Consider the following 229676-nt stretch of genomic DNA (forward strand, 5'->3'; position numbering starts at 1 on the left):
GATATCGGGCTAACTCGGCTGTTTGGCCCTGGGGCCAAACAATCAAATTAGAATGGCAGGTATAGGCACCTGTTGGTTTGGGGACTGCATCAACGAGCCAATGCGGCCCCTGATCCAATGTAGAATCAATGTAGCAACAAAAGCACTGGCACTCAGAGCTGCAAACAGGATTAGCCCTTTACAAAATCTTTATAGCGGAAGTGCCTAAAAAGCTCTGAGGGCCAGTGCTTTTGTTGCTCCAAGGAGTTTGGAGAGGGTGCCGATCCATCTAGCAGTGTGCACCGAGCGCTAAATTGTTCTGGAGAGCCAAGGGTGTGCGAGGAAGGTCTTCTGTTCGTTTACCAATGTAAAATCAAACCTGTCCGATTGAGATCTGGAGTATTTCAGGCCCATACACAGAGAGATAAGCTGCCGAATCAGTCTAAAGGACCGATATCGGCAGCTAGAATGGCCCCATGTATGGCCACCTTTAGTCCCCTTCCAAAAGCTTTCCTACCAGTGATTTTAGCAGGCCTATAGTTTTAGACTGAGAATGGGATCGTTTGTCAAAATATAGTTGTTATGGATGCACCGAATCCCAGATTCAGTTCGAGATTCGGCCGAGTCGCCGATATGTTAATTAGAATCCGGAAAGGGATAAATGGGCAGTGAAAAAAAAATTTCGCCGCACGCGCGGCTAATTAGGATTTGGGTTCAGGATTCGGCCAAATCCTTCTGGGTGGGTTTGGGTGTTCGGCCGAACCCAAAAAAGTGGGTTCGGTGCATCCCTAGTAGTTGTAAAGCAAAGCTGCTGAAGATGATTAGCCAGACCACGTCCTGTTAACCAGACCCCTGCTCTCAACTTGCCAATCCACCTCCTTGCGTGCCAACCCGCTCCATATACATGTTGCATACCAGGCAGTTAGAGAAGGCAGCAGAGTTTCATGCAGTGTTATCCAATTCCAAGAATAGGACAGTATTATCCTTACTGGCCATCAAGCTGGGAGAGAGAATACATTTAGGAGAGCTAATAAACATTTACAAAAAAGAAAAACAATCATGGTTGGCACAAGTAGTTTCCGACCACTTACAGATCAGGTGTTCATTGGAAAAAAGTTGTTCCAAAAAATCCATAGTCATTTTGTGCTTGGAGATGGTGGTTTTTCTAATTGCACCCACCAAGATTGGGTTCTTACAGAGATCTTCACTTTGCCATTCTCAAAAGCTCACTTGGGTCTGGCACATACTTTGGTGAGTTTACTATAATATCACTGGAACTCTTTGTCTGCAAATAAGCTTTCAACCCAAATCTCCCCTCGACTGACCTCGTGATTGTGACTCCTATCTACAGCTTTGTTCCCCGCGCCAGGGGGGTAGCCCCGTGGTTCTTTGATGCAAAATGTGACTTTCTACCATTTAAGTAGAATATTTCGCCGGTGAAAAGAAAGAGAGGGTGGGAGAAAATTTCAAAAGCATAGAAATGGGGACAAAGGAGAAACACATAAAGGAATAACAGTAGGGGGGCATGGAGAAAGGGAAAGAAAGATGATTTAAAAAGGATTCCATTTCTTTTGTTCGTTATCCAGATAAGTATCTTTTTTTTTTTGCACTGGAAACGCCATGTTCCCTTGCAATACATAAATGCCATAAATCAAAGATTTACTGTGGAGTTTGGCTAATTCTTACCACTTTTGCAGCCAACCCCTATCATTGACTATGAGCTATGGACAACTGAACGTAATGATTTTGAGAAATTTATTTATGCAAATCCTATTACAGGTATGGGATCCCTTATCCGGAAACCCATTATCCAGAAAGCTCCGAATTACGGAAAGCCTGTCTTCCATAGACTCCATATTAATCAAATATTTCAGAATTTTAAAACTGATTTCCTTTTTCTCTGTAATAATAAAACAGAACCTTGTAATTGATCCCAACTAAGATATAATTACCCCTTATTGGGGCAGAACAGCCCTATTGGGTTTATTTCATGGTTAAATGATTCCCTTTTCTCTGTAATAATAAAACAGTACCTGTACTTGATCCCAACTAAGATATAATTACCCCTTATTGGGGGCAGAACAGCCCTATTGGGTTTATTTCATGGTTAAATGATTCCCTTTTCTCTGTAATAATAAAACAGTACCTGTACTTGATCCCAACTAAGATATAATTACCCCTTATTGGGGGCAGAACAGCCCTATTGGGTTTATTTCATGGTTAAATGATTCCCTTTTCTCTGTAATAATAAAACAGTACCTGTACTTGATCCCAACTAAGATATAAATAATCCTTATTGGATGCAAAACAATCCTTTTGGGTTTAATTAACGTTTTATTAATTTTTTAGCAGACTTAAGTTATGGAGATCCAAATTACGGAAAGACCCCTTATCCGGAATACCCTTGGTCCCGAGCATTCTGGATAATGGGTCCTATACCTGTATTCAGAATGCTCGGGACCTAGGGCAGGGTCAGACTGGGGTGTGCGAAGCCCACTGGGGCTGCCACTCCAGGGGCCCCCCACAACCCTCAGGGGCCAACCTCCCCCCCCCCAGGTATGCATACTTACCTAGGTCAGTGGGGGAGCACCATTATGTCCTGGTGGGGGGTCTGGGTCAGTGGGGCCTACTGAGTTTTTTTCCCGGTGTCCTGCCGGCCCAATCTAACCCTGACCTAGAGTTCAGGATAAGGGGTCTTTCTAAACTTTGGATTTCCATACCTTAAGGGGCCCAATGTGCGATTGGTTATGATTACAAAAAAATAATATTTTTTCTAACTTTTAGAACTGTGCATATTTTCTGCAATATTTTTTGTTAATTTCCACCACTTTTTCGTGCTTTGCGACAATTTGTGCGACAAAATCATATTTTTCGTGGTTTGCGACAATTCGTGCAACAAAATCATACGGCTATGAAAGTTCCAAAATTTTCATATTGAAATGAAAAGAATCATAATTTCGTGATTCGGATTCATAGTTTAATGAATGGGCCCCTAAAGGTCCCCATACACATTAAGATTTGCTAGCTTGGCGAGATCGCCAAGCGAGCGGATCTTCACCCGATATCCCCACCTACAGGTGGGTGATATTGGGGAGCGTGTAGGCTAATTCGAACGTTTGGCCCTGGGGCCAAACGATCGAATTATATTGGTGGCAATGGGGCAGTGGGGTCCCCGATCCGACTGAATTTTCTAACCTGGCTAATCGATATCTGGCCAATTACAGGCCAGATATCGGTCGGGCAGGCCCCTCATTTCTGCCCCTACACGGGCCAATAAGCTGCCGAATCTGTCCAAGGGACCGATATCGGCAGCTACAATTGGCCCGTGGATGGGGACCACGGGGTCTGCTAAAAATTAAACTTTAAGTTAACCCAGTAGGATTGTTTGAAAAAGATAGATTCCGGCATAGATTCCGGCAGAATCTCGAACCCAATCCTGGATTTGGTGCATCCCCTAATTATAATCCGGTGGCATCAATGTGCATTTGCCAAACAATGTTAATAAATTAAAGCAGATTCCACACTTATCACAAAGTGTCTATTTAATGTAACTTTATTTGTGCCACGCAAATAGAGATATTGACCACTTAGCGATATTCCTCTGCCTTTCAGGGCTCAAGCCGACCCTAGAGCCAACATCAGCTGGGACCTCATTGTGGAACATCAGTCGTTATTTCCAACACATTATCCCGCGCTCAGATCTATAAACGCACCATTTTGCACAAGGGTATAAAGATAGACAGACGCTAATCTGAGGCCAGAATAGCAATGGTAATATGAAGCTCGAAGCTCCTACAACAAACAGATCCAAAGACTTAGGGACTTAATAATAAATAAAAAGAAGAATTGAGCTGAAGGATGACAAGCTGAGAGAGAAAAAAAAAAAAGAGAGACCATTAAGAAGACACAGATAATCGATACCAACAGCAGAGAGAATCCAGATTGTGAGTGAAGTCGGTTACAAAACCAAGGACTTTATCCTTCTGCCTCTGATGTCTTGTTTGGTGCATTTAAAAGCATGTTCTGGGCGATGGAGTGGAATCATCCATTGGATCTACAGAGAGATTGTAATAGTGGCAGACCAGTGCAGGGCTACAGCCCCAGAGGTATTAATAGGCTTAAGATCAATTTGTAGTTTTGCCATTTACAATGATTTAACCTTCAGGCAACCTTCTGGACTTGTACAACTTCTTATTGTGCCAAGACACGTGAGCAGGGCAGGGAGTTATTAGGTTTGAGCATGCGAAGGGGAAAAAACGACATTGTAATGCTCAAGTTTTGTGCCCACAAGCTGTGCCAAGGGTAAGCAATCCTTACAATGTCAATTATATCTACCATCTTAGCACTTTTTAGGTGTACTCTAGAGTTAAAAGGCATATACAGTGTTAAAGCAACAGTCTATCCCCTCGTTCAACGTGAGTGTAATGAAGAGGGGGCTTGTGCTGAAAATTCTTTTTGCTTATTGATTTCCAAAAAAATCTCTGTGGTTTACTATTTCTTGAGATAAATAGTGCAGATTGGAAGTTCAAGCTATTCTGTATTGGGCCAAAAGGTAAAAGTACCAAAGGCAAGCTCCATGCCATTATCTACAACAGTGATCCCCAACCAGTGGTTCATAAGCAACATGTTGCTCCCCAACCCCTTGGATGTTGCTCCCACTGGCCTCAAAGTAGGTGCTCAGTTTTGAATTTTTGGCTTCATAAAACCCAGTGTAAAGCCAAACTGAACCTTCTATAGGCTGCCAATCCCCATAGGGGCTACCAAATAGCCAATTATAGCTCTTATTTGCACCCCCAGGAACTTTTTCCATGCTTGTGTTGCTCCCCAAAACTTTTTCCATTTAATGTGGCTCATGGGTAAAAAAGGTTGGAGATCATAGCTCATCTCCTAACCACAACCTCAGTATCCCCCACCCCGCTTGGCAACTCTCACTCACTCATAAGGCAGAAAAGGTGTGTGCCTATAGGTGGCCATACACGGCCCGATTGTAGCTGCCGATATCGCTCCCTTGGACTGATTCGGGAGCTTATCTGCCCGTGTATGGGCAGCAACGACTGGCCTACCTGACCAATATCTGGCCTGAAATCGAGCAGATATCGATCGGGCAGGTTAAAAAATTCGGATCGAGGACCGCATCAGCTCGTTGATGCGGTCCCAGAAGCAACTGCACCCTTAACAGTCATTATAATTCCGAATGACAAAACCGAATTAGCTTAAATTCCCCCGATATCGTCCACCCGTAGGTGGGGATCTAGGGAGAAGATCTGCTCACTTGGCGACCTCGCCAGATGAGCGGATCATTATGTGTATGGCCACCTTAAGGTCCTAGGGCACCCACCATGGATGCATCTTAGATTACTACGGCACAGATAACCCCCTGCATAATGGAACAGTCCCAACAGAGGGTGAAGGGGGGAGGTTGTACAGTATACTGGTATACAATTTAATTATCTACCTTGTAAGGACCAAGAATGGAATAGCTTCAGTTTCCCTGTTTAGGTCAAAAATAACAAAAAAACATAGATTTTCTTTGCAATTAAAACAATTGCAAGGGGGTATACTGCACCTTTAAGATCCTACAAAATCTTCATAGATTTTAATGTAATGTTGGCTCAGATAAAGTCAGATGTTTTCTTTTGTTTATACGTCTGCATCCGACAGTCAAGGTATTTCAATGAGGAAAAAAAAGGTCTTTCCGACACCATCAGTTTTTATCTTGTCGGAGGAAGACACAGCAGAGTTCACATCCAACAGGCGTGTAGTGTCGGATGGAAAAAATTACATGTAGTTTACACATCAGATTGTATCAGTACCATTTATATTGACCTGGCCGACTGCATCCGACTTATTGGATCCGTTGTTGATCTGACAAACGCTCATGGAGTTTAGGCCTTAGGGCTGTGACAGACGCAGTGTCAAAATCGCCGACGTTTCCTCTCAAGGCAACTTCGGCGGCAAATTGCTGTGCCACGTATGCCATCCCATCAGCAATTTACATTCTAGCTGGTGGGATCAGCGCCGGATTTCAAATTCTGCCGCCCCTAGGGCGCCCCCCCATTCGTGCCCCCTGCGCATGCGCAGCCAAACCCCACCCCCCGTGACGCGCCGTGTCGACGCAAGAGCGCATGCGCAGGCATTTAATTCCCATACGGAGCAGTGGGGAGAAATCCCCATTGCTCCGTATGGGAGCAAAATGTCAAAGTTTCGTTGTGGTGGGGCGGCACACCACCCCTAAATTTATGCCGCCCTAGTCCCGGGCCTTTGTGGCCTAGCCACAAATCCGGGCCTGGGTGGGATGGCATTTCGGGGAGATTAGTCACCCGCAAGATGGGAGATTTGTTGCACAGTGACTAATCTCCCCATCTGTCACAGCCCTTAATCTTTGGGTAAGGGCACAAAAAAGGGGTGCCCCTGTTGTTTAGAGCGAGTTTCAAAGAGCCCCCTAATTATGTATAATATCTTTCTTCTAGGGATGCACCAAATCCTGGATTCAGTTCGGTATTCGGCCAAATCCCTTACGATGGATTTGGGGGTTTGGCCGAACCCAAAAAACTGGGTTTGGTGCTTCCCTACTTTCTACAGTAGAAAATAGTAACTATAAAAGGGTGCTTGACCTGCTTTAACCCAATTTTCGGGTTGCGATGCTGATTTAATTTAGGTTCTCTAAGAAAACAGTCAGGAAATGCTGCTCTAGGGTCAAATTAACAACTCTGTGAAGATGAACTACTGGCCTCAATCATCTAAACAGTAATGCTTCCTCGGTAATAGGAAATAAAATATATGAAGCCAATTAAAAGTCCTAAACTGCAGTTCTGTAGTAGATAGAGGACTATAATTTTGACATGCTCGGAATGAGCAACTCTTTAATCGTGGCTCTTATATATGCTAGGCAGCTCTGTCTATTTAGTATGGGTGAAAATAACACACACAGAAGTCTTGTATGTTATCCATCGCTCAGGTACAGTATATTCCGGCACAAGCTGTTTATTATCTAACGCTCATTTAAGTGCTTACATCAACTAAAAGGATTTCAGGAGGTGCCACAGTGGATCACAGAGAGCATTAGTTAAAAAGAATGTACATTGTTAGCTGTCCTGCAACAAGAGACCTATTTACCAGGGGTCACTTATTTTATTGACAGCCTATTCCCAAAAGTGTTCCCTCTGCAGCCTTTGGGAGCTTTCCGAGCCCACTTCTAAGGATTTTCTTGATCAATATTCAGCCCACTCTTGAGCTCTGTGTTAGTGGTGCATTTATCTTGCAGGTTGGTTAGGTGAGAATGCTCTAATGTACTTTACCTTTTCACTGCCAGTGGGATAAGCAACAGCCAATGGGCAGTCATTTCTGTGAACATTATGTCAGGCCAATCATATTTATATTATTGTGTCTGGCCTATTGGTGTCCTAAATGGGAAAATAATCCCTAAATCAGGTTTATCTCCCAATTATACTCTTATTATATATAGCTTGAAGTGCTTGACCCATAGCTGCAATTCTGGGAGGCAGCTAAGGTATTCCTTGTCTTGGTTGGGAATTAGCCTCAAATAACAAATAGGACACCATCTAAAGTTGCTGTTGGTATTGAAGCTTATAATGACTGCTTCTGCCCAAAGGAAATATGGCCGTTCCTTCTCATATGATTAACAGCAAAGGTACAAGAAATGCTGTAATGCAGGGATGCCCAAAATGTAGATTCTAATCTACCAGTAGCTCTTCTAGGATCAGTATAACCTACCAACCTAAATATAATCCAATTAAACCACAAATCTAGAGCAATAAATTCATTAAGGGGTGCTGTTCATGTAAATTAGAAACTGTTTATTTTTTCTCAGTGTATTACAATTCAGTTGCAATACATTTCTATAGCAGTTGGTGAACCCTTAATGCTATAACATGACTAAATGTAGACCCTGAGTCAAATGGATACACAGTCAGAGTATACTGTGGTGCATGATCATAGCTAAATGGCTGAGCCCCCCAAATCGGTGCCAAGTCATGCCTTGGGAGATAGGGGTTGGAAAAGTTAAGTACAATCAGACTGAAAGAAAATTTAAGTGATATGCCTATAGAAAGGACTATAGAAAGATTAATGTTGTTATACCCACGGGAAATAACCACAAGAGACAAACATTCATATCTGTAACCACTAGAATTAGGCCAGTTAGTGTAGAACTGCTCATTTTATACCCTGGGTACCCCTGGAATTGAACTATAGCAGGGTGACTGTTACCCCAGTGTGTCTATATATCTGTAACCTTGTTATGGGCTAAGGGGGCCCAGCCTGAAGGCCAGTTAGGGGGGGATTTGGGGTGAGTGCTTATTTGTGCCCTGGGTACCCCTGGAACTATAGCAGGGTGACTGTTACCCCAATGTTTCTATATATCTGTAACCTTGTTATGGGCTAAGGGGGCCCAGCCTGAAGGCCAGTTAGGGGGGGATTTGGGGTGAGTGCTTATTTGTGCCCTGGGTACCCCTGGAACTATAGCAGGGTGACTGTTACCCTAATGTTCCTATATATCTGTAACCTTGTTATGGGCTAAGGGGGCCCAGCCTGAAGGCCAGTTAGGGGGGGATTTGGGGTGAGTGCTTATTTGTGCCCTGGGTACCCCTGGAACTATAGCAGGGTGACTGTTACCCCAATGTTTCTATATATCTGTAACCTTGTTATGGGCTAAGGGGTCCCAGCCTGAAGGCCAGTTAGGGGGGGGATTTGGGGTGAGTGCTTATTTGTGCCCTGGGTACCCCTGGAACTATAGCGGGGTGACTGTTACCCCAATGTTTCTATATATCTGTAACCTTGTTATGGGCTAAGGGGGCCCAGCCTGAAGGCCAGTTAGGGGGGGGATTTGGGATGAGTGCTTATTTGTGCCCTGGGTACCCCTGGAACTATAGCAGGGTGACTGTTACCCCAATGTTTCTATATATCTGTAACCTTGTTATGGGCTAAGGGGGCCCAGCCTGAAGGCCAGTTAGGGGGGGATTTGGGGTGAGTGCTTATTTGTGCCCTGGGTACCCCTGGAACTATAGCAGGGTGACTGTTACCCCAATGTTTCTATATATCTGTAACCTTGTTATGGGCTAAGGGGGCCCAGCCTGAAGGCCAGTTAGGGGGGGATTTGGGGTGAGTGCTTATTTGTGCCCTGGGTACCCCTGGAACTATAGCAGGGTGAATGTTACACTAGTGTTTCTATATATCTGTAACCTGATCATTACTATTTACTCTCACATTAATGTCCTCAATGTCCTTCACCATTTCAGCGCTGTCCAGGCTTAAACAGAAGCAAAGACCTGATCAGGAAAAGATTGCCCCCCCCCCACCCCCTCCATTTCGCACCTCTGCAGATGCTTAACCTTTCCGGCATGCCAGCTCAGGGAGGTGTTTTGCAGCTCTGTGCACTTAGCACTGCTCTCTGGAAGCTCTACTTTTGTGCTTGGGTCGGTGTAATGCGACCCTGCAAGGTCACAAGAGGCAGGAGATGAAGGAGCGGAGCATTTATACAAGTCCTACCTCTGGAACCCAATACTGTACAGTATAATAACTATTTTTATAACAATGACTTTGTTCTGAGAACTGATGCTACTGAGAAATTGAGTGGGGGATAAAAGGTTGGCCACCCTGCAAAGAAGGGAAAAAAAAATCTATATAGTGATGCATCAATCACTGCAGTCACTTCTAGAGTGGGACAATAGAGTAAACAGCTGGTTATATACAGTGCTGCTTACAGACAATAACGCTGCTTTTATATAACTGAACAGCCTCATGAACTCCGGGCCACCCCTGGTGTAAAGAGCTTTCTCATCTGTGCCATTTAGCCTTATATTTAATGGCACCGGAGAAAGGCCAACGGTTAATGCAAAGTTTTCTACTCTCAAGGGACCAAAATTATGGCACAGAATCAGTTTTGTGACCTAAAATCTGGTTTAAAAATCTTGTTTTAAATAGTGTTTCCTGGTGTATTAATAGTTATGATTGGTGCGCTAATCTAAACAGCAGGAAGACGTGGTAAGTGGCTGCATTGAAATTGGATATAAAGCTTTTTAGGCTAGCCTTTTAAGATATTAAAGGTGGCCATACATGGGCCGATTGTAGCTGACGATATTGGTCCCAATTCGGCAACTTATTGGACCGTGTAGGGGTAGGAACGAGGGGCATGCCCGACTGATATCTGCCCTGAAATTGGCCATATATCGATCGGGCAGGTTAAAAAACTTAGTTGGATTGGGGACCGCAACGGCTCGCTAATGCGGTCCCCGAACCGACTGCCCACTTTGCTCCTGTTATAATTTGATCTTTGGCCCCAGGGTCAAACAATCGAATTAGCCTACATTTTTCCAATATCGCCCACCTGTAGGTGGGGATATCGGGAAAAGATCCGCTTGCTTGGCGACCTCACCAAGTGAGCAGGTCTTCACGTGTATGGCCACTTTAAGACCTCAAAGCAATTACCATTCAAGTAAATGCAACAGGGCTTCCAGATGATACTATGTTTTTGAATCAATTTTAAAAGACAGCTATATCCGGTAAGAGAAGCTGCCCATACACCTGAAGACCCACTTATTTGTCAAGGTCATTAAACAAGCAGATCTTTTTCCAATCTGCCCACTTATGTGCTGGGCCATATTGGGCTGATCCAATCATTTGCCTCAGCCAACAACTGGATCATAACACTGGCCAAAGCAGGCTGTCAGGAGAGGACTGAACCAATAAGCTGATACAGTCCTCACTAGAGATCTGCAGGGGGTCGGGTCTGCAGGTACCTTGCCTGGGTATAGGGGTAAAGTTTGGTTCTTAGCCCTCCCGCCCAGCCCCAATGCTCAAGCAATTTTTTCTCTATACCTGGTGAAACCATTCTCGGTTCCCGGGTTGGGTGGTAAATAAATGCACTGTGAGTGGTTTTGAGTAGGGGGCCAGAGTAAAGGATGGGGGGTTGCGCTGCAGAGCAATGTTGGTTTGGCCCAATTGGACCCATACAGGACTCTAGTTAAAAAAAAAACTTGATTTTCACCCATATCTGACAAGGAAAAAAGTCTGGAAGGGACCCACATATGGTCTGGTAAGCTCCTGACACTGTCTGAAGGGGTCAAATCAACAGCTTAAATGTGCCTGTGTATGCCCAGCTTAAGGGTACACTTAATAATACCTAGCACTCTGCAGGGTGGGCATCTATGGTTTCACTCAAGGCTGGGCTACCTGTGATGGAGACACATGGGACACTAGCCCTCAGCACATCTATACATGCAGTTCCCTGGCTTCAGCACTAAAGGGGTTAAGGTGACTGCTGTTTGTCGGAAAGGATCTCAATATTGTATTTCTAATGGATGAGAAAAGGGTTTGGATGATGCATTTGGAGGGTGAGAAAGCCTGGTTATTGCTGCATTTCCTGGGGAGGAGGAGGAATAAAACAAGCGAGCAGAAGGCTACTCACTCACGAATTATAAGGGATAATGTACCCCCTACTGTAAATGATAAGGATATTAGCAGTCACTGAGGGGTTCTGTGCCCATATAAAGGCACAAGGCTGCAGGCTGAGTTATACAGGGAACTCTGAGTATCACTCATGTATTATAAGGGATAATGTACCCCCTACTGTAAATGATAAGGATATTAGCAGTCACTGAGGGGTTCTGTGCCCATATAAAGGCACAAGGCTGCAGGCTGAGTTATACAGGGAACTCTGAGTATCACTCATGTATTATAAGGGGTAATGTACCCCCTACTGTAAATGATAAGGATATTAGCAGTCACTGAGGGGTTCTGTGCCCATATAAAGGCACAAGGTTGCAGGCTGAGTTATACAGGGAACTCTGAGTATCACTCATGTATTATAAGGGGTAATGTACCCCCTACTGTAAATGATAAGGATATTAGCAGTCACTGAGGGGTTCTGTGCCCATATAAAGGCACAAGGCTGCAGGCTGAGTTATACAGGGAACTCTAAGTATCACTCATGTATTATAAGGGATAATGTACCCCCTACTGTAAATGATAAGGATATTAGCAGTCACTGAGGGGTTCTGTGCCCATATAAAGGCACAAGGCTGCAGGCTGAGTTATACAGGGAACTCTGAGTATCACTCATGTATTATAAGGGATAATGTACCCCCTACTGTAAATGATAAGGATATTAGCAGTCACTGAGGGGTTCTGTGCCCATATAAAGGCACAAGGCTGCAGGCTGAGTTATACAGGGAACTCTAAATATCACTCATGTATTATAAGGGATAATGTACCCCCTACTGTAAATGATAAGGATATTAGCAGTCACTGAGGGGTTCTGTGCCCATATAAAGGCACAAGGCTGCAGGCTGAGTTATACAGGGAACTCTGAGTATCACTCATGTATTATAAGGGATAATGTACCCCCTACTGTAAATGATAAGGATATTAGCAGTCACTGAGGGGTTCTGTGCCCATATAAAGGCACAAGGCTGCAGGGAACTATTATTATCATGTTTTTTCCTACCTACAACTGTTGCTCCGCAGTGTGTGCTGTGAGAGATTTCTTTTGTCAACAGTTACATAGAGAAATTATTTGGTTTAATGGTTTTCTTAAAGGACACCTAACTAACCACACTATATGATAGTAATTTTAATTCCCTGTGTGGCATAGGGCTGCTGTAGTACTCCCCCAGTAACCCTTTGTCGTGCAAAATAAACCCCTTAATCAAATCTGGGTTGTACTCTTTTATGTCTGTATTTCTAGGGTGCATTATATTTCAAAAGTTCAGATATATGGATGAAATACAGGTATAGGACCCCTTATCCAGAATGCTTGGTACCAAGGGTATTCCGGATAATGGGTCTATCAGTAATTTGGATCTCCATACCTTAAGTCTACTAAAAAATCAATAAACCATAAATCAAACCCAATAGGATTGTTTTGCCTCCAATAAGGGGTAATTATATCTTAGTTGGGATCAAGTACAGGTACTGTTTTATTATTACAGAGAAAAGGGAATCATTTAACCATTAAATAAACCCAATAGGGCTGTTCTGCCCCAATAAGGGGTAATTATATCTTAGTTGGGATCAAGTACAGGTACTGTTTTATTATTACAGAGAAAAGGGAATCATTTAACCATTAAATAAACCCAATAGGATTGTTCTGCCCCCAATAAGGGGTAATTATATCTTAGTTGGGATCAAGTACAGGTACTGTTTTATTATTACAGAGAAAAGGGAATCATTTAACCATTAAATAAACCCAATAGGGCTGTTCTGCCCCAATAAGGGGTAATTATATCTTAGTTGGGATCAAGTACAGGTACTGTTTTATTATTACAGAGAAAAGGGAATCATTTAACCATTAAATAAACCCAATAGGGCTGTTCTGCCCCAATAAGGGGTAATTATATCTTAGTTGGGATCAAGTACAGGTACTGTTTTATTATTACAGAGAAAAGGGAATCATTTAACCATGAAATAAACCCAATAGGGCTGTTCTGCCCCAATAAGGGGTAATTATATCTTAGTTGGGATCAAGTACAGGTACTGTTTTATTATTACAGAGAAAAGGGAATCATTTAACCATTAAATAAACCCAATAGGGCTGTTCTGCCCCAATAAGGGGTAATTATATCTTAGTTGGGATCAAGTACAGGTACTGTTTTATTATTACAGAGAAAAGGGAATCATTTAACCATTAAATAAACCCAATAGGGCTGTTCTGCCCCAATAAGGGGTAATTATATCTTAGTTGGGATCAAGTACAGGTACTGTTTTATTATTACAGAGAAAAGGGAATCATTTAACCATGAAATAAACCCAATAGGGCTGTTCTGCCCCAATAAGGGGTAATTATATCTTAGTTGGGATCAAGTACAGGTACTGTTTTATTATTACAGAGAAAAGGGAATCATTTAACCATTAAATAAACCCAATAGGGCTGTTCTGCCCCAATAAGGGGTAATTATATCTTAGTTGGGATCAAGTACAGGTACTGTTTTATTATTACAGAGAAAAGGGAATCATTTAACCATTAAATAAACCCAATAGGGCTGTTCTGCCCCCAATAAGGGGTAATTATATCTTAGTTGGGATCAAGTACAGGTACTGTTTTATTATTACAGAGAAAAGGGAATCATTTAACCATTAAATAAACCCAATAGGGCTGTTCTGCCCCAATAAGGGGTAATTATATCTTAGTTGGGATCAATTACATGGTGCTGTTTTATTATTACAGAGAAAAAGGAAATCTAAATTATTTGATTAAAATGGAGTCTATGGGAGATAGGCTTTCGGTAATTCAGAGCTTTCTGGATAATGGGTTATGGATAAGGGATCCCATACCTGTACTCCTTTAGCTTGCTGATCTCTAGGATAGTGGCACAGTGCATCAGTGGAGTTACAGATGCTGATTGGTGACTATTAGTGACTAAAATGGTGGCATTTAGCACCTTTGCTAATAAAGTAGCACGTCTGTGTCTTATAATTGATCTCCTTTTTGTTTCCTGCAGCTCTTTCATGTTGTTAGTCCCAGACTAATAGTAGCAGAGACTGGATTTTCACAGCTATAACAGTTCCCCTTTTAAAAGTCTGTGTTATTTATGTACGGCTATGATGTATAAACCATAGAAAAAGGGGACATTATTTCACATAGAAGCACTGTACTATTTTTCATGCTGCATTGCCTTGATAAATGATCTCCAGTCTGTCTGTGTGGCACAGGAGCCTACAGGCTCTGGGGATCCATGGAGATGGATGGATCTTTGAAGTGAGAGAATTTATCCTACAGCCTTTATGGCTGTAGAACACAGGACATATTTAAGTGGAGGTCTCCTGTCACCACATGCTTTGGAATAAGAAGCCCGGCTATATTCTTAAACACACAGTGTTAGATCACCCCATGTTCCACAAGACTTACAAGCGAGGGTCACCTGTGTGTGTGGCTTACTCCATAGGAAGCAATTAATCACATTCTAAGTGACTTCCCTATGCGCATTTGCAGTGAAGAGATGACAATATGAGCCTTAAAGTGGAAATGTAATTAATTTTAACATAATGTAGACCTTGGTATTCTCAGACAATGTGCAATTGTTTTTTTTTTTCCTAATTTTGTTCAAGGTTAGTGATGCTTGGCAACCAGAGAGCAGATTTATTCTGAAACTAGATTTGTAGTGTCATTTTAATACTACAGGTATGGGATCCGTTATCTGGAAACCCATTATCCAGAAACATCTCCCATAGACTCCATTATAAGCAAATAATTCAAATTTTTTAAAATGATTCCCTTTTCTCTGTAATAATAAAACAGTACCTGTACTTGATCCCAACTAAGATATAATTACCCCTTATTGGGGCAGAACAGCCCTATTGGGTTTATTTCATGGTTAAATGATTCCCTTTTCTCTGTAATAATAAAACAGTACCTGTACTTGATCCCAACTAAGATATAATTACCCCTTATTGGGGCAGAACAGCCCTATTTGGTTTATTTAATGGTTAAATGATTCCCTTTTCTCTGTAATAATAAAACAGTACCTGTACTTGATCCCAACTAAGATATAATTACCCCTTATTGGGGGCAGAACAGACCTATTGGGTTTATTTAATGGTTAAATGATTCCCTTTTCTCTGTAATAATAAAACAGTACCTGTACTTGATCCCAACTAAGATATAATTACCCCTTATTGGGGGCAAAACAATCCTATTGGGTTTATTTAATGGTTAAATGATTCCCTTTTCTCTGTAATAATAAAACAGTACCTGTACTTGATCCCAACTAAGTTATAATTACCCCTTATTGGGGGCAGAACAGCCCTATTGGGTTGATTTAATGGTTAAATGATTCCTTTTTCTCTATAATAATAAAACAGTACCTGTACTTGATCCCAACTAAGATATAATTACCCCTTATTGGGGGCAGAACAGCCCTATTGGGTTTATTTAATGGTTAAATGATTCCCTTTTCTCTGTAATAATAAAACAGTACCTGTACTTGATCCCAACTAAGATATAATTACCCCTTATTGGGGCAGAACAGCCCTATTGGGTTTATTTAATGGTTAAATGATTCCCTTTTCTCTGTAATAATAAAACAGTACCTGTACTTGATCCCAACTAAGATATAATTACCCCTTATTGGGGCAGAACAGCCCTATTGGGTTTATTTAATGGTTAAATGATTCCCTTTTCTCCTTATTGGAGGTCCCGAGCATTCTGGATAACAGGTCCAATACCTGTACTTAGATTCTATTAAGGTGGTTAGCATTGCTGGAGTCAATTCAAAGAAGCATAATATCTGCAAAGTGTCTGTATGGATTCCTCCAGGTGCTTGAGTTTCCTCCAGAAACAGATAAACCACCCTGTATCTAGAATGGACCTTATAATGGAACTCCACTGGGGCAGGCACCGATACAACTGATGAACAATGTCTCTTATTTACCAGTCTGTCATTACACTGCTGCCTGGTAGCTAGGAGAAATTGGACCCTAGCAAAACATTTCATCCAAAAACCACAAAGAAAAAAAACAAAGATGGATTTCACATCACCTTAGAAAAATAAAAAAAAGCTAAACATACCCTATTATTGATTAGGAAAACTGATTACATACGTTTTCATGCATATATAGGTCATAACACTGGGGGTACTGTGTGGCTTCCATAGAAATATCACTGGTGGCCTCACTCCCTGTAAAAGCACAGCATCTCCTTATTAGCTTCAATTAACCAAATATCCCAAATATTTTTATGGAAGACATCTACCAGCAAGGGTCCCAATGTGATTCACGGGGGTGTCAATTATATTGGCTTATATTTCTCCTTTAAACATCACTCCAATTTTACCATTTAGCAAACATGAGTGCACAGGAGTAAATGAAGAGGGGTGTTTTGTATAAGATTATACAGCTGTTAGGATGACCATACACAGGCCGATAAAAGCTGAAGTCTGAATGAGCAGTGTATGGGGCCCTCATATGGGACTACCAGACGAAAATCATTCAGCTGTCGATTCACCAGGTTTTATAAATCCCGTCCGGATGAGGAAAGCATCCTGTTAATGTGATCCGATCTTTTGACCCAAAGGCCAAACGATCACATCAACCCAATATCGTCCACCTAAAGGTGGGCATATGGGGAAAAGATCAGCTTGTTTGGCAACCTCTCCAAACAAGCCCGTATCCATGCTAGTGGGACAGCTATGCATTGTACCATCCATTTAAAGAACAGATTATAAAAAAGTGACTCTAAAGGTGGCCATATGCGTAACGATCCATAACGTAACGACCTACGGGTGGGCGATATGGGGGAATCTAGGCTCATTCAAATTGTAACTACTATTAAGGGCGCAGTCAGTTCAAGGACCTTTTAACCTGCCCGATCGATATTTGGCCAATTTTAGGCCAAATATCAGTCGGGCAGGCCATTTGTTGCTGCCCCTACACGGGCCAATAAGCTGCCAAATCGATCCAAGGGACCGATATCGGCAGCCCGTGTATGGCCACCTTTACATACAATACTAATGGAGACAGACTGGGTCCAGTCCATATATAAATATAGCTATATATATAGTGTCAGACTGGCCCACCAGTATACCAGGACAACTCCCGGTGGGCCCTCTTGCTCACCCAACCATCTGCTTTGTATGCCTATACCATGGACATTACTCAATTCTGTATGAGAAGAAACAGAAGAAATGGAGGAAAGGTAATAGGTAATACAGGTATGGGACCCGTTATCCAGAATGCTCGGGACCTGGGGTTTTCCGGATAAGGGGTATTTCTGTAATTCGGATCTCCTCCCTTAAGTCTGCTGATAACATATTTAAACAGTAATTAAACCCAATAGGATTATTTTGGCTCCAGTAAGGATTAATTATATATTAGTCAGGATCAAGAACAAGCTACTGTTTTATTATTTAGAAATGTGAATTATTTGCTTAAAATGGAGTCTATGGGAGATGGCCTTTCCATAATTTGGAACTTTCTGGATAATGGGTTTCCAGGTAAGGGGTCCGATACCTGTACTATGTAAAAAGAAGTAATTAAGAGATTAAAGAAAGTGAGTAAACAGAGAAGGGGAGAGTGGGCCAAAGGTTTAAGGTTTTCTGGTGGGCCCTTAGTATATATATATATATATATATATATATATATATATATATATATATATATATATATAAACTTTTATTTATATAAGCGTTTTTAACATTTTTAATATTGATCACTAAGTCCTGTCTTTTGCCAAACCTTTTTGGATTACCTAGGAGGGCCATATCTGACCAGCAGGCCTCCGGTTAAACAGCCTTATATGTCCACGGCCTGTGATATGCTGAATACAGTAATAATTTAAGATACAATGACATTCACCCCTTGCAGTGTGGTGCAAGGCTAAAACATCTGCTAGCCAACAGGGTGAACAAGATCGATAGCAGAAAAGATAAATATGCTGAAATTGACTACAGGCCGCGCTGTCACTATATGACGATGAAAAATGATGCTGGCTTGAATGGACTGCATTTTTATCTTAAAATCTTTTAACAGAAGCCTTGTCAGAGCACTAAACAATCTTTCTGAGGGAGGGAGTGAGGAGGACACAGGAAGATAAATGGGGTATTTTTCAAAGACCTTAAAAAGCCAAATGCAGAATCAGAACTGTACAAATGTTAAATATATAATCTAAACCAGTAACCTGACACATTGCTGGCCGGGAGCAGGAGGCTGGATCAATCCAGAGTAGGTCCCCGTGGCAGTGAAAGAGTTATGGGGAAGAATTTAATTCCCCTTTTGGAGAGTTGATACTAATGAGTTCTATAAATATAATAAACCTCTCTGAAAAATTACATTTTCTGTTCGGGCATCTCTGCTAGACTGCGCTTCGGCAACTGAGGTTAAAGAAAATGTATCGCTTGCTAAAAATATTGGGCTGTTGGGAATTTCCGTCTTGATCTGGCAAAAGAGAGGACTGTGGTGGCTTCCACTTATAGACACAACTGTATTTCTACTGAAATGTTATTTTGTGCAGACAAGGTTGCAACAGAAAGTATTACAGCCAATGGGGAAAGCTAGAAAAACTACTGAATAATCCAATAACTGATTAAATAATGTTGCAGCTTCTCCTAAACCAGGGGTGGGCAAACTTTTAGGCTCAGGGGCCACATTGACTTTTAAAATTTGACAGACGTGCCGGGCCAGCTTACATGCAGTCGCTGCGCTTACATGCAGTCTTGACGTCTCACGTGATGAGACCTGCGGAGTCTGGATTTTCTGAAAGACAGAAGATTGTGGACTGCGGTCTCTGTTAGGAAAAGCGAGACACACCAATCCTCGGCAGGCCGGATTAAAAAGACCAATGGGCTGGACGTGGCCCGCAGGCCGTAGTTTGCCCACCCCTGTCCTAAACTCTGGATGATAGATGGATGATAGATCATACATACTGGGGCTCATTTACCAAGGGCGGGGGTGAAACTGCATGCCATAAAGCCCATACAAAATGCACTTGCTCATATGACCAATAGAAAGTGGCAAAGTGCCAAGTGCTTACTGACCAGGTCCAAACTGGATTCTGGAAAATGGCTGCTGTAAGATGCCATAGACAGTCACTATTTATTGGGCTAGTGGGGGGATGTCTGGGCTTCTGTGTACTTGAAATGCCAGGGACTATTTTGACTCCTAGTCCAGGCCTGTTACTGACACAAGGGGGTCAGTACTTATCCACTGCCCCAAGCGGGCATGAAGTACAGGGCTCCCTTATGCCTTGCATAGTGTGCCAGGGGAAGGCCCATATTCTGACCACGTGCCACCACTTTAGTATGCAGAGATGGAAGGAACTGCCAGCAATATACATAAGACAGGAACAATTGTTGATGCTTCATTCTTCAAGTGCAAGAGGAAGGGGCAGTGCAAAAAACATTACAAAATGAAGTCACTTTGCACCTTGTCCCCCATAGTAAAATCAGCTGCGTTTGCCTTTTTGCTATGAAAGCCAAGATCTGATAGAAAGACAAATGATGTAGTCAGACGTGAAGTTTATTAAAGCAGCCAATCAATATGTGGGGTCCTTGGAATGTCATATAAACCCCGCCCTCATCTGGTATGACTGTATCTTTACACTAATAAGCCATGTCAGCTGTCTATTAAAAAGAAAATGAATGATATATGAATAAAAATCATTATAAGGGTGTGCGTGACCTTTAGGTTCACTTGTTACAGTACATTTCTACTTATTTTTTTTTTGTAACTCATTGAGTGCTTTATACCAGAGCAGTTTGACTTCAGGGTCTTGTTTAACTACAGTTATTAACATCTCCCAATATTCTTTTCTATTGCACTATTCTAGAATTAGTAAATAAAAAAGATTGAATTATTTATTGGAAGTAACATATAAGATATTTATATCCTGTACATGTATTCATTTCGAAGCAGAACTCCTGGTTTTCATTACTTTGCGTTTACTATCAGCTCTGCTGTGTTCACTCAGTTTTTATATGTCGACTAAGTTCCAACTGATCTGTAGGGAACTTTAGATAATAGAAAACCTCAGATTGGTGTAACAAATCTATCATTTTTGAATGTGAACAAATCCTGAATCATGTACAAAAGATTTGTCTATGAAATAAAATCCTAATTGTTACTTGCCTGTTAAATGGCGAGCCCCTGTCTGTTCACCAAAAACATGTGCTGTTCAGAGCCTTAAAGTCACATGATTCTGTTTGGCAGAACATTAAGGGTTAAGTCAAATTCCACAAAAAGTAGCGGGGCTTGAGTGTTATACCAAATCCTGGATACTTCCCAACAAAAAAGGTTTTTTTATTCTCTGGCTAAATAAACATTGTTTATAAAGTATTAGAAATGCTAATAGAGTATGTGTATATGCCCTATAAGAATTTATACTGTATGTTTACCTTGCTGTCAGATGTTAGTCTAGAACAGCTCGAGCATCATGACAAAAAAGTCACCCTAAGACCCAAATGCGCTACTCATGCTAATTTTGTTGGATTTTAAAATAGAATGGTTTCTGATAGGTAGAATAGGTATTAGGTTTGTTATTGGTTTTTACCTCTACTAGACATATACACAGCGAACATTGGGAATAATAGATCTGTAAGGGTGAAGACACGCTGGGCTACTAGTAGCAGCTACTTTTTCAAGGCTACTAAACTCCAGAAAATCCCCTGCCATAGACAATACTGAGAATTGCTTCTGCTAAAACAACTGGTCCGATCGGCGAGTCGGCCGATATCAGCAGCTTCCTGCGATATCGGTCGACTAGCCGACACACCATACACGCACCGAATATCGTACGAAACGAGGTTTCGTACGATATTATCGGTGCGTGTATGGCCACCTTAAGAGATACAAGTAGATGTGGTGATCCTACATAGTACCCCAGGCCAGGGCAATATTCAGCAAACAGGAGCATCAGCCCAGTGTCTCAGGTGATAATCATGGGAAAATGTTGGCACCCCTCCGCCAGTCATTATGCTTTTCCTTCTCCTTTATAATGGGATTATGTAGAGGTGCAGTAACTTATAGCAACCAATCAGCAGGCAGCATTTACTGGTCACCTGTCTTAAAGCAAACTTATCATTGGTTGCTATAGGTCACTGCGCCTGGGCAAACCTAGTGCCATTTATTATATATGGGGATAAGTCTACTAAATGCGTGTTAAGTTAACCCGACTCACATCAACATGTGTAAGGGTATTGCACACATGGAGGTGTAGGCCCAGTAAGCAACTTCTCAACTGGTCATACTTTGTATTTTTTACCCTTTTCTTCTGCCTGTTCTAGCTTGCAGACCCCAACAGCCATAAAACTATTGCTCTGTATGGCTAAATTTTATTGTTATTGTAACATTCCACTTGGGCCCTCTCCTACTCATCTTCCAATCTGTCATTAAAACTAGGGGAAATAGGACCCTAGTAACCAGATAGCTGCTAAAATTCTGAACTGGAGAGCTGTTGAACAAAAAGCTATATAATTAAAGGGGAACTCCAGCTTCTGAACCAAAATTTGAACCCCACAATACACAGAAACCCCTAATATCCCTATCACTTTAATCTGTTCCTTCAAAAAGAAGGAATAAATACCATTTCTATATGCAGAAATCCAGCTGTAAAACAGTTCTTCTCTTTCTGCATCATTTGAAATCCTGGCAGGAGAGGAGGGACTAAAACATTGATATTACAAATTGTAACAACGTCTCCACAATTGCTTGAAATTATGTTTACTTTTCAAAGTCTGGGTAGAATTCCTCTTTAAAAAAACCCCAAAAATCTGTTGATTTAAAGGTGAATTACCCCGTTTACATACCAGTGCTTGTTTCCATTTCATTATGTTTTCTCCTCTCCTCTGATATCCAGAGACATATGTCATGTGTCAAACAAACAGTCACCAATTCTGTTCAAGGTGCAGTTTTCAAAGGAACTTCAGATAATTCACATTCTTGATTGGGTCCCTAGAATCCTATGAAATGGAAGTAAAGGCATTAAAGGAGAACAAAAGCCTACTGAAATCCCCCTGATTCAAGCTGTACTACTGCAACTATCTCTGTAATGGCTAAAAAACCCAGAATGAAGCAGCTGGGATTGCAGGCACCATCTTGGGCCCTTTTCCCTGTGAGCTCAACACAAGAATTTGCACACTTGAAGCTGATCCGCACATTCTCTGTTGCAATGAAGTTCAATTCGGGATTCTGCCAAGATTCAGCCTATCTCAACAGGATTTGGATTCGGCTGAATCCAAATGCCTAGCCAAACCGAATCTGAATCCTTAAAATCACATGACTTTTGGTCATACAAATACAGATGTAAAATAATTTTTAAGCTTCTATTTATATTTGCTTCTATTTACGGAGAATTTGGGGTTTGGCCGAACCCAAAAATAGTGGATTTGGTGCATTCCTACAAAGAAGAGGACCCAATGTGGAGCAAGATGGCAACCAACAACCCTGCTGTGCATTTTCCAGCCAGGTACAGAGAAAAGTGCACTTGTGAGACTCCCTTGCGATGTGGGGAAGATGATGGAGACACAACGCTGGAATAACCATGCCCTATTTATAACCTGCTATCACTTTAGGATGCCTAACAAATTGGAAACAACACTCCCAGTCAGGCCTGGCTTGGCAATCTGTGGGTTCTGGCAACTACCAGAGGTGGGGGCATATTTATATTAAGGCACCTGAGGGCGGCCACACAAAATCTGCCGCCCTAAGCACTGGCCCTCAGGTGCCTTAATGCCCCCAACCACCACTTAAGAGGGGTGAGGGGGGGTTGTGGGCTTTGGGGGAAGTAATGTCACGTGCACGACGTAGGGGCGTAAATACGCCCCTGCCTAGAGGGGCTGCTGTAAGATGCCATAGACCAGGGGTCCTCAAACTTTTCAAGCAAGGGGCCAGTTCATAGTCCCTCAGACTGTTGGGGGCCGGACTATAGTTCCCCCCCCCATGGCCCACTCCTGTATCCTCTCTCTTCCAGATCCCCCCTACCGCTCCCTGCTGCATCCTCTCTTTTCCAGCTCCCCCCACATTGTCCATCCTTCCTCTCCCAGCTCCCCTCTCCCGCTCCCTTCCAGCTCCCACCCCGCTCCGTCCATCCTCCCTCTCCCAGCTCCCCACTGTCCGCTGAGTCTGCTATCTTCCAGCACCCCCTTCCGCTCCATCCGTCCTCCCTCTCCCAGCTCCCCACTGTCCGCTGAGTCTGCTTTCTTCCAGCACCCCCTTCCGCTCCATCAGTCCTCCCTCTCCCAGCTCCCCACTGTCCGCTGAGTCTGCTATCTTCCAGCACCCCCTTCCGCTCCATCCGTCCTCCCTCTTCCAGCTCCCCACTCTCCGCTGAGTCTGCTATCTTCCAGCACCCCCTTCCGCTCCAACCGTCCTCCCTCTTCCAGCTCCCCACTCTCCGCTGAGTCTGCTATCTTCCAGCACCCCCTTCCGCTCCATCCGTCCTCCCTCTTCCAGCTCCCCTCTCCGGCTCCCTTCCAGCACCCACCTGCTCCGTCCATCCTCCCTCTCCCAGCTCCCCACTCTCCGCTGAGTTTGCTATCTTCCAGCACCCCCTTCCGCTCCATCCGTCCTCCCTCTCCCAGCTCCCCACTCTATGTTGTCTGCTATCTTCCAGCACCCCCTTCCGCTCCATCCGTCCTCCCTCTTCCAGCTCCCCACTCTCCGCTGAGTCTGCTATCTTCCAGCACCCCCTTCCGCTCCAACCGTCCTCCCTCTTCCAGCTCCCCTCTCCGGCTCCCTTCCAGCACCCACCTGCTCCGTCCATCCTCCCTCTCCCAGCTCCCCACTCTCCGCTGAGTTTGCTATCTTCCAGCACCCCCTTCCGCTCCATCCGTCCTCCCTCTCCCAGCTCCCCACTCTATGTTGTCTGCTATCTTCCAGCACCCCCTTCCGCTCCAACCGTCCTCCCTCTTCCAGCTCCCCTCTCCGGCTCCCTTACAGCACCCACCTGCTCCGTCCGTCCTCCCTCTCCCAGCTCCCCACTCTCCGCTGAGTTTGCTATCTTCCAGCACCCCCTTCCGCTCCATCCGTCCTCCCTCTTCCAGCTCCCCACTCTCCGCTGAGTCTGCTATCTTCCAGCACCCCCTTCCGCTCCAACCGTCCTCCCTCTTCCAGCTCCCCTCTCCGGCTCCCTTCCAGCACCCACCTGCTCCGTCCATCCTCCCTCTCCCAGCTCCCCACTCTCCGCTGAGTTTGCTATCTTCCAGCACCCCCTTCCGCTCCATCCGTCCTCCCTCTCCCAGCTCCCCACTCTATGTTGTCTGCTATCTTCCAGCACCCCCTTCCGCTCCAACCGTCCTCCCTCTTCCAGCTCCCCTCTCCCGCTCCGTTCCAGCACCCACCTGCTCTGTCCGTCCTCCCTCTCCCAGCTCCCCACTCTCCGCTGAGTTTGCTATCTTCCAGCACCCCCTTCCGCTCCATCCGTCCTCCCTCCCGCTACTATTTATTGGGCTGGTGGGGGGCTGTATGGGCCTCTGTGTACTTTAATGTCAGGGTCTTGCTTGTCTTCTGTGTGAAACAGAAAAATGTAGAAAATTGTGAGATATTCTTTACCCATACGTGAGTTTTTCGTTTAATGAATCCACTCAGTTTAGGATTCATTGAGGAATTTGGGCAAAACCTAAAACTTTTTGCAGGATCTAGACTTGGAAAAAGTCAGCAGTAAGTGTTCAGCTCATCCGAATCCAAACCCTCATGGGAAAGATTTAAACCGAATGTGATCATTTTTTTGTTCCAAATGTTACGCAAGTTTTTTTTTTTTTATTCCTCTCAAATGTGAATATCCAAATAAGGTATTCAGAGGAATCTTTGGTTGAAAATGTGCTACAAAAAAAATGAGTATAAAACTCAAAACAGAGGTAGACATACCTCCCAACTGTCCTGATTTTCGCGGGACAGTCCCTCTTTTGACAGCTCAACATCGCAGTTCTGGATTCTTACTGAAAAGTAGCCTCATTTCCCTTTGATCTCCTGCACTGAAGTTAAAAAAGATACAAATGCACTTAGATACATTGTTTCTCACATTTAATTAAATAAGTGGGCTTTTGGCAGAGAGCCCAGAAAGGTAAAAAGCCCCCACTGCACTGAGATACAAGTGTAACTAATAAACTAAACAGGTCTCTTGGGGGAACTGAGACTTGCAGCTTAAGGGCTCTGGCACACGAGAGAGATTAGTCGCCCGTGACAAATCTCCCATGTTGTGGGTGACTAATATCCCCGATATGACATCCCACCGGCGGTGGGATGGCATACGCGGTGGCTTATTTTTTTTGGAAATTGCCTAAAAAAGTATGTAAGTTCTGGGAGTGGAAAGATTTTGAAAATGTTTATTCTACCATAGAGGGACAAAGGTAGAGATGCCCATGCCCTGATCTGCTGCGGGAGTCGCTGCGGAGGATCTGGACGCCTGTCTGTTCTCGAGGCAACTTTGGCGATTTCCGCAAATCGCGCCGCCGCGTATGCCATCCCACCGGCGATTTACATCAATGTAAATCAATGTACAACAATGTAAATCGCCAGTGGGATGGCATTTCTGGGAGATTAGTCGCCCGCAACAAGGAAGATTTGTCGCAGGCGACTAATCTCCCTCGTGCGCCAGAGCCCTAAAGGGTAACTTCACCTTTTTCAGCAAAACTGTAATAACACATAAAACAGGACCCCAAAACCCCCCAGAAATGTGTTCAAACTTTAAATGATCTGGCAAATTTTGTAAAATAGGAGTGGTATTTAGGGGGTGTGGTAGCAAAAATGGGCGTGGTTAAAAAATTCACCGTGCTCCGAGCAGCATTTGTTTTTGTCCCCCTTTCCGTTTTCAAAATGTTGAGAGGTATGCTCATGGGAGAGGTTTGAACTGAATGTGATAATTTTTCCAGTTGTTGTTCCAAATCTGTTATGCAATTTCTTTTTAAATTCCTCTCAAATGTGAATTTGCAAATAACGAACTCGGAGGAATCTTTGGTTGAAAATATGCTACAAAAAATGATTATAGAACTCAAAACAGATGCTGAATTTCAATTTAAATGCTGGTCAGTAGGTACAAATAATGTAACTTTTGCCCAAAAGAGACTTAAATAGGAGTGGGACACACTTTCTGTTGCAAGAAAATGATGTGGTTACGACTATAAAGATATGAGACAAATACATTGAGGGTAAATGTTGCTCTTAGTTGAGCTGACAAATTATCTGCTGGTACCGCGGAGACAAACATTTCATAAAAGTTGTTCCCTCCCCAGGGTTGCCAGATTTATTTTTCCAAACCAAGTCAGTTCTAAAACCAGCCCAAAACTAGCCAAAAGCCACATTGAAAGTAGCCCAAAAATTGCCTAATATGCTCAATGAAAAAAAAATTATAAAAAAAACCTGCCTTTTTAAAGTTTATAATCACTACCCATGCCCAGGCCCGGATTTGTGGCGAGGCCACAAAGGCCCGGGCCTAGGGCGGCACAATCATAGGGGCGGCATGCCGCCCCGCCGCAGGCAAAATTGAACATTGTGCTCCCATACGGAGCAATGGGGAACTCTCCCCACTGCTCCGTATGGGAGCCTCAACTTTGGCGCTTGCGCATGCGCGCCCACTAGGTGGGCGGGGGGTGGGTTTCGCGCATGTTTGTTGACGCGGCGGGGGGGATAGGGGGGGCGCCGAGTGGGGGCGGCCTAGGGGCGTCCCCAGTTGAAATCCGGCGCTACCCATGCCCTGCTCCCCTCTTTAGGGCTCTGGCACACAGGGAGATTAGTCGCCCGTGACAAATCTCACTGTTCGCGGGCGACTAATCTCCCCGAGTTGGCTTTTTCGGCGATTTGCCGAAATCGCGCTGGCGTGTGTGCCATCCCACCGGCGACTTACATTTTCGCCGGTGGGATGGCAGGTGATGGCAACTCGGGGAGATTAGTCGCCCGCGAACAGGGAGATTTGACGCGGGCGACTAATTTCCCCGTGTGCCAGAGCCCTTAGTGACTGATAATTCCCTGCCCTCTGTGCCCAGTCCATGCAGGTTATACAGGTATCGGACCCCTTATCCGGAAACCCGTTATCCAGAAAGCTCCGAATTACGGAAAGCCCGTCTCCCATAGACTCCATTATAAGCAAATAATTCAGAATTTTAAAACTGATTTCCTTTTTTTTATGTAGAAATAAAACAGAACCTTGTAATTGATCCTAACTAAGATATAATTACCCCTTATTGGGGGCAGAACAGCCCTATTGGGTTTATTTAATGGTTAAATGATTCCCTTTTCTCTGTAATAATAAAACAGTACCTGTACTTGATCCCAACTAAGATATAATTACCCCTTATTGGGGGCAGAACAGCCCTATTGGGTTTATTTAATGGTTAAATGATTCCCTTTTCTCTGTAATAATAAAACAGTACCTGTACTTGATCCCAACTAAGATATAATTACCCCTTATTGGGGGCAGAACAGCCCTATTGGGTTTATTTAATGGTTAAATGATTCCCTTTTCTCTGTAATAATAAAACAGTACCTGTACTTGATCCCAACTAAGATATAATTACCCCTTATTGGGGGCAGAACAGTCCTATTGGGTTTATTTAATGGTTAAATGATTCCCTTTTCTCTGTAATAATAAAACAGTACCTGTACTTGATCCCAACTAAGATATAATTACCCCTTATTGGGGCAGAACAGCCCTATTGGGTTTATTTCATGGTTAAATGATTCCCTTTTCTCTGTAATAATAAAACAGTACCTGTACTTGATCCCAACTAAGATATAATTACCCCTTATTGGGGGCAGAACAGCCCTATTGGGTTTATTTAATGGTTAAATGATTCCCTTTTCTCTGTAATAATAAAACAGTACCTGTAATTGATCCCAACTAAGATATAAATAATCCTTATTGGATGCAAAACAATCCTATTGGGTTTAATTAATGTTTTATTAATGTTTTAGTAGACTTAAGGTATGGAGATCCAAATTATGGAAAGACCCCTTATCCGGAATACTCTTGGTCCCGAGCATTCTGGATAATGGGTCCTATACCTGTAGTAGTTTTGCCTCTTCAGGTTCAGTACAGATGAATAGAAAAGGGAGCTTATAGTCTATACCAAATGCATGCTGGGTATTGTAGTTTTATATTACGCTTAGCTGTAGGCTAATTGTAAGATGCAAACTACACTACCCAGCATGCACTGGGATAGGCATGTCAGATGGAAAAAACTTTGGTTAGTTTCCAAATTAAGCCCAAATTTGTACCTTGGCTGGTGTGTACTTTGGAAACCCGCCTGAGCTTTAAATTAGTAATTTAAACCCGCCAACCCTGTCCCTCCCTCACATTCGAGCTCCTCAGATAAAACGTTCAGTCAGAAACTTACAGAAGGCGCTTTGACTACATTTCCCGGCGTCCCCCGGTGCTGCGTGACGTCATTGCCAAGCGACCGCGTTCCCTCACAGCGGCTAATTGTACAGGATGGCGGACGCTCTGAATGTTGGGGTGAACCTGGAGGCCTTCTCCCAGGCCATTCATTGTATCCAGGCGTTGCGTTCCAGCGTTACCCGCGTATTCGACTGCCTGAAGGATGGCATGAAGAACAAGGAGAGCCAGGAAGCCCGGGAGAGGGCGTTTGTCTCTGAGTTCCAAGACAACCTGCACTGCGTCAACAGGGACCTCAAGTAATGTTTTGTGTGAGGGGTCTGAGTTGGGGGGTAGGGGTGGCAATCATTGGAACAAGGGGGGGCCATGACAAACCTGTTGAACTACAACCCCCAGGATTATGGAGGCAGCTGTCTATGTTATAAATGGCATTGGCTAAATAATGAATGGGCAGCATGGGTTCTCTTCCAACTAGTTCCCTACAACTTCCAGCAACATTAGCTGGGTGTGAAATGAATGTCAGTGACTGCAGACTGGGGCTGCACTACTTCACCTGTATCTTCAACTGCATCTTATACAAACTAACTCTTCCCCATGTGTTTATACTTATGGGTAAAAGCTGCCATAGTGTTTCCCTTAGACAGTACAGTATGGGGGTACAGCTTATTGTGTGCCCAGAACATTCCTTCTCTGTATATTTGTATTTATACATATGGGAGGGAGGTGCCATAGTGTTTCCCTTAGACAGTACAGTATGGGGGTACAGCTTATTGTGTGCCCAGAACATTCCTTCTCTGTATATTTGTATTTATACATATGGGAGGGAGGTGCCATAGTGTTTCCCTTAGACAGTACAGTATGGGGGTACAGCTTATTGTGTGCCCAGAACATTCCTTCTCTGTATATTTGTATTTATACATATGGGAGGGAGGTGCCATAGTGTTTCCCTTAGACAGTACAGTATGGGGGTACAGCTTATTGTGTGCCCAGAACATTCCTTCTCTGTATATTTGTATTTATACATATGGGAGGGAGGTGCCATAGTGTTTCCCTTAGACAGTACAGTATGGGGGTACAGCTTATTGTGTGCCCAGAACATTCCTTCTCTGTATATTTGTATTTATACATATGGGTAGGAGGTGCCATAGTGTTTCCCTTAGACAGTACAGTATGAGGGTACAGCTTATTGTGTGCCCAGAACATTCCTTCTCTGTATATTTGTATTTATACATATGGGAGGGAGGTGCCATAGTGTTTCCCTTAGACAGTACAGTATGGGGGTACAGCTTATTGTGTGCCCAGAACATTCCTTCTCTGTATATTTGTATTTATACATATGGGAGGGAGGTGCCATATCTGTTTTATTTTTGTATTTATACACGAGTAGGAGAACGTTTCAGATATTTTGAATGTTTACTTCCCAGATGTACGTTGTGAATTTTATTATTGTAAATGCCAGAATGTTAGATTTGCACAATAATACATTCCTGGTTAATGCAGTGCAGGCTGCTGGGTTCCTTATCATATTTTTTTTTGCTCTTTTCAGTGAGCTGGAACGTCTAAGCAACTTAGTTGGAAAACCTTCAGAGAACCACCCCCTTCATAACAGCGGCTTGCTGAGCCTGGATCCTGTTCACGACAAGACCCCCCTGTACAGCCAGCTCCTTCAGGCCTACAAGTGGTCAAACAAGGTAAGGTTGGAACCGAAATTCCAAATTATTTATCAATAAAAGTCAGTCTATGCTCTTTCACTGAGCACAGTCTGCATAAAGGTAAGGGATCTGTTATCTGGAATGCTTGGGGGCTTCTAGAAAAGGGGGCCTTTTGGATCACCATTCCTTCATGCTGCTATAACAGCATGTAAATATTACATTAGCCCAGGAGGACTGTTTTGTTCCACCAATATGGAATTTGCTTTGTATCGGCATTGCTACTGCCTGGTTTCCACAATAGTTTTTGATTCAAAGGGCAACTAAAACCTGACACACAAAAGTTTATATGAAGTCATTGTATGATACAGGGCTTTTGTGCCGCCTCCTCTTGCAGCCATATGCCCAATAGGACACAGGTTTATGATCCTTCGACCTTTTCATCTAGTCCAGGATTAATTAGTCGAGATCCTCTCCATGGAAAGCATGGTAGGAAAGTAAGGTAAAGATTAAGAAGGAAGGGGGGGTATTTGGCATAGAGCTGCTATACAATTTTATTACCATCACTTTTAGTCTCCGATATTATTTCTGTCCTTGGGCTGAAGGCGCAAAGGGTGTTTTTGCCTCCAGAGTATATCAGCCAGCAGACATGCTGTTGTCTCCCAATGACCATAATGCAAACTGCTTGCAGTTTATAGTACTGGCATCTCTTGGCTTGATTTCCATATGGGACCTGCCAGTACAGTTGTTGCCATGCACTAATGGAGGTGACAGGGGTGGTTTCAGGAACTTTTCCATGGGTGGTTGTGTGTGCTTTCAGCCTTAGCCTTGTGTTACAATCAGTAGTTATATAAGTGTAAGTATCCAAGCAGCCTTGCTGCTCCTGTATTTGTGCTTTTGCCAATGGGTAGCTGTTGGGGGTCAAATAGCAACCTTTTCCTACTATATATATATATAGCTGGAACTTAAATTTTCTCTTTTTTTACCTTTATCAGAAAGGTCAATGTAAATACAGCCATAAGCACTCACAGAAAAGCTGCACTGTGTCCTCTATCAAAAGAAACACAGGGTTTCTTGTCTTCTTTTATGCACACATGTTCTGAGACTTCATCTCTCAGAAAAATCTTTCATTACAGGGGCCGAGTCTGCACAGCTCTCTCTTCTCTTCCTTCCCCTGCTCCCCCCTTCCCATTAGAATTTACAAGAATTTGCTCCCCACTCCCATCAGAATGAGTGATCTGAGCTACAGTGAGCTACTGAGACCAAACTAAAATGGCAGCTGCTGTCTTAAACAAACAGAGGGAGCTTCTAGGGCTGTTTACTCAGGTATGGTAAAGGTTTCTACAGAATAAATATCGCGTTCTAGCTTGCACTGTTGTGGCGACTCTTTTGGACGTAAAAAAAAGTTTTTCACGTACTACTTTGCAATAAAGGCTGGAAGTCAGTGGCCTCTTTTTGCTGCGTTAGCTGTAGAGAAAGTATTGTCCCACTGACGTGAATATAAGAAGAACTTGCACATATAGTATTTCTTTTTGTTGTCTGCAGTGTAGATCCTATACTATTGAATGGGGCAGTATCGGCAAAATATCACGTTTTCTATCCCATGTATGCAGTGCCAGCAGGCCTAAGGGTGTTGTAAGGCTGAACTATAAGTTTCAGTTTTGCCTAAACTTCTGTTATTCTTGGGCTGGGTGATGGTGTAGTGTTATAATCTCTGTTCGGGAAATCGGCTTGTAGATTGACCTAGGGACATCACATGCCATTATTATTGTTAAAGTATTGGTAATGTAATACTTCCGACGGTATCAACCCCCTAAAATTATATGTAGCCTGTTCAGGGAGTTGCTATAAATCTATTTCAGCTAGGTATTCCCCTGTACTAAGCACAATTCAGCAGGAACAGCCCCCTAAGTTTGCTCATAGCCTGTACAGAGAGATACCATAGAACTATGGCAGCATAGGGATTCCCCTGTACTAAGTACAATTCAGCAGGAACAGCCCCCTAAGTTTGCTCATAGCCTGTACAGAGAGATACCATAAAACTATGGTAGCATAGGGATTCCCCTGTACTAAGCACAATTCAGCAGGAACAGCCCCCTAAGTTTGCTCATAGCCTGTACAGAGAGATACCATAAAACTATGGCAGCATAGGGATTCCCCTGTACTAAGCACAATTCAGCAGGAACAGCCCCCTAAGTTTGCTCATAGCCTTTACAGAGAGATACCATAAAACTATGGCACATAGGGATTCCCCTGTACTCAGCACAGTTCAGCAGGAACAGCCCCCTAAGTTTGCTCATAGCCTGTACAGAGAGATACCATAAAACTATGGCACATAGGGATTCCCCTGTACTCAGCACAGTTCAGCAGGAACAGCCCCCTAAGTTTGCTCATAGCCTTTACAGAGAGATACCATAAAACTATGGCACATAGGGATTCCCCTGTACTAAGCACAATTCAGCAGGAACAGCCCCCTAAGTTTGCTCATAGCCTGTACAGAGAGATACCATAAAACTATGGCACATAGGGATTCCCCTGTACTAAGCACAATTCATCAGGAACAGCCCCCTCAATTTGCTCATAGCTTTTATCCATAGCTTGAGATGCCATAACACTAAGCTAGCATATGTATTTTTTGCACAGCACTGTGTATATTTCTTGCATTGCAGAAAAGCAAACAAATGTGCCTGTATTAATATTCACCTTCATTTCTATAAAATGTATTCCAGTGTTCTCTCCCAGGAATCTTCAGCCCCGTGGCTTCCCAGCTGTTGATGAGTTGTAGTTCAGCACCGCCAGCATTCACTGACAGCCTCAGCTCTTTCCTTTCTTTATATATTTATTTTGCTTACTGCAGTAATCTGCTAAAAAGAGACTTCCTGATTGATTTATTGGCCTGCCTGTGTTGCCGCAAAAACAGGTTTCATCTTTATAAATTTTCTTATCATTTTCCAGTCTTTCAAATTTTTAAATTGAAAGTAAGTTTTTTTTTTTCCCTCTCTGCTGGTTTGTGTGCAGAAAGTCACTTGGACTGTCTAGACGCTTCATGTTTTATCCAGGATATATCAAGCGGGGATTAAATCTTAACAGCGTTTTTCTAAATTGTACATTATTCAGAAAATAAATAACTGCAACCTGTTTCCCGAAATGCAGATGCAGTTATATAGATATGTTAGTGAGGAAGTGTTAACCTATCCTTAGCCTATGTTAGGTTACACCGATCTTCCAGGGCTGCATTGCCTCTGTTAGCTGAATTGTGGGTAAAATTGCTCCTAAGCTGTCAGTTCCAGAAACATTGGGGTAACAGGCACACTAATATAGTTTCAGGGGTACCCAGGGCACAAATAAGCACTCACCCCAAATCCCCCCCTAACTGGCCTTCAGGCTGGGCCCCCTTAGCCCATAACAAGGTTACAGATATATAGAAACATTGGGGTAACAGTCACCCTGCTATAGTTCCAGGGGTACCCAGGGCACAAATAAGCACTCACCCCAAATCCCCCCCTAACTGGCCTTCAGGCTGGGCCCCCTTAGCCCATAACAAGGTTACAGATATATAGAAATATTGGGGTAACAGTCACCCTGCTATAGTTTCAGTGGTACCCAGGGCACAAATAAGCACTCACCCCAAATCCCCCCCCTAACTGGCCTTCAGGCTGGGCCCCCTTAGCTCATAACAAGGTTACAGATATATAGAAATATTGGGGTAACAGTCACCCTGCTATAGTTCCAGGGGTATCCAGGGCACAAATAAGCACTCACCCCAAATCTCCCCCTAACTGGCCTTCAGGCTGGGCCCCCTTAGCCCATAACAAGGTTACAGATATATAGAAACATTGGGGTAACAGTCACCCTGCTATAGTTCCAGGGGTATCCAGGGCACAAATAAGCGCTCACCCCAAATCCCCCCCTAACTGGCCTCTCTCTCACTGTGCTGCGGGAGGATCTAGCCCCACAGTGTGGGAGCCTGTGGGGGAGCTGTATCATTATGTACATGACAGCTGGATCTTCTTGGCACTTTATATCAGGCAGTTAAGGTCCAGCTAGCTAAATGTGCCCACATCCTGTTGGATTGTAGCCGCAATGACAAATCAGTTCTACAGCAGCCAGTTAGAATGAGCAGGCTGTGATTTCAGTGGTTAATTCCCAAAGGTTTGTGTTATATACCATTACATTCAGTTATTTATGTACTCCTGTGCTCCAGACCAGAAGGGAACGCAGATCCTACAGTTGTAGGGTGGGCACAAATATGGAGGACCCGGTGAGGCCCTGAATATGACAGGAGGAATCTACATTAGTGTGGGGGGTGGACTCAGCAGGGCCCTATAACTTCTACATACACTATTATGGCCACCTGGAGAACCCACCTTTCTTTTATGGGTGCTACACTGAATAATGCTAAATATTGGTTTTTATGGTCACTGCAATGACTGGACCCCTTAGGGTGAAGACAAACAGAGCTGCTAGTAGCAGCTACTTTTTCAAGGCTACTAAACTCCAGAAAATACCCTGCCATAGACAATACTGAGAATTGCTTCTGCTAAAGCACACGTAGAGACAGTTATCAGTAAATGATCAGCATTGTCTGTTTTAGTAGCCATGACAAGTAGCTGCTACTCGTAGCTCTGTGTGTCTTCATCCTTAAGGTCCCCATACACGGGCTGATTCTAGCTGAATATATTGGTCCCTTAGACCGAATTGTCAGCTAATTGGCCTGTGTATGGGGACTACCGACGGGCCTGCCCGACCAATATCTGGCCTGAAATCGGGCAGGTTAGAAAGTCTAGTCGGATCGGGGACCACATTGTTCGTTGATGTGGTCCCCAGACCGACTTTGCCTATGCCCGTTTTAATAATTTGATTATTTTGCCCCAGGGCTAAAAGATTGAATTACCCTGGATTCTCCCGATATCGCCCACCCGTAGGTGATCTGCCCGTGTATGAGGACCTTTAGCTGTCAGTATGAGTTGCACGTATGCTTTGCAATGGAATTGCATCTTTAAAATGCACTTTATTTTTAAAAAAAATCTTTTCACTTTTAGCTAATGATTAATTACAACTCCCAGCAATTATCTGCAAGCTAACCCTGTGATGGGATACTGGGCATTGTAACCCTAGGACAGTTGGTTTGTATAAGAATCTCATTTCTCTTTAAATTGCTATTAAAAGCAGTATTTTTACCTTTATGTCCCCTGCAGTGACGGTTCATCGGCTATTAAAACAATATAGCAGAAGCTAGTGATTAAAAGACCTATGAAGAAGTATGTAAGGCAATGTGGGAAACATGTTAACTCTCCTTTTGCTGGATTCATTCAACAACAGCACCAGCAGTGCAGAGCAGGCAAATACTAATAATGAATGTATATTGAATAACATCTTCTTCCATTAGGCAACATTTTGGGTTTACTTTCCCTTTAAGTAGCATGCCTGCAGCTGAAGTTTGGGACACAGTAACGCTGAATAAGCGTTTACGCTGACTTCCTCGCTTGTTTCTGTGCCGTCTGTTCTCTGTGTAGCTGCAGAAGTAAGTGGCAGCTGTTTTTTGTTGTTTCTACTTTTTTATTTCTTAATTATTAATGTGTCCCCCCCCACACATGTTGTATATTTGATGAGCCGAGATAAGGGCATTTTCCCCCTCTTTTTCCTGCTCTGCCGATTTTGACATTACTGCTCGCTTGAGTAACCAAGTGCGAGTGGCTTTGCTTAGGGAAGAATAAACAGGTCAAAGAGCCACAAGGGCACATTCTGAAGGGCAAGTAAATCTCTAGCAATGTAACCTTCCCGGGAACATCACTGCAAGGAGAATTAGCAAATCTGGGCCGCAGAGGTGTTTGCTAATGATGCCACTGGGGAATTTACAGTAATCCAGTGTTTGGAATCAAGAGCTGATATGTAGATTAAAGGGCTGCTGTACTCTACATGTTTTCTGCAGATTGGTGCTAAGTACATGGGAATCCCTATATTGGCCTGTACAGGCTGTGTACAAGCTAATAATGGGGCTGTCCTGAAGAAAAATGCTATGTACAGGTGAATATTGGCATATTATTAAGGTATCTCTCTGTACAGGCTATGAGCAAACTTAGGGGGCTGTTCCTGCTGAATTGTGCTTAGTACAGGGGAATCCCTATGTGCCATAGTTTTATGGTATCTCTCTATATAACCACACACCTCAGTTCCTGGGATTTCCCTGATATGCCTTGGCTAAATGATTCCCTTTTCTCTGTAATAATAAAACAGTACCTGTACTTGATCCCAACTAAGATATAATGACCCCTTATTGGGGGCAGAACAGCCCTATTGGGTTTATTTAATGGTTAAATGATTCCCTTTTCTCTATAATAATAAAACAGTACCTGTACTTGATCCCAACTAAGATATAATTACCCCTTATTGGGGCAGAACAGCCCTATTGGGTTTATTTAATGGTTAAATGATTCCCTTTTCTCTGTAATAATAAAACAGTACCTGTACTTGATCCCAACTAAGATATAATTTCCCCTTGGGGGCAGAACAATTCTATTTTTATTCTTTTTTTGCAGTCAAAGGAAAGGGCCTTCCCCAAATATTTATTTAAATAATTTTTTTAGTGGATTTAAGTCACGGAGATCCAAATTAGAGCGAGAACCCTTATCCAGAAACCCCCAGGTCCCAAGCATTCTGGATACCGGGTCCCATACCTATACAACCAACAGGTAATCCATTGGATTAAGATTTAGGTCGTCAATTTCACCCCATGTCAGCAAACGCATTTTTTTCCAGGCCTGTTTATTTGCTGTCAAAGGAAGGGGCCATCCCCCAAATATTTGTCACAAAGTAGGAAGGTTGGGTTGTGCTGGCTTCCGCCAAGCCTAGGTTGGCTCATCTCTTCAGAGAATAGGTTTTCCATTACACTAGAGTCCAGTAGTGATGACCTCTAGACCACTCTAGACCACTCTAGACCACTCCGGCCAACGCTTGCCATTGGAGCAATGCTAGCCTTGGAGGCAGTGGGCCACGCATTAGAAAAGCCCATGTTCTTGTTCTGACTTTGCCCCCAGAGATGGTTTGATCTCCAAAGTGAATATTCCAGACGAGGGGAAGAGCCCCTACAAGACAAGCCCGGATACTTTCCAATTCTTTCCGTGTTTTATCCTTCGCTGCGCACAGAAAAGAGATTCCTCCTTCCCTGTGCTTGGTGCGCCCTTGAAGTGTCATTTTCAAGTTTGGCGAAGTCTGTTTCCCGCGCCTTTGAAGAGACCTTGGAATCGTTCAAGAGGACGACTACAACAAGCCGCACTACACCATTTAGTTATGGTTTATCTAGCCGTGCTAAGTTGGCCCCAGGAAAAATCATTTGCATGAAGTCTCAGGTGTCTGTGAGCGCTTGATGCCGTATAGAGGCGCTCGTGTAGATGCAGCGCCTTGTTTATTAAAAAAGAAAAATAAAAGAATTTTTTTTTTTTTTCCTGCTGGCGTTCACACCAGTTAACGGAGGAGAGATTTATTTTCTTTATAAACGACATGTTCATTCAACATAAAATAAAATAATAGATTTCCTTTATGTAACATTCGACTATATTTCATTTTTTTGTTCTAATAAGGTACAGGTACGGAACTTGTTATCCAGAATGCTTGGGACCTAGGGTTTTCCAGATACGAGGTCTTTCCATAATTGTGATTCCTATAAACCCCAGGAACTAAGCAGAAATGTAACCCTTTGTGTGTCGGACAGCTATGGAACATAGAATTTGCTACATTTCATGTCAGCACTATAAATTCTCTGTTGCTTGGCATTTAGCAGGCATTTGGTTCAGGATCTGGCAGAATCTGTCAGATCGAGTTCGGGGGTTCAGCCAAAAAAGTGGGTTCGGTGCATCCCTAATTTATATATAGGAACTCAAGGGCCAAAGCCTACGGTCAGAGTTTTAGGGGGGAGTGCCTATATATAAAAAAGATAAATTGCTACCCCCCCCCCACATCTGCCTCTGAGATAGCAGTCAAAACTGGCAGTGGAAGTGGTGGGTTGGGGTGGAACCTATTGTCCATCATGGTTTTTAACCCTACTGTCCATAGACTGAAGCAGGGTTATATGGAGCAAAAGACCCTTTGATGCTGGGGTGCCCATGAAAATATAGGGATCCCTGAGATGCAGGAAGCCCAGTGGGACATTGGTAGCCACTAGCCAGTGTCAATAATATGTCAACGTGCCACCATTCCTCCTCCAGCAGGCCATGCTGGGTATGTAAGCTCACAGCCAACGCTTACCTATTTGCTGACGCCTTGTACCACTGCTCACTCTGGCCCCCAGTATCAAGCCAGCAGTAACAGAGAGCAATAGTTTTCTTCAATGAGGTCTAGCCCCCCCTCCCCCTTATTTTTGTTTTAAGTGATAATAACCCAAATGCTGTCCTTGAAAGGAATGTGTCCATATCATAGCAAGAACTAGGGGTAGGCAAGGGAAACTTGTGTCTCTGGTGCAAGTGTGTTGGGTGCTATTGGCGTGGGGGGGGGGCAAATCGGTAAAGAGTGATTGGTTGCAGGCATGTGGGCAGCGTCAGAGGGGAGAAGAGGGGGTGGCAGGCGTCCTTAGCTTGGGGTGGGGGAGCCGATGCAGCTGCTCTTTGGAGCGAGTGGTGAAGGGAGCAACAGTGGGCACCTTGGGCACCAATCCTTCTTGCCCCGGCTCTTCTCCCTATCTGCTGAAATGAATGGAAGCTGAACAGGAAAACAGCTCATTCAAATAATCAAATTATATAAATCTCAACTGCCACCAGATCTCATTTTAATTACCAGATTGGAGAAAAGCAGAAAGGTTGACAATTAAAAAAAAATAATCTATAAATAAAAATCAAAAGATGACCAACTGCAAAGTGTCTAAGAACATCACTTCAAGGTGGTCTGCCCTTTAAATCTCCGTAACATGAAAGGAAGGGGGGGGGGGGTAAAAACCTTATTCTAAATGAATTGCTAAGCAATATGCTATAAATTCTAATTATAATAAATGATTATTTCTGCTACTAAATCATTGATTTATTATTTATGAACAAATAAGGCTGCTTTCCAGATCTGACAAGCACTCCCCTATGTAATCTGGAAATATCTGCTCTCTGACAGTGTGTTGTGTTACCTCTCTGCTTTAAATCCATGCAGTCTTAGCATTTTTATTTCTAATAAATATATATATATATATTAGTCTTTTTATTCTCACCTCATTTTGCAGAGGGCTCTGATGTTCTCTTTCTCTCCAAGTGCAATCAATTGAGTTGGAGAAGGGCTAAAGGACCTCAATAGCCATTTATTGATTAGCTACACACACTGGCTTTTAAGGGCAATAAACCTTCAGATGTTTAACTTAATATTATTTTACCTCTCCCACCTTAAATGGAGAGAGCACTGTTTAGTGATGGAGCTGCTTTATTGTTTTCCTTAAGGGACTCTCATTACTTTTATGGTGCACTTTTTATTTCTAATTTACTACAGCAGGGTGACTGTTACCCCATTGTTTCTATATATCTGTAACCTTGTTATGGGCTAAGGGGGCCCAGCCTGAAGGCCAGTTAGGGGGGGATTTGGGGTGAGTGCTTATTTGTGCCCTGGGTACCCCTGGAACTATAGCGGGGTGACTGTTACCCCAATGTTTCTATATATCTGTAACCTTGTTATTGGCTAAGGGGGCCCAGCCTGAAGGCCAGTTAGGGGGGATTTGGGGTGAGTGCTTATTTGTACCCTGGAACTATAGCAGGGTGACTGTGAATGTTTATTAGGAAGTGGCCTAGACTTCTATTTTATTTCAGTAAGCAAGTTTTTATTTTTTGGATTACTTCCCCTTTACTCTTTCTTGCACAAACCCATGCTGAAAACATTTTTGCTCTCCATACTTTGGAAATGATTATATGAGATATTTATTATTATGAAATGATTTTCGCTGTTCTTTCCCTGCTCGCTGGGCCGCATTTCATTTCATCTGCCGAAACCGCATATGAAATATTCATTCCAGGATTATATTAATTTTTCAGCCAGTGTTGATAATCAGCCGTTTAACAAATAAAAAAAAAAAAAAAAAGAAAAGCGCCGTTGTCCAAGCGCAGTGATGAAAAGGATGCTAATTGCCGGCTGTGTCCCCCTAGTGTAAAGCCTTTCTGCTTTATACCTGCAAACATTTCATCTCCCAGATCTGGTAAGGGGGAAAAGGGAGATAAAAATATTGAAATAAAGACGACAGTGTAATTCTTCCCTCCCCCACGCCACCCTCCCACTGTAAAAAAAAAAATATATAAGTTTTATTTCAAGCTAGAATCTTCTCACAACCCGGTGCCATCTGTTCAGGATTCTTACATAAGTTCTCTTATAGGCTCAGGCAATGCCAGATTTTTGCATCATAGGCGTTCGGCAGGCCCAAGGCTTTTAAACTTTATATACAGAGAGTACGGCCGGGAAGAAAGGTCATTTTTACCTTGGGTATTGCCCTGTAACAGGGTCGTAGACTCTAAAGGGAAAACAAACCCAAAAATAACATTTGTACTAAGGAACGAAATTGTTATTCTAAACTGATTTGCAATATACATGTATTACTGCTTGTAAACTTGGGATCTATTATCCGTAAACTCGTTATCCAGAAAGTTATCCGAATTACTGAAAGGCCATCTCCCATAGACTCCATTATAAGCAAATAAATCAAATTAAAAATGGTTTTCTTTCTTTTCTCTGTATCTGTACTTGATCCCAACTAAGATATAATTACCCCTTATTGGGGGCAGAACAGCCCTATTGGGTTTATTTAATGGTTAAATGATTCCCTTTTCTCTGTAATAATAAAACAGTACCTGTACTTGATCCCAACTAAGATATAATTACCCCTTATTGGGGGCAGAACAGCCCTATTGGGTTTATTTAATGGTTAAACGATTCCCTTTTCTCTGTAATAATAAAACAGTACCTGTACTTGATCCCAACTAAGATATAATTACCCCTTATTGGGGGCAGAACAGCCCTATTGGGTTTATTTAATGGTTAAATGATTTCCTTTTCTCTGTAATAATAAAACAGTACCTGTACTTGATCCCAACTAAGATATAATTACCCTAAAAGTTGCTTAGAATTACAATTTTATTGTAATAATTTTTTTTATTAGGTAACATTTTTATTTTTGAGTTAATATCACCTTTAATGTAACTGCAAGCCGATCAGCAAGCTTTGTCGATAGCAGGGAAGTTGCTGTTTATTCCCAACCCTATTCCTCTCTGCATAACCCATTCTAGCCGCCTCCTATATTGCATCTTAAGTTTGCATGAAAAGGGAATTGGTTCAGGAATGCTGTATTTTGCATACAAAGTCTACATCAAATCTCAAGGGCCTTTAATGAAGATTGTCCTCCATTTTTGATCATACATAACCTGCATTTGTTTCTCAGGAAGACTAGCAATAAGCTTGGCACCTATCACAGCCATGTGTTATATTCAAGGGGTAAGAGGTACCTAGGGAACAAATACACATTCTTCCCAAATCCCCCCCTAACTGGCCTTCAGGCTTGGCCCCCTTAGCCCATAACAAGGTTACAGATATATAGAAACATTGGGGTAACAGTCACCCTGCTATAGTTCCAGGGGTACCCAGGGCACAAATAAGCACTCACCCCAAATCCCCCCCTAACTGGCCTTCAGGCTGGGCCCCCTTAGCCCATAACAAGGTTACAGATATATAGAAACATTGGGGTAACAGTCACCCTGCTATAGTTCCAGGGGTACCCAGGGCACAAATAAGCACTCACCCCAAATCCCCCCCTAACTGGCCTTCAGGCTGGGCCCCCTTAGCCCATAACAAGGTTACAGATGTATAGAAACATTGGGGTAACAGTCACCCTGCTATAGTTCCAGGGGTACCCAGGGCACAAATAAGCACTCACCCCAAATCCCCCCCTAACTGGCCTTCAGGCTGGGCCCCCTTAGCCCATAACAAGGTTACAGATGTATAGAAACATTGGGGTAACAGTCACCCTGCTATAGTTCCAGGGGTACCCAGGGCACAAATAAGCACGCACCCCAAATCCCCCCCTAACTGGCCTTCAGGCTGGGCCCCCTTAGCCCATAACAAGGTTACAGATATATAGAAACATTGGGGTAACAGTCACCCTGCTATAGTTCCAGGGGTACCCAGGGCACAAATAAGCTCTCACCCCAAATCCCCCCCTAACTGGCCTTCAGGCTGGGCCCCCTTAGCCCATAACAAGGTTACAGATATATAGAAACATTGGGGTAACAGTCACCCTGCTATAGTTCCAGGGGTTCCCAGGGCACAAATAAGCACTCACCCCAAATCCCCCCCTAACTGGCCTTCAGGCTGGGCCCCCTTAGCCCATAACAAGGTTACAGATATATAGAAACATTGGGGTAACAGTCTCCCTGCTATAGTTTCAGGGGTACCCAGGGCACAAATAAGCACTCACCCCAAATCCCCCCCTAACTGGCCTTTACTGTTACTGTTCCTTTAAGACAGCAGTGCAGCACAGCTCTAATTTATGGGTAGAAATAATGTTCACTAATAAACATTTCCATCAAGACAACTGTGCTTTTTAAAATGAAATATTTCTTCCGGTACTTATTACCCTTGATCCCTCTGAGCAGTGTAATATTCCCGATATTATAATATGTTTGCCCTCCTAGCCCAGGTTGCCGAGGCCAATAATCAGAGGGGGGCCACAGAATTCATTTAAAACAAAGAGCAAGGGCCGCTTCATGCTCTCCAAACCACGAAATAGTTTATGAAAAATTAAACAACGTGACTGCCTCGGAGGCTCTTTAATTAATCGGACCCTTGTATTTAAGGAAACCACGTTCCAGTTAATACATAGCTATTAATCACTGACATGTAATCTACTGGCGCTGCTCCATTCCGGCCCTGGGAATTCCCGGGAGTGAGGTCGGCAGACCCAACAATTATGTTTTGTTCAAGCAAATAAGCCTCATGTGAACGATGATTTCCGCAGCCTTGTATCCGCGTTGGGATGAGGTATGTATTGTTGACAGGACGTCTCCATTAGTCGGCTGGATCCATTGCAGCACAAGTGGTTTCTAGTTAACAAAGAGATATGGCCCTATAAATCTACATGGTCAATTGAGCGCGGACAGTCCCCTCCGTCGTCATTTTACTGATTCATAATGGCTCCGGTCATATTTACAAGGCACGGCCGTGAATCATTGCCCTGACAGGCACATAAACCTTCCCTGCCCATGGCAAGCCACCCAGGCCGCTCCTCGCACAGGACAGAATTACTGCTCTGGAAATGAAACGGATGGAAAATCCGATGGAATGGTAAAGTCGGTGGGATAGGATTGTTTAGCGATATTTGTTTGTTCAATCAGATGTGGTTTTATAAGGGTGGCAATTAGCGGAGACTTTAGAGTAGGAATGTAGTCTTGTTATAACGGTATACAGGTATGGGATCTGTTATCCGGAAACCTGTTATCCAGAATTACTGGAAGCCCGTTTCCCATAGACTCAATTTTAATCAAGTGGTTGCGAATTTTTAAACTGACTTGCTTTTTCTCTGTAATAATAAAACAGTACCTGTACTTGATCCCAACTAAGATATAATTACCCCTTATTGGGGCCAGAACAGCCCTATTGGGTTTATTTCATGGTTAAATGATTCCCTTTTCTCTGTAATAATAAAACAGTACCTGTACTTGATCCCAACTAAGATATAATTACCCCTTATTGGGGGCAGAACAGCCCTATTGGGTTTATTTAATGGTTAAATGATTCCCTTTTCTCTGTAATAATAAAACAGTACCTGTACTTGATCCCAACTAAGATATAATTACCCCTTATTGGGGGCAGAACAGCCCTATTGGGTTTATTTAATGGTTAAATGATTCCCTTTTCTCTGTAATAATAAAACAGTACCTGTACTTGATCCAAACTAAGATATAATTACCCCTTATTGGGGGCAGAACAGCCCTATTGGGTTTATTTAATGGTTAAATGATTCCCTTTTCTCTGTAATAATAAAACAGTACCTGTACTTGATCCCAACTAAGATATAATTACCCCTTATTGGGGGCAGAACAATCCTATTGGGTTTAATTAATGTTTTGTTGATTTTTTATTAGACTTAAGGTATTGAGATCCAAATTACAGAAAGACCCCTTATCCGGAATACCCTTGGTCCCAAGCATTCGTGATAACATATCCCATACGTGTATGTGCCTATAGTACAGCACAAGGCTTATAAGATTATAGTTTATGATGTGTCTCAGGCCCTATTTCTCCTTATATGAAACTGTACGGAGGCTTACGCCGGTATAACCGTAGCCTTCTCCTGGTTGGACACAATCTCCTGCCGGTTGTTGCTGGACAGCCCTTAACCAAGATGAATTAGATTTCATTCCTCTTCCCCATCACTCCAGAATGCATCTCCTTCCCATTATTATCATGACGAGGCTCCAGATTTAGTGGCTGAGTTTACCTATTATCTCTGCCGCGCAGTCAAGCCAATTCTTGTTTTTTTTAGACATGAGAATGTTCCTGCCAGAACTGACTTTTTTTTTTTTTTTTTTAACAAGAAATTAATATTAGCCGCATGTGCCAACATGTTCTCGTAAACATATTTAGCTGCTCTAATCTGATTGCAATATTTGAGAATACAAGTCTATGCTTTGGAGCGTAAGATGCATCATTTTATGTGCATGTATAGGTAATATGGTTGCATGAATCCCTGCTGTTATATTGGTTTGTTCCAGTGCCTAAAATGGACTGCAACCCAACCATAGGTTTCCAACGAAGCATTCTTGATGCAGTAACACACCCGGAGAATTATTAAGCGCTCCTGGCAGAAATGCAGGGATTAGTGATGTGCAGGTTGGCCCAAAACTCTACGAGTCACGGGCTTGGGCAGAGATCTTCCTTCCGCCCTCCCCAACCGTAATCTTACTATGCACTGCTTCTTCCTCTGGCAGCCTCTGTTTATAGATGCAGGCCTGCTCTGCCATGCCTATTTCATGATATCGGACAGTGATCCCCAACCAGTGGCTTGGGAGCAACATGCAGCTCCCCAACCGCTTAGATCAGTGATCCCCAGCCAGTGGCTTGGGAGCAACATGTGGCTCCCAAACCCCTTAGATCAGAGATCCCCAACCAGTGGCTTGGGAGCAACATGTGGCTCCCCAACCCCTTAGATCAGTGATCCCCAACCAGTCTTGCTCCCCAACCCCTTAGATCAATGATCCCCAACCAGTGGCTTGGGAGCAACATGATGCTCACCAACCGCTTAGATCAGTGATCCCCAGCCAGTGGCTTGGGAGCAACATGTGGCTCCCCAACCCCTTAGATCAGTGATCCCCAACCAGTGGCTTGGGAGCAACATATGGCTCCCCAACCCCTTAGATCAGTGATCCCCAACCAGTGGCTTGGGGGCAACATGTTGCTCCCCAACCCCTTAGATCAGTGATCCCCAACCAGTGGCTTGGGAGCAACATGTTGCTCCCCAACCCCTTAGATAAGTGATCCCCAACCAGTGGCTTGGGAGCAACATGTTGCTCCCCAACCCCTTAGATAAGTGATCCCCAACCAGTGGTTCAGGGGCAACATGTTGCTCCCCAACCCCTTGGATGTTGCTCTTAGTGGCCTCAAAGCAGGGGCTTGTTTTTTAATTCTTGGCTTGGAGGCAAGTTTTGGTTGCATGAAAACCAGATGTACTGCCAAACAGAGCCTTCTGTAGGCTTCCAGTACTCATAGGGGCTACCAAATAGCCAATAACAGTCCTTATTTGGCACCCCAGGAACATGTTTCATGCTGGTGTTGCTCCCCAAGTCTTCTTGCATATGATTGTGGCTGAGGGGCAAAGAAGGTTGGGGATCCCTGCCTTAGATGTTGCTCCCAGTGGTCTGACAGTTGCTGCTTATTTTTGAATTTTTGGCTTGGATTCAAGTTTTGGTTGCATAAAAACCCGGTATAATGCTAAACAAAGCTTTCTGTAGGCCACCAGTCCACACAGCAGCTACCAAGTAGCTAATCATAGCTCTTATTTGGCACCCCTGGAACTATTTTCATGCTTGTGTTGCTCCACTACACTTTTTCCATTTGAATGTGGCTCACGCTTATAAAAGGTTAGGGACAGTGTCGGACTGGCCCGCCAGGATACCAGGAAAACTCCCGGTGGGCCCAGGTGTCAGTGGGCCCTCCTGACCATTTAGCCTGTTTTATGACGAGGAATAGATGGAAGAATAGATGCTAGCATGTAAATAAAAAACACTAGGAGAATAAAGAGGTTGGATGAGGAAAGGAGGAAAATAGTTTGGAAAGTGGGCCTATAGTCTAAGGTTTCCTGGTGGGCCCCTGGGTTCCCAGTCCGACACTGGTTAGGGACCTCTGATATCAGAGATGGGGTGGGCTGCAGGTCTGTAAATAGAGGTTGATTGAAGGATCAATTGGGCATGGGTTAAGAGTGGGCGGGTTTGAATCGGGTGCCGGTCGACCTAATTTCTTGACCCACACGTCATTAGCAGGGATATAACTGTGGAGGAGTTTACTCATCCCTGTACTTTTTTCCTACATTGACATCCTTTTTCCTAAATGCATTTGAGGCAAACATTGACTGCCAGCTCATTGCACTTGAGTTGGCAGCTTGTTTGCCTGTTTATGGGCATGAAACAACAACCTTTCTCATGACAGTGAAATATTGACTGGTGGACATAATACTAAGGACTACTCCAGTTTCTGGATTGTGTTTGTGGCCAGCGACTTCACCTGTTTGGCTAGTCATTGGATTGAGAGCCAGATAATTCGATTTGTCCATATTGACAAAAGTACAAAAGTATACCTGAGGCAAGACAAGTACAACTGTAGCCCCATGTGGACTGCTAGCTGACAGGAGTCTCTGCTTGGAGTAAAACTGTGTCTCTGGGCTTCTCAAACTTCAGTGACCAAGAGCAATAATACAGAAGTTGGAGATAATACAACTACAACCTATTTGTCTACAAGACAAGGTTGAGCACAGTAGTGGGCAAGACAAGACCAGGATGACCAAGGATGAGACTAAGAACAATAATACACAAGTTGGTGATAATACACCATATTTGTCTACAAGACCGCAGTGGGCAAAACAAGACCAGGATGACCAAGGATGAGACCAAGAACAATAATACACAAGTTGGAGATAATACAACATATTTGTCTACAAGACCGTAGTGGGCAAGACAAGACCAGGATGACCAAAGATGAGACCAAGAACAATAATACACAAGACCGAGACAAGATCAAACCCATAAAGTTCCAAGTCTTCAGGTTTCTGCTCCTGGTGGTGTAGTTGACCCAGAAGGTCTTCCTAGAAAACTAGTTTAGAGAGTTTCATACTTTACATGTTAATTCTGATGGCGGTTTTACCGTTTCATATGTGATGTACATCTGTTATGTGGGATGTAGTATTTCAGGGTGTACTACTATTGCAGTTAATTGAGGAGAAGGTGAACCCATAAATCTCTTGGCTATTTATAGAGTGGCACCATGTTCTTGTTGGTACGTGTGCGGTTTATGTGCACGCACGTATCAAAAGTTAATGAGCAAGAAAATCAGAATGTATAAATAAGGGCTTTTTTTTTTCCCCTGGCCGGCTAATGTTTTATAGACATCATACGAGCTTTGAGGTTTCCTCAGATCTGTCCTTCAGGAGCCTTGCGCCTGGATTTGTGTTCTGCTGTTTTACATCCTTTGAACTGAGCAGGGTTGTGCTGGCGTCGTTATTTTCTGTTATGGGATAATGATGTTGTAGGAGGTGAATGGCAGGGCCCTTTGGCAGCAAGAAGGTCCACTATCGAAATAGAAGTCCCGCAGAGCTGCTTTATATACGGAGCAGGCTTGTAATCATATCTAAACCTTCGGGTTGGCGCTTCCCGTGGAAGAATTCACATAAAGAGGACAAAAATAAACAACAGCCGACAAACCGATGAGATGCAGCTAATGGGGGGGGGGGATAAAGGAATATAAAAGATTCCGATGGTATTGAGAGGGGGGGTTACTTGTGTACCAACGCCATCTTCCTCTTTGGTCGCTCTAACAAACCCATGCCATGGCAGATTAAACATTGGCTGGGAAACGGGACTCTTTGAAATGGAAATTTTGCCTCTGTCATGATAGTGGCCTATACTGGTGCTGTCTCTTGTTGTCTCTTGCTACCGAGAACAGTCAACTGATTCTTTTTTTTTTTTTTTATGCTGTCTCTGAACCGTTTGGGGTTTTAGGGATTTGAAAAGCCAGCAGCGAGCTCATGACCTACAAAATGCTCTAACGTTGAGGTCTTTGACTTGGGCATGTAAGTGTTTTACATTGCTCTTAGCCATTTGCTTGTTACGGAGCCCCCAACAATCGCTACCGTTTGTCTTACAACTGCCTACACCACAGAGGGCACTGGATTGACAGTTCTGGTTTTTAAAGCTATGTTATGTAGTAAGAGGGGCAAAGGAGGCCCTGACTTGAGGTGGCCATACATGGGAAGATTTAAGCTGCCTATTTGGGCTCTTCAGGCCAATTTGGCAGCTTATCTGCCCATGTATGTGGCCCTTCAACGGGCCTGCCCCACCAATATCTGCCCAAAAATTAACTACATGTCAATTGGGCAGGTTTGATGTGCTTCCCACAATCCTGTCATTATAATCTGATCGTTTGGCCCCAGGGCCAACCTTACCCAACTAAAGACCGAGCAGATCTTCTAGTTTATGGCCAGCTTTAAAGGGGACCAGTCATCCAGCTGTATAATAAAAGTCCTTTACAAATTAAACATGAAACCCAAATTCATTTTTTTATTAACACATTCATATCCATTATAAAGGCATTTAAATGCCCCAACTGTCAATCATATATCGCCTGCCCCGCCTCAATGCCTTATACCTTGTTTATATAGTGTAAGTGAAGTTAATTTTTCTCAACTAACACGATAGAAATAAGTTTGATTATTTCTTGGGGTGACAGGAGCCCTTTAAACAGCCCATACACATTTGGTTTGCCAGTGTCAGGGAATGGAATAATAGATAAGAGGTTCAGATTCCATTCTGGGTCCACAGGCTTATATCTGATCACTAATGATGATCGGAAAATTGCTGTATATATTACACTATGCAGAAAATGCTGCATGGATAAGGGACTTAGTGACTTAGTTGGCTATCTCTGGGTGTATATTATTAACTGAAACCCATTTTAAGCAGCAGTCCTGCCCTGCTTTATGGCTGACATTCTAGCTATCTGTATAACAGGATCTGTGCCACTGTGACAGAATGCTCTGTTATACAGATAGCTAGAATCTCAGCCATAAAGCAGGGCAGGACTGCTGCTTACAATGGGGGATCAGATAGGATCTGTGCCACTGTGACAGAATGCTCTATCTGATTCCCCCCCCCATTGTAAGCAGCAGTCCTGCCCTGCTTTATGGCTGAGATTCTAGCTATCTGTATAACAGAGCATTCTGTCACAGTGGCACAGATCCTATCTGATCCCCCATTGTAAGCAGCAGTCCTGCCCTGCTTTATGGCTGAGATTCTAGCTATCTGTATAACAGAGCATTCTGTCACAGTGGCACAGATCCTATCCGATCCCCCCCCCCCCCCCCCATTGTAAGCAGCAGTCCTGCCCTGCTTTATGGCTGAGATTCTAGCTATCTGTATAACAGAGCATTCTGTCACAGTGGCACAGATCCTATCTGATCCCCCCCATTGTAAGCAGCAGTCCCGCCCTGCTTTATGGCTGAGATTCTAGCTATCTGTATAACAGAGCATTCTGTCACAGTGGCACAGATCCTATCTGATCCCCCCATTGTAAGCAGCAGTCCTGCCCTGCTTTATGGCTGAGATTCTAGCTATCTGTATAACAGAGCATTCTGTCACAGTGGCACAGATCCTATCTGATCCCCCCCATTGCAAGCAGCAGTCCTGTCCTGCTTTATGGCTGAGATTCTAGCTATCTGTATAACAGAGCATTCTGGCACAGTAATACCCATTGTAAACTGGTTGCTTTGAGAAAACCTTGCATGCCTGAGCGGAACTTTTTTGTGCTTATTCTGGTTTTGTTGGGTGGGCCGGAATCTGATTACCTGGAGATCCCCATCCAGTGAAAGGTTTTCTTCAATTTCCCACAGTCTGAAAAGCCGGCGCTACGGCTGCTGTAGGATTAGGGGAGATTAGCTGGCTCTCTGCGCCGTCCCCAGTGTGCTCCCTGCGAGCGCTCCCTAATAACTATTGATACGCCGCTCATCCTGGAAGGAGCCCAGACCTTTGCTATTTGCTGAAACAGCACTTTTCATGTTGTTATATTTTTTTTTTGCTTTCTAATCCAAGCAGGAGAATCAATGGAGCCCTTTTGCAGGTAGCATTTACAAATAAAACAAGTATATTTTATGGAAAGAACAAATTGCCCTCATTTGTTTTGCGCTCAGAGGACACGTTTCTTATAGACAGTTGAGCAACAGCGCAGTCCGGACTCCCATCCCGTGCAATTTATTATGAATATTATTCACCTTGCTATGGGTTTATCATTCCCAACCCACTTGTGAATAACTTTTACTATGACATAGAGCGTAATATTTTGCAATTGGTCTTCATTTTTTATAGTTTGTAGTCTTTTAGTTATTGCCGTTTCTTTTTCAAAAGCTTTTCAGTTTGGAGTTTCAGCAGCTATCCGGTTGCTAGGGTTCAAATTACCTTAGCAACCAGGGAGTAGGTTGAATGAGGGACTGGTATATGAATAGGGGGAGGGCCTTAATAGAAAAACAAGTTATAAATAGTAACAAGAACAATAAAACTGTAGCCTCACAGAGTAATAGTTTTTTGGCTGCCTGGTTCACATATGGGGTCACTGACCCCGGCAGCCAAAAACGGTTGCTCTATAAGACTACCATTTTATTGTTATTGTTACTTTTTCAAACCTGTTTTACTATTCATGTCCTCTGTTATTCTTATACCAGTCTCCTATTCAAACCACTCCCTGGTTACTTAGGTCATCTGAACCCTAGCAACCAGATAGCTGTTGAAACGCCAAACTGGAGAGCTGCTGAATAAAAAGAGAAATAATTAAAAAACTATAAAAAAAATTAGCTAATTGCTACTTTATAGCTCTATATATAGTTCTACATTATACTCATAGGTGACTAAATCTGCCTGTGTATGGCCAGCTCAGTTCAATAGGCCCTAGTAGGCTACGTTTCATTTAATTAAAAGCCAGGAAATGGCTCCAAGTAGGAGCGAGGGCCACATGTGGCCCCCAAAATAGCTGTTAGTCAGACCCGGTATTGCACATTAGCCCTTCTGAGAGCCAGACTGATTTATAACATATGTAATATAAGACTAGAAGGTCCAAAGGAGAGTAATATTCTGAGACAATTTGCAATTGGTCTTCATTTTTTATTATTTGTAGTATTTTAGTTATTTCATTTTTTGTTTAGCATCTTTCCAGTTTGGAGTTTCAGCAGCTATATGGTTGCTAGGAACACAGTTATCTTAGCAACCAGGGAGTGGTTTGAAGGAAAGACTGATATATGAACAGGAGAGGACCTAAGTTAAACAATAAGGTTTACAAAGTAACAATAACAATAAAACTGACAGCAAGCAGAGCAATCGTTCTTGGCTGCCGGGGTCAGTGACCCCCATTTGAAAGCTTGGAAGAGGCAGAAGAATAAGGCAAATAATGAAAAAACTATAATAATGAAGACCAATTGAAAGGTTGCTTAGAATAGGCCATTTTATAATATACTAAAGTTAATGGTGAACCACCCCTTTAAGGGTTGCGCAGTGGCACACGCGGTGTTTCCTGCGTCACGCCAGTGATAAATGGCCCCCGAGAGGCAGGGGCAATAAACCAAGATTTCATTTGAATAAGTGGCTGGGCAATAATTCAACAGCAGCATTTTCAGAAATGAGAGAGGGACAATTCCGGCACAAAGCACCAAGGACATTTTTATTTTCAGCGTTGAGTTTAATTCGCCCGTCCACATGTTCCTCTGACCCGACCTTGTCAGCGCTAAGCAGCTCTGTGTTATGGGAAAATGAATTGACGGAGCTGGATTTTAATTTACAGTGGAACTATCAGGGCTCCCTGCCAGCGTTTAGGGGAGGTCAGAGGGGAAGGGTCCCGCGCGTGCCCCCAGCATTCCTTTATTTAAGCCTCTGCGTTTGCTGTCATTTGTATTATATATCCTCAGCCTGACTGCACTAGCGTGTATCCTTCATATGAGCTGTAAATAATCCTTATATTTGTGCTTAGGGGTGCCACATGTATTATTACACTAGCCTTGTGCCTTTATATGGCCACAGAACCCCTCAGTGACTGCTAATATCCTTATCATTTACAGTAGGGGGTACATTATCCCTTATAATACATGAGTGATACTCAGAGTTCCCTGTATAACTCAGCCTGCAGCCTTGTGCCTTTATATGGGCACAGAACCCCTCAGTGACTGCTAATATCCTTATCATTTACAGTAGGGGTACATTATCCCTTATAATACATGAGTGATATTTAGAGTTCCCTGTATAACTCAGCCTGCAGCCTTGTGCCTTTATATGGGCACAGAACCCCTCAGTGACTGCTAATATCCTTATCATTTACAGTAGGGGTACATTATCCCTTATAATACATGAGTGATACTCAGAGTTCCCTGTATAAATAGAGAAAAGGGGAATAATTTAAACATGAAATTAACCCAATAGGACTGTTCTGCCCCCAATAAGGGGTAATTATATCTTAGTTGGGATCAAGTACAGGTACTGTATTATTATTACAGAGAAAAGGGAATCATTTAACCATGAAATAAACCCAATAGGGCTGTTCTGCCCCCAATAAGGGGTAATTATATCTTAGTTGGGATCAAGTACAGGTACTGTTTTATTATTACAGAGAAAAGGGAATCATTTAACCATTAAATAAACCCAATAGAGCTGTTCTGCCCCAATAAGGGGTAATTATATCTTAGTTGGGATCAAGTACAGGTACTGTTTTATTATTACAGAGAAAAGGGTTCTGAACTTTTTGGATAACTGGTTTCCGGATAATGGATCTGATATCTGTACAATACACTTTGCATCTTTGCTCTTCGGAGATTACTAAAACTCTTGCACCTACTCCCGGCCCTGCTAATTAAGGAATCTTTGTAGGATTTTGGGAGAAAAACAAATGTTAGAAAGTAAGATTTTTATTCCCCCGGACAGCAGAGGATAGAGTTGTCCTTCACACAGAAAGGTCAGGAAATGAAGCCTGCACAGTCAGACATCGGATGGAGGTTGCGCCTGTGAATTCCAAATGAGAAGAACCCGGGCACATTGGCACAGCTGCTGTCTTTCATTTAAATATATCGTATAGCAACTTTATATCTTCTCTGAATGACATTCATTAGGCTTTTGCTGCACTTTTGGGTAAAAACAACATTTTTAAAAATCAAAGGTGATTTTTTTTTCTTATCTTTAGTTTTGTTTTATACAATATTCTTAAAAAAACATACCGTTCTATATAGAGTATTAAAAGAACAGTTTCCAGCCGTTCCAAGATGGAAAAAAAGGAGAAAAGGCACAGGTTACATAGCAGATAATAAACTCTGTAGAATACAGTGGGGTACAATCTGTTATCTGCTATGTAACCTGTGTCTTTTTTTCCAGCTTGAATGGCTTCCCACGTGGCTACACAGCAGGGTATTTATATAAACTATAGTAGGGTTTCTGTAGCAAACACCCCAGCTGTACCGGTGCAGGAATGGCTGCCCCCGGGGCTACACAGCAGGGTATTTATATAAACTATAGTAGGGTTTCTGTAGCAAACACCCCAGCTGTACCAGTGCAGGAATGGCTGCCCCCGGGGCTACACAGCGGGGTATTTATATAAACTATAGTAGGGTTTCTGTAGCAAACACCCCAGCTGTACCAGTGCAGGAATGGCTGCCCCCGGGGCTACACAGCGGGGTATTTATATAAACTATAGTAGGGTTTCTGTAGCAAACACCCCAGCTGTACCAGTGCAGGAATGGCTGCCCCTGGGGCTACACAGCAGGGTATTTATATAAACTATAGTAGGGTTTCTGTAGCAAACACCCCAGCTGTACCGGTGCAGGAATGGCTGCCCCCGGGGTTACACAGCAGGGTATTTATATAAACTATAGTAGGGTTTCTGTAGCAAACACCCCAGCTGTACCGGTGCAGGAACGGCTGCCCCCGGGGCTACACAGCGGGGTATTTATATAAACTATAGTAGGGTTTCTGTAGCAAACACCCCAGCTGTACCAGTGCAGGAATGGCTGCCCCCGGGGCTACACAGCGGGGTATTTATATAAACTATAGTAGGGTTTCTGTAGCAAACACCCCAGCTGTACCAGTGCAGGAATGGCTGCCCCCGGGGCTACACAGCGGGGTATTTATATAAACTATAGTAGGGTTTCTGTAGCAAACACCCCAGCTGTACCAGTGCAGGAATGGCTGCCCCCGGGGCTACACAGCAGGGTATTTATATAAACTATAGTAGGGTTTCTGTAGCAAACACCCCAGCTGAACCAGTGCTGGAATGGCTGCCCCCGGGGCTACACAGCGGGGTATTTATATAAACTATAGTAGGGTTTCTGTAGCAAACACCCCAGCTGTACCAGTGCAGGAATGGCTGCCCCCGGGGCTACACAGCGGGGTATTTATATAAACTATAGTAGGGTTTCTGTAGCAAACACCCCAGCTGTACCAGTGCAGGAATGGCTGCCCCCGGGGCTACACAGCGGGGTATTTATATAAACTATAGTAGGGTTTCTGTAGCAAACACCCCAGCTGTACCAGTGCAGGAATGGCTGCCCCCGGGGCTACACAGCGGGGTATTTATATAAACTATAGTAGGGTTTCTGTAGCAAACACCCCAGCTGTACCAGTGCAGGAATGGCTGCCCCTGGGGCTACACAGCAGGGTATTTATATAAACTATAGTAGGGTTTCTGTAGCAAACACCCCAGCTGTACCGGTGCAGGAATGGCTGCCCCCGGGGTTACACAGCAGGGTATTTATATAAACTATAGTAGGGTTTCTGTAGCAAACACCCCAGCTGTACCGGTGCAGGAACGGCTGCCCCCGGGGCTACACAGCGGGGTATTTATATAAACTATAGTAGGGTTTCTGTAGCAAACACCCCAGCTGTACCAGTGCAGGAATGGCTGCCCCCGGGGCTACACAGCGGGGTATTTATATAAACTATAGTAGGGTTTCTGTAGCAAACACCCCAGCTGTACCAGTGCAGGAATGGCTGCCCCCGGGGCTACACAGCGGGGTATTTATATAAACTATAGTAGGGTTTCTGTAGCAAACACCCCAGCTGTACCAGTGCAGGAATGGCTGCCCCCGGGGCTACACAGCAGGGTATTTATATAAACTATAGTAGGGTTTCTGTAGCAAACACCCCAGCTGTACCAGTGCAGGAATGGCTTCCCCCGGGGCTACACAGCGGGGTATTTATATAAACTATAGTAGGGTTTCTGTAGCAAACACCCCAGCTGAACCAGTGCTGGAATGGCTGCCCCCGGGGCTACACAGCGGGGTATTTATATAAACTATAGTAGGGTTTCTGTAGCAAACACCCCAGCTGTACCAGTGCAGGAATGGCTGCCCCCGGGGCTACACAGCGGGGTATTTATATAAACTATAGTAGGGTTTCTGTAGCAAACACCCCAGCTGTACCAGTGCAGGAATGGCTGCCCCCGGGGCTACACAGCGGGGTATTTATATAAACTATAGTAGGGTTTCTGTAGCAAACACCCCAGCTGTACCAGTGCAGGAATGGCTGCCCCCGGGGCTACACAGCGGGGTATTTATATAAACTATAGTAGGGTTTCTGTAGCAAACACCCCAGCTGTACCAGTGCAGGGCAACATTGCATTATATTGTAATTACTTTTATATACTTTCATTTTTTGGGGTTACTGGTTCTTCAAAGATTAAATTGTTTCTGAGCCCTTTTTCTGTGTTACTGTGTATTTTGTTTGTTTTTCTTTTTCCACCACCCCTCTTGGTTTGCATAGACGGCACTGGCATCATGGTGTCCAGCAGGTTGGTAGTTGGGTTTCAGATTGGACAGGTCCAGACTGATGTTCAAAATAGGCCTTGGTATTAGAATCCTGTGCAGAACCAATCCTTGAGACCTGGACCCATGGCCCCCAACTCTCTCGCTTTGACCCACTACCTGACTTACAACTACATTGTTCAGAAGCCGATGGCTGGCACTTCAAGTCCACAAAGGCTCAATAAATAGGAATGTCTGGCCATAGTCGCGGGTTTGATAAGGTACAGTTGTGGGACCTGTTATCTAGAATTCCTGGGACCTGGGGTTTTACGGATCAAGGGTCTTTCTATAGTTTGGGAATGTACAGATTGTCAGTTCGTGTCAGGTTGTGGCTTTGACCAGATAGTGGGTCCTAATGGCTTATTATGTGGGTCCTGGTGTAGGTCGTTGGTTGAAGAAAGAAAACCTAAATAGGACTTTATCCCTGACCTAGGCACAACGATTGCCATAGAAACAAATGGGGCCAATAGGTAGGTGAACCACCCCAAATCACTGTAAATGACATGGGCCTAAATCATCTCATCGGCTGGCAACAAATATTAATACTAAGCCAGCCCCAGATTTGTCGGAAGGCCGCAAAGGGGGGCATGTTGGGCACTTTGGGACTGCAGGATATTAACAAAGCTGGCAAGCTAAGCCTATCCCAGTCCTCCGTGCAGCTGTATTCTGGGGAGGAGGGAGTTGGTACAAGCCGTGGGGCAGAGGGCACCCCAGCCTACGGGTGGAGGGAGTAGATAGCCCTGCACTAAGCACCAGTGCCTGTATAGGTATGCCATAGCAGTTCAGCCTTGGGCCGAGGCATTCAAAGCGTTAACCCCGTCCAGCTGTAATAGCTGCTCCGTGACAAGGGCAATTTTTATCTCCTCCTCGGCCTGTCGAGCCAGAATTGATACTAGCACGTCCTGCTGCCTTCTGCCTGACAGTCCCCTGCTGGGGCAGACATAGCTCCGTGGCTGGGTTAGAAGGCAGGAGCCTTCATGTAATGAAGTAATGAATCAGATTTCTAACCATCGCCCAGCGAAGACCTCAGTAACTGCGCTGGAAGCGTTCGTACCAATTAGCCCATGTGACCTTCCGTTCAAGGTACCATTTATTAAGGGCCAAAATGAAGTCCCCCCCGCTGCGTGCCGGCACATTGTTGCTTTAGCTGCCTTTTACCGGCCCATTCCAGGTGAGTCGCAGAGCAACCTTACGGCTGGAGAGGCATTTCCTACACTGTCAAGGGCAAGTAAACCTTATCTTAAATTTTATTTGGTTTAATCAGTGTTTAGGTTGCAGTGCCTCCTAAATTACACCCCCATGAAGGGCAGAGTGATATGCTGGGGTTGGCAAGCTACCAGCACTATATGCATCAAGTACCCTGTATTCCTGGGCATGGTGCTATGTCTCAGACTAAGATATAAATTATATTGGGTTTTGTACGCTTCTTTACCTTTAAATTAACTTCTACTATGACATTGGTTTTCAGCTTTTTGTTCAGCAGCTCTCCAGTTTGGAATTTCAGCAGCTTTCTGGTTGCTAGGGTCCTGTTTACATTAGCAACCAGGAAGAGGTTTGAAAGAGACTGGAATATGTACAGGCTAAGGATGAAATAGGAAGATAAGGAATTCAAAGTAACAATGATAGTTAAATTGCAAGCTCAAAGAGCTATAGACTTTTGGCTTCAGGGGTCAGTGACCCCCATTTAAAAGCTGGAATAAGTGCAGAAAAAATTATTCAAAAACTATAAAAGATAAATAATGAACACTAGTTGCTATCAATAGGGCATTCTATAACATACTAAAAGTTAACTTAAAGGTAAACCACCCCTTTAATGTAGAGTCCAGTTGGGCTGACCTAACCCACACCCGCCACCCAATATGACCTAACCCAAACCCGCTACCCAAACCTGACTGCAAATGTAACATACTGTCCGACCTGTGACCCATGAAACTTGAAGTTATGTCATCATATGCAGGAAGTGACGTCACTCCAGATCCAAATCAGTAGGGTAATGGAAAAAACTTGCAGTATCCCCAGGGGAGTGAGTGGCCACTGCCACACTTTAGCCGGGTACCCAGGCGGATTACCCACAGACTGCCCACACAGTTAGAAAAATGGGGACTTGCTGCCCGAAACGCGATCACTCTGTGGCTATGAAGATTTTTCATTCATCCAAGTCATGGGATATCTAGTATAAATAAATCTAAAGCAGCTGGACTTGTTAAGTTATCATTGAAGACATTCAATAGCAATGTCCAAATTTTGGACAGAGAGGACCGCTGGTTTGAAAGAGGTGTAAAGGAGGCTATTCATGTTAAAGTGGAGAAACCATCCCTAAACAGAGGCGGGGGCCTTCGACACCATCTGTCTGCTACAGACAATGCTGTTCTAACACCTGTTTCAATGAGTTGCATGATACGTTGGTAATCCTATCACAGTAACCCCACAGCATTCTCACCTCAGGTGTCACCTCTCTGATGAGTTACAATGTGCCGTAGTACTTGAATTAGTGGAAGAGTTCATATGCTGAGGACTTTCCTTACCAGTCAGTTGAACTGAAGAAGCTGCTCGGATGAGTAGTGAAAGTCTTCAATGATTACTAAGTCCAGTTGCTTTAGATTTATTTATACTAGAGATCACTCTGTGGTACCCAACCGGATGCAGGATTCTATCGTAATGCTTTTCTTAAACTACAGCTAGGGTTGCCACCCTTCTGGCTTTAAACCAGCCAGCCCCCCAAAACCGTCATCACATGGTGCGGCTTACCCCGCCCTCTAATGTCATCTTGTCCATCATTGGCACACACATAACATCATGGACCCAACGGCGTTCCCCTGGTTTAACCACTGGCAGAGGTGGCAACACTAACTACAGCTGTCTGGGAAGTTGGACTATAGCCGGGCCATCCCTATGTCTGACTCTCTTGGGTTAATTATCCAGCACATTCAGTCTTCTCCCTCATCTGTAAGTTTTGCAAGAAGCGCTTCTTTGTCTCTCCGGCCTCCCACTCACATACACGCATTCAGCCGGCTTTGGCTGGAGATTCTCCCTCCTGTCACGCTTTCCCTGCGTGCCCACCATGTGCCGCCCGATGGCTGCCATTGCTGCGCGCTGCCTGTTGCACAAAGTTGCTGTGATTGTAGAGGATTGAGTGCAAGTTACCCGTTCTTGTCAAACAAATCCGGCTAGTTAATCAAAATACAGATGGAAGGCGTCCATCACCAGCCGCCAATTTCCCCATCATTCCTCTTCATTGTTTTATGTATTAAGACTTGTTTAAATTTCTGACATCCAGATGGTCACAATGTAAAGAGATACTATCAGCATTTATTACCCTACTTATTAATACTGTGTCCTTTAGTTACCCAGACATGTTTCTCTGGGATTAACAATGTTTAAAGATGTAGCCATATCAGTACTTAAGGTCTGTCTAGCAATCTGTCCAGGCTCTCTTTATGTTATTTTACGATATCTTGAATGTGGATGTCTAGGGGAAAGACTATAAAGAATAAAAATGACTCTGTATAGCTCCCAGAGTAACAGACCTTTCTGCCTGTATCCAGATTTATTTAGTTTCTCTATTACAAGCAGCTGAACTGCAGCTCTTTTACTGACTTCCTTGTCTAATGTGAAGGTGACCCTTTTGCTTCCTGAGCACTCCTCTCTCTGACTATAAAGACCTCAAAGAAGTGCCTACTGGGCAAGCTGCCTCTGCTCCAATGGATATCAATCAGGCATGTCCAGTAGGCACCTCTTTGAGGTCTTTATAGTCGGAGAGAGGAGTGCTCAGGAAGCAAAAGGGTCGGAGCTTTACATTAGACAAGGAAGTCCGTAAAAGAGCTTCAGTTCAGCTGCTTGTAATAGAGAAACTAAATAAATCTCGATACAGAGAGAAAGGTATATTACTCTGGGGGCTATACAGAGTCATTTTTATTCTTTAAAGTCTTTCCCCTAGACATCCACATTCAAGATATCGTAAAATGACAGAAAGAGAGCCTGGACAGATTGCTAGACAGACCTTAAGTACCGATATGGCTATATCAGAGAGAGGAGTGCTCAGGAAGCAAAAGGGTCACCTTCACATTAGACAAGGAAGTCATTAAAAGAGCTGCAGTTCAGCTGCTTGTAATAGAGAAACTAAATCATCTGGATACAGAGAGAAAGGTATGTTACTCTGGGGGCTATACAGAGTAATTTTGGAATCTCTGCAGTTATCTGGTTGCTGGGGTTCCCAGCCTTAGCAACCAGACAGTGGTTTGAATGAGAGACTGTTATAAGTTATAAAAAGTAAAAAAACAATGAAATTGTAGCCTCATAGAGCAATAGCTTTTGGCTGCCGGGGTCAGTGACCCCCATTCGAAAGCTGGAAAGAGTCAGAGGAAGACGATAAATAATTAAAAAAACTATAACAAATAATTAATGAAGACCAATTTAAAAGTTGCTTAGAACTGGCCTTTCTATAAGATACTTAATACTAACTTAAAGTTGAAGCACCCCTTAAACCATTTTGTTCCCCTCCAAGCAAATATTTGGGCAGCGAAACCCTAGAGTTGGCCCAGTCCGCCATTACTGTTGTCCCACAGGCAACCACCGTCATTCAAAGCGTTGTATAGAGAACAATAGTGTGCTACAATAGTAGCTTATTTCAGCATTTTGAGGGGCGAGTTATCCCCGGAGGGGGGTCACAGTGAAACAAATGGGGGTCACTAATGTATCTGATTGCAAGTAATGCTGTTTGTGTCTTCCTTTTCTCAGTAATTGACTTGAGCCCCTCATTAACCTCATAAGCTCATAAGTATTGCCCTTAAATAACGAGGTTTTATCTGTGTCTGGTAATAGTGTCTTATATTGGGGTATGAAATCAATTTGCCTTTAGAAGTTATGGTCACTATTTGGGAAAGCAAAGGTGAGGGCCAGACACGTGCTGAGAGCCCAAGTGTGGGACTAAATAGACATGGCAGCCTCACCGCCGGCAGGGTAGTTTGGGTTTTTATTTTACCGTATCCACTGCTGGTGCCGGCATCGAGGCGCCAATACAGCCCCTGTAGAATGACTGCACCATGTTGCTTCCCTTGTATGTCTGGCTTGGGCATAGTATAGCGGGCAGTGCCCATAGGAGCTTGGCACTACCCCATAAACAAGCGCTTGTCATAGAAATATTCACACATTTTGTTAAGTACATGGAATAAATCTAAAAATGTAAAAATCAGATGATGACAGTGGATGACAGTGGAAGGAAAGGCTGCTCATCTATGCAATACAAACCTTAATTTACTATACAATTGCCTAAAAACAGTTTCTATCTGTCTGTCTGTCTATCTATCCATCTGTCTTCTGTCTAAATCTCTATCTATTCAGCTATCTGTATCTCTGTCTGTCTGTATCTCTATCTATCTATTCATCTATCTATCCATCTATCTGTATGTCTGTCTATCAATCTATCCATCCATATCTATCTATCTATTTATCTATCTATATCTCTGTCTGTCTGTATCTCTATCTATCCATCTATCTGTATGTCTGTCTATCTATCTATCTATCTATCTATCTATCATCTATCTATCATCTATCTGTATCTCTGTCTATCTGTATCTCTGTCTATCTATCTATCTATCTATCTGTATCTCTGTCTGTCTATCTCTATCTATCTATCTATCTATCTATCTATCTATCTGTATCTCTGTCTGTCTATCTGTCTCTCTGTCTGTATCTCTATCTATTATCTATCTATCTATTTATCTGTATCTCTGTCTGTCGGTATCTCTGTCTATCAATCTATCTATCTATAATCTATCATCATCTATCTGTATCTCTGTCTATCTATCTATCTATCTATCTATCTATCTATCTATCTATCTATCTATCTATCTATCTATCTATCTATCTATCAATCTGTCTCTCTGTATCTCTATCTATCATCTATCTGTATCTATCTATCTATCATGTATCTATATCTCTTTGTATCTGTATGTATCTCTCTGTCTATCTGTTTGTATCTATTTATCTGTATCTCTATATATCTGTGTGTCTGTCTATCTAATCTTTTTTTGACCTTTAAAGGGGATGTAAGCCTAACATTTTTGAAAGATCACTATACCGGAAAGTTGCTTAGATTTACATATCGATAAAGGAAAATTCCATATCTGAATAAACCCTTTCAAGGGGTTACATTGCAGATTAACATTGGAGGCGTCCATCTTGTGCTGCTCTGAGTTTACTATTAAATGCTGTACATTTGGTACCATAACAGTAATCACAACACTTGAATCTTTTTCAAAATCTTTTTTTTTTTTTTGGTTTTGCAGCCGAGAGCCACTTAGTGTTGAATTATCCGGTGCAAAAGCAATTAGTTCTCAGTTGACCTTTGGATCAGCAGTAACTTGACCCAAAAAAGTGTGGGATTGTCGTATGGTTACGGCCCCGGGGGAGGCCCAGGAGAGGCTCCCAGAGCAGTTTCAGCCTCTCTTGCCTGTATTGACCTTTTATTTTCAGGATCCTCCGACTCAAACACATTTTGCTGCGTCAGGCCTGGGACGGGGATGGCAGAAGCGTATGCGGTTAATGTGAAATCCTATTATTTATTTATCTAACAGGCCCCCGAGTAAAGGATTTGTAGCTCGTGTCTTTGCCGGAGGTCAGAGCGAAAAATGTAACACTGGAAGGAATAATAGTCAATAGGAGCTTCCACTCCTAACACCTACCATGGGAAAAAGCAGGAACACTTGGCTTCCTCCACCATTTTCCCAAGCCACGTCTTAATTGGCACTAATGCCACGCCCTGTCTGGTTTAATTTCCCAGATCAACATTTATCCCACCTCATTTCCTATAAAACCCGACCACTTTTCGCAGAGTTCTGTATTCAAATGAAAGAGATAGCAAGTTTATTAAAGAGCCCCATACAACACAGAAACCCCTAATATCCCTATCACTTTAACCTGTTCCTTCAAAAAGTAGGAATAAATACCGTTTTGCTGAAATCCAGCTGCAAAACAGTTCTTTTTTTTTTTCTGCATCATTTTGAAATCCTGGCAGGGGAGGAGGGACTAAAACATTGATGTTACAAATTGTAACATCTTCTCCACAACTTACAGACAGCATTCAGGGACTATATAATCCACAATGCCCCTAGTGGGTTTATTTTCTAAAGCCTTGTATTTTTTCCCAAGTCATAACAATGGTTAACTCTTGGTTAAAGAACATTTAAGTGATGTTTGAGTCAACAAAATCTGCCTTTTTGTAAAGTCACAAGTGGGCAATGGGAAGGCTTGAGTATACAACAAGGTCCCCATACACGTGATCTCGCCAAGCGAGCGGATCTTCACCCGATATCCCCACCTACGGGTGGGCAATATCGGGGAACATGTAGGCCCTGGGGCCAAAAGATCGAATTATAACGGCGGCAATGGGCAGTCGGCTCGGGGACCGCATCAACGAGCCGATGCAGTCCCTTATCCGACTGAAACTTTTAATCTGCCCGATTGATATCTGCCCAAATTCAGGCCAGGTATCGGTCGGGTATGGCCGTTGTTTCTGCCCCTACACGGGCCGATAAGCTGTCAAATCGGTCCAAGGGACCAATATCGGCAGCTACAATCGGCCCGTGTATGGGGACCATAAGTGGCAGATGACTGGAGTAGTAACTGGGGGCATCGTCGGCCAAGTTTGGCCTGCCCGTGACCCGCTAAAGAAGTCTTTTGCCAACCTGAACCTGCCCTAACCTTTGGTGAACCTGCAGGTTTTGGGACAGCCCACTCATCACTACTAAACGTTCCATCCAAGGGTGGAAAAATGTATTTAGATCATTAACCTTAACTTTCTATTGGCATTGGAGATTAATTGTTTAGTCGGTGTTTGATCTCAACTGTGGAGCTCGAACACCCCATAGAGCAGAATGGTGTTTGACTGTGAAACATATTCAGTCTAATCGATCAAATGTCTTGAGTTTTTTTTGACAATGAGTACTAAATTCAAACTGGTGGAAGTCCTTAAGAAGAAATACTAATGAATCTACCCTTAAGTCATTTAGGCCCCAGAATTTCCATTGAGTGTTAGGGCAGTTGTATTGTTCTTTAACCAATCTGCTGGCATTTGCAGGACTGATGTTTTTCAGCCTCTAGATCAGGGATCCCCAACCTTTTTTTTTTTTTTTTTACCCCTGCGCAACATTTCAATGAAAAAAAAGCTGGGGAGCAACACAAGCACAAATATTTTCCTAGTAGGTGACCAATAAGGACTATTTAGTTATTTAGTAGCCCAATTTGAACGGGCAGACTACTAGAGGCTCTGTTTAGCAGTACACATGGTCTTTATGTCTCCAAAACATGCCTTCATGTCAGAAATTCAAAAATGGACGCCAACATTGAGGCCAATGGGAGCAACATCCAAGGGGTTGGTGAGCAACATGTTGCCTCTGAGTCACTGGTTGGGGATCACAGGTCTAGATGCTCAAGTAAGAAAAATGCCAGGCTGAAAAGTACCCACATGTGCCACAGCTACTGATACATGGGTATCTTGCCCTCCTTCTCTTTTCGTGGATCCCTTCCCTTCTTTCGTCTACGATTTCTCAATGTCATTGCTCTTGGCATAGTTGAATGGAGCTCGCACCGGAGGCCTTTGGCCATTTCTCCACCTTCTCAGCACTGCTGTTCTGCCGTTTCACTCCTGAGATCGCTTATGTTAGCAACAGATGGTGTCGTTTTGAATTCAAACGATTTAACATAGACTCATTTGCCAACATAAAAAAAATGCCTCAAAAAGGAGGGTAAAAAGGCAAAGGCCCAAACAGTATTTGTGAAGTTGGCATTTCAGTTCTGCAAGTCATTTTATTGGCATCTGATATTGCCCGGTGGATTTTGTTATTAAGGCCGGGGGTCCTAGGAAGCTTTGGTAATACAGGTATGGGATCCCTTATCCGGAAACCCAGATCCAGAAAGTTCCGAATTAAGGAAAGGCCATCTCCCATAGACTCCATTATAAGAAAATAATTCCAATTTTTAAAATGATATATTTTTTCTCTGTAATAACAAAACAGTACCTGTACTTGATCCCAACTATAATTACCCCTTATTGGGGCAGAACAGCCCTATTGGGTTTATTTAATGGTTAAATGATTCCCTTTTCTCTGTAATAATAAAACAGTACCTGTACTTGATCCCAACTAAGATATAATTACCCCTTATTGGGGGCAGAACAGCCTTATTGGGTTTATTTAATGGTTAAATAATTCCCTTTTCTCTGTAATAATAAAACAGTACCTGTACTTGATCCCAACTAAGATATAATTACCCCTTATTGGGGGCAGAACAGCCCTATTGGGTTTATTTAATGGTTAAATGATTCCCTTTTCTCTGTAATAATAAAACAGTACCTGTACTTGATCCCAACTAAGATATAATTACCCCTTATTGGGGGCAGAACATCCCTATTGGGTTTATTTAATGGTTAAATGATTCCCTTTTCTCTGTAATAATAAAACAGTACCTGTACTTGATCCCAACTAAGATATAATTACCCCTTATTGGGGGCAGAACAGCCCTATTGGGTTTATTTAATGGTTAAATGATTCCCTTTTCTCTGTAATAATAAAACAGTACCTGTACTTGATCCCAACTAAGATATAATTACCCCTTATTGGGGGCAGAACAGCCCTATTGGGTTTATTTCATGGTTAAATGATTCCCTTTTCTCTGTAATAATAAAACAGTACCTGTACTTGATCCCAACTAAGATATAATTACCCCTTATTGGGGGCAGAACAGCCCTATTGGGTTTATTTCATGGTTAAATGATTCCCTTTTCTCTGTAATAATAAAACAGTACCTGTACTTGATCCCAACTAAGATATAATTACCCCTTATTGGGGGCAGAACAGCCCTATTGGGTTTATTTCATGGTTAAATGATTCCCTTTTCTCTGTAATAATAAAACAGTACCTGTACTTGATCCCAACTAAGATATAATTACCCCTTATTGGGGCAGAACAGCCCTATTGGGTTTATTTAATGGTTAAATGATTCCCTTTTCTCTGTAATAATAAAACAGTACCTGTACTTGATCCCAACTAAGATATAATTACCCCTTATTGAAGGTAAAACAATTCTATTGGGTTTATTCAATATTTCAATGATTTTTTAGTAGACTTAAGGTATGGAGATCCAAATTACAGAAAACCCCAGGTCCCGAGTATTGTGGATAACAGGTCCCATACCTGTACATTGATGGGTCTCAGTTCGAGAATTCATCCGATAAAACGTTTTATGGTTTAAAGACCTACTGAAAATACCCAGTGGGCCCCACCAACCCAGACCTGATCCCCACTTGCCCCTGGTCGTGGTGGGGTATCGGCGGGGGCTCCAGTGGGCTTTGTGCACACCAGTCTGGTGGTTCACCTTTTAGTTAAGTTTTGTATGTTATAGAAAAGCCAATTCTAAGCAACTCTTCCATTGGTCTTCATTATTTTTTTTATAATTTTTTTTTTTTTTTTTTGCCTTCTTTTTCTGACTCTTTCTTAGCAGCCAAAAAATTTTTGTTCTGTGAGATTACAATTTTATTGTTACTTTGCCTGACTAAACCCACAAGTATCAGGCCATTGACTCTGCAAGGAGCTCCAAGTCTGTGATCCACCACTTTGCCAAGAATACAGTCTCCTCTGTGCTTTAGTTTTGTTCAAGCAACATTGTACAGTTTAGGTTGAAATGGATACTCATGGAGGAAGCAATGGTATCAGCAGACCTCTATAGATACCCCGGGGACTGCACTGTGCAGCCAGTGTCAGGGCTTTTGTGACCTTGCAAGGTTGCGACTGGCACCAGGGGATGCAATAATGTGCTAGCCGTATATTTATAGCTGTCTCTACATAAAGGTATCCATCGAAGAAGAAACTGGGTGTACCTTACTCCATCTAGGCTCTACCTGCAGACGTCTGATCAATATGTCTATGAAGATTCTCATTCATCTAGGTCATGATATACAGTAGGGATCCCCGACCTTTTATACCCGTGCGCAACATTCAAATAAAAAACGTTTTGGAGAGCAACACAGGCACCTGGAGGTGCCAATGAGAGCTATAATTGGCTATTTGATAGACCTTATGTTGACTTGAAGCCTATAGAAGGCTCTGTCTGGCAATTACACTGGGTTTTATGCAACCAAAACTTGCCCCCTAACCAGAAATTCAAAAATAATCCCCTGCTTTGAGACCACTGGAAGCAATATCCAAGGGGTTAGGGAGCAACATGTTGGCCCTGGGCCACTGATTGGGGATCTCTGATATACAGTATCTAGTAGAATTAAGTCTAAAACAACTGGACTTTTCTTGAAAACATTCCACCACTCATCCAAGTGGCTTCTTCAGTTCAAATGACTGGTAGGGAATTCTCTGGCATCTGATCAATGTGTACAGTGTAGTTAAGAGGTGGACTCGACCTCCATGCCCTCCCTCCCCCTATTCACCATTTTTGGGGAGAGCTGTTACATTATGGGGCACATTTATCAAAGTCCGAATTTCGGATGTTTAAAAGTATGATTGGCAAAAATTCGAAAATCTGATGTGCGTTAATTGTGCAAAAATTTGTATCTTGTCGTACGAAAATATCGTGGTGCATACAAAAATTAAAAAATTTTCGTATCCAATCGATCGTGAACGGAGCGAGAATCTTTCTGACTTTGAACCTTCAGTGCATGATTTTGGAAGCCTTCCATAGGGCTCAATGGCACTCTGCAGCTCCAACTGGGCCCAAGGAAAGTCTCCCATAGGGCTCAACGGCACTCTGCAGCTCCAACCCGGCCCAAGGAAAGTCTCCCATAGGGCTCAACGGCACTCTGCAGCTCCAACCTGGCCCAAGGAAAGTCTCCCATAGGGCTCAATGGCACTCTGCAGCTCCAACCCGGCCCAAGGAAAGTCTCCCATAGGGCTCAATGGCACTCTGCAGCTCCAACTGGGCCCAAGGAAAGTCTCCCATAGGGCTCAACGGCACTCTGCAGCTCCAACCCGGCCCAAGGAAAAGTCTCCCATAGGGCTCAACGGCACTCTGCAGCTCCAACCTGGCCCAAGGAAAGTCTCCATAGGGCTCAATGGCACTCTGCAGCTCCAACCCGGCCCAAGGAAAAGTCTCCCATAGGGCTCAATGGCACTCTGCAGCTCCAACCTGGCCAAGGAAAGTCTCCCATAGGGCTCAATGGCACTCTGCAGCTCCAACCCGGCCCAAGGAAGTCTCCCATAGGGCTGCAATTGGCACTCTGCAGCTCCAACCCGGCAAGGAAAGTCTCCCATAGGGCTCAATGGCACTCTGAGCTCCAACCTGGCCAAGGAATCTTCGCCTAGGGCTCAATGGCACTCTGCAAGCTCCACCCGGCCAAGGAAAGTCTCCATAGGGCTCAATGGCACTCTGCAGCTCCACCTGGCCCCAAGGAAAGTCTCCCATAGGGCTCAATGGCACTCTGCAGCTCCAACCTGGCCCAAGGAAAGTCTCCCATAGGGCTCAATGGCCACTCTGCAGCTCCAACCCGGCCCAAGGAAAGTCTCCCATAGGGCTCAATGGCACTCTGCAGCTCCAACCCGGCCCAAGGAAAGTCTCCCATAGGGCTCAATGGCACTCTGCAGCTCCAACCTGGCCCAAGGAAAGTCTCCCATAGGGCTCAATGGCACTCTGCAGCTCCAACCCTGCCCAAGGAAAGTCTCCCATAGGCTCAATGGCACTCTGCAGCTCCAACCCGGCCCAAGGAAAGCCTCCCATAGGGCTCAATGGCACTCTGCAGCTCCAACCCGGCCAAGGAAAGTCTCCCATAGGGCTCAATGGCACTCTGCAGCTCCAACCCGGCCCAAGGAAAGTCTCCCATAGGGCTCAATGGCACTCTGCAGCTCCAACCTGGCCCAAGGAAAGTCTCCCATAGGGCTCAATGGCACTCTGCAGCTCCAACCCGGCCCAAGGAAGCCTCCCATAGGGCTCAATGGCACTCTGCAGCTCCAACCCGGCCCAAGGAAAGTCTCCCATAGGGCTCAATGGCACTCTGCAGCTCCAACCCGGCCCAAGGAAAGTCTCCCATAGGGCTCAATGGCACTCTGCAGCTCCAACCCGACCCAAGGAAAGTCTCCCATAGGGCTCAATGGCACTCTGCAGCTCCAACCTGGCCCAAGGAAAGTCTCCCATAGGCTCAATGGCACTCTGCAGCTCCAACCCGGCCCAAGGAAAGTCTCCCATAGGGCTCAATGGCACTCTGCAGCTCCAACCTGGCCCAAGGAATGTCTCCCATAGGCTCAATGGCACTCTGCAGCTCCAACCCGGCCCAAGGAAAGTCTCCCATAGGGCTCAATGGCACTCTGCAGCTCCAACCCGGCCCAAGGAAAGTCTCCCATAGGGCTCAATGGCACTCTGCAGCTCCAACCCGGCCCAAGGAAAGTCTCCCATAGGGCTCAATGGCACTCTGCAGCTCCAACCCTGCCCAAGGAAAGTCTCCCATAGGGCTCAATGGCACTCTGCAGCTCCAACCCGGCCCAAGGAAAGCCTCCCATAGGGCTCAATGGCACTCTGCAGCTCCAACCCGGCCCAAGGAAAGTCTCCCATAGGGCTCAATGGCACTCTGCAGCTCCAACCCGGCCCAAGGAAAGTCTCCCATAGGGCTCAATGGCACTCTGCAGCTCCAACCTGGCCCAAGGAAAGTCTCCCATAGGGCTCAATGGCACTCTGCAGCTCCAACCCTGCCCAAGGAAAGTCTCCCATAGGGCTCAATGGCACTCTGCAGCTCCAAACCGGCCCAAGGAAAGCCTCCCATAGGGCTCAATGGCACTCTGCAGCTCCAACCTGGCCCAAGGAAAGTCTCCCATAGGGCTCAATGGCACTCTGCAGCTCCAACCTGGCCCAAGGAAAGCCTCCCATAGGGCTCAATGGCACTCTGCAGCTCCAACCCGGCCCAAGGAAAGCCTCCCATAGGGCTCAATGGCATTCTGCAGCTCCAACCTGGCCCAAGGAAAGTCTCCCATAGGGCTCAATGGCACTCTGCAGCTCCAACCCGGCCCAAGGAAAGTCTCCCATAGGGCTCAATGGCACTCTGCAGCTCCAACCCGACCCAAGGAAAGCCTCCCATAGGGCTTAATGGCACTCTGCAGCTCCAACCCGGCCCAAGGAAAGTCTCCTATAGGGCTCAAGGGCTCAATGGCACTCTGCAGCTCCAACCCGGCCCAAGGACAGTCTCCTATAGGGCTCAAGGGCTCAATGGCACTCTGCAGCTCCAACCCGGCCCAAGGAAAGTCTCCTATAGGACTCAATGGCACTCTGCAGCTCCAACCCGGCCCAAGGACAGTCTCCTATAGGGCTCAAGGGCTCAATGGCACTCTGCAGCTCCAACCCGGCCCAAGGACAGTCTCCTATAGGGCTCAAGGGCTCAATGGCACTCTGCAGCTCCAACCTGGCCCAAGGAAAGTCTCCTATAGGACTCAATGGCACTCTGCAGCTCCAACCCGGCCCAAGGAAAGTCTCCTATAGGACTCAATGGCACTCTGCAGCTCCAACCCGGCCCAAGGAAAGTCTCCCATAGGGCTCAATGGCACTCTGCAGCTCCAACCCGGCCCAAGGAAAGCCTCCCATAGGGCTCAATGGCACTCTGCATCTCCAACCCGGCCCAAGGAAAGTCTCCCATAGGGCTCAATGGCACTATGCAGCTCCAACCCGACCCAAGGAAAGTCGGGATACTGAAGCTTGAATGAATAACTAAACTTTTGTAGTCGTTGCAACAAATAAGATTTTGTTGCACAAATTGACACAAGCACGAAAGTTTGAAAAAAATACGAATTTTTCTCATTTGTACTAATTCATACTTTGATAAATGTGCCCCTATGTCTCAGGTTCCTTGGACCTCCTATGTGTCAGGTCCATGCTGGGAGTGGCCCATACCATGGGAAGTAAGCCTTGTGTTAAACTTTGCTACCTCCAGCAACTCCATTATGCCAAAAAGGGGCCCTCTCGATCACGGAAGAACTTCTGGCCGCTAATCTCCATACTGTACTTGTTCCAGTTGAGTTCTAGCCCCTAAATGTCCTGATGGAAAACCAGCCAGCTCTTTATTGGGTATATATAAGAATTTTGTTGGACGAGAACCACATTGAGGTTTCTCTCCCAATGAGTCTTCCCCATTATGATCTGTCCGTTCGCCCTGGGCCCAAATGATCAGACTATCCTGATTTGGTCCAGCACATTGGTGGTCAAATTAGGTATATAAGTATTCTTCATTGTACCTTGACCTTCATGGTCCTCTTGAAGAGGCCTTCAAAGCAGTGGAACAAATCACGTAAGATCATATAATGCCATCCACCCGATAGAAACTTCCGCCCTAGGCTTGGCCAACCAGCAATACTCCATATGCTTCAAGCAGGCTTAGTGACGGAATCCGTAGCTTTTATTTTTGTCTTTGGAAATCGCCCAGATTAGGATCAATATTGTAATTGCGTCAAAAGTGTTTGTATGACATAAGTCTTTAGAGCAGAGATAATCCGTTCCATACATACTGCGTTGTGCTATATTTCATTCATCCAGCCACGGAACATCTGTCCCCTGTTGGTGACGGCACAATAACGGTCTTATTAGCAGGAAGTACAGTCGGCATTTGGCTTTCCCAGTTTATGCAACCAGTTTGTTGCCCTCGTTGCGGAATTTCATTGTCTGCCAGTGCTTTCCCATATTTTTTACAATATAGAAGGCCTGGGACTCATTTGTTTAGGTAATACAACAAAATTATATGCCATGGACTTTATCATTTACCTAGCTATTCTTTAGTGGAATTTGAAGCTAGGATCTGCTTCTTACTTATTTTATAAAATTCTTCTTTAGGGAAGCCATCTTTTATACAGCAATGTTTATCATTTGTAAGAGGTTCCTTCTAACCCCGTTCCATCAGTTGTTTAGCTCACTTCCCATCCTAAGGCTCACTAGTCCAGGTATCTGGGTGTACTTTCTAACCTCTATGTTTTTCTGGCCAACCACCTGCCCAAATGATGCCAGCCTTCATCTTTACTTGGGACTTGACTTTGGCATCTACCTCTTCTCACTGCCTTTCTTATCTCCTATGTGCATAAGTTTGGCATCTTCCCTATTCTTAGCTAGTTCTGGTTGCCTTCTGTAATGGAAGGAAAAGCCCAAATATTGGAGTGGGCTTTTATAGTTAGAACAGCTTGCTAAGACCACATACCCAGGGCTTTCCTGGTGAATTGTGAGTGCTACATTTGATAAATGCTGAGATGATCTCTCCAAGAGATTTTCATCGCGGAGGGGCCAGGCGTTGGGGCCGATGCGCGGAGGGGCCAGGCGTTGGGGCCGATGCGCGGAGGGGCCAGGCGTTGGGGCCGATGCGCGGAGGGGCCAGGCGTTGGGGCCGATGCGCGGAGGGGCCAGGCGTTGGGGCCGATGCGCGGAGGGGCCAGGCCTTGGGGCCGATGCGCGGAGGGGCCAGGCGTTGGGGCCGATGCGCGGAGGGGCCAGGTGATGGCCTACAATATAAATGTTTCGTTTGACTTCATTAATTATGGAGGGGCAGTAAGTACATAGACCAGTCTTAGTGTGGATCTTAAAGCTACGGTTCATGGCTCATCAATGGTTAATGAGCACTAAAACCATTGGACCAGCATTGTCCTGGCTTTGTATGTACAGAGCACAAGCTCTTGGGCAGCTCTCACAGTATTCCGAAGCAAGAAGCTCTTATCCTCAGCTGAAATAAGGAGACATTTATAGGTAATTAGGCCTGTGCCATTTGCCTTGCCTCACAGTCGATTGTACAAGTTAGCTGATGCATGAAAAAGCAAAGCCCCATCACTCATTTCCCAATAATGCCCTTCAATTAGACATCTCTTTCCTGCTAATAAATCACATCGATGCTTGTTGGCGAACGGGGCATTTGATTCGGTGGTTTAAAAAAAAAAAAAGGCCAACTTGCTACATGTTTAATACATTTTCAAGGCTGTAAACAAATAGTTTTATGTTGTAGACGTCTTAAAGGAAAACAAGCCCCGTCTATAAGCCTCTGTATTTCTCATATAGAGAGAAATATAAAGATATGTTTGTTTCCCTTAACCAGTACACTATGAGGGTACAGCTTATTGTGTGCCCAGAACATTCCTTCTCTGTATATTTGTATTTATACATATGGGAGGGAGGTGCCATAGTGTTTCCCTTAGACAGTACAGTATGAGGGTACAGCTTATTGTGTGCCCAGAACATTCCTTCTCTGTATATTTGTATTTATACATATGGGAGGGAGGTGCCATAGTGTTTCCCTTAGACAGTACACTATGAGGGTACAGCTTATTGTGTGCCCAGAACATTCCTTCTCTGTATATTTGTATTTATACATATGGGAGGGAGGTGCCATAGTGTTTCCCTTAGACAGTACACTATGAGGGTACAGCTTATTGTGTGCCCAGAACATTCCTTCTCTGTATATTTGTATTTATACATATGGGAGGGAGGTGCCATAGTGTTTCCCTTAGACAGTACAGTATGGGGGTACAGCTTATTGTGTGCCCAGAACATTCCTTCTCTGTATATTTGTATTTATACATATGGGAGGGAGGTGCCATAGTGTTTCCCTTAGACAGTACAGTATGGGGGTACAGCTTATTGTGTGCCCAGAACATTCCTTCTCTGTATATTTGTATTTATACATATGGGAGGGAGGTGCCATAGTGTTTCCCTTAGACAGTACAGTATGGGGGTACAGCTTATTGTGTGCCCAGAACATTCCTTCTCTGTATATTTGTATTTATACATATGGGAGGGAGGTGCCATAGTGTTTCCCTTAGACAGTACAGTATGGGGGTACAGCTTATTGTGTGCCCAGAACATTCCTTCTCTGTATATTTGTATGTCCCATGCTGTGGGCAAAGCCATGCTTGATACATCTTCCCAACCTTGTTTTTTTTTTTCCCCAACTGTCATCATCCCTCGTGTTCCTTTGTGCCAAGCCTTCCGTGTGGCAGGGGCTGCTGTCTGTCAGGCTGGCTTCTGCGCGTCTCATCGCTGGGTTGGCACCCATTCAGCAGTAACAGAGTTTTGCACCTCGCCTACAGCATCCACCTCCTGGTATCTAAACGCGCCCGCAGAGAAACGTTCTGCACTTCGTTATTTCCCCAACCTGAGAGCCTCTGCAAATTAATTGCCGCGTGGGAGGGAATGCATCTGCTATTGTGCAAGCCCCTAACCGTCGCGCCCGCCATTACCGGCGCAGTGACCTAAGTGTTACTATTGCTAGGGGGACGGGGTGCTTCATGGCTGCTTGGGTCAACCACGTGCCCTTATTCTCTAGGTATCTCTCTCTCTCTCTCGCTGCATTTGGGTAATTGTACCCGTGGCATCTGCTACGCGCTGAGCTGACGAATGCTTGTTATGTGGCATAAAAAATATCCATTCTAAATATGGGCCCCCCTAAGTTTGCTCATAGCCTGTACAGAGAGGTACCATAAAACTATGGCACATAGGGATTCCCCTGTACTAAGCACAATTCAGCAGGAACAGCCCCCTAAGTTTGCTCATAGCCTGTACAGAGAGATACCATAAAACTATGGCAGCATAGGGATTCCCCTGTACTAAGCACAATTCAGCAGGAACAGCCCCCTAAGTTTGCTCATAGCCTGTACAGAGAGATACCATAAAACTATGGCAGCATAGGGATTCCCCTGTACTAAGCACAATTCAGCAGGAACAGCCCCCTAAGTTTGCTCATAGCCTGTACAGAGAGATACCATAAAACTATGGCAGCATAGGGATTCCCCTGTACTAAGCACAATTCAGCAGGAACAGCCCCCTAAGTTTGCTCATAGCCTGTACAGAGAGATACCATAAAACTATGGCAGCATAGGGATTGCCCTGTTCTAAGCACAATTCAGCAGGAACAGCCCCCTAAGTTTGCTCATAGCCTGTACAGAGAGATTCCATAAAACTATGGCAGCATAGGGATTCCCCTTTACTAAGCACAATTCAGCAGGAACAGCCCCCTAAGTTTGCTCATAGCCTGTACAGAGAGATACCATAAAACTATGGCAGCATAGGGATTCCCCTGTACTAAGCACAATTCAGCAGGAACAGCCCCCTAAGTTTGCTCATAGCCTGTACAGAGAGATACCATAAAACTATGGCAGCATAGGGATTCCCCTGTACTAAGCACATTTCAGCGGGAACAGCCCCCTAAGGTAGACATGAAGGGACTCAGAGAAGTCTGTTTTCTCACCTACTGCCTGCCAAATACCTGTACTGTGGGTGGCAGAGGAAACCGCATTACCCATGGGAAACTACGTAAGATAAGGAACATACACACTCCTTGCAGATAGAGCCCTGGCTGGAATCAAACCTAGGACCCCTGAGCCGCCGGGGAATGACTTTGTATAAGATAAATCATTGCTGGTTGCACAACAACTCCCATCACTCTCTGTTCAAGGTCTTTTCAAAAGGCTCTATTAAATCCCATTATATGATACAGTCGTTGAATTGAAGTTTCCATGGCGATAATATTTGTACTATAAAGTAATGATGTTTCCCTGTAAAATCTACAAGCGGCATGGCAGCAGCAACTGCGGAGCAGATGGTCTCCTTTTACTTGTTAAAGGCAATCTTCATACAGATTGGGAAAGTGATGCAGTAGTGCCATCCCCCGGGCCCACAATGTTCATAATCTGCCTGGGCTGTCGATATTCTCTGCACTGCCGGTTCCGACTCCAGAAGCAATGTAGCAGAAGCCAGCCAGACCCGAGAGAGGAATTGACTTCTGCTGCATTGATCCCAGAGCCAGAGATAAGTAAACTCACTTTAAATGACAAATATTTTTTTTATGGGTATTTTATTGAGCCCCAATGGGACTGGTGATTCCCTGGAATTAACTAGAAATAGTAAAATCACATTCTACACAAATAAATCCCAGTCAGGATTAAAATCTGCCCATTTACAACCTGCACCCCAACTGACCTGGCAGCCATCTTGGAACCACTTTAGTCACACAGGGGCCAGGGAGGTGTTTAAGGCACAAGAGACACTTTTTCATTGGTTGATACTTCAGACTTGACCGATGTGATTCCGGGAGGTGGGATCCAATCAGCCCAGATCCTGGCAGTTAGCGCCGGAGTAGGCTCTCCCTATGGTCCTCGGTCCAACACTTAACCCTTTAGCTTTAATTGTCACGACCGCTGCACTGGTTTCTATGCTGCCATGAAAAATATACAGGTATGGGACCTGTTATCCAGAATGCTCCGGACATGGAGTTTTCCGGATAAGAGGTCTTTCCGTAATTAGGATCTCCATAACTTAAGTCTGCTAAAAAGTATTGAATAAACGCAATAGGCTTGTTTTGCCTCCAATAAGGGGTAAAAATGTCTTAGTTGGGATCAAGTACAGGTACTGTTTTATTATTACAGAGAAAAGGGAATCATTTAACCATTAAATAAACCCAATAGGGCTGTTCTGCCCCCAATAAGGGGTAATTATATCTTAGTTGGGATCAAGTACAGGTACTGTTTTATTATTACAGAGAAAAGGGAATCATTTAACCATTAAATAAACCCAATAGGGCTGTTCTGCCCCCAATAAGGGGTAATTATATCTTAGTTGGGATCAAGTAGAGGTACTGTTCTATTATTATTACAGAGAAAAGGTAATTATTTAACCATTAAATAAACCCAATAGGGCTGTTCTGCCCCATTAAGGGGTAATTATATCTTAGTTGGGATCAAGTACAGGTACTGTTTTATTATTACAGAGAAAAGGGAATCATTTAACCATTAAATAAACCCAATAGGGCTGTTCTGCCCCCAATAAGGGGTAATTATATCTTAGTTGGGATCAAGTAGAGGTACTGTTCTATTATTATTACAGAGAAAAGGTAATTATTTAACCATTAAATAAACCCAATAGGGCTGTTCTGCCCCATTAAGGGGTAATTATATCTTAGTTGAGAGTCTATGGGAGATTGCCTTTCCGTAATTTGGAACTTTCTGGATAACGGGCTTCCGAATAAGGGATCCCATACCTGTATCTACATTACCAGTCAGCCATTGAGCATTCCGAATCTATCCCCAGTCTGTTTTTACAGGGGTGAAGTGGCAATTCCTAATATTGGTGTCATGTGATCAGAAAGAGAAACGGAATATCTACGACTGATTTGGCCGCACAAAGCGCAGCGAGCATGACCGCGCAGCCACACAGCCTATTTCTAGTTTATAGCTGACAAATGTAGCTGTTTAGATATGATCCTGCACGCACGCCCTCTCCCTGCGGCGCACTAACACTTCTCCCAGCTGGAATGGCACGGAGCTAGGAATAGCCAAGGCATAAATCTCACTACTGCTCCCCAGTAGCACATTTGTATAATCAGATTTTACTATATAACTCCCTCGTGGCTCAAGTCTTAACAACTCCCTGCTCCAAAGATCACAATATAAACTTCTAAACTCAGGGGAGTATTTTATATATAATATTGGGGGATTTGCTAGGGGGATCCCTTCCTGTCCAACACCTCATTCCCACGCCAAGGGGATTAATATGAAGTTGCCTTTCCTTTTGCTTCAATAACTGCCCCTACTCTTCAGGGTAGGTTCCTACTAGGTGTTGGAACATTGTCGATGGGATATGTTTCCCTTCAGCCCCAAGAACATTAATGAGGTTGGGCCCTGATGTTGGGCATCGGGTATGGCTCACAGATGGGGTTCCAATTCATCCTACAGGGGTTCAGTTGGGTTGAGGTCAGGGCTCTGTGCAGTCAAGGTCTTCCAGTCCCATCTCAGCCAACCTATTCTGTCTGGGCCTGAATTAATGCCTCTCCCTTTGCTGCTATAACAGCCCCTACTCTTCAGGGAAGGTTCCTACTAGGTGTTGGAACATTGTTGGTGGGATAGGTTTCCCTTCAGCCACAAGAAAATTAATGAGGTTGGGCCCTGATGTTGGGCATCAGGTCTGGCTCACAGATGGGGTTCCAATTCATCCTACAGGGGTTCACTTGGGTTGAGGTCAGGGCTCTGTGCAGTCAAGGTCTTCCAGTCCCATCCCAGCAGCCCATTCTGTCTGGGCCCTGGGGCGTTATTGAAACCCAAAGTAGGAAGACCAGAATTGCCAAGAATGTCATTATACAATGTAGGCCAGGGGTGGGCAAACTTTTAGGCTCAGGGGCCACATTGACCTTTAAAATTTGACAGACGGGCCGAGTCAGCGCTTACATGCAGTCTTGATGCCGAGTCTCGCGTTATGAGACTTGCGGAGTCGGGACTAAGTGAGACACACCAATCCTCGGATTAAAAAGACTAACGGGCCGGACGTAGCCTGCGGGCCTTAGTTTGCCCACCCCTTAAGTTTTAATATAAAAGGAACCATTGGCCCTAGGCTGAATCAGGGGACCCTAGACTGAACCATGGCAATATCACTACCTGGCAGTTTTACGGACCGTGGCATTGGTTTTGGACACAGTTGGGAACTCAGCAGTACATTTGCCAGCTAAAGACATGTCCATTTTAGAGAAAGTGCCCTGTTTTGGTTACAAACCTTTGGCCATTTAGAGAAAAAAAAGAAGAATTTTTTATAGAAGAGGTATGCTGGCCTGGGACAGGAAGGATTTGGCTCCAACAACAATTTTGCATTGGTGTAACTAATAGAGGGGGGGCAGGAGGTATGAGAGTACCCTAGATGGCCCCTTATGGAGCTCTGGGGTTGCCGTAGGTGGCCTTTGACTGTATCATAGGGTGCAGGGGATCCTGGTTTCAAGTTTTGCCCCCAGGGCTGTTACTACAAACGTGTATCTGCCCCTTAACAAATGGGTCGTCGATGACTGTAGCAGTTTTATCCGCCGACTCCACGAACCCTGTGCTCCTGTAGATCTTGCTACAGGGCACAGTTGGGATAATACAGTTAAACACCACGGTGACTTTCAGAAAAGTAGCGTCTGCTTAATCAGCCTTGTGGCGTTGGCTCCCGCTGCCCTTTTGATTATTCCCCATCTTTATTGGCTGCGGCGCCCCAGCCTGTCCCGCGTCCAATGCGCATTTTGCAAGTAGTTTCGAAATGCCAATTCCAAGATGCATGTGGCTCCCTTTTGTTTGATTTATGTGCTGCGCTGCCTAAAAAGGCAAAGAAAGCAAATTATAGTGAGGCAGCCGCCGTTAGAGAGGGGGTAAAAATCCATCCCACTTTATCAATCAAACGCAATCCACCTGGTTTGCATTTGTTCCCGGAGCTGACGGTCTGATGGCCTAGTAACGCTTCCAGAGGAGAGTTCAGTCTCAATGCTTTAATGTTTAACTTTTGAGATAAACCACTGATAGCATTTATAGTACTTTAAAGGGGATGTAAAACCATAAATACAATTTTTGAAGTGGGCCGGCTTGATTCTCTTGTCGGTTGGCCCACCTGTGGCCGCCGAACGTTTAATGTGTATGGCCACCTTAAAGTTGCTATTGAAAGCACTATTGCTGTTCTCGGCACTGCAGGTTGTGGCTACTTAAACGGTGCTGCAGAAGCCAGTTGGTTAATAGACCATTAAGTGTGCAAATCATTGTGGGAATTGGAGTCCTGCCTGAAGAAGGACTGACTGTGCTGAATTATATGAAGCCATTGACCACGTGGTCTGTGTCTGGGATCTCTTGCATGAAAAGACTAAAGGACATGTAAACTCCAGCTAGAGCAGAAAACCAGCAATGTCATCTGTTCATTGGCTGCTAGACTGTTGTGTGTTTGGCAACCTGAGTTGATAAGAACTGAGCATGCTCAGTAGCCAATAGCCAAAGTAAATTCCTGAGGGAGGGGACTGAGTGGGTTAGAGGAGGAGAAGAAAATCTACATAAGGGGATTCTACAGCCTTACTATTAAAGGAGAAGGAAAGGCTAGTAAAGAGTTAATCTCAAGCTGCAGGCATACCTTCAGTTGTCTCAATAGTGCCCTTAAGTCTCCCCATATTTCTCCCATTCAGATGATCAGAAGCCAAACAAGAAAAAACGCTGAGCTGTGTAAAGAAAGTTCCCATAATGCCTCGCTCCTGCACCGAGACCCAGACCGGTGTACATGCTCAGTTAGTTAGACTATGAGTCAGCTTCCTGCTGATTGGCCCAGATCCACATTCCTAATGGGGAGGAGGGAGTTCTTAGCATTCTTGAGGGAGAGGGGAGAGAGCAGAGTGCTGCGTGTCTCTGGCACAGGAAAACAGACACAACAAATCTTTTGACAGAGGACCCAGTGCAGTGTTTCTGTGAGTGCTTATGGCTGTATTTTCATAGACCTTTCTGATAAGCTTACTTACTTTCCTTCTACTTTAACCTTTGAACAACCAGAGCACAAGGTTATTCACTGATTAAATATGTAAGTGGGGGGTTTACATGTCCTGACTGAATTAGATGTTGGCCTAGTGCACCAAAAGTAAGGTTAAAGGGTAAGGAAGAGTTTCTTGTGGAGGAATTCATGGATGGAGTTTCCCAATGAAAGAGACAGGTTTAATAAACAGAGAGCAGTGCCAGTCGGTGCCATGAAAAGTAGACAGCTTTGTGAGGAACAGAAGAGACTTCCAGAAACATATGTAGGCACTAATGAAGAGATGTAGTTGGGTACAGAGTAGTGAAGGGCAGAGGCAAAGAGACTTGCTAAAGGTTAGCCCCAGGCAGTTGAATCACCAGAGATAATGAGCATTCCGTCAGTTGGAATAGTAAGAGGAGTAAGGCTTGGCTGGAGAGACAGTCTGTTCGGAAGGGTGGATAAATATGTCTGGATACATAAATACATCTAAATACAATCGTATTCAAAGCCAAATGGAATAATACGTTTTCCTGAAAATAGTGTTCAGGAAAAAAGTAACCAGAAACTAAAGAACTATTGTTGTGATATGGTACTTGGTCCACCTACCTACAGGTCTACTCTCACGTGGAAGGTGCCAGCCATGTGTAGAAACTCTTAAAGATATTTACTTTAAGACTAGCATTTTAGGTGATCCAAGGTTTCTGTTGACTTGTTGTCCACATGGGGGTAACCCATCAGTCGACCATATTGGCGACCTTCACTGAAATCGGTCTGCTCTCACATGGAAGGTGCCAGCCATGTGGTGGAACTCTTACTGATATTACTGTAGACTGGCTGTCCACATGGGGGTAACCCAACAGTCAACTCCATTGGCGACCTTCGCTGAAATGGTTGGGTGGCAACCAACTTTTATAGACATTACTGTAGACTGGTTGTTCACATGGGGGTAACCCAACAGTCAACTTCATTGGTGACCTTCACTGAAATCGGTCTGCTCTCGCATGGAAGGTGCCAGCCATGTGGTGGAACTCTTACAGATATTACTGTAGACTGGTTGTCCACATGGGGGTAACCCAACAGTCAACAGCATTGGCGACTTTCACCGAAATCGGTCTGCTCTCACATCGATAGTGTTAGACATGTGGTGGAACTCCTACAGATGTTACTGTAGACCGGTTGTCCATATGGGGTTACCCATTGGCGACCTTCACCGAAATCGGTCTGCTCTCACATGGAAGGTGCCAGCCATGAGGTTGAACTCTTACAGATATTACTGTAGACTGGTTGTCCACATGGAGGTAACCCAACAGTCAACTTCATTGGCGACCTTCGCTGAAATGGTTGGGTGGCAACCAACTCTTATGGATATTACTGTAGACTGGTTGTTCACATGGGGTTAACCCAACAGTCAACTTCATTGGTGACCTTCGCTGAAATGGTTGGGTGGCAACCAACTCTTATGGATATTACTGTAGACTGGTTGTTCACATGGGGTTAACCCATTGGCGATCTTCACCGAAATCGGTCTGCTCTCACATGGAAGGTGCCAGCCATGAGGTGGAACTCTTACAGATATTACTGTAGACTGGTTGTTCACATGGGGGTAACTCAACAGTCAACTTCATTGGCGACCTTCAAAACGCGTGCAAGGTTTGTGCGCTAATGTGGCATTTTCTCTACTAAATTCTACATTTTAGCATGGCTAGTTCTAAATCTCAGTAATTGGGTGCAGCTAATTAGAGATTGGTGGCCATGGGCCCCTACATTGTTGCACTTATGGAAGCAATTCCAGCTTTAGGCTATAACTGCTACTCCTTAATGATACTTCACCTACTGTATTCCAGAACGGGTAAGTTATAATCTTCCTCCTATCACCCAGTCTGGATCACTGCTAAGGGAGACAAGGTTTTCTTTTTTTTTTTTTTTTTTTCTTCAAAACGAGGGGGGAAGAAAAGCAAAATGCGTCGGCTCAAAGAGTCCTATCTGACAGTAATTAAAACAGCACTTAAGGCAGAAATTCAGGAGCTTCATCTGAAATACAAAAACACTGGTAAAATAATGAAGGTAAAAGCCTTTGCAGAGGGGAAAAATGCTAAAAAACACAGAGAAAGGTGCCTGGAAACGTGTTTTTTTTTGGCCCGTAACTAGAAAGGAAGACGAATCTGCGCAGTTGAGGTTTATTTGCCGCTCGTAGCGAATGACTCACTTGTGTTTTTTTGATGTTGACGATTTCCTTGCTGGAATCAAATCTTTTTACCCGTAATTGTTTCCCTTTGAAAGGAAGGAGTCATTTCTCTTTTTATCTCTGACCTAAAATTGTGTTCAGCTCCCATACCTTGTGCTTTCCCTTGGGAGAACGTTGATGTATAAATTATAACCTTGCTTTGAATGGGGAATGAGATGATGGGGCTGTGAGGTATTCGATATAAAGGGTGGAAATGTAATCATTTGATTTATTTCATAACAAGATATCCGCCATTATAAGGGTTAAAAGCCCTGAAACTCATATGCTCAATTAGTGTCCATCATTGTCCATCTGCTATCAGTGCGTTTCCTATTGGTCTTTATGGAGGATTTTGATAGCCAACATTTGCATGGTAGTACAGGTATCGGACCCCTTATCCGGAAACCCATTATCCAGAAAATTCCAAATTAAGAAAAGGTCATCTCCCATTGACTCCATTTTAATCAAATAATTCACATTTTTAAAAATGGTTTCCCTTTTCTCTGTAATAATAAAGCAGTACCTGTACTTGATCCCAACTAAGATATAATTACCCCTTATTGGGGCAGAACAGCCCTATTGGGTTTATTTCATGGTTAAATGATTCCCTTTTCTCTGTAATAATAAAACAGTACCTGTACTTGATCCCAACTAAGATATAATTACCCCTTATTGGGGCAGAACAGCCCTATTGGGTTTATTTAATGGTTAAATGATTCCCTTTTCTCTGTAATAATAAAGCAGTACCTGTACTTGATCTCAACTAAGATATAATTACCCCTTATTGGGGGCAGAACAGCCCTATTGGGTTTATTTAATGGTTAAATGATTCCCTTTTCTCTGTAATAATAAAACAGTACCTGTACTTGATCCCAACTAAGATATAATTACCCCTTATTGGGGCAGAACAGCCCTATTGGGTTTATTTAATGGTTAAATGATTCCCTTTTCTCTGTAATAATAAAGCAGTACCTGTACTTGATCTCAACTAAGATATAATTACCCCTTATTGGGGGCAGAACAGCCCTATTGGGTTTATTTCATGGTTAAATGATTCCCTTTTCTCTGTAATAATAAAAAAGTACCTGTACTTGATCCCAACTAAGATATAATTACCCCTTATTGGGGGCAGAACAGCCCTATTGGGTTTATTTAATGGTTAAATGATTCCCTTTTCTCTGTAATAATAAAAAAGTACCTGTACTTGATCCCATCTAAGATATAATTACCCCTTATTGGGGGCAGAACAGCCCTATTGGGTTTATTTCATGGTTAAATGATTCCCTTTTCTCTGTAATAATAAAACAGTACCTGTACTTGATCCCAACTAAGATATAATTACCCCTTATTGGGGGCAGAACAGCCCTATTGGGTTTATTTCATGGTTAAATGATTCCCTTTTCTCTGTAATAATAAAACAGTACCTGTACTTGATCCCAACTAAGATATAATTACCCCTTATTGGGGGAAGAACAGCCCTATTGGGTTTATTTCATGGTTAAATGATTCCCTTTTCTCTGTAATAATAAAACAGTACCTGTACTTGATCCCAACTAAGATATAATTACCCCTTATTGGGGCAGAACAGCCCTATTGGGTTTATTTAATTGTTAAATGATTCCCTTTTCTCTGTAATAATAAAACAGTACCTGTACTTGATCCCAACTAAGATATAATTACCCCTTAATGAAGCCAAAACAATCCTATTGGGTTTAATGTGTGTTTAAATAATTGTTTTAGCTGAGTTAAGGTAGGAGATTTATGGAATTACGGAAACACCCCTTATCTGGAAAACACCAGGTCCCGAGCATTCTGGATAATGAGTCCCATACCTGTACTGCCGTATCCTTTGCTGCTGTATCACTTGTTCATCATTCAGGAAGGTGCCCAGCAGATCTCATGAAGAAACACAATGAAGAGAATTTTTAATAAGGAATCCATGTAGATTGCTATCTTGAATCCCTGTATGCAGCTCCATGGATGCCTTTACCTTCTTGAGGGATCCATGGCTACATTGTAGTGAGGTCTTCAAACAAGAGAATCCTTACCTGATTTGGCACCAACTGGTTTGGTCCCTGGACCAATGATCAGACTATCATAGGAGACTCTTTAGGTAGGACCACATCAAGTACAGGTATATTAGAGGGGATTATAGGCAGATAGGGGGGTTCTTTTTTCCCAAAAAACCATCAGCGCACCAGCGTAGGTGGTTTTTCACTTTGAGGTTGAGGAATTCCCTTCCGAGTGATTTTATAATCTACTTGATGTCATCTACTTGGACTTTGCTAAAGCGTTTTATACAGTACCTCACAGAAGGTTAATGATCAAATTAAGGAATATTGGCCTAGAACATAATATTTGTAATTGGATAGAGAACTGGCTGAAGGATAGATTACAAAGAGTGGTGGTAAATAGGCCAGTGTGGTTAGTGGAGTACCGCAGGGGTCAGTCCTTGGGCCTTTGCTTTTTAACTTGTTTATTAATGACCTGGAGGGGGGCATAGACAGTACTGTTTCTATTTTTGCAAACTGGAAAATGAGGTTCAATGTTGATAAGTGCAAAGTTATGCACTTAGGTAGAAATAATATAAACACGAATTACAGTGGTGTGAAAAACTATTTGCCCCCTTCCTGATTTCTTATTCTTTTGCATGTTTGTCACACAATGTTTCTGATCATCAAACACATTTAACTATTAGTCAAAGATAACACAAGTAAACACAAAATGCAGTTTTTAAATGAGGGGTTTTATTATTTAGGGAGAAAAAAAATCCAAACCTACATGGCCCTGTGTGAAAAAGTAATTGCCCCCTGAACCTAATAACTGGTTGGGCCACCCTTAGCAGCAATAACTGCAATCAAGCGTTTGCGATAACTTGCAACGAGTCTTTTACAGCGCTCTGGAGGAATTTTGGCCCACTCATCTTTGCAGAATTGTTGTAATTCAGCTTTATTTGAGGGTTTTCTAGCTTGAACCGCCTTTTTAAGGTCATGCCACAACATTTCAATAGGATTCAGCTCAGGACTTTGACTAGGCCACTCCAAAGTCTTAATTTTGTTTTTCTTCAGCCATTCAGAGGTGGATTTGCTGGTGTGTTTTGGGTCATTGTCCTGCTGCAGCACCCAAGATCGCTTCAGCTTGAGTTGACGAACAGATGGCCGGACATTCTCCTTCAGGATTTTTTGGTAGACAGTAGAATTCATGGTTCCATCTATCACAGCAAGCCTTCCAGGTCCTGAAGCAGCAAAACAACCCCAGACCATCACACTACCACCACCATATTTTACTGTTGGTATGATGTTCTTTTTCTGAAATGCTGTGTTACTTTTACGCCAGATGTAACGGGACACACACGATTAGATTAGAGGAACGGAGCTTCCATTTGAAGCAGCGTAGGGGGTTCCTCACGGTGAGGGCAGTGAGGTTGGGGAATGCCCTGCCGGGGGATGTTGGGTAGGTGGTTTTTCACGGTGAGGGCAGTGAGGTTGGGGAATGCCCTTCCTAGTGATGGGGTAATGGCAGATTCTGTTAGTGCCTATAAGAGGGGTGTTACTAATATCTACAGTTAGTATTAGTGGGTGTATATATAGTTTATGTATGTGAGTGTATAGATAGGTAAGTATAGGTTGTGGGTGCTGGGTTTACCTGGAAGGGTTGAACTTGATGGACTTTTTTTTAACTCTATGGATGGGCCAAGTTGGCAGCTTTTATTTGCCCATTTATGGACACGCACCAGAGGCCCCCCCTTTAGATTAGAGGAACGGAACTTTCATTTTAATTTGACCAAGAGATTTAAGAAGGTGTATAGTGGGTGAAATTGGGTGCAAGTGCTGTAAGGAGACAGGTTTGCTGCACAACAGCCCACTTTTGTATAAGAGAAGCACATATGGCTGATGTTCTAACTGAAGGAGGAACCCACCATTCATTTAATTGCTTGTGGAAAGCTCTAAGTTAATGGTGCAATAAACCATTTTGGAAGAACGTAGGTCCTCAATGGAAAATTTAAGCTAACATCCCCATAAGGAAGAGCTTTTATAAATATTAATGCAAATGTTTCCTTTCCACCTACATTAAACTATAAAGTGCTGTTTTTGAACATTCTGACTTCCTGTTCCGTAGGCGGTGAGCGTTGTGTCAACTCAGCAGGAAGCACCAAGCTCAGGAAAGAGAGAACTACGGCCTCCAAAATGCTCTATAGATAGTGGTTATGTTTGCCTTCAGTGGCCGGTGTAGATCGTAGGGAGTTGTAGAACCTATAGAAGGGTGTAGGGTTAACGTCCCCGTGCCAAATGTGTGTATGGTTACCTACAAGTTCAACGTTGATGAAGGAGCCCTGGCTGGCAAGATGGAGGTCTGATTGCACACACAGACATTGCGGCTTGACAAGACAGCTTTTACTTCCCTTCGTGCATTATCTTTCCCCCCCCCCCCTCACTTTGCTGTATGCAGGGTAAGTCTCTCCGCTTTTGGAGAGATCAAGAGGCATTGCTGAGCAAGCATGCTAAGGGATTAGAAATGTCATTAATCTTACAGGCTGTGGAAAAACAATACATGTGTTGGGGGTACATCACAAGACGTGATCTCTCACAGCTATTGATCTTGTCCCTGTGGATGACAGTGCCTGCAACCTTTCATTTTTGTTGCACTTGCAGAAGACAAGAACAATCCGATAAATGCGACTTTATAGAGTGGGGACTGGTCCCTGTTAGCGTTAACAGTTTGTCACAGGGACTGTGATCATTTTAAATGAGATACACCCTCAGATCACTTGTAGTTAGATCAATAGCCCTACAAATTATACCCCTATAACCACAACTACTGCTCCTACTATATTTTTTTTATTGAGGGTTTGGGACCTTAAGTAGATGAGACCTAGAAACAGACATCGTCTTCTACCTCTTCTTCACTAAGCCCAAAACATTTTCCCTCCTTAATTTGACATCTTGGGCAGGGCAGCGTAGAAAATCCCATAAACCACTTAGATGCAGACCTTCATCAGTGGTTGCAAATTGCCCCTTCCTCTATTAACCTTCTTGGCCTGGCCAAGCAAATGAATATTGATAGCTTTTGTCTAGTCAAATGGAAGACCTCCCTTAGTATCGTTAGTTAAGCCACAGCCGTCATTGCCAACACAGATGTCAGAACATCACTAAATGACATTTTTGACCATTCTGTCCTGTTTCAGCAGGATAATTACTCGTGTACACGTCCATATATAATTGGATGGACATCAGTGGACAACCTCTGAAGTATGAATGGAAGTAGTGTTCCAACATCATCTTTCTAGAGTTATCATCAAAGATAGGACCAGCCTCAAAGTAATACTCTTGGATTTGGAATGAGATGTTGGACAGACTTGTGTGGACATAATTTTGGCCATATAGTTCAGTTCATATAAGCTAATAGGTTGGTGGGCATCCTGTGGTGTATATTTGACAGCCAACATTAACCTCACTTTTTAAGGAATGATCCATTTTTGGAATAAAGTAAGAAATCTATATTAGCCTACTACCAAAATATAGTGACTAGGGATGCACCAAATCCAAGATATTCAGTAGTAGGGACCAGGGAAACACCAAATCCAGTATTTGTTTTGGGATTTAGCTACTGCCTACTTGTTTAGCCAAATACTAACTGTTCGGCTGAATTGCATCCAAACCCTTAATGGAGAAGGAAAGGTAAAAACTAAGTAAGTTTTCTCAGATATTAATACAGTCATAAACACTTACAGAACTGCTGCTCTCGGTCCTCAGTGAAAAGAAGAAAAAGGAACACCACATTTCTTTCCTTCTATTCTGTATACATGATCTTGTGTGTCAGACTTCCTGCTCTCAGAAAAATCCTTCAGGGCACAGCATGAATCTGCTCAGTTTGCTCCTCTCTCCCCTTCCCTTCTACGCTCCCCCCTCTCATGTCTGCTGTAATCTAAGCTGAAAGTGCGCTGTCTGCATCCTGCTACCTGGAAGTGAAGTCAGACCAAACTAAAATGGCAGCTGCTATCTTAAACAGAGGGAGCTTCTAGGGCTGTTTACTCAAGTATAGTAAAGCATTCTGCAGAATAAATAGAGTTCTAGCTTGTACTATTGTGACTAATCTATTGGCAAATAGATTCTCCATTAGTCATCTAATGTTAAGGGTAATGTTCCATGGAGAGATTAGCCGGCTGCGATAGATCTCTGCTGCCACGGGCGATTTCGGAAAAGCAAAGTGTTATGTAGGCCTTTCCACCAACGATTCCCTTTGTTGCCAGTGGAAAGGCAAAGATTAGTGGCCCGTGTTAGCAGAGATCTATTGTGGGCAACTAATCTCTCTGTGGGACATTACCCTAAAGCTCTGGATGACCGAACAGAATATTTTGATGCAACCGTTTTACTTTACTCAAATATCTAAATTAGGGTTCTGATTGGGTTCGGTATTGGCCAGAACGTTCGTTGAGGTAGTTTCGGCCTTGGGAACCTGCCTTCAGGGGCCCACCAGATGCATAAGCCCAAAGGTGGGCTGCCCAGGGCAGGAACATACTGTCTGTAGGGTAATCAGCTACTGAGAAGGCCCATCTGCACTGCTGAATACCTAAACCCCCCAGACTGCTCATCAGTCAGATCCAGATGGTGTTTTCTGACAATGACAGCCCCTGCCTGACTCCACTCCATCCACTCTGTTCTTGAGATCAGATGGTTAACAGAGCAATTGACTTGGGGATGGGAGTGCATATTTTAGCAGCAGCTTATCTAGGGCCATTCTGGCAGCATTCCCTCACGCTCCTCTCCCACCACATAACGGACGCAACCAGACGGCGACATTGTTGATGGCTTAGTAGGCTCTGATTTCTTGACTTGGGCAGCTAGAGAGGTCAAGATCAAGTGACTCTTTAATTGGTGGCAGGAATGGAAGCATTCAAGCAAGTGGGTTGGTGGTGAATGTATGAGGTGCTTAGTTTGGTATTGGGGTGATAGTCCAAATGGGGAAAAAAATTAAACAGTGGATGGACAGTCTGGGACCCTCCAGGACTGGTGTACCCACAGCATGCCATTTCGATCCCACTTGGAGGATTTATTTTTTGGTCGAATTCAAAAATTCTGGATTTGGTGCCTCCCTAGTTTTATACTGCTTAGACCAGGGGTCCCCAACCACCGGGCCATGGACTGTGCTAAACTGGGCCACCTCTTGTCCCAATTAGCTGTGATTCCAACTCCATGACAACTGCTAAGTGAAGCCCAGGAAGCTTTCTACTCATCGTGAAAAGGACCAAAGTACTTAAAGCTCCATATTAAGCGTCAGGGGGTGTCACCACTTAGGGAGTAAGAAGAGCAAGGGGGCTGGGTGCATCTAGTTGCAGGGAAACCGGCTCAGGTCTATCCCCACTGCCCCTGGTCCTCAGAAAAATTGTCTTGCTTAAACCCGGATCCATGGTGCAAAAAAAGGTTGGAGACCACTGGCTTAAGGTGGCAATACATGGGCCGATTTTAGCTGCCGATGCCTTTGATCGATTCGGCAGCTAATCGGCCCGTGTAGGGGCAGAAACGACGGCCATGCCCGACCGATATCTGGCCTGAAATTGGGCCGATATCGATCGGCCATCTTAAAAGATTTAGTCGAATCGGGGACCGCATCAGCTCGTTGATGCGGCCCCTGAACCGACTCTGCCATTGCCGCCGTTAGAATTTGATCGTTTGGCCCCAGGGCCTACATTTGCCTGATATCGCCCACCCGTAGGTGGCGGATATCGGGAGAAGATCCGCTCGCTTGTCGACATCGCCAAGTAAGCGGATCTTAACGTGTATCAGGGCCGGAACTAGGGGTAGGCAGAAGAGGCAGCTGCCTAGGGCGCAACGACTGGGGGGCGCCAGACAGGAGCCTCTCCTGCCTACCCCTAGCTCCTTTTTCATTGCCCCCGCCGCTTGTCATTACGCGGTGGGGGCAATGAAGTATCGCGTAGCCGCCGCCCCAACTACGCATGCGCGCTGAAACGCGAGGGGGGGGGAAAGGTGCAGGGGGGCGAGGAGGCCGACCGGGTTGCCTAGGGCGCCCGGTTGGCTTGGTCCGCCCCTGACGTGTATGGGCACTTTTAGACAATTGTAATGTAGATAACGGAAAAACCTCTGATTTCTCCCAACTTTCTTTCTTCAGTAAGTTTGTTACTCTTCGTGCTAGGAAAAAAAATCATTTTACATATAAAGTATTTCCTCGCTGCATTTTGTCTGCCATATTTTGGATGCCGTTTAGGAGGTTATGCGTGTTCCTCCGGGAGTTAATCTTTTCTAGCTGATTGTAGAGCTCTGCCACATACTATATGTATGACTGATTGGTGTTTGTTCCACGGCAGATCCTTCTATACGACTGCAGTGCAACCCGGAGCCATTTGTTGGAAATTATTACCAAGAGGGCTATATTGGCCACCGCTGCCTGCTTTTTTTAATTCGTATATAAGGAGACAAGGTTTGTGGGTAATGTAAATTGAATTTTCAGGTCATCGTCTGTGTTCCTACGTTAATTAAAAGGTGCTGTGAGCTGACACGCGTGTTAACTCAGCTTGGGAAATGACATTGAATTAAGGGGAGATTATTCACACAAGCCCAAGTCGGCAGAAACTGTGGTGACATTTAGATGTCAACTGTGGTCTTTTTCTTGCAGAGTCTGTCAAAATATAACTGTTTTACACACAGCCTCTAAAAATATTTCTGCGCTTCGTTGTCTGAAATTCATGCACTTTCAGTGCCAGACCTCGGCGTCTTCTGGAATGGTTTATGGTTCTATGTATGTTTTGTGACAACAACAAAGGCTGTCCCACCTAACGTGATAAAGCCAGCCTTGGTCTTATTAATGGGGGAAGCAGATTGGACTACAAACTCTCTCTCTTCATCTCATTTTAATAACTTCATCTCAAACAGAAGCATCTCATTTTAGAAATGTACTGATTATATAACCCAATATATAAGGATTTTTATCCCATTTAGATATATGTCTGGTAATTAGGGCCTTCATGCCACTTCTAGTGTATTCTTTATTAGTTACCCATGTAGTTTTCCAGATAAGTGGAACAAAGCAACTGGCATTGAACTAGAACCAAGGTTATAAGTATATGTTAGGACTAAAATCTAAGGTCAGAAGGAACTGATAGTTGGCTAAGGTCCCCTAGGGTGCTTATGGTCATAACAATCTGACAACATGACGGAAGGAATGTCACAAGGAAGGTCATGATGACCTGATAAACGGGACTGAAGGAATGTGATGAGGAGCTGACAGTGGGACCGAAGGAAGGCAATCAGGAACTGACAGTGGGACTAAAGGAAGGTCACAAGGAACTGACAGTGGGACTGAAGAAGGTCATGAGGAACTGGCAAGTGGAGCGAAAGGTCATAAGGACCTGACAGTGGGCGTGAAGGAAGGTCCTAAGGACCTGACAGTGGGACTGAAAGAAGGTTATAAGGACCTGACAGTGGGACTGAAAGAAGGTCATAAGGACCTGACAGTGGGACTGAAAGAAGGTCATAAGTTCCTGACAGTGGGCCTGAAAGATGGTCATAAGTTCCTGACAGTGGGACTGAAGGAAATTCACAAGGAACTGACAGTGGGACTGAAGGAAGGTCATAAGGACTTGACAGTGGGACTGAAGGAAAGTCACAGGGAACTGACAGTGGGACTGAAGGAAAGTCACAAGGAACTGACAGTGGGACTGAAGGAACGTCACGAGGAACTGACAGTGGGACTGAAGGAACGTCACGAGGAACTGACACTGGGACTGAAGGAAGGTCACGAGGAACTGACAAGTGGACTGAAGGTCAAAAGGAACTAACAGTGGGACTGACAGAAGGTCTCAAGGAACTCAGTGGGACTGACAGAAGGTCTCAAGGAACTCAGTGGGACTGACAGAAGGTCTCAAGGAACTCAGTGGGACTGACAGAAGGTCTCAAGGAACTCAGTGGGACTGAAAGAAGGTCTCAAGGAACTCAGTGGGACTTAAAGAAGGTCACAAGGAATTGAGAGTGGGACTGAAGGAAGGTCACAAGGAACTGACCGTGAGACTGAAGAAGGTCATGAGGAACTGACAGTGGGACCGAAGAAGGTTATGAAGAACTGGCAGTGGGACTGAAAGAAGATCATGAAAAAACAACAGGGGCACTTAAAGTGAAGTTAAAGCAAAGTCATGAGGGACTGACTGTCTTAAAAAATGTATAGCTACAGTAAAACAGTAAAATTGCCTTGTGTAACAAAGACATTGGAGTTGACTTGTTTTAATAAGGGACTGACTATTATTGGCAGAGAAGGGCACAAGTAACTAATGGTAATGACTAATGAGATAGGATACTATAGGAAAATGACTCCGTATTATTAGGAAGTGACCTTTGCATTTGCAGGTCAAAGTGACAAATATAGCAGTAAAGATCAGTGGTAATGACCAAAAGGTTGCTAAGCAGTGGCGGTGGTCTTGACCCGGAAAACCACAAGCAACCGATAGGGGAAGGCAGAAGCATTAGACATCATTTTCAGCAGGAGATGGAGGTGCAAATGCATTTAAATGTGGAATAGTCTGTATTAGCATCAGGATGGTGCCCATTAGTTAGACCATTGGAGTAGGTGCATAGGGGCAGGTGGTGTTGACTATACCTTGTCACTGAGAGAGAGACTGTACAATAAAATTAATAATTGACACGGATACTTTGCATTGGAGAACAGATGCTTAATTTGGATATTATCGTTTTATATAAATAACCAGGGCACCCTATAATAGGTGCAGTCTTATTCACAAACCAGCCTTCTGGAGATCAAAGTAAGAATATTTTTCCTTCTCCGTGTCAGAAAGTTATTTTTTTAAATCCTACACCGACAAGCGTCTTTCTCTTGCCCTGTCTGCCTGTCGACATATTGAACAACCCCTATTACAGCATTAATCTAGGTGGGAATTATGTGATTAAAGAGTTGGCCGACCTAGCAGGTTGACTTTAGTAGACCATCATCCATCGACTGACAGTTTCTTGTTGAAGCCAAACTGGGAGACTATTACATTTTTTATGTTTTATTTGTTTTCTTGAAAAACCTAAAACAATAAACAGGGGCCCATTGTAGCTGGCGATATGGGTCCCTTGGGCCGTTTCGGCAGCTCATCGGCCCGTGTAGGGGCAGAAACGACGGCCATACCTGACCAATATCTGGCCTGAAATTGGCCAGATCTCGATCGGGCAGGTTAAAAGATTTAGTCGGATCGGGGACCGCATCGGCTCGTTGATGCAGTCCCCGAACCGACTGCCACATTTCCCAGGGCCAAACGATCGAATTAGCCTACACGTTCCCGGATATTGCCTTCCCATAGGTGGGGATATCGGGACAAGATCCGCTCGCTTGGCGACCTCGCCAATTGAGCGAATCTTCACGTGTATGGGGACCTTAACTCTTGTAGGTGGCAACCCAACCCAACTAGTTTTTCAAACAAAAAACTTGTGTATTGCCCTTGGGATTGGCTCGCTCGCTAACCGAAAGGAACTTGCCTTATCATCTACATTCCAGCGTGATTCTGTGTTTTCACTTTACCCCATACTGACAACGGTCTCCTCCCTCTGCCCGCTAAAGTCTGCCTAATGGCCACCTAATTGGAGCGGAGCAGGCCCCCGCTTTCCGCGCACCTCGGTTTCTTGCTAATTGAAAGACACAGAATCCAGTCCGAGCGGAGGAAGAAGAAGAAAAAGCAATAATAAAAAAAGATTCCAAAGCAAGTAAATAAATTGGAAGCGCGGTGCTTTTGCCTCATCGAGTGCGGCATTTGGCCACGGCACGGATTTGCTTTCCCCCGTTAGCGGATCAAACGCCGCTTACAAACCCAAACATTTCCAAACGGGCCTCATTAACCAGAGGAAATTTCTTTTAATCAATTAGAAGCGAGTAATTTCTATCTCGCCGGCTCGTATGAAAAACGAAGGCCAGCTCCGGCTTTGCCGACTTCTGACGCCGTTCAGAAAGCCACGCTGCATTTTTATTAGAATAGTTTAAAGGGAAAAAAGAAAAAAAAACCCTCATTAACGGGGAGAAAGAGAAGGATTTTAATGAGGGGAAACAAGGGCCTGTGTTTTAGTTAAAAGGAAGCAGGCGTTATGTCTGTGCCAAGCGCGCGTATAGGAGCAACAATGGCGATTAGGCCCAGGCATCTGCTAAATTATGCATCGCTTCCCCCGGGGAACGGAGAGATTCTGACACGACTTATTTACATCTGTTTGCCTTTCTGTTCTCAAACATGAAAATGTTTTTTGTTTTTTTCCCAAGTTATAATATTAAGTACATGATCATTATTGGGCTTGTGGGTGGCTGCAAACTGTCATATAGAATATACTGTTAAACTTCTGTAAAGTTGTGGTTGTTTTAGGGGGCGCGGGTGTCCTCAGAAGGACAAGCCTCATAAACTGTCAAGTTCTTGTTTTTCTAGGAATTTTCAGGTGAAAGGCACAGATTTATGGTATCTCTCTGTACAGGCTATGAGCAAACTTAGGGGGCTGTTCCTGCTGAATTGTGCTTAGTACAGGGGAATCCCTATGCTGCCATAGTTTTATGGTATCTCTCTGTACAGGCTATGAGCAAACTTAGGGGGCTGTTCCTGCTGAATTGTGCTTAGTACAGGGGAATCCCTATGTGCCATAGTTTTATGGTATCTCTCTGTACAGGCTATGAGCAAATTTAGGGGGCTGTTCCTGCTGAATTGTGCTTAGTACAGGGGAATCCCTATACTGCCATAGTTTTAAGGTATCTCTCTGTACAGGCTATGAGCAAACTTAGGGGGCTGTTCCTGCTGAATTGTGCTTAGTACAGGGGAATCCCTATACTGCCATAGTTTTAAGGTATCTCTCTGTACAGGCTATGAGCAAACTTAGTGGGCTGTTTCTTGCTGAATTGTGCTTAGTACAGGGGAATCCCTATGTGCCATAGTTTTATGGTATCTCTCTGTACAGGCTATGAGCAGACTTAGGGGGCTGTTCCTGCTGAATTGTGCTTAGTACAGGGGAATCCCTATGTGCCATAGTTTTATGGTATCTCTCTGTACAGGCTATGAGCAAACCTAGGGGGCTGTTCCTGCTGAATTGTGCTTAGTACAGGGGAATCCCTATGCTGCCATAGTTTTATGGTATCTCTCTGTACAGGCTATGGGAAAACTTAGGGGGCTGTTCCTGCTGAATTGTGCTTAGTACAGGGGAATCCCTATGCTGCCATAGTTTTATGGTATCTCTCTGTACAGGCTATGGGCAAACTTAGGGGGCTGTTCCTGCTGAATTGTGTTTAGTACAGGGGAAGCTTTAATGATTCATGGCTTCTGATGTGCTTTCTTTATTATGGCCCCATGTGCAGAGGAACAGCTGTCTCTCTTCGGATGTGATCTGCAAAGTAAGAGCTGCCCATGCCCATTTCCATGTTACTTCAACTCCAGAGACGTCCATATGTACTGAAGAAAAATGATTAATGAGAATGATTAAATCCAATACCCAGACATTCACTATACTAGCTGTGCATCCATTCCCAAACCCTCTCTATAAAACACACATCCCCCACGCTGTGACTTTAATTTACTAACACAGTTTATCTGCCCCCCCCCCAGAGGGACCAGTCAGACATTTGCATTCATTACTCTAACTGCAGTAGACTGATCTAAGCCAATTGTTGATTGGTTGCTAGGGGCTACCACTCATTTGCAGATGTTAAAATGGCCGCTCACTGCTGCTTGCTCTTAATCAGCCTAATCCAAGGTGTGACCCGTCGGCTCGGGGAGAGCTTTATCTCCAATCCCCTGATCAGAAGTGCTTTGGCTCCAGCGCTCTGCGCCACTGTTTAAATAATGTATAAATCGGGTTAGACAGGAGCAGCCTGTCAGATTTATTAACTTTGACCTTTTCTCCCATTAAAAAGACAGTTGGTTAAATATTTAATGTTTGCTTATAGAGTTTAGGCGGCTTTTGCTGCTGGGAGGGCGCCGAGCATGTGAGGAACATGAGTTATTTGAGGAGAAGGCCTCGTGCCCCCTAAGCACAGTTTAAGCATCGTTTTTATACAAATAACGGGAAAAATGCATTTTTATTTCTCTCTTTGTAGTTGGCCTTTACGTTGTAGGAGACACAAGGATTCTTTTCCCAATTAAAATCCCCGGCTATATAATCTAGAGACGGCCATCTAATCTAGAGACGGCCATCTAATCTAGAGACGGCCATCTAATCTAGCGACGGCCATCTAATCTAGCGACGGCCATCTAATCTAGAGACGGCCATCTAATCTAGAGACGGCCGTCTAATCTAGAGACGGCCGTCTAATCTAGAGACGGCCGTCTAATCTAGAGACGGCCGTCTAATCTAGAGACGGCCGTCTAATCTAGCGACGGCCGTCTAATCTAGCGACGGCCGTCTAATCTAGCGACGGCCGTCTAATCTAGCGACGGCCGTCTAATCTAGCGACGGCCGTCTAATCTAGCGACGGCCGTGTAATCTAGCGACGGCCGTGTAATCTAGAGACGGCCGTGTAATCTAGAGACGGCCGTGTAATCTAGAGACGGCCGTGTAATCTAGAGACGGCCGTGTAATCTAGAGACGGCCGTGTAATCTAGAGACGGCTATGTAATCTAGAGACCTGTGTTCTATTTCCTGACTATATGGGTGGTACATGGGTATACTGCCGAGGTACCTGGGTAAAGTGCAGTCTGTAAACTCCCCCCCCCCCCTCCCCACCACCACCAATCTGGTTGTTGCACCTCTTGACAGTGTGGGAGCATTGGGGGCCCACCGGGGCTGCAACCTCCTCCTGATGTCTGCCCCCACCCCTCTCCACGCCCAATCCCTTTACCTCCTGTAGCTTGCAGCTTTGATCGGGGGAGAGGGGGCAGCCTGGGTAGGGGAGCGGGCTTGGGGGAGAGACGGCATTCTGGGTAGGGGAGCAGGCTTGGGGGGGAGAGGGAATTCTGGGCAGGGGAGGGGGCTTGGGGGAGAGGGGGCATTCTGGGCAGGGGAGCGGGCTTGGGGGGAGAGGGCATTCTGGGTAGGGGAGTGGGCTTGGGGGAGAGAGGGCATTCTGGGTAGGGGAGTGGGCTGGGGGGGAGAGGGAATTCTGGGTAGGGGAGTGGGCTTGGGGGGAGAGGGAATTCTGGGCAGGGGAGGGGGCTTGGGGGAGAGGGGGCATTCTGGGCAGGGGAGCGGGCTTGGGGGGGAGAGGGCATTCTGGGTAGGGGAGTGGGCTGGGGGAGAGAGGGCATTCTGGGTAGGGGAGTGGGCTGGGGGGGAGAGGGCATTCTGGGTAGGGGAGTGGGCTTGGGGGAGAGAGGGCATTCTGGGTAGGGGAGTGGGCTTGGGGGAGAGAGGGCATTCTGGGTAGGGGAGTGGGCTTGGGGGAGAGAGGGCATTCTGGGTAGGGGAGTGGGCTTGGGGAGAGAGGCATTCTGGGTAGGGGAGTGGGCTTGGGGGGAGAGGGCATTCTGGGTAGGGGAGTGGGCTTGGGGGGAGAGGGCATTCTGGGTAGGGGAGTGGGCTTGGGGGGAGAGGGCATTCTGGGTAGGGGAGTGGGCTTGAGGGAGAGAGGGCATTCTGGGTAGGGGAGTGGGCTTGGGGGGGAGAGGGAATTCTGGGTAGGGGAGTGGGTAGCTTGGATAGGGGAGCAGGCTCTAAACGGGGGGTAGGGAGGAGGCAGGGCTGTGATGTAGTGGGGCAGGGAGTTGGCGGGGTTGGGGATGGTCCCGGGTTGGTAAATACAGTAACCCATTGCAGGATGGGTCTGGTATCAAATCTGGCACAGGGGCATAGTGGGGCCAGTTGGCCTGGGTCGGGCACGGGTCTGATATAGGATTCTAATACAATCCCCTTTTTTCATAATTAAATTGAATTCTGATTGCTTTCTGCGCAGTCAGTTCCCCCCAGTAGGTAATATAGTGTGGGGCAGCTGAATCAGTCTCTAATGGAAGCTCTGACACAGCACAGCAGGGCCTTAAACAGACATTAGACACTATGGATTTAGCCATAAAACCTTTAGTGGCTCTTCTCGTTCTTGCAATTGTTATAAAAGATATTGCTGTGTAAAGACAAGCAAGCATTCTGCTGCCGTTTATCCACGGGAGGGGGCAGGGTTGCCTATTTATATTGCCAGTGCCCCTTCGTTATCATTTGCTTTCCTTAAATGTTGGCTTATTTTGTTTGTATTAAAGCATAGCACTTTAACTTGCCCCTCCGGCAAGGGACCTTAGATTGTAAGCTCCACTGGGGCAGGGACTGATGGGAATGTGATAGGGACCTTAGATTGTAAGCTCCACTGGGGCAGGGACTGATGGGAATGTGATAGGGACCTTAGATTGTAAGCTCACTGGGGCAGGGACTGATGGGAATGTGATAGGGACCTTAGATTGTAAGCTCACTGGGGCAGGGACTGATGGGAATGTGATAGGGACCTTAGATTGTAAGCTCACTGGGACAGGGGCTGATGGGAATGTGATAGGGACCTTAGATTGTAAGCTCACTGGGACAGGGGCTGATGGGAATGTGATAGGGACCTTAGATTGTAAGCTCACTGGGGCAGGGACCGATGGGAATGTGATAGGGACCTTAGATTGTAAGCTCACTGGGGCAGGGACCGATGGGAATGTGATAGGGACCTTAGATTGTAAGCTCCACTGGGGCAGGGGCTGATGGGAATGTGATAGGGACCTTAGATTGTAAGCTCACTGGGGCAGGGGCTGATGGGAATGTGATAGGGACCTTAGATTGTAAGCTCACTGGGGCAGGGGCTGATGGGAATGTGATAGGGACCTTAGATTGTAAGCTCACTGGGGCAGGGACTGATGGGAATGTGATAGGGACCTTTGATTGTAAGCTCACTGGGGCAGGGGCTGATGGGAATGTGATAGGGACCTTAGATTGTAAGCTCACTGGGGCAGGGGCTGATGGGAATGGGATAGGGACCTTAGATTGTAAGCTCACTGGGGCAGGGGCTGATGGGAATGTGATAGGGACCTTTGATTGTAAGCTCACTGGGGCAGGGGCTGATGGGAATGGGATAGGGACCTTAGATTGTAAGCTCACTGGGGCAGGGGCTGATGGGAATGTGATAGGGACCTTAGAGCTCTGTAATGTGCTGGGGATATGTGTTGGATCTATATAAATACCAGGAAATAAATAAATAAAATAAAATAATGAATGTTCGGAATGTTCCTGCGCTCTGCACAAATAACCAATAGGAAGGCGACCATATTGTTTGTGGCCTGTCTGTCTCATTGACATGATGCTTCCGCATAAATGTATGTTTGTATGTACTGTATGTATGTATATGTATATATGTACAGTAGAATGTACAATCAACAAACCAACCAAAACCCATGGTATTATGATATTAATGGGCTCAAACACCCACACGGGGCACAAGTTGTATTTTGGATGAGTTTGGTGGGAAGTTTGTGGCCAGCTTAACCGAATCCAGCAGCCCCATCACTCACAAACATTCTTCTTTCTGTTCCTTTTCACTTATTGATTTACAATGTGAAGGAATCCTAACATAGATATAAATTTTATCTGGAGGGGGGGAAGCCTTCCCATCAGATGAGATTTACAATTGGGATTATATCTGAAGGATTTGTCGCTGTTTGTTTGATATGTTGGGGATAAATAGATGAAAGAGGCCCCTTTGTGCCAATGCCGCGTCCCTGCGGTTAGCCCTTTATGTAATGGCCATTCCGGCTCCAATGCAAACACACATAGGTGCTTGGAAATGCCTGTGGGGGCACGGTGCCCTTGTGCCATTGGCTTTAGGCATTTTACAGTTTTTCACAGTCAAATTGTTCATTAGAATGTGCGTCAGAAAAGCATTTAATAATGGAAAACACTTGAGAATAGATTTATTTCCCTGGCAGTGCCGCTTATTAAAACACAGTAATAACCAATCCTAAAGCCATGAATCATGCCCGTGTTTATTCAGGCACTTTCAGTTGGTTACATCTGAACTCCGTATGCTTATAATACATGAGAACCATGAATATATCCTGTAAATGCTATCCTTATAAACAGTGCTTAGTGATGTCACCTGTTATAATCACTGCTTAGTGAGGTAATATCTGTCACATGACTCGCTAAAACGTGCGTTAAACTCGTCTACCTACAATATATGTATTTTGGATGATAGTCCATGCCTCCCATAGTGTTATTTCCCAGCCACAGCTGGGCTCAACAAAGGTAGCCTCATCAGTGGTTATATAGTGTTTCTGGAGTCCACCCCCTTCTGACATCATCTCTGACTTCAGCTAGGGGGCGGGTTTAGGTCTTCAAGTCTCTTCAGAACTTTGGGACAGGTTAGGGTTGGTGAAGGTTAAAAAAATTTTCAACCTACATCACTGGAATCTCTAATATTTCTTTGATGGTAGCCTCTGGAATCTGGTCTTGGGTACATAGACCTGTACTTGAATATCTTCTAATAGACATTAGCCCAGCAGTACAGGAGGGAGTAATGTATATTGAAAGGGTTCCAGCTGGAATTTGTAGACAAAGAGCACATACTCAGTGAGCCACTGGTGGGGGTATTTATTCCCCCCAAAACATTTGCAATGGAAGGGTTCCCAGTAGCATCAATCGGGCATCTGGTGGCTCTTTAAGCATTTGCTGAACTGAAACTGAGTTTGCTTCTAGATAGATATATATTTTTTTATATACAAGTCAATTACTCGAATCAATTACTTAGTTTCTGCCTGAACTTGCCCGTACCTCAGCTTCTAGCTATCATTAAATCCTCCTTCTTCCAATCAGTCATTGCCGGGCTTGAGTTAATGAACGCCGGCTACAAAGAAAGGCCACCGGTGATAAAGACCTCTGAGGGTTTGATCTTCTCACAGTCAAGAGATTTCTTTTTTTTTTTCCCCAAACTGATCAGTTATGAGGCAGTTGGGTTTGTACCCTCCAGCAGTCTCATAACAACTCTGTTTCTTGCTTCTCCTCTGCCTGTAGCAAGGTTACAGATTGTTAGAGACAGGGTTTTTCCAGCCTTCAGGAAACCAGAATTGGCTACAAGCGGTTCCGGAATTACATTTGCAGTCGTAACAGGAACTTTTTCTTGGTTCTTCATGGAGAAACCTCATCCAACTTGTAAGGATGGTTTATATAAAACCACTATAAAGCTATCCATATTGTAGTTCCTAGCTCTCAAAAATTGACATTTTAGCCATTAAGTAAGGTGAGAACCTTGCCTCAGGTGGTCCTTTACCAGGGGCCAAACCTAGAAAGCTAGTGTTTCCAGCTAACTATTGAGTAGGGACCTGGAACTGTAGTATTTATGGTGCCGGCACAATGCTACTCTTAAGGTGGCCGTACACGTGTTGAATGTGTTTGCTGGGGCAACAGTCCTGATCTTCTTTCCTGAGAATTGCTCAGTTAGGCATATGATTCTTTTGGAATATTTAAGCTACCGGTATATGGTGCTTTGGTAGATAATTAATTGAAGAGGAGCCACATATTCTTTTCATATCTTGCAGTTCTGGACCTTCAACTGTGGGCCTGACCAAATTGAATTGAAGGAAACGTATCCTCTTCAGTCTGAGGGCTGATTGGTCAGATACCAACTACTATAAAGCAATGTATCACCAGCTTTTCTGGGGGTCAGAAAATAATTAAACCACACCCAACCCTAACCAGCAAAATGTTGCCATTGTAGGCACTATAAAGCTGTCCATATTGTAGTTTCTAGGTCTCCAAAGTTGACATTTTTGCCATGAAGTAAGGTGAGAACCTTGCCTCAGGTGGTCCTTTACCAGGGGCCATTCATCCAGCTAACTATTGAGTAGGGACCTGGAACTGTAGAATTGATGGTGTCGGCACAATGCCACTCTTAAGGTGGCCTTACATGTATTGAATGTGTTTGCTGGGGCAACAGTCCTGATGTTCTTTCCTGAGAATTGCTCAGTTAGGCATATGAACCTTTTGTAATATTTAAGCTACCGGTATATGGTGCTTTGGTAGATAATGAATTGAAGAGGAGACACGTATTCTGAACCTTCAACTGTGGGCCTGACCAAATTGAATTGAAGGAAAGGTATCCTCTTCAGTCTGAGGGATGATTGGTCAGGTAGCAACTACTATAAAGCAATATATCGCCAGCTTTATGCAGGTCAGAAAATAATTAACCCACACCCAACCCTAACCAGCAAATTGTTGCCGGTATAGGACCTCAACCAACACATATCCAGGTCTTTCTGCTCTGTATGCTACTTTTGCACCTGCTGTAGGTTCCAAGAACTTCTGGTGCAGAGGAAGAGTGTACAGTCTGACCCGCACTCAACCTGAATCCTCACTGGTTGCCCAAATTTCATCCCGAACCTGCCTGACCTATGAGTAAACTTGCATTTCCCGTAGCCCGCACATCACTAGCCAATACCGTAGATGCTCCAGTAGGTAACTAGACGGTTACGTTCTGAATGAAGGCAAAATGAGAAGTGTCTATTGACAAGACAGTCTCTAGTCCATCAAATGCTTTTACTGTCAGCTTTTCCAAGTGCCACTCTATTGGCTATTGATTGCAAAGTGATTTTGCTCTAATTTTATTCCTCCTCTCTTCTGTCTTGTAGTTGCAGTTCCACGCTGGCCTCGCGTCAGGTCTCCTGAACCAGCAGTCCTTGAAACGGTCGGCTAACCAGATGGGCGTGTCGGCAAAACGCAGACCCAAAGTACAGCCGACTACTCTAGCCCTTCCTCCGCAGTAAGTAATCGATTGTAAAGCAATGATGAGGTGGCCATACACGTTAAGATCTGCTCGCTTGGCAAGGTTGACAAGTGAGCAGATCTTCTCCCGATATTCCCACCTATGGGTGGGCAATATCGGGTGACTTCAGGCTAATTCGGTCTATTGACCCTGGGGCCAGAATTAGAACGCCAGTAATAGGCACAGTCGGTTCAGGGACCACATCAACGAGCCGATGCAGTCCCCGATCCGGCTAAATTTTTTAACCTGCCCCATCCATATCTGGCCGATTTCAGGCCAGATATCGGTCGGGCAGGCCGTAGTTTGTGCCCATACACGGGCCGATAAGCTGCCCATCCGGTCTAGGACCCATATCGGCAGCTAGAATCGGCCCGTGTATGGGGACCTTTATACACAAGTTATACCCCGTATACTCACCATAGGTAGGTAGCACATTATCCCTTTAGCATAAGAGTAACAATTGGAAGTTATATTTAGACTTTAATAGCACATATTCTTTGACTTCAGCTCTCATTCTATAATATAACAGGGACACCTCGAGCCATGACCAAAGCTTCTGCTCTTTCCACCAAGGGTACCTATGCTCACTTGACTGAGAAGCTAATAATTCTGAAGAACAAAAGTTTGCTTTTGCTTTTTGTTTTTATTAAAGCACAAAAGTGCCAAGAGACTTTACCAGCAGCTCTCGTCTCTTATTGCAGAGCATTAACTAGCAATATTCTGGGGATAGCCAGCAGATAACCTGTAATGAAGCCGTAATCCTCCCTTCCCCTCCACTGATTTGGAAGGCAGAGAGCCGACTAATTAAAAATTAAAATACTGTTTGCCTTCCCAGCGTACGACGACAGGTATTTGTACAAGTCTGGGATTGTGCTAATAAAGAGATCTATGTCCAATAAGTTTCATTTTCCAAAGGCTCATTCTGTATTCGCACAACCCACAAGAGCTTTGTACAAGTGGCAGGAAAAGTAAACTTCTCCTCCTTTGTCTTTTGCTGTTTTCCTTTTCACTTCACTGTACTTTTAGGCAGAGGGTCTGATGGTCAAAGGTAAAAGACCAGGTTCATTCTTTGGGGATCACCTGAACATCCTTATTATATAGTACAGTGCTGTCCAACTGGTGGCCCGAGACCCCCCTCTGTGTGGCCCCCCACCTGTCTGTCTGCTGTGATTGATTTCCTTTGTCTAAGCATTAAGTGGTATCATTGCAGAGATTAACTGGCCCCCTGCATTGTTCACACCTTAGATTCAGGCTGTTACCCCCTGCATTGTTTATATATGTAATCCCCTGTATTCTTCACACCTTTAAGTCCCTGTGTTGTTCACACCTTTTAGTGCCTGCATTGTTCATACCTCAGACTTAGACTGTAAACACCCTCATTGTTCACCTGTTCACAGGTAGGAGCATTGCCAGCATTGTACGGCACACACAGACAGCATAGGGCAGGCATAGTATGGCACACACAGGCAGCATAGGGCAGGGAGGGTATGGCACAAACAGGCAGCTTAGGGCAGGGAGTGTATGGCACACACAGGCAGCATAGGGCAGGCATAGTATGGCACACACAGGGAGGGTATGGCACACACAGGCAGCATAGGGCAGGCAGAGTATGGCACACACAGGCAGGGTAGGGCAGGCAGAGAATGACACACACGGGCAGCATAGGGGCAGGCAGTGTATGGCACACACAGGCAGCGTAGGCAGGGAGAGTATGGCACACACAGGCAGGGTAGGGCAGGCAGTGTATGGCACACACAGGCAGCATAGGGGCAGGCAGAGTATGGCACACACAGGCAGCATATGGCAGGCAGAGTATGGCACACACAGGCAGGGTAGGGCAGGCAGAGTATGGCACACACAGGCAGTGTAGGGCAGGCAGAGTATGGCACACACAGGCAGCATAGGGGCAGGCAGAGTGTGGCACACACAGGCAGCGTAGGCAGGGAGAGTATGGCGCACACACAGGCAGGGTAGGGCAGGCAGAGTATGGCACACACAGGCAGCATAGGGGCAGGCAGAGTATGGCACACACAGGCAGCATATGGCAGGCAGAGTATGGCACACACACACAGGCAGGGTAGGGCAGGCAGAGTATGGCGCACACACAGGCAGCGTAGGGCAGGCAGAGTATGGCACACACAGGCAGTGTAGGCAGGGAGAGTATGGAACACACAGGCAGGGTAGGGCAGGCAGAGTATGGCACACACAGGCAGCATAGGGGCAGGCAGAGCATGGCACACACAGGCAGCATATGGCAGGCAGAGTATGGCACACACAGGCAGGGTAGGGCAGGCAGAGTATGGCACACACAGGCAGTGTAGGGCAGGCAGAGTATGGCACACACAGGCAGCATAGGGGCAGGCAGAGTATGGCACACACAGGCAGCGTAGGCAGGGAGAGTATGGCACACACAGGCAGGGTAGGGCAGGCAGAGTATGGCACACACAGGCAGCATACGGGCAGGCAGAGTATGGCACACACAGGCAGCATATGGCAGGCAGAGTATGGCACACACACACAGGCAGGGTAGGGCAGGCAGAGTATGGCACACACAGGCAGCGTAGGGCAGGCAGAGTATGGCACACACAGGCAGCATAGGGGCAGGCAGAGTATGGCACACACAGGCAGTGTAGGCAGGGAGAGTATGGCACACACAGGCAGGGTAGGGCAGGCAGAGTATGGCACACACAGGCAGCATAGGGGCAGGCAGAGTATGGCACACACAGGCAGCATAGGGGCAGGCAGAGTATGGCACACACAGGCAGCATAGGGGCAGGCAGAGTATGGCACACACAGGCAGGGTAGGGCAGGCAGAGTATGGCACACACAGGCAGCGTAGGGGCAGGCAGAGTATGGCACACACAGGCAGTGTAGGGCAGGCAGAGTATGGCACACACAGGCAGTGTAGGCAGGCAGAGTATGGCACACACAGGCAGTGTAGGGCAGGCAGAGTATGGCACACACAGGCAGTGTAGGGCAGGCAGAGTATGGCACACACAGGCAGTGTAGGGCAGGCAGAGTATGGCACACACAGGCAGCGTAGGGCAGGCAGAGTATGGCACACACAGGCAGGGTAGGGCAGGCAGAGTATGGCACACACAGGCAGCGTAGGGCAGGCAGAGTATGACACAAACAGGCAGCGTAGGGCAGGGAGAGTATGGCACACACAGGCAGGGTAGGGCAGGCAGAGTATGGCACACAGGCAGCATAGGGCAGGCAGAGTATGGCACACACAGGCAGCGTAGGGCAGGCAGAGTATGGCACACACAGGCAGGGTAGGGCAGGCAGAGTATGGCACACACAGGCAGGGTAGGGCAGGCAGAGTATGGCACACACAGGCAGTGTAGGGCAGGCAGAGTATGGCACACACAGGCAGTGTAGGGCAGGCAGAGTATGGCACACACAGGCAGGGTAGGGCAGGCAGAGTATGGCACACAGGCAGCATAGGGCAGGCAGAGTATGGCACACACAGGCAGCGTAGGGCAGGCAGAGTATGGCACACACAGGCAGCGTAGGGCAGGCAGAGTATGGCACACACAGGCAGTGTAGGGCAGGCAGAGTATGGCACACACAGGCAGTGTAGGGCAGGCAGAGTATGGCACACACAGGCAGGGTAGGGCAGGCAGAGTATGGCACACACAGGCAGCATAGGGCAGGTAGACTATGGCACACACACCCTAAGGTGTGTAATTAATGCTGGGGGTTGCTATGCTACCCACAGGGGAGGAGGCATATGGATTTAAGGGTATGTCTTAATATGACATAATATAATTCTTTCACATATGAATGAAGGGGGATATCCCTACAGTGAGCACCAACCACTTGGGTGCAATTTAAAAAAAAGTGAGTGGTCAAAACTGGCTTCGTTTAGCAGCCCTCCACCATGTAGACCAGAACAAAATTCCGGCCCTTGGGACCTGCTATCTCTGTAAGATACTTCTGCTAAAAGTTACCCCAGATGAAATGTGTGCTATTGGGCTCCCTATCCTGTTGGGCCCTGGGCAAATGCCCCTTTTGCCCGTGTATTAAAACAGCCCTGAGTTGAGATCCTTTAACTGCCAGATGATCTGGATTGAAGTATATAGACTCTTGCCCGTCAGAATGAGAGAAGAGGAGTCACGCTGGCATTGGCCACTTGCTAGTGGAAGAAGGTTTGTAAGTGGAGAATAAGAAAGGTCGTTGGCAGAAAACTTGATAACAAGGGAGGCTTATTTACCCCACCATTGAAACGCTTGGAAAACAAAAAGATTTCAAAAACAGAGAGGCCCATTAAGCCTTGGAAGGTCATCTTACCGAACCAATTCATTTGTTAAAATTACCATAAGTGCAATTCAAAAAAGGACACTGTTCTTTTCACTTTTTATTTTAGAGAAGACAGAAGCAACAGATTCCCTCAAATGCTCATTTTAGACTTGTTAAGCTCCGTATAAAGGGAAGGGGACGATAATGAATAGTGAAAGTGTTTTCAATAAGGCCGCTCAGAGTAAGCTGTATTTACTGCCATTATTTTGGGCACGTTACAGCTCTGCTTGTATAATTTCATTTGTTAAACCTAATGAACCTAATGGGGGTTTGGACACAAGGAGATGAGGGTTATTATGGTTCTGAGAGGACACTGATAGATTCTAATAGGGGATCTTGTATTTGTGTTAAAGACCTAAATGCTTCTTGAAATAGTGGCTTGTAAGAGGCGCCACTAATTGGCCTTTTCGTGATGCTAGCACGCAGCTTCTGATGTTTCCAGCTAGATTTAGGCTTTTGACCTTCTTAAACCATAGCGTTAATCTTCTTACAAACATCACGTGAAACCGTGCTCTGCAGCCAACAGTTCCAAAAAGAAAAGTAAAAAGACACGTGGGTCCCCTAAGCTTCTTTACGTTCTTATTTCAAGACTGGCTTTTTTAATTAACGTATTAGATTAGTCAGTCTGCCATGTTTGAGCACGGGACCTAACCACCTGAAAATAAGGAGGAGAGCTAATGTGTTGAGGGGAAATGTGCAGACAGCGATTCAAAAATCATGAATTTATTAACAGACAAACTTGAAATGAAGGTCAGTCAAACTTGATTCATAGAAAAATCTGTATTGAGGGTCCCCCAAAGCAGACAGCTAAGAAAAGAGGTCTGTGGCGTGAAGGTCCATCTCAATCAAACAATAAAGGTTCCAATAAAGATTGATAAGAGCAGAGATATAGGAAATGATGATGATAATACATGAGTGATACTAAGTTCCCTGTATAACTCAGCCTGCAGCCTTGTGCCTTTATATGGGCACAGAACCCCTCAGTGACTGCTAATATCCTTATCATTTACAGTAGGGGGTACATTATCCCTTATAATCCATGAGTGATACTCAGAGTTCCCTGTATAACTCAGCCTGCAGCCTTGTGCCTTTATATGGGCACAGAACCCCTCAGTGACTGCTAATATCCTTATCATTTACAGTAGGGGGTACATTATCCCTTATAATCCATGAGTGATACTCAGAGTTCCCTGTATAACTCAGCCTGCAGCCTTGTGCCTTTATATGGGCACAGAACCCCTCAGTGACTGCTAATATCCTTATCATTTACAGTAGGGGGTACATTATCCCTTATAATACATGAGTGATACTCAGAGTTCCCTGTATAACTCAGCCTGCAGCCTTGTGCCTTTATATGGGCACAGAACCCCTCAGTGACTTCTAATATCCTTATCATTTACAGTAGGGGGTACATTATCCCTTATAATACATGAGTGATACTCAGAGTTCCCTGTATAACTCAGCCTGCAGCCTTGTGCCTTTATATGGGCACAGAACCCCTCAGTGACTGCTAATATCCTTATCATTTACAGTAGGGGGTACATTATCCCTTATAATCCATGAGTGATACTGAGTCCCAGTATGACTCATGTGCCTTAATGAAGACACTGAATTCTTTTTTATATCCCTTTGTTTTGGGGGTTGCTTTTTTTTCCCCCAGATAATTCTTTTTATTATTAACCGTATGATTATGATATGCTGGATGCAGAGAGCATGTATTCAGCCGCCATCGGAGTGCAATGCCCTTTCTCCCTCTCATTATGACAGACGCCTGTACCTCGTTGGCAGCCGATGTGCTGAGGAATAATCTCCGTTCCCGTGCAGCTAATGAAGCGTCGGAGCCCCACGTTTACATAAACAGCCACCAGTGAACTATGATTCTCACAACATGACTTTTATTGCCACTTACTCCGTTCTGCTCCTCGCCCGTTGGCAACATTAGGTTCCTTGAATCTCGCACCGTTACCGTACGTGTTTCTGGCTGGGAAATTTACAGCAGGAGGTCGGCTTGGCTCGGAGCAAAACTGTTAAATTGAGCGGAACGTTTAAGGACGGCTTGTTAATGTTCCGCGCGTCTTTGGGTTTAGGGAACCGTAGGGAATGGGATCACTGCCAGGGAAGGAGTAGGTTTTGGCACTGAAATACCCGACAGATTGATAGGGAGCAGCGGTGTTACTGCTACTGCGGGTGCTCGGCTATCCTGGGATCAACTATGCCCTATTTATCCTCTTATAAGGGGATTCTAGTAGAATCTAGAACAGGAGGAACTTGCAGGGGAACTCGCAATGAAACCAGTAACCACTTCTCAGAAATGATGGAGAAAAGGCAATAATTCTCTATTCAACTCTTAATATTTCCATAGACCATTATGAAGGGGAAGGAGAGGAAAGCGAAGGCATCATTGCCCTTTTAAGTAGGATTTAGAGCTTTTTATTAACTGTATCCATAAACCGTAGGGGAAATGCTTACAGGTAGGCCATCTCCCAGGTTCAATTTTAAGCAAATACTGGTATAGGACCTGTTAGCCAGAATGCTCGGGACCAAGAGTATTCTAGATAAGGGGTCTTTCCATAATTTGGATCTATACCTTAAGTCTACTAAAAAATCAATAAAGCATTAATTAAACCCAATAGGGCTGTTCTGCCCCAATAAGGGGTAATTATATCTTAGTTGGGATCAAGTACAGGTACTGTTTTATTATTACAGAGAAAAGGGAATCATTTAACCATTAAATAAACCCAATAGGGCTGTTCTGCCCCAATAAGGGGTAATTATATCTTAGTTGGGATCAAGTACAGGTACTGTTTTATTATTACAGAGAAAAGGGAATCATTTAACCATGAAATAAACCCAATAGGGCTGTTCTGCCCCCAATAAGGGGTAATTATATCTTAGTTGGGATCAAGTACAGGTACTGTTTTATTATTACAGAGAAAAGGGAATCATTTAACCATTAAATAAACCCAATAGGGCTGTTCTGCCCCCAATAAGGGGTAATTATATCTTAGTTGGGATCAAGTACAGGTACTGTTTTATTATTACAGAGAAAAGGGAATCATTTAACCATTAAATAAACCCAATAGGGCTGTTCTGCCCCCAATAAGGGGTAATTATATCTTAGTTGGGATCAAGTACAGGTACTGTTTTATTATTACAGAGAAAAGGGAATCATTTAACCATTAAATAAACCCAATAGGGCTGTTCTGCCCCCAATAAGGGGTAATTATATCTTAACACAAAAAGGGAAAGTTGTGCTCAACCACTAAATTGTAAACCATTAAGCGGGGGTGCAATGAGGCTGTGACCAAATGGAGCTAATAAAAGGGCAACCATATGGGAGTTTTAACCTTATACGCAAGCATGTTGCAGGTAAAACTTAGTCCCTTTGCTCAGTACTAATCTTAAATTACTTATATAGGTCAGTTAGGGTAGGACTGGCCAGAAGGGATGACTTTGACGTAGTTGGCCAGCTTGAAGTATATTGCAATGTACGGACAAACAATCCCTCTTTTTGAGGTGGGGAGGGAAGGCATTTCTTAGTAGTGAAATGCCCTAGTGTCCAATTTCTACATATTGATAATGGGTGAGTGCAGAGGATTTTTTGCGGTTGTTTATATGTATTTTATGGTCACAGCCTCATTGCACCCCCGCTTAATGGTTTACAATTTAGTGGTTGAGCACAACTTTCCCTTTTTGTGTTATTGTTTATACAGGAGCAGTGGCCAGCTCCATGTTGTAGCCCCCACTATTCCCAGCTACAGTCAGGTGATCCCAATGGAGCTAATAAAAGGGCAACCATATGGGAGTTTTAACCTTATACGCAAGCATGTTGCAGGTAAAACTTGGTCCCTTTGCTCAGTACTAATCTTAAATTACTTATATAGGTCAGTTAGGGTAGGACTGGCCAGAAGGGATGACTTTGACGTAGTTGGCCAGCTTGAAGTATATTGCAATGTACGGACAAACAATCCCTCTTTTTGAGGTGGGGAGGGAAGGCATTTCTTAGTAGTGAAATGCCCTAGTGTCCAATTTCTACATATTGATAATGGGTGAGTGCAGAGGATTTTTTGCGGTTGTTTATATGTAATTATATCTTAGTTGGGATCAAGTACAGGTACTGTTTTATTATTACAGAGAAAAGGGAATCATTTAACCATGAAATAAACCCAATAGGACTGTTCTGCCCCAATAAGGGGTAATTATATCTTAGTTGGGATCAAGTACAGGTACTGTTTTATTATTACAGAGAAAAGGGAATCATTTAACCATTAAATAAACCCAATAGGGCTGTTCTGCCCCCAATAAGGGGTAATTATATATTAGTTGGGATCAAGTACAGGTACTGTTTTATTGTTACAGAGAAAAGGGAATCATTTATACAAAATATACTTCACTAAAATTATAGTTATATAAATCTTGTTTCCTTCAGTCTTGGAATTACTTGGAATTAGTCGCAGCAAGCAGGGAGGTGCCATTATGTGGGCTCTGTTATTATAATGATGGGGATACAGGCCATCGGGACAACGAGTTGATGTGGTCATCAGTCCAACAAAAAATTTTAACCTGTCCAGTTGATATCTGGGCTACTCTGGCCCATCAGAGTGACCAGTACACTGGCAAATAAGTTGCCAACTCGGACCGAAGGAGCCAAATCAGCAACTAACATCTGTATTGCCACCTTAACTCAAAATTATATACCTGCTCTTCTGTGCCAATCACTGAAGAGGGCACAGTGGGCACACATAACAAGTACCAAGATGCTACAGCTGTCACTAAAGGAGGTTGGGGCAGGGTAGGGATGGATGGTAGGACTGGGCTGGCCTGATATCCAGTTTGGAAGCTGCTGGAGGGGCCGATAATCACATGAACTTGCCACATTTAACTTCTGATTGGAGGCAGAAGGGGATAACATCAGATCACCAGTTAGAAATCATATAGTAGACCATTTATCTGGCATCCCCTTATCCAGAGCACCCCTGAGCCAAGGACACCACCCTAAATCGGCCAAAATGGTGGCAAGTGTGCAGATGACCTCTGGGCACAAGAACGCTTTGGTTCAGTGTGAATGAGGCTTCTCCCTAGTTCCCAACCTATCACGTAAACACGGGGACGCTACAAACATTTGGGGGTTCACGACAAATAGACTGGTAACCTAGAATTCCGTTTTAGTCCTCGCTCGTCGGCCGGGTGTCTGGGAAGTGAAATTAGCCACCGGCCCATTCTTGTCAGTATATGTAATTACAGGAATCCTGTATGAAAGATCTATAATTAGATTTTCATTATCACAGCTGTCCTCGCGCTCGCGGGTTTCAAGCGAATACAAGCCGCTCTCTGCGTGGAGCGAAAGATATTTTTATTCCGCCGTGCCTCCCAGGAGCGGGCTAAAGTGTAACGCGTGCCGCCGATCCCTTCCCTGCCTTGTGCTTAATGGAGCGCTCCCGGTTTCCTGGCAGAGAAAGCTTTTTATAAGATCATTGGGCACAGGAAGAAAACATGTTTAAATTGGTTACAGAGCTTCAGTGACAGATCATTTATTTCTCTGTTGCTGTTAGTTCAACCTTTGGGAGCATCTGCCTGGCTCTCTCCAAACACTGACAGGCTGAATATACCCTTCTGCTCTATACTGTAACAGGTCCTTGCATTACAGCACTTTTACTTTTTATTTATACTTTTATTTAAGCCCCACTTTGGGACATATATACCCAAAGTGGGCCCCCTTAGCCCATAACAAGGTTACAGATATATAGAAACATTGGGGTAACAGTCACCCTGCTATAGTTCCAGGGGTACCCAGGGCACAAATAAGCACTCACCCCAAATGCCCCCCTAACTGGCCTTCAGGCTGGGCCCCCTTAGCCCATAACAAGGTAACAGATATATAGAAACATGGGGGTAACACTCACCCTGCTATAGTTCCAGGGGTACCCAGGGCACAAATAAGCACTCACCCCAAATCCCCCCTAACTGGCCTTCAGGCTGGGCCCCCTTAGCCCATAACAAGGTTACAGATATATAGAAACATTAGGGTAACAGTCACCCCGCTATAGTTCCAGGGGTACCCAGGGTACAAATAAGCACTCACCCCAAATCCCCCCTAACTGGCCTTCAGGCTGGGCCCCCTTAGCCCATAACAAGGTTACAGATATATAGAAACATTGGGGTAACAGTCACCCTGCTATAGTTCCAGGGGTACCCAGGGCACAAATAAGCACTCACCCCAAATCCCCCCCTAACTGGCCTTCAGGCTGGGCCCCCTTAGCCCATAACAAGGTTACAGATATATAGAAACATTGGGGTAACAGTCACCCTGCTATAGTTCCAGGGGTACCCAGGGCACAAATAAGCACTCACCCCAAATCTCCACCTAACTGGCCTTCAGGCTGGGCCCCCTTAGCCCATAACAAGGTTACAGATATATAGAAACATTGGGGTAACGGTCACCCTGCTATAGTTCCAGGGGTACCCAGGGCACACATAAGCACTCACCCCAAATCCCTCCCCCCCCTATCTGGCCTTCAGGCTGGGTCCTCTTAACTCTTTATAGGGTTACAAATATATATATATATCAATATTGGGGTAACAGTCACTTCCAGGACCAAAGTCCAAAGCGCCCCTATGCCTATAGAAACATTGGGGTATCAATCGCCCAGCTATATGGTGTGCTTGGGGAAATGGAAGGCTGCGGAAGAGAGTAGTGCCCGCTTTCACACTGTGGCTATTGGGAGTGGGGCCTTTGTTATTAAGGCACAGGTTGGATACATCCCTGTCAGTATTACGGCTGCATTTCAGGCTGTGAGTATTAATAAGGAGTTGGGATGTTCCGGTGCAGACTGCCACAGGCTGGGAAATTTATCATTTTGCCACAGATCCTATTCCTACAAAGCAGCCGAACCTCTGGGGGTTTATCATTGGGACAGCGTTTTCGCTGGATATTTGATTACCGCCATCATGTGCTGTTAGTAACTCTTGAAGAGTCTCTTGTGGCCAGAGAACAACGTTAACTCACACCGGCAATTGGTCCATTAGCCCGCCCGTCCCTGGGATGTTATGGGATAATTCACTTCCCAGCAATGCGAGCGGCTGGAAATACATTGGAATTGATGGAGGAAGATCGCTTAGCACTCCATTGAATCTGTGTCATGGCTGGCAGTGATACATGTAGTAGGAACCAGCAGTGCAGGGAGTAGCCATATACAGCACTTACATTTACAAATGATTTTTTAGGGTATGTGCCGTTTGTTGCTATGCACACTTGGCTGGGTTTCCTATGATGCTCAGTGATCATTTCTCAATGATTATCTCCTTGGAAGAAGCTGTATTTATAAATATCACGTATTAGACCAACACGGTGCATCTGAATGGGCTGCTTGCTAAGGATTCTGGGAGGCAGGAAGAGACTTCATGGGTAGGGGATTCTCTTAATAGGCCAGTTGGAGGGCCCCATACATGGGCTGATAAGCTGCCGACTGCACCCATGTATGGCCGCCTTTAGTTTACTTATAAACTGCTCAAAGAGGTGCCTTATAGGGGTTTTAGTGTGACATAGACATTGATTTTCTGAGACAATTTGCAATTGGTCATCATTTTTTTTCTTCATTTTTTGTGTTTTTGTTTTTTCAGTTATATAGCTTTTTGTTCAGCAGCTCTCCAGTGTGAACAGCAGCTATCTGGTTGCTAGGCTCTTGTTTTCCTTAGCAACCAGGCAGTGGTTTGAACGAGAGACTGGAATATGAATAGGAGAGGGACTGAATAGAAAAGTAAAGAATAAACTAAGAAGAAGAATAAAATTGTAGCCTCGCGGAGCAATAGTTTTTGGCTGTCGGGGGTCAGTGATGCCCATTTGAAAGCTGGGAGGATATAGAAGATAAAGGCAAATAATAAAAAAAGAAAAAATTGAAATATATAATTAAGACCAATTGCAAAGAGGCACTGTTGGTAGGGTGGTAGTGACCCTGCTCCCCCTCCCAGAATCCTTTGCCACCGCGGACATAGCTTTGCTTTATGTATTGGCCCACTATAAATAAGCAGGGGTCTGTAGATAACATTTATTAGAAAGAGAATATGGAATAATTTAGGGAGTTTTGCTGTCCCGGCTGTTCCTGCCTCCCATCTGTTATTCTAGACGACAATATGTTCTCCTTACTAACAAGCACGCATGGATTCTTTTATTTTTATTTCAGTCTCCCCCCGCTCCTCCGTGCAGCCTCCATACCCCCCCACGTTCTGGTTATTACATGGAGCGAAATCCCTTACGCAGCATTCTGGAGCCTATCAGCCTGTTAGGGAGTCACGTTGATTACCTGGGCCTTTTTATCTTGCGCTTTTCCCCAGTGCTGCAAACAGGTGCGCTCGGCACAAAGGCAGAAAAGTGTTGCTTCTCGTTATGGGCAGAAACCTACCGGGTAAAGAAATCATACAAATCATCAGATGTTCGGCTGTGCGTGCTAGTTCAGCAGTGCTGGGGGGCTCCAGGGATAGAGAAATATGGCACAAACTTACAGGCCTTCTAGATAAAGTCTTCAGCTACACTAGGCTATATAGGGTATGTATTCCCCTGTACTAAGCTCAGTTTAGCAGGAACAGCCCCTTACATTTAAACTGGCCATACATATATATACGCTGCAGACTCAACCCCTCCAGACTTGCCACCTATGATCCCAGGGGGCTGCCCTTAGTACTTAAAATGGCAATTTTCTATTTAGGATTACCCAATAGCACATACTACTAAAAAAAGTATATTTTTATGAATATGGTTTATTCAGAGTCCTACATTGTTTGGGGGTATAGTTTCCCTTTAATAACCAGATGGTGAGGCCCAGCTACATGACTTCCTATAGAGTAGAGAGGTAGATATAAGACCAAATCCAGTGAACTCATGTAAATCATTAATAAATGAAATATTCAAAAGTTCAGCTGGATTACGGATACACTGGGAATTATACAATGCTGAATGCTGCTAATGAATGAAAATGCCCCCATTCCATATCATTAATGCCCCATAATCTGCTAAGCATTGCGTCACTGTCTGCTTATCCCTCTTACTGCCCGGCTGATAAATGCCCCCTGCCAACTTTCACTGGGGGCCGATGTGTTTTCATTCATTTCTACTGCACTCCTGAGAAGTCTCTGCCTTCCCCGGCCCAGCCACAGCCCAATTATAGAGCTGCCCCCCCGCCCAAATGGCTTTGTAGGAAAGAATCATTCCAGCTTTTGTGGCTCTTCGGGCAGCTACAATTAAGAAATGGAAAATATTGATTGCTTGGCCGTATTCTAGGGCTGTTAGAGGGTGTATCGGATTGTCAGCCCGACATGACAGCGTTAAGTTATAGGGGTGTAGGGCCCCCGAAAAATGGGAGCAACGGAGAAACGCTTCTTCATATCTTAAACAAGCTGCTGCCAGGAACATGTATTATAAGGGATAATGTACCCCCTACAGTAAATGATAAGGATATTAGCAGTCACCGAGGGGTTCTGTGCCCATATAAAGGCACAAGGCTGCAGGCTGAGTTATACAGGGAACTCTGAGTATCACTCATGTATTATAAGGGATAATGTACCCCCTACTGTAAATGATAAGGATATTAGCAGTCACTGAGGGGTTCTGTGCCCATATAAAGGCACAAGGCTGCAGGCTGAGTTATACAGGGAACTCTGAGTATCACTCATGTATTATAAGGGATAATGTACCCCCTACTGTAAATGATAAGGATATTAGCAGTCACTGAGGGGTTCTGTGCCCATATAAAGGCACAAGGCTGCAGGCTGAGTTATACAGGGAACTCTGAGTATCACTCATGTATTATAAGGGATAATGTACCCCCTACTGTAAATGATAAGGATATTAGCAGTCACTGAGGGGTTCTGTGCCCATATAACGGCACAAGGCTGCAGGCTGAGTTATACAGGGAACTCTGAGTATCACTCATGTATTATAAGGGATAATGTACCCCCTACTGTAAATGATAAGGATATTAGCAGTCACTGAGGGGTTCTGTGCCCATATAAAGGCACAAGGCTGCAGGCTGAGTATCACTCACATATTATAAGGAATAATGTCCCCCCTACTATACATTACAAGGATATTAGATGTTGCTAAGGGGTTCTGTGACCATATAAAGGCTGGTAACCGCTGAACCAAACTTACTGTGGCTGTTACTGAATGCTGGGAGTTGTAGTTGTACAAGAGCAGAAGACATAAAACTTAATTCAGGAGCGACTGTACCATCAAGGACATGTCTATCCGTAGGCAAATGGACTGACAGGCTCAGGAAATCAATCTTTCGGAAGTTGCACATAAACAGGATTAGAAATTTTATGTGTCAATATCCAGCATGTTGCATTTATCCCAGTTTATCCCTCACAAGAGACGAGCTATTTCTGGACGGCCGTTTTGTTTTGTTTCGTGCCCTGCGTCTCCTGACACTCATACTTTGTGTTCCCAGAGATCCTGCTGACATTCTGCGGCTCGGGAAATATAACCGCCATTAAACGCACAGGATGTGCTCCGTAACCTTCTCCCCTCCGCTTCTCTAGTGTTTGGGAAATGGTTTAGGTCCAGCACTGGACTCAGCATCGGCTTCCAGATACGGACCTTTCCCTGCACCCTTTGCTGGACTCTTTGAGCCAAAAAAAAATTATAAAAAATAAAAATATGTGGGTGCTACAGGACAAGGAAAGCGTTATTCATTGAGGGGGCACATTTGTTATGCTCCCCCATTGAATAGAACTGCTTGCCTGGCACTTATAGTATGTAAACAGTGCTTTGGCATGGGGTGCAACACTGACCCCCCATCTTCATGGATTTCCCAGGGATCTTTTGCTTCAGGGGTACAGTACAGGTATAGGACCCGTTATCCAGAATGCTCGGGACCAAAGGTATTCCGGATAAGGGGTCTTTCCTTAATTTGCATCTCCATACCTTAAGTCTACTAAAAAATCAATAAAACATTAATTAACCCCAATAGGATTGTTTTGCATCCAATAAGGATTATTTATATCTTAGTTGGGATCAAGTACAGGTACTGTTTTATTATTACAGAGAAAAGGGAATCATTTAACCATGAAATAAACCCAATAGGGCTGTTCTGCCCCAATAAGGGGTAATTATATCTTAGTTGGGATCAAGTACAGGTACTGTTTTATTATTACAGAGAAAAGGGAATCATTTAACCATTAAATAAACCCAATAGGGCTGTTCTGCCCCAATAAGGGGTAATTATATCTTAGTTGGGATCAAGTACAGGTACTGTTTTATTATTACAGAGAAAAGGGAATCATTTAACCATTAAATAAACCCAATAGGGCTGTTCTGCCCCCAATAAGGGGTAATTATATCTTAGTTGGGATCAAGTACAGGTACTGTTTTATTATTACAGAGAAAAGGGAATCAGTTTTAAAATTCTGAATTATTAGATTAAAATGGAGTCTATGGGAGACGGGCTTTCCGTTATTTTGGAGCTTTCTCCGGATAAGGGGTCCCGTACCTGTATGACATAACTGGTGACATGTTAGTGGTCCTGGGCAGCTGCAAGTGGTCCATGGGAAAACTCTGAAGATGGCGGCTCTAAGAGGTGTGTGATTTTACAGATGAGGAATACTCATCCCCTCCGCACTGACTTATGCTTCAGCAAAGCAATATTGCCCCTTTCCAGCCTCCCACATTCTCGTCACCCCCCCCCCCCCCCCAAAGGTGGCCATATATGGGCTTATTTCAGCTGCCGATTCAGATTATTCTATTCTGCCCGTGTATGGGGCCCTCCGACAGGCCTCCCTGACCGATATCTGGGCAAAAATTGTCCAAATGTCGATCGGACAGGCCTGATCTTCTGTCAGGTCGGGGACCACATCGGCTTATTGATGCAATCCTTTTTTTTACTTTTCCTATCCCCTTCATTGCACGATATCGGCCACACAAGGTGGGTAAATTGGGGGAAAGATTCATACCTATCCCACCCCATTTCCTATCCCGCTCTTTAATTCATTCTCTTCCTTTCTTGCTCTTTCTGCCTCCAGCTTAGCTCTGGACTACCCCACCCTCAAACTGTGCCCTGCGTATGTGCCTACCCTTCTTACGCCAACTTCAAGCTCTGCATGTATGTATATATATATAATATATGGGGTTGCTGGGTTATTTCTGCTTATCTACACCCTGAGAAATGTTAAATTCAAGCCCTCTTGTCTATAGTATTCAGTCTGCCATTCCTGCCTCTGCCTGGTTGCCAGGGAATGTCAGCCTCTGGTAACTACATAAAAGAAAGCCTGCATTCAGCCCGAATCCGGAACCGAATCCGGGATTCGGTGCATGCCTATACAGAATATATTCTTTTCAAATAGTACAGAACAAATGTATATTTTTTTTACATTAGATGTTAATAGAGTGAAAGTAGTATAATGGATCCTGCGTTCTTGGCCTGGGGGCCAAATGATTGGATCAGCCCAATATTGCCCACCACAAGGCAACCTCGCCAAACAGGAGTGTGTTAAAATTAGTGATACGCGGGCCGACCCAATACCCGTGTGTTTGGCCGCAGGTCGGGGGGTTCGGGCTGACTTCGGCACACCATTTGAGGGTCTTGGGCAGTTTCGGTTGATTAAAAAAAAAAAGCAAAAGGCAGTAACTAACATTATGCGTTTGTATAATTTCAAAACCCGCCCATTGTAAAGGGGAACTACACCATTAAACTCCAAGTTTGAAACCTGCAGAACAGAAAGGTGAATAGTATAAAGGGTCTGTATCATAGGGTCAGTTCTGTATTTATTTCCACAAAGGGCAGTATCTGGCTATTGACTGAAACATTTTCTAAGCGCTTTCAGCTAGAGTAGGGGGTTCATGAGTCCCACGGCACCTGTGTGTGTTCCTGAACTGCCTTTTGTCTGCTGAACAGCTCAATCCAATACAGGTTTTATAGGAAGAGCGATGAACACAAAGGTACGTGTCTGTGTAAGTGCCGGTCCTTAGGGAACTTTGATTTTTCCTGCTTTTATAAAATGCATTAGAAATCACAGGGAATTTAGCCAAAATTCTGTACTGCAGGGCATAGTCATGTACAGTATGGGGGTACAGCTTATTGTGTGCCCAGAACATTCCTTCTCTGTATATTTGTATTTATACATATGGGAGGGAGGTGCCATAGTGTTTCCCTTAGACAGTACAGTATGGGGGTACAGCTTATTGTGTGCCCAGAACATTCCTTCTCTGTATATTTGTATTTATACATATGGGAGGGAGGTGCCATAGTGTTTCCCTTAGACAGTACAGTATGGGGGTACAGCTTATTGTGTGCCCAGAACATTCCTTCTCTGTATATTTGTATTTATACATATGGGTAGGGGGTGCCATAGTGTTTCCCTTAGACAGTACAGTATGGGGGTACAGCTTATTGTGTGCCCAGAACATTCCTTCTCTGTATATTTGTATTTATACATATGGGAGGGAGGTGCCATTGTGTTTCCTTTAGATAGTACAGTATGGGGGTACAGCTTATTGTGTGCCCAGAACATTCCTTCTCTGTATATTTGTATTTATACATATGGGAGGGAGGTGCCATAGTGTTTCCCTTAGATAGTACAGTATGGGGGTACAGCTTATTGTGTGCCCAGAACATTCCTTCTCTGTATATTTGTATTTATACATATGGGAGGGAGGTGCCATAGTGTTTCCCTTAGACAGTACAGTATGGGGGTACAGCTTATTGTGTGCCCAGAACATTCCTTCTCTGTATATTTGTATTTATACATATGGGAGGGAGGTGCCATAGTGTTTCCCTTAGACAGTACAGTATGGGGGTACAGCTTATTGTGTGCCCAGAACATTCCTTCTCTGTATATCTGTTTTATACATATGGGAGGGAGGTGCCATAGTGTTTCCCTTAGACAGTACAGTATGGGGGTACAGCTTATTGTGTGCCCAGAACATTCCTTCTCTGTATATTTGTATTTATACATATGGGAGGGTGGTGCCATAGTGTTTCCCTTAGACAGTACAGTATGAGGGTACAGCTTATTGTGTGCCCAGAACATTCCTTCTCTGTATATTTGTATTTATACATATGGGAGGGAGGTGCCATAGTTTTTCCCTTAGACAGTACAGTATGGGGCTACAGCTTATTGTGTGCCCAGAACATTCCTTCTCTGTATATTTGTATTTATACATATGGGAGGGAGGTGCCATAGTGTTTCCCTTAGACAGTACAGTATGGGGGTACAGCTTATTGTGTGCCCAGAACATTCCTTCTCTGTATATTTGTATTTATACATATGGGAGGGAGGTGCCATAGTGTTTCCCTTAGACAGTACAGTATGGGGGTACAGCTTATTGTGTGCCCAGAACATTCCTTCTCTGTATATCTGTTTTATACATATGGGAGGGAGGTGCCATAGTGTTTCCCTTAGACAGTACAGTATGGGGGTACAGCTTATTGTGTGCCCAGAACATTCCTTCTCTGTATATCTGTTTTATACATATGGGAGGGAGGTGCCATAGTGTTTCCCTTAGACAGTACAGTATGGGGGTACAGCTTATTGTGTGCCCAGAACATTCCTTCTCTGTATATTTGTATTTATACATGTAGGTGAGAGTTTCCATGCTGCTCCTTTGAGCTCATGTAGTTTCAGTGAATACCCCGCGTGGGTAACTGCGCACATTCAGCCCCACGCTGACACTGGATGCGTAAGAGAACAACAGCACTTGACATCTTTTCTGTTTGACTGTAACACCCAGGATCTCAGGATGCATCTTTTTATGTTCTTGTTGCTTTTGTCTCCCCCCCCATCTCCTTTCTCTGATAGCCCCTAACATGGGATAGAATGTGCCCCTATAAGTGTATCGCTATGACCTCGGCCCGCGCTGTGCAGTGATCTAATCTGCTGCTTTTTGCGAGTGTGACAGCCGACAGCCTAGTTGGGCTAGTGACAGTCTCATGTGGGCCTCCCCGCTGGGAATTAAATGATTGTGAATTTCTCCCCTCCCCGTCCCTACCAACAAGCCCGCTCATCCGTGCCCGGCAAATCCTACGCGCGGGCCATGCATATTCCTATTGCGCCCCTTTAAATATTAAACATTGCCATGCAAGTCTGACGCTCTGATTTCTGCCTGTCTGTCTCCTTCCTTCAACTGACACTGCTGTGTAGTAATATGACTTAGCAAAGTCCAACCTGCAGCCCTCCTTCTGCTGAACTACATCTCTCAGCATCTCCAGCTGCCCCCCCCCCCCCCCACCCTGCACTTAAGGTGGCCATACATGGGCCGATTGTAGCTGCCCTTAGACCGTTTCGGCAGCTTATCGGCCCGTGTATGGGCACTACCGATGGGCCTGCCCGACCGATATCTGGCCTAAAATCGTCCACATCTCGATCGGGCAGGTTAGAAATTCTAGTCGGATTGGGGACCGCATCGGCTTGTTGATACGGTCGCCAAACGGACTGCGCCTATTATCGTCCCAATTCGATCGTTTGGCCCCAGGGCCAAACAACCAAATTAGCCTAAATTCACCCGATATCGCCCACCCATAGGTGGGGATATTGGGAGAAAATCCGCTCGCTTGGCGAGCTCGCCAAGTGAGCAGATCTTAATGTGTATGGCCACCTTTAGAGTAAGCAACAATTGACTTAGCATCCCTTTATTATAGGTACTCAGGGTCGGACTGGGGTAGGGTTGCCATCTCTGCTGGCATATTTCAGCGGGCAGGGGGCGAGCCATAATGTCACGGGGGTGGGGGAGAGGCGGGGCTGGGATGTCACAGGCGAGGAACAGGGGGGACATCACTGGGCAGGACCAAGACGCAGTGATTGGCCAATTACTACGTCAATCTCAGTCCTAGACGGACTGTCTGGGTCAAAACCGGACAGGTGGCGACCCTAGACTGGGGTTCCGGGCCCATTGGTGTTGCTGTCCCCGTTGCAAATATTAAAAAAAAAAAAATACCCTAAGCCCCGCCCCATGTTCCCCTGCTGATCTGGCTGACTACTTTGCTACCCTAATAAAATGTAACAGTAGTCACCTGTCCTCAGCCTGCATCCTCCCAATCCCACAATTCCCTGCACACGTGATGTCAATAAGGAAAGGAACATCCCAGTGCAATGCATTGTGGGTTATGCAGTTCCTGCATGCTGTCTGTATCTGGTTTGAAGTTATTACAATTTGTAACATCAGTGTTTCAGTCCCTCCTCCCCTCCATTTCACATGATGCAGAAAGAGATGAACTGTTTTGCAGTTTACGGTTAAAGGAACAGATGGGGGACAGGTATATTAGTGTGGGGCTCTTTAACAAATTTTGGTTTTGAAGCCGGAGTTTTCATTTAATTGATATAAAATGTAATATTGAACCTTTATTCACCGCGGTATCAATGACAGCCGGAGCACTATAATGTCCTGAGAGCTGTGAATGTTCCCAGTGAAAGTTTTTCCTCATCCCCCCCCCCCCCCAGGATCCAAGCCTCGCGCAGACTGAAACGTGTTTAATACGGTTGGACAGAGACAGAAAAGTCAGCTCAAGTTCATTTTTGAAGTTGACATCAAAGCTACGATGTTGCTGCTCTGGTTCCAATTAGCACTTTTGTTATGGCGAAGGGGGGAATTTGGAAGCGCAACAAAGCGGCGCTGATGATCGGCTTGTCAATCAGATGAAGCATTTTCTTATCATTCTGTCTGGCGCTTTTGTACCGCCACATTCCATATTCATGCTTAGCTGCTAATGATAATGGGAGCAGAAAGAAGAGCCTGGGACCGGGGAATATTGAATATTTTGGCCTTTTCTCTTATTCTCTAATCCAAGGTGCCTCTAATGCAGGAGACTGGTAATGGCCATAGCCGCCCGAACGTTTCCTCCTTGGCTCCCATGGGTTAAGTTCATCTTCCAAAAAGGAGAATTAAAAATGAAGCCATTTCAAGGGGAAGTAGTATCCTCTGTGCTTATCTGTGTATATATTTTCTCTAATTATCAGAATATTGGGAACTGTGTATAAATTACACATTTTAAATCATGATTTATTTTTAAATGTACCCAACAGGGGAGTAACATCTGCATCCCTCGCCCTCGAGCAAAGTCTATTTCTGTGCCCCACCATCACCCTGTGTGTTAGAGCACCCTTAGGTTCCCAGTGGGGAAGGTAACAGGGGAATAGTGAGACCTTAATGGGCCCCTTGGCAACTGCAAAGTCTGCTTTAGGCCTGGGCTGGATTCAAACTAGGCCCTGGCAAGTACACAGAGGCCCAAGCAGCCCCCCCAGCCTAATTTATAGTGACTGTCTGTGGCACCTTACAGCCCCCCTGGCATTCCCAGTACCCAGAGGCACAAACAGCCCCCCCCAGCCCAATAAATAGTGACTGTCTGTGGCACCTTACAGCCCCCCTGGCATTCCCAGTACCCAGAGGCACAAACAGCCCCCCCAGCCCAATAAATAGTGACTGTCTGTGGCACCTTACAGCCCCCTGGCATTCCCAGTACCCAGAGGCACAAACAGCCCCCCTAGCCCAATAAATAGTGACTGACTGTGGCACCTTACAGTCCCCCTGGCATTCCCAGTACCCAGAGGCACAAACAGCCCCCCCCCAGCCCAATTAATAGTGACTGTCTGTGGCACCTTACAGCCCCCTGGCATTCCCAGTACCCAGAGGCACAAACAGCCCCCCCCAGCCCAATAAATAGTGACTGTCTGTGGCACCTTACAGCCCCCTGGCATTCCCAGTAGCCAGAGGCACAAACAGCCCCAGCCCAATAAATAGTGACCGTTTGTGGCACCTTACAGCCCCCCTGGCATTCCCAGTACCCAGAGGCACAAACAGCCCCCCCCAGCCCAATAAATAGTGACTGTCTGTGGCACCTTACAGCCCCCCTGGCATTCCCAGTACCCAGAGGCACAAACAGCCCCCCCCCAGCCCAATAAATAGTGACTGTCTGTGGCACCTTACAGCCCCCCTGGCATTCCCAGTACCCAGAGGCACAAACAGCCCCCCCACAGGCCCAATAAATAGTGACTGTCTAGTGTCTATGGCATCTTACAGCAGCCCCTCTGGCATTTGCCTGAACCCACAGATTGCCAGTCCGGACCTGTAGTAAACCTTAGCCAGGTTATGGACTCCATAGACCAGGTCTTGACTTGGCTTTAAAATAGGCCCTGGCATTCCCAGTACACAGAGGCCCAAACAGCCCCCACAGGCCCAATAAATAGTGACCCACAGTTTGCCACCCAGGCCTGCTCTGCTTTGCCTTTAGTTATGGCACTGCTCCTGATCTGCTAATTGCCAATGGGACTCAATCCCACCTGTAGCACCGCGGCAGCCAAGCTTGTCATTGGCTGCTTTCAATGCTTATCCAGCCAGTCAGCTTCACTAGCTTGAGATATTTGCTGAGCAAGGTGCTAAAATGAGTTTCTGTTATACCCATTGCATCCAATCCGCTTTTGGCTTCAATCGGAATACTGCAGATCAAACAATGAAATAATGTAACCGATTGGCTGCTGTGATGCCACTTAGCACCTATGTTATTAAGTGAGCTTCGGCGACTAAATTTGCACCAAGGCCTTTATGTATGTATAACTTTATTTATAAAGCACCACAAGGGTACGCAGCGCTGTACAGTCTTACATAATACAAAATTACACACAGGGAGGACAAGTGTTTTAACACTTCCTATATATTGTATTTATTAGAACACTTCCCTGTGCATTTATATATATTTACTGTATTTATTTATTATAATAAATACAATAAATATAAATGCACAGGGATTAAGTGCCGTGTGGTATGAGACACAGTAGGGTCCCTGCCCCGTAGAGCTTACAATCTAAGTCTTTATAAATAACTCCCTGCAAGGATTCCCATGTCTCCATTCAGACAGGAAGGCATGTATCTCCTCCATCTCGTACTTTTCGGATTTTGTTGGCCGATTCCTACACGCCTGATGCACTCATGAAAGTCACGGCTTATTTGTATTTTTATTTTATTTCTGGGCCAGCTGTTTGTATTCTACAGACAGAAAATCAATGCAGAAATTGTGCTAGTTTGGCTAAAAATAATATCTCCCACTGCTAATTTATTCCTATTGTTGCCTCCTCTCAGAATCCTCTTTCTTCTCTTCATAGAAAGGGTTGTTTGTTGTCCTAATTTTAGATGGAATGGGAAAATATTCTGCAATGTTTCCAGGAAAACGCAATCTTGAGGGTCTACAGTACTGTCTTTGTTTGCCTTTTGGGTTTGTATAATAGGCAGATTGTAGTAAGTGTGTAACTCTTGTGCCTTTAAATGGTCACAGAACCCCTCAGTGACTGCTAATATCCTTATCATTTACAGTAGGGGGTACATTATCCCTTATAATACATGAGTGATACTCAGAGTTCCCTGTATAACTCAGCCTGCAGCCTTGTGCCTTTATATGGGCACAGAACCCCTCAGTGACTGCTAATATCCTTATCATTTACAGTAGGGGGTACATTATCCCTTATAATACATGAGTGATACTCAGAGTTCCCTGTATAACTCAGCCTGCAGCCTTGTGCCTTTATATGGGCACAGAACCCCTCAGTGACTGCTAATATCCTTATCATTTACAGTAGGGGGTACATTATCCCTTATAATACATGAGTGATACTCAGAGTTCCCTGTATAACTCAGCCTGCAGCCTTGTGCCTTTATATGGGGGGCACAGAACCCCTCAGTGACTGCTAATATCCTTATCATTTACAGTAGGGGGTACATTATCCCTTATAATACATGAGTGATACTCAAAGTTCCCTGTATAACTCAGCCTGCAGCCTTGTGCCTTTATATGGGCACAGAACCCCTCAGTGACTGCTAATATCCTTATCATTTACAGTAGGGGGTACATTATCCCTTATAATACATGAGTGATACTCAGAGTTCCCTGTATAACTCAGCCTGCAGCCTTGTGCCTTTATATGGGCACAGAACCCCTCAGTGACTGCTAATATCCTTATCATTTACAGTAGGGGGTACATTATCCCTTATAATACATGAGTGATACTCAGAGTTCCCTGTATAACTCAGCTTTGTGCCTTTATATGGTTACAAAATGTGGGTGCCCAGCCGACAGCCCTCCAACCGCAGGTGACGATTGGTATCCCAGCATGCCCTTCTCTAGTTCTAAATGCTTTCAGCCCTCCCCACATGGTATTGGCTCAGTGCAGACTCCACGGCCCAGGTTAGTTATCCCCAGAGGGAGTCCCAGTTTAAGGGCAGCTCTCACCATTCCTGGAAGTCTTTCTGCCCCGTTTGTGACCCGTATGGCTGATTTCCCTCCTACCGGTACAATAGCTAGAGGGAGATTCTTCCCTTGTTTCGGGTCAGAAGGCTTCGGCTAGAATGACTCCCGCTCAGGCCCGGATTTGTGGAGAGGCCACAAAGGCCCGGGCCTAGGGCGGCAGAAGTTTAGGGGCGGCATGCCGCCCCGCCGCAAGAACATTTTTTAATTTTGCTCCCATACGGAGCAGTCGGGACCTCTCCCCACTGCTCCGTATGGGAGTTAAAAAGAGCGTTCGCGCATGCGCTGGCGCTTTGCGCATGCGCAATGGGGAGCTGGCGCTTTGCGCATGCGCACTGGGGGCGCGCTTGCGCATGCGCACCGGGGGCGCATTTGCGCATGCGCACTGGGGTGCGCGTTCGCGCATGCGCATGGGGGACTCCCACAGGGGCGGCCTCGGGGCGCACCAAAGAGAAATCCGGCCCTGCTCCCGCTCCCATTGCATAAACTATTCTTTTGCTTCAGTGCCGGTGCCTTGTTCATCCAGCAGGCAGGGAAGGCTGTAGGGCGTGTATATTTGTCTATGAATATGTGATTTATAGAATATTACCCCCATAGTGTCCTGTACTCATATGTACATGGCTGATTAGTAATTAATTTACACTCGCATTACTTGGCAGTACAGAAACCAGTGCAGTCTGCATTAGATGAACAGTTATTGCTGTAGCATCAGCTTTTATGACAGCTGAACCTCACTTTCTGTTGGTTTCCCATATGACAGCTGAACCTCACTTTCTGTTGGTTTCCCATATGACAGCTGAACCTCACTTTCTGTTGGTTTCCCATATGACAGCTGAACCTCACTTTCTGTTGGTTTCCCATATGACAGCTGAACCTCACTTTCTGTTGGTTTCCCATATGACAGCTGATCCTCATTCTGGCCCAGAGCCCACTGAGCATGTGCAGTGCCACTGACACACAAAAGATGGCCAAGATGGGGAGCTGCTGGCCTGGATCATTGCTTTTATAGGGCTGCTGGACCTCTTGGCTGGTACAGTTCCGTAACATACTGTATATAATATTTCCGTTCCATAACATCACCGTGGAAAAGTGAAAGCTTTACCATGTCCTCAGCAGCACGTGTGGCACTGTGTGGCACTCATTCTGCCCAGAGCCCACTGAGCATGTGCAGTGCCACTGACACACAAAAGATGGCCAAGATTGGGAGCTGCTGGCCTGGATCATTGCTGTTATAGGGCTGCTGAACCTCTGGGCTGGTACAGTTCCGTAACATACTGTATATAATATTTCCGTGTATATACTGTATATAACATCACCGTGGGTAAGTGACAGCTTTACCGCGTCCTCGGCAGCACGTGTGGCACTGTTTGTGCTGTTCCGACTGTCAGTGCCGTGTAGGTGAATGTACCCAGACAGAAACATTCGCTGCTCTTTGCCCCTTTGTGCGCACGTTGTCATTAATAGAAAGGAAGGTAAGAGCAGCTGGCAGGCAAGGCTGTCTCACTGGCGGCTAATTGATTCAGTGAGTGCTGAGAGGATGTCTCGCTCCGGTTTTACATTGCCAGGTATGTGTGTACCTGATTATATTATTTTATTATTTTACTTTTCTATTCTTGGAACAGCCACACCAGCTAGGGGTAGGCAGGCAAGGTATGTTTATTGGGCACAGAGTGGATAGGGGTCAGAAGGGACCAGGGAGTAAGCAAACCTAAGTTTGCTCATAGCCTGTACAGAGAGATACCATAAAACTATGGCAGCATAGGGATTCCCCTGTACTAAGCACAATTCAGCAGGAACAGCCCCCTAAGTTTGCTCATAGCCTGTACAGAGAGATACCATAAAACTATGGCAGCATAGGGATTCCCCTGTACTAAGCACAATTCAGCAGGAACAGCCCCCTAAGTTTGCTCATAGCCTGTACAGAGAGATACCATAAAACTATGGCAGCATAGGGATTCCCCTGTACTAAGCACAATTCAGCAGGAACAGCCCCCTAAGTTTGCTCATAGCCTGTACAGAGAGATACCATAAAACTATGGCAGCATAGGGATTCTCCTGTACTAAGCACAATTCAGCAGGAACAGCCCCCTAAGTTTGCTCATAGCCTGTACAGAGAGATACCATAAAACTATGGCAGCATAGGGATTCCCCTGTACTAAGCACAATTCAGCAGGAACAGCCCCCTAAGTTTGCTCATAACCTGTACAGAGAGATACCATAAAACTATGGCAGCATAGGGATTCCCCTGTACTAAGCACAATTCAGCATAAACAGCCCCCTAAGTTTGCTCATAGCCTGTACAGAGAGATACCATAAAACTATGGCAGCATAGGGATTCTCCTGTACTAAGCACAATTCAGCAGGAACAGCCCCCTAAGTTTGCTCATAGCCTGTACAGAGAGATACCATAAAACTATGGCACATAGGGATTCCCCTGTACTAAGCACAATTCAGCAGGAACAGCCCCCTAAGTTTGCTCATAGCCTGTACAGAGAGATACCATAAAACTATGGCAGCATAGGGATTCCCCTGTACTAAGCACAATTCAGCAGGAACAGCCCCCTAAGTTTGCTCATAACCTGTACAGAGAGATACCATAAAACTATGGCAGCATAGGGATTCCCCTGTACTAAGCACAATTCAGCAGGAACAGCCCCCTAAGTTTGCTCATAGCCTGTACAGAGAGATTCCATAAAACTATGGCAGCATAGGGATTCCCCTGTACTAAGCAAAATTCAGCAGGAACAGCCCCCTAAGTTTGCTCATAGCCTGTACAGAGAGATACCATAAAACTATGGCACATAGGGATTCCCCTGTACTAAGTACAATTCAGCAGGAACAGCCCCCTAAGTTTGCTCATAGCCTGTACAGAGAGATACCATAAAACTATGGCAGCATAGGGATTCCCCTGTACTAAGCACAATTCAGCAGGAACATCCCTCCATATGGTTTCATAGCTTAAATAAAAAAGATTAAATAAAGGGAGCAGCTTGCCTGTAGAGCTTATCTTACCCTTTGTTTCCCAGAAGGCTTAGTTTTCCTGCTACTACAGTGACATTTGATAGCCGACAATCTCTTAAGCAGCAGCCCTTGTGCAACGAGACAGTATTTTCTTGGAATAACTTATGCGCGGCAAGTAAGCTCCTGTTGCAAGGAGAGCGAGAAGGATAGAGCTTGTAACTGTCAGTGGCGTGCAGCCGCCCAGGCATCAGCCGGCCCGGGCCTTGCCTTACTCCTATCAAGGTGTCAGTAACCTTGCAGCTTAGTATCTCCTGTCAGTCATATGCACATGTAAAAACCTGTCATCAGCAACTTCATCCCCAGGCTTAATTGCAGGCCCTTTATTTCCTTCTGTTGTATTCATAAGCCCCCCCCCCCCCCCCCCCCCCCCCCCACCACCGTATTGCGGGGAGGAGTGAATTCTGTATTTGGAGAGAAATATCTCTGCTACCAGGAGAGAATACAGGGAACATGTATCAAAAGGGATAATGTACCCCCTACTGTAAATGATAAGGATATTAGCAGTCACTGAGGGGTTCTGTGCCCATATAAAGGCACAAGGCTGCAGGCTGAGTTATACAGGGAACTCTGAGTATCACTCATGTATTATAAGGGATAATGTACCCCCCTACTGTAAATGATAAGGATATTAGCAGTCACTGAGGGGTTCTGTGCCCATATAAAGGCACAAGGCTGCAGGCTGAGTTATACAGGGAACTCTGTGTATCTCTCATGTATTATAAGGGATAATGTACCCCCTACTGTAAATGATAAGGATATTAGCAGTCACTGAGGGGTTCTGTGCCCATATAAAGGCACAAGGCTGCAGGCTGAGTTATACAGGGAACTCTATGTATCTCTCATGTATTATAAGGGATAATGTACCCCCTACTGTAAATGATAAGGATATTAGCAGTCACTGAGGGGTTCTGTGCCCATATAAAGGCACAAGGCTGCAGGCTGAGTTATACAGGGAACTCTGAGTATCACTCATGTATTATAAGGGATAATGTACCCCCTACTGTAAATGATAAGGATATTAGCAGTCACTGAGGGGTTCTGTGCCCATATAAAGGCACAAGGCTGCAGGCTGAGTTATACAGGGAACTCTGAGTATCACTCATGTATTATAAGGGATAATGTACCCCCTACTGTAAATGATAAGGATATTAGAAGTCACTGAGGGGTTCTGTGCCCATATAAAGGCACAAGGCTGCAGGCTGAGTTATACAGGGAACTCTATGTATCTCTCATGTATTATAAGGGATAATGTACCCCCTACTGTAAATGATAAGGATATTAGCAGTCACTGAGGGGTTCTGTGCCCATATAAAGGCACAAGGCTGCAGGCTGAGTTATACAGGGAACTCTGAGTATCACTCATGTATTATAAGGGATACTGTACCCCCTACTGTAAATGATAAGGATATTAGCAGTCACTGAGGGGTTCTGTGCCCATATAAAGGCACAAGGCTGCAGGCTGAGTTATACAGGGAACTCTGAGTATCACTCATGTATTATAAGGGATAATGTACCCCCCTACTGTAAATGATAAGGATATTAGCAGTCACTGAGGGGTTCTGTGCCCATATAAAGGCACAAGGCTGCAGGCTGAGTTATACAGGGAACTCTGAGTATCACTCATGTATTATAAGGGATAATGTACCCCCTACTGTAAATGATAAGGATATTAGCAGTCACTGAGGGGTTCTGTGCCCATATAAAGGCACAAGGCTGCAGGCTGAGTTATACAGGGAACTCTGAGTATCACTCATGTATTATAAGGGATACTGTACCCCCTACTGTAAATGATAAGGATATTAGCAGTCACTGAGGGGTTCTGTGCCCATATAAAGGCACAAGGCTGCAGGCTGAGTTATACAGGGAACTCTATGTATCTCTCATGTATTATAAGGGATAATGTACCCCCTACTGTAAATGATAAGGATATTAGCAGTCACTGAGGGGTTCTGTGCCCATATAAAGGCACAAGGCTGCAGGCTGAGTTATACAGGGAACTCTGAGTATCACTCATGTATTATAAGGGATAATGTACCCCCTACTGTAAATGATAAGGATATTAGCAGTCACTGAGGGGTTCTGTGCCCATATAAAGGCACAAGGCTGCAGGCTGAGTTATACAGGGAACTCTGAGTATCACTCATGTATTATAAGGGATAATGTACCCCCTACTGTAAATGATAAGGATATTAGAAGTCACTGAGGGGTTCTGATACAGCAGTGTTCTCCTACATCTGTAACCAGGGGCCCTGACCAAATAGGCTATGATTTCAGACAACTTAACCTTAAAAAACACTAAGATGCCTTTGGATATCCTTTCGTTGCCTTACCAGAACCCTGCTGTCTTCCTGTATCTTCAGAATTGCTGAAATCTAATATTTAACTCTTTACTTCTTTAACACTTAACTTTGACAGCTGATCATTTCCTCTTATTTTCCCCCTAAATTATGTTGTTTTTTTTAAATATCATACTCCTGACTGTCAGGTTAGTGTATTTTATTCCTGTATTTAGGCTGGAGATATGTGGGTGATTAAGCCAATCAGCCTGTGGTGTTTGGGTGTTGAACCTGCAGGGATATGGCCCCTATAGCACGTCTGTGACTGTGTCCATCCAGATGGGGGCGCTAGTAGGGAAACCCTGGGAAGGTCACAGCTCCCATGGGGCAGTATTGGTGGTGACTCTGTCCTCTGTGAGTTATAAAACCTGTTGTACTACACTCAAGGGGAACTCCACCCAAACATAACTTTTTAAAACATAATTTTAAGCAACTTCGCAATATACATCCGTTAAACAATATGCAGCCTTTTAGTAATTAATGCAATAATATGGTTTGGAACAGTTCCCTAAGCCCCGCCCTCCGTTCCCCTGCTGATCTGGCTGACTACTTTGTGACCCAAATAAACCGTAATAGTAGTCGCCACCCTGCCTTCAGCCCTCATCCTCCCAATGCCATAATTCCCTACACACGTGATGTCAATAAGGAAAGGAACATCACAGTGCAATGCATTGTGGGTTATGTAGTTCCTGCATGTTGTCTGCAAGCTGTGGGGAAGTTGTTACAATTTGTAACATCAGTGTTTTAGTCCCTCCTCCCCTGCCAGGATTGATGCAGGGGAGGAGAGACTAAAGACTAAGAACTATTTTGCAGCTGGATTTCAGCATTTTTTTTGAAGGAACAGATTGCAGTGAGTATATTAGCGGTTTTTGTGTTGTGTGGGGCTCTTTAAAGGGGAACTGTCACCCGCAGATAAAACTCTGTTTAATAAAAGTCCTTTAAGAATTAAACATGAAATCCAAATTCTTTTTTTAATTAAATCATCCATACCTGTTAGAAATGTGTTTAAAAATCTGAGCTGTCAATCATATATTGCCTGCCCCGCCTCTATGCCGCAGGCATAGAGGCGGGGCAGGCAATATGTGATTGACAGCTCAGATTTTTAATTATTATTACTTTTTATTTTCCATTTAGCACTACCTAGATGGCAAATGCATAAGATTTGGGGGTTAAACACAGCTTGCCTCAATAACAGTGCACACAAAATGGCGCCGGCCTTTTTGCTGCGATTATAAATTCCAAGCCTGAAGGCAGCAATATATAAATAATGTATACAGTGTAAGTGAAGTTTATTTTGCTCAACTAACCTGATAGAAATAAATTTGGAATCATTTCTTAGCGTGACTGGTCCCCTTTAACATATTTTGGCTCGGACGCCAGAGTTCCCCCTTAAGAAATGCCTTTTGCACTTCATCAGCACCTCGGCTTTGCCAAAGCTTTCTGTCTCTTCCGTAAAAAGCCAATAATTGTGTTTGCCCACTACCATCAGCCTATCCATCACCGAGCTAGAGTCGTGCATTAGCGCCTGCAAGTCTCCAGCCCCTAACCTTCCAGCTCTTCAATATCCTCTGGGCAGCAGCCTTCCCAGGGAAGCTTACTCAGGGCTTTGCTACATTGCAAAACTCTTCATACATTATCCTCTTTGTTGATTTAAAGTGGCCACCCACCCTATAATTAATAGTACGCTCAATTCATTCACTTAGAAATTGCGTTTCCATTTGGTGTAGCGAAGGGATATTGTGAGACAATTTACAATTGGTTTTTAGTTGTGGTTTTTGAGTTATTTCTAATTTTTATAGCTATCTGGTTGCTAGGTTCCAAATTACCCTAGCAACCAGGACCACCAAAACGGTTTAGGTATAGGATCCCTTATCCCAACTAAGATATAATTACCCCTTATTGGGGGCAGAACAGCCCTATTGGGTTTATTTAATGGTTAAATGATTCCCTTTTCTCTGTAATAATAAAACAGTACCTGTACTTGATCCCAACTAAGATATAATTACCCCTTATTGGGGGGCAGAACAGCCCTATTGGGTTTATTTAATGGTTAAATGATTCCCTTTTCTCTGTAATAATAAAACAGTAGCTGTACTTGATCCCAACTAAGATATAATTACCCCTTATTGGGGGCAGAACAGCCCTATTGGGTTTATTTAATGGTTAAATGATTCCCTTTTCTCTGTAATAATAAAACAGTACCTGTACTTGATCCCAACTAAGATATAATTACCCCTTATTGGGGGCAGAACAGCCCTATTGGGTTTATTTAATGGTTAAATGATTCCCTTTTCTCTGTAATAATAAAACAGTAGCTGTACTTGATCCCAACTAAGATATAATTACCCCTTATTGGGGCAGAATAGCCCTATTGGGTTTATTTAATGGTTAAATGATTCCCTTTTCTCTGTAATAATAAAACAGTACCTGTACTTGATCCCAACTAAGATATAATTACCCCTTATTGGGGGCAGAACAGCCCTATTGGGTTTATTTAATGGTTAAATGATTCCCTTTTCTCTGTAATAATAAAACAGTACCTGTACTTGATCCCAACTAAGATATAATTACCCCTTATTGGGGCAGAACAGCCCTATTGGGTTTATTTAATGGTTAAATGATTCCCTTTTCTCTGTAATAATAAAACAGTACCTGTACTTGATCCCAACTAAGATATAATTACCCCTTATTGGGGCAGAACAGCCCTATTGGGTTTATTTAATGGTTAAATGATTCCCTTTTCTCTGTAATAATAAAACAGTACCTGTACTTGATCCCAACTAAGATATAATTACCCCTTATTGGGGGCAGAACAGCCCCCCCTTGTGTTCTCTGATGCTTTAATATATAAATAACAGTTGTTGTTTCTCCTTAATCAGCTGGCTTGCAACCTTGTTTCATTAGAGCCAGAAGGGTAGAGTATATAGAGAATATAGATAGGTAGAAAGTGCTTTCAACAGAAGTAGAATTTTGAAATAACTACAAACCAGTAAATATGATTAACAGATATTTTTTGTAGAGTTGCTAAAAATTTTCTTTCACCCCTTTAAGATCTTCAGACTTTTGAGGTCAGGCCTCTCCATCATTATTTTTCTTATTTTTTTTCTTAATAAGGCTACTTATTATAAGGGATACTTATTTCTCAAGCAATACCCCAGATTTCCCCCTAACTGGCATTTAGGTTGGGCCCCCTTAGCCCATAACAAGGTTACAGATATATAGAAACATTGGGGTAACAGTCACCCTGCTATAGTCCCAGGGGTACCCAGGGCACAAATAAGCACTCACCCCAAATCCCCCCCATAACTGGCCTTCAGGCTGGGCCCCCTTAGCCCATAACAAGGTTACAGATATATAGAAACATTGGGGTAACAGTCACCCTGCTATAGTTCCAGGGGTACCCAGGGCACAAATAAGCACTCACCCCAAATCCCCCCTAACTGACCTTCAGGCTGAGCCCCCTTAGCCCATAACAAGGTTACAGATATATAGAAACATTGGGGTAACAGTCACCCTGCTATAGTTCCAGGGGTACCCAGGGCACAAATAAGCACTCACCCCAAATCCCCCCTAACTGGCCTTCAGGCTGGGCCCCCTTAGCCCATAACAAGGTTACAGATATATAGAAACATTGGGGTAACAGTCACCCCGCTATAGTTCCAGGGGTACCCAGGGTACAAATAAGCACTCACCCCAAATCCCCCCCCAACCGGCCTTCAGGCTTGGCCCCCTTAGCCCATAACAAGGTTACAGATATATAGAAACATTGGGGTAACAGTCACCCTGCTATAGTTCCAGGGGTACCCAGGGCACAAATAAGCACTCACCCCAAATCCCCCCCTAACTGGCCTTCAGGCTGGGCCCCCTTAGCCCATAACAAGGTTACAGATATATAGAAACATTGGGGTAACAGTCACCCTGCTATAGTTCCAGGGGTACCCAGGGCACAAATAAGCACTCACCCCAAATCCCCCCCTAACTGGCCTTCAGGCTGGGCCCCCTTAGCCCATAACAAGGTTACAGATATATAGAAACATTGGGGTAACAGTCACCCCGCTATAGTTCCAGGGGTACCCAGGGCACAAATAAGCACTCACCCCAAATCCCCCCCTAACTGGCCTTCAGGCTGGGCCCCCTTAGCCCATAACAAGGTTACAGATATATAGAAACATTGGGGTAACAGTCACCCTGCTATAGTTCCAGGGGTACCCAGGGCACAAATAAGCACTCACCCCAAATCCCCCCCTAACTGGCCTTCAGGCTGGGCCCCCTTAGCCCATAACAAGGTTACAGATATATAGAAACATTGGGGTAACAGTCACCCTGCTATAGTTCCAGGGGTACCCAGGGCACAAATAAGCACTCACCCCAAATCTCCCCCTAACTGGCCTTCAGGCTGGGCCCCCTTAGCCCATAACAAGGTTACAGATATATAGAAACATTGGGGTAACAGTCACCCAGGTATTATAATAAAATTGTGCCAATGTGATTGGATTCCTGGGGCCACAGACCTGTTGGGAAGTTACAGTACCTGTAGGTGAGCCCGGTGATACTTGCTCTTTGACTTAAATTGTAAGATATTTCCCATATTACTCGGGATTATCAGCAGACACATTATGAGCAGTGAGTAATGATTACATTTCTAGGGAGCCTGCACATTTACTTTTATAGAAAGAAGACATTTAGATTATTCTCTGGGAATGACAAATGTGCCCATTAAATGTACTGCTAATAAAGAGAATTCCCATCCTACCTGTGGCTGCGTGCAGCATGTGTCCGACGCTGGGTGTCCAATTAATCTTAACATACATGGTGCCCTCCTTTAACACAAAACTCATTATCTATTTTGACTTTCTTTGCCATGAAATCTTTCTACACATATTGAAAGAAAAATACTGATAGATATTGTGACATATTGTTAAGTTAATTTTTTTCATTTGATAGTATGCCCATAACATTTCTTCTCTGTATATTTAAATTTATAAGTATTGTAGGGAGGTGCCATAGTGTTTCCCTTAGACAGTACAGTATGAGGGTACAGCTTATTGTGTGCCCAGAACATTCCTTCTCTGTATATCTGTATTTATACATATGGGAGGGAGGTGCCATAGTGTTTCCCTTAGACAGTACAGTATGGGGGTACAGCTTATTGTGTGCCCAGAACATTCCTTCTCTGTATATTTGTATTTATACATATGGGAGGGAGGTGCCATATTGTTTCCCTTAGACAGTACAGTATGAGGGTACAGCTTATTGTGTGCCCAGAACATTCCTTCTTTGTATATTTGTATTTATACATATGGGAGGGAGGTGCCATAGTGTTTCCCTTAGACAGTACAGTATGGGGGTACAGCTTATTGTGTGCCCAGAACATTCCTTTTCTGTATATTTGTATTTATACATATGGGTAGGAGGTGCCATAGTGTTTCCCTTAGACAATACATTATGGGGGTACAGCTTATTGTGTGCCCAGAACATTCCTTCTCTGTATATTTGTATTTATACATATGGGAGGGAGGTGCCATAGTGTTTCCCTTAGACAGTACAGTATGGGGGTACAGCTTATTGTGTGCCCAGAACATTCCTTCTCTGTATATTTGTATTTATACATATGGGAGGGAGGTGCCATGGTGTTTCCCTTAGACAGTACAGTATGGGGGTACAGCTTATTGTGTGCCCAGAACATTCCTTCTCTGTATATTTGTATTTATACATATGGGAGGGAGGTGCCATAGTGTTTCCCTTAGACAGTACAGTATGGGGGTACAGCTTATTGTGTGCCCAGAACATTCCTTCTCTGTATATTTGTATTTATACATATGGGTAGGAGGTGCCATAGTGTTTCCCTTAGACAATACAGTATGGGGGTACAGCTTATTGTGTAAGGGAACCCAGCCAGTTTCCCTGCACATTCAGTCCTGCCCCAGTATAGAGGGGAAAGAGTTAACACAGACAGGCTGCCTCCCTGCCAAGGGCACCTACTCCTCTTTTTGCAGTCACAAAGTGTATCCGATGCTTTTTAATTTCCAAGTCCCTAATAAATAATTCAGCGTTCTGCCCTATATCTTACTTTGCAGCCTTTAGGAATGTGCTTAATGCCCTAATCGTTCTCTCTGCTGTTGAACGTGTTGCATTTGTAGCTGCGTTCCAACGTCTGACGCGCATTAAATGAGCAGCGGAGCAACCCTGACACGGTGCTTGCGTTCTGCCCGGGGGCTTCATTCCTTTACTGATGCCGAGACCCCCCTTCTTCCCTCTTTTCATAGGAAAGATAATGATTGGCTTCAAACACCATTTTGATTTATTTTGGGTGGAAAAGGATATTCCTGTTCAGTTTCCGGCATTGACTCTTTAATAGATCTGTGAAGGAGAATTAGGGACAAGGCACTAAAACTTGTTTAATGAGACTCAAGTCTTAGTTATTCTTTCTCGGGACTGAAATTTAAGGGTCTGAAATTAATCTGGCTGGAAATGCTGCATTTTACATATGGAACGTAAGCAGCAGTCCTGCCCTGCTTTATGGCTGAGATTCTAGCTATCTGTATAACAGAGCATTCTGTCACAGTGGCACAGATCCTATCTGATCCCCCCATTGTAAGCAGCAGTCCTGCCCTGCTTTATGGCTGAGATTCTAGCTATCTGTATAACAGAGCATTCTGTCACAGTGGCACAGATCCTATCTGATCCCCCCCATTGTAAGCAGCAGTCCTGCCCTGCTTTATGGCTGAGATTCTAGCTATCTGTATAACAGAGCATTCTGTCACAGTGGCACAAATCCTATCTGATCCCCCCATTGTAAGCAGCAGTCCTGCCCTGCTTTATGGCTGAGATTCTAGCTATCTGTATAACAGAGCATTCTGTCACAGTGGCACAGATCCTATCTGATCCCCCCCCATTTTAAGCAGCAGTCCTGCCCTGCTTTATGGCTGAGATTCTAGCTATCTGTATAACAGAGCATTCTGTCACAGTGGCACAGATCCTATCTGATCCCCCCCCATTGTAAGCAGCAGTCCTGCCCTGCTTTATGGCTGAGATTCTAGCTATCTGTATAACAGAGCATTCTGTCACAGTGGCACAGATCCTATCTGATCCCCCATTGTAAGCAGCAGTCCTGCCCTGCTTTATGGCTGAGATTCTAGCTATCTGTATAACAGAGCATTCTGTCACAGTGGCACAGATCCTATCTGATCCCCCCATTGTAAGCAGCAGTCCTGCCCTGCTTTATGGCTGAGATTCTAGCTATCTGTATAACAGAGCATTCTGTCACAGTGGCACAGATCCAATCTGATCCCCCCATTGTAAGCAGCAGTCCTGCCCTGCTTTATGGCTGAGATTCTAGCTATCTGTATAACAGAGCATTCTGTCACAGTGGCACAGATCCTATCTGATCCCCCCCCATTTTAAGCAGCAGTCCTGCCCTGCTTTATGGCTGAGATTCTAGCTATCTGTATAACAGAGCATTCTGTCACAGTGGCACAGATCCTATCTGATCCCCCCCCATTGTAAGCAGCAGTCCTGCCCTGCTTTATGGCTGAGATTCTAGCTATCTGTATAACAGAGCATTCTGTCACAGTGGCACAGATCCTATCTGACCCCCCCCCATTGTAAGCAGCAGTCCTGCCCTGCTTTATGGCTGAGATTCTAGCTATCTGTATAACAGAGCATTCTGTCACAGTGGCACAGATCCAATCTGATCCCCCCCATTGTAAGCAGCAGTCCTGCCCTGCTTTATGGCTGAGATTCTAGCTATCTGTATAACAGAGCATTCTGTCACAGTGGCACAGATCCTATCTGATCCCCCCATTGTAAGCAGCAGTCCTGCCCTGCTTTATGGCTGAGATTCTAGCTATCTGTATAACAGAGCATTCTGTCACAGTGGCACAGATCCTATCTGATCCCCCCCCATTTTAAGCAGCAGTCCTGCCCTGCTTTATGGCTGAGATTCTAGCTATCTGTATAACAGAGCATTCTGTCACAGTGGCACAGATCCAATCTGATCCCCCCCATTGTAAGCAGCAGTCCTGCCCTGCTTTATGGCTGAGATTCTAGCTATCTGTATAACAGAGCATTCTGTCACAGTGGCACAGATCCTATCTGATCCCCCCATTGTAAGCAGCAGTCCTGCCCTGCTTTATGGCTGAGATTCTAGCTATCTGTATAACAGAGCATTCTGTCACAGTGGCACAGATCCTATCTGATCCCCCCATTGTAAGCAGCAGTCCTGCCCTGCTTTATGGCTGAGATTCTAGCTATCTGTATAACAGAGCATTCTGTCACAGTGGCACAGATCCTATCTGATCCCACCCATTGTAAGCAGCAGTCCTGCCCTGCTTTATGGCTGAGATTCTAGCTATCTGTATAACAGAGCATTCTGTCACAGTGGCACAGATCCTATCTGATCCCCCCCATTGTAAGCAGCAGTCCTGCCCTGCTTTATGGCTGAGATTCTAGCTATCTGTATAACAGAGCATTCTGTCACAGTGGCACAGATCCTATCTGATCCCCCATTGTAAGCAGCAGTCCTGCCCTGCTTTATGGCTGAGATTCTAGCTATCTGTATAACAGAGCATTCTGTCACAGTGGCACAGATCCTATCTGATCCCCCATTGTAAGCAGCAGTCCTGCCCTGCTTTATGGCTGAGATTCTAGCTATCTGTATAACAGAGCATTCTGTCACAGTGGCACCGATCCTATCTGATCCCCATTGTATGCAGCAGTCCTGCCCTGCTTTATGGCTGAGATTCTAGCTATCTGTATAACAGAGCATTCTGTCACAGTGGCACAGATCCTATCTGATCCCCCCATTGTAAGCAGCAGTCCTGCCCTGCTTTATGGCTGAGATTCTAGCTATCTGTACAACAGGGCATTCTGTGACAGTGGCACGGGGGAGGACAAGCTGTACAAGTTGAGCGCTGGAAGGAAATGGGTTAATGATAAAGCCATTAAGATCAAGATCCAACCTCGCCATCAATTTCTATGCCTCAGCGCTGCCGGCCCTAATTAAATTGATGCACGCCTCTGAAAACTTGCGGTTTGCCACATTCTTTGGACTTTGTTTACTGAGCATGTTTCAGCCCCGCTGTGCTTCTGTTCCGCTCTCCCTGTAAACAAGCCGCGCTGCGCCTGATTCCGTGCCATCACAGCTCCTAATTAAGGCACCGGCGCAGGGTGTCAGGGAGCATTTCATTAGGCGGTGGGCGGACGCGCTGCTACTCATTTGTTCTTCCTTGGCCTACACGGCCCCTCTCAGCCTCCCTCCCTCCTTGCCCAGGGAGCTGCCACTCACTCTACCTGTTTGATATCCTTCTAATGGGAATGTGGAAGTGGCTTGAATGTCAGCAACAGTTAGTCACATCCTTATTTTAATGAAAATACCCCGAAATTATTAAATATCTGGAAACAGCGTCTGTATAAAATTAATTGTTTTATTAAATATTCACTCTGCTTTTGAAAATGGTGGCTGCCGCCATGACCAGTGTTTTACGGCATGCACAAGTTCCTCCATTGCAACTGGCAGCGTCAAAGTCGCAACTGACTAGTTCCAGTGAGTAGGCTCGCATTTATTACAAGTACTGGCAAGGGTAATAGCACACACTGGGACATTTTTAGTGCTCTTCAAAATTGGTTCTACGCAGAACTCTAATCTGATCTGCCCCATTTTGCCCAGCAAGCGAATTGCCAAATTACGCAGAGATCTGCTTGGTTAGGTGACCCAGCCAAATGCAAGAATTTCCATGTGTGTGGCCAGCTTGAGTGACTGGTGGCAACTGAATGAGTTCAGACTTAAGGGGCCCATACACAGGCCAATTCTAGCTGCCGATATCAGTCCCTTAGACCGTTTCGGCAGCTAATCGGCCCGTGTATGGGCACTACCGACAGGCCTGCCCGACCGATATCTGGCCTGAAATCGGGCAGATCTCGATCGGGCAGGTTAGAAAATCTAGTTGGATCGGGGACCGCATTGGTGCGTTGAGGTGGTCCCCGGACCAACTTTTCCTATACCCATCGTTATAATTTGATCGTTTGGCCCAAGGAATTAACCTGTATTCTCCCAATATCGCCCACCCGTAGGTGGGGATATCAGGAGAACATCCGCTCGCTTGGCGACATCACCAAGCGAGCGGATCGGTCCGTGTATGGGGACCTTTACTGTAGTTTCCCTTCAGCACAACAATGAACTTAATCCTATAAGTCAGGGAACCCCAACCTTTTTTTTTACTCATGAGCTACACACAGATGTAAAAAGTGTTGGGGAGCCATACAAGCATGAAAAAAGTTCTTTGGGGGTGCCAAATATGGCCTGTGATTGGATATTTGGTAGCCCCATGTGGCCTGCTGAAGGCTCTGCTTGGAGTTAAACTGTGTCTCTTGGCTTCCAAAACTTGTCCCCAAGCCAGGAGTTTAAAAATGGCACCTACTTTGAGGCCACTGAGAGTAACATTAAATGGGTGGTGAGCAACTTGTTGTCCCCGAGCCACGGGTTGCACTATAAGTACTGTTAAAGGACAAGGAAAGGCTAAGTCACTTGGGGGTGCCAACATGTTAGGCACCCCAACGTGACTGTTTTTCCTTGTCATCTAAAGGCAATTGCAAATGAGTAGGTTTCTGGAGTTTGGGCCATTCACCTCTACAGCAGTTGTCTGAAAGGGATCTAGCCATTTCTTGCCCCGGCCTGCCATGTTTCCAAGTGCCTGTATTTAGGGAGATGCTGGGAAGATACTCTTAATGTGGATGGAGGATAACAATGGAGTGAATAGAGGTTACTCAGGGTCGGACTTGGGGCTTCTGCCTCAGGGGCCCGTGCACCCCCCTCAATGGCCCCAACACCCTCCGACTCCCACCCCCCCTCCAGAGGCCCCCAACACCCTCCAACACCCTCTCCGAGTTCTCCTAAAAGAAACTTACCTGCGGCACGTCGGGTGAGGGAGACAGTGGATCACGGGAGCGCCTGGGGGAGATCAGATCTGGGCCCGCCGGGGCCCAGTCTGATGCTGGAGTTACTAGAGGACAACAGTGGTGTAAAGGCTGGAGGATAAGGATAGAGTGAAAGGAAGATGAAGGAAGATGGCAGTTGGGTGAATAGGGGCTACTAGAGGACAATAGTGGTGTAAATGCTGGAGGATAAGGATAGAGCATAAGAAAGATGAAGGAGGATGGCAGTTGGGTGAATAGGGATTACTAGAAGACAACAGTGGTGTCAATGCTGGAGGATAAAGCGTAAGAAAGATGAAGGAAGATGGCAGTTGGGTGAATAGGGGCTACTAGAGGACAATAGTGGTGTAAATGCTGGAGGATAAGGATAGAGCGTAAGAAAGATGAAGGAAGATGGCAGTTGGGTGAATAGGGGCTACTAGAGGACAACAGTGGTGTAAATGCTGGAGGATAAGGATAGAGCGTAAGAAAGATGAAGGAAGATGGCAGTTGGGTGAATAGGGGCTACTAGAGGACAACAGTGGTGTCAATGCTGGAGGATACTGATAGAGTGGAAGGAAGATGAAGGAGGATGGCAATGGGGTGAAGAGGAGTGACTAGAGGACAGCAGTGGTGCAAGAAGACAAGTAAGGTAAGATGTCAGTAAGGCTGAAGGCTGGTGAGTGGAATATAAATGGGGAAGGCAATAGAATGAAGATGAGATACTAGAGGTAAGAACAAGGAAAAGGAAGGTGAGTATTCAGTGGAGCAGAAGAGAGATGCTGGAGGAACCAGAGGTGGCAGAGAAAGTCAGTTGAGCGGAAGGAAGACATGGCAGGAAGGCAGTAGTGCAGAAGGCAGGTGAGGAGGATGGGGGCACCCTGGGAATGGAGATCCCATGGAGCAGAATGAAGGTTACGTGGTGAAACAGGAGATGTTGGAGGAAGCAGTAGAGTGGAAGGGACTTGCTGGATTTTATATGCTGATTGTAAGTTTATCGTTAACATTTTCCCTTTCATTTTATATTAATAGCAAGTACCTCCCTGTTCTCCGCTCCAGCATGTCCCCCAGCCCCCGTGTCCCTGGAGCCCCGGCAGTGCTACCCTGCCCACTATACACCCATAAGCAGCAACCGCCTCCCCGTTGGATCCCCCTACAGCCAGGCTCTTTCCCACTATACACCCATAAGCAGCAACCGCCTCCCCGTTGGATCCCCCTACAGCCAGGCTCTTTCCCACTATACACCCATAAGCAGCAACCTCCTCCCCGTTGGATCCCCCTACAGCCAGGCTCTTTCCCACTATACACCCATAAGCAGCAACTGCCTCCCCGTTGGATCCCCCTACAGCCAGGCTCTTTCCCACTATACACCCATAAGCAGCAACCTCCTCCCCGTTGGATCCCCCTACAGCCAGGCTCTTTCCCACTATACACCCATAAGCAGCAACTGCCTCCCCGTTGGATCCCCCTACAGCCAGGCTCTTTCCCACTATACACCCATAAGCAGCAACTGCCTCCCCGTTGGATCCCCCTACAGCCAGGCTCTTTCCCACTATACACCCATAAGCAGCAACCTCCTCCCCGTTGGATCCCCCTACAGCCAGGCTCTTTCCCACTATACACCGATAAGCAGCAACCTCCTCCCCGTTGGATCCCCCTGCAGCCAGGCTCTTTCCCACTATACACCCATAAGCAGCAACCTCCTCCCCGTTGGATCCCCCTGCAGCCAGGCTCTTTCCTACTATACACCCATAAGCAGCAACTGCCTCCCCGTTGGATCCCCCTGCAGCCAGGCTCTTTCCTACTATACACCCATAAGCAGCAACTGCCTCCCCGTTGGATCCCCCTACAGCCAGGCTCTTTCCCACTATACACCCATAAGCAGCAACTGCCTCCCCGTTGGATCCCCCTACAGCCAGGCTCTTTCCCACTATACACCCATAAGCAGCAACTGCCTCCCCGTTGGATCCCCCTACAGCCAGGCTCTTTCCCACTATACACCCATAAGCAGCAACCGCCTCCCCGTTGGATCCCCCTACAGCCAGGCTCTTTCCCACTATACACCCATAAGCAGCAACTGCCTCCCCGTTGGATCCCCCTGCAGCCAGGCTCTTTCCCACTATACACCCATAAGCAGCAACTGCCTCCCTGTTGGATCCCCCTACAGCCAGGCTCTTTCCCACTATACACCCATAAGCAGCAACTGCCTCCCCGTTGGATCCCCCTGCGTCCATGCTCCTGCCCACTATACACCCATAAGCAGCAACCTCCTCCCCGTTGGATCCCCCTGCGTCCATGCTCCTGCCCACTATACACCCATAAGCAGCAACCTCCTCCCCGTTGGATCCCCCTACAGCCAGGCTCTTTCCCACTATACACCCATAAGCAGCAACCTCCTCCCCGTTGGATCCCCCTGCAGCCAGGCGCTTTCCCAGCCTTATTCCTGGTGGATTAGATATCACTCTTCCTTTCCCCCACTGAGTGCCTAGTAATCTGTATGCATGTTCTGTTGTTCTTTTAATTTTCCCACACAAATGTGCTGCGCTGCGGAATATTTTTCCACGTTATAAATAAATTATAGCTACAGTGTGCGCGGCATATTAAGCCCCAGATCACAACAACTGGAGGAACAATTCACACTGGCAGCAGCTGGAAACTTCTCCTGCTCAAACTTTTTGCCTTTATTTCTTGATAAATCGGAATACAAAATTGGGCAATGCCCTCAGGGCGGAATTTAAACTTTTTGCGCCCCTAGGCGTCTCTGTTGCTCACAGCCTCCCCCTTTCTACTCGCACCGCCCAGCTACTTTCACCCATCTACCCACTGCTCTCACCTCCTCTCAGCCACCTGCTGGTCCCTTCTGCCGCCACTGTTCCGGCATAAACACTTCCACTGGGGACTGGGTGGGAGATTCAAACTGCTGCCAAAATCTCCCACCCAGTCCCCAATAAAGATGTGGCCAGTGGGCGGCATGCAGCCACTAATATTTGCCACCCTGGGCCTTTGTAACCACCAACAAATCCAGGCCTAAGTGCTGTGCTAGGCACATTCGTTCTAGCTGATCTCTAAATGCCTGAATCTGCAACCAATTGCCCTGGCGACTAGGAGCTAGAAGGTGCCACATTTGCACATAAATGGACATTTCGACAGTTGTATGAACCACATGATCAAAGTCTTGGAAGACTATGATCTTTTCATTGGGCCAGCAATCCTTTGAGATCTGTCTGAACTAACATTAACAGAATTTCCCAGATTGCAGCTTTCAATATGGGACTTCTTCAGGCATTTTGACCCTAGTGCCATGACCACCATAGTAGGTAGGCTGATGCCCTTTCTTGACTTCTGGATGGGGCACCAGCTGATGTGGAAATAAGAAGAACCACAACTCTGCCTTGCCTTTTAGACCTGTTCATTTAGCATGAATGAATGGGAAACTGGGAATGGGACACACTATAGCAGCAGTCCTCAAACTACGACCTCCCCAGTGGAATTTACCCGCCCCCCCCCTGCTGCGTCCTTACCCCTGGCATCGGGGAGAGAGGACTCAGCGGGGAGCGGGACGGGGAAACTGAGAGGGAGGATGGACGGCAGGTAGGAGGGAGGGGGGGGGAGCAGTTGGGGGGAAATGCGACCTGTTTGGGCCATGTTTCGCCGCCGCCAACGGGGAATGGGTGCTGTTGATGGCAGTCCGACCCCCCCAACAGGCCCTTGATACGGTCCCTTGGGTCAGAAGTTTGAGGACCCCTGCACTATAGTATAAGGCTACCCAAAGATAGCCAGTGGCACAATATCCAACAGTACAGCCTGTTTGCCAATACTAGGTTGACCCATATATGCCTTTCTTAACTCAAGCTCTAACACGGCTGTTGATGTCCACTGGAAGGTAGCCAGTGAAGAACGTGCACCCTTAAAAGCTCAGAGTTTGTGTTGACTTCGCCTATGCACCTATAGAGTTTTTTTGTCCATGCCCTACCCCTGGACGTTGCCACGTTGGCATCTATGAACATTTGTTATACAACATTGCTTGTGGAGGATACCATGTGTGGGTAGACACCAAGTTGACCACTAACGGGCCTCTTAAGCAAGGTTTGTTGCTAGAATATTCTGATGTCAGCATATGGGGCATTAGTGAGCAAGTCATACCAACGATTGTTGAGGTTGGTTTTGACCCCATCTTTGGCTAATTGTGGATAACTGTAGATTTGATGTTTGTATTGATGTCCGTTGGAAGGTAGCCAGTGAGTAAAGTGCATCTATAAAAGCTTATAATGACTACTCCTACGCACCTAGAGATTTCATGTCCACCTCTCTGTCTACCTCTGATTAAACATGGTCGCTACCACGTTGGCATCTGTAAACATCTATTATGCAACACAGAATCTCTCCGTGCCGTGTAATCTGGTGTTCCAACAATTTGCTACAAAACGCTGGTATTTTTAACATCGCAACATATGTGACCATATGCCGGCATTTCCAAGATACGGTTTCTATTCAGAGATAGGCAGCCATAAGGACTCCAGGCTTTCAACACATCGAAACGCATAGGGAATTGAACAGACTTGCTGAACGCGCCACATTTTAGCAAATTTTCCCACGTTCTCTCTGTCTCTTTCCCCCTCCGGAGCGGCAACGTCACGTGCAGACAAAACTTTTACTTTGCACACTTAAAGTCAACACGATTGAGTGACAGATCTGAGATAACTTTCATTTGATTGACTTCCTCCATCAGGTGACGGGAATGGGCTTAGGAAATCGTTGTGCTTTGTAGCTGTGATATTGTCATATTAATTAGGCTTGACGATAATGAGTCATGTTGTTTAAATTAGTGTGATTTTGGGGAAAAACAAACATTATCACACAAAAAAACAGCTAAAACTGTCCATACATGCCCAGATTTGGTCAACCACTTTGTCCGATTTTGACCATAGTCTTAGGCATATAGGCAAGGGGGTTCATTAAACCCTGCGATCCCCAGCTTTATTTATTTTAAAGAGTTTTGGTGAGCAAGCATGGAAAAAGTTCTTTAGGCCAAATAAGGCCTGTGATTGGCTGTTTGGTAGCCCCAAATGGACTGTTAGCCTACAGGAGGCTCTCCTTGGAGTAAAATGGTGTCTCCGGGCTTCCAAAACTTGTCTCCAAACCAGAAATTTAAAAATGGACACCTACATAGAGGCCTCTGGGAGCAACATCAAAGGGGGTGGTGAGCAACATGTTGCCCCTGGGCCACTGGTTGGACATCACTGATCTTGAGAAAAAATCCTTTGACCCTAGAGGATTATCTGTTGTGATTGTGAATTTCCATTGGTTGGCCCCGTTGGTTCTGCTGTTCTGGTCATTCAGATGTAGTGATGCACGGGGAGAGAAAATCTTGACCTACGTCCAACCTTAACCCACCCGTTTACAACATTAAACCCTCCCAATTCAGCACCCCACCCTTATTTTTATACTCATGGTCACCCCTTTCTGATGTCGCTGGTGAGGTGGGTATATAAACAAGTGGGGCCTTCTAGAAGAAGTTGGTATTCAATGAGTGTTGATATCTACCTGCTCACTAATCAAAATATACCCCCAATCTGAGGTATTAGCCGTTGTCGAATATTCCAAACCAAGAGAAATCGGTTGAATCCAACACTGAACTGTTTCCTAGACGTGAATAGTAAAGCAATTTATGAATTCTCCCCAATGTTTTATAATTCTCTAGCACAGGGATCCCCAACTTTTTTTTTTTCCTCATGAGCCACAGTCAAATGTAAAAAGAGTTGGGGAGCAACACAAGCATGAAAAATGTACTTGGGGGTACCCAATAAGGGCTGTGATTAGCTATTTAGTAGCCTCTTTGGGTTGGTTTTTTTGCAGCTAAAACTTGACTCCAAGACAGAAATTCAAAAATAAGCACCTGCTTTGAGGCCACTGGGAGCAACATCCAAGGGGTTGGGGAGCAACTTGCTGCCCCTGAGCCACTGGTTGGGGATCACTGGCCTAGCAAGATTGTCATTCAGATAAACCATTGGATTGAATGGATGTTAGTCGGCTGAGCTCCCATATTTTAGTGCAAAAATCTAGATGTGGAAATGGGAAAAAAAAAAAATGTTTACATGGAGATAATTCATTATTGGAGAAATATAGGGGAGATAAGTCCCTATCCCAACCTTTGATAAACCAACCCCTTAGATTGTTGGTTCCACTGTGATTACATTACTAATATCGATGGTAAACACATTTCTGAAAAGCAGAGATGGACATCTGTAGGGTTAGTTGGGTGGCAGGTCAGAATTAGAGCAGGTTCCCTCCCATAAGGTGGCAAAGTGGCGCCAACCATATTGCCTCGGGGGCATCACCATGCCAATGATCACTATTTGAGACGTTGGAGCAGTTCAGTCCGGTGCAATGTTAAGAAATGGATTAGGACTTCCAGTGTGGATTGGGCATTGGTTGGAAACAAAGAAAGTTAACCCAGTGCACCCTTACCTCCTCCAACAATTCTTACTCGGTGCACAGCCCAGAGAGTCGGCACTCCCAGCACAGTCCAGCAAAATATAGTTGACCAGCACAACGAAAATAGTGGACCGGCACGGGTCAACAATTTTTTGCATTGGTTTGAAAGCCACTAATGGATTAGGGCCAGATGCAGATCCTGCTCATTAATACTGATAAATCATTGGCCGATGCAACCCTGGAGCGTAAGCAGCAGAAGGATATTGGCTCATCCAATCTGTTGTACCCATTAAAAACAGGCACCTGATGTGTTTCTTATCCATAGAGATACCTACGCATGTGGCCAAGAGAAGTTGTGCCCGTGATGACTTGTACATGTAACCCTTGGGCAATGGTTTTGGTATCGCTTATAGCACAGGGTCCTTGGCATCCAAACCATTGCAGTCAATTCAAACCTCCCACCCTACCCAACCTACAATACAATATATCTTTTTAGGACTTTTAAGGAGCATAAGCTTTACCTGGGACACAGTGATTCATTGTTTATATGGCCCAGCTGAGCGCCTGGGATACGTATTAGCGCATCCGTCAGTACTGTAACGTGTCCATAAACCTGTTGGCGCTATAACAAAAAGAGGATGAGGATAATATAAGGCTCCTTTGCTTGGTGCAGTAGGCATAGATATATATATTTGTAATCCTGAACTTTAAGAACAATACTCGGCCTAATTGGGTCCTTCTTGGTGAAAAATTAGATCTGAGAACATCATAAAATCCAAATGATCCACCAGGGAAACCTATTTGTTAAAGAAAATGCCCCCTTTTTGCACTGCATCAATATCCAGCCAATGGCTTGCTAGATTGCTGCATCTTGTATGATCCTTACATGGCAATGGCGCAGGTTAATATCTTATCTGTATTCAGGGAAAATACTGCAAACACACACAAAAAGAGGATTGATCGGCATAGAATCCCTGGCCCCCGTGGTTTACAGTTGTAAAACAGCCAACATTGCTATTTCAACTTAAACCCATATGTTAGCTCCTAACTGTTCCTATGTTTGTATGCGAGCCCGGCCGTAGTATTGGCGCCCAAGGCAGTACTAAAGGTGGCCAAGCGAGCGGGTCTTCTCCCAATATCCCCACCTACGGGTGGGTGACATCGGGCTCATACAAATTAGAGCTACAAGTATAGGCGTCCGTCGGTTCAGGGACCACATCAATGAGCCAATGCGGTCCCCGATCCGACTAATTTTCAAACCTGCCCGATCGAGATCTGGCCATTTTCAGGCCAGATGTCTGTCGGGCAGACCCATCGTTAGTGCCCGGGCCGATAAGCTGCCAAATTGGTCTAAGGGACCAATATATGCAGCTAGGCTGCATAAAAGACCACTGCTTGGTATCCAGCCCCCTTGCATTTTGGCTTATAAGACCCTGCTGTCTTTTTCCCCATCTATCTGGTTGCTAGGGTCCAAATGACCTTAGTAACCAGGATGTGGTTTGAATGAGAGACGGGTGTATGAATAGGAGAAGGTCCAAATAGAGATATAGGCTATACAAAGTGACAATAACAAGAAAACTGGAGCCTCACGGAGCAATAGTTATTTGGCTGCGGGGGTCAGTGACCCCCCATTTGAAAGCTGGGAAGGGTCAGAAGAAGAAGGTATTTACCTTCTTCTGACGCTTCCCAGGTTTCCAATGCGGGTCCCTTATCAAAAATAAATAATGAAAAGCTGTTGGTCTTCTACATGATCTCAGCAAGTCTTAGCGGTTTTTAGTTCTAAAAAATCCAAACATGAAAAAAAAAGATTCCAAGTGTCGGACTAGGATGCCCGGGGCCCACCTGAAACCCTTAGACCCTAAGCCCACATTTTCCTTTACTCTCACTTCCTGCTTCTATTCATTGTTCTGTCCGTCTCTTCTTGTCTTCCCCTACTATTAGCTAAGCCTTCTCTCCATTTACCCTATTTGTTCTCATATAGGAAAATGAATGACTGAGACCGAGGAATAGAAGGCAGAATTGTTGCATGGGCAGGAGGGCCCCCTGGTATCCTGGGCCCAGCAGGACTTTGCCTGGTTCCATCCGATCCTTGCAGTTCTTCTGTCTCTCAGATCCTCCCCGCGCCGCGTATAAGGGCCACGTATCCCACTTTATTAAACATCGTTAATTGGTGTTACAAAACAAGTCGAAGGCAATTTATTTGCTGACATGTAAAGACTCGCGCTCCAACCAGCGTCACCAGAGATGGAATTATCAGGTTTTTTTTTTTTTTTTTTTAATGCCTTCAGAGGTTAATAAATAAATCACAAATCCAACCTCAAAGAAAGGGGGGAGATCGCAGATGTATATTTTATGCATTTGATAGAATAAATTGGGTTCGGTTGCATCTCCCTAGCGTGGCGTGTAAGATTTGATTTGCTAATTACATCCATAATAGGCCCCTTTCTACTTAGTATTCTGGCTTGATTTGTGGGAGAAGTGATGGAAACCAATATTTTATGCATTTTTGTCCCAAAATTAGAATTGTGATGTTAGATTTTAGTAATAGAATTTTTCATATCCTAAAGCAGGGCAGGACTGCTGTTACAATGGGGATCAGATAGGATCTGTGCCACTGTGACAGAATGCTCTGTTATACAGATAGCTAGAATCTCAGCCATAAAGCAGGGCAGGACTGCTGCTTACAATGGGGGGATCAGATAGGATCTGTGCCACTGTGACAGAATGCTCTGTTATACAGATAGCTAGAATCTCAGCCATAAAGCAGGGCAGGACTGCTGCTTACAATGGGGGGATCAGATAGGATCTGTGCCACTGTGACAGAATGCTCTGTTATACAGATAGCTAGAATCTCAGCCATAAAGCAGGGCAGGACTGCTGCTTACAATGGGGGGATCAGATAGGATCTGTGCCACTGACAGAATGCTCTGTTATACAGATAGCTAGAATCTCAGCCATAAAGCAGGGCAGGACTGCTGTTACAATGGGGGGATCAGATAGGATCTGTGCCACTGTGACAGAATGCTCTGTTATACAGATAGCTAGAATCTCAGCCATAAAGCAGGGCAGGACTGCTGTTACAATGGGGGGATCAGATAGAATCTGTGCCACTGTGACAGAATGCTCTGTTATACAGATAGCTAGAATCTCAGCCATAAAGCAGGGCAGGACTGCTGTTACAATGGGGGGATCAGATAGGATCTGTGCCACTGTGACAGAATGCTCTGTTATACAGATAGCTAGAATCTCAGCCATAAAGCAGGGCAGGACTGCTGTTACAATGGGTGGATCAGATAGAATCTGTGCCACTGTGACAGAATGCTCTGTTATACAGATAGCTAGAATCTCAGCCATAAAGCAGGGCAGGACTGCTGCTTACAATGGGGGGATCAGATAGGATCTGTGCCACTGTGACAGAATGCTCTGTTATACAGATAGCTAGAATCTCAGCCATAAAGCAGGGCAGGACTGCTGCTTACAATGGGGGGATCAGATAGGATCTGTGCCACTGTGACAGAATGCTCTGTTATACAGATAGCTAGAATCTCAGCCATAAAGCAGGGCAGGACTGCTGCTTACAATGGGGGGATCAGATAGGATCTGTGCCACTGTGACAGAATGCTCTGTTATACAGATAGCTAGAATCTCAGCCATAAAGCAGGGCAGGACTGCTGCTTACAATGGGGGGATCAGATAGGATCTGTGCCACTGACAGAATGCTCTGTTATACAGATAGCTAGAATCTCAGCCATAAAGCAGGGCAGGACTGCTGTTACAATGGGGGGATCAGATAGGATCTGTGCCACTGTGACAGAATGCTCTGTTATACAGATAGCTAGAATCTCAGCCATAAAGCAGGGCAGGACTGCTGTTACAATGGGGGGATCAGATAGAATCTGTGCCACTGTGACAGAATGCTCTGTTATACAGATAGCTAGAATCTCAGCCATAAAGCAGGGCAGGACTGCTGTTACAATGGGGGGATCAGATAGGATCTGTGCCACTGTGACAGAATGCTCTGTTATACAGATAGCTAGAATCTCAGCCATAAAGCAGGGCAGGACTGCTGTTACAATGGGTGGATCAGATAGAATCTGTGCCACTGTGACAGAATGCTCTGTTATACAGATAGCTAGAATCTCAGCCATAAAGCAGGGCAGGACTGCTGCTTACAATGGGGGGATCAGATAGGATCTGTGCCATTGTGACAGAATGCTCTGTTATACAGATAGCTAGAATCTCAGCCATAAAGCAGGGCAGGACTGCTGTTACAATGGGGGGATCAGATAGGATCGGTGCCACTGTGACAGAATGCTCTGTTATACAGATAGCTAGAATCTCAGCCATAAAGCAGGGCAGGACTGCTGTTACAATGGGGGGATCAGATAGGATCGGTGCCACTGTGACAGAATGCTCTGTTATACAGATAGCTAGAATCTCAGCCATAAAGCAGGGCAGGACTGCTGCTTACAATGGGGGGGATCAGATAGAATCTGTGCCACTGTGACAGAATGCTCTGTTATACAGATAGCTAGAATCTCAGCCATAAAGCAGGGCAGGACTGCTGCTTACAATGGGGGGGATCAGATAGGATCTGTGCCACTGTGACAGAATGCTCTGTTATACAGATAGCTAGAATCTCAGCCATAAAGCAGGGCAGGACTGCTGCTTACAATGGGGGGATCAGATAGGATCTGTGCCACTGTGACAGAATGCTTTGTTATACAGATAGCTAGAATCTCAGCCATAAAGCAGGGCAGGACTGCTGCTTACAATGGGGCTTATATAGGATCTGTAACTCCCAGCATGCTCAGCCAGCTACAGGCACCGCAGTCTCTGTTCATCAGAGTTGAACATTCAGAAAGTGCTGAGAAGGACATTCCGCCACTCCATTCTCGGGACTTCAGCAATGTGTCTAGCTCAGCCCGGGAGATTGCATTGGCAGGGAATAGTTCATTATATTCTGCAGACTGCAGGGAGCGCCCAGGCCTGAGAGCTTTATTGATTGTGGTTTGGCAGCAACGAAATTCCTTATGTCTTTATTAGCATATAGTTAGCAGTGACCTTTGTTCTCCGGCAAGCGACAGCGCAATTGTGCTGAGCTCGGGAACACCGAAGCGCCGTCTGCGCTCCAACGGCAACAACGCCACCGCCTGTCACTCACTCGGAAATGAAGAGTAAAACTGGCGATAACATGTCCCCGCGTCTGGCTTAGAACAGAGTAAAGTTGGGGAGAGAACTTTGTGACAAAACACCATGTTGCCCCACAACTGTGATATATACATAGAATTAACCATATTGTCCTCTGGGGCACCGGGAGCAACCCTGGTCCTGTTGGGGCCCCAACTCCACTGGCACGTTGGTGGAATTCATCTGCTGGTAATGGCGCGGTGTTTGGAGGAGTATGACGAGGCGGGCCCTAAACTCAGACCTGTCTTTAGATACCTATAATAGGGCTGTTCTGCCCCCAATAAGGGGTAATTATATCTTAGTTGGGATCAAGTACAGGTACTGTTTTATTATTACAGAGAAAAGGGAATCATTTAACCATTAAATAAACCCAATAGGGCTGTTCTGCCCCAATAAGGGGTAATTATATCTTAGTTGGGATCAAGTACAGGTACTGTTTTATTATTACAGAGAAAAGGGAATCATTTAACCATTAAATAAACCCAATAGGGCTGTTCTGCCCCAATAAGGGGTAATTATATCTTAGTTGGGATCAAGTACAGGTACTGTTTTATTATTACAGAGAAAAGGGAATCATTTAACCATTAAATAAACCCAATAGGGCTGTTCTGCCCCAATAAGGGGTAATTATATCTTAGTTGGGATCAAGTACAGGTACTGTTTTATTATTACAGAGAAAAGGGAATCATTTAACCATTAAATAAACCCAATAGGGCTGTTCTGCCCCAATAAGGGGTAATTATATCTTAGTTGGGATCAAGTACAGGTACTGTTTTATTATTACAGAGAAAAGGGAATCATTTAACCATTAAATAAACCCAATAGGGCTGTTCTGCCCCCAATAAGGGGTAATTATATCTTAGTTGGGATCAAGTACAGGTACTGTTTTATTATTACAGAGAAAAGGGAATCATTTAACCATTAAATAAACCCAATAGGGCTGTTCTGCCCAATAAGGGGTAATTATATCTTAGTTGGGATCAAGTACAGGTACTGTTTTATTATTACAGAGAAAAGGGAATCATTTAACCATTAAATAAACCCAATAGGGCTGTTCTGCCCCAATAAGGGGTAATTATATCTTAGTTGGGATCAAGTACAGGTACTGTTTTATTATTACAGAGAAAAGGGAATCATTTAACCATTAAATAAACCCAATAGGGCTGTTCTGCCCCAATAAGGGGTAATTATATCTTAGTTGGGATCAAGTACAGGTACTGTTTTATTATTACAGAGAAAAGGGAATCATTTAACCATTAAATAAACCCAATAGGGCTGTTCTGCCCCCAATAAGGGGTAATTATATCTTAGTTGGGATCAAGTACAGGTACTGTTTTATTATTACAGAGAAAAGGGAATCATTTAACCATTAAATAAACCCAATAGGGCTGTTCTGCCCCAATAAGGGGTAATTATATCTTAGTTGGGATCAAGTACAGGTACTGTTTTATTATTACAGAGAAAAGGGAAATCATTTTTAAAAATTAGAATTATTTGCTTATAATGAAGTCTATGGGAGATGGCCTTTCTTTAATTTGGAACTTCCTGGATAACGGGTTTCCGGATAAGGGATCCCATACCTGTATTGGCTTTTCTTGATCTAATATTTCTTTTCCTTGTACAGGTATGGGATCCCTTATCTGGAAACCCGTTATCCAGAAAGCTCCGAATTACAGAAAGCCTGTCTCCCATAGACTCCATTTTAATCAAGTAATTCAGAATTTTAAAACTGATTTCCTTTTTCTCTGTAATAATAAAACAGTACGTTGCAATTGATCCCAACTAAGATGTAAATAATCCTTACTGGATGCAAAACCATCCTATTGGGTTTAATTAATGTTTTATTGATTTTTTACTAGACTTAAGGTATGGAGATCCAAATTACGGAAAGACCCCTTATCCGGAATACCCTTGGTCCCGAGCATTCTGGATAACGGGTCCTATACCTGTACTAGAGGTATAATTGGTCAATTTGTTGCTCCAGGAGGAACATGAGAAAAGGTGGCCATGCATGGTCATGCCAATTCAACAGCTTGATTGGTCCATCTATGGGACGTTCTTGATGGCCTGTCCCATCAATAGCTGGCAAGGATTGGCATAGTATTGGGCTAGGTACCAGGAAAACTTCTGGTAAGCCAAGGTGTGAGTAGACTCTCCGGCTTAAGGTCCCTATACACGGGCCGATTCTAGCTGTGGATATGGGTCCCTTAGACAGATTCGGCAGCTAATTGGCCTATGTATGGGCACTACTGACGGGTAGTCGGCCAGATCTCGATCGGGCAGGTTAGAAAATGTAGTCGGATCGGGGCCACATCGGCTCGTTGATGCGGTCCCCGGACTGACTTTGCCTATACCTGCCATTATAATTCGATCGTTTGAACCTGGGTTTAGCCTGGATTCTCCCAATATCGCCCACCCGTAGGTGGGGGATATCGGGAGAAGATCCACACGCTTGGCGACATTGCCAAGTGAGCGGATCTGAAGGTGTATGGGCACCTTTACTCAACCAACCACATGGCCTTTTCCTTCTATTCCATGGCCACTGGCAGTTTCACAGAGCAGGTCTCTGGTCCAAGGTTTGTTGGTTGCCCCTGATTCCCCAGTCCGACACTTCAGAGCAAACTAATACCATACTAATAAAGGTAGTGAAGTTGCTGTTCTTACGCTGTGCATTGTAGAATGCTATTGAGTATGGTGCTCACCCCAAGGACAAATGCATTATGAAAGTCATGTTGAGTCAATACAGAAGGAAGCCCTGAAATGTCTTCATTTATTTTTCTAGATACATTGATGATGTAATCAGCCGGATCGATAGAATGTTCCCTGAAATGACCATCCAGTTATCAAGGCCTAACGGGAGCTCGGCCATGTTGCTGGTAAGTCTGTTATCTTCGTTTTGTTTAGCCCCATGGATCCAAATGCTTTGATAGAAGAAACACCTAGATGGTCTGAGACCTACATGGCATGAAGTCTTGGCTTCCACTGACCTTGTACAAGGAAACCAAGGGGCGCTGTGGCTCCTCTTCACTTCCTCAGCACACTATGGCACATATAGTACATTGGCAAATTACCAACGTGTCCAACTGACGAACCCACTGGTGTCCATGGTATAAAGACATTGGCCTGGAGTAGATCTAATGAGATAATTTACTATTTTAGTGTTATTTGTCCTTTAATGGAGAATGCCGCCCTAACACGAGCTTTTTGAAAATTAAACATAACTTTTACGTTTGCAATATACATTAATGAAATAATATGGTTTGGAACCTAAGCCCCGCCCCCTGTTCCCCTGCTGATCTGACTACTTTGAGACTCAAATAAATGTAACAGTAGTCGCCTGTCCTCAGCCTGCCTTCTGCCTGCCCCCTCCCAATCCCACAATCCTCTGCACACTTGACTCCCAGTCCCACAATCCCCTGCACACTTGACTCCCAATCCCACAATCCCCTGCACACTTGACTCCCAATCCCACAATCCCCTGCACACTTGACCTAGTGCAATGCATTGTGGGTAATGTAGTTCCTGCATGCTGTCTGTAAGCTGTGGAGAAGTTGTTACAATTTGTAACATCAGTGTTTTAGTCCCCCCTCCCCTGCCTGATGCAGAAAGATAAGAACTGTTTTGCAGATCAATTTCAGCATATAGAAATGGTATTTATTCCTGCTTTTTAAAGTGATAGGTATATTAGGGGTTTCTGTGTTGCGTGGGGCTCTTAAACAAATTTTTATTCCAAAGCTGGAGTTTCCCTTTAAGACCTTTACTTTCCCGAGGCTGCTGAATAGGCCTGAGCCGGATTGGCACGTTTCTGGACGTGGGGCGTTTAATTAACAGCGGGGCTGCATTTTGGGGTACCTTGATACTAATGCTGCCTGACACTTTCTTTATTGTGGGTTTCCTTCTGCCGACTGGCAGCTCTTAATTAGAAAGTGGCCTTTGCGGGCGCTGCATTGTCTGCTAATTCAATTCCAGCCGTCCCTTCCTTCCCCGCGCAGGTGTTCTCTTCTTTTCTTAATTAGACGCCCTGCTCTTGGCCTCCCCTCCTTTATTCTATCCATGGGGAGAATATCAGCCTCCCCAGGCCCCCATCTTCCCGTCTGGTCAGTTTTCCTTCATTAGCATCGGTACCTGCGCAGTTAGAATGGGAAATTGCATGCGCTTACAGAAAGCAGCGCGATTCATAAATTAGCTGCAATCAGGAATTCTGCATAGTAGTAATTGTCTTGTGTCCTTATAAAGAGCCGTTAGGCATTATTATTTTATTTCTCTTTATCTAATGGAAATATTGAAAAATATGGGTATCATGGTATTCCTAATGCAGGGCTTTCCATAGATTCTATAAAGGTGATACCTCCCTCCCATATGTATAAATACAAATATACAGAAAAGGAATGTTCTGGGCACACAATAAGCTGTACCCTCATACTGTACTGTCTAAGGGAAACACTATGGCACCTCCCTCCCATATGTATAAATACAAATATACAGAAAAGGAATGTTCTGGGCACACAATAAGCTGTACCCCCATACTGTACTGTCTAAGGGAAACACTATGGCACCTCCCTCCCATATGTATAAATACAAATATACAGAAAAGGAATGTTCTGGGCACACAATAAGCTGTACCCTCATACTGTACTGTCTAAGGGAAACACTATGGCACCTCCCTCCCATATGTATAAATACAAATATACAGAGAAGGAATGTTCTGGGCACACAATAAGCTGTACCCTCATACTGTACTGTCTAAGGGAAACACTATGGCACCTCCCTCCCATATGTATAAATACAAATATACAGAGAAGGAATGTTCTGGGCACACAATAAGCTGTACCCCCATACTGTACTGTCTAAGGGAAACACTATGGCACCTCCCTCCCATATGTATAAATACAAATATACAGAGAAGGAATGTTCTGGGCACACAATAAGCTGTACCCCCATACTGTACTGTCTAAGGGAAACACTATGGCACCTCCCTCCCATATGTATAAATACAAATATACAGAGAAGGAATGTTCTGGGCTTACTATAAACTATATCTTCACACTGTACTGTTTGTTCAAAGTTCAGAAATGTAAAAATGTTACTTTCTTTAAATATAAAGGTCAACTTGAGTCTCACACCCCACATTCAAATGAGTTAAATTGATTAAAGGGGAGGTTTCCCAGATAAGGCCTTCAGACTGCGGGTCATTGAGCATTTTTTACACATGAACAGGCGCCAACGAGCAGCGGAGGATTGGGCCGGTGTTATCCATAAATAGGCTTTGTATTAGCCACGTTTCTGCCTGACAAAGCAGCTCTTCGCTCCTCTGGGACACACAAATGCTTCCTGCTGTCCAGATGCTAATGGAACGTATTAGATGGCTCTGGAGTTAAAGTGCCTCAACTCATGGAGGAAATTCCGTATCCACTAAGTGTGCTGCTTGGCTTCCAGTAGGGGCGCAACTGCCCAGGGACCAAATGTATATTGGGGCACCACATATAGTGAGTACAGTAGGGTCAGAATGGCAGCAGTAGAGGAGCATGGTGGCAGTAGGGCAAGTCAATGGCAATAGGTGAGGATGGTGATGGTAGGGTAAGAGGGGGGCAGTATGATAATGATGACAGTGGGGCAAGACAATGGCAGTAGGTGAGGATGGTGATGGTAGGGTTAGAAGGGGGCAGTATGATAATGATGACAGAGGGGCAAGTCAATGGCAATAGGTGAGGATGGTGATGGTAGGGTAAGAGGGGGGTGGGTATGATAATGATGACAGCGAAGCAAGTCAATGGCAATAGGTGAGGATGGTGATGGTAGGGTAAGAGGGGGGCATTATGATAATGATGACAGAGGGGCAAGACAATGGCAATAGGTGAGGATGGTGATGGTAGGGTAAGAGGGGGGCAGTATGATAATGATGACAGAGGGGCAAGACAATGGCAATAGGTGAGGATGGTGATGGTAGGGTAAGAGGGGGGCAGTATGATAATGATGACAGAGGGGCAAGACAATGGCAATAGGTGAGGATGGTGATCGTAGGGTAAGAGGGGGGCAGTATGATAATGATGACAGAGGGGCAAGACAATGGCAATAGGTGAGGATGGTGATGGTAGGGTAAGATGGGGGCAGTATGATAATGATGACAGTGGGGGAAGACAATGGCAATAGGTGAGGATGGTGATGGTAGGGTAAGAGGGGGGCAGTATGATAATGATGACAGTGGGGGAAGACAATGGCAATAGGTGAGGATGGTGATGGTAGGGTAAGATGGGAGCGGGTATGATAATGATGACAGGGGACAAAGGACAAATTGATTACGGTAGGGCAAGATGGCAGTGATAGGGTAAGATATGTAGATCTTACAACTCCCTACTGCTGCCTGGGGCCCCACCACTACTAAAGGCACCTCTGGGCTTTTACCCCATGTGTTGGCAGGACAGGTAGGAGAAACTGCCCATTCACACCAATCAGAAAGGCTGGCATTATTCTGACTACTGGCCGATTAGAATAAACTGATGTGTATCCCCTCCTATCCAGAGCCAGGCTTCCCCCCGTATCACATCTATCTGCGGCGCCTGATGGATAGCACGCAATCTGCCATTCTTAATCGGACAGCACGCCGCGCTCCCCTTCCATCTATTACCTTGATAGATTGCAATCTCGGGCAATTTATAAACAAATTGAGATGCTGCCCTTCTTTCCCCGCTATCGCCGATCCTTTTTTCCCTACCCGCAGGAAATTGGACTCGACTTTTCTATTTTTTTTTGGGTTCAGTTCTGGTTCTGGTATAAATAGACATTTGACAGGACCTTATTAGAGGGGTAACGTTAGGCCTCCACATTGTTGGTATTTAGCTGCAGTTGAATTTAGTGACCTCTCATACGGGGCATAAATAAATGAAATATGGGGCTTTTCAGATATTTTGGGGGATTTAACCCTTCTCTAGCCATGCTGTGGGTTGCCACTAACCATGTGAGATAGCATAGATCAGAGAATCCCAAGACTGTACTATCTAGTGTTGACTTTTACTGCCAATCTAGTGGCGTTATATATGGCCTTTGAGCTTACCCCCCCCCCCCCCCCAAATCCTATTATAGTTGCCCCCTGTCTGGACAGCTCTGTCCGGGTCAAAAATGCCTGCCCAGTTATCCAAATTATGAAATCAGGACAGGAGTTCCCTTGGTGTCAAGATCCCCACCACCTGGCGTCACTCATTCCACCCACTGTGATGTAACTTCCTCTCCACGGTGACATCACTGCTCCCTGCCCAATGACATCACTGCCTGGCCCCTTCCTGGCAGCCATAAATCCCATTCACTAAAGGCACTTGCCTCACCATACACTTCTCGTACTTATATATAGTTGGGATATTCCCCATCATCAATGTACAAATAATAGTCCTGTAGCACAGGCTCTATAGATTATGAGCTGCCATATTGTTTCCCTACAGACTATGAGTATAAAGATTCCTGTTTGCTTGGCCAGTTGGCTTATCTATACAAACACATTGTTGACCGCTAGTAGAAACTGAGGAATAATTCTCACTGGAACTCTGGGCCTTAAATATTACATCACGGCTGTTCTATGGGCTCCTGGGACCTGTTTTGCAATAGAGAACCCTAGAATTTATTATTACTATGTGCTCCTTCCCAGTGTCGGACTGGCCGACCAGGATACTAGGAAAACTCCCGGTGGGCCCAGGTGTCAGTGGGCCCTCTTGCTTCTGACTATTTGGCCAATTGCACGGTCATACCCTATGTCTATATGGGAAAAAGAGATGGAAGGATAGAGAAGAGAGGCTTGGATAATAAAGAAGTTAAGGGAGGAGAGTAGGAGTAGTAGTTTAGAGAGTGGGCCTATGGTCCAAGGTTTTCTGATGGGCCCCTGGCATCTCAGTCCGACCCTGCTCCTTCCCAATCATTTTAGCATCAATACCGTTTATCATTAGATTTCCCAGCATTCCTCTGAATCAGTCTGTCCCAACTGGCTAAAGTTTTGATGTTCTTCAATAAATCTGAAGGTCCAGAACTTAATGTGGTTCACATTAAAGTTAACTGTTAGTATGCTGTAGAACGTCTTATTCTAAGCAACTTTTTAAATGGTTTTCATTTTTTATTTGTTACAGTTTCTGAGTTAGTTGCCGTCCTTGTCTGCCTCTTTCCAGCTTTCAAATGGGGGTCAGTGACCCCGGCAGCCAAAAAACCATTGCTCTACGAGGCTCCAGTTTTATTGTTACTGTTTATTGCTTTCATTTCTAATTAGGCCCTCTCCTGTTCATCTTCCAATATCTCATTCAAGCCACTGTCTGGTTCCTAAGGTAACTTGGACCCTAGCAACAAGATTACTGCTAAAATTCCAAACTGAAGAGCTCCTGAAGTAAAACCTAAATAATTCAAAAACCACCAAAAAATAATAATTCCAATAGCAGGTTGTCTTCTATCACTGTCTATACCAGCGGTTCTCAACCTCTGGGTCGGGACCCCTTTCACAGGGGTCACCTAAGACCATCGGAAAACACATATTTCCGATGTTCTTAGGAATAATTTTATGGTTGGGGGTCACCACAACATGAGGAACTGTATTAAAGGGTCGCGGCATTAGGAAGGTCTATATCATACTATAAACCCACTCCTAACCTGACCTGGCAAGCCGCTCTATTCATGACCCTCCCATCTCTGATGTCATAAAAAGGGGGTGTGGCACACCTATAAATAGAGGCTACCGGAGACAGAAGCCGGCAGATATCTCGTGTTGGCCCAAACCCACCCAACCCATAGGTTTTGTGCCGGCCCGCTCATCACACATAACTTTTATTGATTCCTATTGGTTCCTAACCTGGCTTTGGAGCAATAAAATAACCCACCCCTGCATAGGAAGAAGCTGTCTGACTCTGGGGAAGCTGAATTTGCTATATATATATTATAATATATACATTTCTGTTCTATAACCGGCTGACCTTCTACTCCGCAAAGAAAGTTGAAGTTCCCTTAATTGCAAACTGGCGGCCGGGAGGGGCATAAATATAAACTGGCGTCTAAACGCACATCAAAGTGGGGACCCAGGGCATGCAGCAAGCTGCTAACTGCTCCCCTAACGTGCACGAGGGGCGGCTATGGATAAACAGACACCCTCTGGCTTAATACATTTCTGCAGATGTATATTTTATTACATATCTTTATTTCTAGTGTCAACAGTTAGGAGCTAGAAGTCCAGAAGATCGTGTTTGGATCGCGGAAATGTCAGGGGGTTGGGTAACTGTATTAGAGGTTCTCTACCTGTGTTTGGAAGAAAAAAATAACCTATATTTTTTAGGTTTACTTCCATTGGCTGCCCATAAACATACTAATATAATCATACAGTCCTCTGTACGTTAGATATTGGTTAGATGGTTGGACATCTGCCAGTGCGCCATGTTGTCCGGTTTATGGTCTATCTCAGAAGGCTGAAGAGGAGTAGGGTTGCCACCCGGTCAGTATTTCACCAGCCTAGCTACTAAAATACCAGCCAGGGCTGGTAAATTTGCAAAAACTTGTCCTCTTCCTGCCCGCCATGGATCCGCTCTTGGGCCACCTCCTATGCCCAATCCCAGCTCTTTTTCAAGCCCGTCCTGCTCAGTATTTCCCCCACCTGCCCTGGATGGTAAAAAGAGAGCCAAATTGTGACAACCCCAAAGAGGGGCCACAACTCCTCTTGACGTGCTACAGTTTCAATACTATCCAATAGGAAGGTGGCCATACCATGAATGGTCCCTACGTTATTGGTGAGATCCCAACAGCCTTCAAGACCAAGGACATGGCTTATTCCTTCTGTGCACAGAACATGTCTTTGAACTGTGTCCCCGATCTTGTTAATCAGCAAAAGCCATAAATTGGTTATTTCCATCCTCTTCCTTTACATTTCATTACATTCTGTGTGTTTGTAGCACCATTGAATTTTCAGTATATTATATAAGCATGACTTGGGCAGGACCAGTTGGTGAAGCAAGGTCAGACATTAATATAGTGCTAGTTGACACAAGGAAATATGGCCGTTGGGTTTTATTATAATGAGGAACCTGTTTGAAGGCTGGGAGGGTTGGACCTTATTACTTAGAATAAAAGGATTAGGCCGAAAAGGCCATAAATTAGAGGCGATGCGGCTCTCCTAAATTATCGATGAAGATGAGATGTTTCGGGAAATCTCCAGCTCAGAGCTGCTAAAATATGGCTCCACAGCTCATCTGTGCCCTGACACCCGTCCCCTGAACATGATGGATCTTTCAGTCTTGATGGCACTGGCTGTGCTTGCGCCAGGCTGGGTGGGATATTTCTTCTCACAGATGGGTGGGTGTTCTGCGACGCTGAGTTCTCAATATTAATTTGGCATCTTGTGCAACTGTAGCCATGGTTTGCCTTAATAAACCACAATGCCTCCCCTCACCCCTGCTACCCTCCCCACATTTATGCTAGCCTCTTCCTCCCTACACTAGCCTGATGCCCCCTCTTCTGTACTATTCCCAAGCACCCTACACCCATAACCTTTGGCAGGGTTTTCTGGTGGTGAACTGGGCCTCCTATACCCATGGGAGTCCTACACACGCACTCCTGATAGACTACTACACTTTCTTTCAACTAGATTGGCATTATTACAGTAGATTTTACTCCCATATTGCACCCTGTGGCTAGTGTTCCTTCCATTTGGGTCTTTTGGCTCTTCAATGGCATGTTCATGAAGCTTCTTTACCTTTGCCAATCATTCATCTGCTGCACCATATCTCTTTTGCCCCTGCCAGTCATATTAGCATGAGATCAATATTATCTCTATATTAATTTAAGCTATATTGGCATGATCATCAACAATATACCACTTCATACGGGTCATGTCTTTTGCTGAATGGTCAACTTAGTGGTGCTCTCTTATCAGTGGATGCTATTCTACTACAACCCATGTCTTCTGCTGAGTGGCCAACTGAGTAGTGCCCTCTTATCAGTGGATCCCATTCTTTCCAACCCATGTCTTCTGCTTAGTGGCCAACTGAGTAGTGCCCTCTTATCAGTGGATCCCATGCTTTCCAACCCATGTCTTCTGCTGAGTGGCCAACTGAGAGGGGCCCTCTTATGAGTGGGTCCCATTCTTCTCCTACCCATGTCTTCTGCTGAGTGGCCAACTGAGAGGGGCCCTCTTATGAGTGGGTCCCATTCTTCTCCAACCCATGTCTTCTGCTGAGTGGCCAACTGAGAGGGGCCCTCTTATGAGTGGGTCCCATTCTCCTCCTACCCATGTCTTCTGCTGAGTGGCCAACTGAGAGGGGCCCTCTTATCAGTGGGTCCCATTCTTCTTCAACCCATGTCTTCTGCTGAGTGGCCATCTGAGAGGGGCCCTCTTATCAGTGGATCCCATTCTTCTCCAACCCATGTCTTCTGCTGAGTGGCCAACTGAGTGGTGCTCTCTTATCATTGGATCCCATGCTTTCCAACCCATGTCTTCTGCTGAGTGGCCAACTGAGTGGTGCTCTCTTATCATTGGATCCCATGCTTTCCAACCCATGTCTTCTGCTGAGTGGCCAACTGAGTGGTGCTCTCTTATCATTGGATCCCATGCTTTCCAACCCATGTCTTCTGCTGAGTGGGACCTTCTTATCAGTGGATCCCATTCCTCTCCCATCAGATTCCTAAACTGCTTTGGGAATCCCTGTTGAGATATAGACTACACTTGTTACCCAGCTCTCATGCTGGAAGCCTGGCGGAAACATATCTTTATTTATATTAGAAAGAAAAATGGCTCCAGAGGGTGATCGATGTCAAGTGCGTAATGTGATACTCCTCTCACACCCAGATTTAATTAAAACTGTGAAGACACTTGCTCCGATCTCGCTAATGGAGTCTAATGAGACTCACACTGAGGCATGCACCTATAATTAAATCATTCAGCTTCCCTCTCGTCCCCCTCCCCTCGAGCAGCCCTTCCAGCTCACAGCATAGAACCGCCGCTCGGCTGCTGCTCTTATTCCTGGTAATAGGTGGCTTACATGGTGTTCACTACATGGCTACCGTTGTGTAAATACAGATGTGGCCAGAATTTTGCACTAGCCTGCTTTACTGCACTGCAGAACTGCTGCTTACAGTGGGGATCAGATAGGATCTGTGCCACTGTGACAGAATGCTCTGTTATACAGATAGCTAGAATCTCAGCCATAAAGCAGGGCAGGACTGCTGCTTACAATGGGGGGGATCAGATAGGATCTGTGCCACTGTGACAGAATGCTCTGTTATACAGATAGCTAGAATCTCAGCCATAAAGCAGGGCAGGACTGCTGCTTACAATGGGGGGATCAGATAGGATCTGTGCCACTGTGACAGAATGCTCTGTTATACAGATAGCTAGAATCTCAGCCATAAAGCAGGGTAGGACTGCTGCTTACAATGGGGGGATCAGATAGGATCTGTGCCACTGTGACAGAATGTTCTGTTATACAGATAGCTAGAATCTCAGCCATAAATCAGGGCAGGACTGCTGCTTACAATGGGGGAATCAGATAGGATCTGTGCCACTGTGACAGAATGCTCTGTTATACAGATAGCTAGAATCTCAGCCATAAAGCAGGGCAGGACTGCTGCTTACAATGGGGGGATCAGATAGGATCTGTGCCACTGTGACAGAATGCTCTGTTATACAGATAGCTAGAATCTCAGCCATAAAGCAGGGCAGGACTGCTGCTTACAATGGGGGGGATCAGATAGGATCTGTGCCACTGTGACAGAATGCTCTGTTATACAGATAGCTAGAATCTCAGCCATAAAGCAGGGCAGGACTGCTGCTTACAGTGGGGATCAGATAGGATCTGTGCCACTGTGACAGAATGCTCTGTTATACAGATAGCTAGAATCTCAGCCATAAAGCAGGGCAGGACTGCTGCTTACAATGGGGGGGATCAGATAGGATCTGTGCCACTGTGACAGAATGCTCTGTTATACAGATAGCTAGAATCTCAGCCATAAAGCAGGGCAGGACTGCTGCTTACAATGGGGGGATCAGATAGGATCTGTGCCACTGTGACAGAATGCTCTGTTATACAGATAGCTAGAATCTCAGCCATAAAGCAGGGTAGGACTGCTGCTTACAATGGGGGGATCAGATAGGATCTGTGCCACTGTGACAGAATGTTCTGTTATACAGATAGCTAGAATCTCAGCCATAAATCAGGGCAGGACTGCTGCTTACAATGGGGGAATCAGATAGGATCTGTGCCACTGTGACAGAATGCTCTGTTATACAGATAGCTAGAATCTCAGCCATAAAGCAGGGCAGGACTGCTGCTTACAATGGGGGGATCAGATAGGATCTGTGCCACTGTGACAGAATGCTCTGTTATACAGATAGCTAGAATCTCAGCCATAAAGCAGGGCAGGACTGCTGCTTACAATGGGGGGGATCAGATAGGATCTGTGCCACTGTGACAGAATGCTCTGTTATACAGATAGCTAGAATCTCAGCCATAAAGCAGGGCAGGACTGCTGCTTACAATGGGGGGGATCAGATAGGATCTGTGCCACTGTGACAGAATGCTCTGTTATACAGATAGCTAGAATCTCAGCCATAAAGCAGGACAGGACTGCTGCTTACAATGGGGGGATCAGATAGGATCGGTGCCACTGTGACAGAATGCTCTGTTATACAGATAGCTAGAATCTCAGCCATAAAGCAGGGCAGGACTGCTGCTTACAATGGGGGGATCAGATAGGATCTGTGCCACTGTGACAGAATGCTCTGTTATACAGATAGCTAGAATCTCAGCCATAAAGCAGGGCAGGACTGCTGCTTACAATGGGGGGGTCAGATAGGATCTGTGCCACTGTGACAGAATGTTCTGTTATACAGATAGCTAGAATCTCAGCCATAAAGCAGGGCAGGGCTGCTGCTTACAATGGGGGGGGGGATCAGATAGGATCTGTGCCACTGTGACAGAATGCTCTGTTATACAGATAGTTAGAATCTCAGCCATAAAGCAGGGCAGGACTGCTGCTTACAATGGGGGGGGATCAGATAGGATCTGTGCCACTGTGACAGAATGCTCTGTTATACAGATAGCTAGAATCTCAGCCATAAAGCAGGGCAGGACTGCTGCTTACATGGGTTACTTACTTACCACAACACATTACTTTTACTAGGCGTATGACCCCTCAAGAATAATGTGCTTGTAGCCTCCTCGGGATGTACACAAAATACATTTGATTGGTGGAAATCTTCCTCGAGGACCAATAATCCTTGCTCCACTAGGCATACATAGAAATAAAGTTGGCCATACATGCCCAGATGGTCAGGCTGTAGAGTCAGCTATATCTGGGCATATATGGCCAAATTAATTCCTTACATATTTATTGTAGCGTTGTGAGGTACCCTTCTATCTCCCCGCATACGTCACCCCAGGTTTCCTTCACTATCATTCGCTCTCGCAATTAACTCAGATTAATGAAATGTAAATAACATCTTTCAGCAGGAGCAGCCTGGTAAGGGAACCCATTAACACGTGTCCAATAACGAGTGGTTTCTTGGCACCTCCATGGCACCGGGGTCCTGGATCAGTTCCTATTAGATTGGAGTCTGCTACTAGTTGGAGTGTATTGCTTAAGGTCTTGTAACCCATAGCAACCAGCCCTTTGTTATGCCTGGAACCAACGGATGCTCCCTACTGATTGGTTACTGGGACTGTCTTCACCTGGAGCAAAGTTTTGTATATAGATTCCCAGTGTTCACGTGGGAAATCTGTCTCCATGCCGAACCAAGCTACCTTTTATTTTTTTGGATATATCGTTTAGTACGTGCCGAGACTCCATAGCAGATACAGGCGGGAGAGATGCTCTCCTTGAATATTGATTGAAATATCTCCCTCTGCCAACCTGAAATTAATTCTCTGCCTAAATTCACCCATCAGTCTCCCCTATTTGTTTCTCCACATTTCATCCAATCTCAGTTTAAAGGGCAAGATGAAAGAAGCCAAAGAGACTGATTTTGGTAGTAATGTTGGCAGAACCTTGGTAGGAAGTCTGGGCAGGGGGCGGTCAGGGTGTAGGGCGGGTGTTAGGGGGCGTGGCTATGCATTCGCCATTGGTGATAGGCTGATTTCTGCGTCATTTAAGGAGATTACGAGTCCAAGTCACAACTAGACAAACAAGCCTAATTGGCCATGTGTGAAAATACTTTATATATTACTTTTATTTGGTATTTCTCAGTCATATCTCGCTAGGCCTACAGTATGCTCTGGTTGTTGGCCTGTGGACCCACTTTCAGATCAGCCTGGTTTGGCCTAGTGTGTGGGTGGCCAATTTGGCCAAAGATCCACTTGCATGGCAACCTTGTCAAGGGGCATATGGTGCCTTTTTCGTTGCACGCCATTGGCCATTGGCCTGCCATTGACCTCCCTTTCCCTATGGGAAAGGGAGGTGGGCAAATTCATTGCCGCTGTAGGAAGAAGCTGATTCTATGTCAATTTAGGTGGGAAGGTGTGGACCCTAGGTTCTTCTACATTGTCCTAAGCCAAGGTGACCAAACACAACTCGTTTTGGGTAAAATTAGGGGGATCTGATCATTGGCTCTAGGATCTTCCTTTGGGGCATATGGAGACCCATTGGATGAGGTATCAAAATGTGGCCAACTGATGGGCTTCTTCTTTGATGGACAGATAAGCTGCTGACTGGGCCATATGTAGAAGACCTTCTTCAGCCACCATCCCCTTCATCCCTGGAACACCAAGGCGTGCGTTTCCCTTCATAGGAATTGAACTGTAGAATTGACCTTGTGTGTATTGTGTATTGATCGGCATTAATATTTCCTACTCTGGCTCTTGCCCTACAGGGGAATATTATCCAGCAAAAGGCTGCCGGGTATGGACAGAGAAAGTTTAGGGCATCATGGGAATATTTCTGCCTTTTTGGGGTTCTATTGCAGGATTCTATCGGGAATGGGACACTGTTTATTCACACTTAACTGCAGAATTTCACATATTATGCACCTAGGCCTGTGGGACTTTCGTGAAAATGATATCCTATTTTATATAAATATGGCTTAGCACTTGTTTTATAGATAACAGCATACCCTATAACTTATACTACACGTGTATATTTATCTGCACTTGAACAGCGTACTACAAGAGACCTATTGAGTATAGCGGCTTTAAAGCTTTGCATCACCATCTTCTGGTAAGAAATGGTATTGCAGAAAATGTGCTGTCCACACACTTTTAAAGGGGAACTCCAACTCCTCGCTCAACAAAAGAAAATCTAATTCTACACAGCTTCCCAATATCCATTCATCCCTCATTCTCACTGGGTTTATAGTTATGTATAACTGTCACTGTGTCTGTCCCTTTCCCTTCTCTGCACTGCTGGTTCTGACTCCTGATACAACTCCCCAATATCCATTCATTCCTCATTCTCACTGGGTTTATAGTTATGTGTAACTGTCACTGTGTCTGTCCCTTTCCCTTCTCTGCACTGCTGGTTCTGACTCCTGATACAACTCCCCAATATCCATTCATTCCTCATTCTCACTGGGTTTATAGTTATGTGTAACTGTCAGCTACTAAAAGCAAACGTCTGTCTGCCTTTTTATATTCTTTGCACTTGAGGTTCTTATTCACAACACTCATAGGCAATAGCAATCCTTGTATAATTAACTATAAACCCAGTGAGAATGAGGAACGAATGGATATTGGGGAGTTGTATCAGGAGTCAGAACCACCAGTGCAGAGAAGGGAAAGGGACAGACACAGTGACAGTTACACATAACTATAAACCCAGTGAGAATGAGGAATGAATGGATATTGGGGAGTTGTATCAGGAGTCAGAACCAGCAGTGCAGAGAAGGGAAAGGGACAGACACAGTGACAGTTACACAGAACTATAAACCCAGTGAGAATGAGGAATGAATGGATATTGGGGAGTTGTATCAGGAGTCAGAACCAGCAGTGCAGGGAAGGGAAAGGGACAGACACAGTGACAGTTACACATAACTATAAACCCAGTGAGAATGAGGAATGAATGGATATTGGGGAGTTGTATCAGGAGTCAGAACCACCAGTGCAGAGAAGGGAAAGGGACAGACACAGTGACAGTTACACATAACTATAAACCCAGTGAGAATGAGGGATGAATGGATATTGGGGAGTTGTATCAGGAGTCAGAACCAGCAGTGCAGAGAAGAGAAAGGGACAGACACAGTGACAGTTACACATAACTATAAACCCAGTGAGAATGAGGAATGAATGGGTATTGAGAAGCTGCGTAGAATTATAATTTCTTTCATTATGCACAAAAACAGTGTTTGGGTTGAGTTCCCCTTTAACAACCTTGATACCTGAAATCACCACGGCCCTCCCAGAATTCCCAGCCAGCCATTCAGACAAGGTATATAGACACTACAGGAGAGTCAGTGTTGCTATTTATCCCCATGGGGGTAACCAAGCCAGCGGCTACACCCCCCCTACCTTAATCTGCTTGCCGGTGAGCGATTGCTCTCTGTTAATTAGGACATTTAGCGACCAGAAAAAAAAAAAAAACCAAGAAAAGAAATAATAAACTCCCGAAAGGCTGACTAAAACTTTTACCCTGATCTAAAAAGTGTTCTCTCTCCAAAGAGATGTATTGTAATGTGCGGCTAATTAATATTTCAGCACCTCGCAGATTCGCAACTTCAAAGCGCCTCCTAAGGCTGCGAGTGCTCCTTCGATCCTGCTCGAGTCTGTTTAGTGCTTTTCATGCCGGAGCAGCTGTCTGTCTAACAAGAGCCCTCTCCCAGCTCGCTCGTCCTTGCTTGATATTGGGGAATGGTAATGCAGCTACAGTGTGAATAGGAGGCCAAGTGCAAGGGATTCTGGGGGGTTACATTGCCTGCGGCGGGGGGGGGGGGTTCAAAGTAATGACCTCTCCATCCTGCCAGATGCTTTTATTCAAAGAAAAGTGATTAGAAAGTGCTTCTTAGAAAGGAAGGGTTGGGGGAATGGAAGCAAAGTTATCCGTTTCTGCTTGACCGCGATAAGTCGGTAAGAACGGCACCGCAGTCTTGCTTTATGGCAGAATAAATGGCATTACCAATAGCTGGTCATTTCAGCAATGCGTTTTTAGTCTTATAAGGATTGGCCGTTGTCGTGCAGCAACGGCCACGAGGCATGTAAAGGTCCCTATAACACATGTGGCATTGTGGTCACGGGAGCTTACAGCCGGAGGCACACTTGCCAAATTGAGGCTTTCTTGGTAAAGCGTTTTCATTTGAAAATCAGGCCCAGGTATGGGACCTGTTATCCAGAATGCTCAGGTTTTCCAGGTAAAGGGGTCTTTCTGTCATTTGGATCTCCATATAGGGTTGCCACCTCTGCCGGCATTTGTAGCTGAGCGAGGGGTGGGCAGTGATGTTACGGGGTGGGGCCAGGACATCAGGGGGCAGGGAAGAGGTGGTCCATGTTGCCACTGGGAGGGGCTATGCGGTGGCCAATCGCCACGTCAATCTCGGTGATACCTGCCCCTTCCAAAAACGGGGCCAAAAACGGACAGGTGGCAACCCTATCTCCATACCTTAAGTCTACTCAATGTTTCATTATTAAATAAACCCAATAGGGCTGTTCTGCCCCAATAAGGGGTAATTATATCTTAGTTGGGATCATGTACAGGTACTGTTTTATTATTACAGAGAAAAGGGAATCATTTAACCATTAAATAAACCCAATAGGGCTGTTCTGCCCCCAATAAGGGGTAATTATATCTTAGTTGGGATCATGTACAGGTACTGTTTTATTATTACAGAGAAAAGGGAATCATATAACCATCAAATAAACCCAATAGGATTATTCTGCCCCCAATAAGGGGTAATTATATCTTAGTTGGGATCAAGTACAGGTACTGTTTTATTATTACAGAGAAAAGGGAATCATATAACCATGAAATAAACCCAATAGGGCTGTTCTGCCCCAATAAGGGGTAATTATATCTTAGTTGGGATCAAGTACAGGTACTGTTTTATTATTACAGAGAAAAGGGAATCATATAACCATGAAATAAACCCAATAGGGCTGTTCTGCCCCCAATAAGGGGTAATTATATCTTAGTTGGGATCAAGTACAGGTACTGTTTTATTATTACAGAGAAAAGGGAATCATTTAACCATGAAATAAACCCAATAGGGCTGTTCTGCCCCAATAAGGGGTAATTATATCTTAGTTGGGATCAAGTACAGGTACTGTTTTATTATTACAGAGAAAAGGGAATCATTTAACCATTAAATAAACCCAATAGGGCTGTTCTGCCCCAATAAGGGGTAATTATATCTTAGTTGGGATCAAGTACAGGTACTGTTTTATTATTACAGAGAAAAGGGAATCATTTAACCATTAAATAAACCCAATAGGGCTGTTCTGCCCCCAATAAGGGGTAATTATATCTTAGTTGGGATCCCCAGTGCTGTGCCCCTGGTATTTACCCGGTCGAGCGGAAGCAGCAGAGAGCAATTTATTGTCAGCCGTTCCCATACTTAGCACTGAGCTGTAGAGAGGAGGCCGGCAGATGGGTTCCAGCAAGGAGCAATATTCCTGTCTTATTAGTAAGGATCTATGGTGATCCCCTAAGGATGGAGGCTCTTAAAATTCAAAGCTTTTTAGTAAAACTCTGTGCCTCCAACAATTCCTGATTCAGGTTCATTTCAGCAACTTCTCCTTCATTGGCATTAAAGGGGCAGTACAGTAGCAACTCGCATGTGTGTATGCGTTGTGTAGATAGATCCTACCTGAAACCAACTGTGAGCAGCAGTCCTGCCCTGCTTTATGGCTGAGATTCTAGCTATCTGTATAACAGAGCATTCTGTCACAGTGGCACAGATCCTATCTGATCCCCCCATTGTAAGCAGCAGTCCTGCCCTGCTTTATGGCTGAGATTCTAGCTATCTGTATAACAGAGCATTCTGTCACAGTGGCACAGATCCTATCTGATCCCCCCATTGTAAGCAGCAGTCCTGCCCTGCTTTATGGCTGAGATTCTAGCTATCTGTATAACAGAGCATTCTGTCACAGTGGCACAGATCCTATCTGATCCCCCCCCCCCCCATTGTAAGCAGCAGTCCTGCCCTGCTTTATGGCTGAGATTCTAGCTATCTGTATAACAGAGCATTCTGTCACAGTGGCACAGATCCTATCTGATCCCCCCATTGTAAGCAGCAGTCCTGCCCTGCTTTATGGCTGAGATTCTAGCTATCTGTATAACAGAGCATTCTGTCACAGTGGCACAGATTCTGGGTACAGCACAGTTTCTGCGGGGGGATAATAGCCTGAATGTTTGTTAGAGCAGAATTCCTTGTTCCGTGCCTGTATATTTACCTGCTGGGCTGCCACGCGTCGGACAGAGAGCTAATTGGTTAGAACATTTCCTGCCTCCATCAGGACCCAGTACAGAAGATTGTTTTGGGACCTGTAACTTTTTTTCCCAAGCGAAAGGAACGTTTGGACATCTCTTTATTCCATGTTCTCTGTTGTGAGAGGAACAAAAAGTTTTCATCTTGCACTGAGCGCTCTGTCTGGGGCTTTTCAAAGGTATCTAACTGTCATCTCATCCTTTCCGCTGCCAAAGAGGTGTCACTCTATATTAGTTGTCCTGCCGGGAAGATGTGAGAAGTCCCTTAGCCACCTGCAAGCTTTGCCTGCAATGGGAATTAATTTGTAGCAGGGAGGGGGTTCTGTTATGTGAAGCTGCCAGAGTGGCTTTCTGCCTCGTGCCCAATCTGCCTGCGCTTTCCCAAAATGCTTTGCTACCTGAGCTCCGTGTGCTGTGCTGCTCTTATAAACTACAGCTCCCAGCATCCTGAGCAAGGTATAGTAGGGAGAGATGGTGCCTATAGTAGCAGTGGGATAATAGACTCTGGGAAGGGACTGGGGCTGTGGGATAGCAGGTATAGTAGGAAGAGATGGTGCCTATAGTAGCAGTGGGATAATAGCCTCTGGGAAGGGACTGGGGCTGTGGGATAGCAGGTATAGTAGGGAGAGATGGTGCCTATAGTAGCAGTGGGATAATAGACTCTGGGAAGGGACTGGGGCTGTGGGATAGCAGGTATAGTAGGGAGAGATGGTGCCTATAGTAGCAGTGGGATAATAGCCTCTGGGAAGGGACTGGGGCTGTGGGATAGCAGGTATAGTAGGGAGAGATGGTGCCTATAGTAGCAGTGGGGGGATAATTGCCTCTGGGAAGGGACTGGGGCTGTGGGATAGCAGGTATAGTAGGGAGAGATGGTGCCTATAGTAGCAGTGGGGGGATAATTGCCTCTGGGAAGGGACTGGGGCTGTGGGATAGCAGATATAGTAGGGGGAGATGGTGCCTATAGTAGCAGTGGGGGGATAATAGCCTCTGGGAAGGGACTGGGGCTGTGGGATAGCAGGTATAGTAGGGAGAGATGGTGCCTATAGTAGCAGTGGGGGGATAATAGCCTCTGGGAAGGGACTGGGGCTGTGGGATAGCAGGTATAGTAGGGAGAGATGGTGCCTATAGTAGCAGTGGGGGGATAGTAGCCTCTGGGAAGTGACTGGGGCTGTGGGATAGCAGGTATAGTAGGGAGAGATGGTGCCTATAGTAGCAGTGGGATAATAGACTCTGGGAAGGGACTGGGGCTGTGGGATAGCAGGTATAGTAGGGAGAGATGGTGCCTATAGTAGCAGTGGGATAATAGACTCTGGGAAGGGACTGGGGCTGTGGGATAGCAGGTATAGTAGGGAGAGATGGTGCCTATAGTAGCAGTGGGATAATAGCCTCTGGGAAGGGACTGGGGCTGTGGGATAGCAGGTATAGTAGGGAGAGATGGTGCCTATAGTAGCAGTGGGGGGATAATAGCCTCTGGGAAGGGACTGGGGCTGTGGGATAGCAGGTATAGTAGGGAGAGATGGTGCCTATAGTAGCAGTGGGGGGATAATTGCCTCTGGGAAGGGACTGGGGCTGTGGGATAGCAGATATAGTAGGGGGAGATGGTGCCTATAGTAGCAGTGGGGGGATAATAGCCTCTGGGAAGGGACTGGGGCTGTGGGATAGCAGGTATAGTAGGGAGAGATGGTGCCTATAGTAGCAGTGGGGGGATAATAGCCTCTGGGAAGGGACTGGGGCTGTGGGATAGCAGGTATAGTAGGGAGAGATGGTGCCTATAGTAGCAGTGGGGGGATAGTAGCCTCTGGGAAGTGACTGGGGCTGTGGGATAGCAGGTATAGTAGGGAGAGATGGTGCCTATAGTAGCAGTGGGGGGATAATAGCCTCTGGGAAGGGACTGGGGCTGTGGGATAGCAGGTATAGTAGGGAGAGATGGTGCCTATAGTAGCAGTGGGGGGATAATAGCCTCTGGGAAGCGACTGGGGCTGTGGGATAGCAGGTATAGTAGGGAGAGAGGTTGCCTATAGTAGCAGTGGGGGGATAATAGCCTCTGGGAAGCGACTGGGGCTGTGGGATAGCAGGTATAGTAGGGAGAGATGGTGCCTATAGTAGCAGTGGGATAATAGCCTCTGGGAAGGGACTGGGGCTGTGGGATAGAAGGTATAGTAGGGAGAGATGGTGCCTATAGTAGCAGTGGGGGGATAATAACCTCTGGGAAGGGACTGGGGCTGTGGGATAGCAGGTATAGTAGGGAGAGATGGTGCCTATAGTAACAGTGGGGGGATAATAGCCTCTGGGAAGGGACAGGGGCTGTGGGCAGTAGGTATAGTAGGGAGAGATGGTGCCTGGAGTTGGCACTTAGAGCTCTACCCCTGGCAACGGTATCCTAGTACTATCTGTCCTGATCTTTGGAAGAGACAAGATTGCTGTTACCTTACTTGCCACCCCCCCCCCCCCCCATCCAGTATATTTCTTAATTGCAATCCATTCCATCCTCTCCTGATCCCCCCTGGCCCATTAGCCAACCCTGTACCCCTAACTCTCCCCATCCATCTGCGCTGTGGCTCCCACTCCCAGCATGCCGTTTAATCCTTGGCTTCCCTTCCTCCTCCTCCTCGTTTTCACGTTCCTGCACATTTCTAGCCCCTCTTCCTCTCCCATATGTGTATCCCCGCCAGTTAGGCATTCCTTTACTGTGCGTGCCAAGGTCAGCCCAAGGTTTATGTTGCAGAGTGCCGGCACAGTTGGCACAATGAGTAGGAATACGGATAGTAAAGTGCCAACCGGGGGCTGATGTGACTCCTGGCACCCCCCTTGCTCTAGATTCGCTCACTGAATCCCAAACTGCGGACGAAGCCATCTGGGTGCTCTCCATGCCAGCTCGGAGTCAGCGGCCATTCATTGTAGCAGTGACCTGAGGAAGCTCTGGTGCGTCTGCCCTGGCACGGCTACACAGCGCCATTGGCCAGGCGTTCCCTGCGAGTGTCGGAAGCATGTTTGGTGCCAGACGGCTCGTTCCGTTAGTCTTGCAGCATAGAAAAAAACGTTTATCCCTCTGCCAGTCTCTCCGGCCTGAGTGGAATCCAAATAACTGACATATAGGGACATTTCATTGGCTAATTGGGCCGCCAGATGGAGAGGCCAGAAACTCATATGAACCTCAAATCTACAGCCCAATTGGTATCTATAGCCCCCCCCCCTACAGCCCAATGGGTATCTATAGATATCTCTTCCCTCTGCCCCCCCCCTTCCCTACAGCCCAATCGGTATCTATAGATATCTCTTCCCTCTGCCCCCTCCCCTACAGCCCAATGGGTATCTTGTCTCAACCCTTTCTCCTTGTAGAGTGTAAGCTCTTTTGGGCAAGGCCCTCTTCACCTCCTGTATCGGTTATTGGTTGCTTTATATGTTACTCTGTATGTCCAATGTATGTAACCCACTTATTGTACAGCGCTGCGGGATATGTTGGCGCTTTATAAATAAATGTTAATAATAATAATATCTATAGATATCTCTTCCCTGTGCTCCCCCTACAGCCCAATGGGTATCTAGATATCTCTTCCCTCTGCCCCCCCCCTACAGCCCAATGGGTATATATAGATATCACTTCCCTGTGCCCCCCCCCTACAGCCCAATGGGTATCTATAGATATCACTTCCCTGTGCCCCCCCTACAGCCCAATGGGTATCTATAGATATCTATTCCCTCTGCCCCCCCTACAGCCCAATGGGTATATATAGATATCACTTCCCTGTGCCCCCCCCTACAGCCCAATGGGTATCTATAGATATCACTTCCCTGTGCCCCCCCTACAGCCCAATGGTTATCTATAGATATCACTTCCCTGTGCCCCCCCCTACAGCCCAATGGGTATCTATAGATATCTATTCCCTCTGCCCCCCCTACAGCCCAATGGGTATATATAGATATCACTTCCCAGTGCCCCCCCCCGCTACAGCCAAATGGGTATATATAGATATCACTTCCCTGTGCCCCCCCCTACAGCCCAATGGATATCTATAGATATCACTTCCCTGTGTCTCTTCCCCCACCTTTATGCAGAACTCAAGGGTCTCTCATTAGTTGTTGGACTACAACTCCCACCAGCCCCTTGAGATGATGGGATTTTCTGGGCCCCCAGAAGCCGCTGCACCCTCTAAGCAATGGGCAGCCATTGTGGTCAAACACCATAAATACCCCGTTCATATATGGGCACAAATGAAATTGTCGGTGAGTAAGTGCCGTCCCCTCCCTGAGTGTTTTCTCTCTGTTTCCCATACAGGTGACCCTGGGGAAAGTGCTCAAAGTCATCGTGGTAATGCGCAGCCTTTTCATTGACCGCACCATAGTCAAGGGCTACAACGAGAACGTTTATACAGAGGACGGCAAGGTGAGACGTGCATGGACTCCCCCCCAAAATATTAATTTATTATGTTCATCCCAGTATCTAAAATATAGATAAAAGGGAGGAATAGGGTCCCCTTATTGCCCCCAACTGCCTACATGTCCCTCATTGAGCTCCATGAATCATTTTACCCCCCCAAATAATGGAGTAAAGTTTGTGATTCCAGAAAATGTCTTAAGACGCAGAGCTCCCTTGTTGCTTGTCCTTAGGTGCCCCGCTCTGGGACGCTGAGAAATTGTAATCCCCTTATAACCCCCCCATGCTATAAACAAACACTGCGCAGAGGGGAGGACGGTAGCTCTGTAAATAGCTCAGCGAGGCTCAGTGTGACCCCTCCATCATACACAATAAGCCCAGACGCAGACCCCCCAAAGTTGCTTTTGGTACATGCCAGGAAAGAATAGCTGAGAGACCCAGGGGCCCAAGCTGAACCAGCTCACCTCCAGGCGGGGGGGGGGTTGCATTGTAGGTACCAGAAAAACAACTGTGATTTATCTAGTCAGCTGCAGATCTCTTGGGCCGGCTCGGAGCGGCTCCATTGGGCTGCATTAATATGAGAATCAGGTTGAGCGGCTGATTACAGCCGGCACCGTGCTCTTTCCGACCCAAAGGCCACATTATAATGAGAGGGGAATGCTGTAGGAAGTTTAATTACCATGCAGCCGTTCTACCTACTCCTGCTCTATACGGAGGGGGGGGATGCTTTAGGAATTGGGGATGAGCTAAAGCCCCGCAGTGGGGTTTGTGCGCTAAACCTCAGCTCACAAGATTTGCCCCTGGGTGCCATCAGGCTGTTCAACAAGTTGTAGGGTTCCCCTGCCACCCAGCTCTCATGGGGCTGGCATTATATTGTGAATAGAAGCCAAGGTCTGCGTTCGCTAGAAATCACCGTTTTTGTCAGCTTTATAGGGGCCCCCGTGCTGAACGGCACATAGTGTTTCATTTACAGCTGGTTCTACAGGGCTGCCCCCCAGTCGGTATGTGCCCAGACTAAAGGTCCCCATACACGGGCTGATTCTAGCTGTCGATATGGGTCCCTTAGACTGATTCAGCAGCTAATCGGCCCGTGTATGGGCACTACCGACGGGCCTGCCCGACCGATATCTGGCCTGAAATCGGGCAGATCTCGATCGGGCAGGTTAGAAAATCTACTCGGATCGGGGACCTCATCAGCTCGTTGATGCGGTCCCTGGACCGACTGTGCCTATGCCCGTCATTATAATTCGATCGTTTGGCCCCAGGGATTCTCCCAATATCGCCCTATGGGTGGGGATATCGGGAGAAGATCCGCTCGATTGGTGACATCGCCAAGCGAGCGGATCGGCCCATGTATGGAGACCTTAAAGGTGGCCATACACGTAGCAATTTCCATCTTTCTTGCGGGTCTGTGCTCCCCCTCACAGACCAATGGATCGTTCCCACCCTCCACTGACATTCACGGCTGAATAGATATGGAGGTAGAAACAATAGAAATGCCTGAATCGGAATCGGAGCCTTTTGCGATATCTGTTGCCTTGTCGAGCCGCCATACATGCACCGAATATCGTACAAAACGAGGTTTCATACGATATTATCGTGCGTGTATATCCAGCTTAAACCACTAGCCAGGGCCGGGGCCCTACAAATTGATACCAGCAATATATCTGCCAGTAAATTTATAAAGATGGCAGCCCTACCCATAATCCCTTCCTTCCCTGACTCTCTTCCTCAGCAGGTAACCACCATTTATATAGAGGCCTCTGCCCACTGCCCCACCCCATTTGCCCACTGCCCGCCCCATTTGCCCACTGCCCGCCCCCAACCTAAAGACCATTATTAATAAAAAAAAAAATGGTGGCCACACTATATTTCTATAGGCTGTTGTCTCAAATGAGTGGATGAATATAAAGGCGGCCATATTGTGCAATGGGCTCTTGTATGGTAGAGGTCCATTCATCCCTCTCTATCCCCAATAGCACCCAATGTACAACCCTGCCCTATGTATCTAATTCTTTTAATCACCAGGGGTCACCTTGACATTACACAAGGAACAACTACAGACAAAAAGAACCTTTAATGGAAGCGCCATGGTGCCATCTTTTTCTCCTTAATTGCCTCTAACGATGCTATAATATTACAGCAGTTCTACAGATGGGGGGTTGTTGGGGGGAGTGCTTTTCTAAAACCATTTGCAATTGCTCTTCATTTTGTATTGTTTGTGTTTTTTTAATTACTTAGCAACCCTCCAGTTAGGAATATCAGCAGCTATATAGGGTTGCTGGGGTCCAAATTTCCCCTAGCAACCAGGCAGTGGTTCGAATGAGAAACTGGAATATGAATAGGAGTGGCCCTGAATAGAAAGATAAGGAATAATAAAATGGTAGCTTCAGGGAGCAATTGTTTTTTTTTTGGTTGCCACGGTCAGTGACCCCATTTTGAAAGATGGAAAAGGGTCCGAAGAGGAAAGCAAGTAATTATAAAAACTATGAAAAAAAATGAAGACCAATTAAAAAGTTGCTAATAACTTACTAAAGGTTAACCTTGACCTGTGAGGCTACAATTTACTTTTTATTCCTTATCATTTAGTTCAGGCCACACTCCTATTCATCTTCCAGTTTCTCATTCACAACCACTGCCTGGTTGCTAGGCTAGACTGGACCCTAGCAACCAGGATGGTTGCTGAAATTGCAAACTGGGGAGCTGCTAAACAAAAAGCTCTACATATCCTGATGATATAACCAATTTGGAGGGTACGTCCAATCGCATGTAGAAGTGGAACATCTTGTCCTCGGAACTTTCTGTGCACTGGGAAAAAGTGCAAAGCCATATGCTGCCCCCTGCTGTTAGGTAACCATATAAACCATATATATATAGTATATCCCAGAGCTCAGACGCTTGGACATTGATTTGGAAAGATTAGAGGCTGCTCATTGATACTGGGGGCTATGTATAGCTCTGGATCGTTGGTACCAGACTCTTCTAGATATTCAATACTTCAGCACTGAAACCCTATTCACTTCCTTCTGGTTATTGTTTTCAGGGCCGTACAACTCCCAGTATCTTCATAAAAAAGAATTCTAATTGGTGCAGCCAGATCTGAAGTGCATTTGTGATCTCAGAGCCGATTGGCCGGCTCACCCTGAATGTGATCCCGCACTTTAGCTATCCGGCTGCGGGGAACATTGTATTGGAATATGTGACTATGTTTAGCTTATATTTACTGTATCTTTCTTTTTTTTCCCTGTTATTTTTGCAGTTGGACATATGGTCGAAGTCCAATTACCAAGTCTTCCAGAAGGTAGGACAAGCCCTTCGCTGCTTGTGATGTCGGCTTTTTCTCTTTGTGCCCTGGAAATTCTGCTGCTGTAATCAATCCGCCAGGACACAAACCAGGGCGGGTCGCTCCCACTGACTCCCCTTTTGGGGGCAAATGGTTTCAGATTCAGAGCTAGAAAAGTCCTTTCAACTCATAAACCCCCCCAGAAAGCAACACTTTCCCTACTCATTCTTTCCTGGTACTTACCTACTTATGTGTATTAAATTCTGCAGTGGTTTGGTTTCCTAGGCCTCTGCTCAGCCTCCTTATCGCTTTCACTGTCCCAGATAAATTAGTTGTGGGTGTTACTAGCGAGCTAAATGGACCGTGCCCCCTTCATTGACTCAAGGGTCAGGTGATTATTGCTCGTAAACGTTCCCTTCAGCAAGTGCCTGACCCGCGGGTCCATTGGCCATTGAAATGAATGTCTCCTACTTGTTAGCAGGAAGACATTGAGACTTAACGACGCACTAAAGAACTAGTTCCGTATTTAGGTCCGGGGCCACTCTAGGCCAGAGATGTCAACCCCCCTATTTTGTGCGGGAGTTACCCGATTTTGGTGGCCCCCCCGGCAGCATTCTCCCAATTTTGACAAATTCTCCTGCAGTGAATTCTGGGTGCAGTATTTTTCGGCCATATTTCCCCCAGCACCTGTGCTGTTAAGGTTGACAGCTCTGCCCAATGCACGAGACCAGCCCCACCATCGTAAGTCTCCGGCAGCGGCTGGGCAGATTTTTACAAAAAATTGAATCTATTATATAGGTGGGGGCCACCGGCCAATATCTGCCACCTTAGGCATGGGCCCTCACTATATATATATATATCAATGCAGCTCTGTTAAGAACACGTGCAGCGTGCAATTTGCCATGAGTTTTTTACCCATAATGCACCGTTCCCCCCCCCACAATTTCAGCATAATTGCATCTGTAGAAGGGGAGAAATTATGCCAAAGTGCCAAATACTTTTTTGACTGATATTTGACACGTTAGTACTTTCACTGCAGTGTCATTTCCAGTGTTTGGTGGCAAAATGACATCCAAATGTGAATTGTTAGGCGCAAGTCTCAGGGATGGGAGCTCCAGGGTGGGGCTGGAACTAGGGGTAGGTAGAAGAGGCACTTGCCTAGGGTGCAACCATGGGGGGGGGGGTACTAAGCATGTACCTTTTCCTTTGCCTACCCCTAGTCTGGGCCCTTGTTCCCCTGGGATCATGCAATGGAGTGGCGCTCAGTGGCCGGACAGGTTGTATAAGGCTCCCGGCTGGCATGGCCCAGCTCTGCTCCTGGGTTCTGTTGGGTCAGTAGACCCACTTGCATGTGATATGGAACAGGAAGGGGGGACGTACGCACTGGTGGGGAGCGCAACTCTAGGGAAGTGGAGCGTCTATGAATGTCAGTACGGTTAAAGGAGAAGGAAAGGCTAATAAAGAGTTAATCCCAAGCTGCAGGCATACCTTCAGTTCTCTCAATAGTGCCCTTAAGTCTCCCCATATTTCTCCCGTTCAGATGATCAGAAGCCTCATAGGGAAAAAAAACACTGAGCTGTGTAAAGAAAATTCCCATAATGCCTCGCTCCTGCACCAAGACCAAGACTGCTGTACATGCCCAGTGTGTAAGACTATGAGGAATCTTCCTGCTGATTGGCTCAGATCGCAAATTCCTAAGGGGGGCGGGAAGTTCTTAGCATTCTTGAGCAGGAGAGAGGAGAGAGCTACGTGTCTCTGGCACAGGAATTACTGAGACAAGGAAGGAGACAAGAAATCCTGTTTCTTTTGATAGAGGACCTTACATAGACCTTTCTGATAAAGCTTACTTAGTTTTTACCTTTCCTTCTCCTTTAATGAATGCAGGAATCTGGAAACAGCTTCCATTTTGTCCCCAAAAAGTCTATAACTGAGCCCTATAGCGTAAAGCAGACAATTTTAATACTCTGCCATGGATAGTAATATCTCCGATAGTTTGTCCTCTGGGGGGCGCTGATTCACGGTATAAGTTAGATGGAACTAGTTGCTCCATAGTGCAAAATAATATCTGGCCATGGGGTTTGTCCAGCTACTGTAGCGCTCAGTAGACAGTAGTCTCTCTCCAGCAGTAACAGACAGCTGCACGTCCCTCGCGGGCCCCCCGAGACCGCTCTATCACTGACCCTTTTCGCGGCAAATTCCCACCGCAATAATCGTTGCTTTAACACCTGCATCTAACCAGATCTCTGCTTGTAAAACTGGCAGCGCTGTCAGAGAATGAGATGAACGAGGCGCTCTCTCCCCACAGGCAGCCATGGCATTCCGACGGCGGGCAGGGGGGGCACCTCTACCCCTGCAGCCCTGACTGGCACAGCCCAGCTGAATTCATTTTGCTTTTCATTTTCCCAAAAGTGCTGAGTCGGTGAGGCTGCGTTATTAGGCAAGTTTGTTTATTAAACCCCCCCGTCTTGTCGGAGGGGCCGGGGAACTTGGTGTTCGCAAAGGACAATCTATATATCTGGGAAGTCCTTATATTGGCAGCTCGGCAGAGGGCATTCTTATTAGGCTTCCAAATAATCTAATTGGGACTAGTGCAGACTGGGGGCCGGGGGCTTCTAGGTGCCTTTGAAGGACTCTCTGAGCAGTTGCCACTAGGTCACTCTCTGCTTCTGGATTATTCCCCTATGGTATCAGCTGGATTTTATTGCCCCCCTTCTCCAAGAATGTTCCCCACGGCTGGATCTTAATGCTCTTTGTCCATATATGTTCCCTTATAGATTTATGGCTAAATCTTACTAACTCGATGTCAATTCCCTATGGCAGGGATCCCCAACCCAAGCATTAATGAGCTGCACAAACATCAAAAAAGTACTTTGGGGATGCCAAATAATGACTGTGATTGGCTATTGGGTAGCCCCATGTAGACTGCTCTTCTTGGAGTAAAACTGTCTCTGGTCTTCCAAAACAGAAATTTAAAAATGGGCTCCTACTTTGAGGCCACATCAGAGGGGGTGGTGAACAACATGTTGCTCTCGAGCCACTAGTTGGGGATCACAGGCCTATGGGATTAGCTATATGGCTTTGGTTTAGTGTCCCTTTTCTGTGTACTTTTCCTTGTATGGTCCATGTCATACCAGGTAAACCTGTCTAGTTGGTTTAGAAAAGACTTCTTTGTAGTTCATCAAAATAGTTCAACCAAAATCAGCCATGGTTGCAGCCCTTCATATATGGCCAATGGATGCCTTTCGCCTTGGGATCAGCTGTATAGTAGGATCTTACTTTTCCTTTTGTTTGTGTGTTCTCTATGGGATCAGCTGTAGGACCTTATCTTTCTCCTTCATGGGATGAACCATTTGTGTGGATCTTCTGCTCTTCTACCCTCTTATGTGTTGTCTCAACTATTTGACCTTAATTCTGCCCTTGCTCCATGGTTATATAGAAGGAATTTCCAATAAACTAGAGATAGGAGCTTATTGATATCTTGTAAATATATTACAACAAAGTATCTAGTTGGTGGTCCCACTGACCAAGCCTTGATGGAACCCATCACTGTCAATTTGTGAGTTAGTTATTTTTCCTTACCCAATAGTTTATCCTTCATTATGGTTTAACGTTACAATCATTGTAATGCTCTCATTGGTTTACTCTTCAGAACTTTTCATACCACTATGGGCGGGTCTTCTTGTGAATGTTCTGATAAACTCAAGACTATAGTTCTTCTCCGTGCCCAGCTGAAAATTGGCAACACATGGAGCCAGAAAATCAAGGGCAGTCAGTACTTAGCTTCAACAATTTACTTTTGCCTAATTTTGGTCATAGTTGGGTGTCTCCCTGACCCGGCAAATGGTAAAACCACTATATATAATTCTCCATCCCACCAGTAGAACACACCAACATTGTTATGGCTTTCCTTTATTGCTCTTTTTCCCATCCTCTCCTCCTCCAAACACAAGAGCGGGCCCTAAAGCAAAGGCAACCAATTTGTAGGCTCTACATCCTCCTGAGTGGTGTTGAACTTCATTGCAGGGAACAGAGCCTTCCCTTTGTTGCTTCCCGATGGGGTTTTGCCTGCTACAAAAGAATTTAGAAATAGAGAGGTTTATTCTTATCAGGGACCTCAAACAATAGCCGGAGAAAAGCTGGCCCCGTTGACAATAGCGGCGCATATTTCATTCATTTCACTGACATTTAACGTTCCCAATAAATTGACTTTTTAGCGAGAATCTTCCCACCTCCACCTCCCACTTTGTCTCCAGAACCCAGGATGTCCTACCTGCCTGCGCCCCATTTATAGGGAAGAAAAACCTCATCTGTTTGCTCTTGTGTGGAGCCCCAGGTATCCGGCAGGCAGCTGAATAGATGATACGAGCGAGTAGACACAACTGACTGCGTCACGCCGAGCTTCAAGCGGCTAAACAAAGTATTGGGAAGCCTATAAATGCTCTGCTGGGCAGCAGGCCCCATTAGGGCTTCAGCTTGGCTTCTACTGTCTAATAAAGGGGGTTTCTGTAAGAATCTGTGATCCATTGGGTTCTATTTTTAATCTTATTTTTCTCTACTCTCTTCCATTCATTATCTTTTTTCTGCTTTTTAATTAATTTATTTATTTTTTGCCAATTTTCCTTTCTCTTTTGATGTCCTGTCTTCCTCTTCTAGTTTAATTCCACCCCTTTTCTCTTTTTGGTTTCCCCCATTCTCCTATCTACCCCCTCTCTTGGTGCTCTCCCCTTCAGCTGCTTTCTGTTCTTCTTTTCAGATTTCTGATTAGTCTAGTTCATGACTTAATATAGTTATATGAATGTCATTAAGCTTAACCTTGTTGGTTAAAATGGTCGGCCAATGTTTTGGCTACAGGTGCTAGAGGAAGAAATCTGATGGTGAGAATGACGGTGTGATGGTAAAAGAGGGATTGTTAGGGCAAGTTAAAGAGGAGATGCAGTGGCAGTTAGGGTTGGCATGAAGAGCTAAGTGATAAGCATTATTAGCTATGTACAGGTGTGGGGGAAAGTACATACTGTGCCCCCAGACTGGGGAGATCCTCTTGTTTGGTTGCTCACTTACCCATTGGATGTTGCTCCCAGTGGCCTCAAAGTTGCTGCTTATTTTTGAATTCCTGGCTTAGAGACAAATTGTGGTTGCATAAAAACCTGGCGTAATGCCAAACAGAGCCTTCTGTAGGCTGCCAGTCCACACAGGGGGTACCAAATAGCCAATCATAGCAATAATTTGGCACCCCCGAACCTTTTTAAAGTTTGTGTTACTCCCCAACACTTTTTCCATTTGAATGTGGGTTTAAAAGGTTGGCGACCCCTGGTCTATACAGTCTTGTTGGTAATATGGGGTCTTCACCCATCAGGTTTTTTTAAACCTGGGCAGATATTCTTCAGGCAGCTTGAAATTTAGCCCCATACATGATAAGCAGCCTACCCATTTGGAGAGGCCAATGGTTCACCTTCCTTAGTATAAAGAGTCTTGCAGGGTAACAATTAGGATTGAGATAAGGTCAAGTAGCCATAATATTTGAGTCACTGTAGGCCAGGGATACCCAACCTTTCTTAAGGTCCCCATACAGGTGAAGATCCGCTCGCTTGGCGAGATCGCCAAGTGAACGGATCTTCACCCGATATCCCCACCTAAGGGGGGGGCGATATCAGGGAAGCTTGTAGGTAAAAAAAAAAAATTCGATCGTTTGGCCCTGGGGCCAAACGATCGAATTATATTGGCGGCAATGGGCAGTCGGTTCGGGGACCACATCAACAAGCCGATGCGGTCCCCGATCTGACTGAATTTTCTAACCTGCCCGATCGATATCTGGCCAATTTTAGGCCAGATATCGGTCGGGCAGGCCCCTCGTTTCTGCCCCTACACGGGCCGATAAGCTGCCGAATCAGTCCAAGGGACCGATACTGGCAGCTACTATCGGCCCGTGTATGGGGACATTTACTCGTGAGCCACAGTCAAATGTAAAAAGACTCAGAGAGCAACACAAGCACCATAAACGTTCATGGAGGAGCCAAATAAGGGCTGTGATTGGCTATTAGGCAGCCTCTGTGCACACTATCAGCTTACAGGGGCTTTATTTGGTAGGAAATCTTGTTTTTATTCAACCAAAACTTGCCCCCAAGTCAGGAATTCAAAAATAACTCCCTGGTTTGGGGGCACTGAGAGCAACATCCATGGGGTTGGGGAGCTCGTTGCCCCCGAGCCACTGGTTGGGGAGGAGAGCAGAGCTAGGCCTAAACAGATGGTGGTTATAGGGGATTCGATCATTAGGAAAGTGGACAGGGTAATCTGTCGAGCGGATCGCTTCAACCGGACAGTTTGCTGTCTTCCTGGTGCCAGGGTTGGGTATGTGGTTGATCGGGTTGACACATTATTGGGAGGGGCTGGGCATGACCCGGCTGTCTTGGTACATATCGGTACTAACGACAAAATGAACGGTAGGTGGGGGACTTTAAAGAGTGAGTTCAGGGATCTAGGCTCTAAGATTAGGCAAAGGTCCTCCAATGTCATTTTTTCGGAAATTTTGCCGGTGCCACGTGCAAGTTTAGGGAGACAGCGGGAGCTTAGGGAGCTAAATGCGTGGCTAAAGTCTTGGTGTAGGAAGGAAGGGTTTGGGTTCCTAGAGCACTGGGCTGACTTTTCCTTGGGGTACAATCTATACAGCCCTGACGGATTGCACCTCAATGGAAGGGGGTCTGCTGTGCTAGGGGAGAGAATGGTTAAGAGGTTGGAGGAGTGTTTAAACTAGACAAGGGGGGGGTGGGTGAGCTAGAATTCCATAGGAAAATTAGTGTAGACGGGGTAGGGGGACTAGCAAAGGGTTGTGGGGGAGGAGTGAGGGGGGCATATAGTTTATCAGATAAGGAGCTTCCGTTACAAGGAAAGCAGTCTCATAATTGCCTTAGCTCTAATTCTCCCTTAGCTAATGTAAACATCAGAGGGAGAAGTAATAATCTCCGCTGCATGCTGGCTAATGCGCGTAGCTTGTCGGGAAAATTAGGGGAGTTGCAGGCTATTGCATGTATTGAAAATTATGATTTAATAGGTATCACTGAGACCTGGTGGGATGATAAATGTGACTGGGCTGCGAATTTAAATGGTTATACGCTTTTTAGGAGGGACAGAGAGATTAAAAAGGGTGGAGGGGTTTGTCTTTATGTAAAGTCAGATTTAAAGCCATGTAACAAAGACATTACCAATGAAAACGTTGAATCTCTTTGGGTAGAAATTTCAGTAGGGCTGAAGGTCACAAAGAAAATGATCATTGGTGTATGTTATAAACCACCCCGTATAGATGAGGGGGATGAGGCCCAGCTATTGTTGCAAATGGAGGAGGCTTCAAAACTGGTCAAGTTGTTGTTATGGGGGACTTTAATTATCCGGACATTGACTGGAGTAATGGGGTGGCTAAGTCAGAAAAAGCTAGTAGGTTTGTAAATATGCTAAATGACAACTTTTTATTTCAGGTGGTTCAAGAACCTACTAGGAATGACGCTATTTTGGACCTGGTGATTTCTAATAATAATGAACTTATCTCTAACATTTGTGTGGGTGAGCATTTGGGGAACAGTGATCACAACATGGTCTCCTTTGAGATAATGCTGCAGAGACAGCGCTATAAGGGAGTAACTAATACGCTCAATTTTAGACGTGCAGACTTTGCCAGTATAAGGGCATCTCTGCAAGGTGTCAACTGGGAAAGGCTTTTCATGGGGTTAGACACAGAAGGAAAATGGAACATCTTTAAAACATTGCTTTGTAGGTATACACAACAGTATATCCCCCTTGTAAGCAAGGAGAGGCATCGCAAAGCAAAACCTTTATGGCTGAATAAAAGAGTAAAGGTCGAGGTTGGTAAGAAAAAACGTGCTTTTAGGGCATTCAAGTTAGCTGGGACAGCAGAAACTTTCATCAGGTACAAGGAAGCAAATAAAGCAGAAAAAAAGCTATCAGGCAAGCTAAAATAGAGATGGAAAGGGATATTGCAGCTAGGAGTAAAAAGAATCCAAAATTATTTTTTAATTATGTGAATAATAAAAAAATGAAGCAAGAAGGGGTGGGAACTTTATTATCACGGGGGGGTACGTTGGTTGATGAGAACGGGGAAAAAGCTGAAATTTTGAACTCTTATTTTTCATCTGTCTATACATCTGAGGAGCCAGATAATGAAGGCTTCCCTTGTAATATGCCTAGTTCTAGTAATTTAGCTATTGGCGCATGGGTCACTCGGGAGGAAATTCAAAAGAGACTTGAACATGTAAAGCTAAACAAAGGCCCAGGGCCGGATGGGATTCATCCCAGGGTATTAAATGAGCTGAGCGCTGTGATTGCCAAACCTCTTCACTTAATTTTTCAGGATTCATTGAGGTCTCGCATGGTGCCAAGAGACTGGCGGATTGCTAATGTGGTGCCGTTATTTAAAAAGGGATCCCGTTCTCAGCCTGCAAACTATAGGCCTGTTAGTCTGACATCAGTAGTAGGAAAACTTTTGGAAGGGGTAATAAGGGATAGGGTACTTGAATACATTGCAGTTCACAATACTATTAGTTTGTGCCAGCATGGTTTTATGCGTAACAGATCTTGCCAGACTAATTTAGTCGCCTTTTATGAGGAGGTGAGTAGGAACCTTGATGCTGGAATGGCAGTTGATGTCATCTACTTGGACTTTGCTAAAGCGTTTGATACAGTACCTCACAGAAGGTTAATGATCAAATTAAGGAATATTGGCCTAGAACATAATATTTGTAATTGGATAGAGAACTGGCTGAAGGATAGAGTACAAAGAGTGGTGGTAAATGGAACATTTTCTAATTGGACCAGTGTGGTTAGTGGAGTACCGCAGGGGTCAGTCCTTGGGCCTTTGCTTTTTAACTTGTTTATTAATGACCTGGAGGGGGGCATAGACAGTATTGTTTCTATTTTTGCTGATGACACTAAATTGTGCAAAACTATAAGTTCCATGCAGGATGTGCCGCTTTGCAGAGCGATTTGACAAAATTAGATAACTGGGCAGCAAACTGGAAAATGAGGTTCAATGTTGATAAGTGCAAAGTTATGCACTTTGGTAGAAATAATATAAACGCGAACTATCTACTGAATGGTAGTGTGTTGGGGGTATCCTTAATGGAGAAGGATCTAGGGGTTTTTGTTGATAACAAGTTGTCTAATGCCAGGCAGTGTCATTCTGTGGCTACTAAAGCAAATAAAGTGCTGTCTTGTATAAAAAAGGGCATTGACTCAAGGGATGAGAACATAATTTTGCCCCTTTATAGGTCCCTGGTAAGGCCTCACCTTGAGTATGCAGTGCAGTTTTGGGCTCCAGTCCTTAAGAAGGATATTAATGAGCTGGAGAGAGTGCAGAGACTGCAACTAAACTGGTAAAGGGGATGGAAGATTTAAACTATGAGGTGAGACTGTCGAGGTTGAGGTTGTTTTCTCTGGAAAAGAGGTGCTTGCGAGGGGACATGATTACTCTGTACAAGTACATTAGAGGGGATTATAGGCAGTTGGGGGATGTTCTTTTTTCCCATAAAAACAATCAACGCACCAGAGGTCACCCCTTTAGATTAGAGGAAAGGAGCTTCCATTTGAAGCAGCGTAGGGGGTTCCTCACGGTGAGGGCAGTGAGGTTGGGGAATGCCCTTCCTAGTGATGTGGTAATGGCAGATTCTGTTAGTGCCTATAAGAGGGGCCTGGATGAGTTCTTGATCAATCAGAATATCCAAGGCTATTGTGATACTAATATCTACAGTTAGTACTAGTGGTTGTATATATAGTGTATGTATGTGAGTGTATAGATTGGTAGGTGTGGGTTAAGTGTGCTGGGTTTACTTGGATGGGTTGAACTTGATGGACACTGGTCTTTTTTCAACCCTATGTAACTATGTAACTGCTGTAGGATATAACCCCCTTGTAGGCAACGCTTGGAAAATCACAGTACTAATACTTGTATGTCCCTCTTGCTGGGTAATGTTCCCACACTGCCCCTCTCCTTTTCTTTGGGCATTTCTTGACTGCCTTAACCCCTCCCAGCCTTAAATCTATCCATCCACAGGGAGGTATACATAATTAAACCCATTGCCTTCTATTGATAGAGTGAATTACACATTTACAGACCAAATCGCTATGCCAAAATGATAGATCTTGTGGAACATAACATGAAATTGCTGCCCTTACAACATTTGAGCATGTAGAATAGGGCCCCTCAGCGGCCAGAGCGCCCCCGGGGCTTGATTACGAGCGCGACATCTCTGCCGATTATGAATTATGTGAGCAGTTTGCAAGGGAAAATTGCTAGTTCTTTCTCAAACAAATGTAGACTTTGTGTTGGCCTTTAGACTTGCGCTAAAAGAAAATACATAAATCCATGAAGGTTATTGGAGATCAGCCTGGGAACTGTTTATCTGCTGGCCGACACGAGGGCCCCTCTGGGAGAAGCCGCGCCGAGATTGCCGGTTATAACATCTTCAGACAGTGATAAAGCCACGAGGATGGTGGCGTTTCCAAGATGTAGAGTAGAATTTGCTCTGCTAAGACAACGCCGCCGTGTAATTTATGAAAATATATTCTCATCAATAACCTCCGAGTAAGCTAAAGTGCCACGCGATGAATGCATTCATGAGGCCGATGGATTGCCGTATCGATAATATCTGCTCAAGGTGAGCGCGGGCTGAACTTCATGGTCACCGACAAGGTGCTCCCACCACACGCCTTCCCAAGATGCCTAGTCAGGTTGCAGCGGGGCAAGCAAATGTATTCCTTGGCTTTCCCCGCGTACGAGCCGTTCCCTATTCAGCACAACATCGATCGGCCACCTTCCCGTTAATGTGAAAATATCAAGCTGTACAAGCGTGCCCTGGATCATGTCATTGCTATTCATGTTATTATATGCGCGCTGGTGGCCTCTGCAGAGTTCTCCTGAATTAATTGGGGCTTATTTTCCTGTGCCGCGGTGAGCTTTGCCTTTACCATGTGGCACCTTCAATGTCAGCCTCGGATCTTGATTTATTGATAAGGCATGTAATATTCAGATAGGACGAGCCTGTTCTTTAAGAATAGACAAGGACCTTATAGACTGACTGGTGGCCATTGGCATTGATGGAGAACAGTAGGATTTTCACCAGGACTTCTGGTGGTGGGAGGTATAACATGATCCTATTGGCATGTAATATTCACATAGGACGAGCCTGTTCTTTAAGAATAGACAAGGACCTTCTAGACTGACTGGTGGCCATTGGCATTGATAGAGAACAGTAGGATTTTCACCAGGACTTCTGGTGGTGGGAGGTATAACATGATCCTGTCGGCATGTAATATTCAGATAGGACGAGCCTGTTCTTTAAGAATAGACCTTCTAGACTGACTGGTGGCCATTGGCCAAGTCGACCTATAGTAGAATAATAACAAGGATAATAGGATTTTGACCAGAACTTTTGTCATTTTTAGCATTTCTTTGAGGTACAGAGTGAGCCCCTTTATAATTGGTGGTGGGAGGTATAACATGATCCTATTGGCATGTACTATTCAGATAGGATGAGCCTGTTCTTTAAGAATAGACAAGGACCTTATAGACCAGGGGTGGGCAAACTTTTTGGATCACGGGCCACATTTACTCACCCCGGGCCAGGGCGGGCAGGGCCAGGCCAGCGTTATGCCCCCTTCATCTCTTTAATTCCGGCCCGCCAATGACACCAAGTCTCGCGTGATGAGACTTGGCGTCGTCGGCGGGCCGGATTAAAAAGGCCAAGGGGCCGGATGTGGCCCGCAGGCCGTAGTTTGCCCACCCCTGTTATAGACTGACTGGTGGCCATTGGCATTGATGGAGAACAGTAGGATTTTCACCAGGACTTCTGGTGGTGGGAGGTATAACATGATCCTATTGGCATGTACTATTCAGATAGGACGAGCCTGTTGTTTTAGAATAGACAAGGACCTTCTAGACTGACTGGTGGCCATTGGCCAAGTCGACATATAGTAGAATAATAACCATTTTATGCATAGGTTCATTGATGGAGAACAGTAGGGCTTTGACCAGGACTTTTGCCATTTTTAGCATATCTTTGAGGTACAGAGTGAGCCCCTTTATAATTGGGGGTGGGAGGTATAACATGATCCTATTGGCATGTACTATTCAGATAGGACGAGCCTGTTGTTTAAGAATAGACAAGGACCTTCTAGACTGACTGGTGGCCATTGGCATTGATGGAGAACAGTAGGATTTTCACCAGGACTTCTGGTGGTGGGAGGTATAACATGATCCTATTGGCATGTAATATTCAGATAGGACGAGCCTGTTTAAGAATAGACAAGGACCTTCTAGACTGACTGGTGGCCATTGGCCAAGTCGACCTATAGTAGAATAATAACCATTTTATGAATAGGTTCATTGATGGAGAACAGTAGGATTTTGACCAGAACTTTTGTCATTTTTAGCATTTCTTTGAGGTACAGAGTGAGCCCCTTTATAATTGGTGGTGGGAGGTATAACATGATCCTATTGGCATGTACTATTCAGATAGGACGAGCCTGTTGTTTAAGAATAGACAAGGACCTTCTAGACTGACTGGTGGCCATTGGCCAAGTCGACATATAGTAGAATAATAACCATTTTATGCATAGGTTCATTGATGGAGAACAGTAGGGCTTTGACCAGGACTTTTGCCATTTTTAGCATATCTTTGAGGTACACAGTGACCCCTTTATAATTGGTGGTGGGAGGTATAACATGATTCTATTGGATCACTCTTCTCGTTTTGCTTAATCCAAGGGATCCTATGCACCCCAAGAGTCAGATAGTGCTAAAAATTGACTTTGGATGGCGTAATTTCCTGCACTCGGTGCAAGTCTTTTGCTTGTATTGATGCAGTGGGAACCCAGGAATTACCGCCAGCTTGAAATGGCAGTTGCTCAAGAGTTCCCCTGCGTCAACAGGCGCACAACTATAGCGAGAATCATGTTTGGATACAGATACTTGCCTCTTTTGAGCACAATGGTGCCCACACTGGGAGGGAAGTCCTAGTGTGGGCCACCTTGTTGGTCACACACACGCTCATAATGAGAATGCTGGGACAAGGGACCACCCAATGGGCTCTTCCCATAGCCTGGTGGGCGCATGCTATAGACATGGTTGTTCAGATACTTCTTGATAAGCTGAAAGCCACAGGTGACACAGAACTAATGGCATTAGAGAGAAGCGTAAGGAACGAGCCCCCATAGCCCGGAACACGTCCTGCTAGAGACACTGTCTGACTGCCATAATGATAAACACATTACTTTGGTTTTCGGAGCCCACAGATCTATGCGTCCCCCCTCCTTCTCTCTAGAAGCCGTCCCTCCCATTTTATCGTCTTTCCTTCTCATTTCTCTCGCCAGCAAACTTTCTTCCTTGTTCTGCCATCACTCTCCCTTCTGAAAGCTCAAACACGTCGATGGTTTTCGTCTTCTTCTTCCACCTGCCGTCTGACATTGATCTCCCCGTGTTTTTCTTGCTCGTTTCTTTCTCTCTGTTTGCTCGAATAAAAAGCCTGTCTTCTTCCCTATTGACGGCGCTTTTTTTTTTTCTTCTCTTGCCCGAAGGCTTGGATTTCACCAGATGCGGAGTTGCACTCTTTTTAGATGTGTCAAATCATTTGCAGGCGAGTGGGAGTTAGCGATGTCTGTTTCTAGCTGCTAACTTCTTCCCAAGCCTCTCAAACAAGGACGGGAAGCAACAACGTAGAGCCCAAGATTGCGATACTGTGGTATCTGCCAACGGTAACTAAGAAACGCAATGTATTTTGGGTAAATTAAGTCATTAGCGTTGCTTAGCTACCAGGTTTAATGCCATGTGTTTAGGTTCTAGGCAGGCCCAGTTGCCCAATGTTTTATCTTCCATGTTGGAGAAGAGCCATGTTAGCCAAGAGATAAAGTCTCCCAGTTTGAAGATGAACCCATATGAGCACTGTGGGCAGATACTGGTTGACACTCAGTGTAAAGGTGGCCATGCCGATTTTCAGGCCCTTTAGACTGAGATCTGGCCTAAAATTGGGCTTTTGTTGTTCTGTTGGAGCAGGGACCGCATCGGCTTGTTGATGTGGTCCCTGAACCAATGGTGCCTATGCCCGTTTATTCGATCATTTGTTTTAAGATCAAGACAAGATGGCTTAGGTCCCCATACATGGGCCGATTGTATCGGCCCGTGTATGGGCACTACCGACGGGCCTGCCCGACTGATATCTGGCCTGAAATCGGTCAAATCTCGATCGGGCAGTTTAAAAAATCTAGTCGACTCAGGGACCGCATCGGCTCGTTGATGTGGTCCCTAGACCAACTTTGCCTATGCCCACCGTAATAATTCGAACGTTTGGGAGAAGATCCGCTTGCTTGGCGACGTTGCAACGTTTGTGTCCTGGTGTGGGGATTACAGTACATTTTCTCTAGGCACGTTGCAATAGTCTGTACCTTCATACCAACCAGGGTCCTACCAGGGCTTGGCTGTTATTTATCTTTATACCCCCCCCCCCCCCATCATCTGGGAGGCAAGTTCTAATTTGTCATCTAACTTCTTGGTGTTTCAGGTGACGGATCATGCCACCACCGCCCTCCTCCATTACCAACTGCCGCAGATGCCCGATGTAGTGGTCCGATCCTTTATGGTAAGAGTCTGTAGTGTCTTACTTACTGGAACTGTTTGGGGGAGATTTGGGGTGAGTGCTTATTTGTGCCCTGGGTACCCCTGGAACTATAGCAGGGTGACTGTTACCCCAATGTTTCTATATATCTGTAACCTTGTTATGGGCTAAGGGGGCCCAACCTGAAGGCCAGTTAGGGGGGGATTTGGGGGTAAGTGCTTATTTGTGCCCTGGGTACCCCTGGAACTATAGCAGGGTGACTGTTACCCCAATGTTTCTATATATCTGTAACCTTGTTATGGGCTAAGGGGGCCCAGCCTGAAGGCCAGTTAGGGGGGATTTGGGGTGAGTGCTTATTTGTGCCCTGGGTACCCCTGGAACTATAGCAGGGTGACTGTTACCCCAATGTTTCTATATATCTGTAACCTTGTTATGGGCTAAGGGGACCCAGCCTGAAGGCCAGTTAGGGGGGGATTTGGGGTGAGTGCTTATTTGTGCCCTGGGTACCCCTGGAACTATAGCAGGGTGACTGTTACCCCAATGTTTCTATATATCTGTAACCTTGTTATGGGCTAAGGGGGCCCAGCCTGAAGGCCAGTTATGGGGGGGATTTGGGGTGAGTGCTTATTTGTGCCCTGGGTACCCCTGGAACTATAGCAGGGTGACTGTTACCCCAATGTTTCTATATATCTGTAACCTTGTTATGGGCTAAGGGGGCCCAGCCTGAAGGCCAGTTAGGGGGGATTTGGGGTGAGTGCTTATTTGTGCCCTGGGTACCCCTGGAACTATAGCAGGGTGACTGTTACCCCAATGTTTCTATATATCTGTAACCTTGTTATGGGCTAAGGGGGCCCAGCCTGAAGGCCAGTTAGGGGGGGATTTGGGGTGAGTGCTTATTTGTGCCCTGGGTACCCCTGGAACTATAGCAGGGTGACTGTTACCCCAATGTTTCTATATATCTGTAACCTTGTTATGGGCTAAGGGGCCCCAGCCTGAAGGCCAGTTAGGGGGGGATTTGGGATGAGTGCTTATTTGTGCCCTGGGTACCCCTGGAACTATAGCAGGGTGACTGTTACCCCAATGTTTCTATATATCTGTAACCTTGTTATGGGCTAAGGGGGCCCAGCCTGAAGGCCAGTTAGGGGGGGATTTGGGGCGAGTGCTTATTTGTGCCCTGGGTACCCCTGACAAAATGTTGGGGGGGGGGGGATGTTGCTGCACTACAAGTCCCAGAATCCCATTTACAGTTAAAGATCATGCTAGAAATCTATTCCCACAATCGTTCCTGCTCGTGGCTTTTCTATCCATGCCATGCCCATTGCTGCAATATATTCTGACAGGTGGAAAGGTCTCGGGGTTACCCAAGCAGGAACACAACCTATTTGTGATACAACATGTATTTCCGTCCAGGGGCCCCACGCTTGATTGGCTAAATATCCAGCAGAGATGCCGTCCCAAGCAGCCTGACAGATGCTCAATGAAAATGTCAATACCGTGGCCCCCGGTGCCAATCAGCGGTGCGGTGTAGCGTGACCCTTACAGATCCACTTTTAATTATCAGTTTAGATAAAGGGATGGACTTTGGTCTTGCACTGATTCTGATGGCCCAGGGGTGTGGCACAGCCTTAAAGGGGACATACCCATCATTTATATGTACCGTAAGGGGCACCTATCACAGACAATTACCCCACCAGCTATATTGGCTAACAGATGGGGGAACAGTGACAGAGTGGGACCCATTGGGGCTGCCATTTCAGGGACCCCCCATGCGCCCCAGTTACTAATTCCTCAGCTTCTCAACCCTCCCCACCACATCAGTCCCCATCCCTATAAGTGCGGCTATTAACAGCCAGCGCAGGGAAATGGCACGATCCAGGCTAATTTATAGCCATGGTCATAGACAAAGAAAAGGCCTTCTATACTGAAGGCCCCCAGTAGCTTAGGGGCTGCCCTGTTGTGCCGGAGCTTAGGGGCCGCCCTGTTGTGCCGGAGCTTAGGGGCCGCCCTGTTGTGCCGGAGCTTAGGGGCCGCCCTGTTGTGCCGGAGCTTAGGGGCCGCCCTGTTGTGCCGGAGCTTAGGGGCCGCCCTGTTGTGCCGGAGCTTAGGGGCCGCCCTGTTGTGCCTGAGCTTAGGGGCCGCCCTGTTGTGCCGGAGCTTAGGGGCCGACCTATGCCAGGGCCTATTTTGACTGACTGGGCTGCCAGGGCACCATGGCATTGAACCCAAATGGCACTAATATCATTAAGCACTTACTATATCTGTCTGTGAGATGGGCCCTTGGTACTGGGTTCTATTATGGGCCCTATTTGATAGTTTCCTTGGTTCTTATCCCTATTTCTTACCCTTCAAATAACAGGCACTAATAATAATAATAATGTGCCAGTATAAGGGAGTGTGCCAGGCTTGTGGTTGGCATCTCCTGGGCAGAGCATTGGGTGTGACAGTGAGGGGACAGTTGGGGGGGGGGGCTTTGAATCCTTGATCTCACCATTCTTTCCCTGCTTGTCCCCCCCCCTTGCCTTGCAGACCTGGTTGAGAAGTTACATCAAGCTGTTCCAGGCTCCGTGCCAGCGCTGCGGGAAGTTCTTGCAGGATGGGCTGCCGCCAACATGGAGGGATTTCCGTACGCTAGAAGCCTTCCACGACTCTTGCAGGCAGTAAAAAAGAACGAGAGGGGTCTTTGAAAACAATTTCCACATCTCCGTCTGTCCCCCCCCCCCCCCAGGTTTAAGTGGAACGTCCTCATATCAATTACAACCCCCCCCGGACAGTAGACGGCGCCCGATTCATCCTACTGACATTCAGCCTGCGGAGAGCGGGGACCTTTGCCCCCGGCAGGAGAGGCGCATTCTCACTGGGCATTACAAATGGCAGCCGCATTGATCGCTGTGTTTGCTCTAGGCCTGGGGCACACTGCTGACATTTCAAAGTGACTGCAAACAGGGAATAGAGTCAGGGAAGTGCAGTGATTGGCTGCCCAGTCTCTCGCTATTTCATGCTTCTCTGAGTGGCACAACAATGCCAACCGGCCACCCTGCTGTATTTCCTTTATTTCAACCTGCCCTTATCCCTATACATCTCTGGGCTGTCTGTCTGTCAGCCTTTAGTCAAATACCAACCCCTTCAGCAGGAACAGCCCCCTACGTTTGCAGCACGAACAGCCAGGCTATAAGCAAACTTAGGGGGCTGTTCCTGCTGAATTGTGCTTAGTACAGGGGAATCCCTATGTGCCATAGTTTTATGGTATCTCTCTGTACAGGCTATGAGCAAACTTAGGGGGCTGTTCCTGCTGAACTGTGCTTAGTACAAGGGAATCCCTATGCTGCCATAGTTTTATGGTATCTCTCTGTACAGGCTATGAGCAAACTTAGGGGGCTGTTCCTGCTGAACTGTGCTTAGTACAGGGGAATCCCTATGCTGCAATAGTTTTATAGTATCTCTCTGTAAAGGCTATGAACAAACTTAGGGGGCTGTTCCTGCTGAATTGTGCTTAGTACAGGGGAATTCCTATGCTGACATAGTTTCATGGTATCTCTCTGTACAGGCTATGGGCAAACTTAGGGGGCTGTTCCTGCTGAATTGTGCTTAGTACAGGGGAATCCCTATGTGCCATAGTTTTATGGTATCTCTCTGTACAGGCTATGAGCAAACTTAGGGGGCTGTTCCTGCTGAATTGTGCTTAGTACAGGGGAATCCCTATGTGCCATAGTTTTATGGTATCTCTCTGTACAGGCTATGAGCAAACTTAGGGGGCTGTTCCTGCTGAATTATGCTTAGTACAGGGGAATCCCTATCCCGGCGAATGTTTGATTGGAAAACTTTGGCAGCCATTTTGTAATCCCTCCTACTTTGACTTGAAAATGCTATTTTTCTACTGGTTTTCTCACCTTGTAAATAAATCCATTTTGTTTTCTGATTGGAGTGTTTGCATTCTAGCTGGATTGAGCCCTTTGCATTTGCCCTGTGCAGCCGGGTTCCAGGAGGCACAGCGGGGGTATTAATTATACATAGGGCCCCGGGCTTTATTGCTGACGAGGCCTGTGAAGCTTTTAGCAGCCGGATATTCACCTGCAGAGCCCTGGCATCAGTTTGCCTCATACAGAGCCAGTATCATGGCCCTAATGCTTCCCTGCCCTGATTGGCTCGTGCCTTGCTCTCTTCTAACGAGCCATTAGCCCTAATAGGTAAATGTACTGTGCCGTTAGCAGGGCCGGCCCCACCCTGCGCTGGGATTCATTATTGATTTCACTCGCCACATAATTACCTTCCGAAACTGTGTGTTTTATTTTTCTAATAATGTCAGTTCCTGGATGGTTATGGCCAATACACTACGGCCGGCCACTTAACCCTTTCCTTTTGCTTCCCTCCCATATGTATAAATACAAATATACAGAGAAGGAATGTTCTGGGCACACAATAAGCTATACCCTCATACTGTACTGTCTAAGGGAAACACTATGGCACCTCCCTCCCATATGTATAAATACAAATATACAGAGAAGGAATGTTCTGGGCACACAATAAGCTATACCCTCATACTGTACTGTCTAAGGGAAACACTATGGCACCTCCCTCCCATATGTATAAATACAAATATACAGAGAAGGAATGTTCTGGCCACACAATAAGCTGTACCCCCATACTGTACTGTCTAAGGGAAACACTATGGCACCTCCCTCCCATATGTATAAATACAAATATACAGAGAAGGAATGTTCTGGCCACACAATAAGCTGTACCCCCATACTGTACTGTCTAAGGGAAACACTATGGCACCTCCCTCCCATATGTATAAATACAAATATACAGAGAAGGAATGTTCTGGCCACACAATAAGCTGTACCCCCATACTGTACTGTCTAAGGGAAACACTATGACACCTCCCTCCCATATGTATAAATACAAATATACAGAGAAGGAATGTTCTGGGCACACAATAAGCTGTACCCCCATACTGTACTGTCTAAGGGAAACACTATGGCACCTCCCTCCCATATGTATAAATACAAATATACAGAGAAGGAATGTTCTGGGCACATAATAAGCTGTACCCCCATACTGTACTGTCTAAGGGAAACACTATGGCACCTCCCTCCCATATGTATAAATACAAATATACAGAGAAGGAATGTTCTGGGCACATAATAAGCTGTACCCCCATACTGTACTGTCTAAGGGAAACACTATGGCACCTCCCTCCCATATGTATAAATACAAATATACAGAGAAGGAATGTTCTGGGCACACAATAAGCTGTACCCTCATACTGTACTGTCTAAGGGAAACACTATGGCACCTCCCTCCCATATGTATAAATACAAATATACAGAGAAGGAATGTTCTGGGCACATAATAAGCTGTACCCCCATACTGTACTGTCTAAGGGAAACACTATGGCAGCTCCCTCCCATATGTATAAATACAAATATACAGAGAAGGAATCGTTAGCCTTTCTCGGCCGCCCGAGAACAAAAGGAAAATCGCCGCCCGTTCTCACGTCTGGAACCTCATTCCGCAGGCGGAAAGGATCCTCGTCTTCAAGGAGGGGAATTAAAAATTCATACTGGTATTTATAACTCCTCGCTGATCACTAATTTATAAAGTGTCATTTTTTTTTCCCCCCCACTTTAAATTTATGATGACCTTATTCCGGGGGCTTCGGCGCCTTCTATCCCGGAGTGCTCGTTAACCCCTTCCGTGCCGGCTCTCGCCCGCTGCCCATCAATAATCGCCTGTCGTTTATTATTGGGCTTTTTGGCAACTTTCCCTTTTCTGATTGCATTTGCCCCTATTGTTTAATGTCGGTGTCGATACAGTTCATGTGTATTGGGCTCTTTCATTTCCCCCCCCTAGGGGGCCCCCCTTCCCTCATACATATTTCATGGAATATTGCCGGTGCGCTCACTGGCGGCGGCCGGAGCCGGTATTGATCAGGACTTAGAGAAAAAAAAATAAAACATATAGTGCAATTTCCTCCTTAAGGCCTTGCATCAGCTTCTCTGCCTCCCATACGGTCCCCGGAGGGGTTTCTGGGAAAAATGTTAAAAATTAAGGGGGAAATGTGCTTTATGACTTCAAAGAAACCGGGGAATGGAGTACTGAACAGTCAAGAGATTTTGTAGCTTCACTTACCCTTTACAATTATGTGCTATGGCGGTTCAGCATTAACACTGGGGAAACCAATAGGAATCTCTGTATTTACACAGTATATATTTTACCATTGGGAGGTTTGATTGGACGTTCCTTTAGTCGTATTTATGTAGTTAGAGAATGTGGGGGTTCCGGGCTGCGGCCTGTCTGTAAGGGAGGTACAACGATGGCTGATTGATTGGAGAATACTGCAGGCACTCACCCTAATGTAATGAAACTATTGGTGGCTGAATATATAGAAATAAAGACGAGTGACTGATGCAACCAATGGGAGATCGATATGGAGGGATTGATGGGAAAAGCAAGAACCCAGACACAAAACAGACTCGGCAATTTCTCTTTGTGTCTATCTTGCATTAAAGGGAAATTTGTTGCACAGCCTGATGGATCTCTCTGTAAGTGGGGCAATGAACCAGGGTTCTAGGCGCAGAACCACCCTGACCCAACTGCTCATTCACTGAGGGGTACCCAGGGAACAAATAAGCACTCACCCCAAATCCCCACCTAACTGGCCTTCAGGCTGGGCCCCCTTAGCCCATAACAAGGTTACAGATATATAGAAACATTGGGGTAACAGTCACCCCACTATAGTTCCAGGGGTACCCAGGGCACAAATAAGCACTCACCCCAAATCCCCCCCTAACTGGCCTTCAGGCTGGGCCCCCTTAGCCCATAACAAGGTTACAGATATATAGAAACATTGGGGTAACAGTCACCCCACTATAGTTCCAGGGGTACCCAGGGCACAAATAAGCACTCACCCCAAATCCCCCCCTAACTGGCCTTCAGGCTGGGCCCCCTTAGCCCATAACAAGGTTACAGATATATAGAAACATTGGGGTAACAGTCACCCTGCTATAGTTCCAGGGGTACCCAGGGCACAAATAAGCACTCACCCCAAATCCCCCCCTAACTGGCCTTCAGGCTGGGCCCCCTTAGCCCATAACAAGGTTACAGATATATAGAAACATTGGGGTAACAGTCACCCCGCTATAGTTCCAGGGGTACCCAGGGCACAAATAAGCACTCACCCCAAATCCCCCCCTAACTGGCCTTCAGGCTGGGCCCCCTTAGCCCATAACAAGGTTACAGATATATAGAAACATTGGGGTAACAGTCACCCCACAGCAGAGAGCAGAAGCAGTGGGCGGTCCCAGTGTGAGTGACAGTGCCGCCGGGGCCCCTGGGTAATTGCCGTCGGTGTCTCTGCTCCATCAGAGCCGTAGAACAAGGTGACTTAGACCAAAATAAACAGACATGAATAATTAAGGCGCTTCCTACTGTACCTTTCCCTGCGGCTGATGTGGGGTTTGTATTGATGTGAGGGTACAATCTATCCCCTCAGTATCACTCAGGCCGTTATATATATTCATCCATGTGGCACCGTGTGTATAGATCATGCACTGGCTCCTTTCATGCTAATTATTATATTAAAGGGCAAGTTTCCCCTTGCTTTATTTCTCCTACCACTGCAAATGCCAGGGGGGCTGTAAGGTGCCACAGACACTCACTATTTATTGGGCTGGGGGGGCTGTTTGTGCCTCTGGGTACTGGGAATGCCAGGGGGGCTGTAAGGTGCCATAGACAGTCACTATTTATTGGGCTGGGGGGGGCTGTTTGTGCCTCTGGGTACTGGGAATGCCAGGGGGGCTGTAAGGTGCCATAGACAGTCACTATTTATTGGGCTGGGGGGGGCTGTTTGTGCCTCTGGGTACTGGGAATGCCAGGGGGGTGTAAGGTGCCACAGACACTCACTATTTATTGGGCTGGGGGGGCTGTTTGTGCCTCTGGGTACTGGGAATGCCAGGGGGGCTGTAAGGTGCCATAGACAGTCACTATTTATTGGGCTGGGGGGGGCTGTTTGTGCCTCTGGGTACTGGGAATGCCAGGGGGGCTATAAGGTGCCACAGACAGTCACTATTTATTGGGCTGGGGGGGCTGTTTGTGCCTCTGGGTACTGGGAATGCCAGGGGGGATGTAAGGTGCCACAGACAGTCACTATTTATTTGGCTGGGGGGGCTGTTTGTGCCTCTGGGTACTGGGAATGCCAGGGGGGCTGTAAGGTGCCACAGACAGTCACTATTTATTGGGCTGGGGGGGCTGTTTGTGCCTCTGGGTACTGGGAATGCCAGGGGGGCTGTAAGGTGCCACAGACAGTCACTATTTATTGGGCTGGGGGGGCTGTTTGTGCCTCTGGGTACTGGGAATGCCAGGAGGGCTGTAAGGTGCCACAGACAGTCACTATTTATTGGGCTGGGGGGGCTGTTTGTGCCTCTGGGTACTGGGAATGCCAGGGGGGCTGTAAGGTGCCACAGACAGTCACTATTTATTGGGCTGGGGGGGCTGTTTGTGCCTCTGGGTACTGGGAATGCCAGGGGGGCTGTAAGGTGCCACAGACAGTCACTATTTATTGGGCTGGGGGGGCTGTTTGTGCCTCTGGGTACTGGGAATGCCAGGGGGGCTGCTGTAAGGTGCCACAGACAGTCACTATTTATTGGGCTGGGGGGGGGGCTGTTTGTGCCTCTGGGTACTGGGAATACCAGGGGGGCTGTAAGGTGCCACAGACAGTCACTATTTATTGGGCTGGGGGGGGCTGTTTGTGCCTCTGGGTACTGGGAATGCCAGGGGGGCTGTAAGGTGCCACAGACAGTCACTTTTTATTGGGCTGGGGGGGGCTGTTTGTGCCTCTGGGTACTGGGAATGCCAGGGGGGCTGTAAGGTGCCACAGACAGTGACTATTTATTGGGCTGGGGGGGCTGTTTGTGCCTCTGGGTACTGGAAATGCCAGGGGGGCTGTAAGGTGCCACAGACAGTGACTATTTATTGGGCTGGGGGGGCTGTTTGTGCCTCTGGGTACTGGGAATGCCAGGGGGGCTCTAAGGTGCCACAGACAGTCACTATTTATTGGGCTGGGGGTGGGGGCTGTTTGTGCCTCTGGGTACTGGGAATGCCAGGGGGGCTGTAAGGTGCCACAGACACTCACTATTTATTGGGCTGGGGGGGCTGTTTGTGCCTCTGGGTACTGGGAATGCCAGGGGGGCTGTAAGGTGCCACAGACAGTCACTATTTATTGGGCTGGGGGGGGCTGTTTGTGCCTCTGGGTACTGGGAATGCCAGGGGGGCTGTAAGGTGCCACAGACAGTCACTATTTATTGGGCTGGGGGGGGCTGTTTGTGCCTCTGGGAACGCTTTATGGGAGATATTCTAGTTATATACTAAGAGAATTATGTAATAAAAGACACTAAGTTTGCCCAGGAGCGATAACTCATAGCAACCAATCGGAAGATAGAATTTACTGGTCACCTGTTTAAAAGCAAACATTTTATTGGTTGCTGTGGGTTACTGCCCCTGGGCAAACTTGGGGCTTTTTTTTTACATAAGGGGTAAATGTCTAAAAGTATCCAGATACTGGGGGAATATGGCTTGTCCTTAGCTGGAACTCTCACTGTGAAGTTCTAAATGGTCTCCAGAAGCAATGAAGGTACAAGAACTATCTTTAGGCAGCATGGAGTTTTTTGAGGGGGTTCTTTGTTGAGGGATCAGAGGCAAACACACCATCACCATGTGTAATTCATTGGCTGGGGTGGTGTAAAGGCCTCCACCACTGAAGCAGAAAAATATGTTGTCTGGTTGGTTCCAGAAGAAAGTTGCCTGCCCTGAAGTCTATGATCCAGTTTGGTGGAGACATAATTGTCTGGGGCTGATTTCCATGGTTTGGGCCATGGTCAAAGGCTGTTTTGTCCACCTGGTGCCCTCAGACCAAGAATAGTGACAGATAAAAGCCCCTCTCCTCCTACCACCAACTAGGATCCAGGACTGATCCCCAACATCAATGTTCTTGTGGCTGAAGGGAAACAAATCCCACCGACAATGTCCCAACACCTAGTAGGAACCTTCCCAGAAGGGGCTGTTATAGAAGCAAAGGGAGGGGCAACTGCAAATTAACCCCCTCGGTTTGGGAATGGGAGGTTAGTTCCTATGGAGGTGCCCACCTTACATTAAGCATGATTTCCAGATAATATTTACATTGAGGACATTGGGAGCTTTATGATCGGAGCTAATGTCCCACCTCCCCCTCGAGCTGTAGTTGATTAGGAGCAGATTTCTGATAACCCAAATTTGAATGACAATAAAGCCGCGACGGGGGAGGGGCATCGGGGCACCGGGGCGGGAAAGCAATTTTAACAGCATTATTAAAAAGTCAAAGATCCCCCAATTCATTAGGAAATCTCCCACCTTCCCCGGCTCCCGGATCCTATTTTCTTTTTTCTTCTTCTCAGTGAAAGAATTAACCTGTGGGAGAAACCAAACCCGCCAAAGGTGGAGCACTAATGAATTGGTGAGATGAGTTCTGTCCCTTGGGTGCCGTGTGAATGGGAAATCTCCGGCTATTGCTTCTCTTGTCCAGACAGAGACTCCAGCTTATTACTTTGCCATTGTCGTCTGCCTGAGGGCTCCCAACAGGTCACCATTGTCTTGCTGTTCTAGGTAGAGTCAACCAGCAGGGCAGGAACCCATCGAAAATGGAGGTATTGGGTGGTTAAATGCCTGTGCCTAGGGTGGGGGTCTGTAGGTTCTTTGAATAAGCTTCCATGCCCGTCTTTAGCCCACCCTCTGATGGCTTTCTTGTTTATGATGATGTAGCTTCCATTGGGTTGGTTCATCCTTCTCTCATTGGATCGTTCTACCCCATCAAAACAGTGTAGGCGACCGTCCCATGTGGAGGAGCCTTATTGTTGAGGCTTTTTGCTTGGAAATGTTAAAGTGTTGGACAGCCCTACCAGTACCAGGAGATCTCCTGGTGGGCCCAGCCTAGAACAGTTCTCAGCAACCCTTTGTTGCCCTGAATGTCAGGTCACTGGTGGGCCCAGCCTAGAACAGTTCTCAGCAACCCTTTGTTGCCCTGAATGTCAGGTCACTGGTGGGCCCAGCCTAGAACAGTTCTCAGCAACCCTTTGTTGCCCTGAATGTCAGGTCACTGGTGGGCCCAGCCTAGAACAGTTCTCAGCAACCCTTTGTTGCCCTGAATGTCAGGTCACTGGTGGACCCTGAATGTCAGGTCACTGGTGGACCCTGAATGTCAGGTCACTGGTGTGCCCAGCCTAGAACAGTTCTCAGCAACCCTTTGTTGCCCTGAATGTCAGGTCACTGGGGGGCCCTGAATGTCAGATCACTGGTGGGCCCTAGGAGGCCAAGTGTGACTCTGAAGGCAAGGCAACCTTGAAGTCTGGTTCCCATTGTCCCTCTCTGTAGAACTCCAAGGCGTAGGATATGTGTGCTAGCTCTTTGCCCCAAGGCGTGACCATGTCCATATCTCAGGCAATAACTACAAAATATTATGGGACGTGAAACCATTTTCTTGCTAATGAAAGAATCCCACATCTGACATCTGATATTTACGGTGTTTTTTTCCTCACATCAAAATAATGGATGTATTCCATACGTTTATACCCCCCATAGTGTCCCAGTTTTCTGTCCCTGGTGCCCTTGTGTTTCATCCCTGGTTCCTGAGTGTTCTATCTGTGGTTCTCTCATGTTCTGCCACTAATGTATATATGTTTATCCCTAAATCCCCGTTGTTTTGTTCCTGGTGCCCTTATGTATCATCTGTCTTGTCTGTATCTCCAGTCTCCAGGTGCCTTGTGTTCCACCCCTGCTGTCTGGGCCTTCCATCCGTTCATCCCCTGTGTTCTGCCCAAGGTTTCTGGTTCCTCAGTCCCTTGTGTTCCTGCCTTGGGGTGACCTTGTGTTTTTGCCTATTCCCTTGTGTTCCGTGTATGATGCACGTATGTTTCATGCCCCGTGCCCTTGTTTCCCTTATGAGACGTGCTGGCTGCGTGTTACATTCATATCACTTTATACTGGTGTTTCATCTATGCAGCAACACCATTGGCTGGATGTATCATCCATGATGTCTTCTGAGCCATCACATATGTGTTCCTGTTCCATTCCTGAATCCACGCTCTGCTATCCCAGATTACATTGTGTTTCCTTTCTGGGTTTATTTGAGTTCAGTTCCTGTTGATCTTTTTTTTAACTAATTGTTGCCTCTTCCCATTTCCTTGTGTTTTGTCCCTTGTGTCCTTGTGTTCCATCCCTCGTTTTCTTGTGTTCCATCCCTCGTTTTCTTGTGTTCCATCCCCCGTTCCATGGTGTTTCATCCCTAGTTTTTTGAGTTCCATTCCTTGTTTCCTTCAATTCCATTCCTTGTTTCCCCATGTTCCATTCCTTGTTTTCTTGTTTTCCATCCCTTGTTTTGCTTGTGCGCCATCCCTAGTTTTCTTAAGTTCCATTCCGTGTTTCCTTGAATTCCATCCCTTGTTTCCTTCAATTCCATCCCTTGTTTCCTTGGATTCCATCCCTTGTTTCCTTCAATTCCATCCCTTGTTTCCTTGGATTCCATCCCTTGTTTCCTTCAATTCCATCCCTTGTTTCCTTGAATTCCATCCCTTGATTCCTGAGTTCCATCACTTAGTTTCTTTGTGTTCCCTCCCTTGTTTTCTTATGTTCCATCTCGTTTCCTCATTTCTCGTTCCATCACTTCTTTTCTTCATCCCTTATTTTCCTGTGTTCTATCCCTTGTTTCCTTCAATTCCATCCCTTGTTTCCCCATGTTCCATTCCTTGATTCCTTGAATTCCATCCCTTGTTTCCTTCAATTCCATCCCTTTTTTTCTTGAATTCCATCCCTTGTTTCCTTCAATTCCATCCCTTTTTTTCTTGAATTCCATCCCTTGATTCCTTCAATTCCATCCCTTTTTTTCTTGAATTCCATCCCTTGTTTCCTTCAATTCCATCCCTTTTTTTCTTGAATTCCATCCCTTGTTTCCTTCAATTCCATCCCTTTTTTTCTTGAATTCCATCCCTTGATTCCTTCAATTCCATCCCTTTTTTTCTTGAATTCCATCCCTTGTTTCCTTCAATTCCATCCCTTTTTTTCTTGAATTCCATCCCTTGATTCCTTGAGTTCCATCACTTAGTTTCTTTGTGTTCCCTCCCTTGTTTTCTTATGTTCCATCTCGTTTCCTCAGTTCTCGTTCCATCACTTCTTTTCTTCATCCCTTCTTTTCCTGTGTTCTATCCCTTGTTTCCTTGTGTTCTATCCATTGTTTCCCTTTGTTCTATACCTTGCTTACTTGTGCCCAATCCTTTGTTCTTTTTGTGTTCCATTTCTGGTTTCCTTGTGTTCTAGCTCTGGTGCCCATACATTCCACCCTTAAAGCCAACTTCTAGTTTACTTGCTGCCCATATGTTCCTATCTGTCTCCCACTCGATCCCACTACCTCCCGTTCCATCTCTGGTCTTTGAGGTCCATACTTGCACTCACATGTACCATATTGGTCTATTACATTATGTTTGTCCATTTATTCATGTTTCTTTCCTCAGCCCCTTTGGTTGAGCAGGTCACAGAAATCTAAAATTGCATGGATTTTGGTGGTCAGTCTTGTATGACTGCTCTTGCTGAGTAAATCATGGCTACTCCTACTCCTTCTTCTAACTTGCCACCTGAAGGGGACACACTTTATGTGGAATTAGCCATGCCTTTAAGGAGGCTAGGGGTGGGGCATGATATAAACTTGAAGAGCTACATGGAGCACAGTGGGACATTGGTAACCATTGCTGCCTTTGCAACACTTGGGTCCTAGGTTCAGTTCCAGCCAGGGTACTATCTGCAAGTCATTTCCGTGTCTGCGTGGGTTTCCTCCCTGCGTTGGAGAAGGCTCATTACAAAACCTTAGACCACCAGCCCATAATCCAGACTAGATTTACTCCTCTCTGCACTCAATTTATTTACTTTCTGAGTAGTTTCTTCCCTTAACAAGTCCCTCTATCATCCCTTCTCTATTCTTTGCTTTCATATAAGAATGGTTATACAAGGCCAAATGGTTTGGTCAGCAGGAGGACCCCACTAACACCTGGGCCCAGTCAAACCAGAGCCCACCACCTAGCCCCTACTGCCCGTTCTTTGCCATTCTGCTGTAGCTCCACACTCCTTTGTTACCCTGCTGCTATTCACTATGCTATAACTCCAGGGGAAAAAAATAAAGATGGCTGTGCATTCCACAGTGGAACACGCGGTCATCTTTCATTTTGTTTCAATCCGCAATTGGGCTAGTTTGCAGGCATGTAGCAGGGCCCAACAATATCAGCGCCCACTGGGATTTTTCCTGGTATCTTAGTTCGCAGGTCAGATTCAGAAGCAAACATTTATGTCCCATTTGGATCTCCATAACTTGGGTTTGCTAAAAATCATTGAAATATTGAACAAACCCAATAGGGCTGTTCTGCCCCCAATAAGGGGTAATTATATCTTAGTTGGGATCAAGTACAGGTACTGTTTTATTATTACAGAGAAAAGGGAATCATTTAACCATTAAATAAACCCAATAGAGCTGTTCTGCCCCCAATAAGGGGTAATTATATCTTAGTTGGGATCAAGTACAGGTACTGTTTTATTATTACAGAGAAAAGGGAATCATTTAACCATTAAATAAACCCAATAGAGCTGTTCTGCCCCCAATAAGGGGTAATTATATCTTAGTTGGGATCAAGTACAGGTACTGTTTTATTATTACAGAGAAAAGGGAATCATTTAACCATTAAATAAACCCAATAGGGCTGTTCTGCCCCCAATAAGGGGTAATTATATCTTAGTTGGGATCAAGTACAGGTACTGTTTTATTATTACAGAGAAAAGGGAATCATTTAACCATTAAATAAACCCAATAGGGCTGTTCTGCCCCCAATAAGGGGTAATTATATCTTAGTTGGGATCAAGTACAGGTACTGTTTTATTATTACAGAGAAAAGGGAATCATTTAACCATTAAATAAACCCAATAGGGCTGTTCTGCCCCCAATAAGGGGTAATTATATCTTAGTTGGGATCAAGTACAGGTACTGTTTTATTATTACAGAGAAAAAGGAATCATTTAACCATTAAATAAACCCAATAGGGCTGTTCTGCCCCAATAAGGGGTAATTATATCTTAGTTGGGATCAAGTACAGGTACTGTTTTATTATTATGAAGAAAAGGGAAATCATTTGGTTATAATGGAGTCTATGGCAGATGGCCTTTCCGTAATTCGGAACTTTCTGGATAACGGGTTTCCGGATAAGGGATCCCATACCTGTACTCATAATCAGCTAAATAGATGCCAGCGGGTGGGGCCATGTCCCACCTGGGGACCCACTGCTATTGCCCTTCCCATCCTAAAACTGGCCCTATGTTACCTATCACTCTCCCCAACAAAGCAGTAGGGGTAATTATATATTATTATGTACTCGATGGTAGGCAAGACTATCCAATTATAAATAGTTTGATACTAATTTACTGTATAATTTATTGCCCCTTTACATGAATATAAGAAAAATCAACTAAAATAATTTGGCTTGTCTCCCAAGCTGAGTGCTTATAAAACCTCCTGCAACGCATTTCACCTCCACAGGTTCATCAAGCAGTTGGTTTACGGGAGCCACTTCCTTTATACCCCCTCTGTCATTCCTAAAGGGGCAGAGAAAAAAAACACTCCAACCTACATTGCTTATCACTTTCAAAATACAATTCCTTATTATAGGAGCAATAAAGTGTGTATGTATATCTTTATTTATAAGGCGCTACTTATGTACGCAGCGCTGTACAGTAGGATACGTTCATACAAACAGGGGGTTATTAAGATAATAGATAAATACACAGTATAACAATAAATACTGCACACAGGGCCTATAAACTGGACTTTGAGACCCTGTGCCTGGCTGTCAACTATCTGGAAAGGTTTCTGGCCTGCACTCCCCTAAAAGCTGCCAGCCTGAAGGCCATGGGGGGCACTTGTCTGTATTTGGCCTGCAAAGTCATGGAAAAAGGCCTTCCCAAACAGAAACAGTTTCTTGCGCTGTTCTGTGAAGATGGATTCACAGCTCCATTAATGGCCTATTTAGAGCGCTTGGTATTAAGGAGGCTGTGTTTCCATCTCGGGGCTCCCACCATCGAGTATTTCCTGGAAGACTCTTCCCTTCGGGGAGTGTCCAACAAGGAATGTCCGGCTGTCAAAATCACCAGAGCAGCCAATGCCCTTACAGCTGCTAGAGGCATCGCAGAACTGAGCATGGCAAAGTATGGCTTCCCTGCCTACCCACCAGTGCTGCCTCAGAGCTGCACACCAAATCTTCCAATATGAGCCCTGGAACAGAGTGCCCCCCAGAGACTGCCCAGGCCCCCTATGGCAGGAGTGCATGGGTAACATCACCCACCTGGTATCAGCCAACAAGAGCTTCTTCCACAAGATTATGCCGGGTGTGTTTCCAGAAACCTTTCCAGACTTGGTTCCACCACCCACCAGGAATCTGACCAATCATGGAGAGGAGCAGGCGGCCTAGAGAAACACCAAAGGAAACACCTAAATAGGAGGCGGAGCTCTTCCCAAAAGCCATCAGCGGCAGGAACATCAGGAAAGGCGGCAGCTCGTGGTGCTTGGAGGCGGCTTTGGCATCAGGTCCCGCTCAGGTAGCAGGTAGGAGTATTGTGGTGCCATATTCACCTATAAATACTCTAACAATAGTGCCAGGTATATATTATACTCACCTACACACACACATTCACATACAGAGCTTGCACACTTACAGGGATGCACCGAGCCATAGATTTCTGCCCTGGGAAATAGTCATGGATTCCCATACAGGCACCTTTATACATAGATATAAACCCTCAGTTTTATTTTGGGGGTCTGCAGTGAGGGATCTGTATATTCTTCTATGGGAAGGGAGATGAGTTAGGGTTTAGCCTTAATTTAGTATTAATCCAACTGCCTGACCTTCTGCCCCTTTCCTGCCCCCCAGTCTAATTCTAAGAGCCTCTGGGAAAGGCAAAGCACTTACAGGTACTGACCTTACAAAGCATTGTGGGAAAAGGCTAAAAATCCCCCCCGAAACCCTTGTTACCCCTCACTGTAAGACTAGTTTCTATATTCGCCCCTGTGTATAAGAGGAGACCAGGGCAGGCTGGAGAGGCAGTTGCAGGTATCTGAGATGCACCCAGAGTTTCTGGAGCATAATCCCAATAAAGCTATTTTCTCTGTTACAGATGTTTCTAGGAAGATCAGCAGAGGAAGAACAGCACCCAATGGAACAGCATCTTCCCATTGTACCATCTACAGAGCACCCAGAATAGTATCCAGCTGGCAGGGTGACAGGGTGCTACAGACATTTCCCATACACTTACACTCACAGCGCTACACACATTACACTCATACGGCCTGACAGATGCACACACAGACACACATTCATATACTGACACAGGACTACAGACAGACAGACAGACTTATAACCCGACTGACTTTTTCCACCAGAGCAGGTTAATTACCATCAGTGGGCATATGTACATGGGCCGTACAGCCACTAGGGGGCCTCTGTACCCCTCTCCCTTCCATGTGTCGGGCTGTAGATGCGGGGGTCTGCAGGCTGCCGGGGAGGCAAATGGAAAGGAGAGGAATGCAGGGGGCACTAAGCGGCTGGAAAGTTCCTGTGCAGGCAGCCATATTCCTGGGTTCCTAGCCCTGCGCTGTGGGACTCGGCAAGGCGCATTGATCCTGGGAGTAAATCCGATTGCCGTTAAGGAGTCAGGAAGGAATTTTTCCCTAGTGAAGCAGATTGGCCCAAAGCTTCTCAAAAGGGTTTTGCCTTCCTCAGGACCAAAAAGCCCAACAAGGGTCGGGGTCACTTCCCAACTGCGGCTCTCAGGGAAGGGACATGGCAGCCCCATCCCAAGCTCGGCCTTTGGGCAGCGCCCCCATCAGGAGTTTACGTGGGAGCCGCAAATGGGAGGGAATCCAATTACAGGCCCAGCATTCCATCTTATTAATAAACCTGGGATTTCACACACTGACTACAAAGCAGTTGTCCGTGTCATTATTCTGGGGTTCGGGGGACTGGGGGACAGTTTTTCTCATTACACAGTTGGGGTAAGGCACACAGGGAGAGAAGGGTTGGAATGGGGAGTGACACAGCAATAAAAATACAGTAAAGGTAATTAGTAAACACCTTCTTACAGGGAAACTAAAGAACTTTTTATTGCATTCGGATGCTGTATAAGCTCCCAGGTACAGCAGCCCTGTGCCACTTTAGATGGAGGCATCACTGGTTTGGGTCTAGAGGTATAAAGCTTTCTTTTTTATATACACACAGAACAGATCCCATTGCCCAAGGTGTGGGGAAAAGGGGGTTTAAAAACAGGGGTAACTATAGCCAAAATGTTATGTTTTAGCCTCTCTGTTCCTAGTAATTCTCCTGTCCTGCCAAAAAGAACATTGGGGCCAGTGGCTTTGGTACCACAGTGACAGCCTTGGTTTAGCAGGACTTTCCCATGATTCCATTCTGGAATGCTGGGAGAGCACTGGTGAAGAGGGTTAAGTACGGGGCTGCTGGGGGAGAGCAGAGGGGTAAGGGAAGGGGCTGCTGGGGGAGAGCAGAGGGGTAAGGGAAGGGGCTGCTGGGGGAGAGCAGAGGGGTAAGGGAAGGGGCTGCTGGGGGAGAGCAGAGGGGTAAGGGAAGGGGCTGCCGGGGGAGAGCAGAGGGGTAAGGGAAGGGGTTGCTGGTGGGGGAGAGCAGAGGGGTAAGGGAAGGGGCTGCTGGGGGAGAGCAGAGGGGTAAGGGAAGGGGCTGCCGGGGGAGAGCAGTGGGGTAAGGGAAGGGGCTGCCGGGGGAGAGCAGAGGGGTAAGGGAAGGGGCTGCCGGGGGAGAGCAGAGGGGTAAGGGAAGGGGCTGCCGGGGGAGAGCAGAGGGGTAAGGGAAGGGGCTGCCGGGGGAGAGCAGAGGGGTAAGGGAAGGGGCTGCCGGGGGAGAGCAGAGGGGTAAGGGAAGGGGCTGCCGGGGGAGAGCAGAGGGGTAAGGGAAGGGGCTGCCGGGGGAGAGCAGAGGGGTAAGGGAAGGGGCTGCCGGGGGAGAGCAGAGGGGTAAGGGAAGGGGCTGCCGGGGGAGAGCAGAGGGGTAAGGGAAGGGGCTGCCGGGGGAGAGCAGAGGGGTAAGGGAAGGGGCTGCCGGGGGAGAGCAGAGGGGTAAGGGAAGGGGCTGCCGGGGGAGAGCAGAGGGGTAAGGGAAGGGGCTGCCGGAGAAGAGCAGAGGGATACGTTTGGTGCTGCTGGGGGAAAGCAGAGGGATACGTTTGGTGCTGCTGGGGGAAAGCAGAGGGGTATGTATGGGGCTGCTGGGGTCAAGCAGCAATATTGTCCCCTGATGGAGCTCAGATGTAGAAGTCTAATTTGGCTGGCACCATCTTACATACTTTATCAGAGAACATTTTTTCCTCCTTTGGGTAGTAAGTCATCTCCTTAGCCACTTTCTCCTCCAGCTCCGAGTCTTGAGCCTTGAGTCCCCGGCATTGCACGGTGCCTGTACTCCGGCGGCAGAAAGGGAACCAAGAAATCTATGAGGTTCTTACCAATGGGGCTGCTGGGCCAAAATCCACCTTTGGGGCCAAAAAACCATTCAGGAAATGTAACTGGTTCCTCTGAGGGTAAAAAATATATATTCCTAACACAACTCCCTAGGATTGTGCCTATGTATATGCAGATGCCAGAGAGATATAGAAGAAACCTTGGAGAACCATGGGAAATAAATGGTCTGGTTCCCCTAAATTGCAACAAAACCTTAATTAGTATCTTCAATGAATTTACCTTCCTAAATGGCGGAGGAAGGTGAAGCCAACTGTATGGCCGGGACCCATTCATCTATAAGAAGAAGAAATAAAGGTCCTTCGCGGCACATATATTCTATCTATTATCCGGCTGCAAATATCCATTGGAAATGCTGTGTATTTGGGCTTTTTCGAGCAGCAGCTTATTTTTGGTTACATAATGTAATGAGTCCAGATGTAATTTTGCTGCGGCTAAATGAGATTTCTGTAGCTGGCGGTACGGCTATAAATTGCCCGTGACATATGCGGTGAGAAAGGGAGAGGGGTGAAAAATGGCCACTTTTCTCATGATAATAAACAGTTTTGATATTTGCTGGATGTTCATCTCTGACTAAAAGGGTCAGCCGTCTGCGTGAGCGTTCCATGGGGGGGGGGAGACTGGGGAAGAAGGCGACTGCGATATCCGTCTTAATTATACAATCTTGTAATTAAAGCTCAGCACCGGGGCAAGAGGGCAGAACCTTCTCACCCTGCCCAGATGCACATCAGACTGCGAGACCTCGGCCTTTTCATCCTGCCCTCTAGCAGCGCTCTAATGTGGCCTACACCTTCCCGGGATGCATATTTATATATCTCTCTACATTCTGCCTAAAACATAATTAGATCATTTTCAATTACGTTAATGATCCTGGCTCGGTAATGGAGCGCAGGCAAGCTCGGCAAGGAGCACAAGGCTATCTCGTATGGGGGCTGCTGTGTCCTGCTCTGCTCTGCTTTGGCAGTAAACAAGGTATAACTATGGCAGCAATGCAAAGGGATTAATTGGAGGCTGTGCCCTTTATGGCATGGGGATGCAGTGGCTAGCATGGGGATGCAGTGGCTAGCATGGGGATGCAGTGGCTAGCATGGGGGCGCAGTGGCTAGCATAGGGATGCAGTGGCTAGCATGGGGGTGCAGTGGCTAGCATGGGGATGCAGTGGCTAGCATGGGGGTGCAGTGGCTAGCATGGGGATGCAGTGGCTAGCATGGGGGTGCAGTGGCTAGCATGGGGATGCAGTGGCTAGCATGGGGGTGCAGTGGCTAGCATGGGGATGCAGTGGCTAGCATGGGGGCGCAGTGGCTAGCATGGGGGTGCAGTGGCTAGCATGGGGGTGCAGTGGCTAGCATGGGGGCGCAGTGGCTAGCATGGGGATGCAGTGGCTAGCATGAGGGTGCAGTGGCTAGCATGAGGGTGCAATGGCTAGCATGGGGGTGCAGTGGCTAGCATGAGGGTGCAATGGCTAGCATGGTGGTTCAGTGGCTAGCATGGTGGTTCAGTGGTAGCATGGTGGAGCAGTGGCTAGCATGGGGGTGCAGTGGCTAGCATGGGGGTTCAGTGGCTAGCATGGGGGCGCAGTGGTAGCATGGGGTGCAGTGTAGCATGGTGCAGTGGCTAGCATGGGGGCGCAGTGGTAGCATGGGGGCGCAGTGGCTAGCATGGGGGCGCAGTGGTAGCATGGGGGCGCAGTGGCTAGCATGGGGGCGCAGTGGTAGCATGGGGGCGCAGTGGCTAGCATGGTGGCGCAGTGGTAGCATGGGGGCGCAGTGGCTAGCATGGGGGCGCAGTGGCTAGCATGGGGCGCAGTGGTAGCATGGGGCGCAGTGGCTAGCATGGGGGCGCAGTGGCTAGCATGGTGGCGCAGTGGCTAGCATGGTGGCGCAGTGGCTAGCATGGTGGCGCAGTGGCTAGCATGGGGGCGCAGTGGTAGCATGGGGGCGCAGTGGTAGCATGGTGGCGCAGTGGCTAGCATGGTGGCGCAGTGGCTAGCATGGGGGCGCAGTGGCAGCATGGGGGCGCAGTGGCAGCATGGGGGTGCAGTGGCTAGCATGGGGGCGCAGTGGCTAGCATGGGGGCGCAGTGGCTAGCATGGGGGCGCAGTGGCTAGCATGGGGGCGCAGTGGCTAGCATGGGGATGCAGTGGTTAGCATGGGGGTGCATTGGCTAGCATGGGGGTGCAGTGGCTAGCATGGGGGTGCAGTGGCTAGCATTACTGCTTCACACTGTGGGGTCCCAGGTTTAGTTTGAACTAGAAAACTACACGGGGTTAATGTGCTCTTGCCATGTTTGGGTTTCCTCCAGGTGGTCCAGTTTTCTTCACCACTGCTAATGAATACAGGTGTGTGGGCATGGCTAGGGGAAGAGCTCAACTGGTGATGTTGGCATGGAAGTCTGAGGGATAGAATTATGTGGAAAGAAGATAAGAAAATGTTGGTATAAAAGTCTAGGCCATAGAGGAAGATCACCAATTTGCTGATTGGATTATGTGGAAAGTGGTTAGGAGATGTTGGCATGGAAGTCTGAGGGATAGGGGAAGATGGGCAACTTACTGATTGATTTATGTGTCTCAGGGGATGTTGGCGTGGAGACGTGACCTATAGTATGGTTAGGTGAGAAGCAACGTTGGTATGATAGGGATAGGGGGCAGCATGAGAGTGAGATATAGAGTGCATGGTGATTTCCTGTATCAGACACAGACATAACTCTATATGGATTCTGGTCTGACACCATTACCTGCACCAGCAGTAGCACCCAAGGTCAGCACTTTAAAGGGGAAGTCACACCAAGTCCAACTCTTTCCCTCTGGCTACAGTATCTGTTCCTAGCATGTAATAGATAGCACAAAACAGCAGGTGGCGCCAGAGCACTTCCACTCAGCAAGGGCCATGTATTTTCTACCTTTTGCAGCTGATAGCTGCCTTTCCCCTGCTGCTGTGAGATGTAGTTCAGCAAGGAGATTCTTTGGGTAGGAGAAATCCGGGATAGCTTTATGGACAGGAGATGTCAGTGAATAGGCCCTAATGATTGGCTGCTTCATTTGGGCACGTGCCCAATACATATAAGCTGAACCAATATTTTATACACAGGGGTAGGCCGCTAGCTGCCATCCAAGTCTTACGTACACCTCTGCCCCCTTCCTACAGAATCCCCCCCCCCTCGTTCCTTGCATCCCACTCCCTATGCAATCTGCCTGGCGTATGTACCTACCAGCTGGAGCCATTTCTCACCTTCCATCGGAGCAGCATGTTACGCAGTTTATATTTCTCTTCTTTATCCATCTCTCAGTAATTCTACTCTGCTCTATAAAGAACGTATGCTACCCATAATGCAACCCGCTTCCGAATGGGTGCCATTTATTTGAAGGGATGCTATGTCCACCATGATATCGATTTGGTAGAGTTGTTAATATAAATCATACTTTTTTTTCCAATCAATCGTCTGTTAATGTAAAAATATAACATTAGATATGGTATACTTCCCCTTTAAAGTGCACTATAACAGTGGTTAGCTGCCAACTTGTCCCCTCCAGGCCTGTGTATGGGGACTTTACTCTGTGACTGGAAACTGGGCACAAATCATTGGGCAAGGACCACATGAATAGACCTCCCTAGACCCCCATTATGACCCAACTGGATGGTTGTGATAAGGCCCAGCGTGGCCCAACAGGTCTGTATTATCTCACTAAAATGCCCAAATCTTAACCTGATTTGGCTACCAAAGTACTTGGCCACAACAGGATGATCCCATTGGTTAGCCCCAAGGGCCAACAATCGCATTGTAATGGGGGGCTTAGGGAGACCACCATCAATGTGTCAATCACCAAAACTGACTTTCTATATTCCCCATTAGATATAAGGTCAATATTTGGAAAGGCCAATAAGCTGTGGGCTCAGCTTGGAGTTGGCAAGTTTAATTGGCCCATATATGGCCAACTTTACTATATTTCCAGGCAGTGTCAGACTGGGGTGTCCAGCCCAACAGGGCGGCCAACTTAATGCCCCCCAGGCCCAGACTTGGATTCAAAATAGGCCCTGGCATTCCAAGTACCCAGAGGCACAAACAGCCCCCCCAGCCCAATAAATAGTGACTGTCTGTGGCACCTTACAGCCCCCCTGGCATTCCCAGTACCCAGAGGCACAAACAGCCCCCCCAGCCCAATAAATAGTGACTGTCTGTGGCACCTTACAGCCCCCCTGGCATTCCCAGTACCCAGAGGCACAAACAGCCCCCCCCCAGCCCAATAAATAGTGACTGTCTGTGGCACCTTACAGCCCCCCTGGCATTCCCAGTACCCAGAGGCACAAACAGCCCCCCAGCCCAATAAATAGTGACTGTCTGTGGCACCTTACAGCCCCCCTGGCATTCCCAGTACCCAGAGGCACAAACAGCCCCCCCAGCCCAATAAATAGTGACTGTCTATGGCACCTTACAGCCCCCCTGGCATTTGCCTGTACCCACAGATTGCCAGTCCGGGCCTACCCCTATTCCAGAAACAAAGGCCCCCATATCAGTGTGCATCTCCTAGTTGCACCCCCACAACACGTACCTCCGCGCACTGTAGTTTCTTTCCGGTGCTACCAGCAGGGTCTGGGCTGGCGGGGCCCACATGGGTCACACTGGGTTTTCTCCATCTGCCCCTCTGGCCCAGTATAGTGCTGTGCCCAGGGGCCATCGTTCTCATCCAAGTAAAAAGCGTGTTTTGTGCCAAAGCCTCCATGTTGTACAGCCTGGGCATTAGCCTTGGACTTGCCAACCCAATGAGAGCCAACACCTCCAGCCAAGATCTGGCTAATGCAGGTGAATTGAGTATAAAGGGGTTAAGTGAGAATATGGCACTGATGAGCGATAGAGAGATAACTAAGTGCCCATAGCAGGACGGGCAGCGCCAATGAACCATCCCACTCACTATAATGAGAGGCTGATGGATTAGTGCCCAATAGGAGGATTAGTCGCTGGGGCTTCTGGCCAGAGATTAATTGTGAGGCAGCAGGACAGGGAAGGAGCCATTATGGCCAGTGGGGGGCGCATTTGTTTCCTATTCAGCAATCAGCATGGCAGCGACCGGCCTGAATACCAATGGGAATTCCTCATCCTTTAGTGGCAGCTTGTAAACAGAATTAATAGAGGGGATTTCAATTACATTCGCTTTTCTGTCATTTAAATATTGTTAACCTTTCTCCAAGGGGAAATAAATCTGCCTCACTTTATTATCAGCAAAATGGTCGCTGCGCTGAGTTTAATGGATAGTAAGTGGGGGCCCTGCATGGGGGTTCACTGTGCAGAGCTGGATAACATGGCACTATGGAGATCACTGGGCAATGTACCCCAGCAAGGAGGGAGACGCAATAGGCAGGAAGTAGAATGGACATGGGATTCTGGGACAGGAAATGGTTGTCACGTCCTCTAGAAAAAGGGAAGCTGATATGAGATGCAGGGGATTATGGGAAGGGAAATGGATGTCATATATTTGCTTTCCTGGGTACCCCTGGAACTATAGCGGGGTGACTGTTACCCCAATGTTTCTATATATCTGTAACCTTGTTATGGGCTAAGGGGGCCCAGCCTGAAGGCCAGTTAGGGGGGGATTTGGGGTGAGTGCTTATTTGTGCCCTGGGTACCCCTGGAACTATAGCAGGGTGACTGTTACCCCAATGTTTCTATATATCTGTAACCTTGTTATGGGCTAAGGGGGCCCAGCCTGAAGGCCAGTTAGGGGGGGATTTGGGGTGAGTGCTTATTTGTGCCCTGGGTACCCCTGGAACTATAGCAGGGTGACTGTTACCCCAATGTTTCTATATATCTGTAACCTTGTTATGGGCTAAGGGGGCCCAGCCTGAAGGCCAGTTAGGGGGGGATTTGGGGTGAGTGCTTATTTGTGCCCTGGGTACCCCTGGAACTATAGCAGGGTGACTGTTACCCCAATGTTTCTATATATCTGTAACCTTGTTATGGGCTAAGGGGGCCCAGCCTGAAGGCCAGTTAGGGGGGGATTTGGGGTGAGTGCTTATTTGTGCCCTGGGTACCCCTGGAACTATAGCAGGGTGACTGTTACCCCAATGTTTCTATATATCTGTAACCTTGTTATGGGCTAAGGGGGCCCAGCCTGAAGGCCAGTTAGGGGGGGATTTGGGGTGAGTGCTTATTTGTGCCCTGGGTACCCCTGGAACTATAGCAGGGTGACTGTTACCCCAATGTTTCTATATATCTGTAACCTTGTTATGGGCTAAGGGGGCCCAGCCTGAAGGCCAGTTAGGGGGGGATTTGGGGTGAGTGCTTATTTGTGCCCTGGGTACCCCTGGAACTATAGCAGGGTGACTGTTACCCCAATGTTTCTATATATCTGTAACCTTGTTATGGGCTAAGGGGGCCCAGCCTGAAGGCCAGTTAGGGGAGAGATTTGGGGTGAGTGCTTATTTGTGCCCTGGGTACCCCTGGAACTATAGCGGGGTGACTGTTACCCCAATGTTTCTATATATCTGTAACCTTGTTATGGGCTAAGGGGGCCCAGCCTGAAGGCCAGTTAGGGGGAGATTTGGGGTGAGTGCTTATTTGTGCCCTGGGTACCCCTGGAACTATAGCAGGGTGACTGTTACCCCAATGTTTCTATATATCTGTAACCTTGTTATGGGCTAAGGGGGCCCAGCCTGAAGGCCAGTTAGGGGGGGATTTGGGGTGAGTGCTTATTTGTGCCCTGGGTACCCCTGGAACTATAGCAGGGTGACTGTTACCCCAATGTTTCTATATATCTGTAACCTTGTTATGGGCTAAGGGGGCCCAGCCTGAAGGCCAATTAGGGGGGGATTTGGGGTGAGAGCTTATTTGTGCCCTGGGTACCCCTGGAAGTATAGCGGGGTGATTGTTACCCCAATGTTTCTATATATCTGTAACCTTGTTATGGGCTAAGGGGGCCCAGCCTGAAGGCCAGTTAGGGGGGGATTTGGGGTGAGTGCTTATTTGTGCCCTGGGTACCCCTGGAACTATAGCAGGGTGACTGTTACCCCAATGTTTCTATATATCTGTAACCTTGTTATGGGCTAAGGGGGCCCAGCCTGAAGGCCAGTTAGGGGGGATTTGGGGTGAGTGCTTATTTGTGCCCTGGGTACCCCTGGAAGTATAGCGGGGTAACTGTTACACAACAGACAAGCCTGCACCCCTCCTCTCTTAGACCTTGCGGCCAAACAATCCATTATTCAACACAAACTTTCATGCAAATTGGGAATACAAATATTAATGATCCATTTCCCCCCCCCCCATGTGAGCCCCAGTGAGGGTTGGTGTCGGCCCGTGCATAATCGGAGCGGAGCCCGAGGGCAGGAGCTGGCAGAGAGATGCTCGCTGTATTTATTATTGATGCATGGAAATCTCCTACTACTTTAACAAAAAGACAACGTTACAGGGGATTATCTGTGATGGATTTTCGTTACGTGTAATAACCGGAAAAACTATAACATCTGTAAAGATTGTGTAATTGGTCAGGATCAGAGATTTATGGGGGGGCGATAAATAAAATATGGCTTGGGTGCATATACAGTGGTGTGAAAAACTATTTGCCCCCTTCCTGATTTCTTATTCTTTTGCATGTTTGTCACACTTAAATGTTTCTGCTCATCAAAAACCGTTAACTATTAGTCAAAGATAACATAATTGAACACAAAATGCAGTTTTTAAATGAAGGTTTACGTTATTAAGGGAGAAAAAAAAACTCCAAATCTACATGGCCCTGTGTGAAAAAGTGATTGCCCCCCTTGTTAAAAAATAACTTAACTGTGGTTTATCACACCTGAGTTCAATTTCTGTAGTCACCCCCAGGCCTGATTACTGCCACACCTGTTTCAATCAAGAAATCACTTAAATAGGAGCTACCTGACACAGAGAAGTAGACCAAAAGCACCTCAAAAGCTACACATCATGCCAAGATCCAAAGAAATTCAGGAACAAATGAGAACAAAAGTAATTGAGATCAGTCTGGTAAAGGTTATAAAGCCATTTCTAAAGCTTTGGGACTCCAGCGAACCACAGTGAGAGCCATTATCCACAAATGGCAAAAACATGGAACAGTGGTGAACCTTCCCAGGAGTGGCCGGCCGACCAAAATTACCCCAAGAGCGCAGAGACAACTCATCCGAGAGGCCACAAAAGACCCCAGGACAACATCTAAAGAACTGCAGGCCTCACTTGCCTCAATTAAGGTCAGTGTTCACGACTCCACCATAAGAAAGAGACTGGGCAAAAACGGCCTGCATGGCAGATTTCCAAGGCGCAAACCACTTTTAAGCAAAAAGAACATTAAGGCTCATCTCAATTTTGCTAAAAAACATCTCAATGATTGCCAAGACTTTTGGGAAAATACCTTGTGGACCGACAAGACAAAAGTTGAACTTTTTGGAAGGTGCGTGTCCCGTTACATCTGGCGTAAAAGTAACACAGCATTTCAGAAAAAGAACATCATACCAACAGTAAAATATGGTGGTGGTAGTGTGATGGTCTGGGGTTGTTTTGCTGCTTCAGGACCTGGAAGGCTTGCTGTGATAGATGGAACCATGAATTCTACTGTCTACCAAAAAATCCTGAAGGAGAATGTCCGGCCATCTGTTCGTCAACTCAAGCTGAAGCGATCTTGGGTGCTGCAGCAGGACAATGACCCAAAACACACCAGCAAATCCACCTCTGAATGGCTGAAGAAAAATAAAATGAAGACTTTGGAGTGGCCTAGTCAAAGTCCTGACCTGAATCCTATTGAGATGTTGTGGCATGACCTTAAAAAGGCGGTTCAAGCTAGAAAACCCTCAAATAAAGCTGAATTACAACAATTCTGCAAAGATGAGTGGGCCAAAATTCCTCCAGAGCGCTGTAAAAGACTCGTTGCAAGTTATCGCAAACGCTTGATTGCAGTTATTGCTGCTAAGGGTGGCCCAACCAGTTATTAGGTTCAGGGGGCAATTACTTTTTCACACAGGGCCATGTAGGTTTGGATTTTTTTTCTCCCTAAATAATAAAAACCCTCATTTAAAAACTGCATTTTGTGTTTACTTGTGTTATCTTTGACTAATAGTTAAATGTGTTTGATGATCAGAAACATTTTGTGTGACAAACATGCAAAAGAATAAGAAATCAGGAAGGGGGCAAATAGTTTTTCACACCACTGTATACAGCCTATTCTCTGCCTTATAGGAAAGAGCATTGTATATCTATATATCTATATATATCTATATATATTATCAGTCATTATCTACATAGCTTCATGCTGATTGGTTGCTGGCATATTAATAACCAGCAGCCAATCACCCCTTTGATATATCAGTCTCACTTATAAGACATAGGATTCTTACTGTATGCCTTCTGCTTACTTCAAGGGATTCTATCATCATTAAACCGAGGCCGCTGAAGACCTGAAACAAGAACTGACAGTAAGTGGAATGCTGTGGGCAAATAGATATTGAAGGTGTCCATTAAAATCACAGCAGCCAATTACTGTGCCCAACTTATTCTTCAAGGGAGATGTCCGTCAAAATGCTCACAGGTTGTCCTTGAATTCAAAAACACTAAATAAAGAATAAAGGGTAAGTTAACACTACCCCTTAATTGTTTTAGAGTTAACGGCTCTCGTATACATATGTACATGTGACCCCTACATACATGGCTCTCTAATGCACAGAAGGAAAGGTTGCAGAAGTCTCAATATGGCGGGTCAAATTTATTTAACTTACATAATTCCTGATCCATAGGGATAAATCTAGGTCGCCCTATCTCTGGGCTAATAATAAAACCACAAGTTTAATCATTCCCCCCCCAAAAAAAGTAATTAAGAGATTAAAATAGGGCCCTTCCGCGTCTCTCTTTATTGGATTTGCTCTCAGGGGTGAACGTTCTGTATATGTGGAGTCCGGTCGAGCAGGGGCCCCATTACCTCATTGGCCCTAGGGAATTCATTTTTTTTTTTTCAATAAAGGAGAAAGGGGCTCAGTGTTCCAGGAGAAAATTCCTTAATAAAAATCTAAACGTTATTTATTTTATATGAAGTATCAGTGATATTTGTCAGGGTTGCACTGCCCTCTGCTGGTGAGCTCCAAGCTATGCAACGCCAATGCTACATGCACCATTTGCTGGGTTTTAAAAGGACTTAAGAACTGTTGACCTTCATAATAAATGGATTGTTGGTCTTATGGAATAGAAATGGGTCAGCGGTGCTGAACTGAGGGCTGGAAGGGCCAGGAACTGAGGTCTGTGCTGCTTATACTGGGCTACAACCATAGGCAACCCTTCCACTGTAGCCCCTGCTCTTCAGAGACTACAGACTAAGCTATTATTATTATTAACATTTATTTATAAAGCGCCAACATATCCCGCAGCGCTGTACAATAAGTGGGTTACATACATTGGACATACAGAGTAACATATAAAGCAATCAGTAACCGATACAGGAGGGGAAGGGAGCCCTGCCCAAAAGAGCTTACACTCTACAAGGAGTAACATATAAAGCAATCAGTAACCGATACAGGAGGGGAAGGGAGCCCTGCCCAAAAGAGCTTACACTCTACAAGCTATAAGTGGGCACCTACAAATGCCAAGTCCAAGAACTACCCTACACCCAAGCAGATAAGGGGCCCGTGGCAGCTCTGGTAGTACAGCTCCAATCTGATTGGCTCAGATCTTGACAGTGGGGCCCAGATAAAGTTGATCAGTTTCAGCTTTACTGCCTGACCATCTGGGCACACATGGCCAACTAGGGTGTCAGTCCCTAGGCCATAATTGCACTGTCCAAATTAATTTGTTGATAGGGGTCAATCCCTTTTATGTCTACACAGAACTGTTTGGGAAACCAGAACTGAAACAATTCTGTAAGGCCATTCAATTGGCTCTTCAGTTTGTGACCCATGTAACTGGAGGAGTCCTAAGCAGGACTTGGATTTCTTACTATTGAGTGCTATTCTGATACCTACTGGGAGCTGCTATCTTGCTCCCTTCCCATTGTTCTGCTGATCGGCTGCTGGGGGGGAGGGGGGGGGGATATCACTCCAACTTGCAGCGCAGCAGTAAAGTGTGCCTGAGTCTGAGCTTTCAGAAGGAGCCGGCGCTACACAGTAGAAGTGCTTTCAGCTAACCTATTGTTTCTCCTACTCCCATGTAACTGGAGGAGTCCCAAGCCGGACTTGGATTTCTTACTATTGAGTGCTATTCTGATTACATTACATACAAACCAACCCCTCTCCCCCTGTCACTACAGCCTCTCCTGCCCTATGGGAGCCACTCCCTAGTAGTTAAACCACTTACTATGGTTATAGGAAACCATATATTATAAAGAGACTGCCCTTCCTCTCATTGGGAAAACTTTAAAATAGAGAAGGAATGTTCTGGGCACACAATAAGCTGTACCCCCATACTGTACTGTCTAAGGGAAACACTATGGCACCTCCCTCCCATATGTATAAATACAAATATACAGAGAAGGAATGTTCTGGGCACACAATAAGCTGTACCCCCATACTGTACTGTCTAAGG

The 229676-nt window shown here is 45.6% G+C and overlaps 1 protein-coding gene across 2 annotated transcripts; it reads left to right on the forward strand.

The window, feature by feature from the left end:
• The first annotated feature begins 28752 nt into the window (after positions 1–28752).
• Positions 28753–202499, forward strand: med27 (mediator complex subunit 27). Of its 2 annotated transcripts, NM_001011132.1 has the most exons (10): positions 28812–29049; positions 30297–30441; positions 103420–103550; positions 158747–158840; positions 180593–180700; positions 183951–183992; positions 198530–198607; positions 201110–201296; positions 201720–201842; positions 202222–202499. In NM_001011132.1, the coding sequence occupies exons 1-8, from the start codon at positions 28847–28849 to the stop codon at positions 201242–201244; spliced, it is 936 nt and encodes a 311-aa protein (NP_001011132.1). In that variant the 5' UTR covers positions 28812–28846; the 3' UTR covers positions 201245–201296; positions 201720–201842; positions 202222–202499. The 2 variants fall into 2 exon arrangements, with proteins under 2 accessions (XP_017952199.1, NP_001011132.1); XM_018096710.2 differs by lacking the exons at positions 201720–201842; positions 202222–202499 and having other exon boundaries at positions 28753–29049; positions 201110–201307.
• Positions 202500–229676: the final 27177 nt, after the last annotated feature.

The sequence above is a fragment of the Xenopus tropicalis genome, chromosome 8, assembly GCF_000004195.4.
Source record: "Xenopus tropicalis strain Nigerian chromosome 8, UCB_Xtro_10.0, whole genome shotgun sequence".
Classification (NCBI taxonomy): Eukaryota; Metazoa; Chordata; class Amphibia; order Anura; family Pipidae; genus Xenopus; species Xenopus tropicalis.

What these genes read in the sequence shown, in the direction of transcription:
- med27 (XM_018096710.2), top strand. Translation starts at nt 28,847, where the DNA reads ATGGCGGACGCTCTGAATGTTGGGGTGAACCTGGAGGCCTTCTCCCAG. An exon ending in CCTACAAGTGGTCAAACAAG is followed by an intron (nt 30,442 to 103,419) that starts GTAAGGTTGGAA and finishes TCTGTCTTGTAG; the next exon opens with TTGCAGTTCCACGCTGGCCT. An exon ending in ATTACCAAGTCTTCCAGAAG is followed by an intron (nt 183,993 to 198,529) that starts GTAGGACAAGCC and finishes TTGGTGTTTCAG; the next exon opens with GTGACGGATCATGCCACCAC.